General features: G+C 36.2%; 5 protein-coding genes, 2 long non-coding RNA genes and 1 pseudogene across 8 annotated transcripts; 3 read left to right on the top strand and 5 right to left on the bottom strand.

The window, feature by feature from the left end:
• Positions 1–18,238: 18,238 nt before the first annotated feature.
• On the bottom strand, positions 18,239–21,117 carry LOC114534164. 2 transcript variants are annotated; one of them, XR_003688117.1, is made up of 6 exons: positions 20,263–21,117; positions 20,081–20,162; positions 19,576–19,650; positions 19,439–19,479; positions 19,047–19,121; positions 18,239–18,785 (listed from the first exon to the last, which is right to left on the bottom strand). It is a non-coding gene; the product is annotated as an uncharacterized LOC114534164 (long non-coding RNA). The 2 variants fall into 2 exon arrangements; XR_003688116.1 differs by having other exon boundaries at positions 20,081–21,117.
• Positions 21,118–51,813: 30,696 nt separating this feature from the next.
• On the top strand, positions 51,814–55,788 carry LOC114534127. Its single transcript, XM_028555675.1, has 5 exons — positions 51,814–52,368; positions 52,826–53,167; positions 53,241–53,355; positions 53,688–54,421; positions 54,724–55,788. Exons 1-5 carry the CDS (start codon positions 51,820–51,822, stop codon positions 55,786–55,788), a joined length of 2,805 nt encoding a protein of 934 aa, XP_028411476.1. The 5' UTR covers positions 51,814–51,819.
• Positions 55,789–123,991: 68,203 nt separating this feature from the next.
• LOC114534165 lies at positions 123,992–125,596 on the top strand. The gene is made up of 6 exons (XR_003688118.1): positions 123,992–124,066; positions 124,151–124,239; positions 124,320–124,379; positions 124,446–124,633; positions 125,028–125,066; positions 125,384–125,596. It is a non-coding gene; the product is annotated as an uncharacterized LOC114534165 (long non-coding RNA).
• A 6,323-nt stretch (positions 125,597–131,919) lies between these two features.
• Positions 131,920–135,160, bottom strand: LOC114534144 (loricrin-like). The gene is made up of 3 exons (XM_028555697.1): positions 134,925–135,160; positions 132,995–133,531; positions 131,920–132,390 (listed from the first exon to the last, which is right to left on the bottom strand). Exons 1-3 carry the CDS (start codon positions 135,142–135,144, stop codon positions 132,047–132,049), a joined length of 1,101 nt encoding a protein of 366 aa, XP_028411498.1. The 5' UTR covers positions 135,145–135,160; the 3' UTR covers positions 131,920–132,046.
• Positions 135,161–145,150: 9,990 nt separating this feature from the next.
• Positions 145,151–149,093, bottom strand: LOC114534126 (keratin, type I cytoskeletal 9-like). The gene is made up of 4 exons (XM_028555674.1): positions 148,866–149,093; positions 147,962–148,084; positions 146,118–146,654; positions 145,151–145,552 (listed from the first exon to the last, which is right to left on the bottom strand). The coding sequence occupies exons 1-4, from the start codon at positions 148,900–148,902 to the stop codon at positions 145,209–145,211; spliced, it is 1,041 nt and encodes a 346-aa protein (XP_028411475.1). The 5' UTR covers positions 148,903–149,093; the 3' UTR covers positions 145,151–145,208.
• A 7,710-nt stretch (positions 149,094–156,803) lies between these two features.
• LOC114534128 lies at positions 156,804–167,586 on the bottom strand (annotated as a pseudogene).
• A 2,014-nt stretch (positions 167,587–169,600) lies between these two features.
• On the top strand, positions 169,601–235,088 carry LOC114534129. The gene is made up of 11 exons (XM_028555676.1): positions 169,601–169,778; positions 171,641–171,875; positions 172,633–172,714; positions 173,242–173,649; positions 186,765–186,978; positions 189,447–189,778; positions 191,827–191,967; positions 192,895–193,208; positions 206,261–207,394; positions 212,786–213,062; positions 234,693–235,088. Exons 4-11 carry the CDS (start codon positions 173,473–173,475, stop codon positions 235,086–235,088), a joined length of 2,985 nt encoding a protein of 994 aa, XP_028411477.1. The 5' UTR covers positions 169,601–169,778; positions 171,641–171,875; positions 172,633–172,714; positions 173,242–173,472.
• Positions 235,089–249,376: 14,288 nt separating this feature from the next.
• On the bottom strand, positions 249,377–254,560 carry LOC114534130 (loricrin-like). The gene is made up of 5 exons (XM_028555677.1): positions 254,497–254,560; positions 252,985–253,208; positions 252,247–252,256; positions 250,262–250,798; positions 249,377–249,720 (listed from the first exon to the last, which is right to left on the bottom strand). The coding sequence occupies exons 1-5, from the start codon at positions 254,558–254,560 to the stop codon at positions 249,377–249,379; spliced, it is 1,179 nt and encodes a 392-aa protein (XP_028411478.1).
• Positions 254,561–256,394: the final 1,834 nt, after the last annotated feature.

The raw sequence follows: 256,394 nt of genomic DNA on the forward strand, positions 1-256,394 counted from the left end.
ATTTTGATGACGAAATACTTACGTGCATGTTTCTTCAATGTGGTAGCGTAGACCGCCTTCTGTCGTTTTACCGCATACAGAAAATTGTTTAGTGTCTGGAAAATGTCTAAAAGAAGATAATTCACTTGTTTATTTTCCATATAATTTATGCAGTCAACTAGACCACTGAGATGTTGTGACGAGCATTAGTGTTCTGCGCACATATATTAGTGTCCTTACGCGTTAGCTTTCGACTAACCTACCATGAAGAAAAGTGTAATTAATAACAAAAGTAAAGTAGTTTAAAACACAACAACAACAGTTAAATATGGACGAAGTGTGCACGACAAAGCTTATAAGTTACACAGCTTAAATATATAAAGAAAAGTGAAGTGTTCAAAAATATATATATAATATTGAAAAATAATTTAAATTATATATTTTCGCTTCTTCATGCTTTCAATCTCTGTGGTTCATATTATCGAATGATGATTTTGTAATCTGTGGTTTTCAACTGTTCTTGGTTTTAAACGAGCAGAAACCGTACCTTGTAATTTATCTGGGGAGTTCCCGGTGACGGAAAAGATATACAGTTGGAAGCGTTAGGACGATTTCCACTAAAATTCTCGATCGTTCAAAACTGAGCTATGGACTTTAGGTCAGTACTTGTGCTTTTGAACTTCGCTCTAAGAGACCACGTTGTACTCCTGGCCGTTTTGCTTTAGTACAGACAAAATGAAATTCTTTATGAATTGGATGGTTGAGTTTCATTTTGGGGAATGTCCTGTTTCTCTCTGTTCCCACTATTGTTTTGAATTGCAAGGAATTCCTTGAAAACAGTGATATCGTATGTTGTCTTTTTTGTGATATTTTCGTTTTTGTTCCATCGTCGCAAAATTTAAAAGTGTTATGCTCGCTTAAATCAGCACGCCTTGAGCTAGAAGCCATTTGCAAAACAGCAAAAAAGCGGGAAATATTCCGTATGACACCCCTAAGCGTTGAATACGGAAAATATCCGCACCGTATATACTCCGGATGTATCGTGGCGTATGAGTTTTACGTGTGTTTTTTGCTCAATAAAATGCCTACCCACAACCATATGACGAAGAATTATATTTCTACGTGTATCTATATAGAACCATGTGGCTTGGTTTACTACAGCAGCACTAGAGTCCACGTGACGATTCCTTCATGACCTGGATGAATCAGACATATATTACGAAAAAAAACGTCCACACGAGAGCTATCGAAAATTATATTCTGTTTTTTTATCATTTGGAAATGTCTGGAAAAGAAGTCATTTATTTTGAAAAGAGATTTGTCAAGACACAAAAGGCGGTATCATAGATATAGATATCATATTCTTAAATTGGTTTACTTACTCGTTTATACACTGGCGCCATGGCCCTCTCATCCACCGCCCTTTTTTGGATCTTTTCGTTTTTTTCATTAATGTTTTTAGTTCATTGATAAATTCTATTGAAAATGATATTGGAAATATAAATTAAAAAAATATTCGCTTCTTCATGTTTTGAAAATACTTTGTGTTGTTCATATTATCGAAGGATGATTTTCAAGTGTTTTTTCAAACAAGCAGAAACCGTACCTTTTAATGGTACGGTAATGGTACTGGAGAGTTTCTCTGTGAAGGAAAAAAAACATATAATTGACATAAGAATGTTTGCCATTCCGAAGTTGGCGAAGGTAAAACCCAAATATTTTTGTAGCAATTTCTTTTTAAAATGGAAATTGGTTTTCCTTTTTAAAAGGATGCGAACATGTTTTATAATACGTGATTTCGTCCACTTCCCTAGTCAATAAATATTTCCTGCCTTCCAACGGTAAAACAATAAGTGGTTCTCGCCGGCTTATCCGTAAATTATTGTCTTTGAAAAAATTGACATTGTTCGTAAGAGTATTCTGCTTGAAAGTCATTTATATTGAAGAGAAAATATCTGTAAGTATATCATTTTCTCCATAACTCCAGAACTTTAAGATGTGTTAAAGTGTTTGTTGTCTGCACTCTTGGAACTACTTGGGACAAAATACGAAATAAAGTATAAGCGCAAACAAATTAACGTATTTGATTTTGCCCGCCACTCTTTGTAGCGCCCTTGACTTTCGGCCACAACAAATTCTCTTCATTGTAGCTGCTCTGCCTGTTTTTACCTTTGGACATTTCCTTGGAAATAGGTTAGATTGTTGTGAAAGAATTATCAATCCAATGAAACAATTTCTAGTCCTGAAATAGGAAGTGTTTTTTGCATCCATGTAAGGTCAATGGCCCCACTGCTATATGTTCTTCGTTTGAGAAACGTTGGTGGTGTTTCTTCTTTTTCAGCTGTGGTTGTAACGTTATAATTTATCTTGTTCCTTGTTCGCAAACTTGAATCTATAATTGTGAGGCCGAAACTGATGCCGAATTTCCCAAATGCGAATATAGAGTTTCTTTTCGATACTACGAACATCGTTAAATTAAAAGTTTTCATTTATATTCACTTCTATATTTTTATATTCACCTTCACATAAGTTTGTGACGAGGAATTTGCCAAGTTCCAAAATTTTAAAAATTTTTATGTCAAAAACCAATCCAGTGAACTTGCAAGATTTTTCAGAATATTTTGAATAGATATGTTTTCCTACGTAGAACCGATGGATTTATTTTGAAAAGTTGAAAATTACTAATAAAACAGTATTTGTCTTTATGCACGAACGTCTGCACTGTTGGTATCAGCGTAAGCGCTATTGCAATGAATAATCAATGATAAGTAAATAATCATACGTGACATGTGCTCTTTTAATATGCTTGATTCAATTGTGGATTTTTTTCTGTTTCTTTACAACACAAAACACCGCTAGTTTGAAATTTTTTAAAACATAAAGTTTCGCACAAAATTTTTTGCATTCTAGACATTCTGCCACTCAGTAAGTTTCCATATTCCTACTTTTTTATTTAATTTGGTGTTATTAAAAACTTTGGCGAGCTTTACCGAAAACAAATTATTGCCAAAATGCTAAACGATCTGATTAAATTTGAAATTTCGTGTGAAACATTCTTGAGATAATTGCCTCAATCGTACACCCCTTCAATTCATACGGGGCCCGTACGCCTATGCTCAGCTTAAGTAGGTCTGAAATTTTTGAAATGTAAAATTATTGTAAAAAGAACAAAGTCACAGTTACTAAAATATTGTTAAATTCTTGCGTATTATCACTTCAAAGGATATATCAATTGTGTATATCTTCTGTGTTCAGAAGTATATAAATCATAGGTAAAAACAAATCAATATCCTATAACATTAACAACTTTTGTAGCGGTGACATATCGTCGTTCTGATTTCGAACAATTATTGAAGCCAATGTGTGGAAAATGTTATATTCACAGATAAAGTTACTATTAAAAAACTGATTCCGTGTTTTTTAAGCTTGGACTCTGTGTAAATTTTGCTCTTTCTTTATTGATTTGCTATATTTTGAAACATGAATTCGATCAGTTGCAGTGGACATATCGTTTTCCACAGCTTTCCTTTTATCGTATACTAATTTGATTTCGTTAATTTGATGTTGTATTGGAATTTTTAAAGATAACTTTTTTTCCACATTTACTTTATGTTAATGTTACACTAGTTCAATGAGCTCATAATGTATAATTATTGACAGGTCTTGTGTTTTTCATTATTTTGTTTCCTAATTTGTTCGACTACATATTAAGCATTTTTCAATTGCTTTGAGCCAGTATTTACAACTGCTTTCTTAAAGTAGAAGTCAAGTCCGTCCTTGCCCGTTCATAACTCGAGTGGTTTCTGAGGCCAAATTTCACAAATGTTTCCGAACAAACTCTAATTCATATTTAATTGAAATCAATAGGGAACCTAAATATTGTTGCATACTATACATACAGCATATTTCTATCCCGTTTTTAAAAGTATAAATTTGGAATCAAACAAAGCTTTCGTTTACATATGTACGGACTTGACATGTACTTTGAAATAATTTCTTTGTTTTATAAGCTGCTATAATTTCAAGGTTATAAGAATAGTTGTTTGTACATTTATGTTAATAGACCTGTAAGCAATTAAAGTTTATTTATTCCATTTTACTTGTCTTGTGTTGTATTGTATTTGCCGTAGGCGTCGTTTACTCTAATTGTATGTTGAAGTGTATTCGTATTCAATAATTTTAGTTACATTTTTTGACTTTATCCTATATGACGAAGCTTGTAAATAAAATAAATAAATATAATCAATAAACAGCCATAGGCCTGATTCATTCATATTTGACCGCATTATGATAAAATGAGGAAGAAAGCTCTTCTTCGAACTGCTTCAAATATTTCCGGCTTAGTCTCATATCTACAAAAAAAAACAGGATTATAGCTCCGCAATAGCGAAGATTTGACGTGAGAAATACTACTAGAAATTCCTGCCAACAATTAGCGAATAATGAATTTGTGATATTGTTGTCATGAACTGAAGATAATTATCATTGGGAACCTAATAACTGGTCTTTCATACGTCTCTAATAACTGCTCTTTATAACGGTATCCTGTTCTAAGCAACACGTTCTATTTCGACATAGCCATTTTCCTTCTCATTCATGGCCTCCTCGTTTACTTGTCATAGCCCAGCGTTGTAGGAACCTCCTTCAGCACACGAGTCATAATTATTATAAAAATCACTTCCTCCAGTAGCACTCCCTGATTAAATCTCTCACCCCCCCCCTTCCCTCTCCTCCAAAACCAAAGGAACCACCACCACGAATCCCCCACCACCACGTTAGACCAAAAAATATTATTTTAATCTTTATTACAACTTTAAACCCGACATTAAATTGAATTGACATTGTGTGTCAATTGTACTAACATTGAATTTGAATATAACATTTTGATACACGATGCAAAGGGTTGTTACATTCAAGATGAGGCGAGGATTCAGCTGCTGTGCAATAGATCATTTGCTCCACCACACACTACAGTTACTACACTGGTAGTCAAAAGAACTGCTCGAAGAAAGTTGCAATGCTGTAAATGAACGTAACTGCAGTTAATTACTACAAAACCACATATGAGTAAATGTAATTAGAGAACATCAAATAATTATATATGACCAGCAGGAATCTCAAAAATTTGAGAATCCTCCAAAATTTCTTTTAGATATTCATTATTGCACTGTTGCTTTCTTTTCATGAATTGTGTTTGTTTGAGCAGTTTTTTTACAGCCAGTGTAGAATTTATATTTGTTTCTCGCAATTTCTCCACAAATGTTTCTCGTGCGCCCACGTTCACCTTCATAGAAACATCGTTGCGAAGACATGCTATTTTCTGGCGTGAAAATGTCAAAAGATCTTCACAGGGCGGGCTTAAAATCTCCATATTTACGCATGATCAACACGAGCGCGCATCAAAGTTAATTATTTACCCTACAGGGAAAATTTCGATTATAAATGAGGTCCCTAACCCCGCCCTAACAGCGGAGGCGTGTTTAGAACTTCCAATGTAAACACTGCATCTAAGTTTCTACAAAATGAACATGAATTTATCTATATCGGCGTAACTCAGAGGGTAGGGTGTCTGTATCTGCAATCTCAGATCATGTAAGCAGAATGTACCTAAGGGGCCAACTACATGGGAGAGTTGTCCCACTAAAGTATTTGACTCTTTTAAAAAAGCAAATGGGTATTCCCGGCCGGGATGGAAATAACTATGTAATTGGCATCTTTCGAGTTGGCCGGGCAAAGAAGATCGAGAAATATTATCTAGTGAACACAAAATAAATATTCGTTTATTACATTTGACAGTTTATATCGTTTGCCAGATAAAAATCACGAATGGTAGAATGAAAAATAAAAAAATGCCAATATTTTAAAAATGCAAAAATCTAGAAATAGAAAAAGTGTTCTAGCTAGGCTGACAACTGAAGAAAGGATACCACAAAAAGCACTTACTACACTCAGCACCATACGGCAAATTCTCTCCTAACTGATTTTTTTCCAATAGATCAGGAAAGCTAGCAAAAATCATTTCATTAAAGTTACTTGTTTTGTTCCTTTTAGTCACTTTCTTGCAAAAATGAAACTTTAAATAATTCAACAGGCAATCTATTGAAAGCAAAAAAAAACATTAATTTTGATGGGATGGAATCACCGGCATCAGTTTCCGCCGTCAAGGCTAAATAGAGAGATGTACGAGGGAGGCGTAGACAAAATTGAGGCGGAAGCCGTTGCCCGGGTTCGTTGAACAGAATTTGACGAGTGCCCGTCGACCTTAAGGGAACGGGAGCGGTCACAGTAGGGGGGGCCGGCAATATACTCTCTATATAATTATTTTAAAACCTGACGTATTCGGTTTTTCAAATAAATTTTTCAAACTTGGACGATAGGTAATTAGCGAAATGTCTCCTTAGCTATGTAAATTGATTATTAAAGGCATGCAATTGCACATTATAAACACCTTCTTAGAGCCAAACTTTCAATTAATAATTTTTTATTTCATCCATATAATGTTATGTAGCCGAAAGTATAAAACCAAGTAGTCTGTTAGAAAATATTATGTAATGTTCTTTAACATGCGAGATTTTTTTATTACCTCTACCAATTTTTATCAATCAATTATCTTAAGCATTCCCAAGATACTCACAACGAGGGTCCGTCCACCTCAGGAGGAATACAAGATGCAACGGTAGGAGCCCCATTTTATTAAAGTTTCTTGTTGAGATTGAGATTGAGGTTTATTCAAATCGCAAGGCAGCAAAAGCCTAATTACCCATGGCCAATGATTGCAAACTTGGTATTAAAATTACATTGTTGTATATACTTTACCAATTATCTTTACAGGGGAATAAAATCCAAAAGCTAAGTAAAAGCTAACCTATTTAACTTTATTAAATTTGCTACACTTAACAAAGATAAATGAGTTTTTGGTCTTATCTCTTTTGACTAAGGGCAAGTTAAAATTATTTACTTTTCTTAAAAGATAGCCTGGATCGCATCTTTCCATATTAATGGGATTTACATTAAAGGAAATCTGCAGTTCTTTACATTTTTCTAAATTAGTTAATTAGTATTTAACCTTAAAAAATTGTTTCATTCAACACCATACTGCAAATTCCTTCATAACTGATTCTTCTTTTTCCAATACATGACGAAAACAAATAAAAAATTGGGAGATACAAGGAGGGTGATTTAGTTTGGGCAAAAATGATAGGCTTCAAAGAGTCACCTGCAAAAGTAAGTGAAAGAAAGGAACTTGCTACTCTAAAAAGTTTTTTACTTGTCTTGTGTTTACCTTATTTCGTATTTTGTCCCAGGTCACCGCTAAGGTAAATAGGCGTTACGCTATCGTGTTCTTTGGCTCTTATGAAAGGTAAGCTATCTTTAATTCAAAAGGTGATCTGTCGAGAGCAAACATTTGATAGCAATTAGGAGACACACAAGCATCAGTTTCATCCATCAAGGCTAAATAGAGATATGTACGAGGGAGGCGTAGACGAAATTGAGGTGGAAGCCGATGCCCGGGTTCATCGAACTGAATTTGACAAGTGCCCGTGGACCTCAGGAGGAACGGGAACTGTCACGGTTGGAGCGCCATTTCATTAAAATTTTTTGTTCAGTTGCTAATATAGTCTCTATATAATAATTTTAAAACCTCCTGTGATCGGTTTTTGACATAACCTTTTCAAACTTGGGCGATAGGTTATTAGCGAAGATGCCGACTTAGCTATATATGTAAATTGAATATTAAAAGACATGCAATTGCACATTCTAAACACCTTCTTAGAGCAAAACGTTCAATTAATAATTCTTTTTAACTAACTTCATTCATTAGTTTTAAGTAGTCCAAAGCATAAAATCAAGCATCTGTTAGAAAATGTTTGTAATGTTCTTTCCCATGCGAGATTTTTTTATTACCTGAATCAATTTTTATCAATCAATTATTTTAGGCATTCCCGAGATACTCACGACGAGGGTCCGTCCACCTCAGGAGGAACACAATATGGAACGGTAGGAGCCCCATCTTATTAAAGTTTCTTGTTGAGGTTGAGATTGAGGTTTATTGAAATTGCATCGCAGCAAAAGCTTAATAATTATTACGCAATGATTGCAAATTTCGTACCAAAATTACATTACTCTATTAACTAGAAATACATGCATGCAGCAACCCCTCGCCTCGGTTAAACGAAATTAGTTAATGATTGTTAGAAATTTTATTTGGTTTTGGGGTTTTGGAGGGTACATGGTATGTGTATTGTAACTTTATTTTAAATGAACAAATTTCCGTATTTCCCAATACATTTTGAAGCAAAAAACTATGTCGAAATTTAGAAAATATATCCAAGTTCATTTATATTTATTAATTTTGCAGTATTTTGTGGTAGTTTTTGAGTTTTTATCGAAGTTTGACATGTATGTATGTGATATATTATTGATAATTGGTGATAAAGTTGCCAACCTTAGGATAAATTAATATATGCTAATCACTGAGTAGCGTGTACGCGCTCGGAACACGAGTGTTGGGCTGCCTATGCTCGCAACGGCCGTATATTTTTAAAGAATCAAAGTTTACCCTCATATTTTTGTGAAAAAATGGCAAAAATACGACAAGATTCTTACTTTTTTCTGGAAGTTAAGTTACTCATCTATAGTCAGTGTTATGGTAAATTATTTTAATTATTAAATACCATGAAATATAACATCAGACGTCTCATACAACGTTTCGACTGGTTTTTGTACGGGAATGTCTTGATTTTGTTTTCTTTTCGTCATTATGAAAACGGAATTTATAAATAAATTTATATTGTTGTTTATCACATAACACATTCAGATTTATAGTGAAATACATTTGAGAATATTAAAGTTGTGTTTGCCACAAAAGAATTACTTTTTAAAGCTGTGCCGGATGAAATGTTATCAAGTGTAAAATCTTCCGACTTCATTTAATATACAACGGTGAATTCGGTCGAAAATTTCGTCTTGTTATTTGTTAAACCGTGAAAAGTTCAGACCTCATTCGAGTTTCCCTCTAATTTAGTAAAAAGACATATATTCCATATTTTATAAAAATATAAATTTGTAAATTTCATCAAAATTTTGCTAAATGGCAGTTATTCATTGACATTTGAAAATACAAATTTTTGTCTCGACCAATCAAGAGCTTAGTAGTTCACACTGGCGCATGCGCAAAACGTAGAAGACTGTCAATAGCGTGAGGTCCATTGCATAATGGCGGACGACTTTGATTTCGCATTTGCATATCGTGGGTGTAAATATCCGAGCGGAATTAGTACCCTCACACGGTGCTCCGCACCGGCTCGGGGATTATATTTACAAGGGAATAAAATTCAAAAGCTAAGTGAGAGCTAACCTATTTAATTTCATTAAATTTGTTACACTTAGACAAGATAAATGAGTTTTGGTCCTATCTGTTTTGATTAATGGCAAGGTAAAATTATTTACTTTTTTTAAAAGATAGCCTGGATCGCATCTCTCAGGCAATATACGACGAATCTTGTGACTTTCATCAGACATTACAGATTGAAACAAAGTGTCTTATAAATATTCATGATGATCTTTCACAGGTCTAATGTTTAACAATATAAGATCATCAAGGTAATTCGTATCGTAATTGCCCTTTTTGTCCAACCGTGTCAGTTCATTCTTTAAATATTGTGGTAATGTTTTAATGTTTACTGTTTTTAAATTCTCTAAATCTTTTGATTTCGCTTTACATGTTTTAATTAATTGCGCCAGAAAATACAGTTTTTTATTCACTTTCTTTACCACTACAGCAACGTGCTCATTCAATTCCAATTTCCTGCTAATAGTGGGTCATAACAAGTTTAAAATGCTTTCCACGACTTCTAATTGTCTACCATTTGAAAGTTAGATCCATATTAATGGGATTTACATTAAAGGAAATCTGCAGTTCTTTACATTTTGAATTAGTTAGTATTTAACCTCAAAAAGCATTGCTACATTTAGCACCATACTGCAACTTCATTAATAACTGATTCTTATTTTTCGACTAGATGACGAAAACAAAGACGGGAGATTTGGTGTGGGCCAAAATTAAATGGTTAGAGAGTGGCCGCAAAAGTATGAAAAAGAACGAGACGTGATGGTAAAAAATTTTGTGAATTGATTGCGTTTATCCTATTTGTACTTGTTTTAGGTGGTGGCTAAGGTACATAGGCGTTACGCCATCATGTTCTTTAGCTCGTATGAAAGGTAAGCTATCTTTCTTAGCTTTTGTTGTTTAGAATTTTTTGGAAAACTGAAAACTTTAATTCAACAGTTGATCTGTCGAAAGCAAACATTTGATAGCATGGAAACACCGGCATCAGGGCTAAATAGAGATGTGTACGAGGGAGACGTAGGCGAAATTGAGGCGGAAGCCGATGCTTGGGCTCGTCGAACAGAATTTCACAATTGCCCGTCGACCTCAGGAGGAACAGTAGCTGTCATGTTTCATTAAAGTTTCTTTTTCAAATATTCTCTCTACATAATTATTTTAAATCCTGCCGTGATCGGTTTTCGACATAGCCTTTTCAAACTTGGACGATAGGTAATTAGCCAAGATGTTGCCTTAGCTATGTAAATTGAATATTAAAGACATGCAATTTCACAGTATAAACACCTTCTTAGAGCAAAACGTTCAATTAATAATTTTAGTACTTCATCCATTAATTTTAAGTAGTCCAAAGTATAAAACAAAGCATCTTTTAGAAAATGTTTGTAATGTTCTTTCACATGCGAGATTTTTTTATTACCTGTACCAATTTTTATCAATCAATTACTAACGACGAGGGTCCGTCCACCTCAGGAGGAATACAAGATGCAACGGTAGGAGCCTTATTTTATTAAAGTTTCATGTTGAGATTGAGATTGAGGTTTACTCAAATTGGATCGCAGCAAAAGCTGAATTACGCAATGATTGCAAACTTTGCATTAAAATAGCATTATTACTTTGCTAAATATATTTACAAGGGAATAAAATCCAAAAGCTAAGTAAGAGCTAACAAATGTAATTTTAATAAACTTGCTACACTTAGCAAGGATAAATGAGTTTTTGGTCTTATCTCTTTTGTCTAAGAGCGTGTTAAAATTATTTATACTTTTCTTAAAAGATAGCCTGCATCGAATCTTTCAGACAATAAATGACGAATCTTCTTATTTTCATCAGACATTACAGATTGAAACAAAGTGTCTCATAAATATTCATGATGATCTTTCATTGGTCTAATGTTTAACAATTTAAGGACCGAGAGCAAAACGTTAAATTAATAATTTTTATTACTTCATCCAACATTTTTAGTAATTCCAGTGTAAAACCAAGAACAAGTATTTGATAGAATATGTCTGTACTCTTTCACATGCGAGACTTATCCCTTGTACCAATTTTTGTCTATCAATTTTTAGCATTGCAAGAAGAAAATTGAAAGTGTCCAGGGTCCCTCGACCTCAAGTGCAAGGGGAGAGGCAACGGTAGGAGCCCCATTCATTAAAGTTTCTTGTTCAGTCGTTTACATACTCTGAATTTTTTAAAACCTGCGCGAGATCGGTTTTTGACATCACTTTTTCAAAATTGGGAGAGATTAAGGAGTCTCCATAAGGTAATATTTAGGAGTCGCAATAAAATTTTGCAGTATAAACACCTTCTGAGAGCAAAACGTTAAATTAATAATTATTATTATGCATATGCAATCTGCGTTCTGATTGGCTAGCCACCTACAAATAATTCCTGATATTTGTAATTATGACGTCAAATTTACAAATAATTCCTGGTATTCTGTAATTGTGACGTCATATCTACAAATAATAGTTATAAAAATTGTTGACGCCAGCAAAAGCTGGGATTTTTTGAAAAATTGAACAAATATGGCGAGGGTCGCTTTTGTTTCTACAAGCGACATTCAAAAGCTTTTGGACGACAAAGATGCAAATAATACTAAGAAAGCAACAAAGCACGTTTTGAACATATTTACAACATACTTAAGGGAAAAGAAATTGAATGAACCTTATTAGAAGAAAACTTTAGCTGAAGCTTTGAAAGTATTCTATATCGAAGCTCGAAAAGCAGACGGCACAGCATACAGCAAAAGCACCCTGAATTGCTTGAGATTTGGTTTAAATAGACACTTTCTATCAACTCGGAAAATAAACATAATAAAATATCCAGCATTTTACTAAGCCAACAAAGTTTTTAGTCCAAAATGTGTCGAGCTTAAACGAGAAGGTCTAGCCAAAGTCGAACATAAACAACCGATATGTCAAGACACTCAAAAGCTGTATTCATGTGGTATATTTGACATAGAGCATCCTGTAACACTTCAAAACAAAGTCTTCTTTGAAGTAATGCTATATTTTTGCCGTCGTGGGGAACAAAATCTTCGTCAGCTGAAGAAAACTGACTTCTCGGTGATTACTGATGCAAACGGAAATAAATGTGTCTGAAATTAAAACAACCGAGGAACTGACAAAAAACCGACACGAGATTGACGATGGTTTGGGCGGAGGTATTATGCTTGAAAACCCTGGTCCGCACTGTCCTGTAGCTTCCTTCGAGTTGGATTATCCTTTTCTAATGGATGACAAAGGTGTTCAGGTACATAAGTTTACTTTATTGTGTTACTTCTATTAGAAGTGATTGAATAATTATGAACCCCTTGAAATTTCCATGTCATGCATGTTTCCCATTTCTTTATATAGCTTGACATGTTCAAACAAGTACAGTGCCATATTTTGTTATGATTGTATGTAAAATATTATAGATCAAAGCAGAATTGGAAAGAATTGAAGGAATGAATGAGATAGAGAAGGGAATAAGAGAGTTGTGGGAGGCGAACAAACCGAAGCTGCTATCAGCACTAGAGAATACGCAACGCGTCAGATGAAAGGGGTATAATTACAAAATTATTAATATATAGTTAAATTTTTACTCTCTAAGACCTCCTATATCAAGATTGTTATTTTATATTAAGAATAATATGAATTACCGAAATAATACTTGTATTCCATTTAATTTTTTGTAGATTTGGAAGACCAATGTATTTTCGCCTCCTTGCCGCATGCTCTTGGTGAGAGAAAGACCACCAAATTAACTCCAGGAGAGTTCTTTCTGGATTTTTTGTCTGTAAGTTTCGTTATCATTTGTAACCATGAATAAAAGTCTATTATATATAGTTATTATTTTATATTTACTCACATTGGAATTTCATTTTTTCAGGCTGACGACGATGATGATGTCAAGACGAAAATAAGTCACTCCACATCGCCAAAGCTTCTGGCTTCTGGGTCATTAGGTGACATCAATTCGTTGGCTTTGATTGCTGAGGAAATGGTGGTGGTGAAATTCAAGTCTACCAAAATCCTGATTGCTGTGACTTGCTTGATGGCATCTTATTACCTATTCAATGCCGAATACCCGAAAGGACCTTCTGGCCACAGCAAGAAAGTATATATGTTCCTGCGCTTTATTTTGTTGGGAAAACAAAATAACGCTTTTCCTCTCGCTGTTGAGATTTTGCTGTCGTTGATATGAGTACCAATAATTGAATATATATTGAAATCTTGCCAGCTAACATTTTTGTCATGTTTTGTAATAGGTTGCTATAACCTATTATCATTGGTTAACACTACTTAAACAGTTATTAATACGTCAAAACTACTAGTTAACAATAGGTTATTTTAACCTATTTGGTATACGTAAGAACAACAACCTATTTTAAACCGGTTCTTTTAGCCTATCAGTTTTTACAGTGAATGAAAGCGGATTGAAAACATAATCAAGAAACGAGAAATAAATATGACATTTAGAGTCTTTTAAAAACAATTACCTGAATATATATCAGACATGTTCAGTATCAGGCACAACGCTAACTTACCACCTTAACCTCGAAAACTTAACAAACAAACCTTTATATATAATACTGATTTCATGAAAAAGTCATTTTCTTATAGAGCTGCGCATCTGCATGGAACAACTTACCCGCATCGTGGCATAGTTAATGAATACGATCGAATCTCTGTCTTAGTGAAAAATTTAAAAATCTAATTAATAACCATATTCAGGGTCTGAAACTAGTTCAAAATGGACATTAGCAATATCTTTAAATAATTATATAAATCAATCATCACTTGTTTGATGTTTGAGCACGTGTGATCTCGTAACTTTGGCGAAACACATGTGGAAAAATACCTATATTTTATTGCATACGTGTAGACATTTAGGTTAAGTTAATAGCTAATTGTAACTAATATTATAGTGTAATTAGAACGGCTCCTTGAAAATCAGATATAACTAGGACTACCGTTTTCAAATAACTGTAATAATAATAATGAAAACTTTAGCCCCGTTTACACAATCATTTTTGGAACGGCACGCTTAAATTTTGGCACGCGGGCCAAAAAAATGGCACGGCACGCTTAAATTTTGTCGTGTAAACAGACATAAAATGGTCTGCAGCCCCTTAATTTTATCCGTGTTTTATTTGCTTCAATTGATGCATCTCTGCTTTGTTTAATAATATTTAACAGCTGCCGTTTAAGTTTCCCGCCAGAAAATAGTGACAAATCGCTGACTTTTATTGCGACAGCGATGTAGTTATGGGTGCCAAACGGGGTGCAAATTAAAAATTTTGTGGCACGCAGGCCAAAAAAGAAAATAACGTGTAAACGCGCTTTACCGTGAAATTTTTTTTGGCCCGCGTGCCAAAATTTAAGCGAGCTGTGCCAAAAATTGTTTGTCGTGTAAACGGGGCTTTTATTAAATAATGAATTCTTAGGGTACATACAATTGTATGTCTCACTTATTTAAGGTAATCTACAATCCGCTACTTGAACAATTAATGACTACAATTTACCAATACACGCAACACACCATCTATACAACATCATTATAAAATATTAATAATAATAATAGTTATATCAATACACCTTTTTAAAACTTTTTTACACACATTTACATACCATAAATATTACCATGAATTATTATTTGAAATTAAAATTATTGAAACCCTTTTTGTTTTTTATCTAAAACAACGAAATAATATTAGGTTTACTACTACACTATTGGAAAGAATTTGATAAGAGATCCTTACGTACGTGTGCCTTTCTGACGTGTTTCACCAAGGTGTGTGGAGTTGCACAATCGTGTGTGCAACACTGTACGCCCAGCCGGGAAATTTCTTTAAAAAAATAAAATCTGGCATAGAATAAAAATGTGAATCACTTATTATATGGGCTTGTTATAAATGGTGAATAACCTTACTCAAGAATATATGCCACCCACGGCCCTCTTTTCCCCTTGGTTTTTGCGAAAGCACTTCTTAGCTCGTTTAGAAATTCCTATAAATATATAAAAAACTATTATTAAAAGAAAATTTCTCACCCTTTTTAACCTACCAGGTGATCTGAGTCGAAAATGTCAGCCAATCAGAGGAAAATAATGTTACTCTTCCTGGCGGTTATTTACTATCGTTTAACAGTTTAAATGAAAAGAGGAAATCGCGCGTTACTTTCTGGCAGTTGTGGAAGGTTTTAACAATGTTAGGGCGACGAAAGCATTTGTATTTTATCAAGTATTAGTTTTTCTCATTTGTATTTACCGTCTGAGCTGCCTTCAAAAGGTTCAATCACGACTTTTCAGTTCCAAAATAAATATTGGCTAGGCCTGCCGAAGAAAGTTGTCATCGCACTGATCTCTGGTGTGAATTTATATTTGCTTGCAAAATAATGCGTTGCGAGCTTGTTGCGAAGTCACCTGGCCTCTTCTACTCAACCCGCCCTGTTGAATAGTGTTTCCTATTTCCACTTTGATGTGGTGATAAGCGTTGATTTTATGTTATATAATAATATATGAAGCAAATTGTTCAAGTGCAATTCTTTAACAGACTTTGGTAAGCTAAGAGTAAGCAGGGTTGATTATTGGACGGAATCTCTATAGCACCGGTATCACCTTCGCTAATTTCCATAAATTGGGAATGCATGGTACAGTTAATTACTTTTGCGAGTTGTCCCAGGTAACAGGCAAAGTGTCTTTGATGACGCTCATGCATGTTTAATTTATCTGGCCCCGGTGATTTATTTCTGGGCATATCTTCAATAATTCGCCAATTTTTGAACAAGCATGTTCAAACTTAAACTCTTCTATAGGATAGGGTACATCAAGCGAAATAATATATAAGTCTTCAGCAACTGTCTCAAGATCTTTCGAATAAATGTGTTTTACCTTTCACGGGTATCGACTTGTCACTTATTTCCCAAAGTAAACCTGGATTTTTTTTTAAGTCTAACTCTAATCTAATTTCGCTTCCCTAAATTTTTCCTAATCTCTCTCAGAGCTGATTTTGAATTTTTTTTTGTGATTTGTCTCGAAGTCCCACAAGCTCTTTCGAATCTGGTGAACCCAATGTATTGGTTCGTCTTCTAATTTTAATTTTTTTAATTGGTGGATGGTGATTCAATGTTGATTGGATCGAAACCTTTAGTATAACTACTTTAGTTTTGGTGTTTACATCTGTTTCGTCGATGTCGATAGCAGGCAATCAGATTTATTTGCTAGATCAGGGAAAAAATGTAGGATCCTACTTTGTATATAGTTTCTAACCGTAATTCGAGGGAGGTGCTTAGGGACATACATAAGCCATGGCAGAAAGTGTAGACTGCATGATTGTGGAGTGTAAAGCACCACTTTAAAACTAATATAAAATCTATTAGCGATTACGCCATATCAGTAAACATCAGTAATATCGATTTTGTCTGTCCGGTTGTCCATTCCAAAGATGTCGTATTTACGGGTGTCCGTCTTGAATGTTTTAAGGGGGTAAATTATATATTTTTCTATTGCGCGCATGCATGTTTATTCAGAATATCCATGTCGTGATTGTGGTCGGTATATGATTTACGAAAAGTCAATAGCTTCTAAAACTTGGATTTTCATCGGAAGCAACGTCTTTATTTTTTACTGCGGATTTTAATCAAGCTGATGAACGTTTTAGTGTTTATTCAAGCGGTAAGCAATGCATATGTTTCTTTTAATATGAGTTTGACTGTGCTCTTACAGCCAAGCAGAAATATTCCTAAGAAGACAGTTTGTTTTCATTCAAAAGCTCTGAATTCCAGCCTCATAGTCATAGAATCAGACATATATTTTATCTGTAGAAAATTTACCAACTGTTATATGTACGACACAAACATGTTAAATGACTTTTCATATGAAATATGTCAATAAATTGTTGAAATTGACACACAAACACAGAAAGTAAATACCACTGATTCGCCCATTAGCGTTGTGGCGAAGCCTGCTGAAGCACAAAGAATCATTGATTTGCCCGTAGTGTATAAGACCAAGACACAAAATAACAAAAAATATAGATAATAATTTGGTATAAATAATTTTTATGGACGAGAGCTTCAAGGATTAGGACATTGAAGCACATTAGCGTGATATTCACAGAGCACTTGTGGATACTTTTTAAATAGCTCATACGATGTTTTAATATTATGATGGCCTTAGTAAAGCACACAAATTAAAAAAAGTTATTTCAATGATGGCGACTCTCCCATGTATGATCTTAGGAATCATAAAACTGATTTAATATCACCATGGACAACAAAAGAAAGAATTTCCTAAAATAAGGTTCAGATACAATGGAGCCATCTATTGGAATAACCTACCTATATGTTGATGTAAAAAGGGCTGATTCTTTTAATTTATTTAAGAGAAGTATGAAACCAAAAGCGATGATCTTTTCTCTACGATAACATTTTGTTTATTTATGTGTTTATAGTTTTTCCATTTATTTCTCTGTTTTGTATTTGCTTATTAATCTTTGTATGTAGTTTCGCTGTACTGCCTGTACACGCCCTCATGAAAAGCAACTTAATATTGATGCAGGCTAGAATGTCTAAATTAGCAAAGTAGTGTAAACATCTAAGCGATAAGCAATAAATATGATCCAAACCCACGTGGCCTGCAGCATGTAACTTGCTCATATGACTTGCATTGGGTCCAATTGAAAAGAGCAGGGTGAAAACAAGATTTCAGTAACCACCGTTAACTTATAAATCCAAAGCAGCACTTCACTTGCGATAGTAAGTGTTCTAGTTCAATCAAGTTGTTTTAACATTTTTTTCTGTCACCATTATCGTAAAATTTTTAAAAGGTGAATATGATATTGTTAAAAACTGAGTCACACAGCTTTTACAGTAAATTAGCGACTCAACTTGAAACTTTAATGAAATGGCGCTCCTATATTCACTGTTAATTTTGCGGTGTCATATTGACACCAAAAAAGGTGTCAAATAAAAAGGTACAGAATAACACCATTTCGGGTGCTAAATTGACACCGCGAAATAAGGTGTCAAATTAGCACGATCTTTGGTGCTTGTTTGACGCCTACTTTTGGTGTTAATCTAACACCTGAAGTTTGTGTGGATTAGTTTTTGCACTTTTAGCGCTAGCAATGGAGCGACTAAATAGCATAAGCTATAATCATACGAAGTAGACCAAATGCGATTAAAAAATATTTATTTCTACATATGCTGTGACAGGAAAATCTACGTAGCTACAAGAATGTTTAAAATGTTTACGGTACTTAACGTCCTTCAAAAGTTTTTGTCCTAAGGCTTCCCGACGAGAGCAGTTTCCAAGAATGCACACACATTTGCCACACCACCAATGTACTCCATGTTTAGTAGATAAAATGAAGTTGAGTCTGTTCTTTGATAAGTTAACATTTGCCCCTCCACCGCAATCATCAAAGTTTGAACATCTTAAAGGTCTTCTGAACGAATTAGCCTTGGGTCCTGATCTATGGAATCAACAACGTATAATAAATAACAAATATTTTTAAAGAGGACTTTAAAAGTGTTTAAAAAACAAAATCAGCCCACAGAGTTTTGTCACACTTAGGGTTAGGGTATTATGTCGAACAAAGAAATTTGACAGTCAATTATCTGTTTGGATTGTTTGTCAACAAGAATTATAACAAAGTGTTGAAATAGAGCACTTGACATCAATCCAACAGGTACCTTATATCGACATGAATGCTGTAAACTAAAAGCAAACTTACCTCTGTAATAAGCTGAAGTGCAGGATATTCTTCTAAAATTGTTTCAACCTATGGCCTTGTTATGGTCCATGAACCCTGTATCAGAATGAATTGAATTATCATGTTTAACCAGTCAGACCCATTTAATAAAGGGTATATACATATAATAGAGGTGTTATACTGTACTTTTTGATAGCATGCCTACAACCAGATTCAATTTCCTACTCCCAACTATTCAACTATACTGACACCCTAGTTCAGGAACATTTTAAAATCAGGATCAGGATTTTCAGGATTTTTTTCAAAATACAAACCACACAAAATACAAAATCTAAGATGAAAAGGGTCGACAGAAACCAAGTTTGGCAAACACAGATAATCATAAAGATTACAACAACAAGGTTATCACTTACTGTTCCACAACCACAATTGAGTCAGCAAGGAAGGGATATTTCTAAATTATCATGGATGAAATATTTTGTTTTTCTTCCATAGTTGGATACATTAATTGTATACACTTTCATTGTTGACAGTAAATATCCCTTCATACCCTTGTCATATCATTAGAATTACAGTTTCCCCTTAATTTGCCACATTTGAGGCCTTCATTCAATCTTGGTGAAAACTTAAAATAGACAAGAATTATAATTAATCATAGGTATTGCAGATTTATTTATAGTTGATAAATGTATCAGTCCACAATTCAAACTCACTATAGAACACAATCAATGGCTGGGCAATTGAATGACTGACAGTATTTGTTATTGTATTTGTTAGAATACAAGTTGAATTCAAATTTTTCAGCAGGGTATTAAATAGTACTTTCAAGTAACCTGTAGGAGATTTTATGTCTCAATAATGTTATCAAAAGACATATTACATAGGCACATATATTCCATGAAACAAAAAACTTTCTCTAACATCAAATGTATCAAATAGGGCACAAATTGTCAACTGCTATTAAATATAGGATAAAATATCGTTAAATTACATCAATATAAGAGCCTAGTGCAGATGCTTCATAAAATCACGGTAAAATAAACATGAATAGATACCTATTATTGCAATGATATTTTCTTCGACCCAGATTGCTAAAGAGATCATCGCAGTATTAAAAGTAGAATTCATTTGGCTTCTCTATAATAATAAATAACACACATTTGTTTGTTTGGCGATTTGGCCGTTTGAGCGAACGTGGACCTCCGTACTCGATCAAATTCAATTCAATTCAACTTACCAAGATATTTCTGAGATAATATCATAGCCAATTCTCTTGATATTTCCTTATGTGAGTCCGTTGTTGTTCAGCATATTTAGAAGTACCAAAATAGTTAAGAAAATACGCTCAAAACGTCTTCAACACGGCAGTATGAAGTACGATTCAAAAGAGTTTTCAAACGACGCGCTCAAAATTTCCATACAGGCGCTGATCACGTGTTATATTTTGTTCCTTATATGGACATACATATCAGGCGATTGCGAAATAAATACTTTGTAGCAATCAATACATATAGGCAGTCCGAAAATATAGCACGGAATAACATAGTTTGATGAAATGAAAAGGACAATACATCACTATCGATGTACCATTTGTCTAGTATTCCTCTCTATTGGTTTTTTTGTATCATAGGAACAAGCCGAATTTCCATGTCGTCAGATCACTCAGATGAATAGTTGTGAGAAAACGCACAGGAATTTCTTGTTCCAAAACATTGATTCGAAAATACAGATTTATTTTCCAATAACTTAAATAACCGCTCTTTCCCTATCCATTCTGTCTGAAAATGACTTTGTAATAAAGTCGAAAATTCTCTACCGCCATTTAGTGTTATTTTGACACCCCATACTTTAACTCTCAATCTGGCGTTATTTTAGCACTTTCCGTCTGCAAAATAGGTGCTATTTCAGCACCTTGCGAAGGTGCTGAAATTATAAGGTGTCATATTGGCACTTTTAGCGTAATGTCAGATTTGGTGGTGTTAAATTAGCACCGAAATTGGTGTCAAAATAGCACTTTCTATTTAACACCACTGCAATGTGTTGATTTGGCACCTACGCTGGTGCTATTTTAGCACCTCAAAATTAACAGTGTACCGTTGCATTTTCATTGGAAGTTGAGTCTTCCGGCTCTTTTCCATCTTGTTTTATCGATCTTTCCATCTATATTGGAAGGAAAACATCATGGCCAGAAATTGCGGACATGGAATATGCAGATTGCCGTAGCAAATTTGCATATCTGTTCAAATATTATTCGTTTGCAGAACTATAAATTATATTGCGCATTCTTAAATTTTGCAAAATTTAAGAAAATCATTGCATCTTTGCTATTTGCCCTGGTTGTTTCTTGTAACTCGTGTCATATTGAAGATCCTGAGGTAATATTTTGCTGGCAAAGGTTTATGTCGGCTCTGCATTTTTTTTTTATTTCTACGCTATTACGGTTTTCGTTTTATATGGTATTCAACGTGATAAATGACCAAAACTTTGTTTTGAAAATGCAGGACGAATAGTGATAAAACATTTTGAAATACTGTATAAAAATATTAAGATTAACTTGCTCTGCAACGAGCAATTAAGGCAAATTATAATTGACCTACCTAAAGGTGTATTTTTAGCGTTTAGTACTGTGCACATTACAGTTTACTATAAACTCACGAAGCTTTATTTTGACACCATATGGAAAATTAGGCGGAAGTAGAATGTTAAATATGTCCGAATTTTCTGGCCATGTAACGACGAAAGAATTTTCATTATGATGCTGAATGTAGCAAGCGATTTTTCAGGCTAGACACTTTTCTTGTTCCCAGAAAGCATTGGTATCATTCTTGCAGTGGCTAGCATAGCTATAACACAAATATCCTAACATGCTGTAAGGATATTACACATCACAGTAGGGTTTAGAACAATTTCATATTTGCAGACAAGGAACGCTTAAAGTATTAAAAAAATTTTCACGGCCCTCGTTTAGTTGTTAATTGGTTACAACTCCATCCAGAAATATAGTCAACGAGCCCGGCACTGATTGTTTGAAAAAGGGAAGTCTCATCAAAATTTTTAAAAGGCGATATAAAAAACCGAGCCCGGCAGGTTTTAAAAAATTCTGGGTATATTAGCGACTTATCGAGTTAGAATTTTTTTTTAAATACACTCCTCATACCATTAAACTGCCAGAAGTTGAGGTCCCTTGGTCTTCTTTTTTGACATTAACACGTCTCCTTTTAGCCATCTATTGGAAAAAAAAAGAATAGTGACGAAACAATTTGCTGTATGATACTGAATGTAGCGAGTGCTTTTAAGGTTAGCCACCTTCCTTTACCGTGTAAAAAATGGTATCACTTTTGCAGTGGCTAGGAAATCTATAACACTATAATAATTATCTCAAAATACCGTTTGAGTTATTATATATAACGGTATGTTTAGCACAATATCATAATTCCAGAAAAGGGCGCTAAAGAGAAATGTATACGATCGACGACCTTCGCTCAGTTGTTGACCTGCTACAACTACATTTAAAACCACAGTCAAACCCTGCAAACTGTTTGAGAATAGGGAGCAGAAGTCTCCATACGCTGGTTCTCAAGATTATTGAGTGTTCAACCATCTCCATTCAAATTCTTGAAAATTCCAAATCGATTATTTTTTTTTATTCATTTTCCACACTGTGTTTTAAAACTATAAAAAAGCTATAGGCTACCATGCAATAAGTACAACTTTACCTATGTTTATACCAATCTGAGTGTTTAGTGAAAAACTTTATTTGCGAGTTTTAATATAAGTCAAATATATATATTTGATCATTATATCACCCGTTATATCACAAAGTACTTGCAAGTATAACCCCGTATAGGAAGTATAATGTTTATGCTTATTAGCAATAGTGATACAAGTGCAACAATTTACTTATACTGCATGTGCAGCAGTGCTAAAAAAGATCATTACTTTCTCGCTAACGGTTTTCATCCAAGACTTGCTGAATTATCTGTTAGCTACACACAGTACCACACACACCGTTATGTTGTTTTGTTGCATGATTTTAAAAAATTTTGAAGTAATTTGTCTCAAATTTTTATAAGCTTTTTCGTGTCTGGCGAAACCAATGTGTTAGTGCAACTTCTAATTTTAATTGCATGTTTTAATTGGTGCATGGTTATGTAATGTTGATTGCATAGAATCCTTAAGAACTCTAGTTTTTTGTATTTACATTTGCTTCGTCACAGTGCATGGCAGATTTAGGGGGCAATCAGAATAATTTACACAGCTAAATTTTAAATTCAAAACACCTTAATAACAACGCTATTGGTTATGGATTTCAAAGAGATATTTTCAGATAAAAATCTAGCAGTGAGATTGCGATATTGAGCTGATTACCCCTAAATCAGTCACTGATTCGTCAAAAATCTATAGCAGGCAATCAGATTTCATAGCCAGATCAGCAGAAAAAATGTAGGATCCATCATACCTTGTGTAGCCCGTAATATACGTAGAAGGTACCTTAGGGATTTTCAATTTCATTATTACATAAACCATGCAGAAAGTGATAGAGAAAACACTTTGAAACTAATATAAAATCTATAAGCGATTGCGCCTGATAGGTAATCCTTGTTGGGTCGTTTATTATTGGCTTAAGATTAACGCCATCACTGAGTTCTGCATGTTATAACATTTTTTCAGGGCCCTTTTTTAATAAGTTATAAATCGAATCACGAATAATGTCATTTTTCAGGCCACATTTTTTGTTCGAAGAAAGCATTGGTATAATTCTTGTAGTGGCTAGCATAGCTATAATACTAATATCCTAACATGTAAACACATAAAGTTATTACCCGTCACGGTAGGGCCTATTATAACAATATCATATTTGCAGACAAGGAATGCTTAAAGTGGCACTGAAAGAAATGTTTACGGCATTCCTTTAGTTGTTGATCGGCTACAATTTTATCCTGAAATATAGTCAACGAGGCCTGCACTGCCTGTTTGAAAAAGAGGAAGCCTCAAAATTTCTAAAAGGTGATGTGAAAACCGGGCCAGGCAGGTTTTAAAAAAGTTTAAGGAATATTAGCGACTGAATTAGAAATTTTAATAAAATAGCCCTCCTACCAATATTCCGGCTGAAGTCGAGGGCTCTTGGTCTTCCATTTCAGGCACCTCCTCCTTAACCCTTTTAGCCATCTATTGAAAAAAAAAAATTAGTGATGAAACAATTTGCAGTATGATGGTAATGTTGCAAGTGCTTTTAAGGTTAGCCACCTTCCTTGACCGCGTAAAAATTTGTATCAATTTTGCAGTGGCTAGCAAATCTGTAACACTAATATTTTAACACACCATTTGAGTTATTGCTCCGGCTTGAGTGACGGAGTTGAAATAACGCCTTGGTTTCTTGGGGTTTTTTTTAATATTATTTTCGTTTGCGCAAGTGCATGCGTTTGGCGCGAAATATACTAGTATTTGAAATGTGTGTGTGACCCCATATATCTACGTCGCAGCTTTGTCTCCCAAGAGTTGTGGTGAACAGCTTTGTCTAATTTTCCGATGCGCGATTTTCATTTTGCTTGCATGATGCGGCAATACATCCAAAAAGAAACTAAACTAATTAAAACCGTTCTTTTGATGCTGTTCGATTAAGTTTATCTTTAACTGGGGTCAGAATATATTTAATACATGCAGATTCTGGCCTATTTTAATAATATCGCTGCTATTTCGCCGTTTAACAAGATCTGGTCGCCTATGGGCACTTTATAGTATTTATTTATAGCATTCAAAATCGAAAACGAAAACCGATTCAGGTAACGCCTGATTACGTAAAGGTAGCATACTGTTTATGCTTATAGGAGTATACGACAATTTACTTATACTGTGCAGCAGTGCGAAAAGAGATCATTGCTTTCTCTCTAATGGTTTTCATCCAGGACCTGCTAGATTATCTGTGCACACAATCACACATGCACCTTCCACGCAAGAGATCATCAAAAGAAGAGTATTTGCTGCGAAAAAACTGATCCCCCCGAGTGTGAATATACTTTAATCAAATTCAGTATTTCGTAGTAAATTAAATTCAGTATTTCGTAGTTATAGTTAAATAGTTATTTCATAATTAGGTAGTTATAATTATAGCAGTGAAATTAACCGCGGCCAAAGTTATGGCAAGTAATTTTCTTGATCGCATTCAATTTGAAGCTAATTTATATATTTTAATTACAGGGATCATTTGCACAATGTTTGACCTATTATTATACTTATGGTGTATAATACTCCATTCAAATTGGCCAAATACGACACGGAAGCTAATTACATAAAAATCTGAGTTTTCAAGTTATACTGCTCTTTTCTGTGCTGATCGCCATAGGCGTACGGGCGCAACTTCGTTTTGGGGGGCAAAAAAATCACCCGAATTTTTTAATAAATTATGTACAATGTACCCGGATTTTAAATTTTACCAGATATGTAAGAATAAACCTGGCAAAGCGGTCTGTGCAGACTGTGCTTTTAAGAAAGTGTAACAAAAATGGCGAAATAGAATACAAACATGTGATATATGTTAATTTTTGGCTGAACTTTGCCCGAATTTCTTGATCCCCGAAATTTTCGGGGGGCAAGTTCCCCCCCTCTGCCCCCTGTCTCGTACGCTTATGCTGCTCGGAACAAAAATAAACTTATAAAAGTGCAAGAGTAGAGAAATTATGGACCGATAGGGACGGGGGGGGAAGGTTAGGAAGGGATACGCGATTTTGCTCCGTTATGTTGTTTTCTGTTGAAATAATCTCCTCCCACCCTTCTGTTACCCTCCTCCCTGGCTTTCTACTCGGATCCATTCCGTGTCTCAATTGGAAACAATGGAAACAAATTGCAAACAATTTTACTACTGTATATCAATTGATGTCTACGGAATGAATCGAAATCCCAAAGGCAAAAGGAGATATATCGATATCGGGATTCGGGAACCACATAAACATGCTAGCTATGATGATGCAAGCAATTTTTGTGTGCAAATATTGCTTATATTTGTCGCTGTTATAATCGATCTTGGCAACTGTGTGTGTACGTACAAAAAGGCCGACAATGGAAAGCAACCCTTGTGTACTTGTTTAATAAAATCACTAAACCATATTTACAACAACCTATAATATTAATCACTTCATTTTTCTGTTCATTTTTTTCGACTAAAGCAGCATGATATTGAATTAGAGACTTAGAGTAAACCACTGATGGTTTAAAAAAAGATTATTCAGTTTAAAAAATTTTTAATCGGTCATCCCCAACTTCGCGCAATCAACTAAAAAATTGTGCATGGGCTATTTTCACCTGTATGTTGTGACTTTTTCAGTTGCTTAACTGAAATTATTGGTAAACGTTATAAATTTTAAAAATAGTTTATTTTAACCTACGGATTTTACAATGTACAATACGTTGAAGAAGCAATCTACGCTTCGTTATTAATTCAACAGCTGAAATTAAATTTGTGCAAATATATTAGGCAATAGGTCAATCTCGTACGCGTCAAGAAACAATCCAGCTACGTAGCCAGTGACGTAGCAATGACATAATGTTGTCCTTCTATGCAAATTTCAGGTTATTAAAATTATTACTTTCCTTAGGAATTTATAGTTTTCACAGTAAATAAGCGGGACTGAATTGTCAGGCTGGCCACGATACTGTACCCGTATAGACTGTTATCAGATCATGCATGTTGTAAAGCTGTCACTTATATCATACGTATATAGACTGTTATTAGACATTAGTTGAGTTGTAAAGCAGGAACTCAAGAAAATCAATGTGCAAAAATTAATAAAGAATTCCGTCATAGACTGAGCAAGACATATAGATATATCTTTCCATTTTATACAAGAAAGAATAGCGTCGAAAGAGATCGAAGTTGATACAAAATTACTGAAGTCCGAATAATGCCGAATATGCTCGCAATATTGATGACTAAAGTCTATACTAACGGACAGTTGTTAAAGTCTTAAAGGTTTATTGATTTTATCCTAATAGTTAACATAATAATTATACATGCAAGTTAAATTAAGTTACGTGTTTGTTGTACCTTGAGCAATCAGCACAAGTTGTGTAGCTTATTAGTTCACTAGTACTGTAAAAAACTTCAAGATGCATACATAGTTTTATATGCTTGTATATCGTTTGTCTTGTGTATTTATTTATCTCGAAAACAAAGAATCAATTCTAATACAAAATACATAAGCGAGGGTTGTCTAGACCGGTTTCGAGATATTTACAAAACACGATTACTGGCCGCGCTTATATTTATACTTATTGTCTTATACATATAGCATACTTATAGCAAAATCCTATAAAAGTTTTATAAATTCAAAAAAATAACTAAACAACGATAAATAACTCAAATGTTTTAATAATAACGATCAAAGTCCGAGAAACAAGCGGCATCTTCACGTCGCACTTCGCAGTCCAAAGTTCATTTTCACATGCAGAAAGAAGTTCAGTCTGTAAGAATTTATTCTTAGTTCAAAACGATTCTCAGTTCCCCGCTTGTCTCATCCCTTTTAAAGATAGCTCTTCGACGACAACGTTAAATTACTCGAAAAGTCCTTTAGCTAGTCAAATCCGAAAATCGGATATCCGAAATTCTTTGGCTGTCGAGTGTCGTGAGATTTTGAGAAAGCATGATAATGAAAATACGATTCAATAAGGTCGTGATAAGGGCTTTTTGCGTGAAAACTGTTAAATTGCATTTCACCCGGTTAGAGCATGGAAAAAATTGTCTCACCTACCTTGTTGAAAAAGCTTGGTATAGACCTCGGATAACGGAACAATAGACGAGTCAAGACAGTCATGAAAGTTTACCTCAAATGTGACTTGGTTTTTGACATCACTGCACGTGCCACTGACCGCAAATCATAATTAATTCTTCTGGATTCTATCTGGATGCTTGTTAATTTATATTATATTCCTTTGTCAGGATTTCGGTCGCCGATGTGAGTGCCAATTCGCGGAATAAGAATTTAAAAACATTTCAGTCGATGTGAAATTTGTTTTTTATACTATAATTATTTATATTTGTAGGGATTCGTGGACGAAGTCAAGAGTAACTAGAACAAACGTAAGAGGAAAGGGGGAGCTTGGTAATGAGATGCAAATTAGTTCTAAATTTGTGTTTCTGTGGAAGGTTTATGCGCCTGTGTATCACGTGTAACACATTCTCTCTTCTCCACGCGGTATTGTTCTGCCGTCAAACGAAGAGAAAGAACCCTTCGATATTTCTCAATGCTCATTTCTCAAACGGTGTCAATAACTCGATATTACCAAACGAGTATTTGAAACGTCTCTGGTCGTATTAGTTCCGGAATCCAGAATGTTTATATAGTTTACATCTAAGAGCCGCTCGAAGCACAAAGATACAAAAGCTGAAGTTCAACAGTACAAGTTAACCGGCTATTAAGCCTGGTTCTGTTAAATACGGAGCTGAAGACTATATTGAAGAAACCACGATGCTATGAAATTGCATTGTCGGCAAAGCAGCATTACACCGGATTTAATCCGTCCAAAATACTCATTCCATAATCGGCGAAGAAAAAACAAACTTGCTGATCAAAGCGAAACCGGTGATTTGCTATGAAAGAATACGTGGCCGGTGATTTCGCAAGCAATTCAGAGATCAAGATTCAAGAAAGTTCAAGTCACAGCTGTGGGGAAAAATACAAAGTCAAGGCAGTCAAATTCATCCAGGCAAGATGCTAGAAGTGAATCTGACAATAGGCTTAGTGGTTAGAGTTATAAGGGACAGCGATTTTTAAGAAAACGAGCAAGGCCCACGTAGGAATGCCCGTTTTGAAATGTAGAACATAATGATTGGTCCATCGATCCCGGATGTAGGAGAAAAAATGTTATGGTAATTGTGCTGATTGATTAAAATATTCTGCACATGCAGTTGTTTTCAAATAACTTGGTTTTTGTCACTGATCAACTTTTGTAACATAACTCTCTATACTAGCACATTTTAGTGTATAATATTATTTACTAATTTATAACTGAATAATTATACGTATTCAAAGGTACAAATCATTAAATCAGCCAAAAATTCTCGTCTTGTAGATTTGTTATTCACAATATTGGTTAATCTGCCTGCGCGAGAATTTTGCTTTGTCTATTAGAGTTGAAATTTAAAGTAGGAAATCAACAATATTTCAGTCGATGTGAGCGTGTGCAGACGAAATTTGCTTTTTACAATAATTTTCTACATTTGTAGGAATTTCTGGACGAACTTAGCAATAACTTAAACATGCGCAAGAGAAAACGAGGCCCTTGGGAACAATATAATCTGAAGACGTATTTTTATCCGGAAGTAATGGATCTTTGAGATGCAAATTAGGCACAATGCATCACGTGGAGCACGTTCGTTCCTTTTCACTTGGTATAGTTACGTCGTCAAACGAAGGGCAAGCATTGTTGGACATTTCTTTCAATGTCGATATCTCCGAACATATATTAGAAAAGTTGAGGCCTTATCTAGCCGAAAATGTTCCAATTCAAACGCTCGTACGTCTGGTTGATAGGGCTGAGAGCCGTCTAAAGCACGTAGATGGCAAGCCGGGGACAAAATCTCAAGTTAACGGGCATTAAAAGACCTGTCGATGCAGAGCTGGAAGACTGCTTTCACAACAACACGATGCTATTAAATCAAAGCGACACCAAAGGAGTTTTAGACCGGTTTAAATACGACCAACATTCATTCCTTAAATGACAAGAGAAAACCAACATGCTGATGAGAGCGAAGCCAGTGGATTAAGAATGAGAGAATATGAAATCGATGATCCCTGAAGTAATTTAGATGACGCGATTCGGACTAAGAAAGCTCAAGCCACACTTCTGCGGGAAAAGGAAAATCGATGTAGTCAAAGCCGACACGAAGACAACATATCAGAAAAGTGAATCTCGCAATCGGCTAGGTGTTTTAACTCCATCTTCAGACGATCGAGGTATATAATTATTCAGATATAATTGTTTGTGTAATATCATGGTATATATTAAAACCAGATTCAATTTACAAAATAAAGTGATCTAATTGATCCAAAGTTATAAAGTTATCAAAGTTTCCCTTTGCGTCTGCAGTATAGATAGGGTAGGCAAGTCCCCTACCACATACATCTGTGGTGTATGTATTTTACCGTAAGGAAACTATTTTCCTTAAAAGGAAATAAGTTCATTCCGCAAATGAAACCGGCAAATTCAATGATATTTTTATAGCTAATTGCTAGAAATTACCTGCCTAGTCGAGTGTTGTGGCTCACACAAAACAGATTCATCAGACATATTGAAAAGGCACATGTAAGTTAAGATAATTTTTAATTAAGTTGATTTGATAAGCGTTCAAACATAATAGTGCAGGTGGAATTTGGGAGTGGCTGGGTTTCTGGGGTACAGTAATTTTTATTTCTGGTCATATTGACCTACGAAAGATAAATTTAAAAACATAATAAGCTAGTCTTTATTGCTATACAAAAATTATATCATTTTCTGTTGTATTTTACATACAGCGGTCTGCCAAAGTTAAACTCGAATTTTTTTTATTCACCCTATATAACAGATTTTAATAAATTGATTTTAATAGAGATACAAAATATTATGTAAATTTCCTCTAAATTTTTTTCAGATATATTAGTTTAGTGACGATATTCATATCATTATCTGAACCATCATTTGTTTGTTAGAGCGGAAATTTAGAACAACGGAAATCAACAATATTTCAGTTAATATGAAGGTGTGAAGAAGAAATTTGCTTTTTGCAATATATTTCTGTATTTGTAGGAACTCCTGGACGAATAAGAAATTGAACATAAAAGTGGAAACGAGAAACTGGAAACGAGAAACTGGACTATTGACGAAGGCCCGCGGTGCTATATATTAAATACGCGACCCCAGTGGAACTTTAAACCGACTAAAATACGCCCAGAAATCATTCCATAATCGGCGAAAGAAAATCAAACTTTCTGATAAGAGCGACGACGAGAATTAGCAGTATAAATTTGAAGTCGATGATCTGGCAAGTAATTCAGCTAGAGGACGAGAATCAGATTAAGAAAACTGAAGCGTCTCGGCTTTGTGGAGAAAGGGCAAAGTAAACGCAGTCAAAGTCGTCCAGACAATATGCCAGCGTTTTAACTCAGCGAAATTCAACTATGTCGAGGTATGTATTCTGATTTCACTGCCTGGTTTGTCGTGTTTGATTGGCACCAGATCAAATTCACTAAATAAAGTTATCTCTGCATAGATCCTTTTTCTTTCTTTTACATCTTTAGTAGGGTGGGCGAGTTCTCACACTTAACCTTGCATGCATATGTGCGAGCACTGAGTAAATGTGTCTTAGCAAGTAAAATCTTAGGGGAAAGTAAATCTCGCAAATGAAACCAGACCATTGAATTATTCCATTCCTCGTTTTTATTTTATATTTTATTTTATCATTAGTTTAGAAATTACCTGGTTGGCGGAGTCTTCTGTTTTGGTCACCCAGGTCTGACATCCCACACTTTATTCAAGCGTATTAGAAGACCACATGTAAGTTGGTATAACTTATGAAATTCATTGTAATAATGGCGCTTGCTAATCCAGAAAGAAATAGTCGGGAAGTAGAATGTTAGTGGCGAGAATTCTAGGACGAGATTATCAGAGTTTTTCAGATACGATGGCCTTAGGATTAAATTATTCTAAAGTAAGTTTATCAAATTGTAACCAGGCTGATATTAGATTTCATTATTATAATACTATAGGCATTTAATCGCACAAAATGCCTTATAATCTTTGGAAAACGGAAAGGATACGCGATCCTAGCAATCAACAGACGTTCCGTCGAATGCCACAATTTCACACCGTGGTAAAACCGAAACTTAATAATTCATTCTCTTCTAAGTGGCACGGAGAAATCTTCTGGAAATACTCGAAATCGAGGCGGAAATTGAAGCCAACGTTATATACAGCAGAAATATACATAAAAGAGGTCCCACCAACCATGTACCCACCTAGTGGCTGGTTAATAGAACTCGGATATATAGGACAGGAAATTTTATGGTAAGAATGCCAATTTTTTAAACTTCTCTGTCCAGTAGTTCAAATGCTGTGAACTTCTTCAGAGCCGCTATACTAAGACTTTAATTTCAAGTAAATTTCTACACCAACAAAATAGTAAAATAGACTAATTTATAATTGCTCAATAACACAGACCACTGATGAAAAAAACACGTAGTTAAACGCAACAATAGACGAAAACGTTTAAAGTTTATTTATTCGCTGTATCTCTTGTCAGGTTTCTTTTCTGTTGAAGTGTCTGTTGAATCCACCATAAGATAGGCTTGTTATAATTGAGTAAACTCACTCCAGAATGTATTTTACCTTCGAACCCCTTTTAATGATGGCTCCTTTGTTAAAAACTATTGTAAAAACAAAATTTCTAGATCTTACACCTTTAGTTTTTACGCCGAAAGAATATTGTTATAAAAATTATTCTAATTTCTGATCGTCACGCAAACAGACAAAAGATCTAGAAATCCTAAACATGGCGAGAAATTTTGGACACGCACAGGGGGGTTCTAATTTATTCTAACGAATAAATTGTTCTAATTTATTCTAACGAATCACAAGTGAAATACACACGATATATCACATTCTAAATACCCTAAAATGCGACAAAAAAAGTTCGAATATGCCTTAAAACCATGGCAACAAGTCAAGGCTTGGTTGCCTAGCAAATATGGACGATGAAAAACAATTTCAGTTATTTTTTGAAGAGTTTTTTGGGGAAAAAGGTCAGTTTTTATGAAAATATAACGTTGAAATTTGCTGATTTTGAAGCTAAAAACCGCAAGAGATATATATTCTTCACATTTTTGCACTGATGGGTGTTCAAAATCATCGCTCGGAGTTTAGAAAACCGATAGAACATTTTGGTTATCGTGGCCCGATCGCGCAAAAATCTTACAAGTTCAACGGTCAAAACAACTTTCGACGCTATAAATGGTGTTTTTCTATACTTTAATAGCCGTTGGCTATTTCCTGCAAAACCGCAAGAAGTATTTACATCTAAATATCATCCATGATATCAAAATATCAAGTTTTACGTCTAAAAACAGAATCAGATAGAACATTTTCACATTTTTAAAAAGTTTAGAGGTAAGGCACATTTTTAATATAACCCTAATAAAGCCGTGGATTTCGCGTGGCCATATTGTTTCGAATCTCCTGAAGTCTGTGTATCTACCGCGCGTGCGTGTCCAAAATTTCTCGCCATGGCAACAAAGGATTAAAATTATAATATCGTTTTGGCATATTTCAGCTTTTATCCTAAGCTCATGTCCGTCGTGGCAGCGAACAGATTGACTAAAATTACAGCAGCTGGCCGTAGTGGATGTATAACACCAACTCCCGCTGAGGGATAGCCTAAAATTTCGCAAGCATTGCCAGACGAAGGCTATTGTTACATGCGAGGTTATACTACGGCTTTAATGACTTCCGGTTGTATGAAAGTGTCCATTGAATTGGCAATTTGGAATTTAATATTTCAATCAATGTGTTTAATGTATAAGAGTCTAGGAATATTTCAGTCCGGGTCATTTTTGAATGCTTCTTACAACTTTGTTTTATTTTTCGCAGATCCGTAAGCAATTCAGGAATAACTTGGAGAAACGCAAGCAGAGGCGATACTCTTGGGAATATTTCTTCACAAAATTTCGCGTTGGCAAAGTTATCGTGTTGTGAACACCCATGTCCAAAATCTCGCAGTTTTATTCAAGAATATCAGAAGAGCATGTGTAAGGTAGGATCATTTATTAAATTCATTCTAAGAGCGCTTGCTAATCCCAACAGTGCTGATGTGCAGTGGAAACAAAAGCGGAGGAATTATAATTTTAAGATGATGAAACAAAACTCAATTTTGAAGCATCATCACACATAAATATAGAACTCTGCAAAAATAGATTTTATACGAAAGTCATCACTGAATTCGAACACATCTCCGGCAAGTTTGTCTCGAAAACCGAGTATAAAGCGGCATTCTAAAAGTTCAGAACATTTTTGCGTTCACAAAAATTTTCACAAATTGGCGCTATGATGCGTCTGATCATAGTGTTTTCCATTCGTTAACCGCTGTTGATACTTTTTACACAACCCTTTTCGTTATGTGGTTCGGATTAATAGCAAGATCGTCGGGGCCGTATGGAGCACAGTTTACAAGCTAAATAAATATGATAATCCCAGCGACAGGTTTGCTTTCTCCAACTTATATTCTCTCACTGCAATCTCACGTCAACTTCTTATATAACCGACAAATATATAGTGCTTTATTGTGCATTGGGCATTCGTGCATTGTGCATAGTGTTTGTCGAAGTTTCAACCACGGGCAACCGTAACCTTTCCCGTACATGAGTGAAATTAGTTATTCCCGTCATCACATACGGCATCTGAGGTCGATGGGCCTCCTTGCTAAATTCTACGTTTATGAAGACACGTTTGTGGTATGTTTTCTTTACTGTGGTTGTAATGGTTAGTTTCAGCTTCCCTTAAAAACAACTTTTTTTTAAAAAAGGTTTTGTTCATGCAGGTCTTTGTGTAATTTTGAGACAGGAACTGACATATGTTAAATTAGAGTTTTCAGTTTTATTCACTTATATTCTCTTGAAAGAAATTCACTTCAGATGAAAGTTCCCGTTGGTAGAAATTTGTGGTAAAGCTTAAGCAATCGCCTATTTGAAAAATCTTCGCTGGTGTTCTGTTCCTGGGGTCGCCCGGACCTTGTCTTTTTTCGATCCGTAGAACAGGACTTTAGGACGAAAAATGGAAGGAGGTAATAGCAAGCTCACACACTGTTCCGGCAGCACGTTTCTCTCTTTCACATACTTTCGACGGTTTCCTTGTATATTTCAAGTCCACGTGCGCCGGTATCAGTTTCCGCATTAATTTCTTGAATTCCTCGTTTGTACATGTCTTCATTTACTTCGGATCTTACCCAAACAAGTGTCCCTGCTCGTTGTTACATCTCATTCTTTCACCTACTCACTCAGGCCACTCTTTAACATAATCATTTATTAATAATTATTTATTAATAACTATTTATTAATAATTATTTTGGTCATCTATTAGAAAAATTAAAATTAGCTATGAAACAATTTGTAGTATGGGGCTGAGTATAGCAAGTGCTTTTCGAGGTTAGCATCTGACTTCCTTTACCGCGGAAGAACTGGTATCATTATTCTTGCTGTGGCTACCAAGCCTCTTAACATACCGTTATTTTATTACCTATGACTGTATATATGTCAACAACAATTTCCTAATTCTTGACATGGCAAAGAAATTTATACGGCCTTCGCTGTTGACCAGCTACAACTACAATAAAAAACATAGACAAGCCCTGAAACTGTTTAAGAATGGAAATGGGTCGACACGTTGGTACTCAACAGTATTGAGTGCTAAACCATTTCTATTCAATATCTTACAACATTCAAAATGCATTAGTTCGCAAAGTATCAAGTGTCACAGCATTATTTTTTTAACCTATAAAAGGCTATACCAATAAGTACACCTGTATCCGTCATAGGTTTATACCAGTTCATAACAGTGTGTGTTCGGTCAAAACGTCATTTATGAGTTTTAATATAAGTCAATAGTTGATAATAATACCAGAGAGATCTGTCTGTTTGCGCCACACTGTGAAAATATTGGCTCTAAAATAATCGGTCCTGCAATGTTTCCAACTATGAGTTTTGCAGGTTTAATAATCACTGAAAGTAGTTTAATTATATTAGTTATATAAAAAACCAGAATGTACATTTTCTGCTGATTCTGTTCCGCTGTTTTAGATTTGATTTGCGCTGCCAAATTAAGCCTGACATTCTAAAATTATCATTAGACTTTGTTCAGCTATTTAATACAGAGAAAAGAATTGCAGTGGATATCTTAATATTAATTTTATGTAACCGCAAAATGTGGAATAGGTGAATTCAAAAACCGATCTCGGGAGGTTTTGAAAAACTAAAAAAGAAACTTTAATGAAAATAGGCCCCTACCGTAGTCTCCACCGTTCCACCGGAGTTCGAGGGACCCTCGTCCAATTCACTTTGTTCCTTTGTTGGTAATGCTTAAAATTGGTAGCTAAAAATTGGTACAGGTGATAAAAAATCTCAAAGATGAAAAAATACAAACGTTTCCACGAAACACTTGTTTTTGTGAGTTTTATTGTTTCATGAATCATGAGTTTTAATATAAGTCAATAATTGATAATTAATACCAGTTTCAATTAAGACCAGCATTTGTGTATTTGCGCCAGTTTGTGTAAAATAGTGGCTCCAGAATGATCAGTCCTGCAATGCTTCTAATTATTATTTTTGCGCGTTTTTAATTCCTTAAACTAGTATATTTTATAGCATTTAGAATCGAAAACGGGAAATTTAAATGATCATTAGATGTTGTTCTTCAATTTCCTTTCATTTGGGAATACACTCATGCCATTATAATCGTTCAATTATAACTGCATCGAGGCATAATGCCAATGTTTTTACGTCGTAAATCCTGTTATTGCTAACTAAACCTTTGGCTTTGTAGTATATTTTAATAATTTAATCTTTATATAAATCCCCCTCTTAGCAATAATAAGTATCAAATTGAATTTATCAAAATACCATTGCTGTGAAAAATATATGACCATGAGGTATAAATAACATAAGTGAAGCAGGATTCACAAATTAAGTTGCACACATTGCGTAATTACATGAAAAGATTTTTATATTTTTTAAAAAGAAAAAAAACAATTGCAGTGGACCACCTTAATAATTATTCAGTTAACCTAAGTTACTAAGTAAACATTTTCGCTCATTGCCTAACATCTAATTTTGAAAAGACGAAGTCAGTTTTAAAAAATTCAGAGTATATTAGCGACTGATTGAGCCTCGTCCAATACAAAAATTGGTTCAAGTGATAAAACAGTTTCCCATGTTAAAGAATATTACAAACGTTTTCTATCAAATACTTGTTTTTGGTTTTGTACTTAAAACTTCTAAAATTGTTGCATGGGTAAACCTATAAAAATTCTTAATTGAACGTTTCATTTGCTCACAGATGGTGCGCATACTGCGAAATTGAATGGATATAAATATTCCTCCTTAATATTCCGTTTACATGAGTTTTGTAAGTTGTCGTTTTTTGCTAATCACCTGCCGCTGTACAAGTTGTTTAGCTTGTTAGTTCACTGTTAAAAACTTCAAGGTGCACGCAGTAGTTTCACATTCTTGTAAATCGTTTGTCTGGTGTATTTATTTATCCCAAAAACAAAGAATCAATTCTAATATAAAATACATAAGCGAGTGTTGTCGAGACCGGTTTCGAGATATTTACGAAACACGATTACTGGCCGCGCTTATACTTTTACTTATTGTTTTATATATATAGCATACTTTCAAAAAGTAATTAAACAACGATAAATAATTCAAATGCTTTAATAATAACGATCAAAATCCCAGAAACAAACGGCATCTTCACGTCGCATTTCGCAGTCCAAAGTTCATTTTCACAGAAACAAGTTCTATAAGAACTTAGTATATTTTCAGTATTGAAAAATGGCCTTTGAGCATTCTGATTGGCTCCCTCAGCAGTAACTCTGAGGCAATAGTTACTGCTCAGAGCAGTTTGAGCAGTAACTATTGCTTTTCCCCAAAAAAACATGGCTGAAAATACTCAAAATCAAAATTATATTTATAAAATAAACACGTGTATCAGTTGTATTTATAAATAAAACTTTTTCAATACTGAAATTATACTAAAACAATTAGTCGCCTCAGGCTCGGTGATTACAAGTCTATATTCACTTCGCCTTCTGCTCAGTGAATATAGGCTTGTAATCACCTCGCCTTCGGCGACTAATTGTTAATTAGTCTTAGTTGAAAACGATTCCCACTTTCCTCTTCCCTTTTCAAAGATAGTTCCTCGATGATAACGTTAAAATTACTCGAAAAGCCCTTTACCTAGTCAAATCCGAAATCCGGATTTCTTACGTTGTCGAGTGTCGTGAGATTTTGAGAAAGCATGATGATGAAAATACGATTCCATAAGGTCGTGATAAAGGCTTTTTGCATGAAGACTACATTGCATTTCACCTGGTTAGAGTATGGAAAAATTTGTCTCAACTTACCTTATTATTGGAATAACTTTGTGAGGTTTTGAAAATGAGCAATGGACGTGTCACGACAGTCATGAATGTTTACCTCAAATGTGACTTGGTTTTAAACATCAACGCCCGAGCCACTGACCGCAAATGATAATTAATTCATCTGGATTCTATCTGGATGCTTGATAAGAACTTTTTGCGTAAAAACTGTTAAATTGAATTTCACCCGGTTAGAGCATGGAAAAAATTGTCTCACTATCTCGTTGAAAAAGCTTGGTATGTTTTTAAAAACCGAACAATGGACGAGTCACGACAGTCTTGAAAGTTTATCCCAAATGTGACTTGGTTTTTGACATCACTGCACGTGCCACTGACCGCAAATCGTAATTGATTCTCCTGGATCTATCTGGATAATCGGGGATAATGTAAAATATTTCTTTGTTAGGATTTTGGTCGTCGATGTGAGTACCAATTCAAAATAAGAGTTTTAAAAAAATTCAGTCGATGTGAAATTTGTTTTCTATACAATAATTATTTATATATGTAGAGATTCGTGGACGAAGTCAAGAATAACTGGAACAAACGTATTTTCAGTTTACCTAAGTAAACCTAAGTTTGCGTGTTGACCTTTTCGTTACTTAACTATCGTCCAATATTGAAAACGTGATGTCAAAAAACGATCCCGCAGGTTTTAAAATAAGTGGAGAGTATGTTTGCATGCAACTAAACAAGAAACATTGATGAAATGGCGTTCCTACAATTGCATCTCGCCTTCCTCCTGCATTCGTTCTTTCTACCTCCCAGCCTTCTTCTATTCTGGCGCGGGCATTAGGTTCCGCCTCAATCACCTCTATGGCTCGCTCATACATCTACCTATTTTAGCCTTGACGGCGGAAACTGAAGCCGGTCTTGCTTTCGACAGAACGCCTGTTGAAATAAAATTTTCAGTTTTGCAAAAAATTCTAAATGGCTAAAGATAAGAAAGATAGCTTACCTTTTATACGACCGAAAGAACACGACGTCGCAACGCTTATTAACAGCTTAGCCACCAGTCGGGACAAAATACGAAATGAGGTGAACGCAAGCAAATTCACAATTAACTAATACAAAAGATATTGAAATGTATACATTATATATACATAAAATATTTTATTTTCATTAGTCTTAGGAGAATAGTTTCTTGTTCTTAAACTAGAAAACAACAAGATGAACATTTTGTACTTAAAAAGTGCACATGCACAATCATTTTAAATCAATTGATTTTGATGACGAAATACTTACGTGCATGTTCTTCAATGTGGTACCGTAGACCGCCTTCTGTCGTTTTACCGCATACAGAAAATTGTTTAGTGTCTGGAAAATGTCTAAAAGAAAATAACTCACTTGTTTATTTCCCATATAATTTATTGGGTCAACCAGATCACTGAGATGTTGTGACGAGCATTAGTGTTCTGCGCAGATATGTATTAGTGTTTGTACGCGTTAGCTTTCGTTTGATGGGACTACTAAACATGGGCCTTAGGCTAGGCAAAATTATTACTGGAAACATTTTTTTTGTCCATGGACTAACCTACCATGAAGAAGAGTTTAATTAATAACAAAAGTAAAGTAATTTAAAACACAACAACAACAGTTAAATATTAACGAAATGTGCACGACAAAGCTTATAAGTTACAAAGCTTAATAATCAAAGAAAAGTGAAGTGTTCAAAAATATAATATTATATATATTGAAAAATAATTTAAATGATATATTTTCGCTTCTTCATGCTTCCAATGTCTGTGGTTCATATTATCGAATGATGATTTTTGTAATCTGTGGTTTTCAACTGTTGTTTGTTTTAAACGAGCAGAAACCGTACCTTGTAATTTATCTGGGGAGTTCCCTGTGAAGGAAAAGATATGTGACCTTCCACGGGAAAACATACGTTAACGCTATTTCGTTCGTTCGAAAATATCGTTCGTTATCCGTTCGTTTGCCGTTCAAACGCTTGAAGCGTTCGTTGAAACGATTTTCGAGATCGTTCATCGTTCGAAATTGCCCGTTCGAACGCTTAGGAAAAAACGTTTGAAAATTGGTCCGAAAGCGTTCAACCGTTTGATTTACCGTTCGTTGAAACGTTTGCCGGAATTTCGTTCAATCGCATTGCATTTGGTTCAACATATTAGATTAAACATTTGCAATGCTACAACTTTGTAAAAGAAGCGCAGAATGTGCTACACAGAAATATTCCCAGAAACGTATTCAGTTCCTTAGTATAGAAGGCTTGTAAAGGAAATAGTGGGGTTATATCAATCTAGCCTAATCGAATGCTATTTTGTGCGCTTCATGTTATGGTTTATGCTTAGCGTCATGCAGACAGAAGGCTATTAAGATTCAGTGCATGCAATTATTCCATTAGCGTCAAATTTCACGTCTTAAGCTTTCTTTCAAAAATTATCGTTTTTTGAATTTCGGTAATGCACTAAATGGTTAGAATTTGTGCTTTACTATACTTCTGTAGCTTCCATAAGCCATATTTCACCGCGCACCCAAACAACTCGCAAGCCATATATTAGCATTACGAGCCATAATATGCCTTGGCAAGGTGCTAATTAAGTTGCATAATTGTCGGAAGTCTCTAAATGTATGTAAACAGACAAAACCAGATTTTAAAATGAATTGAGGGATTTTGCGTGTTACATATTAATATCGTACTTTTAAACCATGTGTATATATAGCTAATTTATTTACATCTGATCAACTTATCTGGCCTCCGTACGAAGCAGCTACTGATTAAAATCTATTCAAAATTAAGGACCGCATCCTAGGACGGACCTTTCAGCTTGAAATTCGTTGTCTTTAATGCAGTCTGACCATAGACAATCCAAAAGACAGGGACTGGAAACGCTATTGTTTCTTCGCGCGTAATCCGTGATGCGGACAGCACTCAGCAGCGACATCAATGGCGACTAATTTTAAAGTCAAAAACATTACGCAAGCATTCGAAGGAGGTTTTTCGGCTTTGTTTGACCCAATATAGGTTTAAAAACCGGATAAGTGCATCCACAGATTTATATTTGTTCAAAAGATATAAATTACAAAGCCTGAAGTGTATTGAAACTATAGTTACAGGGTTCGAAATGAGTGCAAATTTTGACAAAAAAATGGCGACTCGGTTTTTACAGTCAAAAATATTACGCAAGCATTCAAAGAGGTTTTTTGGCTCTGTTTGACCCAATATAGGTTTAAAAATCGGTTAAGTGCATCCACATGTTTATCTTTATTAAAAAGATGTAAGTGACAAAGCCTGAAGTGTACTAAAACTGTAGTTACCGGGTTCGAAGTAAGTACAAACTTTGACAACAACAATGGCGATGTTTTACAGACAAAAACAATACCCAGCCACTCAAAGGGGGTTTTTAGCTCTGTTTGACCCAATATGGGTTTAAAAATCAGTTAAGTGCACCCAAAGGTCTATTTTTGTTCAGAAGATGTGAATTACAAAGCTTGAAGTGTATTAAAACTATAGTTACAGGGTTCGAACTGAGTACAAACTTTGACAACAAGAATGGCGACCTTTTTACAGACAAAAACAATACGCAAGCACTCAAAGGGAGTTTTAGTTCTGTTTGACCCAATATATGCTTAAAATTCGGTTAAGTGCACCCAAGGGTCTATTTTTGTTCGAAATATGTAAATTAGGAAGCCTGGACTTTATTCAAACTAGAGTTCTAGGGTTCGGAGTAGGGGAAACAGAAATAGCCATTTAGGCGCATCACGGATTGCACGCCAGCATCGCTGCTTTTATCACAGCGTTTCCAGTCCCTGTCTTTTGGATTGTCTATGGTCTGACATAGCTACAAATTATACAGGGTGTCCCAAAAAAATGTCCCCTCTATTGAAATCAAGCCTTTGTTCGAATCTGATTGCCTTAATATTATGATAAACCCAATTGAAAGCAAGACGCTTTATTTGAATGCCTCAACCTAATAAATATGCTATTTACACACTACTGCGTTCAAATCATGCATTCAAATTCCAACAAAAGCTTCATTTCAATAGCGGGGACTTTTTTTTGGGACACTCTGTACAACAATTGAAATACCCTAGGTAATATTTGAAGACATAAATACAGTAACCTAACGCGCGTTCGGTAGGGTTACGACGAGAACTAAGAGATCCTCATTTATTGGAGGCCAGGATAGATAACGAAATATCATAGTATAAGCAAAACGTGATTTATGACAAACAGCGAATTAAGGGACCCCGCAGTACCAAGTATACCTCAAGACCCCATCCTCAGGCTCAGCTCTGTTCGTTACGCCACTGCATGAATATAATAGCAATTTAAATATGTACGTGCATCTAGTCTAAAACTAGAGCCAGAGCAACAAGATCCTCAGTGCCCCGCTTACAAAATTGTCTTATTTCCTTAAAAAGGTATCTTTGTCTCCCCAGATCTAAGCCATCTGGCTCGATCGTTGCTGGCATGTTGAACGGTGGCAATTGCATAAATATAACTTATACATGGCATAAATATAACTCATGCATTGTAAATATTTATTTAGACTCTTAATTCACAAAAAAATACTTCATATATATTGATATATGCACATTTCAGCACAATTCACTCCCCATGTATATTTTGGTTGTAATTTGATTTCTCTCGACTTGCTCCTCGAATCGGAAACGTGGAACGCGGAAAAGGCTCAAATCGTATAAATGATAGAGACTGTATGAGAGTAATGAAACCTATATCAATGATGTTCATTGTGTGACTTTTTTATTACAAAAAAATTCCGTGTTTTGTGAGGTTGAGTTTTGCGCTATGTTTTAAAGTGCGTGCAGTCCTTCATTGCGCACAACTGGGCTGACACAAGCCCAAAGGGCAAGTTGCCAAGCTAACGTTTACAAACATTTAAGTTTGACCTTTCAGATATTTTGTATATTTCGCTATATATAATTCATCAGAAAAGGAGCATTGGAATTTATCTTGCTTGGACAACATATCAGCTGTTGGGCAACAGGAAAATTTTCACTAATTTTGATTTGGCTTCCCTTGATTAGAAATTACATTCCGGATATTAAATTGCAACTATGCATGGTCATTGCACCTTGAAGCCTGCCAGCTAGAGCGGCAAAATGAGCAAATTTGAAATGGCGCCTGTCAACTGTTTATGCGTGCATGAGCGCGCGGGTAAAGATCTTTACCAATAATTTCGCGAAGACTGTCCCAAATTTTTGCTGGATATTAGCATCTATGGAGAAGTCAAGGCGTTTTAACACGTGCATATATAAAGGTTAATACCAGGTATGAACAGTAAATGAAACATGCATTAGCTATGATATAAGGAAAGTCATGACTGGGCCACTTTATTAGGCGCGCTTGCAATTATTTTCCTCCAAGCATTAAAATTAGGCTTATTGATGAAATCATCAACAGAATTCGTATAACGGTTCTCTCGATTTAAACTAAAGTTTTTTTTCCCTTGAGTGTATTTGCTTGGCTAAACTGTAGCTCTCTATTGACCATGCATATATATCGAAATATGACACGCATTCGAAGTAAGATTTCATATAGATGATCATGCAATTGTATATAACAAGACGTTCTCAATTGCATTTTATGTATATGTTAACGCGAGTAAAATGTATTCGGATATAAATGCGCACTGCAATATACCTCTTTAGATTGCTTATCATGGCCGGTGGAATCAAGTTGGGCCACGATCATCCAATCATTCCGAATAAACATGACATGAAAGGTTGCCAGACCTTGAAAATGGCTTGGCTGAGGTTAGAAAAGTTGTTAGCTTGGGCCGTGGTGGTTACAATTTATAGGATGCATTTACTTACATTGAAACAACAATTGTTTACAAACTTTGCTGACATTTTTCATAAAAAAGGGGTAGATGCTACCTCGAAATATATATAATTATATGATATAAAAAGATTTCGCCAGACAAAATGGATTAATGCTTTCATGCATGTCTTAAATAATCTTGATTAGTTAATTTTACTGTAAGCAGGAGGCACAAATTGTGTCACAAGTAAATGTCTCGAAGGTTTGGGAATGGTTTCTTGTTCTTAAACTAAAAAACAACAAGATAACATTTCGTACTTAAAAAGTGCACATGCACAATCATTTTAAATCAATTGATTTTGATGACGAAATACTTACGTGCATGTTCTTCAATGTGGTACCGTAGACCGCCTTCTGTCGTTTTACCGCATACAGAAAATTGTTTAGTGTCAGGAAAATGTCTAAAAGAAGATAATTCACTTGTTTATTTCTCATATAATTTATGCAGTCAACTAGATCACTGAGATCAACCGGGTTCTACTCCTGGCCGTTTTGCTTTAGTACAGACAAAATGAAATTCTTTATGAATTGGATGGTTGAGTTTCATTTTGGGGAATGTCTTGTTTCTCTCTGTTCCCACTATTGTTTTGAATTGCAAGGAATTCCTTGAAGACAGCGATATCGTATGTTGTCTTTTTTGTGATATTTTCGTTTTTGTTCCATCGTCGCAAAATTTAAAAGTGTCATGCTCGCTTAAATCAGCAAGCCTTGAGCTAGAAGCCATTGGCAAAACAGCAAAAAAGCGGGAAATATTCCGTATGACACCCCTAAGCGTTGAATACGGAAAATATCCGCACCGTATATACTCCGGATGTATCGTGGCGTATGAGTTTTACGTGTGTTTTTTTGCTCAATAAAATGCCTACCCCCAACTATATGACAAAGAATTATATTTCTACGTGTATCTATATAGAACCATGTGGCTTGGTTTACTAGAGCAGCACTAGAGTCCACGTGACGATTCCTTCATGAACTGGATGAATCAGACATATAGCTATTACGAAAAAAAACGTCCACACGAGAGCTATCGAAAATTATATTCTGTTTTTTTTTCATTTGGAAATGTCTGGAAAAGAAGTCATTTATTTTGAAAAGAGATTTGTCAAGACACAAAAGGCGGTATCATAGATATAGATATCATATTCTTAAATTGGGCTACTTACTCGTTTATATACTGGCGCCATGGCCCTCTCATCCACGGCCCTTTTTTGGATCTTTTCGTTTTTTTCATTAATGTTTTTAGTTCATTGATAAATTCTATTGAAAATGATATTGGAAATATAAATTAAAAAAATATTCGCTTCTTCATGTTTTGAAAATACTTTGTGTTGTTCATATTATCGAAGGATGATTTTCAAGTGTTTTTTCAAACAAGCAGAAACCGTAGCTTCTCTGTGAAGGAAAAAAAAACATATAATTGACATAAGAATGTTTGCCATTCCGAAGTTGGCGAAAGTAAAACCCAAATATTTTTGTAGCAATTTCTTTTTAAACTGGAAATTGGTTTTCCTTTTTAAAAGGATGCGACTATGTTTTATAATACGTGATTTCGTCCACTTCCCTAGTCAATAAATATTTCCTGCCTTCCAACGGTAAAACAATAAGTGGTTCTCGCCGGCTTATCCGTAAATTATTCTCTTTGAAAAAATTGACATTGTTCGTAAGAGTATTCTGCTTGAAAGTCATTTATATTGAAGAGAAAATATCTGTAAGTATATCATTTTCTCCATAACTCCAGAACTTTAAGATGTGTTAAAGTGTTTGTTGTCTGCACTCTTGGAACTACTTGGGACAAAATACGAAATAAAGTATAAGCGCAAACAAATTAACGTATTTGATTTTGCCCGCCACTCTTTGTAGCGCCCTTGACTTTCGGCCACAACAAATTCTCTTCATTGTAGCTGCTCTGCCTGTTTTTACCTTTGGACATTTCCTTGGAAATAGGTTAGATTGTTGTGAAAGAATTATCAATCCAATGAAACAATTTCTAGTCCTGAAAATAGGAAGTGTTTTTTGCATCCATGTAAGGTCAATGGCCCCACTGCTATATGTTCTTCGTTTGAGAAACGTTGGTAGTGTTTCTTCTTTTTCAGCTGTGGTTGTAACGTTATAATTTATCTTGTTCCTTGTTCGCAAACTTGAATCTATAATTGTGAGGCCGAAACTGATGCCGAATTTCCCAAATGCGAATATAGAGTTTCTTTTCGATACTACGAACATCGTTAAATTAAAAGTTTTCATTTATATTCACTTCTATATATTTATTATATTCACCTTCACATAAGTTTGTGACGAGGAATTTGCCAAGTTCCAAAATTTTAAAAATTTTTATGTCAAAAACCAATCCAGTGAACTTGCAAGATTTTTCAGAATATTTTGAATAGATATGTTTTCCTACGTAGAACCGATGGATTTATTTTGAAAAGTTGAAAATATACTAATAAAACAATATTTGTCTTTATGCACGAACGTCTGCACTGTTGGTATCAGCGTAAGCGCTATTGCAATGAATAATCAATGATAAGTAAATAAATCATACGTGACATGTGCTCTTTTAATATGCTTGATTCAATTGTGGATTTTTTTCTGTTCCTTTACAACACAAAACACCGCTAGTTTGAAATTTTTTAAAACATAAAGTTTCGCACAAAATTTTTTGCATTCTAGACATTCTGCCACTCAGTAAGTTTCCATATTCCTACTTTTTTATTTAATTTGGTGTTATTAAAAAAACTTTGGCGAGCTTTACCGAAAACAAATTATTGCAAAATGCTAAACGATCTGATTTAATTTGAAATTTCGTGTGAAACATTCTTGAGATAATTGCCTCAATCGTACACCCCTTCAATTGATACGGGGCCCGTACGCCTATGCTCAGCTTAAGTAGGTCTAAAATTTCTGAAATGTAAAGTTATTGTAAAAAGAACAAAATCACAGTTACTAAAATATTGTTAAATTCTTCCGTATTATCACTTCAAAGGATATATCAATTGTGTATCTTCTGTGTTCAGAAGTATACAAATCATACGTAAAAACAAATCAATATCCTATAACATTAACAAGTTTTGTAGCGGTGACATAACATCGTTCTGATTTCGAACAATTATTGAAGCTAGCGTGGAAAACGTTGTATTCACGGATAAAGTTTCTATTAAAAAACTGATTCCGTGTTTTTAAGCTTCGACTTTGTGGAAATTTTGCTCTTTCTTAATTAATTTGCTATATTTTTTGTTATTTCTCTAAAACATGAATTCGATCAGTTGCAGTGGACATATCGTTTTCCACAGCTCTCCTTTTATCGTATACTAATTTGATTTCGTTAATTTGATGTTGTATTGGAATTTTCAAAGATAACTTTTTTTTCCACATATATTTTATGTTAATGTTACACTAGTTCAATGAGCTCATAATGTATAATTATTGACAGGTCTTGTGTTTTTCATTATTTTGTTTCTTAATTTGTTCGACTATAAATTAAGCATTTTTCAATTGCTTTGAGCCAGCATTTACAATTGCTTTCTTAAAGTAGAAGTCAAGTCCGTTCTTGCCCGTTCATAACTCGAGTGGTTTCTGAGGCCAAATTTCCCAAATGTTTCCGAACAAACTCTAATTCATATTTAATTGAAATCAATAGGGAACCTAAATATTGTTGCATACTATACATACAGCATAATTTCTATCCCGTTTTTAAAAGTATATAAATTTGGAATCAAACAAAGCTTTCGTTTACATATGTTCGGACTTGACATGTACTTTGAAATAATTTCTTTGTTTTATAAGCTGCTATAATTTCAAGGTTATAAGAATAGTTGTTTGTACATTTATATGTTAATAGACCTGTAAGCAATTAAAGTTTATTTATTCCATTTTACTTGTCTTGTGTTGTATTGTATTTGCCGTAGGCGTCGTTTACTCTAATTGTATGTTGAAGTGTATTCGTATTCAATTATTTTAGTTACATTTTTTGACTTTATCCTATATGACGAAGCTTGTAAATAAAATAAATAAATATAATCAATAAACAGCCATTGGCCTGATTCATGCATATTTGACCGCATTATGATAAAATGAGGAAGAAAGCTCTTCTTCGAACTGCATCAAATATTTCCGGCTTAGTCTCATATCTACAAGAAAAAAAAACAGGATTATAGCTCCGCAATAGCGAAGATTTGACGTGAGAAATACTGCTAGAAATTCCTGCCAAGAATTAGCGAATAATGAATTTTGTGATATTGTTGTCATGAACTGAAGATAATTATCATTGGGAACCTAAATAACTGGTCTTTCATACGTCTCTAATAACTGCTCTTTATAACGGTATCCTGTTCTAAGCAACACGTTCTATTTCGACATAACCATTTTCCTTCACATTCATGGCCTCCACGTTTACTTGTCATAGCCTAGCGTTGTAGGAACCTCCTTCAGCACACGAGTCATAATTATTATAAAAAGCACTTCCTCCAGTAGCACTCCCTGATTAAATCTCTCACCTCCCCCCTTCCCTCTCCTCCAAAACAAAGAACCACAACCACGAATCCCCCACCACCACGTTAGACCAAAAAAATATTATTTTAATCTTTATTACTACTTTAAACCCGACATTAAATTGAATTGCATGACATTGTGTGTCAATTGTACTAACATTGAATTTGAATATAACATTTTGATACACGATGCAAAGTGTTGTTACATTCAAGATGAGGCGAGGATTCAGCTGCTGTGCAATAGATCATTTGTTCCACCACAAACTACAGTTACTACACTGGTAGTCAAAAAGAACTGCTCGAAGAAAGTTGCAATGCTGTAAATGAACGTAACTGCAGTTAATTACTACAAAACCACATATGAGTAAATATAATTAGAAAACATCAATATAATTATATATGACCAGCAGGAATCTCAAAAATTTGAGAATCCTCTAAAATTTCCTTTAGATATTCATATTTGCACTGTTGCTTTCTTTTCATGAATTGTGTTTGTTTGAGCAGTTTTTTTACAGCCAGTGTAGAAATTTATATTTGTTTCTCGCAATTTCTCCACAAATGTTTCTCGTGCGTCCACCTTCACCTTCATAGAATAATCGTTGCGAAGACATGCTATTTTCTGGCGTGAAAATGTCAAAAAATCTTCACAGGGCGGGCTTAAAATCTCCATATTTACGCATGATCAACACGAGCGGGCATCAAAGTTAATTATTTACCCTACAGGGAAAATTTCGATTGTAAATGAGGTAATTTGATCGGGCAGTTAAATTATTTTGTAATCAGCGCCACGAAGTTCACCTATTTAAAGTTATTTTTACTCCTCTCGTGAAGTATCGCAAATCCACTCGTTCGTTTTGCGATCCTTTAGAAATCGCGTATAAAAATCGTACGAACTTTCAAATCATAAAGTAATATAATTTTATATAAGTAATATATCAGTTGGTCCCCAGCATCTTAAACCGGAGGTAACTTCGAAACTTTACTTTAATTCGGTTTATTTTCACTCTTGGTTGAAGCTATACAAAAACAAAGTTTCTTCCAATCCAAAATAACATCTAGAATAATAGTAAATTCAAAATAAACAAATGATTTTGGATTTGGACCTTGGGACAAAATATATTCTGCAGGCATATTTTCCTCCGGAAGTAACGGCCGAGTGAGATGCAAATCAGGTCTAAATTTGTGTTTCTGTGGAAGGTCATGCTGCATGCACCAGTGTTTCAAATCTCTCTTCTCCATGCTGTATAGTTGTTGTCAAACGAAGAAAAAGCACGCGAAAGTATTTGAGACGTTTCATGTCGATCGTATCAGAATGTTTATAGTTTAAAGCTAAGAGCCGCTTGAAGCAGAATTAGATACAAAAGCTGAAGGTCAAAGCAAAAGTTAACCGGATATTAAGGCTAGTTTTATTAAATACAGAGCTAGCATGAAGTCTGTAATGACGAAACCACGATGCTATTAAATCGCAGTGACGCCAAAGGCAGATTGCACCGGATTTAACCGTCCATAATCGACGGGAAAAAAAAGTAAACAAGACGCCTACTAGGCGTTATATGATCGCGTCGTTCACAGCGGCGTAGCCAGCCCAGCTATGCAAATTTTGTGTCGTAAATGTTCTTAATAATAAAAATGAACAATATACCGAACTATAGTCGCAAGTTGAAAGCAGGAGAAACACACAACAGCCCATTTCGAAACTGCTTGAAATCCTTTAGTGCAGGCTTACTCTGCTCGGCGTGTGTAGTTAGTTGTATGTGTAATGAGTGTAAAGATAAAGATAGCACTTGCTAGCATTTTGATCGCTTTATTGATTCAACTTTACTGCTTCGAAGTTCGAAGGTGAAACGAAATATGCCCAAAGTGAATACAACACGTGATATAAATAGCAACTTACCTGTGCGCAGGTTCCCGATTAGGGTGATATGGCCCGCAGCTAGCGACGCTGGGGGTCGACCCGAGAGGAAAAAAAAAAAAAAAAACAAACCAAGCCGGTCGACCGAAGAAAAGGAAAACAAAAAAACGCGACGCGATCAAAAAAACAAGACGCCTACTAGGCGTTATGATCGCGTCGTTCACAGCGGCGTAGCCAGCCCAGCTATGCAAATTTTGTGTCATAAATGTTCTTAATAATAAAAGTGAACAATATACCGAACTATAGGCATTCCACACAAGGCTGCATTCCACTTACGCGTTTTTCATACGCACGTACACGCACGTAAAAGTCTGAATCCTTATACATGTTACCTTTGAAAAAACTAAGTGAATAAATCGAAGGAACTTAGTTTTCTGCATATTTTAGTATGCATTAGTTGACCTAGATGTTAAATGATAAAAATTTAAAAGCGTTTAAAATTTTCCGTACGTGTACGTGCGTATAAAAAACGCGTAAGTGGAAAGCAGCCTTAAAGATAAGGATAGCACTTGCTAGCATTTTGATCGCTTTATTGATTCTACTTTACGGCTTCGAGGGTGAAACGAAATATGCCCAAAGTGAATACAACACGTGATATAACTATCAACCTACCTGTGCGCAGGTTCCCGATTAGGGTGATACAGCCTGCAGCTAGCGACGCTGGGGGTCGACCCGAGAGGAAAATAAAAAAAAAACCAAGCCGAAACTATAGATCGCTGTCGCTACGCGACGCGATCAAAAACTGATAAGAGCGAAACCGGTGATTTTCAGTGAAAGAATACGTGGTCGATGATTTAGCAAGTAATTCAGAGATCAAGAATCGGATTCAAGAAAGCTTTAGTCACAGCTGTGTGGAAAAAGGCAAAGTCAAGGCAGTCAAGGTCATTTGGCAAGATGCAAGAAGTGAATCTTGAAATCAGCTGGGTGTTTTAACTCGATCTTCAGCTATGTCGAGGTATATGTATTCTGATTTCATGCTCGATCAATTAACACCATGCAGGTTCACTTAACCGAATAAAGAGTTATCTCTGAATAAAGTTCTCTCTACAGATCTCATTCCTTTTTCTTTTCTTTAATTGTAGGATGCAAAAAGTTTTCACACATACCCTAGCATGTACATTTATAGCGTATTTTATTGTATCTTAGAGCCTGTTTATATGGAGCGAGTTTTTCCGACTAAGCGAGGTTAAAACTGCATAATTATAATGAAGGACTAATCAGGTTAACCTTTTTCAACCTCGTACCCAGGGTAATTTCGCTGTGTTATAGGGAGAGACCGCCCGCTGCGAAATTACCCTGGCGTCGGCTGGTCACGTGAATCCCAGAATCTGGGATTTTTCTCATAAAACCGTTTAGGGTGGGTATGTGCGTAGTATGATTGTCTCTAGAGTAATTTTGACAAAGAGCGAAGAGAAACTGTAATGAAATAACGCGGAAAAATGGAGGAAATAACATGCAATATAGCATTTTTTCTGGTCATAAGATCAAATTACATATCAAATTACAATAGCATGAGCATTTGCATCTTGCAAAGCTTCAAATGTCATTTGCTCGGTATGGCTTTGAGAGAAACACCAAAGAAATTGTATCCAGCGTCCGTTTCTAGTTGTATTGACCCAGCGTCTTGTCGACTTTGTCGTTCTATTGGTGACGCGAGCCATCGCAAAGATATTTTTAAGCCAACAAATCGGGCATTGTTGAAAATCGCCGAACAATTGTATGGCCGCAATATTGCTCCGGATCCAAATCTGCCCCGTCAAGTGTGTAGACCATGTGAGCGCAGACTTAAGAACTGTTTGGAGTTTCAGAAAGTTATTTCAGAAACACAGGAGGTCTTCCTAAAACGTCAGCCGGCTAACACACGAGTTAAACGATGTATTGATGTCTCGCCATCGATTTCCAGGGAGCCAAAATCCCGTTTAAATCCTTCTTTGAGAACCTCTTTGATTTCGTCTTTTGGTACGTCCAGTTCGAATGCTGATATAGAGGTAAATACGCAATTGAATATATATTCTGCTGTGTTAAAATATTTTCTTTTCAGATACATTTAATAAAAAATATCTGCGGGAAATATGCTAAAATATATACGATTTTAATATTCAGTATGCAAATCAGCACATGTATTCTGTAATTTGAGATAATAAATTATATATCCATATGGGCAGGTCTTTTTTGCTATTGTTGGTGGCATTGTTTAATGTTGAGAAAATAAAGGCAAGGTTTTTACGAGTTAATTTTTAATATTTTTTAGTAAAACATACAATATTTTGTGATGAAATAAAATATAAGATTCAATGTAAGATTCAGTTTATGCTGTGACCATGCATACAGTAGTTTTACATAACTTTTACACATTGCCTTTAATTACCCCAAACTCCCCATCATTTTCTGCAGCAATATATCTTTTTATAATTGTTTTAAGATTGCATATTATATTTATTATAGAATGTAACTCCCTTGAAAGAGGTTAATGTATTGGAGATGGCTGAAAGTGAAATGGTGAATGTTGCAAGGAGAGACCCACCATCAGTCTTGCGTAAAAGGACATATGCAGGTTTGTGCCAGGAAAATTGGATGGATGAGGTTGTAAGCGAGCTAACCACCAGATGCCCGACTGTTGCCAAAATCTTATCAACCTTGCTTGATTGTGATATAACTAATCCTGGAAAGAAGCTACCACCTTTATGTTTGGTGTATGCCACCATTATGTTCCTGAGATGTCATGAGTTGAGCAGGATCCAGCGGATAAACACTGTTATTTTGGTCCAAGGAAAAGCAACAACAAATGTATGTCCTGTATAAATTGACTGCAGTGATATAGGTTTGCTCAATATCTCATATATTATATTTCTTCTTTTAGCTTATTGATCGACTTAATAAATATGGGGTATGCCTAAGTTCCTCAAAAAAGTATGTTGTGTATGATGATATCGGAAAGCATTTTTTGGATCATGCTGTTGAGCTGGTAAAATCAGGTAATAAAAAGAAATAATCTGGCATATATATAATATATTATATACCGGTATAATATGTCACACAATAATTGCAATCTGATGGTAATCCTTGTTTCCAGGAGCCAATGTCTAACTGGATTCCCATATTGTGTGGGCTGAGTCAATCATGTCATACTGTCGTCAATTGCTATCCATATAATTATATATTTGCATGTTGACTAGTTTATTCACTCTTCTGATTTAGCTGTTAACAGATCAGATTCTGTATTTTAGAATATAAATAAATTAGATGACCAAATGGCTACTCGGGTAACTAAAACTTAACTAAACTAACTTAATCTTAACCAATGCAGGTATGAAGTTTGTTTATGTCGTTGACAACATTGACTGGGAAGAAAGGGTTCATGATATGAGGGAACATCATCAAAACAAGAGCATTCATGCAGTAGCAACCAGTATGGTGTTCACCAGGATTCCAAGTGATCATTTGCCAGACAATGGCCCACAGATGGATGTCAAGACTTGCAACTTTCGGGAAATTGTTAGGATAAGTGACAGTGAAATGCAAAGTATCCACAGTCGATACCGAATGCTTGTAGCAAGAATTTTGATTGAAAAGTTCCCAAAATTCTCCAATCTGAGATCTTATATATCTGACGAACTTGCTCTAGAACATGAACATTCAGCTGTTACCTCTCAAAGGTCGGAAATCATGACCCTTCCAGTATTAATGAAGGACGAAAAGAAGTATAGTGATTGTGTTGATGTCTTGGACCAACTTGAAGAATGGACACACGAGGTCTATTATGCAAGTGGTTATTGTAAAGTTCCCCAGTCTTCAAAATCTAACACCCCAGTAGAAGTCGCTACAAGACCAGATCAACCAAGAGCACACATACCACCTGTGCCATCAGATGAAGATCCATTGAGTGGCATTAAAATTCCTTGCTTTGGTGATGAATTAACAAGAGTTCGATTTGCTGGAGCACGAGATCTTCGCTCTGGGTGCCATACAGCTAAGCAACGTTTGGATCATTTGTATCCATACCGTATTGTTGGATGGCATACTAAGAGAAGTTTTTTGAAGGTAATGTTAATATATTTTTTATTAAAGCAAACTGGTTTCATGTGCTTCTTCTGACTTGGATAGTAAGTTTCAAATTATTGTAACAGAATATAGTATATACCCCTGGGGATTTCATAAGACTTGTGATTTGCTTAATGCTGATTATAAAATGAATCATTCCAATAAAAATATTAGCAAGGTGTGGGTTTTATTACAACTCCCACTATAGGTTTAAAACATCAGAACTTGTATAAATGAATGTCTGAGAAAATTGAACTTTTTGTTATTAGTCATACATAAAATTTTACACTTACATTTCATAGTCGATCTTCAAAAGACTGTACAAGAACTCGGGCAGAGAGAGTGGTACACTGAGGTATTTCCGGGAGGTGCTAAATAGACGAAATGTGACCATTGATGTTAAACATTTTGAAGACTGCGAGCAACTTTTTATGAGTGTTGGCAATTGCTACCTCATTGAAGCTCTGCTTGCATTCTTTGAGATGGATAATGTTGATGAGTCACCAAAGGAAAATAATCCCCTTCCTCCCAATGACTTGACAGATGAAGAGAAAAAAGCCCACGTACATGCAGTGTTGGACAAGTTCCTTTACCAATTTCTTAATCAAACTATGGAACACAGTGATGATGAAGACATGTCAGGTGATGATGACAATGATGATGACATATCAGATGGTGTATTTAATTACTCCATAAATCTTATCAAGTCATTCATGGTGCTATTAGATTGCAAAGATGCTGTAGCATCAGGGAATGGTGAGCATCTTGCATTAGTTCAGAAACAGATGTTGTTTTACTTCTCATCTGTTTCTGGATATAATTCATATGCAATTGAGATGTTAGTTAATACTATTCAGAATGCTGTATTGCTGTCCCCTGCTGAAGCACATCTGTGCAAATGGGCTGCACTGGCAAATTGGAAGGGTGGAAAAAACAAAAACATTGAGATAGATCTGCTGCAGGAAAACAGAAACAAAGATATCAAAGGACTTATCAGCTTAATGGGAGCAAATAAGACTACGAAAGCAATTGAAAGGGTTAGCAGGGCAGCTGGAGGTGTTCACAAGATTGTTGATGTGTATGAAAGCCAGGCATTGATTAAGGCAAAGGCATCAGCCCACTCCCACAGGTCCTCTATCGAAGATGAAAACAAGATCCTTGCTGATTTAAGGAAGATAAAGCCATTTAAGCAAACACCTGGTAGATCCCATAAATCCTTTGTAGGAATTTCATCCAACCCACTCAATAACTTGGATGAGAAAAAGTTCTGTGAATGGCTGCAGAGACATCAGAAAAACATTTCGGTACACTTTCCTACACAATCACCTGAGGAACGTGAGACTGATGATGAAGAAACCAACCAATAAAAGGGGTTTTAGAAGCCAATAGAAGCTTTCATGTTAGTCACTGAACAGTGGACTGCAGTCAAATAAAATAGGGTGCATGGGGGGGGGGCAGTGTGCCACTTCATGGGAGCTACTGATGATAGGGGCTACTAAATGCATGGGGGTTAGGCTGAAAAGATGAAGAATGATCTAAACCTTGTCAAGTTTGACAAGTAAAATCTATTTATACTATTCTTGTTTTGTTTGCATGGTGACTCAACATAAGTAAATTAGTTTGTAGGTACACCACATATAAGCATTTAATACTGAAAAGCTTTTAGTCCATTAACCCAGGCTTTCATCGGTGCAATATATCATTCATATTGCACTGATGAAGGCCTGGGTTAACAGACCAAAAGCTTTACAGTTTTAAATACTTATGTGGTGTACCTACAAGCTAATTTACCTAAAATCTATTCAAATTAAGTAGAATCTAGTGAAGTGGCAACCTTCTACTGTACAAATAGTATAATTCCCAGTCTAAAATGCATAAACAAGCTTTTTAACTTTGTAACATGCCCATTGCATGGAAGTAATATCTGTACATAACTAATATTTCTATGGTGCACTGATATTTGAAGCTAAACGTTTCATATCTAGGTTGTTTGTAAATAAATTTGCACTTGATAAAAATAGTATTATGTAAATAAATTGTAAATAGTATTGTAAATTTTTTTAATTGAATATTGAATTATGTGAAATATGAACATGACACCACAATATATTTGTACATAATTATGAACTAGTTTGAAAAAGTGTGCAATAACACAGGTGAAAACACCCAAAATTTTTATGGCTAACAAAAAGGATTGAACTTATAAAAGGTTATTATTACAAAAGTTGTTGATAACAGTTTTATGAAAAGTGCAGTATAACTTTGTTCAATCTTGTTTTCATTAACCAAGAACAGTTTTCAATGTTTTCATTAACCAAGAACAGTTTCAAGAAAAGTGTTTCTAGAGTAAAAAAACTATTTCATGCAAGAGCTGCATTCACACTCTAACATACCAACATCACAGCAAAGATGTTTAGGTGTAACAAGTGGGAAATACTTTTTGTCTGTGTCCAATAAAGACAGCAAAACATGCCTAAGGCATTCACCTTTAGTTTTGCAAAAACGTCTGACAGCTTCTTGCATTCCAGGCTTTTTTGCTATATCCCGATTGTTGTAGTACAGCACAGCAGTTGCAGGTTGTCCATCCCTCCCCGCTCTACCAGTTTCCTGGAAGTATGCTTGGATGGTATATGGTGGGGTGATGTGAACAATACATCGTATACCTCTAATATCAATACCCATACCCAGGGCTACTGTGGCAAATATGACTCTAACAGTACTTTGGGAAGAGCACAACTGTTTTAGGATCATATCTTTCATTTCTGTTGTCTGAGGTGAGTGGAATTGGGCAAACAATCTGTTCTCTGGTGTTTGCCTAGATCCTTTCGGGTGATATTGATTAATACCCAAAACAGATTCAAAAATCTTGTATGCAAACCCACACCATCTTAGTGGAATGTATATGATAGTCAAGGGGTAACATATATTTTTCTCCAGCAAGCCTTGTGCCATGGGAGTAAGAATACTTGTGAGAGAATCTATATCAGAACCAACTCTAAAATGTTTCTCATACATTATGTTTCTGCGATCAGGATTGCCAACTACTTCACTGCAGTCCTTTATGTCCAAAGAGTTTTTAATTTCTTCCCTGTCTCTTTTGGTAGCTGTGGCTGTCATGGCCATGACAGGTACATTTGCAAATGTAGCACATAACACTGCTAAGTTGCTATAGTCAACTCTGAAATCTTTACCCCTGTAAATTATGAATATACCTAAGTTTAAAATACTTCTATATTGAAAATTGTAACAAGGGCATTCAACCAGCAGGCCTGACAACTTATTTATAGTGCGACTACCTTTGTGCAACTACCTAATCTTTGTGCACCAATTAACCTTTGAGATCAATCCAGACAGATATAAATTTGATATAAAATGACAAACTATATACATGTGTATACTCACCAATTTAAAATACAGTGAGCTTCATCCACCACAATGGCACAAACGTTTTCTTGGTAGGGGGTTGTGTGCATCAATTTTCTTCCATACGTACACGATACAAAAGATTCAGGATGCGCAAACACAATGTTGTAGTATCCGGCCTCTAACTTTTCTCTGTCGATCAGGCTAAAATCACAAATCGACTCTTCGCTGTCGTCAACATCATCTTTCGTCGTGCTTTTTACCCCGCAGACGCTCGAATTCCACTAGAACTTAACCGTGAAATTTGGTTTTCTATTAGCGCATTCAAAGGCGAAACAACGATCACAAGAGATGATATGCTTCCTCCAGGGCATTTGACACCGTTCTTCTTCGCAAACAACAACGCAGGAATTAGGCAAAAAATCAACGATTTACCGTACCCAGTCGGCAGGATGGCGATAATATCCAAATTCAAAAAGATTTTTTCTAGGCAAATCACCTGTTTAGGCTTTAAAATCACCTCACTATACAAACTATTTAGTATAGCAAACTGTAAACACGAAAGGAAAACCCCGCACATTGTATTCGGAAACATGGCGCATTGAACTAATTATAAACACAATAACGAAAATTCACCCACGAAATTCACCCACCCTCCCACGTAAACAAATTTTAATTGTAGTCACATGACCAGCCGACGCCAGGGTCTTCGCCGCAGCGTGGTCCGAGGAGCGGAGGTAAAAAGACCCTGGGTACGAGGTTGAACCTTTTTAAGCTTTTTATTTGATGCGCTTTTCAACTCGCCTGCCGGGATAACTCGCTCTATTGAATAAATAGTGAAGAAGGAAATACGTTTATTCCTAAAATGAAACCAGTCCATTCAATCCGTCCTTTCGTCCATTAACATTATGAATTATCTTCTTTCACTTGGTTTACAGACTTACAGTTGGCTGTTTGTAATTCTATAATTTCTATTTCTGGCTGGAGCCACAGGGCATTTGCGCTATTAGATCGCTTGCAACGCACTAGAACTATACTGCTTCCTTCGACTCACTTTATTTGGAATCAACTAGACAACCTGCAGACTGGGTACGAGGCTGAGTGATAACCCTATCAATGCATGAATAAAAGTTGTTTCTACCTCTAGAGTTACCCTCTTTCGTAAACAGAGTTTCCAAAATGGGGGTGACCCTAACTGCAGAGGCGTGTTTAGAACTTCCAATGTAAACACTGCGTCTAAGCTGCTACAAAATGAACATGAATTTATCTATATCGGCGTAACTCAGAGGGTAGGGTGTCTGTATCTGCAATCTGAGATCATGTAAGCAGAATGTACCTAAGGGACCAACTACATGGGAGAGTTGTCCCACTAAAGTATTTGACTCTTTTAAAAAAAGCAAGTTGGTATTCCCGGCCGGGATGGAAATAACCATGTAATTGGCATCTTTCGAGTTGGCCGGGCAAAGAAGATCGAGAAATATTATCTAGTGAATACAAAATAAATATTCGTTTATTACATTTAACAGTTTATATCGTTTGCAAGATAAAAATCAATCACGAATGGTAGAATGAAAAATCAAAAAATGCCAATATTTTAAAAATGCAAAAATCTAAAAATAGAAAAAGTGTTCTAGCTAGGCTGACAACTGTAGGAAGGATACCACAAAAAGCACTTACTACACTCAGCACCATACGGCAAATTCTCTCCTAAATGATTTTTTTCCAATAGATCAGGAAAGCTAGCAAAAAATTGGAAAGATACGAGGAGGGCGATTCAGTTTGGGTAAAAATGAAAGGCTACAAAAGAGTGGTCTGCACAAGTAAGTAAAAAGAAAGGAACTTGCTGCTGCAAACTATTTGTAAATTTACTTGTGTTCACCTTATTTCGTATTTTGTCCAAGGTGGTTGATAAGGTTAATAACCGTTATTGCATCGTGTTTCTTGTTTCTTATGAGGGTAACATGCCTTTATAAAGGTAACATACCTTTCTTATCTTTGGCTATTTAGGCGTTTCTTGATTAACTTAAAATTTGAATTAAACAGCCGCTATGTCGAAATTAAAAAATATCTAGATGTGTATTAACGAGGACTCCAACGAGAACTTGACGAGGGACCCTCGGGAACGTGAGCTGCAAAGGTATAATATAGGAACGCCATTTCATTAAAGTTACTTGTTTTGTTCCTTTTAGTCACTTTCTTGTAAAAATGAAACTTTAAATAATTCAACAGGCGATCCATTGAAAGCAAACATTAATTTTGATGGGATGGAATCACCGGCATCAGTTTCCGCCATCAAGGCTAAATAGAGAGATGTATGAGGGAGGCGTAGTCAAAATTGAGGCGGAAGCCGTTGCCCGGGTTCGTTGAACAGAATTTGACGAGTGCCCGTCGACCTTAGGGGAACGGGAGCGGTCACAGTAGGGGGGGCCGGCAATATACTCTTTATATAATTATTTTAAAACCTGACGTATTCGGTTTTTCACATAAATTTTTCAAACTTGGACGATAGGTAATTAGCGAAATGTCTCCTTAGCTATGTAAATTGATTATTAAAGGCATGCAATTGCACATTATAAACACCTTCTTAGAGCAAAACGTTCAATTAATAATTTTATTACTTCATCCATATAATGTTATGTAGCCTAAAGTATAAAACCAAGTAGTCTGTTAGAAAATATTATGTAATGTTCTTTAACATGCGAGATTTTTTTATTACCTCTACCAATTTTTATCAATCAATTATCTTAAGTATTCCCAAGATGCTCACGACGAGGGTCCGTCCACCTCAAGAGGAATACAAGATGCAACGGTAGGAGCCCCATTCTATTAAAGTTTCTTGTTGAGATTGAGATTGAGGTTTATTCAAATCGCATCGCAGCAAAAGCCTAATTACCCAATGATTGCAAACTTCGTATTAAAATTACATTGTTATATATACTTTACCAATTATCTTTACAGGGCAATAAAATCCAAAAGCTAAGTAAGAGCTAACCTATTTAACTTTATTAAATTTGCTACACTTAACAAAGATAAATGAGTTTTTGGTCTTATCTCTTTTGACTAAGGGCAAGTTAAAATTATTTACTTTTCTTAAAAGATAGCCTGGATTGCATCTTTCCATATTAATGGGATTTACATTAAAGGAAATCTGCAGTTCTTTACATTTTTCTAAATTAGTTAGTATTTAACCTTAAAAAATTGCTTCATTCAACACCATACTGCAAATTCCTCCATAAAGGCTCGTTTACACTTGCGATTTTTGCTGCGATTTTTGCTGCGATTTAATGTGCGATTTTCTCCTTTCGATAGATGTGAACGAGGAATTAGTTACGAATGTTTTGAACATAAGAGCTCTTATTTGAACTTCAGTAACTAATTCACTCGTTCACATCTGTCAAAAGAGGAAAATCGCACATGAAATCGCAACAAAAATCGCAAGTGTAAACGGGCCTTAACTGATTCTTCTTTTTCCAATAGATGACGAAAACAAATAAAAAATTGGGAGATACAAGGAGGGTGATTTAGTTTGGGCAAAAATGATAGGCTTCAAAGAGTCACCTGCAAAAGTAAGTGAAAGAAAGGAACTTGCTACTCTAAAAAGTTTTTTACTTGTCTTGTGTTTACCTTATTTCGTATTTTGTCCCAGGTCACCGCTAAGGTAAATAGGCGTTACGCTATCGTGTTCTTTGGCTCTTATGAAAGGTAAGCTATCTTTAATTCAACAGGTGATCTGTCGAGAGCAAACATTTGATAGCAATTAGGAGACACACAAGCATCAGTTTCCGCCATCAAGGCTAAATACAGATATGTACGAGGGAGGCGTAGACGAAATTGAGGTGGAAGCCGATGCCCGGGTTCATCGAACTGAATTTGACAAGTGCCCGTGGACCTCAGGAGGAACGGGAACTGTCACGGTTGGAGCGCCATTTCATTAAAATTTTTTGTTCAGTTGCTAATATAGTCTTTATATAATAATTTTAAAACCTCCTGTGATCGGTTTTTGACATAACCTTTTCAAACTTGGGCGATAGGTTATTAGCGAAGATGCCGACTTAGCTATATATGTAAATTGAATATTAAAAGACATGCAATTGCACATTCTAAACACCTTCTTAGAGCAAAACAATTAATTAATAATTCTTTTTAACTTCATCCATTAGTTTTAAGTAGTCCAAAGCATAAAATCAAGCATCTGTTAGAAAATGTTTGTAATGTTCTTTCCCATGCGAGATTTTCTTATTACTTGAATCAATTTTTATCAATCAATTATTTTAGGCATTCCCGAGATACTCACGACAAGGGTCTGTCCACCTCAGGAGGAACACAAGATGGAACGGTAGGAGCCCCATTTTATTAAAGTTTCTTGTTGAGGTTGAGATTGAGGTTTATTGAAATTGCATCGCAGCAAAAGCTTAATTACGCAATGATTGCAAACTTCGCACCAAAATTACATTACTCTATTAACTAGAAATACATGCATGCAGCAACCCCTCGCTTCGGTTAAACGAAATTAGTTAATGATTGTTAGAAATTTTATTTGGTTTGGGGGTTTTGGAGGGTACATAGTATGTGAGAAATAGAAATTGAGAAAAGTATGGAAATATTTTTCTGCACGTGGAAACACTGTAGTCATAGCAACTCGCAACATAGGTAGCCCAACACTCGCGGTCCGCGCGGGTACACGCTACTCAGTGATTAGCATATATTAATTTATCCTAAGGCTGGCAACTTTATCAACAATTATCAATAATATATCACATACATACATGTCAAACTTCGATAAAAACTGAAAAACTACCACAAAATACTGCAAAATTTATAAATATAAATGAACTTTGATATATTTCTTAAATTTTGACATAGTTTTTAGCTTCAAAATGTATTGGGAAATACGGAAATTTGTTCATTTAAAATAAAGTTTTTGAAAATATATTGTCGAAATTTTCTTGTCGATAGGCGGGATCCAATTTACTCTACATTACGTCACCTTCGGAGTCAAACGGAGAAATCCCGAATCAGTCCTATTGGCTGTTCTCTCATGGAGCAATCTTCGGAAATTTTCCGACTTTTCAGCAGCCAATAGGATTGACTCGGGATTGACTTGGGATTAAAGTATAAAACAAAGCATCTGTTAGAAAATGTTTGTAATGTTCTTTCACATGCGAGATTTTTTTATTACCTGTATCAATTTTTATCAATCAATTACTGTAAGTATCCCCAAGATACTAACGACGAGGGTCCGTCCACCTCAGGAGGAATACAAGATGCAACGGTAGGAGCCCCATTTTATTAAAGTTTCATGTTGAGATTGAGATTGAGGTTTACTCAAATTGGATCGCAGCAAAAGCTGAATTACGCAATGATTGCAAACTTTGCATTAAAATAACATTACTACTTTGCTAAATATATTTACAAGGGAATAAAATCCAAAAGCTAAGTAGCAAGGATAAATCAGTTTTTGGTCTTATCTCTTTTGTCTAAGAGCGTGTTAAAATTATTTATACTTTTCTTAAAAGATAGCCTGCATCGAATCTTTCAGGCAATAAATGACGAATCTTCTTATTTTCATCAGACATTACGGTTGAAACAAAGTGTCTCATAAATATTCATGATGATCTTTCATTGGTCTAATGTTTAACAATTTAAGGACCGAGAGCAAAACGTTAAATTAATAATTTTTATTACTTCATGCAACATTTTTAGTAATTCCAGTGTAAAACCAAGAACAAGTATTTGATAGAATATGTCTGTACTCTTTCACATGCGAGACTTATCACTTGTACCAATTTTCGTCTATCAATTTTTAGCATTCGCAAGAAGAAGAAATTGAAAGTGTCCAGGGTCCCTCGACCTCAAGTGCAAGGGGAGAGGCAACGGTAGGGAGCCCCATTTCATTAAAGTTTCTTGTTCAGTCGTTTACATACTCTGAATTTTTTAAAACCTGCCGCGAGATCGGTTTTTGACATCACTTTTTCAAAATTGGGAGAGATTAAGGAGTCTCCATAAGGTAATATTTAGGAGTCGCAATAAAATTTTGCAGTATAAACACCTTCTGAGAGCAAAACGTTCAATTAATAATTATTATTATTCACTGCATATACAATCTGCGTTCTGATTGGCTAGCCACCTACAAATAATTCCTGATATTTGTAATTATGACGTCAAATTTACAAATAATTCCTGGTATTCTGTAATTGTGACGTCATATCTACAAATAATAGTTATAAAAATTGTTGACGCCAGCAAAAGCTGGGATTTTTTGAAAAATTGAACAAATATGGCGAGGGTCGCTTTTGTTTCTACAAGCGACATTCAAAAGCTTTTGGACGACAAAGATGCAAATAATACTAAGAAAGCAACAAAGCACGCTTTGAACATATTTACAACATACTTGACGGCACAACATACAGCAAAAGCACCCTGAATTGCTTGAGATTTGATTTAAATAGACACTTTCTATCCACTCGGAACATAAACATAATAAAATATCCAGCATTTTACTAAGCCAACAAAGTTTTTAGTGCAAAATGTGTCGAGCTTAAACGAGAAGGTCTAGCCAAAGTCAAACATAAACGACCGATATGTCAAGAGGACTTTCAAAAGCTGTATTCATGTGGTATATTTGACATAGAGCATCCTGTAACACTTCAAAACAAAGTCTTCTTTGAAGTAATGCTATATTTTTGCCGTCGTGGGGCACAAAATCTTCGTCAGCTAAAGAAAACTGACTTCTCGGTGATTACTGATGCAAACGGAAATAAATGTGTCCGAAATTAAAACAACCGAGGAACTGACAAAAAACCGACTCGAGAATGACGATGGTTTGGACGGAGGTATTATGCTTGAAAACCCTGGTCCGCCCTGTCCTGTAGCTTCCTTCGAGTTAGATTATCCTTTTCTAAAGGATGACAAAGGTGTTCAGGTACATAAGTTTACTTTATTGTGTTACTTCTATTAGAAGTGATTGAATATGAACCCCTTGAAATTTCAATGTTATGCATGTTTCCCATTTCTTTATATAGCTTGACATGTTCAAACAAGTACAGTTTGTTATGATTGTATGTAAAATATTATAGATCAAAGCAGAATTGGAAAGAATTGAAGGAAAGAATGAGATAGGGAAGGGAATAAGAGAGTTGTGGGAGGCGAACAAACCGAAGCTGCTATCTGCACTAGAGAATATGCAACGCGTCAGATGAAAGGGGTATAATTACAAAATTAGTAATATATAGTTAAATTTTTACTCTCTAAGACCTCCTATATCAAGATTGTTATTTTATATTAAGAATATTATGAATTGCCGAAATAATACTTGTATTCCATTTGGTTTTTTGTAGATTTGGAAGACCAATGTATTTTCGCCTCCTTACCGCATGCTCTTGGTGAGAGAAAGAGCACCAAATTAACTCCAGGAGAGTTCTTTCTGAATTTTTTGTCTGTAAGTTTCATTGTCATTTGTAACCATGAATAAAAGTCTATTATATATAGTTATTATTTTATATTTACTCACATTGAAATTTCATTTTTTCAGGCTGACGACGATGATGATGTCAAAACGAAAATAAGTCACTCCACATGCATCGCCAAAGCTTCTGGCTTCTGGGTCATTAGGTGACATCAATTCGTTGGCTTTGATTGCTGAGAAAATGGTGGTGGTAAAATTCAAGTCTACCAAAATCCTGAATGCTGTGATTTGCTTGATGGCATCTTATTACCTATTCAATGCCGAATACCCGAAAGGACCTTCTGACCACAGCAAGAAAGTATATATGTTCCTGCGCTTTATTTTGTTGGGAAAACAAAATAACGCTTTACCTCTCGCTGTTGAGATTTTTCTGTCGTTGATGTGAGTAATTATACATTTTCTATAGCTTTTGTAAATAATACCAATAATTGAATATATATTGAAATCATGCCAGCTAACATTTTTGTCATGTTTTGTAATAGGTTGCTATAACCTATTATCATTGGTTAACACCAGTTAAACAGTTATTAATACGTCAAAACTACTAGTTAACAATAGGTTATTTTAACCTATTTGGTATACGTAAGAACAACAACCTATTTTAAACCGGTTCTTTTAGCCTATCAGTTTTTACAGTGAATGAAAGCGGATTGAAAACATAATCAAGAAACGAGAAATAAATATGACATTTAGAGCCTTTTAAAAACAATTACCTGAATATATATCAGACATGTTCAGTATCAGGCACAACGCTAACTTACCACCTTAACCTCGAAAACCTTTATATATAATACTGATTTCATGAAAAAGTCATTTTCTTATAGAGCTGCGCATCTGCATGGAACAACTTACCCGCACCGTGGCATAGTTAATGAATACGATCGAATCTCTGTCTTAGTGAAAAATTTAAAAATCTAATTAATAACCATATTCAGGGTCTGGAAACTAGTTCAAAATGGAGATTAGCAATATCTTTAAGATAATTATATAAATCAATCATGACACTTGTTTGATGTTTGAGCACGTGTGATCTCGTAACTTTGGCGAAACACTTGTAGAAAAATGCCTATATTTATATATTTTAGATTGCATACGTGTAGACATTTAGGTTAAGTTAATAGCTAATTGTAACCAATATTAGTGTAATTAGCTAGAAACGGCTCCTTGAAAATCAGATATAACTAGGACTACCGTTTTCAAATAACTGTAATAATAATAATGAAAACTTTAGCCCCGTTTACACGACAATCATTTTTGGCACGCACGCTTAAATTTTGGCACGCGGGCCAAAAAAAATGGCACGGCACGCTTAAATTTTGTCGTTTAAACAGACATAAAATGGTCTGCAGCCCCTTAATTTTATCCGTGTTTTATTTGCTTCAATTGATGCATCTCTGCTTTGTTTAATAATATTTAACAGCTGGCATTTAAGTTTCCCGCCAGAAAATAGTGACAAATCGCTGACTTTTATTGCAACAGCGATGTAGTTATGGGTGCTAAACGGGGTGCAAATTAAAAATTTTGTGGCACGCAGGCCAAAAAAGAAAAATACCGTGTAAACGCGCTTTACTGAGAAATTTCTTTTGGCCCGCGTGCCAAAAATTTAAGCGTGCTGTGCCAAAAATTGTTTGTCGTGTAAACGGGGCTTTTATTAAATAATGAATTCTTAGGGTACATACAATTGTATGTCTCACTTATTTAAGGTACTTTACAATCCGCTAATTGAACAATTAATGACTACAATTTACCAATACACGCAACACACCATCTATACAACATCATTATAAAATAATAATAATAGTTATAGCAATACACCTTTTTAAAACTTTTTTACACACAATTACATACCCATAAAATATTACCATGAATTATTATTTGAAATTAAAATTATTGAATCCCTTTTTGTTTTTTATCTAAAACAACGAAATAATATTAGGTTTACTACTACACTCTTGGAAAGAATTTGATAAGAGATCCCAACTTACGTGTGCCTTTCTGACGTGTTTCACCAAGGTGTGCGGAGTTGCACAATCGTGTGCGCAACATTGTACGCCACCAGCCGGGAAATTTCTTTAAAAAAATAAAATCTGGCATAAAATAAATGTGTGAATCACTTATTATATGGGCTTGTTATAAATGGTGAATAACCTTACTCAAGAATATATGCCACCCACGGCCCTCTTTTCCCCTTGGTTTTTGCGAAAGCACTTCTTAGCTCGTTTAGAAATTCCTATAAATATATAAAAAACTATTATTAAAAGAAAATTTCTCACCCTTTTTAACCTACCAGGTGATCTGAGTCGAAAATGTCAGCCAATCAGAGGAAAATAATGTTACGCTTCCTGGCGGTTATTTACTATCGTTTAACAGTTTAAATGAAAAGAGGAAATCGCGCGTTACTTTCTGGCCAGTTGTGGAAAGTTTTAACAATGTTAGGGCGACGAAAGCATTTGTATTTTATCAAGTATAAGTATTTTCTCATTTGTATTTACCGTCTGAGCTGCCTTCAAAAGGTTCAATCACGACTTTTCAGTTCCAAAATTAATATTGGCTAGGCCTGCCGAAGAAAGTTGTCATCGCACTGATCTCTGGTGTGAATTTATATTTGTTTGCAAAATAATGCGTTGCGAGCTTGTCGCGAAGTCACCTGGCCCCTTCCACTCAACCCGCCTGTTGAATAGTGTTTCCTATTTCCACTTTGATGTGGTGATAAGCGTTGATTTTATGTTAGATAATAATATATGAAGCAAATTGTTCAAGTGCAATTCTTTAACAGACTTTGGTAAGACCTCTAAAAGTAAGCGGGGTTGATTATTGGACGGAATCTCTATAGCACCGGTATCACCTCCGCTAATTTCCATAAATTGGGAATGCATGGTACAGTTAATTACTTTCGCGAGTTGTCCCAGGTGACAGGCAAAGTGTCTTTGATGACGCTCATGCATGTTTAATTTATCTGGCCCCGGTGATTTATTTCTGGGCATATCTCAATAATTCGCCGAATTTTTGAAGAAGCATGTTCAAACTTAAACTCTTCTATAGGATAGGGTACATCAAGTGAAATAATATATAAGTCTTCAGCAACTGTCTCAAGATCTTTCGAATAAATGTGTTTTACCTTTCACGGGTATCGACTTGTCACTTATTTCCCAAAGTAAACCTGCATTGCATGTTTTTAAGTCTAACTCTAATCTAATTTCGCACTTCCCTAAATTTTTCCTAATCTCTCTCAGAGCTGATTTTGAATTTTTTTTTGTGATTTGTCTCGAAGTCCCACAAGCTCTTTCGAATCTGGTGAACCCAATGTATTGGTTCGTCTTCTAATTTTAATTTTTTTAATTGGTGGATGGTGATTCAATGTTGATTGGATCGAAACCTTTAGTATAACTACTTTAGTTTTGGTGTTTACATCTGTTTCGTCGATGTCGATAGCAGGCAATCAGATTTATTTGCTAGATCAGGGAAAAAATGTAGGATCCTACTTTGTATATAGTTTCTAACCGTAATTCGAGGGAGGTGCCTTAGGGACATACATAAGCCATGGGCAGAAAGTGTAGACTGCATGATTGTGGAGTGTAAAGCACCACTTTAAAACTAATATAAAATCTATTAGCGATTACGCCATATCAGTAAACATCAGTAATATCGATTTTGTCTGTCCGGTTGTCCATTCCAAAGATGTCGTATTTACGGGTGTCCGTCTTGAATGTTTTAAGGGGGGTAAATTATATATTTTTCTATTGCGCGCATGCATGTTTATTCAGAATATCCATGTCGTGATTGTGGTCGGTATATGATTTACGAAAAGTCAATAGCTTCTAAAACTTTTCATCGGAAGCAATGTCGTTATTTTTTACTGCGGATTTTAATCAAGCCGATGAACGTTTTAGTGTTTATTCAAGAGGTAAGCAATGCATATGTTTCTTTTAATATGAGTTTGACTGCGCTCTTACAGCCAAGCAGAAATATTCTTAAGAATTCCAGCCTCGTAGTCATAGAATCAGACATATATTTTATCTGTAGCTCGTTAAAGGGACCAGCCACACGGCCTAGCGAAATCTCATTGGCTAAATTGGATTAAACAATTGCAGAAACTGCATATTTAATTCAAATTGATTGGGAACCAATTGATTCTTTTAATTTATTTAAGAGAAGTATAAAACCAAAAGCGAGATGATCTTTTCTCTACGATAACAATTTGTTTATCTATGTGTTTATAGAGTTTCCATTTATTTCTCTGTTTTGTATTTGCTTATTAATCTTTGTATGTAGTTTCGCTGTACTTTACACGCCCTCATGAAAAGCAACTTAATATTGATGCAGGCTAGAATGTCTAAATTAGCAAAGTAGTGTAAACATCTAAGCAATAAGCAATAAATATGATCCAAACCCACGTGGCCTGCAGCATGTAACTTGCTCATGTGACTTGCATTGGGTCCAATTGAAAAGAGCAGGGTGAAAACAAAATTTCAGTAACCACCGTTAACTTATAAATCCAAAGCAGCACTTCACTTGCGATCACTTGCGAAGTGTTCTAGTTCAATCAAAATGTTTTAACATTTTTTTCTGTCACCATTAGTGTAAAATTTTTAAAAGGTGAATATGATATTGTTAAAAACTGAGTCACACAGCTTTTACAGTAAATTAGCAACTCAACTTGAAACTTTAATGAAATGGCACTCTTACCGTTGCATTTTCATTGGAAGTTGAGTCTTCCGGCTCTTTTCCATCTTGTTTTATCGATCTTTCCATCTATATTGGAAGGAAAAGATTAGCGACGAAAGAATTTTCATTATGGTGCTGAATGTAGCAAGCGATTTTTCAGGCTAGACACTTTTCTTGTTCCCAGAAAGCATTGGTATCTTCTTGCAGTGGCTAGCATAGCTATAACACAAATATCCTAACATGCCGTAAGGTTATTAACCATCACAGTAGGGTTTAGAAAAATTTCATATTTGCAGACAAGGAACGCTTAAGGTGTTAAAAAATTTTTTACGGCCCTCGTTTAGTTGTTAATTGGCTACAACTCCATCCAGAAATATAGTCAACGAGCCCGGCACTGATTGTTTGAAAAAGGGAAGTCTCATCAAAATTTTTAAAAGGCGATATGAAAAACCGAGCCCGGCAGGTTTTAAAAAATTCTGGGTATATTAGCGACTTATCGAATTAAAATTTTTTATAAAATACACTCCTCCTACCATTAAACTGCCAGAAGTTGAGGTCCCTTGGTCTTCTTTTTTGACATTAACACGTCTCCTTTTAGCAATCTATTGGAAAAAAAAGAATAGTGACGAAACAATTTGCTGTATGATACTGAATGTAGCGAGTGCTTTTAAGGTTAGCCACCTTCCTTTACCGTGTAAAAAATGGTATCACTTTTGCAGTGGCTAGGAAATCTATAACACCATAATAATGATCTCAAAATACCGTTTGAGTTATTACATATAACGGTATGTTTAGCACAATATCATAATTCCAGAAAAGGGCGCTAAAGAGAAATGTATACGATCGACGACCTTCGCTCAGTTGTTGACCTGCTACAACTACATTTAAAACCATAGTCAAACCCTGCAAACTGTTTGAGAATAGGGAGCAGAAGTCTTCTTACGTTGGTTCTCAAGATTATTGAGTGCTCAACCATCTCCATTCAAATTCTTGAAAATTCCAAATCGATTAATTTTTTTTATACATTTTCCACACTGTGTTTTAAACTGTAAAACAGCTATACCAATAAGTACAACTTTACCTATGTTTATACCAATCTGAGTGTTTAGTGGAAAACTTTATTTGCGAGTTTTAATAAGTCAAATATATATATTTGATCATTATATCACCCGTTTTGAAGACTTTTTAAGTCATCTGTGTATAATTTTTGCGCCAATCTGTAAATATTAGTTCAAAACAATGTGTCGTGTGCGTATACAATAATCCGCGGTCCTGCAATGTTAAAAAACACTCAGGCTATCTTGCAGGTAGTTTATATATATTATAACCTTCAAAATCGAAAACGAAAACCGATTCAGGTAACACCTGATACAGGTAAACAATTAAGTACAAAGTACTTGCAAGTATAACCCCGTATAGGAAGTATAATGTTTATGCTTATTAGCAATAGTGATACAAGTGCAACAATTTACTTATACTGCATGTGCAGCAGTGCTAAAAGAGATCATTACTTTCTCGCTAACGGTTTTCATCCAAGACTTGCTGATTATCTGTTAGCTACACACAGTACACACACAAGCATGCACCATCTATGCAAGAGATCTTATTTTAAAGAAATGTATTTTCTGCGAAAAAAATATTCCCCAGAGTGTGAGTATTGTGATTTTATAAATTATTTCGTTAGGTAGCCATATTGACCGTCCACGTTGACCGTCGGAAACAATGTGGCACATTTCTTGATCGCATTCAATTTGAAGCTAATTTTGATTCCAGGGATGATTTGCACAATGTTTGACCTATTATTATACTTATAGTATATACTCCATTCAATTTGGCCAAATATGACACGGAAACTGATTAAGTACAGTGGAAGTTGCATGAATAATAAATGTATTTAATGAATAAACTATTGCAAAACCGATGTATAAAAATCTGAGTTTTCAAGTTATACTGCTATTTGCCGTTCTGATCGCCACGACAATAAAAGAAATTAGGAACGGATAGGGGCGGAGGGGGGTAGGTGAGGCAAGGATACGCGGTTTTTGCTCCGTTATGTTGTTTTGTTGCATGATTTTAAAAAATTCTGAAGTAATTTGTCTCAAATTTTTATAAGCTCTTTTGTGTCTGGCGAAACCAATGTGTTGGTGCGACTTCTAATTTTAATTGTTTTAATTGGTGCATGGTTATGTAATGTTGATTGGATAGAATCCTTAAGTACTCTAGTTTTTTGTATTTACATTTGCTTCTTCACAGTGCATGGCAGATTTAGGGGGCAATCAGAATAATTTACACAGCTAAATTTTAAATTCAAAACGCCTTAATAACAACGCTATTGGTTATGGATTTCAAAGAGATATTTTCAGATAAAAATCTAGCAGTGAGATTGCGATATTGAGCTGACTACCTCTAAATCAGTCACTGATTCGTCTAAAATCTATAGCAGGCAATCAGATTTCATAGCCAGATCAGCAGAAAAAGTGTAGGATCCATCATACCTTGTGTAGCCCGTAATATACGTAGAAGGTACCTTAGGGATTTTCAATTTCATTATTACATAAACCATGCAGAAAGTGATAGAGAAAACACTTTGAAACTAATATAAAATCTATAAGCGATTGCGCCTGATAGGTAATCCTTGTTGGGTCGTTTATTATTGGCTTAAGATTAACGCCATCACTGAGTTCTGCATGTTATAACATTTTTTCAGGGCCCTTTTTTAATAAGTTATAAATCGAATCACGAATAATGTCATTTTTCAGGCCACATTTTTTGTTCGAAGAATGCATTGGTATCATTCTTGTAGTAGCTAGCATAGCTATAATCCTAATATCCTGACATGCCGTAAAGTTATTACCCGTCACGGTAGGGTCTATTATAACAATATCATATTTGCAGACAAGGAATGCTTAAAGGGGCACTAAAAGAAATGTTTACGGCATTCCTTTAGTTGTTGATCGGCTACAATTTCATCCTGAAATATAGTCAACGAGGCCTGCACTGCCTGTTTGAAAAAGAGGAATTCTCAAAAGTTTTAAAAGGTGATGTGAAAACCGGGCCAGGCAGGTTTTAAAAAAGTTTAAGGAATATTAGCGACTGAATTAGAAATTTTAATAAAATAGCCCTCCTACCAATATTCCGGCTGAAGTCGAGGGCTCTTGGTCTTCCATTTCAGGCACCTCCTCCTTAACCCTTTTAGCCATCTATTGAAAAAAAAAAGATTAGTGATGAAACAATTTGCAGTATGATGGTAATGTTGCAAGTGCTTTTAAGGTTAGCCACCTTCCTTGACCGCGTAAAAATTTGTATCAATTTTGCAGTGGCTAGCAAATCTGTGACACTAATATTTTAACACACCATTTGAGTTATTATTCCGGCGTGAGTGACGGAGTTGAAATTACGCCTTGGTTTTTTGGGGTTTTTTTTTAATATTATTTTCGTTTGCGCAAGTGCGTTTGGCGCGAAATATACTAGTATTTGAAATGTGTGTGTGACCCCATATATCTACGTCGCAGCTTTGTCTCCCAAGAGTTGTGGTGAACAGCTTTGTTTAATTTTCCGATGCGCAATTTTTATTTTGCTTGCATGATGCGGCAATTCTTGCAAAAAGAAACTAAACTAATTAAAACCGTTCTTTTGATGCTGTTCGATTAAGCTTATCTTTAACTGGGGTAAGAATATATTTAATACATGCAGATTCTGGCCTATTTTAATAATATCGCTGCTACTTCGCCGTTTAACAAGATCTGGTCGCCTATGGGCACTTTATAGTATTTATTTATAGCATTCAAAATCGAAAACGAAAACCGATTCAGGTAACGCCTGATTACGTAAAGGTAGTATACTGTTTATGCTTATAGGAGTATACGACAATTTATTTATACTGTGCAGCAGTGCGAAAAGAGATCATTGCTTTCTCTCTAATGGTTTTCATCCAGGACCTGCTAAATTATCTGTGCACACAATCACATTATGGACCGAAATTATGGACCGATAGGGACGGGGGGGGGAAGGTTAAGAAGGGATACGCGATTTTGCTCCGTTATGTTGTTTTCTGTTGAAATAAACTCCTGCCACCCTTCTTTTACCCTCCTCCCTGGCTTTCTACTCGGATCCATTCCGTGTCTCAATTAGAAACAATGGAAACAAATTGCAAACAATTTTACTACTGTATATCAATTGATGTCTACGGAATGAATCGAAATCCCAAAGGCAAAAGGAGATATATCGATCTCGGGATTCGGGAACCACATAAACATGCTAGCTATGATGATGCAAGCAATTTTTGTGTGCAAATATTGGTTATATTTGTCGCTGTTATAATCGATCTTAGCAACTGTGAAATACACGAAGTAGGCGAAAATTTTATATTTTTATAAAATCCTGTATAATTTGTAGTAAGATTTGGTTGCCATATTGAAGCAATCCGCGCATGCCTGCGGCAATCCTGCCTCATATTTTTTTTATTTTTGTCCAATTACATAAAAATAAGTAGAATAAAATATGTATCAAATTTGGGGCTGGGAATCTCCTAGAAACCTTTACTTGAGGACCCTACGGTCATTGATATTAATTAACTACATTTTTTTAGAATTGGAATATGTAAAGTATAAACTAGTATTGTAAATCAGAATTAAAAACTAGAATTAGAAGGAAGTATGTATATATGTATGTATAAATTTACAAAATTTAATTTTCGGGATAATGATCGAAATATTGAAGCCGATTAGACTATAGCAGTTATAGCAACAGATCACTTACTAAAAAGCCTCTTTGATATTCTATGATGAAACGTACAATCAGGCAAAATTAAACAAACCTTATGATTTTTTTTTAATTATTTATTCAGTTTTTCATGGTCTTTTAAGTGCGCATACTCATGTTTCATCCTTACTAATTAGGTTGAAAATTACTTATAGTTTGTTTTTGAAATGGATGCATGTCTATGACATATATACTAATTAAAATAAGACAACATATTAAATAAGCCATTATAATTAAAAAAAAATAGTAAAGGTCTATTTCCTCCAACTAAGGCAACACAACTTACATTATGTAAATTGAATAACATTTAGTGCTCTCAACAATTAGTTCAGTATAGCGAATAGTTCCTATGCAAAAATGTTGAATTCATGCAGTACTTTGAATCTTATACCAGAAGTTAATTAATTCCGAGACATAAAAGTGGTGGTTGTCAAGGAAGTAAATGAACTTGCTTCAAGCTTTTTACAACAACATGAAAAAAATGTTGTGAAATAATAATATATAACTCAATCATATTTCACAAGGATGAGAAAAGGAAATTATACAGCAGAAGTCGTAAGTGTTAAAAATGGTAGGAAGGTAACAGGCCTAATTCAAAAGCCGAGTGGGATTCATTAGTGAATTAGAGTGATACATATGGGAAATGGTCCCCATGAACATAATATATATATGCATGACCCTAACCTGATGCCTGATGGGTTTGTTGACTCAAATTAATTGTCCAGATGATCTTTGCAAAGAACTTTGAGAATAAGATTATAGTCTGTATATCATTAAACAATCAGCGATGTATTGGACTTAGATAATGTCGTAAATCATTTTGGAATGCAAGATTATATGATTGTACATATAGCATTTAGCTACTGTAATTGGCCTGGTGATTTCGAAAACCAATGTTCAATAGGTAGATATGTTAATTTTCAATGTTGCTGCATGACGTTATACACTGTGAAAACTAACAGATTAAAATGACAATTGGTTTTCTATAGGACAAGTTTCATTTGTTTATTGAATACCCTCATAATATATCTCTCCTCATGTATATCTCTCCGCATGCATGTCGCCAAACTCTGCTCTCATCAAATCTAAAAAATAATAAATTGAATGAATGAGAAAGGAGAACAAAATAGCCACACCACTATTAGTATTTGGGATAATTTCTTTCAGCGCGTCATATATGACACTTCACCATCTAGGAAAGATGCATAAACGAAATTTTGTACGAAGGCAATATAATTGGTACCAGGGTAATCAAATTTCTTATTCAAAACTAATTATGTATATAATCCTAATGATCAAGTAGATAATGATCAGTAGATAATGATCAGTAGATAATAATTCTTTGTCACCAGGTGCATGTACGTACTATTGCATCCAAGGTTTACGACAGATATTTTATATTTATACAATAATCCATGATATCTAAGAAATTGCAAGAATTTGCATTTGACCATGGTTTACCCAACATGAAGATCAGAGGTATATTGCTTTAATTTAATGTATTAAATTAATATAAATAAACATTATTAATTAGCTTTCAGTGCATGAATGTGGATATGAGACATGAATTTTAAAAAAAGTAATCATAGCTTTATATTATTATGACACGTACGGTTTACGCCGCAAATTCAAATATATAGCTGTTTGTTGGCGTCTACGATTTTTAATCCTTACCTCATACCTGTAAGATTCTCAGTAACGTCTAACTCCATTTTCACAGGTAGTCTTCTCAAGCAAAACGTACGACATAAAGTTCGGTAAAATCCAGTATAAAAAACTTCCAAAAGTACTTCAAGACTGCGGTGTCCTAGCGGATAGTGTCCCCCGCGTAACTCGCGTAAAGTATTGAAAAATATTTGTTACCTTTTTTTTGCTAATAATTTTAACTACATAGGGCTGCTTTTCACTGCGGCGTACTTTGCACTCACTTACAGGCACGTATATCTCTAAATGCATGCTTATATATAAGATATATATCTTTAAGAAACTAAGTGAGGAAATTGAAAGAACTTAATTAGTTTTCCGCGTATTTTAGTACGCATTTGTTGACCTAGATGTTAAAAATATAGAAATTTAAAAAGATTTAAATTTTTACGTACGTTGAAGAAGCAATCTACGCTTCATTATTTCAACAGCTGAAATTAAATTTGTGCCAATATATTAGGCAGTAGGTCAATCTCGTCAAGAAACGTACAATCCAGCTACGTAGCCAGTGACGTAGCAATAATGTTAATTGTCCTTCTATGCAAATTTCAGGTTATTAAAATTATTACTTTCCTTAGGAATTTATAGTTTTCACAGTAAAAAAACACCAAAATATTAGCATAGCGGGACTGAATTGTCAGGCTGGCCACGATACTGTACTCGTATAGACTGTTTGTAGATCATGCATGTTGTAAAGTTGTCACTTATACGTATATAGACTGTTATTAGACATTAGTTGAGTTGTAAAGCAGGAACTCAAGAAAATCAATGTGCAAAAATTAATAAAAAATTCTGTTATAGACTGAGTAAGACATATAGATATATCTTTCCATTTTATACAAGAAAGAATAGCGTCGAAAGAGATCAAGGTTAATACAAAATTACTGAAGTCCGAATAATGCGGAATATGCTCGCAAATATTGATGACTAAAGTCTTACTAACGGACAGTTCTTAAAGTCTTAAACGTTTATTGATTTTATCCTAATAGTTAACATAATAATTATACATGCAAGTTAAGTAAAGTTACGTGTTTGTTGTAGCCTACCTTGAGCAATCAGCACAAGTTGTGTAGCTTATTAGTTCACTAGTACACTAGTACTGTTAAAAACTTCAAGATGCATGCATAGTTTTATATGCTTGTATATCGTTTGTCTTGTGTATTTATTTATCACGAAACAAAGAATCAATTCTAATATAAAATACATAAGCGTGGGTTGTCTAGACCGGTTTCGAGATATTTACGAAACAAGATTACTGGCCGCGCTTATACTTTTACTTATTGTCTTATACATATAACATACTTATAGCGAAATCCTAAAAGTTTTATAAATTCAAAAAATATATATACAACGATAAATAACTGAAATGTTTTAATAATACCGATAGAGTCCGAGAAACAAGCGGCATCTTCACGTCGCATTTCGCAGTCTAAAGTTCATTTTCACAGAAACAAGTTCTATAAGAACTTAGTCTTAGTTCAAAATGATTCCCAGTTTCCCCATTTTCCTCTTCCCTTTTCAAAGATAGCTCTTCGATGATAACGTTAAAATTACTCGAAAAGCCCTTTAGCTAGTCAAATCCGAAATCCGGAATTCTTAGGCTGTCGAGTGTCGTGAGATTTTGAAAAAGCATGATAGTGAAAATACGATTCCATAAGGTCGTGCTAATGGCTTTTTGCATGAAAACTACATTGCATTTCACCTGGTTAGAGTATGGAAAAATTTGTCTCAACCTACCTTGTTATTGGGATAACTTTGTGAGCAATGCCAATTGACGTGTCACGACAGTCATGAAAGTTTACCTCAAATGTGACTTGGTTTTTGACATCATCGCACGTGCCACTGACCGCAAATCGTAATTAATTCTCCTGGATCTATCTGGATGCTTGTTAATTTATATTATATTCCTTTGTCAGGATTTCGGTCGCCGATGTGAGTGCCAATTCAGAATAAGAATTTAAAAACATTTCAGTCGATGTGAAATTTGTTTTCTATACACTAATTATTTATATTTGTAGGGATTCGTGGACGAAGTCAAGAATAACTAGAACAAACGTAAGAGGAAAGGGGGAGCATGGTAATGAGATGCTAATTAGGTCTAAATTTGTGTTTCTGTGGAAGGTTATGATGCACCAGTGTATCACGTGTAACACATTCTCTCTTCTCCACGCGGTATTGCTCTGCCGTCAAACGAAGAGAAAGAACCCTTGGATATTTCTCAATGTTCATTTCTCAAACGGTGTCGATAACTCGATATTACCAAACGAGTATTCGAAACGTCTCTGGTCGTATTAGTTCCGGAATACAGAATGTTTATAGTTTACATCTAAGAGCCGCTCGAAGCACAAAGATACAAAAGCTGAAGGTCAACAGTACAAGTTAACCGGCTATTAAGCCTAGTTCTGTTAAATACGGAGCTGAAGACTATATTGACGAAACCACGATGCTATGAAATTGCATTGTCGGCAAAGGAGCATTACACCGGATTTAATCCGTTCAAATTATTCATTCCATAATCGGCGAAGAAAAAACAAACTTGCTGATCAAAGCGAAACCGGTGATTTGCAATGAAAGAATACGTGGCCGGTGATTTCGCAAGCAATTCAGAGATCAAGATTCAAGAAAGTTCAAGTCACAGCTGTGGGGAAAAATACAAAGTCAAGGCAGTCAAATTCATCCAGGCAAGATGCTAGAAGTGAATCTGACAATCGGCTGGGTGATTTAACTCGATCTTCAGCTATGTCGAGGTATGTATTGTGATTTAATGCAGTGACTTAATGTGTCATACTCGATCAATTAACACCGTGCAGGTTAATTTAACCGCACAAAGAGTTATCTCTCAATAAAGTTATCCCTGTACAGATCTCAGTCCTTTTTCCTTTCTTTCTAGGATACAGCAAGTGCTCACACGTACCCTAGCATGCATGTACATTTATAGTGTATTTTATTGTATCTTAAAGCTTGTTTATAATTATGGAGAGAGTTTTTCTGACTAGGCGAGATGAAAACTGCATAAAATGAGACCTTTAGGCTTTTGATTTGATGCGCTTTTCGCCTGCATGGGCTAGCCGGTATAACTTGCTCCATTAAATAAATAGTAAAGAAGGAATTAAGTTTATCGTACAAATGAAACCAGTCCGTTCAATTATATCATTTGACACATCTATATTTTATACCGAATTTTGTTCTTATTCTAGAAATTATCAGGCTGGTGCAGTCTCGTGTCAGGTCTAAAACCTCACAGTTAAATCAAACATATTACATACAGAAGAGCTGATGTAAGTTGGAATTACTTATCAAATTCAATGCAATAGCGCTGGATGATTCAAACAAGAATACGGCAGGTAGAATTTCAGAGTGGTTAGAGTTATAAGGGACAGCAATTTCCAAAAACGAGCAAGGTCCGCGTATATAGGACAAAAATTCTGGAGTAAGTTTATTTAAAAATTGTAACCAGACCTAATAATCAGACCAATTACATTTTTACTTTATGCTAGGCATCTAATGGCAGAAAATGCACCAGTTTTTGGAGAGAGAGATGCCACCCAAGTAATTCACCAGACGTTTTATCGAAAAGCACAATTTTACGTTGTGGAATTACCGAAAGTAATAACCGTGCCTTACAGAGAAATACCTCTAGGAACATGAAATACAAGAAGTCGAGGCGAAAGTTAAAGCTAACCACAGGTGAAGAAAGAAGACCTAAATAAGAGGTCTCGAAAAACTTGTTCTCAAATGCAGGACTTAATGATTGGTCCATCGATCTCAGATGTAGGACAAAATATGTTATGGTAAGAGTGCTAATTATTGATTAAAATATTCTGTACATGCATGCAGTTGACCTGGAATAACTGGGTTTTTGTCATCAACTTTGGTAACATGACGTGCCTTCACCGTACACCACCGTAACGGAATAATTTATACGTATTCAAAGATACAAATAATTAATATAGCCAAAAATTCTCGTCTGGTAGCTATTTGTTAGTCACAATATTGGTATCATCTCCTGGCGCTTTCCACTCTATTAGAGTGGAAATTAAAAGCAGGAAATCAACAATATTTCAGTCGATGCGAGGGTGTGCAGACAAAATTTGCTTTTTACAATAATTTTCTACAAATATTTGTAGGAAATCCTGGACTAATTCAGCAATAACTTCAACATGCGTAAGAGAAAACAAGTCCCTTGGGAACAATATAATCTGAAGACGTATTTTTATCCGGAAGTAGTGGATCTTTGAGATGCAAATTAGCACAATGCATCACGTGGAGCACGTTCGTTCCTTTTCACTTGGTATATAGTTACGTCGTCAAGCGAAGGGCAAGCATTGTTCAATATTTCTCTCAATGTCAGCATTACCGAATGTACATTTGGAAAGTTGAGGCCTTATCTAGCCCAAAATGTTTCCAATTCAATTCCACGTCTAGTTGATAGAGCTGAGAACAGTCTAAAGCACGAAGATGGCAAGCCGGAGGCAAAATCTCAAGTTAACCGGCATTAAAATACCAGTCGATTCAGAGCTGGAAGACTGCTTTGACAAAGACACGATGCTATTAATTCAAAGCGACACCATAGGACTTTAAGACCGGCTTAAATCCGTCCAACATTCATTCCATAATCGACAAATGACGAAAAATCAAATTACTGAAAGAGCGAAGCAGAGGGATTGGCAATAAATGAATATGAAGTCGATGATCCCTGAAGTAATTCAAAGGTCGAGATTCATACTAAGAAAGCTGAAGCCACACCTATGCGGAAAAAGGCAAAATCGATGCAGTCAAAGTCGTCCAGACAACAAAAAAGATGTGAATCTTACAATCATGCAGCTGTTTGTTTTAACTCCACCTTCAGCTAAGTCAAGGTATGTATATTCTGATTTCATTGTTTGAGTTTTGTCATTGTATTATTAAAACGAGGTTCAATTTACAAAATAAAGTTATCTGATTTATCCGAAGTTATAAATAATGCCGGTAGAATTTCGGAGTGGTTGGAGTTCTGGGGGTACAGTAATTTTTCGGAATGAAAGCCGTAGGAGCAGCAATTTCTGAAGAAGAATTATTCAACAATTTAGTGTTTTATTCCAGGCATTTAACGGCGAAAATACATCAGAAGAAAAGAAGAAAAAAGCAAACTTTGCATATACACCGGAAGACCTGAAGTCAATATAAATAATTATGGGGTCTCAACAAACGTGTCCCAGAATGCTGGACCTGGGGTGGCAATTTTAAAATCCCTCCACCTTTGATGAAGCATAAATAATGTTATGGTAAGAGTGCCAATTTATTGAAATTTTCTTTGATTCTTTTCAGCCGCTCAAAAGCTGTGAAATTCGCCGACTAACCCTGTTAACCCTGTCAGTTAGAGTGGTAATTGAACATATTAATGAAATTCATTACAATAGCGCTGCGGCAATGCAAACGCAGGTTGAACTTGGGGTGCTCACGGTTTTAAAGCACAGTAATTTTTCAGAAACGAGACCCGTGGGAACAATCACTCAATCTTAAGCAGGTCATCCCATGATATTAATTATATTTTGTTTTTTGACAGACAGAGAAAGTTCACCGTTATTTTTTCGGAACCTGGCCAAAGAAAGAGAACCCATCCGAGTAATTGAGCAAACGTTATGTGGAAAAGCACAAGTTTACCTCTTTGAAAACCGAAACTAATATTCCAAATTGGAGAAACTGCTCTAGGAACTAGAAATACGAGAAGTTGATGCAGACGCTAAAAAAATACCGTTTCAAACACAGCTGAGCCTGAAGAAGACATAAACAAACCAGTGAAAACGAGCACCTCGACCTCAAATGAAAAACAGAAAATACTATGGTAAGAATGCCAATTTATTAAAATTCTTTCCAGTCGCTCAAAAGCTCTCAAACAGGGATTCGATTTTTGTCATCGCGTTTGAAAACGGTTTTGCTTTTTGGCTTTTCCGTAAATTTCTATACTATAGTAAAGTGTGAATAAGAAAAATTTGATTTCAAATTTGGCGTGTATTTACACAGAATATGTGTGTGAAAAAATTTGTTGATTTTTACATCATTGTTAAGTTTATTTATTTGCCTTTCTGATGACATCCATGTACGCAGTACGCGTCATTCTGTTAAAGAATGAACGTTTTAAAATTTATCAAACAAGGCTTTGAAATGCTAATTATCACTGAAAACAGAATTTATCGCAAACTTCTTCTTGTCCAAAACAAGCACTTTGTTCATTCAATTAGGTTTGCATTTTTTTTTCTCTTTAGGTGTCGATCATGCACTTCGAATTCCCTTAAGCGGAAAACTTTGATTTCAAAAAACTATTTTTCGCAGACGATGACAATTAATGATTATTTCTGCTCGTATTGACATACGAAATATATAATCCCCGAGCCGGTGCGAAGCACCGGGCGAGGGTACTAATTCCGCCCGGAGATTTTAATTACACCCGGGAATGCAAATGCGAAATGAAAGTTGTCCGCCATTATGTCATGGACGTTGGGCGTTTTTGTAAGTTATGCGCATGCGTGAGTTTAAGACGAGCTAAAACTGGTAACCAGCAAACGTTTGCGAGCGTGCGATTGGCTAAATTAAAATTTTGGTTCGCGACTTCGCGTCAGCATAACTGATATTTTGAATTATAAAACTTTTTTAAAATATTTTTCATGTGGATAGTTTTGAAAATATACGGTAAAATTGATTAAAATATAAAGTAAATGATGATTTCGGATAGAAAAACTTTGATTCAAATAGATGGTGAAAAATCAACGATTTTAAAGCATTTTTGGAGTGTTTTTGAACAGGTAAATAGGTAGATTTTGTATTTTTATAAAGCATCCAAGTATTTCGTAAGTTTAACTTGTAGATTATCAACAAACGTATACGACACCTCTTTGAGTTTATTCGTCAATTTCGTTAAAATGATTTTGATTGGGTAGGTATTTATTTTTAAAGGTCAATCTGTTTAAAAAGGAATTGAAATTTCGCTAAAAATTGTAGTATTTAAAACTATTCGTAGCACAATTCATGAATTATGATTATAGTTGAATGTGATAGCTCGAAAGTCGACTTTCTAATTGTACTTAATATAGGATTTTACTTATACGACTTCGATCATTCAGCAGAAACGAGTATTATAGAATTTCACTAATGGATATATAGGTTTATTACTTCAGGCGAGGGGATGTTGCATGCATGTATTTCTAGTTTTTCAAAAATCTAATAGGCTATTCTTTATTGCCATACAAAATTATATCATTTTGTTATAGTATTTTACATACAGCAGTCTGTCAAAGTTGAATTCGAATTTTTTTATACACCCTGTATAACAGGTTTTATGTGAATAATCATCCTTTGCTGAAAGAGAAAAAATATTATGTAAATTTCCCATAAATTATTTTCAGATATTTGTTTAGTGACGATATTGATATCATTGCCTGAGTCAGCATTTCCTTTGCATGTTGTTAGAGTGGAAATTTAGAATAAGAAATCAAAAATAATTCAGTTAATATGAAAAAAATTATATTTTATTGATAGGAAAAAAATTACTTTTTACAATAATTTTCTGTATTTGCAGGAATTCCTGGACGAATACAAAAATGAAAATAAAAATGGAAACGAGAAGCTGGAAGACTATTGACGAAGGTCCTAAGTACGCGACACTAGAGGAACTTCAGACAGATTTAAATCCGTCCAAAGTTCATTCCATAATCGGGGAAAGAAAATCAAACTTGTTGACAAAAGCAAAACGTGGGATTAGCAATAAAAGAATATGAAGTCGATGATCTGACAAGCAATTCCGAGGACGATCTGAGAATCGGATTAAGAAAACCGAAGTGTCTCGGCTGTGTGGAAAAACGCAAAGTAAAGGCAGTCAAAATCGTCCAGACAAAATGCCAGATATGAGTCTTTTACAATCGGCTGGGTGTTTCAACTCGATCTTCAGCTATGTCGAGGTATGTATCCTGATTTCACTTCATGGTTTAAATCATGCTTGATTAACACCAGAGTTAGCTCTGTACAAATTTTTCTTTTTCTTGGTATCTTGAGTAGGGTACACTTAGCCTAGGCCTTGCATATGCGAGCACTAAGTAAATGTATCTTAGCAAAGAAAATGTTAGGGGAAAGTCAATCTTGCAAATGAAACCAAACCATTGAATTATTCCATTCCGCGTTTTTATTTTATACCTGATTTTACTATTACTTTAGAAATTACCTGCCAGGCTGATTCTTGTGTTTTGGTCACCCAGGTCTCACACCACACTGTTTAATGAAGCGTAGAAGAGCACATGTAAGTTGGGATAACTTATCAAATTCATTGTAATAATGACACTGGCTAATGCAAACAGAAATACTGCAAGTAGAATGTTAGTGGCGAGGAATCTAGGGCACCTTAATATTAATATAATATTTCAGAAACGAGGGCCTTGGGAGTAACTTATTCTAAAGTCTATCGAATAGTAACCAGGCATACTCAATCATTATAATTTCATTTTTACAATATTCTAGGTATTAATCACAGAAAATGCATTAGTATCTTTGGAACACGGGAAGGATAATCGATCCTTCAGATAAGCAATTCAACAGACGTTTTGTTGAAGACCACAATTTCACACCGTGATAAAACCGAAACTTCTCTTCTAAATGGCCTGGAAAAACACCTCCAGGAACTGCCTGCATGGGAATGCACGAAATCGAGGCGTAACTTGATGCAAACGTCATATACAACTACTGAGGAAGAAGATATAAGAGGATCCAAACACCATGTCCCACCTATATGTATATTGGCAGTTCATCGACTTCGGATATAAGACAGAAAATTTTATGGTAAGAATGCCAATTTATTAATATTCATGCAATGACCAGTAGCTCTCAAATGCTGTAATCTGCTTGAAAGCTAGTCAGACTTATCCGTAAATTTCTATACCAACAAAATAATAAATAGATTGATTTGCATAGAAAAATTGTAAATAGAATAATTGCTCAAAAATACAAGTCGATAATCCAGCCTAAATAATTTCTGTACGCTGTTGCGTGACAGAAACACCGAGAAAAATGCAACAATGGGCGAAAGTCGTTTAAATTTTCGGAACCGCGTCTCGATGCTTGTTAATGCATGGATAGGTTTCCTTTGTTTGTTGAATGCTGGTAAGGTCTCCTTTGTCTGTTGAATTGAATCCGGCATAAAATAGGCTTGTTACAATTGCATGTTGAGTAAACTTACTCCAAAATGCATTTTACCTACGACCCTCTTTTATGGATCTATTGTTAAAAACTGTTGTTAGAACCGAATTTCTTACCTAATTTCTGATTGTCACAAAAACTGGCAAAGCAAATCCTGAACCAAAAAATGATTAAAATTATAATATCGTTTTTCGCATAGTTCAGTTTTCATCGTAAGCTCATGTCTGTCATGGCAATGATGGCAGCGAACAGATTACTCCCTAAAGTTACAAAAGTCATATTAAGAAATAACACCACCACCCGCTGAAGGACAGCCTAAAATTTCTTGAACATTACCAGACTATGGTTATCGAACGTTATAATTTATCAGGGATTTCGTGAATTGCGTTTAGGAAATGCCGTTGAACAGGCAATTTAAGAAGACAATCTTTCGATCTGCTCGTTATAAAAAATCTAAAATAGTTCAGTCCTGATTTTGACCAATAAATATGCTTTTACAACTCTGTTTTATATTTCACAGATTCATATACAACCCAGAATAACTTGAAGAAACGCATGCAGAGGCGAATATCTTGGGAATATTTCTTCACGAAATTTCGAGTCTGGCAGAGTATCGTGTTGTGAACACCCATGTCTAACATCTCGCAGTTTTATTCAAGAATATCAGAAGAGCAGGTGTAAGGTAGGATCATTTATTAAATTCATTCTAAAAGCGCGAGCTAATCCCAACAGTGCTGATGTGCGGTGAGAAAAAAAACGGGGAGCAATCATAATTTTGTGGTGGTGAAACAAAACTCAATTTTAAAGCATCGTCATACATAAAAATAGAAGTCTGCGAATATAATTTTTTTTGCGAAAGCCATCACTGAATTCCAAAATTTCTCAGGGTTGTCTCAAAAACCAAGTATAAAGCGGCATTCAAAAAGTTCAGAACATTTTGTGTTCACAAAAATTTTGATAAATTAGCGCTTTGATCTGTTCATAGGTTTCCAAGATTGATATTAAACAACAGCGGTTAAACAATCCCTTTTTGTTATGTGTTTGGCTTCGGAATAGATCCTCGGGGCCGTATTGAGGACAGCTTATAAGTAATTAAATATGTTTATCTCGACAACAAGTTTGCTTTCTTCAACTTAAAGTCTGTTATATTCTCATACTGCAATCTCACGTCAACTTCTTATAGTATAACCTAATTATAAAACTATAGGTAATAACTCGCTCGTACATTTCTCTATTTAACACTGAAGGCGGAAACTGATGCTGGTTTCTGCAAAGCATTATGCTTTTTCTTTCGACAAAACGACAGTTGAATTAAATTTTCAGATTTGCAAAAAAGTCTGAATAGCTAAAGATAAGAATGATAGCTTACATCTCTGCATATGACCAAAGACGACGATGGCGTAACGGCTATTAACCTTACGAAATACGAAAAAAATACGAAATAAGCTAAGCAAGCAAATACCTAAATATTTTTTGGAAGCATGACTCTTCCTTTCAACTACTTTTGCAGGCCACTCATTGAAACCTTTAATTTTTGCTCAAACCAAATCCCTCTCCTCGTATCTTTTATTTGTTTTCGGTATGTAGTGGAAAAATAGCTAGTTTAGTTTATATTTAACATTTATAAGCGAACACAAGAACCAAGCTTAGGTGTGCTTTTTCTGCTGATTCTGTTCCGCTGATTTAGATAGGATATGCGCGCTGGAAAAATATGCCTGACATTGTGAAATGATCATTATATAGACATTTTTCAGCTATTTTTTTTCATTTGGAATAACTCATGCCATAAATCGCTGCACTATTTATCAAAGTAATATTACATTAATTTTATGCCTAACAAAGTGTTCGCCCCACAAGCATTAAAATTAATGCAAACTTGAGGATAACTGTCGCTTCTCATATTGGCACTGCAGAGCTTTTTCGCAGAGCTTCTTATAGGGTAACAGTAGATCATTTTATACCTGTGTACTTGAAATCATAAACGATTTCCTATGTAACCATTGCTCATTCTCTTCCTCTGCTGTCGAGTCTTTAACCGATTATTTTTTCGGGACGTCCGTGAAAATTTTGACGCCTATTTTTACTATTCACCAAAGGATAGTCTTGGCTTTGTAATTTAGAACAATGGTGCTCTATACGAGATCTCACGTACACATTTCAATCGCTTTTGGTGCTTTTTTGAAATTTCGAAAAAACTTCTGTTGTTGTTTACTCCGATATTCTTGTATTTGAGATAAGATGCTAATTAATTGACCCCAGACTCATTGCCATTGCCGGATGCCATTTTTGGAGTGTATGATATTCTTATACCGTTTGCAGTATTGGCAGTGTTTTCGTTTCCACGCCTTGCAGCTTCTGAAAGGTCTATGAGGAATGAGGATTTCTTTAACCACCAACTATACAGCTTTGAATGTCAACGTATTTAGCTTGCCTGCATGGGTACCATATACTAAAGTCAAGTGCATCAAACCTCTTCGAATTTCTCCAGAAAAACACCATTTGCCTTGTCGAACTAATAGGCGAAGCGTCTCATAACTATGGCACCAAATGCAAGGTCTCATAACTATGGCACCAAATAATCCGCTTTCCATCATAACACACATCGTTGAGTTTAATTTGTTCGCTAATGTTGCCAAAATGTCAGAAAAAAGCTAGCGCTCGACTCACAGTTACTTTCAGCCACATTTGACCCATATTCGTCGCAAGTCTTTTTCTTTTTTCACCGCAGAATCTCCAATTCTTCTTTCAGTTCACAGTTTCGAAGCACCAACCGCTCCCTTTCCGCTGTTGCTGCACCTTCATCTCTGCGCACTTGGGCTACTTTTATTTCTTTCTCTTTACACGTAAACTCGTACCTGGACGCCCTTAAAATTTATTGCCAATCTATTCTTACATCGTTCACATCCAATTGTTTAGAATTCTTTTGTTCTTTTTGTGACCGGTCGTGATCTGTCTACCCTACTTTTTCCAGTTATAAACGGCATCATTCCCATTTTACTGCCACTGCCGGATGTCATTTTTGTAGTTTAACTTAAACTTAGCTATGATATCCGTATTCCGTTTGCAGCATTTGCAGTGTTTTCGTCACCATGAACGCCTTGAAGCTCTACCTAGGCCTATGACACTCTTTTAATTAAACCAACAACTAAACCATTAAATTTCAATCTTTTTAGCTTGCCTGCATGGGTACCATAATTATCATACTTAAGTCAAATGCAAGTTTGTATTCCGTTGAATCGAAGTAAAATAGCGACTGCTTATTTCTGATTGATTGTAACTATATATATTAATAGCATCGAAAACGTTTAATTCTGGAAACGTTTTACGTATTCTAGGTTCATGCAGCTCCTAGGCAAAATATGAACTAAATAAAACGAGTTCCGTCGTTTTAGTGTTAAAACCTAATTGGTTTTCATGGTACAAACAACATTGGGTGTGGTCTGAGTAACTAGAGTAATTGAAGTTTCTTACTTGTCCGTTTTTTACTCATGCAGAAAAAAAATAGGTCGTGGCCACTTTAATATTCAGTTTTCCTAAGTTTGTAAGTCAACATTTTCGGTAATTACCTGCCATCCAATTTTGAAAACGTCATGTAAAAAGCCGATCTCAGGAGGTATTAAAAATTCAGCGAATATACTAGCGAATGATTGACAATGGCCAAATTCACCTTTTTTCCTCTTGTTAATGCTTAACATTGATAGATAAAAATTTTTGATATTAAGTTTCCCATGTGAAAAAAAGTTTTCTATCCAATACTTGTTTTTAGTTTTATACATGGGACTACCTAAAATTGTTGGATGAAGTAATACAAATTATTAATTGAACGTTTTGTTCTCCAAAGGTGTTTACACTGCGAAATTGTATGGAGAATCCTTAATATTCAGTTTACGTAAGTTTACGAGTTGACATTTTCGTTAATTACCTATCGTCCAATTTTAAAAACGTGATGTCAACATGATGTCAAACACCGGTCCTGGCAGGTTTTAAAATACGTATAGCTGGAGTATGTTTGCATGCAACTGAAAAAGAAACTCTCCAATTTTTATTCGCTTTCTGCATATCTGGTGGAAAAATAAAAATTAGTTATCAAGCAATTTGCAGTATGGTGCTTAATGTAGCAATTTTTGAGGTTAGCAAGCTCCCTCTACTGCGGAAGACCTGGTATTATTCTGGCTGTGGCTAGCCAAGCTATAATTCTACTTCATGTCTTAAGTTAAGTTATTACCCATCACTGTATGTCAACAAGAATTTCATAATTCCAGACAAAGAAGGTCTATAAATAAATTCATACGACCTTCGCTTAGTTGTTAAAAAGCTACAACTACATCCAAAAACAAATATACAAGCCCTGCAGACTGTTTAAGATTTGAAAAGTGTCGATACGCGCGCTGATCCTCAACCGTATTGGGTGCTAAACCTTTTCCATTGATTGTCTTAAATATCAAATGTATTAATTTCCTTAATAATTTTTTTAGTCCACAATATCTGCAATTCTTTTCAAATCTATAAAACAGCCATACGAATACTTATACACTGAACCCATAGGCTTTAAACCAGTTCATAACAATATGAGCGTTTGCTCGAAAACGTCATCTATATGCGGTTTAATAAGTCAATAGTTTATCATTTGTATATATAGCAGTTTTAAAGACCATCATCTGTGTATATGCGCCATCATCGGTCCTGCAATGTTTATCTATAGCATTGAAAATCGAAAACGAAAGCAATGCAAGCATAGGGTGCATTTTGTGTGTTGCAGATGGGATTTGCCGTACCAAATTTTGTCTGATATTTTAATCATTAGATTATTTAGTTTTCTCATGCACCAATTTGGAATTACTCATGCCATTAATCACTGCATTAGTTTTCAATTAGTTTTTTAATTTACACCTAATAAAGTGTTCGTTCCACAGGATTTCATGATATTATCACGAGGCAAAATACCAATGCTTTTACGTCGGGAATCATGTAATATTGCAAACTAAACCCTTGGCTTTGTTGTATTTTAGTGGTCAAGTCACTCATATATCATAATTTAACGATTAAAACCCTCTAAGCAATAACCATTAAATTGAATTTATTGATTTTAATGATTTATTACTTGACGTTCAATATAATATTCAGCGATATTCTCCGTGTCTAAAGCCCGGTACAGACGAGCAAGTTTTTTCTAGTCAAGTTCTCTTTGCTAATTTTTTCCTCTCGTGTGCAGCAAAAACGTTGACAAATTTATTGTTTTCGGCATCCATTGGGAAAAAAGATGAGAGACGCATTGCAAAAATGTAGCACGCAATGTTTCAAGATAAGCCATCTGACTTCCTTAATTCCGGAAGAATTGGTATTATATTTGCGGTGGCTATAGCTAAGCTTTTATATGCTTATATCTTAACCCATTATCCAACATAATTATAGAGCCGAAATTCACATATTAATAATTCAACATACATAAAGGTATCAAATGTATCCCAATCGACGATATTTCAGCCATGGACGTGAGTTTACTACTTTTAACAGATCAGTACACGCTAATTTTAGTACCACAATTTTATTACGGACCACCTTAATATTCAGTTTACGTAAGTTTGTAAGTTGACATTTTTTCTAATTACTTACACGAATCAATTTTGAAAAGGCAATGTCACAAAGCAGGTTTTAGAAAATTCAGAGCACATTATATAACGACTAAACAGGAAACTTTAATAAAATGAGGCTCCTACCGTGGCCTCTTCCATTGCACTTGAGGTCGAGAGACCCTCGTTGAATTCACTTTCTTCCTTTTCTTCTTGTTGGCAATATTTAAGTTGATAGATAAAAATTGCTGTTAGGATAAAAAAAGTCTCGCATGTGAAACAATTAGGAATATTACAAACGTTTTCTATCAAATACTTGTTCTTTATTTTACACTTGGAACTACTGAAATTTGTTGGATGAAGTAATAGAAATTATTAATGGAACGTTTTGCTCTCAAAAGGTGTTTATACCGGCTAATTCTATGGAGACTCTTTAATCTCTCCTAATCTCGCGAAAGGTTTTAAAAAAATCGACTCGATCGAGTATATAAACGACTCGATCGAGTATATAATCGATCGAGTATATAAACGACTGAAAAAGAAACTTTGATAAATGGGGCTCCTACCGTTGCCCCTCTTTCGTCCTCTTCCTCGTGTTGGGAATTCTTAAGATTGATAGATAAAAATTGGTACAGGTGATGAAAAAGTCTCGCAGGTGAAAGAATTAAGAATACTGCAGAGGTTTTCTATCAAATACTTGTTCTTTGTTTTATACTTGGAACTACTGAAAATTGTTGGATGAAGTAATAAAAATTGTTAATTGAACATTTTGCTCTCTGAAGTGTTTATAATGCGAGATTGTATGGAGCCTCTTTAAAATCTCCCAATTTTGAAAAGTTGATGTCAAAAATCCACTTTGCGGCAGGTTTTAAAAACTTCAGAGTATGTAAACGACTGAACAAGAAACTTTAATTAAATGGGGCTCCTACCGTTGCCTTTTCCCTGAAATTTGAGGTCGAGGGACCCTCGTCAAATTCAGGATCTTCCTCTTAACGTGTGAAATGCTTAAAATTGATAGATAAAAATGGGTACAGATGGTAAAAAATTCTTCCAGGTAAAAGAATTAAGAATACTACAGACGTTTTCTATCAAATACTTGTTCTTTGTTTTGTATTTGCACTGCTGAAAAGTGTTGGATGAAGTAGTAAAGATTATTAATTGAACGTTTTGCTCTCTGAAAGTGTTTATACTGCGAAATTGTGTAGCGACTCGTACAAAACGTACGAAACGAAATAATGTAAACGCAAGCAAATTCACAAATATTTTGTAGCAGCACATCTCTTTCTTTCACCTACGTTTGCCGGCCACTTTCTTAACTTTTTAATTTGGCCCACATAATATTCAGTTCACGTAGGTTTCTTAGTTGATATATTCGCTAATTATCTATCATCCAATTTGAAATCGTTATGTCAAAACCCGATCTTGGCAAGTTTCAAATTATAGAGAGTATGTTTGCATGCAACTAAACAAGAAACTTTAAAAGAAATGGCGTTCCTACCGTGGCTTCCCCGTTCCACCTGTATTCGTTCTGTCCTTCTTTCCTTCTTCTCGGGCCTTCGATTACTCGGTCGTACATATCCCTATTAAGCCTTGATGGCGGAAAATGATGCCAGTTTCTCCATAAGGTCAAATTCTTACTTTCCTCAGAACGCCTGTTGAATTATAGTCTTCAATTTTGCAATAAAGTCTAAATAGCCAAAGATAAGAAAGATAGCTTACCTTTCATACGACTCAAAGAACACGATGTCGTAACGCCTGTTTACCTTAGCTACGACCTTGGCCAAAAAACGAAATAATGTAAACGCAAGCAAATTCACAAATATTTTGTACACACATCTCTTTCTTTCACCTACTTTAGTCGGCCACTTTCTGAACCCTTTAATTTTGGCCCACACCAAATCTCCCGTCTTATATTGAAGAGATTTTTTATTTGCTTTCGGCATCTAGTGAAAAAATAAAAATTAGTTATGAAGTAATTTGCAGTATGGTGCAGAATGTAGAAAGTGAGGTTAGCAAGCTTCCTTTACCGCGGAAGACCTGGTATTATTCTGGCTGTGGCTAGCCAAGCTATAATTCTGCTTCATGTCTTAAGTTACGTTATTACCTATCACTGTGTGTCAACAACAATTCCATAATTCCAGACAAAGAAGGTCTATATACGATGGAAGAGAAATTTAAACGACCTTCGGGGCTCCTACCCTTGCCTTTCCCTTGAAATTTGATGTCGAGGGATCCTCGTCAAATTCATGATCTTCCTCTTCAGATGTGGAATGCTTAAAATTGATAGATAAAAATGGGTACAGATGGTAAAAAAGTCTTCCAAGTGAAAGAATTAAAAATACTACAGACGTTTTCCATCAAATACTTGTTCCTTGTTTTGTATTGGGACTACTGAAAATTGTTGGATGAAGTTGTACAGATTATTAATTGAACGTTTTGCTCTCTGAAGGTGTTTATACTGAGAAATTGTGTGGAGACTCCATAATATTGAGTTTACGTAGGTTTCCGAGTTGATATTTTCGCTACTTATCTATCGTCCAATTTAAAAACGTTATGTCAAAACCCGATCCTGGCAGGTTTAAAATTATAGAGAGTATGTTTGCATGCAACTGAACAAGAAACTTTAAAAAAATGGTGTTCCTACCGTGGCCTTCCCCGTTCTTTCTGTATTCGTTTCGTCATACCTGCCTTCGTTTCTCCCGGCATCAGATTTCGCCTCAATCTCTTCGATACCTCGGTCGAACATATCCCTATTAAGCCTTGACGGCGGAAACTGATGCCGGTCTCTCCATAAGGTCAAACTTTTGCTTTGACAAAACGCCTGTTGAATTAAAGTTTTCAATTTTGCGATAAAGTCCAAATAGCCAAAGATAAGAAAGATAGCTTACCTTTCATACGACCCAAAGAACACGATAGCGTAACGTGTGTTTACCTTAGCTACGACCTAGGACAAAAAACGAAATAATATAAACGCAAGCAAATTCACAAATATTTTGTTGCAGCACATGTCTTTCTTTCACCTACTTTTGCCGGCCACTTTCTAACTTTTATTTGGCCCACACAAAATCTCCCGTTTATATTGAAAAGTTTTTTATTTGCTTTCGGCATCCAGGGAAAAATAAAATTAGTTATGAAGTAATTTGCAGTATGGTGCTGAATGTAGCAAGTGAGGTAAGCAAGCTTCCTTTACCGCGGAAGACCTGGTATTATTCTGGCTGTGGCTAGCCAAGCTTTAATTCTGCTTCATGTCTTAAGTTAAGTTATTACCTATCACTGTATGTCAACAACAATTCCATAATTCCAGACAAAGAAGGTCTATATACGATGGTAGAGAAATTTAAAACGACCTTCGGGCTCCTACCCTTGCCTTTCCCTTGAAATTTGATGTCAAAGAAATCCTCGTCAAATTGATGATCTTCCTCTTCAGATGTGGAATGCTTAAAATTGATAGATAAAAATGGGTACAGATGCTAAAAAAGTCTTCCAAGCGAAAGAATTAAGAATACTACAGACGTTTTCCATCAAATACTTGTTCCTTGTTTTGTATTGGGACTACTGAAAATTGTTGGATGAAGTTGTACAGATTATTAATTGAACGTTTTGCTCTCTGAAGGTGTTTATGCTGAGAAATTGTTTGGAGACTCCATAATATTGAGTTTACGTAGGTTTCTGAGTTGATATTTTCGCTAATTATCTATCGTCCAATTTGAAAACGTTATGTCAAAACCCGATCCTGGCAGGTTTAAAATTATAGAGAGTATGTTTGCATGCAACTGAACAAGAAACTTTAAAGAAATGGTTTCCTTCCGTGGCCTCCCCCGTTCTTTCTGCATTCGTTTCGTCATACCTGCCTTCGTTTCTAGCCCGGCATCAGATTTCGCCTCAATCTCTTCGATACCTCGGTCGAACATATCCCTATTAAGCCTTGACGGCGGAAACTGATGCCGGTCTCTCCATAAGGTCAAATTTTGCTTTGACAGAACGCCTGTTGAATTAAAGTTTTCAATTTTGCGATAAAGTCCAAATAGCCAAAGATAAGAAAGATAGCTTACCTTTCATACGACCCAAAGAACACGATAGCGTAACGTGTGTTTACCTTAGCTACGACCTGGGACAAAAAACGAAATAAGGTAAACGCAAGTAAATTCACAAATATTTTGTAGCAGCACATTTCTTTCTTTCACCTACTTTTGCCGGCCACTTTCTGAAACCTTTGATTTTGGCCCAAACCAAATCTCCCGTTTGATATTGCATGTATTTTATTTGCTTTCGGCATCTAGTGAAAAATAAAAATTAGTTATGAAGTAATTTGCAGTATGGTGCTGAATGTAGCAAGTGAGGTAAGCAAGCTTCCTTTACCGCGGAAGACCTGGTATTATTCTGGCTGTGGCTAGCCAAGTTTTAATTCTGCTTCATGTCTTAAGTTAAGTTATTACCTATCACTGTATGTCAACAACAATTCCATAATTCCAGACAAAGAAGGTCTATATACGATGGTAGAGAAATTTAAAACGACCTTCGGGGCTCCTACCCTTGCCCCCTTGAAATTTGATGTCAAAGAAATCCTCGTCAAATTGATGATCTTCCTCTTCAGATGTGGAATGCTTAAAATTGATAGATAAAAATGGGTACAGATGGTAAAAAGTCTTCCAAGCGAAAGAATTAAGAATACTACAGACGTTTTCCATCAAATACTTGTTCCTTGTTTGTATTGGGACTACTGAAAATTGTTGGATGAAGTTGTACAGATTATTAATTGAACGTTTTGCTCTCTGAAGGTGTTTATGCTGAGAAATTGTTTGGAGACTCCTAATATTGAGTTTACGTAGGTTCTGAGTTGATATTTTCGCTAATTATCTATCGTCCAATTTGAAAACGTTATGTCAAAACCCGATCCTGGCAGGTTTAAAATTATAGAGAGTATGTTTGCATGCAACTGAACAAGAAACTTTAAAGAAATGGTTTCCTTCCGTGGCCTCCCCCGTTCTTTCTGCATTCGTTTCGTCATACCTGCCTTCGTTTCTAGCCCGGGCATCAGATTTCGCCTCAATCTCTTCGATACCTCGGTCGAACATATCCCTATTAAGCCTTGACGGCGGAAACTGATGCCGGTCTCTCCATAAGGTCAAACTTTTGCTTTGACAGAACGCCTGTTGAATTAAAGTTTTCAATTTTGCGATAAAGTCCAAATAGCCAAAGATAAGAAAGATAGCTTACCTTTCATACGACCCAAAGAACACGATAGCGTAACGTGTTTACCTTAGCTACGACCTGGACAAAAAACGAAATAATAAACGCAAGCAAATTCACAAATATTTTGTTGCAGCACATGTCTTTCTTTCACCTACTTTGCCGGCCACTTTCTAACTTTTAATTTTGGCCCACACAAATCTCCCGTCTTATATTGAAAAGATTTTTATTTGCTTTCGGCATCAGTGGAAAAATAAAAATTAGTTATGAAGTAATTTGCAGTATGGTGCTGAATGTAGCAAGTGAGGTAAGCAAGCTTCCTTTACCGCGGAAGACCTGGTATTATTCTGGCTGTGGCTAGCCAAGCTTTAATTCTGCTTCATGTCTTAAGTTAAGTTATTACCTATCACTGTATGTCAACAACAATTCCATTCCAGACAAAGAAGGTCTATATACGATGGTAGAGAAATTTAAACGACCTTCGGGGCTCCTACCCTTGCCTTTCCCTTGAAATTTGATGTCAAAGAAATCCTCGTCAAATTGATGATCTTCCTCTTCAGATGTGGAATGCTTAAAATTGATAGATAAAAATGGGTACAGATGTAAAAAAGTCTTCCAAGCGAAAGAATTAAGAATACTACAGACGTTTTCCATCAAATACTTGTTCCTTGTTTTGTATTGGGACTACTGAAAATTGTTGGATGAAGTTGTACAGATTATTAATTGAACGTTTTGCTCTCTGAAGGTGTTTATGCTGAGAAATTGTTTGGAGACTCCATAATATTGAGTTTACGTAGGTTTCTGAGTTGATATTTTCGCTAATTATCTATCGTCCAATTTGAAAACGTTATGTCAAAACCCGATCCTGGCAGGTTTAAAATTATAGAGAGTATGTTTGCATGCAACTGAACAAGAAACTTTAAAGAAATGGTTTCCTTCCGTGGCCCCCCGTTCTTTCTGCATTCGTTTCGTCATACCTGCCTTCGTTTCTAGCCCGGGCATCAGATTTCGCCTCAATCTCTTCGATACCTCGGTCGAACATATCCCTATTAAGCCTTGACGGCGGAACTGATGCCGGTCTCTCCATAAGGTCAAATTTTGCTTTGACAGAACGCCTGTTGAATTAAAGTTTTCAATTTTGCGATAAAGTCCAAATAGCCAAAGATAAGAAAGATAGCTTACCTTTCATACGACCCAAAGAACACGATAGCGTAACGTGTGTTTACCTTAGCTACGACCTGGGACAAAAAACGAAATAATTAAACGCAAGTAAATTCACAAATATTTTGTAGCAGCACATCTTTCTTTCACCTACTTTTGCCGGCCACTTTCTGAACTTTGATTTTGGCCCAAACCAAATCTCCCGTTTGATATTGAGATTTTTATTTGCTTTCGGCATCTAGTGAAAAATAAAAATTAGTTATGAAGTAATTTGCAGTATGGTGCTGAATGTAGCAAGTGAGGTAAGCAAGCTTCCTTTACCGCGGAAGACCTGGTATTATTCTGGCTGTGGCTAGCCAAGTTTAATTCTGCTTCATGTCTTAAGTTAAGTTATTACCTATCACTGTATGTCAACAACAATTCCATAATTCCAGACAAAGAAGGTCTATATACGATGGTAGAGAAATTTAAACGACCTTCGGGGCTCCTACCCTTGCCTTTCCCTTGAAATTTGATGTCAAAGAAATCCTCGTCAAATTGATGATCTTCCTCTTCAGATGTGGAATGCTTAAAATTGATAGATAAAAATGGGTACAGATGGTAAAAAAGTCTTCCAAGCGAAAGAATTAAGAATACTACAGACGTTTTCCATCAAATACTTGTTCCTTGTTTTGTATTGGGACTACTGAAAATTGTTGGATGAAGTTGTACAGATTATTAATTGAACGTTTTGCTCTCTGAAGGTGTTTATGCTGAGAAATTGTTTGGAGACTCCATAATATTGAGTTTACGTAGGTTTCTGAGTTGATATTTTCGCTAATTATCTATCGTCCAATTTGAAAACGTTATGTCAAAACCCGATCCTGGCAGGTTTAAAATTATAGAGAGTATGTTTGCATGCAACTGAACAAGAAACTTTAAAGAAATGGTTTCCTTCCGTGGCCTCCCCCGTTCTTTCTGCATTCGTTTCGTCATACCTGCCTTCGTTTCTAGCCCGGGCATCAGATTTCGCCTCAATCTCTTCGATACCTCGGTCGAACATATCCCTATTAAGCCTTGACGGCGGAAACTGATGCCGGTCTCTCCATAAGGTCAAACTTTTGCTTTGACAGAACGCCTGTTGAATTAAAGTTTTCAATTTTGCGATAAAGTCCAAATAGCCAAAGATAAGAAAGATAGCTTACCTTTCATACGACCCAAAGAACACGATAGCGTAACGTGTGTTTACCTTAGCTACGACCTAGGACAAAAAACGAAATAATATAAACGCAAGCAAATTCACAAATATTTTGTTGCAGCACATGTCTTTCTTTCACCTACTTTTGCCGGCCACTTTCTTAACTTTTTAATTTGGCCCACACAAAATCTCCCGTCTTATATTGAAAAGATTTTTTATTTGCTTTCGGCATCCAGTGGAAAAATAAAAATTAGTTATGAAGTAATTTGCAGTATGGTGCTGAATGTAGCAAGTGAGGTAAGCAAGCTTCCTTTACCGCGGAAGACCTGGTATTATTCTGGCTGTGGCTAGCCAAGCTTTAATTCTGCTTCATGTCTTAAGTTAAGTTATTACCTATCACTGTATGTCAACAACAATTCCATAATTCCAGACAAAGAAGGTCTATATACGATGGTAGAGAAATTTAAAACGACCTTCGGGGCTCCTACCCTTGCCTTTCCCTTGAAATTTGATGTCAAAGAAATCCTCGTCAAATTGATGATCTTCCTCTTCAGATGTGGAATGCTTAAAATTGATAGATAAAAATGGGTACAGATGCTAAAAAAGTCTTCCAAGCGAAAGAATTAAGAATACTACAGACGTTTTCCATCAAATACTTGTTCCTTGTTTTGTATTGGGACTACTGAAAATTGTTGGATGAAGTTGTACAGATTATTAATTGAACGTTTTGCTCTCTGAAGGTGTTTATGCTGAGAAATTGTTTGGAGACTCCATAATATTGAGTTTACGTAGGTTTCTGAGTTGATATTTTCGCTAATTATCTATCGTCCAATTTGAAAACGTTATGTCAAAACCCGATCCTGGCAGGTTTAAAATTATAGAGAGTATGTTTGCATGCAACTGAACAAGAAACTTTAAAGAAATGGTTTCCTTCCGTGGCCTCCCCCGTTCTTTCTGCATTCGTTTCGTCATACCTGCCTTCGTTTCTAGCCCGGGCATCAGATTTCGCCTCAATCTCTTCGATACCTCGGTCGAACATATCCCTATTAAGCCTTGACGGCGGAAACTGATGCCGGTCTCTCCATAAGGTCAAATTTTTGCTTTGACAGAACGCCTGTTGAATTAAAGTTTTCAATTTTGCGATAAAGTCCAAATAGCCAAAGATAAGAAAGATAGCTTACCTTTCATACGACCCAAAGAACACGATAGCGTAACGTGTGTTTACCTTAGCTACGACCTGGGACAAAAAACGAAATAAGGTAAACGCAAGTAAATTCACAAATATTTTTAGCAGCACATTTCTTTCTTTCACCTACTTTTGCCGGCCACTTTCTGAAACCTTTGATTTTGGCCCAACCAAATCTCCCGTTTGATATTGCATGTATTTCTTATTTGCTTTCGGCATCTAGTTGAAAAATAAAAATTAGTTATGAAGTAATTTGCAGTATGGTGCTGAATGTAGCAAGTGAGGTAAGCAAGCTTCCTTTACCGCGGAAGACCTGGTATTATTCTGGCTGTGGCTAGCCAAGTTTTAATTCTGCTTCATGTCTTAAGTTAAGTTATTACCTATCACTGTATGTCAACAACAATTCCATAATTCCAGACAAAGAAGGTCTATATACGATGGTAGAGAAATTTAAACGACCTTCGGGGCTCCTACCCTTGCCTTTCCCTTGAAATTTGATGTCAAAGAAATCCTCGTCAAATTGATGATCTTCCTCTTCAGATGTGGAATGCTTAAAATTGATAGATAAAAATGGGTACAGATGGTAAAAAAGTCTTCCAAGCGAAAGAATTAAGAATACTACAGACGTTTTCCATCAAATACTTGTTCCTTGTTTTGTATTGGGACTACTGAAAATTGTTGGATGAAGTTGTACAGATTATTAATTGAACGTTTTGCTCTCTGAAGGTGTTTATGCTGAGAAATTGTTTGGAGACTCCATAATATTGAGTTTACGTAGGTTTCTGAGTTGATATTTTCGCTAATTATCTATCGTCCAATTTGAAAACGTTATGTCAAAACCCGATCCTGGCAGGTTTAAAATTATAGAGAGTATGTTTGCATGCAACTGAACAAGAAACTTTAAAGAAATGGTTTCCTTCCGTGGCCTCCCCCGTTCTTTCTGCATTCGTTTCGTCATACCTGCCTTCGTTTCTAGCCCGGGCATCAGATTTCGCCTCAATCTCTTCGATACCTCGGTCGAACATATCCCTATTAAGCCTTGACGGCGGAAACTGATGCCGGTCTCTCCATAAGGTCAAATTTTGCTTTGACAGAACGCCTGTTGAATTAAAGTTTTCAATTTTGCGATAAAGTCCAAATAGCCAAAGATAAAAAGATAGCTTACCTTTCATACGACCCAAAGAACACGATAGCGTAACGTGTGTTTACCTTAGCTACGACCTAGGACAAAAAACGAAATAATAAACGCACGCAAATTCACAAATATTTTGTTGCAGCACATGTCTTTCTTTCACCTACTTTTGCCGGCCACTTTCTTAACTTTTTTTGGCCCACACAAAATCTCCCGTTTATATTGCAGATTTTTATTTGCTTTCGGCATCAGTGGAAAAATAAAAATTAGTTATGAAGTAATTTGCAGTATGGTGCTGAATGTAGCAAGTGAGGTAAGCAAGCTTCCTTTACCGCGGAAGACCTGGTATTATTCTGGCTGTGGCTAGCCAAGCTTTAATTCTGCTTCATGTCTTAAGTTAAGTTATTACCTATCACTGTATGTCAACAACAATTCCATAATTCCAGACAAAGAAGGTCTATATACGATGGTAGAGAAATTTAAACGACCTTCGGGGCTCCTACCCTTGCCTTTCCCTTGAAATTTGATGTCAAAGAAATCCTCGTCAAATTGATGATCTTCCTCTTCAGATGTGGAATGCTTAAAATTGATAGATAAAAATGGGTACAGATGCTAAAAAAGTCTTCCAAGCGAAAGAATTAAGAATACTACAGACGTTTTCCATCAAATACTTGTTCCTTGTTTTGTATTGGGACTACTGAAAATTGTTGGATGAAGTTGTACAGATTATTAATTGAACGTTTTGCTCTCTGAAGGTGTTTATGCTGAGAAATTGTTTGGAGACTCCATAAATTGAGTTTACGTAGGTTTCTGAGTTGATATTTTCGCTAATTATCTATCGTCCAATTTGAAAACGTTATGTCAAAACCCGATCCTGGCAGGTTTAAAATTATAGAGAGTATGTTTGCATGCAACTGAACAAGAAACTTTAAAAAATGGTTTCCTTCCGTGGCCCCCCCGTTCTTTCTGCATTCGTTTCGTCATACCTGCCTTCGTTTCTAGCCCGGGCATCAGATTTCGCCTCAATCTCTTCGATACCTCGGTCGAACATATCCCTATTAAGCCTTGACGGCGGAAACTGATGCCGGTCTCTCCATAAGGTCAAATTTTGCTTTGACAGAACGCCTGTTGAATTAAAGTTTTCAATTTTGCGATAAAGTCCAAATAGCCAAAGATAAGAAAGATAGCTTACCTTTCATACGACCCAAAGAACACGATAGCGTAACGTGTGTTTACCTTAGCTACGACCTGGGACAAAAACGAAATAATAGGTAAACGCAAGTAAATTCACAAATATTTTGTAGCAGCACATTTCTTTCTTTCACCTACTTTTGCCGGCCACTTTCTGAAACCTTTGATTTTGGCCCAAACCAAATCTCCCGTTTGATATTGCATGTATTTCTTATTTGCTTTCGGCATCTAGTGAAAAATAAAAATTAGTTATGAAGTAATTTGCAGTATGGTGCTGAATGTAGCAAGTGAGGTAAGCAAGCTTCCTTTACCGCGGAAGACCTGGTATTATTCTGGCTGTGGCTAGCCAAGCTTTAATTCTGCTTCATGTCTTAAGTTAAGTTATTACCTATCACTGTATGTCAACAACAATTCCATAATTCCAGACAAAGAAGGTCTATATACGATGGTAGAGAAATTTAAACGACCTTCGGGGCTCCTACCCTTGCCTTTCCCTTGAAATTTGATGTCAAAGAAATCCTCGTCAAATTGATGATCTTCCTCTTCAGATGTGGAATGCTTAAAATTGATAGATAAAAATGGGTACAGATGGTAAAAAAGTCTTCCAAGCGAAAGAATTAAGAATACTACAGACGTTTTCCATCAAATACTTGTTCCTTGTTTTGTATTGGGACTACTGAAAATTGTTGGATGAAGTTGTACAGATTATTAATTGAACGTTTTGCTCTCTGAAGGTGTTTATGCTGAGAAATTGTTTGGAGACTCCATAATATTGAGTTTACGTAGGTTTCTGAGTTGATATTTTCGCTAATTATCTATCGTCCAATTTGAAAACGTTATGTCAAAACCCGATCCTGGCAGGTTTAAAATTATAGAGAGTATGTTTGCATGCAACTGAACAAGAAACTTTAAAGAAATGGTTTCCTTCCGTGGCCTCCCCCGTTCTTTCTGCATTCGTTTCGTCATACCTGCCTTCGTTTCTAGCCCGGGCATCAGATTTCGCCTCAATCTCTTCGATACCTCGGTCGAACATATCCCTATTAAGCCTTGACGGCGGAAACTGATGCCGGTCTCTCCATAAGGTCAAATTTTGCTTTGACAGAACGCCTGTTGAATTAAAGTTTTCAATTTTGCGATAAAGTCCAAATAGCCAAAGATAAGAAAGATAGCTTACCTTTCATACGACCCAAAGAACACGATAGCGTAACGTGTGTTTACCTTAGCTACGACCTGGGACAAAAACGAAATAAGGTAAACGCAAGCAAATTCACAAATATTTTGTAGCAGCACATTCTTTCTTTCACCTACTTTTGCCGGCCACTTTCTGAAACCTTTGATTTTGGCCCAAACCAAATCTCCCGTTTGATATTGCATGTATTTCTATTTGCTTTCGGCATCTAGTGAAAAATAAAAATTAGTTATGAAGTAATTTGCAGTATGGTGCTGAATGTAGCAAGTGAGGTAAGCAAGCTTCCTTTACCGCGGAAGACCTGGTATTATTCTGGCTGTGGCTAGCCAAGCTTTAATTCTGCTTCATGTCTTAAGTTAAGTTATTACCTATCACTGTATGTCAACAACAATTCCATAATTCCAGACAAAGAAGGTCTATATACGATGGTAGAGAAATTTAAACGACCTTCGGGGCTCCTACCCTTGCCTTTCCCTTGAAATTTGATGTCAAAGAAATCCTCGTCAAATTGATGATCTTCCTCTTCAGATGTGGAATGCTTAAAATTGATAGATAAAAATGGGTACAGATGTAAAAAAGTCTTCCAAGCGAAAGAATTAAGAATACTACAGACGTTTTCCATCAAATACTTGTTCCTTGTTTTGTATTGGGACTACTGAAAATTGTTGGATGAAGTTGTACAGATTATTAATTGAACGTTTTGCTCTCTGAAGGTGTTTATGCTGAGAAATTGTTTGGAGACTCCATAATATTGAGTTTACGTAGGTTTCTGAGTTGATATTTTCGCTAATTATCTATCGTCCAATTTGAAAACGTTATGTCAAAACCCGATCCTGGCAGGTTTAAATTATAGAGAGTATGTTTGCATGCAACTGAACAAGAAACTTTAAAGAAATGGTTTCCTTCCGTGGCCTCCCCCGTTCTTTCTGCATTCGTTTCGTCATACCTGCCTTCGTTTCTAGCCCGGCATCAGATTTCGCCTCAATCTCTTCGATACCTCGGTCGAACATATCCCTATTAAGCCTTGACGGCGGAAACTGATGCCGGTCTCTCCATAAGGTCAAATTTTTGCTTTGACAGAACGCCTGTTGAATTAAAGTTTTCAATTTTGCGATAAAGTCCAAATAGCCAAAGATAAGAAAGATAGCTTACCTTTCATACGACCCAAAGAACACGATAGCGTAACGTGTGTTTACCTTAGCTACGACCTGGGACAAAAAACGAAATAAGGTAAACGCAAGTAAATTCACAAATATTTTGTAGCAGCACATTTCTTTCTTTCACCTACTTTTGCCGGCCACTTTCTGAAACCTTTGATTTTGGCCCAAACCAAATCTCCCGTTTGATATTGCATGTATTTCTTATTTGCTTTCGGCATCTAGTGAAAAATAAAAATTAGTTATGAAGTAATTTGCAGTATGGTGCTGAATGTAGCAAGTGAGGTAAGCAAGCTTCCTTTACCGCGGAAGACCTGGTATTATTCTGGCTGTGGCTAGCCAAGCTTTAATTCTGCTTCATGTCTTAAGTTAAGTTATTACCTATCACTGTATGTCAACAACAATTCCATAATTCCAGACAAAGAAGGTCTATATACGATGGTAGAGAAATTTAAACGACCTTCGGGCTCCTACCCTTGCCTTTCCCTTGAAATTTGATGTCAAAGAATCCTCGTCAAATTGATGATCTTCCTCTTCAGATGTGGAATGCTTAAAATTGATAGATAAAAATGGGTACAGATGGTAAAAAAGTCTTCCAAGCGAAAGAATTAAGAATACTACAGACGTTTTCCATCAAATACTTGTTCCTTGTTTTGTATTGGGACTACTGAAAATTGTTGGATGAAGTTGTACAGATTATTAATTGAACGTTTTGCTCTCTGAAGGTGTTTATGCTGAGAAATTGTTTGGAGACTCCATAATATTGAGTTTACGTAGGTTTCTGAGTTGATATTTTCGCTAATTATCTATCGTCCAATTTAAAACGTTATGTCAAAACCCGATCCTGGCAGGTTTAAAATTATAGAGAGTATGTTTGCATGCAACTGAACAAGAAACTTTAAAGAAATGGTTTCCTACCGTGGCTCCCCCGTTCTTTCTGTATTCGTTTCGTCATACCTGCCTTCGTTTCTAGCCCGGGCATCAGCTTTCGCCTCAATCTCTTCGATACCTGGTCGAACATATCCCTATTAAGCCTTGACGGCGGAAACTGATGCCGGTCTCTCCATAAGGTCAAATCTTTGCTTTGACAGAACGCCTGTTGAATTAAAGTTTTCAATTTTGCGATAAAGTCCAAATAGCCAAAGATAAGAAAGATAGCTTACCTTCATACGACCCAAAGAACACGATAGCGTAACGTGTGTTTACCTTAGCTACGACCTGGACAAAAAACGAAATAAGGTAAACGCAAGTAAATTCACAAATATTTTGTAGCAGCACATTTCTTTCTTTCACCTACTTTTGCCGGCCACTTTCTGAACCTTTGATTTTGGCCCAAACCAAATCTCCCGTTTGATATTGCATGTATTTTTATTTGCTTTCGGCATCTAGTTGAAAAATAAAAATTAGTTATGAAGTAATTTGCAGTATGGTGCTGAATGTAGCAAGTGAGGTAAGCAAGCTTCCTTTACCGCGGAAGACCTGGTATTATTCTGGCTGTGGCTAGCCAAGCTTTAATTCTGCTTCATGTCTTAAGTTAAGTTATTACCTATCACTGTATGTCAACAACAATTCCATAATTCCACAAAGAAGGTCTATATACGATGGTAGAGAAATTTAAACGACCTTCGGGGCTCCTACCCTTGCCTTTCCCTTGAAATTTGATGTCAAAGAAATCCTCGTCAAATTGATGATCTTCCTCTTCAGATGTGGAATGCTTAAAATTGATAGATAAAAATGGGTACAGATGGTAAAAAAGTCTTCCAAGCGAAAGAATTAAGAATACTACAGACGTTTTCCATCAAATACTTGTTCCTTGTTTTGTATTGGGACTACTGAAAATTGTTGGAAGTTGTACAGATTATTAATTGAACGTTTTGCTCTCTGAAGGTGTTTATGCTGAGAAATTGTTTGGAGACTCCATAATATTGAGTTTACGTAGGTTTCTGAGTTGATATTTTCGCTAATTATCTATCGTCCAATTTGAAAACGTTATGTCAAAACCCGATCCTGGCAGGTTTAAAATTATAGAGAGTATGTTTGCATGCAACTGAACAAGAAACTTTAAAAAAATGGTGTTCCTACCGTGGCTCCCCCGTTCTTTCTGTATTCGTTTCGTCATACCTGCCTTCGTTTCTAGCCCGGGCATCAGCTTTCGCCTCAATCTCTTCGATACCTTGGTCGAACATATCCCTATTAAGCCTTGACGGCGGAAACTGAGCCGGTCTCTCCATAAGGTCAAATCTTTGCTTTGACAGAACGCCTGTTGAATTAAAGTTTTCAATTTTGCGATAAAGTCCAAATAGCCAAAGATAAGAAAGATAGCTTACCTTTCATACGACCCAAAGAACACGATAGCGTAACGTGTGTTTACCTTAGCTACGACCTGGGACAAAAAACGAAATAAGGTAAACGCAAGTAAATTCACAAATATTTTGTAGCAGCACATTTCTTTCTTTCACCTACTTTTGCCGGCCACTTTCTGAAACCTTTGATTTTGGCCCAAACCAAATCTCCCGTTTGATATTGCATGTATTTCTTATTTGCTTTCGGCATCTAGTTGAAAAATAAAAATTAGTTATGAAGTAATTTGCAGTATGGTGCTGAATGTAGCAAGTGAGGTAAGCAAGCTTCCTTTACCGCGGAAGACCTGGTATTATTCTGGCTGTGGCTAGCCAAGCTTTAATTCTGCTTCATGTCTTAAGTTAAGTTATTACCTATCACTGTATGTCAACAACAATTCCATAATTCCAGACAAAGAAGGTCTATATACGATGGTAGAGAAATTTAAACGACCTTCGGGCTCCTACCCTTGCCTTTCCCTTGAAATTTGATGTCAAAGAAATCCTCGTCAAATTGATGATCTTCCTCTTCAGATGTGGAATGCTTAAAATTGATAGAAAAAATGGGTACAGATGGTAAAAAAGTCTTCCAAGCGAAAGAATAAGAATACTACAGACGTTTTCCATCAAATACTTGTTCCTTTTTGTATTGGGACTACTGAAAATTGTTGGATGAAGTTGTACAGATTATTAATTGAACGTTTTGCTCTCTGAAGGTGTTTATGCTGAGAAATTGTTTGGAGACTCCATAATATTGAGTTTACGTAGGTTTCTGAGTTGATATTTTCGCTAATTATCTATCGTCCAATTTGAAAACGTTATGTCAAAACCCGATCCTGGCAGGTTTAAAATTATAGAGAGTATGTTTGCATGCAACTGAACAAGAAACTTTAAAAAAATGGTGTTCCTACCGTGGCTCCCCCGTTCTTTCTGTATTCGTTTCGTCATACCTGCCTTCGTTTCTAGCCCGGGCATCAGCTTTCGCCTCAATCTCTTCGATACCTTGGTCGAACATATCCCTATTAAGCCTTGACGGCGGAAACTGAGCCGGTCTCTCCATAAGGTCAAATCTTTGCTTTGACAGAACGCCTGTTGAATTAAAGTTTTCAATTTTGCGATAAAGTCCAAATAGCAAAAGATAAGACAGATAGCTTACCTTTCATATGACCCAAAGAACACGATAGCGTAACGTGTGTTTACCTTAGCTACACCTGGGACAAAAAACGAAATAATGTAAACGCAAGCAAACTCACAAATATTTTGTAGCAGCACATCTCTTTCTTTCACCTACTTTTGCCGGCCACTTTCTTAACTTTTTAATTTGGCCCACACAAAATCTCCCGTCTTATATTGAAAAGATTTTTTATTTGCTTTCGGCATCTAGTGAAAAAATAAAAATTAGTTATGAAGTAATTTGCAGTATGGTGCTGAATGTAGCAAGTGAGGTTAGCAAGCTTCCTTTGCCGCGGAAGACCTGGTATTATTCTGGCCGTGGCTAGCCAAGCTTTAATTCTGCTTCATGTCTTAAGTTAAGTTATTACCTATCACTGTATGTCAACAACAATTCCATAATTCCAGACAGAGAAGGTCTATATACGATGGTAGAGAAATTTATACGACCTTCGGGGCTCTTACCGTTGCCTTTTTCTTTGTAATTTGAGGTCGAGGGACCCTGGTCAAATTCAGGATCTTCCTCTTCAGGTGTGGAATGCTTAAAATATATAGATAAAAAAGGGTACAGACTGTAAAAAAGTCTTCCATGCAAGTGAAAGAATTAAGAATACTACAGACGTTTTCTATCAAATAGCTACTTGTTCGTTGTTTTGTATTAGGACTACTAAAAATTGTTGGATGAAGTAGTAAAGATTATTAATTGAACGTTTGGCTCTCCGAAGGTGTTTATATTGCAAAATTGTGTGGAGACTCCATAATATTCAGTTTACGTAGGTTTCTGAGTTGATATTTTCGCTAATTATCTATCGTCCAATTTGAAAACATTATGTCAAAACCCGATCCTGGCAGGTTTAAAATTATAGAGAGTATTTTTGCATGCATGCAACTAAACAAGAAACTTTAAAAGAAATGGCGTTTCTACCGTGGCCTTCCGGTTCCTCTCTGTACCCGTTCTGTCCTGCCTGCCTTCTTCTCTGATCCGGATATCAGCTTCCGCCTCAATCTCTTCGATTCCTCGGTCGTACATATCCCTATTAAGCCTTGACGGCGGAAACTGATGCCGGTCTCTCCATACGGTCAAATTCTTACTTTCCTTTGAACGCCTGTTGAATTATAGTTTTCAATTTTGCAATAACGTCCAATTAGCCAAAGATAAAAAAGATAGCTTACCTTTCATAAGACCCAAAGAACACGATGGTGTAACGCGTGTTTACTTTCGCTACGACCTTAGCCAAAAAACGAAATAAGGTAAACGCAAGCAAATTCACAAATATTTTGTAGCAGCACATCTCTTTCATTCACCTACTTTGGCCGGCCACTTTCTGAACCCTTTAATTTTGGCCCACACCAAATCTCCCGTCTTATATTCAAAAGATTTTTTATTTGCTTTCCGGCATCTAGTGAAAAATAAAAATTAGTTATGAGGTAATTTGCAGTATGGTGCTGAATGTAACAAGTGAGGTTAGCAAGCTTCCTTTACCGCGGAACACCTGGTATTATTCTGGCTGTGGCTAGCAAAGCTATTGTATAATTCTGCTTCATGTTTTAAGTTAAGTTATTACCTGTCACTGTATGTTAACAACAATTCCATAATTCCAGACAAAGAAGGTCTATATACGATGGTAAAGAAATTTAAACGTCCTTCGGGGCTCCTACCCTTGCCTTTCCCTTGAAATTTGATGTCGAGGGATCCTCGTCAAGCTCATGATCTTCCTCTTCACATGTGGAAGGCTTAAAATTGATAGATAAAAATGGGTACAGATGGTAAAAAAGTCTTCCAAGTGAAAGAATTAAGAATACTACAGACGTTTTCCATGAAATACTTTTTCCTTGTTTTGTATTGGGACTACTGAAAGTTGTTGGATGAATTAGTAAAGATTATTAATTGAACGTTTTTCTCTCTGAAGGTGTTTATACTGAGAAATTGTGTGGAGACTCCATAATATTGAGTTTACGTAGGTTTCCGAGTTGATATTTTCGCTACTTATTTATCGTCCAATTTAAAAACGTTAAGTCAAAACCCGATCCTGGCAGGTTTGAAATTATAGAGAGTGTGTTTGCATGCAACTGAACAAGAAACTTTAAAGAAATGGTTTCCTTCCGTGGCCTCCCCCGTTCTTTCTGCATTCGTTTCGTCATACCTGCCTTCGTTTCTAGCCTGGGCATCAGATTTCGCCTCAATCTCTTCGATACCTCGGTCGAACATATCCCTATTAAGCCTTGACGGCGGAAACTGATGCCGGTCTCTCCATCAAGTCAAATTTTTGCTTTGACAGAACGCCTGTTGAATTAAAGTTTTCAATTTTGCGATAAAGTCCAAATAGCCAAAGATAAGAAAGATAGCTTACCTTTCATACGACCCAAAGAACACGATAGCGTAACGTGTGTTTACCTTAGCTACGACCTGGGACAAAAAACGAAATAATGTAAACGCAAGTAAATTCACAAATATTTTGTAGCAGCACATTTCTTTCTTTCACCTACTTTTGCCGGCCACTTTCTGAAACCTTTGATTTTGGCCCAAACCAAATCTCCCGTTTGATATTGCATGTATTTCTTATTTGCTTTCGGCATCTAGTTTAAAAATAAAAATTAGTTATGAAGTAATTTGCAGTATGGTGCTGAATGTAGCAAGTGAGGTAAGCAAGCTTCCTTTACCGCGGAAGACCTGGTATTATTCTGGCTGTGGCTAGCCAAGCTTTAATTCTGCTTCATGTCTTAAGTTAAGTTATTACCTATCACTGTATGTCAACAACAATTCCATAATTCCAGACAAAGAAGGTCTATATACGATGGTAGAGAAATTTAAAACGACCTTCGGGGCTCCTACCCTTGCCTTTCCCTTGAAATTTGATGTCAAAGAAATCCTCGTCAAATTGATGATCTTCCTCTTCAGATGTGGAATGCTTAAAATTGATAGATAAAAATGGGTACAGATGGTAAAAAAGTCTTCCAAGCGAAAGAATTAAGAATACTACAGACGTTTTCCATCAAATACTTGTTCCTTGTTTTGTATTGGGACTACTGAAAATTGTTGGATGAAGTTGTACAGATTATTAATTGAACGTTTTGCTCTCTGAAGGTGTTTATGCTGAGAAATTGTGTGGAGACTCCATAATATTGAGTTTACGTAGGTTTTTGAGTTGATATTTTCGCTAATTATCTATCGTCCAATTTAAAAACGTTATGTCAAAACCCGATCCTGGTAGGTTTAAAATTATAGAGAGTATGTTTGCATGCAACTGAACAAGAAACTTTAAAAAAATGGTGTTCCTACCGTGGCCTTCCCCGTTCTTTCTGTATTCGTTTCGTCATACCTGCCTTCGTTTCTAGCCCGGGCATCAGATTTCGCCTCAATCTCTTCGATACCTCGGTCGAACATATCCCTATTAAGCCTTGACGGCGGAAACTGATGCCGGTCTCTCCATAAGGTCAAATTTTTGCTTTGACAGAACGCCTGTTGAATTAAAGTTTTCAATTTTGCGATAAAGTCCAAATAGCCAAAGATAAGAAAGATAGCTTACCTTTCATACGACCCAAAGAACACGATAGCGTAACGTGTGTTTACCTTAGCAACGACCTGGGACAAAAAACGAAATAATGTAAACGCAAGCAAACTCACAAATATTTTGTAGCAGCACATCTCTTTTTTTCACCTACTTTTGCTGTTCACTTTCTTAACTTTTTAATTTGGCCCACACAAAATCTCCCGTCTTATATTGAAAAGATTTTTTATTTGCTTTCGGCATCTAGTGAAAAAATAAAAATTAGTTATGAAGTAATTTGCAGTATGGTGCTGAATGTAGCAAGTGAGGTTAGCAAGCTTCCTTTGCCGCGGAAGACCTGGTATTATTCTGGCCGTGGCTAGCCAAGGTTTAATTCTGCTTCATGTCTTAAGTTAAGTTATTACCTATCACTGTATGTCAACAACAATTCCATAATTCCAGACAAAGAAGGTCTATATACGATGGTAGAGAAATTTATACGACCTTCGGGGCTCTTACCATTGCCTTTTTCCCTGTAATTTGAGGTCGAGGGACCCTCGTCAAATTCAGGATTTTCCTCTTCAGGTTTGGAATGCTTAAAATATATAGATAAAAAAGGGTACTGATGGTAAAAAAGTCTTCCATGCAAGTGAAAGAATTAAGAATACTACAGACGTTTTCTATCAAATAGCTACTTGTTCGTTGTTTTGTATTATAGGACTACTGAAAATTGTTGGATGAAGTAGTAAAGATTATCAATTGAACGTTTGGCTCTCTGAAGGTTTTTATATTTCGAAATTGTGTGGAGACTCCATAATATTCAGTTTACGTAGGTTTCTGAGTTGATATTTTCGCTAATTATCTATCGTCCAATTTGAAAACGTTATGTCAAAACCCGATCCTGGCAGGTTTAAAATTATAGAGAGTATTTTTGCATGCAACTAAACAAGAAACTTTAAAAGAAATGGCGTCTCTACCGTGGCCTTCCCGTTCCTCTCTGTACTCGTTCTGTCCTGCCTGCCTTCTTCTCTGGCCCGGACATCAGCTTCCGCCTCAATCTCTTTGATTCCTCGGTCGTACATATCCCTATTAAGCCTTGACGGCGGAAACTGATGCCGGTCTCTCCATAAGGTCAAATTCTTACTTTCCTTAGATCGCCTGTTAAATTATAGTTTTCAATTTTGCGATAAAGTCCAAATAGCCAAAGATAAGAAAGATAGCTTACCTTTCATACGACCCAAAGAACACGATGGCGTAACGCGTGTTTACTTTAGCTACGACCTGGGGCAAAAAACGAAATAATGTAAACGCAAGCAAATTCACAAATATTTTGTAGCAGCTCATCTCTTCTTTTACCTACTTTGCCGGCCACTTTCTGAACCCTTTAGTTTTGGCCCACACCAAATCTCCCGTCTTATATTGAAAATATTTTTTTCTTTCGGCATCTAGTGGAAAAATAAAAATTAGTTATGAAGTAATTTGCAGTATGGTGCTGAATGTAGCAAGTGAGGTTAGCAAGCTTCCTTTGCCGCGGAAGACCTGGTATTATTCTGGCTGTGGCTAGCCAACCTATAATTCTACTTCATGTCTTAAGTTAAGTTATTACCTATCACTTTATGTCAACAACAATTCCATAATTCCAGACAAAGAAGTGTCTATATACGATGGTAGAGAAATTTATACGACCTTCGCTTAGTTGTTGACCAGCTTCAACTGTTTCCAAAAACATAGACAAGCCCTGCAAACTGTTTCAGAATAAGAAAGTGTCGATACGCTTGTACTCAACAGTATTAGGTGCTAAACCTTTTCCATTCAATATCTTAAAATTCAAAATGTATTATTTATTTGGTTAATAATTTTTTTTGGTCCACGATATCTGGAATTCTTTTCAAATCTATAAAATTAAAACAGCTATACGAATACTTATACACTGTACCCATAGGCTTTTATATCAGTTCATAACAATCTGAGTGTTTGGTCGAAAACGTCATTTATGCCGTCTAAATCAGTCTGTAGTTTATCATTAATAGCAGTTTTAAAGATTACCATCTTTGTGTATGCGCCATCATCGGTCCTGCAATATTTATTTGTGGCATTCAAATCGAAAAGGAAAGCAATGCAAGCTTATAGGTGTGCATTTTGCGCTAATTTGTGTGTTGTAGATGGGATTTGCTGTACCAAATTTTGTCTGATATTCTAATGGTTAGATTTCTTAGCTATCTTACCAATTGGGAATAACTCATGCCATTAATCGCTGCACTATTTTTTTTATCAAAGTAATATTAGATTTATGCCTAACAATTAAAGTTTTCGTTCTACAGGATTTTCTGATACTATACTGCAACGATGCATAATGCCACTGTTTTTACGTCGGGAATTATGTAATTGCAAACTAAACCCCTAGATTTGTAGTATTTTAGTGGTCAAATCACTCGTATCATAATTTAACGATTATAAATCCATTTAAGCAATAAGTATTATATGAATTTATTGATTTTAATGATTTCAGTATTACTTGACATAAATAATATTCAGCAATATTTTCCGTGTGTAAAGCCCCGTACAGACGAGCAAGTTTTTTTTCTAGTCAAGTTCTCCTTGCTGACTGTTTACTACAATGCATTAGATTCTTGCTTTCGATGGATCACCTGTTCAATTAAAGTTTTCAGTTTTTCATTAAATGTCTAAATAGCCAAAGATAAAAAAGGTAGCTTACCTTTCATACCGGTGACCCAAAAAACAAGTTTGTGAAGCGTTTGTTATATCTGTACCCTTGGAGACCACGCGGGGCAAAATACGAAATAAGGTAATCGCAAATAAATTAACTAATATTTTGCCTACCGCACGTCTCTTTCTTTGATTTTGATTTTATTTTGCCGGTCACTCTTTGTAGCCCTTGACTTTCGGCCACCCAAATCCTCTTCACTGTAGCTGCGCTGCCTCGTTACTGTAGCTGCGCTGCCTCGTTTTTTACTTTGGACATTCCTAGGAAATAGGTTAGATTGTTGATAAAAGAATTATCAATCCAATGAAACAATTTCTACTCCTGAAAATAGGAAGTGTTTTTTGTCAATGCGCCCCCGTTGCTCATTCCTTCATCCATGTAACGTCAATGGGCCAGCAGCCGGCTTTATGTGCTTCGTTCAAGAAATTTCGTGGTATTTGCTGCTATAGGTTCTTCGTTTGAGGAAACGTTGGTGGTGTTTCTTCTTCATCAGCAGTGTTTGGGACGTTAAAATCTTGTCGCTTGTTCGCGAAGTTCAATGTGTATTTCTGAGGCCGAAACTGTTCTCGAATCTCCCAAATGCGAATATTTTCTTTTCGACACTACCAACATCGTTAAATTAAAAGTTTTCATTTATATTCTCTTTAATTTAGGCCTATTAATATTCAAGTTCGCGTTAGTATTTGACTAGAATTTGCCAAGTTCCAAATTTTATGTCATAAACACTAATCCAGGCAGCTTTAAAGATATTTTAGAATATTTTGAATATATATTTTGTCCTACGTAGAGCCGATGGATTATTTTGAAAAATTGAAAACATATAAAACATATAACGGACTTTAATAACTGTTCAAAATAAAATTACTTCCCTGTGTCTTCACGAACGTCTGCACTGTTGGTATCAGCGTAAGCGCTATTGCAATGAATGTGATAAGTAATTAAATCCTACGTGAAATGTGCTCTTTTAAGATGCTTGACTTAATTGTGGATTTTTTTTATCTGTGCGTTCACAATTCGAAACACGCTAGTTTGAAATTTTTTCAAAGATAAAATTTTGCATCAAATGATAAAAGGATAAGAAAATTTTCGGCATTCCATGCATGTATTCTGCCAGTCAGTACGTTTCCATTTTCTTTAATTTTTGTAATTGGAGTTGTTTTAAACAACAAACGAATATAATCTGTTGTAAAACGCTAAGCCATTTAATTTAATTTGAAATTTTGTGTGAAGCATTTTCGAGATATTAACTGTCTCAGTTGTACACACCCCCTCGATTGATATGGGGCTCGTACGCCTATACTCAGGTTTCTAAAGGTTATTCCTTAAATTAGTCGTTCAGAAGTTTTTGAAATTGTAAAATTATTGTAAAAAGAGCAAAGTTACAGCGACTGAAATATTGTTAAATTCTTCCGAATTGTCACTTCTAAGGATATTAATTTAATTATGTATCTTCTGTGTTGAGATAATATATAATTAATGAATAATAGAAAAATAAGGTCGTGCAATTAGTAACGGCATAATCATACTTAAACAAATAACATTAAAACTTTTGTAGCCGCTGTGACATATCACCTTTCTGATTTCGAATAATTATAGTAGCAAGCGTGTGGAAAACGTTATTATATTTTAGAGATCAAGTTTCTATTAAAAATACTTATTAATTGCGTGTTTGTAAATTTGGATTTTGTGGGAATTGTGCTATATCTTTATTTATTTACAATATTTTCACTTAAGCATGAATTCGATCAGTTTCAGTAGCCATGTCGTTTTTCACAGCTTTGCTTTTATCTTATACTAATTTCATTTTGTTCATTGGATGTTGTATTGGATATTATAATTCATAAAGATAACTCTTGTTTTCAACATATACTTCATGTTACACTAATTCAATGAGCTCATAATGTATATTGTCAGGTCTTGCGTTTTTCATTATCTCGTTTCGTTAATTTGTTTGATTATATTAAGCATTTTTCAATTGCTTTGAGCCATTATTTACAACTGCTTTCTTAGAGTAGAAGTCAAGTCCGTTCTTGCCCGTTCACAATGCGAGTGGTTTCTGAGACAAAATTTCACAAATGTTGTCGGAACAAATTCTAATTCATATTTAAATCAAATTGATAGGGAGCCTAAATATTGCTGGATACTCAGATAGCTTTATCCTATTTTTAAAAGTACAGAAATTTGAAACAAAGCGTTCGTTTGCATATGTATACGGACTTGACTTGAACTTTTAAATAACTTCTAAGTTTCATAAGCTCCTATAATTTCATAAGTTATAAATAGTTGTTTTTACATTTATATGTTCATAGAGCTGCAAGTAGTTAGTTTTAATTGTTGTGGAGCTCCAGTCATCCCATTTTACTTGTCTTGTCTTGTGTTGTATTGTATTTTGCCGTACTGTTTGTTTACCCAATCGTGCCGTCAGTATATACGTATAAAATAATCGTTTGTTGTAATGTATCTGTATTCAAAAATTGTAATTATATCTTTTGACTTTATGCTATATGACGAAGCTTGTAAATAAAACAAATAAATAAAATCAATAAACAGCCATTGGCATTATTCATTTTTGTCTGTATTATTGTAAAATGAGGAAGAAAGTCCTTTTTCGAATTGCTTCAAATATTCCCGGCATATAGTTAGGAATACTAAAATTCTCAACTTGCATTTTTACGTAGAAATTCCTGCCAAGAATTAGCGAATGAATTTTGCGATATTGCTGTTATGAACTAAAGAGAATCATCATTGGGAACCTAAATAACTGATCTATCACGCGTACGGCTCTAATAACTATTCATTCATACGGCTGTAATAACTGATATTTCATATACGGCTGTAATACAACTGCTATATAAAACGTTATCCTGTTCTAAGCAACACGTTTATTCTATTTCGACATAACCATTTCCCATTTCATCAATGGCCTCCACGTTTACTTGTCTTATCCCAGCGTTGTAGGAACTTCCTCCTCAAACACACGAGTCAATAATTATTATAAAAAGCACGTCCTCCAGCACTCCATGATTAAATCTCCCTCCCTTCTCCTCCAAAACCAAAGGAACAACCAAAAAATCACTTGCGCGATCATTTGAATCTTTATTACAACTTCAACCCCCGACAAATTGAGTTTACATTGCGTGTCAATTGTACATGACATTGAATTTGAATCCAACATTTTGGTACATGACGGAAGGTATGCTGATGTTACATCACAGTTAATAGAATATACATGGTTTGGAGACCATATAATACTACAATACAACTCATTAACTATGTTGAGGCACATTTATGCAAAAAATTGTTCCTTTCTCATCACATGTCTATTGTATTTTGCACAGATAAACCAATAGCAGTCTTATAATTAACATATTTTTCAAGTCAAGGTTGATGAGCTTAGCAAGACGAATGCCATTGGTACGTTTGGCTAAAATACAATAGACACGTGACGAGAAAGGAACCATTTTTTTGCATAAACGTGGACAATAACATAGTTAATGAGTTGTATTGTACTTTTATTTAGTCTCCAAACCATGTACATTCTATTAACTGTGGTTACATTCGTCATGAGTAAAGGATTCAACTGTGCAGTAGATCATTACCTCCACGACAAACTATAGTTTTATACACTGGTAGTCAAAAAGAACTGCTCGAAAAAAATTCTAATGGTGTAACTGCAGTTACTCCAACATCACATACGAGTAAATATATTAGAACACATCTATATGAATTATTAATATTTTCTGGGCCTTCTTTTGGACGTAATGACAGCATTTAAATTTTGCGCAGGATTCTTTATTTAAGGTTATTAATAAGGCTATTAATATTAGTGAAAGGAAATTCATCCCAGGCCGTCTTTACAGCAACTCACAAATCATCGACGCTTTGTGGATTTATTCTTCTCCTGTACTATCCCCTTGACATGCATGGTACGAAAGATTTTGAACTGGGTTAATGCTGGGTGGCGGTTTGTGCGTGCAAACCCATTACAGCCACCCCTTAGTTGTTAGATAACAACACAACATGTCACACCTCTAAAGTAGAAAATCAAATGAATGGTTTCAGGAAGATTCTTAAAATATCTCTGGCCGGCAGGCATTTTAAAACCGGCCCCAGAATGTTTATGGTTTAAACCTAAGAGCCACTCTGAAGCACAAAGATACAAAAGCTGAAGGTCAAACGTACAAGTTAACCGGCTATTAAGGCTAGTTTTATTAAATACAGCGCTAGCGCTGAAGGCTATATTGACGAAGCCACGATACTATGAAATGGCAGTGGCGCCAAAGGAAGATTACATCGTTTTTAATCCGTCCAAATATATTCCATAAGCGGCGAAAAAAAAAACTTGCTGATAACAACAACGAACGGTGATTTGCAGTGAAAGAATATGTGCTCGATTTGCAAGTATAATTCAGCGATCAAAAATCGGATTCAAGAAAGCAGTCAAAGTCATCCATTCAGGCAAGATACCAGAAGTGAATCATACGATCGGCTGGGTGTTTAAACTCCATTTTAAGCTATGCATGTCGAGGTATGTATTCTGATTTCATGTAGTGGCTTGTGTCATGTTCGATCAATATTAACACCGCCATGCAGGTTCATTTAACCAAATATAAAGAGTTATCTCTCAATAAAGTTATCCCTGTACGTTTCCTTTCTTTCTAGGATACAGCAGGTGCTCACACATACTCTAGCATGTACATTTATAGTGTATTTTATTGTATCTTAGAGCCTATGGAGCGAGTTTTTCTACTAGGTAAGGTGAAAACTGCATAATAATTATAATGAAAGACCTTTAAGCTTTTGATTTGATGCGCTTTTCACCTGGCCTAGCCTGGATAACTTGCTCCACTGAATAAATACTAAAGAGGAATTAAGTTTTTCGCGCAAATGAAACTAGCCCGTTCAATTATATCATTTCACACTTCTATTTTATATCGAATTTTGTTCTTATTCTCGAAATTATTAGGCTGGTGGAGTCTTGTGTCAGGTCTAAAACCCCACAGTTTAATCAAACATATTACATACAGAAGAGCAGATGTTAGTTGGAATTACTTTTCAAATTCCATGCAATAGCGCTGGATTTAAACAAGAATGCAGCAGGTAGAATTTGAGAGTGGTTAGAGTTATTAGGGACAGCAATTTTTTAGAAACGAACAAGGTAATTTGGCGTAGGAAAAACATATTCTGCATCGAGTAAGGTTATTGGAATGAAATTGTAGCCAGGCGTAATAATAAAATCAATTACATTTTTATTTTATACGAGGCATCTAGTGGCAAAAAATACATCAGTTTTGTTGGAAGAGATGCCACCCAAGTGATTTTCCAGACGTCTTATCGAAAAGCATCCTTTCATATTGTTGGATTACCGAAACTAATAACCGTGCCTTACAATTTGGAGAAATGCAGTACCTCTAGCAATATGAAATGCAATAATTCGAGGCGGAAGCTGAAGCTAACCACAGGTGAAGAAAGAAGACCTAAATAAGAGGTCTCGAAAAACCGAAAACGTGTTCTCAAAAATAGGACTTAATTATTGGTCGATCGAACTCGGATGTAGGACAAAAATTGTTATAGTAAGTGTGCTAATTCATTAAAATACTCTGTACATGCAGTTGTTCTCGAATAATTCGGTTTTTGTCGTCAACTTTTGTAACATGGCGTGGCTTTGCCGTAACTTTCTATACTAACACACTTTAGTGTAAATTGACTAATTTATAACTGAACAGTTATATAGATTCAAAGGTACAAATAATTAAATTTCCCCAACATTCTCGTCTGGTACAGCTATTTGTTAGTTAAGGCGGATTTCCACTTAGAGCGAAATCGTTCGCTAGCGAAATATTTGCATATTTTCTTTTGAATTTTAACGGCATAAATAAATTAGGGCGACTTGACTGGTCACAATTCAAAAGAAAATATGCAAATATTTCGCTAGCGAACGATTTCGCTGTAAGTGGAAATCCGCCTTTACACTATTGGTTAATCATCTCCTGGCGCAAGAATTTTTCAGTCAGAATTTCCCTTTGTCTATTAGAGTTGAAATTTAAAATAGACGATGTGAGGGAGTGCAGACAAAATTAATTTGCTTTTTACAATAATTTTTATATTTGTAGGACTCCGGGACGAATTCAGCAATAACTTAAACTTACGTAAGAGAAAACGAGGCCCTTGGGAACAATAATTATTCTGAAGACGCATTTTCTTCCGGAAGTAGCGGATCTTTGTGATGCAAATTAGGCACAATGCATCGCGTGGAGCACGTTCGTTCTTCTCCACTTCGTATAGTTACGTCGTCAAACGAAGGGCAAGAATTGTTCGATATTTCTCTCAATGTCGATATTACCCAATGTATATTAGAATTTGAGCCTTATCTAGACAGAGATATTTCAAAATTAAACGCCCGTTTAGTTGATAGAGCTGAGAACCGTTCAATTAAAGCACGAATGAAGATGGCAATCCGGAGGCAAAATCTCAAGTTAACCGGTAATCATGACCAGTCGATGCGGGGCTGGAAGACTGTTTTGACAAAGAAACGATGCTGTTAGTTCGAAACGACACTTAAATCCGATTCCATAATCGGCAAAACAAAATCAAACTTGCTGATAAGAGCGAAGCCGGGGCTTGGCAGTAAATTAGTATGAAGTCGATGATCGCTAAAATAATTCAGAGGTCGACTGTCGAAATTCGGACTAGGAAAGCTTAAGCCAAACCTTTGCGGGAAAAGGAAAATCGATGTAGTCAAAGTCGACAACCAGACAATATACCAGAAGTGAATCTCGCAATCGGCTGGGTGTCTTAACTTCATCTTCGGCTATGTCGAGGTATGTATTCCGTTTTCAATGCATGTGTTATATCATGGTATATTAAAACCGGGTTCAACATGCAAAATAGAATTATATGTGTATCTCCAGTATATAGGGTAGGCAAGTGCCCTACCATGCATATACACTGAATTTTTGAAAAGACCTACTTCAGAGTGTTCTGCCTTAAGGGGTTCGTTCCGAAAAATTACTATGTCCCAGAATTCTAACCACTCTCAAATTCGACATGCACTATCACTGCTTGAAACTTAATGCAATCAATTTAATTAAAAGTGATCTCAACTCACATGTGCCCTTCCAATATGCTTGATGGATCAGTGCGGTGTTAAACCTGCATGTGAGCCACAACACTAGACTAAAGAGGCAGGTAATTTCAAGATATAATTAATTCGGTATGAAAAAGGTTTGATTGAAATGGTTGGTTTCTTTTGCGGAATGAACTTATTTCCTTTTCTCACCACGTTCGCACGAAGGAAAATATTTTTCTTCTCCATACACCAACATACATAACGATATAGATGTAACTGCAGGCTTATTAATCAGATCAATTGCATTTTTATGTTGTGCCCGGCATTTAATGACCGAAATATATCAATTTTGTTGGAACAGGAGAAGAAAAAAGCACAATTCAACACCATGGAGCTAACGTTGCATCTACAGCTGAAAACCTGAAAAATATAATTATCAGGTCTCAAGTCCTGAACAAACATGTCCCCGAATCCAGGACCTAGCGTGACAAATTAGTGCCTCAACCTCGGTTTAAGAATAAATAATGTTGTGGTAAGAGTGCCAATTATTTAAGATTGTTTTCAGTGTCTCAAAAGCTGTAAATTTCTTTAATTTGATCTTTATTTTATCAAAACTTTGAACTATTATATCTATAAGATCATTTTACAGCGTCGGGAATAATTTGCCAGCGCAAATCCCATCTACAATACACGAAACAAGAGCAAAAAAACACACCTAAGTTTGAATTTTTTTCGTCTTCGATTTTGAATATTATAAATAAACAAGCTTCAGGGATTAATCTGCGAAATCATAGTTTAAACAATTGTAGAACCGATTATCGCAGAGCCAATATTTTATACAAACTGGCGCATAATACTATACATATGATGACTGATGATTGATGATATAAAATTGCTATTAATGATCAAATCTAGACTTATTAGAACGCGTAAATGACTTTTCCGTACAAAAATTCACATTGTTATAAACTGGTGTAATAATTCGCTTAGCTTTGAACAAACTCAGTTATTATCAGTTTTTCTATCTCTCTCTACACCACACGTTTCATATATATCTCTGTTCTGGAGCATATTTCCATACGCCCCCAATGTTCACCCATGCATACTAAGTATAAAAAAATTATCTTTATATTTACATTCATCACACTGGTATAAAAACCTTTGGGTACATACCATATACTTATTCGTATAGCTGTTTTATAGTTTTGAAAAAAATGATATTCTGGACCAAAAAAATTTATCAAGCAAATTAATACGTTTTGAATTTTAAGATATTGAATGGAAAAGGTTTTCCACCCAGTGCTGTTAAGTTTCAGCGTATCGAAACTTCTCATGCTCAAACAGTTTGCAGGGCTTCTCTTGTTTTTAGATGTAGTTGTAGATGGTCAACAACTAAGCGAAGGTCGTATAAATTTCTTTGCAATCGTATAAAGGCCTTCTTTGTTTGGAATTATAAATTGTTGTTGACATACAGTGAAAGGTAATAACTTAACAGTATATCAAGACATGAATTAGAATTATAGCTCGGCTAGCCACAGCGAAAATAATACCAGGTCTTCCGCGGTAAAGGAAGCTTGCCAACCTGACTTGTTACATTCAGCACCATACAGCAAATTGCTTCATAACTAATTTTTATTTTCCACTAGATCTTGAAAGCAAATAAAAATACATATTAGATATAAGACGGGAGATTTGGTGTGGGCCAAGATTAAAGGGTTTGGAGAGAGGCCGGCAAAAGTAGGTGAAAGAAAGAGATGTGCTGCTACAAAACATTTGTGAATTTGCTTGCGTTTACATTATTTCGTTTTTTGTCCCAGGTCGTAGCTAAGGTAAACACGCGTTACGCCATCGTGTTCTTTGGGTCGTATAAAAGGTAAACTATCCTTCTTAACTTTGCCTATTTAGACTTTATTGCAAAATTGAAAACTTTAATTCAACAGGCGTTCTGTCGAAAGCAAGAATTTCACTTTATGGAGAGACCGGCTCAGTTTCCGCCGTCAAGGCTTAATAGGGATATGTTCGACCGAGGGATAGAAGAGATTGAGGCGGAAGCTGATGCCCGGGCCAGAGAAGAAGACATGATGAGAAGGGATGACAGAACGAATGCAGGAAGAACTTGATTCGTTGGATTGATAATTGTTTCATAAACAATCTAACTTATTTCCCAGAGGCATCATGAGTTTTCGCCGTCAGGGTTAGCCCTAGAGAAAATTGAGGCGGAAGCTGATGTCCGGGCCAAAGGAAAGAAGCGGGGAGGTAGAAAGGACGAATTCAGGAAGAATGGGAGACGCCGCGGTAAGCAACCCCATTTCATTAAAGTTTCTTGTTCAGTGGCAAACATACTCTATATATATTTTAAAACCTACTAGGAACGGTTTTTGACATCCCATTTTCAAAATTGGGCGATAGGTAATTAGCGAAAATGTCAAGTCACAAACTTACGTAAGAGGGCTTACAGGGCCATCGAGTATGTTTTTGAATGTAGTTGTAGCTTGTCAACAACTAAGCTAGGGTCGTATAAATTTCTTTATGAAATTGTTGTTGATTTACAGTTATAGGTAATAACTTAACAGTATGTTATTATAGCTTGGCTAGCCATGGCAAGAATGGTCTTCCGCGGTAGAGGAAAATTATTAGTAACCTCGAAAAATTGCTACACATTCAGCACCATACTGCAAATTGCTTGATAATTTTCATTTTCCACTAGATGCCGAAAAGAGGTAAATAATTGCAGAGATACTAGATGGGTGATTTTGCCAGAATAATACAAGGTCTTCCGCGGTAAAGGAAGCTTTCTAACCTCACTTGCTACATTAAGCACCATGCTGCAAATTACTTCATAACTAATTTTTATTTTTCCACTAGATGGCGAGAGCAAATAAAAAATCTTTTCAATATAAGACGGGATATTTGGTGTGGGCCAAATTAAAGGGTTAAGAAAGTGGTCGGCAAAAGTAGGTGAAAGAAAGAGATGTGCTGCTACAAAATCTTTGTGAATTTGCTTGCGTTTACCTTATTTCGTATTTTCTCCCAGGTGGTGGCTAAGGTAAATACCTAAGCATTACACCATCATGTTCATTGGATTGTATGAAAGGTAAGCTGTCTTTTTTATCTTTAGCTATATAGACTTTTTTCAATACTGAAAAATTTAATTCAACAGGCGATCTGTCGAAAGAAAGAATTTAACTTTATGGCGAGACCAGCATCAGTTTCCGAGGTCAAGGCTAAAATTAATAGGGAGATGTATGAGCAAGCATAGGGGAATTTGAGGCGGAAGCTGATGCCCGGCCAGAATAGAAGAAGGCGGGGAGGAAAGAACGAATACAGGAGGAACGAGGGGAGGCCAAGGTAGGAACGCCATTTCTTTAAATTTTCTTGTTCAGTTGCATGCAAACATACTCTATACATATTCTAAAACCTGCCGGGGTCGTTTTTTGACATCACGTTTTCAAAATTGCACGATAGGTAATTGGCGAAAATGTCAACTCACAAACTTATACGTAAACGGAATATTAAGCAATATTAAGGAGTTTCCATAGAATTTCACAGTATAAGCATATTCTGAGAGCAAAACGTTCAATTAGAAATTTTCATTACTTCATCCAACAATTTTTAGTATTTCAAAGTATAAAATAAATTAAATAATAAAAATATTTCATAGAAAACGTCTGCAGTATTCTTAATTCTTTCACCTGCGAGACTTTTTTATCACCTGTACCAATTTTTATCTATCAATTTTAAGAATTCCCAACATGAGGAAGAGGAAGAAAGAGAGGCCACGGTAGGAGCCCCATTTTATTAAAGTCTCTTGTTCAATTTTTAATATACGCTGATTTTTTTAAAACCTGTCGCGAGATTGGTTTTGGACATCACCTTTTCAAAATTAGGAGATAGATAATATTAAGGAGCCTACGTACAATTTCGCAGTATTGACACTTTTAGAGAGCAAAACGTTTCATTAATAATTTTTATTACTTCATCCATAGTTCCAAGTATAAAACAAAAAAGTATTTGATGGAAAACGTCTGCAGTATTCTTAATTATTTCACTTGAGAGACTTTTTTACCATCTTTACCAATTTTTATCTATCAATTTTAGGCATTCCCAACACGAGGAAGAGACTCAATTTGACGAGGGTCCCTCGACCTCAAATTTCAGGGGAAAGGCCACGGTAGGAGCCGCATTTTATTAAAGTTTCTTGTTCAGTCGTTTACATACTCTGAATTTTTTAAAACCTGCGGCGAGATTGTGATTTGACATCACCTTTTCAAAATTGGGGGATTTTAAGGAGACTCCATACAATTTCGCACTATAAACACAGAGCACTATAAAAACAGAGAGCAAAACGTTCAGTTAAGAATTTTTATTTTTTCATGTAAGAATTTTCATTTTTTCACAGTTATTAGAATATACATGGTTTTGGAGACTAGATGGAAGTACAACAATACAACTCATTATCCATCTTACTGTGAAGGTTTATGCAAAAAATGGTTCCTTATCCGTCACATGCCTATTGTTTTTTTGCATAACTAACCAATAGCAATGGGTTTGCTTAGCTCCTCAACCGTGACTTGAACAATAAATTATGTTAATTCAGACCTTGCTATTGGTTTATTTGTTCAAAATACAATAGACACGTGACGAACAAAGAAACATTTTTGGCATAAATGTTCCCCAACATAGTTAATGAGTTAGTTCTATTGTACTTTTATGTAGTCTCTGAACCATTATATTCTATTAACTGTGGTTAATTCGACGAGGGTCCCTTGACCTCAGGGGCAAGGGGAGGTGCCACAGTAGGAGCCCTATTTCATTAAAGTGTCTTTTTCAGTCGTTAATATGCTCTGAATTTTTTAAAACCTACCGCCTTGACATCGCCTTTTTTTAAAATTTAGGTGGTATAGGTAATTACAAAAATATCGACTTACAAAACTTACGTAAACTGAATATCAAGGTGGTCCATTACAATTTCTGTTTATAACGTTTTAGAGATGAGCATCCATTATTAATGGTAATCGAATGAATAGGATTGCAATTAAGCGCTACGAAAGTTGGAGCTACGATTTTATTACATCATATGCTAATAATTAACAAATAATTAAGCGATGTTGTTCGTACAATTAGGGATTAATAGGTCTCGTGATATTTGAAATATTTTCGAATTTTGGTAAAGTTATCAAACATGTTCTTTAAAGTTTTGCATTGCGTTGTTAAATAGTGCTATTAAAGTTTTGCATAGTGTTGTCAAAAATCGTTGATTCTTTGTGAAGTAATATACACCATGTAATTTGTTTAATTCTATAAGCTTTCCATTCGGGAGCCCAAGCCAGCATCAGAAAAGTTTTTTTAATTACAAATAAACTTATGTGCGCTAGCACACCATGCACTCACGGGAGTGTTGCACAGGACCGTTTTTGGAAGGAATAATGCAATTTAAAAAAAAATATGACCGCCTTGCAAAAACTTGCTCGCACAACACGAACATTTAAAGCTAAGAAAACAAATAACTTACCATTAATCTCCAAATTTTATTCAAAAAATGAAGATATTCAGATTCAGTTTCGGGAAAACAGCGTTTTCTCTCTACTTTTATAATGAGTTTTGGCCGAAGAAGCTTAGCAGAAGAGTGGCTTCGTGACGCGTGAGAATTACGTTGAGATTCGACAAAACTCGGGGACACTCGTTTCGAGATAATATCGCAAGCGCCTGTCCATATCTCTTCCGTGACAAAGTGGTGCAAGAACTAGAATAAATAAAACCAGACTTTATTAAAAGGTCTCCCTTCCTGTGGAATAGTTTTGTGTTCAAAATTGTCTCCGGTGGATTCCACGTTTCAAGCTAACACTTGCATGTATGGAAACATATAGAAGATATTATGCCGAGAATCACTAGCTACTCGCTAAAATTTTACTTGCACTACCCAACTTGGTCGTCCCTTCTACGACTTTCTACTTTCCCTTCTACTTCTACTTCTACGACCTTGAATTTTTATCTTCCGTAATGGACCGGCGTTGCAATTTCCCCTTTCGTAAACGGTCGTTGCAAACATGAACAGTCGATGCTAACATCATATCCCCTAAAACACTCTGCCCAGGTTTGTTCTGAAACTGTACATCTCGTAGACTTGCTTTGCGTCATGTTAATTTCATCAGTATTATTCATTAATTAGCTACCGGTGATTTCATCTCAGCCAATGACTGAGCTCCACTTCACTGGAAGGGACGCTTGTCATATAATAATAGAAATTAATGGTCGAGGGAAATATTAAGGTTAAGGTTATCAAAACGCATGAAACTTGTTAATTACAGGAAATAAATTTATTCGGATGTTCTTCAATAATATTGCTCAGGAAAAACAACTTTGTTATTTTCCGCGGTCACAATAGCTAAACAAAAATGCGTAATTTTAGTCAGCAAATGCGCAATGCGGTTTCCCAGCCTAACCTTGCGATGTCCGTTGCGCCGGCAAAACGTCAATTCTAAATCTATTTCACTTTCTGGTATCGCTCCGCATAAAAATAGCAAGCTCAAGCAAATTTAAGTCAATGTTTAACGCGGATCTGTAATTCTGTATGTGAGTAAGCAAATGTCGTTTGAGCCCCTTTAAAATAACTGGCGTGTCAATATCTATTCACGTTGGAACTCTACAAATCTACATATTCAACGCCAAGCTAAGTCAAAGTTTGGTGCGTACGGAGACCAAAGTATGGAAACCAATGTTCATATTTAGCACTGTTTGTTTATTTCAAGTAATTTGCGCGTATTTCTTAATTACTCTTGATAGTTTGCATATCGAACGAGTGAGCATTCGAACGACGCTTCGCGTCGCGAAAATGAATTAACCACCAAGTAGAAAAAACGGGCATTTTAGGGCTCACACAGACAGGACATGATTTGGCAACGCGGCGCGATTTTCACAAAGTTTTGTTTTACATTTCCGAAGAAAATAATTTGCAACTATAATCGTAATATTCTTGTAGACAACTTAACAATAATACATTTTGACTGTTTTGGCGTCAATATTTTTCAATTTTTCCAAATTGGTTCATAAATGCTCTAGGGCGTCTGTTGCATATTATCTGGAGGCCCATTGGCCATTTACTTGCCCCCCGTTCCTTTTAATACCTCCTTTTAATACCAACATTTTCTCCCAGATTATCTTTATGAGATAATGGCAGAGGGATATACCTATTGCATGGATGGGTGACATCTCTTGCGATCCGCTTCAATTATATTTTATCAAAAAATACGTACTCAAAAGCTCGGCGACTATCAGTTTTGACTGATGGCGTAAAAACAACGCGCGAAAATGACGTGTCTCGTACTGAAATTCGCAGGAAAATGCGCGTACAAACCAGGGGCAGGTTGTATCAAGTCCGTTTAGCTTAAACGGTTGATAAGTTCAAAATAGAAAGCAAGTCTGTCGTTTTATTCAACAAGCGAACAAAATGTTTTATTTGACCTTAATACAAATATACTGTTTACAACTACATATTCAGTGCATAATATTCAAGTTGACTCATTCAAGAGAGTTGTAAGAGTGTTAATTTAATTTTGACTCATCCACCGTTTAAGCTAAGGGGGCTTGATACAACCGGCCCCAGGCGCGTTTCTTTTTACGGCAAGCAAATTGGGAAAAAAATCATGGCAGATGCTGAGGACTGCGAAGAAGAACTGCTGTTCCTTTTACTGCTTCATCGGCATCTGCGTCGAAGACAGAATGTTGGGATTCATCCAATATTGAGACAAAGGCAACAACTTGGAGAATCTCATCGTTTCGTACAGGAGCTTCGACTGGATGAACAGCGGTTTTCCATGTACTTTAGAATGACACCCGAAACATTTGAAAACAGTCATGTTATATATACATATATCGTTGGTACTCATATTCGAATTCGCAAACAAACCACAAATTACCGAAACCCTATAATTCCACAACAGAGATTGGCTATCTGCTTAAGGTAAAGACAACAAATTTAGCAGGTCATTTTTGTGGTGTGATACCAAGAATGGAAAATATAACAACAAATAGTAATATAGTATGTCCCGCTCTGGACACAGAGTCTCTGACTCTGGCCTCCCGGACAGATCTTGCATGTATAGATAATACACTTTCACTATCAGTATTGTAAATGAAGAAGATAAATAAGGATGAGTGATATTACCAGGCTTTTGAGTCTTCCAGGCTAGGACTATTTGTATGCTTGTTCATATAAGTTAAACTGTATTTAAGAAATAAAAAACGAATCGCGTGCCTTTATGGTGTAATAATGCACGATGGGGGAATGTTGGGAGAATACGAGAGAAGCTTGTAAAACACGAGGCGTAGCCGAGTGTTTTACAAGCTTCTCGAGTATTCTTCCAACATTTCCCCGAGTGCATTATTACACCATAAAGGCACGCGACGAGCTTTTTTAATTCTTTTATAATATAATAAGAAATTATAGGGCAACAACAAAATTTATTTATATGATCAATAATGAAATTCTCCTTACATGTTATTTAACATGTTGCTTAGCAACAAAAACTTCAAAAGCCAGAAGCGTGCATTATGGCCTCACAATGCACGCGCGGTAGCCAATCAAATTGCTCGTTATATCATACTTATATTATAAATGAAAATAACAGCTTTCACTCCGAGCAAAGGTGTCGTTTTAAATACTTGTTTAAAAAAATGGCCTAGCTGATGTGGGATTAAAAAAATGGAATTGTGTTAGATTGATTAACATTTTCCCAGATTTTTCGCAACAGATGATTCATATAAAACTGCTTGATTTGGTTATCGTGTTGGTGCATTCACTGTTGGCAGTTTTGTAGCAGAAGCATTTCAAGCAACTTGGACATGCCTGGTAAATCAGGGCATGAAAGTCCCCAATCAGAGTGAATGGCAAGTCTTGGCTCCAAATTGTGTGGGGGCGTCAGATGGCAAGCACATTACATTTCAAGCTCCACCCAATTTAGGTTCTCTATACTTTAACTACAAAGGAACTTTTTCTATTGTTCTAATAGCTTTAGTTGATGCTGACTGTTGTTACTTCCAAGTCAACGGAAATCCTGAAGTAAAGTGCAATGTTAATTATAACAAACAATCAGATAGAAATTATGAATTTAATTATGTATCTTCTGCATGTGTCCAGAAAATATATAATTAATGAATAATAGAAAAAATGAGGTCGTGCAATTAACGCTATAATCATACGTAAGCAAATAAATTTCCCATAATATTAACAACCTTTGTAGCGGTGACATATCATTTTTCTGATTTCGAATATTTACAGTAGCAAGCGTGTGGAAAACGTTTTTTGCAGATAAAGTTTACATTTAAAATATCAGTGTTTGTAAGTTTGGATTGTGTGAAATTGTGCTATCTTTATTCATTTGCTATTTATTGCTATTTCACTAAATATATGAATTCGATATCGTTTTCCACAGCTTTGCTCTTATCGTATATTAATTTGATTTGGGTAATTTGATGTTGTATTGGATTTTTTAAAGATAACTTTTGTTTTCCACATTATTTCGTTTAATTTGTTCGTTTATATTTATCAAGCATTTTTCAATTCAAATTGATGGGCCTATAAATATTGTTGGATATTCAGACAGTATAGTTTGTCTACTTATGTACGGACTTGACTTGCACTTTGAAATAATTTCTTTGTTTCCTGAGCTCTTATATATAATTTCATTAGTTATAAATAAGTTATAAATAGTTGTTTCTACATTTATATGTTAATTAATAGAGCTGCAAGTAATTATAGTTTTAACTGTTGTGGAGCTCCAGTCATTCCATTCTACTTGTCTTGTGTTGCATTGTATTGTCCCATATCGCGTCGTTTATCGTATCGTGCCGTACACGTAAAATAATAATTGTGTGTTGTAATGTACTTGTATTCATTTGTAGTTATATCTAGTGACTTTATCATATAACGAAGCTTGTGAATAAAATATATCAAAAAATCAATAAACAGCCATTGGCCAGATTCACTTTTAAACGCATTATTATAAAATAAGAAAAAACATCCTTCTTCAAACTGCTTCAAATATTTCCGGTATAGTTTCATATCTACAGAAAGAAAAACAAGATTATAGCTCCCTCATAGAGAAAATTTTGACCTGAAAATATTACAATTTGCAACTTTCGCATCATGAGAACATTCATGAAAAACATGGGTTGACGTAGAATAAAACATCACGCAGAAGAAAGCCCGGAAACGATAGGAATGGTGATACTATGATAGTAACATTTATTGATCAGGTTACATCCAAATAAATGAAATCAATTATACTGCTGTATGAAGAGGGAGCAAAGTTGTATTTAAAAAAATCATTCCTCTTACTCGGATTTATAATTTATCACTTTACACCTCCGAAATCTGACGTAATGTCGCGTTCGTCACTCTCTCTGGTGTTTGGATATTTTATCATGACGTTTTGGTTTGAATTTATCTCTCAATGTGTAGAATATCTGCATTTCGTCCAACAGCGAGAAACATTCCGAGTAGATAAAAAAACCCACCACCCAAAATACAGTCGCTCAGAATTGTTCTTCGGCTTGAAAATGATTGCATTTATTTATGGTGAAAGAAAAGGAAAGAAAATCATTTTTATTTATAAAACAAAGTAAAGTTACGCATGTACCTAATTTTTTAGGCTAATTTATTATTCCCATAATTTTTGTTTATAAAATACATCAGTCTTGTTTCCCAACAACCAAAGCGCAATAAAGATCACTTAACATAGCAAATTAAAAGCCGATACTGTTTTAAACAACACGTTTTATTTCGACATAACCATCTCCGTTTTCATTCACGGCTTCTACGTTTGCTTGCTTCTTTCCAGCGTTGTAAGAACCACCTCCTCCACCACAAGATTGACTATTATTATTTCCTGATGCTCCACCAGAATATCCCCCACCTCCTCCTGCACCTCCTCTGGCTCCATCCGCTCCTCCTCCTCCTCCAAATCCACCGACAGCATTATTAGTGCGAGCATGTCCTCCTGCACCCCCCTGAATAAATCCTCTCCCTCCTTCCCCACCGTAACCGTAGGAACCACCAAATTGAGAACTGCTGCGTCCATTGCTGTAAAATCCACCACCACCACCACCTTTAACAACAAAAAAATTATATTTTTAAATCTTTTAAGTTACAAAAATATTTAATCTCAAATTGTTAGTTACAATTGCTTAGTCGCCGTTGGTATAGGGCGTAAGAAATTGGGTTCAGCTACGCAAAAATTCAATTAAAAAATAAAATTTGCCATTCGAAATGAATCAGTTCGTCTAAACCTCACAAGATGTATCAAAACTTGATAGACGTCTTCTAGGCAAACGCGCGCACTCATCGTTAGTGAAAAAATTGGTGTTTGTATTGGGAAGAAGAGTGTTTTTAGAAGACGATTTAAAAGGTCTATTTTGGTAAACCAAGAAAAGCATTCACTAAATCATCATTTGCTCAAATAAGTTATTATGCTGATAGAATATCCATGTCGCGATGGGGCACTCTCTAAAGAAGCTGTCAGAATCAACAATTATATTAAAATTAATGTGCTTGCAGAGGGTATGCATCATTTTGAATAGCTGTTTTCGGTGATCGCTTCAGATACTGCCTTTTGTGTATAATTATTTGTTTAGTAATGACCTGTCACTAGAATTTACGTGGTTCAAGAAATTGCGCAAATATTGAAAACCTATTCGAGTATGGGGGATTACCTGAGTAACTGTTGTCTGCTTCTAAAGCGCCACTCCCATTCTTCCCTCCAGACCAAATGGCACACGAGTGTTCACATTGATTTCTTCTTCCAGATGTTCTTGTATTTGCGTCACAGTTTGCCATTCTGTTCCTGAGACTTTCAACACCACCCCCACCCCCAGCAACAATAAGCGGTATGTTTGACGATGTCGCTACAAATGACCCGCCACCTCCCCCTGACGACGAAAGTGCAGTATTCACTGGAGCCTTCTGTCCAACCAATATTTTAATTACATCTCCTTTCTCAAAGTTAAATTCACCCCTCATATAAGCCCCACGACCTCGAGCAATTGAGCCGTATTTATCATAACCTCCAGCTGCACCAACTGCAGTGATCTCGTATGTTCCAGTGTAGGGAACTGTCCAGAACTGTGTCCCATTCTTGAGAGTCACCATGTTGTCATTATCTCTCCCCACATAGTAGGAGCCCAGGGATGAAGGACCAAGACGACCAGTTGCTCCAAGACTTGTAAAATTGGCGTGGAACGGATCTATTACTATAAATGGACGACTTGCGCTTTAGACTAATTTCTTACCTTGGCGACAAAAAGGACATTTTCTGAAAGAGCTTGCTAAAATTAGTACAACTGCCAAGCTTGGCTGCAAATTGTTGTAAATTACGGAAAATATAGCCATGCGAAGTTGAAGAATTTAGTATACTTTTGTATTACAGCCAAAAGTGTTTAACTAACTTAGTTACACATTTCCGCACGTCAAGGCATTTTTTAATTATATAACTACTGCATTTACCCCAGTAGGCCCTGTGCTTGCACCAGTAGTGAACCTTGATTTCCTGATAGAATGGGCCCTTTTTCCACTGTAAAGGGTTGGTAATTTATCAGATGTAACATATCAGTCTTGAAATTTGTTTGAAGAAATATATAGCCAGGTGTACACAGAGTAGTTAGAAATTACGTGAGACGGTCACTGAGACCTCTGTATGTAATTACGTGAGACATCTGTATTTAATAGATGATTCCCCTTATTGATATTTAGTAGCGCTTTTGCCGTTGGAACCCAACGTTTGTTAAATAAATGTAGAAACGAATGGTTGTAGCAGTGTAGCTCCAGTTAATTACATATTTTTCTTTCAAAATTCCTTAAAAAATGCCCTGCCGCACGTAATACAAAAGTATACAAAACTCGCCAACCTCGCATGGCTATATTTTCCGTATTTTACAAAATTTCGCAGCCAAATGCAATTGCACTAATTAATGTAAGATCTTTCAAGCTGTGATGATTTATTTCGTTCTAGTTACTTCGATCGAGAATTAGTCTAAAGCGCAAGTCGTCCATTAATGCGTCGGGGCAAATATTTAAAAACGTTTTAAAAACGCATGAAACTTGTTAATTACTGGAAATGAATTTATTCGGACAGATATAACCAGATTATCCAGTTTAAAAATAAATGATATTTATTATACCCTTAATGCCGACCCCGCAAAAAACTAAAAAAAAGACCATGCTATGGAGCCTCAAAGAATCTGGGATTCCATTTGTCTGGCATCACTGATGCGCAAAACGCTTTCTCTTGCGGAAAATAATACAAACGATCCCGGATTTTCTTACGATGGTGAAGACCCTAGGCTTTACGTTTAAAGCTAATACTTGTATGGCTATATATAGAAAATTCTCCGTGAATACCTCATACCTTAATATTACAAAGAATCATTAGCTATTCGCTAAAATTTTACTTGCACTACATAAATTGGTCGTCCCTTCTACGACTTTCTACTTTTATTTCTACGACCTTCTAGGCTTCTAGTAAAAAAATCACTAGACGCGCGAACGCAAATAAGGGGAAATCACCGGTAGCTAATCAATGAATAATACTGATGAAATTAATATGACGCAAAGCAAGTCTACGAGATATACATTTTCAGAACAAACCTGGGCAGAGAGTTTTATACGCATCACGTTGCTTCTGGACTTCATTTCCTATTTTCTCGCAACATTCTGCCAACTCCGGGATCACTGTTGAGCATAACGTTGTGTGAGCAAGTTCTTTCTTGTTCACATCAGAAATTATTTCTTCGCAACAAATCGAGATGGATACCTCAACTGCAACGAACAGTATTCCTAGAAACAACATTGCATCAAAGACCTTCATCTTCACCTTCAATCTCCTCACGTCTGAATGCAATTAGTCTAAATGAAATTGAGCGAGCTTTAATATAAACACCTGTCGGTGCTAACTCACCAAGCGGTCCTCCGATTATAGACCTAATCAATTGGCTTACAGGTGAGAAAAGGCTTTAATGCAAGCAAGTTATTTACATTTTGTTTCTTATTTCGTACAGCTTAATATTTTTTGTATGTAGTTCAATATGTTGTAATGTTTGCAATATCTAAGAATATAGTTCCAATGCGAACTTGCGTATATTTTCAAAAAGAATTATGTCCAAACATGAAAACGTGGACAATTGTTACATTAGCCTGACCTTCATTGTCATAAACAAAACTAAGATGACATTGAATACATCTTCTTCAAGGTCATGTCTAGTCTTTAGTGCAGGTTGCCAGATTACTGAATAGAGTAACCAAATATTATTAGCATCATCGTTGTTATCTTTGTTTTAAACAAAAAAATCAAATGGCCGACTACAACAATGTTTCGCTTCTTTTTTCAGCAATCTGGCAGCCCTGGTTTAGTGCATGTAGTCAATATACAGTACAATAAAAAATGTCAGTATGAATATTGCGTGCGAAAAACTGCAGCAACCCGTATTTTTCCCGCTCGCCCCTGCGCTTCTTAAAACTTTGCAAGCAATGTACCACTTGCGCTTTAGACTAACTTTTGAACGAAGTAATAAGAAGAAAATAAATCACAACAGCTAAAAAGAGCGTACTTAAATTAGTTTAAATGCAAAGGTTGGCTGCGAAATCTTGTAAAATACGGAGAATATAGCCATGCGAAGTTGGCAAATTTTGTATACTTTTGTTTTACATGCGGAAATGTTTAACTAATTTAGTTACAAACTTCCGGTCGTAATACAAAAGTATACAAAAATCGACAACTTCACATGGCTATATTTTCCGTAATTTAAAACAATTTTAAGCTAAACTTGGCATTTTTGCTAATTTTAGTATGCTCTTTCAGAAAATGTCCTTTTAAAAGCCGAAGTAAAAAATTCGTCTAAGGCGCAAATCGTCCATTAATGCATTAAAATACAAAACAGGTGATTAAATGAGCTGCACTAATTCTTGTGAGGAAAAGGAGTCCATGCAGAAATTTAATATACTTTGTATATTGAAGTATAAATAGCGTTAATAATATTCAAGGTCACGTTTGAACAATGCCTTTTTACATGCATTAAAATTAACAGGTTCTTTCTGTTGTCGCAAGAAATGTAGTTATTTTTAAACCAAACACCCGAAATAAGCAAAGAATGTGCTTCCTTTTGACGCAAAATGTATTGCTACTTTCTTCGTTTGACGTATATAGGTCATGAGTTATCGACTATAAATATAGCCTGTTTATGAATATAACCAAAATAACCATGTTGTCATTGTCTTTCCCCACGTATAGATGCCCAGGGATGAAGGTCAAGACAACCAGTTGCTCGAAGATTTGTAAAGTTATATAAATTTATATAAGTTGATTACTGGAAATAAATTTATATAATTTTTATCTATAATATTGTTTGGGAAAAACAACTTTGTTATTTTCCGCGGCCACAACCGCTATAAACCAAAATGCCTAAGTTTAGTCAGCAAATTCGCAATTCGGTTTCCCAGCCTATAACCTTGCGATGTCCGTTGCGCAAAACGTCAATTCTAGATCAATTCTATTTCACTTTCGGGTATCGCTCCGCATAAATATAGCAAACTCAAGCAAGTTTAAGCCAGTGTTTAACGTGGATCTGTTTGTGAGTAAGCAATTGTCTAAATGCAATTGGTCTAAACGAAATGGAGCGAGCCTTAATAAAAAAACCTGTCGGTGCTAACACACCAAGATATAGTTGTATATTGAAATCTCTTTCTCTTGAACTCACTCAGCCGGCGCAGATCTAGACCGTAATATCTTCCGTAATCGTTGTCATATTCTTACCAATTCTTGCTAAAAGTGGAAACAAATTTCGAATTATTATTCCTTGTTTCATAGTATGATTGTTCAGTTAACACTAAACTATAAAATTCGCCGAAAGCTTGCCGATAATAAACGCCATCAAACCATAACTTTGATATCACGTGGTCACGTCATCTGTTTAAGTTGTTTGAGCTATCTCTGTCCTCAGCACGTTTTTACTTGGCAGAATATGTTGAAGAATTAATGCTATATACCATGCTTTTTTATGCTAAAATCGATTCAGGTATAGTGTTTGCATCGAATCAAAATAAACTGTCAAGCATTGTTATTGGACGAAATTACTCGCAGCGAGCTTACGAGTTAGTTTTTGCGATGAGTGAGTGACAGCCTTTGGCTACATTGCTTTGTTAAAGAGCTAGATTCATCATTCAATGAATAATGATACTCCTTTTTTGATAGTGACATGTTGTCTAATGGACCCGAATCCGATTGCCTTCAAGAATTTTCTTCGGTGCTCCCTTTGAATTGCGTCAGTTCGAAGGACAATTCAGTGCGATAGTAGATAGTCAGAAAAACCAGCGATCACGAAATTTTCACATCCAAACGAGCCCGTTGTTCCACGCACCAGAAACGCTCTTAGCGTGATATATATGCGCGACAAATTCGGTCATCTCAGCGAAGTTGACGGCCATCATGTCATTGCGTTACTAGAGCTACCACCCGTCACAGAGCGCGATGCAAGAAAGATTCATAAGTTGAGAGCGTTTTATGTTGAGAGCCTCAGGACACTAGAGACTTTAAATGCGGAGGATAGGAGGGATCCTTTTGTCTACAAGACCGAAAGCAACCCAGAGCAACGTGAACCTACCATGGAAAATGACCAGTATTTCACCTCTGCAAAAAACAAAAATTGAAAACACCCCCAGAAAGATTTATGACCTATTTCACTTATTGCCAGTACCTCTAAAGTCGCTGAAGAGTTTATTTTCGTTGGTTATGTGAAACCAGCAATTTTTAGAGTCATCGACACAAATCAGTAGGGGACGGTTCCGGGAATTTCCACTATTATTGCACTAATCAGCATGATTCATCACTGGTCCACTACGATTCGAATGAATGGTATTCAAAATAACTATCAATTACGAAATAGGGAAACTGATTTGATTATCCCTAAACCTAAGTGCGAATATCTAAAAAAACATTTAAGTATAGTGGAGCAGTAACATGAAATTTGCTCTCTACAGATGCAAAGCTATCAACTACTTTAAGTTCCCTTAAAAGGCATCTTGAAGCCTAGTTTGATCAATACCTACTATCGGAGACCTTCCACGCCACCTCCCGTTCAAAGTTTTTTTTGTAAATATGTTTTATCCCTTTGACGCTTCTCAGGAAGAACATCAATTTAATGGTGACGAGAAATGCGTCATTAAATAAATTGTTTATGTATGTATGTCTGTACTACCACCGACTTGATTTACAACTAAGAAAATAGTTGATACAATATAATATATTGAGTGGAACTAAACTACTGAACTGTTAAAAATTAAATTTTGAAATATCTACTCAAATGGATGGGTGGCATCAGTTACGATCCGCTTCAGTTCCTCTCTAGCTTCCTAGCTTGCAAAGTTTTTGAATCATCGGCATCTGCGTCGAAGACGGACGGTTTGGATTCTTCAAATTCCAATATTGAGACGAAGGCAACAACTTGGAGAATTTCATCGTCTCATACAGGAACTTCGGCTCGATGAACCGCGGTTTTTCCAGTACTACAGAATGACACCGGAAACAAACTTCTTGCATATCGTTGGTTACCAAACTCTATAAGTCCTCAGCAGAGATTGGCCATCTGCTTAAGGTAAAAACAACAGTTGGTAATATAAGGTGTTGTTTTAAATACTTGTTTAAATAAAATGGCATGATTTGGAAATAAAAAAAATGGAATTATTTTACATTCATTAATATTTTTCCAGATTTTTTGCAACGGATGATTCATAAAAAACTATTGAACTTAGTTATGGTGTTGGTGCATCGATCCACTGTCGGCAGTGTAGTAGCAGAAATATGGCAGTGCATGAAAGTCCCCAATGAGAGTGAACGGCAGGTTTTCGCTGAAAGTTGCAAGAGTCAATGGAATTTTTTAAATTGTATGGGGGCGTTAGATGGCAAGCACATTACATTTCAAACTCCACCCAATTCAGGTTCTCTATACTTTAACTACAAAGGAACCTTTTCTATGGTTTAAATGGCTTTAGTTTGATACTGACTGCATTTTTACAGTAATTGATATTGGAAGTTAAGGATCTAATAGCGATGGAGGGATATTTTCCAATTCACTACTTGGTCAAAGGTTATCAAAGAACCAACTTGATCTGCCTGTTCCTGTTGATCTACCGGGAGCTTCCTTATTAGGTAAGATAGAGTAAACCTTTTCAATTCATCTCACTTGATCAATCAGGGCAACAGGTTTGGTTCCTGCAAGTGGAACTTAATGTTACATTTTTCCCGATCTGTCCTCTGTTAGGTTGAAAATTGTTAATACTATTGCACTCAAATTACCCATCTGCTAAAACCATTAATATTTTATAGGTCCTATGCCTTATGTAATTGATGGAGATGAGGCATTTCCTTTTAAGACATATCTTTTGCGTCCTTATCCTGGTCAAAATCTTTCAATTGATAAGCGTATATATTTAATTACAGGCTTTCAAGAGTCGGCGGAGTCTCAGAAAATGCATTCGGATTATTAGCTCGGCGATGGCGTGTCTTTTAGAGACGTATTAATTTACACCCAGAGCAATGTGAAAATCTTGTTCTGTCATGTTGTGTTCTCCACAACAACTTGCAGAAATCTACTGGTAAAAGCACATCATTTCAAGATGAAAGAGATGGCCTTCAAGAATACCAAGTCATGCAAAATTTTACAAACATGGGCTGTAAAGCATCTGCTGATGCATATGCTGTTAGGGATAAGTTTAAAGTGTATTTCTGCATGGGCGATGAGAGATTCCATGGGAATACACTGCAGTGCAGAGAGGATTCAATCGTAGTATTTAACAGTGGCCCATAACAACTTATAATGATAAAAACATTGCACTGCAAATTAAGTGTATAATAATTATTAATAAACTGTAAATTACGTATATCATATAATAAGCTGTTTGATCAGTGATAATGGAACATATTTTAATTTCGAAGGTTGGAAAAAAAGGTTTACAACATTTTTTTATTATAAAGTGATAACAGAACCACAAAGCATGGGCTTGGAAAGGAGGTCATTAACACATAAATATCTGCACGAAACTATTTTTGTTGCACTTTGGTTGCATCAAATTCAATATCATACAGCACCTGGTCTGTCATGCGTTTTAAGGTAGGAACAATGCTCAAGGAAAACACTTCCTCTTCAGACTTTCCAGTTTCAGGCCTCTTATTTTTTGCAACCAAATATTTTATAATTTGTTCTGAAACTTCATCCCGTGCCTTTCGTCCCTTGCCAGCTGATTTTGGGGTGACACCGATAGGAGTGGTTGGTTGTGAAGTAGATGTTTTGTGTTCGTTTTCCTCTATTTCAAAAGGAAATAAGGCAGTACCCATTTCATCTTTGTCTGCATAAAGCATGGCTGTATCATCTGCGCTAAAATCTTTGTCTTCTGTGATTACTTGAATCATGTTTGAAGACGTACTGTAAATTTAGTTAAAATATTTTGTTGGCTGGTATTAAATGCTTGGTGGTACAAAAATAACTCTACAGTCAAATTTGCGGTAATTTACCTTCTAGTGTCGACAAATGGTTCCAAAAATATTAAAATATTTTTGTATTTCCATTCTTTTTTTTTACTTGCTCCATCTCCACTTCCTCCTTTATCACCCCTTTTAACTTTAACATAAAAGGTATCGCGAAGGTTCTTCCACCGTTTTTTAACAAGGTTCACTCTCGGAAAAGAGATTGATTTATGCAAAATTAAATTTTTAACAAAAAAAATTATTGTGCATAATCAGGACACTTCAGTTGTTCATTCACCATCAATATCTAGTAGCTCCTTAGCAATGTTTGTCCAAGTTCTTTGTCTTTATAGTGTGAGACCGTTTTGTCGTACTTAAACTAACAAAATCCTAGGTAGCCCAAAGGTATTTGTGTTTTAATCTAAAGCGTCCATCCAGTTTAATATCGTGGTCTGTGACGTAAACACCAATTGCTATTTGTATAATTGGTGTTTACGTCACAGACCGCGATATTAAACGGGATGGACGCTTTAGATTAAAACACAAATACCTTTGGGCTACCTAGGACAAAATTAGCCAAGCTAAGATCCCTCTGCTGGCGAACTTTTTGGATCGCTGAGCGAAAATCCGTCTCTTGGCGTCTGGTCTGAACGTTTCTTATCAAATACTTAAACAAGGGAAGTTAATCGCCGAGCACATTTGCTCTGTTTGGGCTATAATGGCCCCGGGGGCTAGATAGCAACGACGTTCTCGAATTTTTTCGCGGTTAATTCGCCGGCGGACGAATCATGTGCCCTGGATGTTCTTGGCTTAGCGTTGTTCTTGTTCTTGGCTCCATTTACGGTACTTGCTGAGTGACGAATCCACTTATGCAAAAAAAAACAACGGAGTTCTCCTTCTGAGGCCGGTTGTTCGAAAGGCGCTTTGCTGAAACGGTGGATAAGCCAAAGTTTAAAACTGTTCTCTTACATCTTGTGAATGATTGAATCTACATCTTATGCATTAAATATGCACTTCCATTGAAAATTAAACTATTTACATGGAAATGGTTCAGTTCAGTTGTTCAAGAAATAGATAACTTTGTCTTCCATTTCGGAACTTAGCCACCGTTTAAGCTAAACACCTTTCGAACAACCGGCCCCTGATAGGTATTCTGTGACTAAACTAGAGACAATCATCAGGAGAAAAATAATAGACTGGACATTTCTTCTCGTCAATTTTCGGGGGACATCCTCTATACGGTTTATTTGGTTTTTGGATTTAATGTCTCATGAACTCGTGAACTTGTTGAACTCGAATCATCAGGGAACAATGAAGCCTGCAGTGTTTTTCAAGACAGTTTGAAGATGATTGAATCTCCGATTCCTGGGGTTTAATGTAGACTAGGCTTTAATTTATTGGTTTTAACCTCTTTTTGTGCATACATAGTTTGTAAATATTCCCGAGGATTCTGCGAGTAGTTCGGCTGATTGTATTTAGTTGATGTTATAGAATACTTGATCCTGTTTCTCATATGTCAACGGCGGTCGACGATGGTTATTGTCGTTGATCACTAATGAATGAAATGCTTTCACATTTTCATTAAATTCTCTTCGTCACAGGGCACATGCAATCATGCAATGCATCGCAGTGTGTAGGTACGTGTGTGTTTTGTGATATGCATACAGACAACGAAGACAAATTTACAAACGGAACTATTCTCAAAGGTGATAATGCCTTGTTCACGACAAATACACGACAAAATGAAAACAAGGCATCCCTAGCCTACGTGCGTGCGACGTAAATAAAGAAAAATCATGCTGGTTGGTAACCACCGAATAACCATTATTATTATACATTATAGTGGTAAAAGCAATTTGAAATTTGATTGGCTAATAGTTGACAGATAAATCGCGCAATCACGCAAAATTCAGTTATCTGCTAGCAGATAACTGAGTTTTCTGCAAGTGAGCCTGCGGTGGTTAACAAGCGGTATTCATTTGAATGTATTTATCTATTAATGATTGTTGCATTTTTGGATGTTGCTATTAAATAAGGTTTTTCATTCGTTAATACTATGTTTACTATTCTTTAAATGTATAATAAAATAATTACTGAATTCAGTTTTTGTGATATGCAGAGTTATCAAGGTCTCGGAAAGCGTTATCCTTATCCGTTATTTAAGCAACGTACAAATTCAGAACAAACCTGGACAGAGTGTTTTTACGCATTACGTTGTTTCTGGACTTCGTCTCCTAATTTCTCGCATCATTCCGCCAACTCCAGGATCTCTGTTGAGCATAACGTTGTGTGAGCAATTTCTTTCTCGTTCATATCTGAACTTATTTCTTTGCAACAAATCGAGATGGATAGCGTGACCTCAACTGAAAGGAACAGGAGCCATGGAAAGAACATTACATCAAATACATTCATCTTCCGTAAACATTTATTTTCCTCACGTCTGAATGCAATTAGTCTATAAATGAAATGCAGCTAACCTGAATACAGATATCTGTGGGTGCCAACTCACCAAGCAGCCCTCCACTTAAGGACTTAATTAATTGGCTTACAGGGGATAAATGGCCTTTAATGCACGAAATGTTATTTTAAACTTTTTCCAATTTGCACAGCTGCCGGAATTCTTTTATGAATATATATATATATGTTGTAAAGTTTGCATTTCTAAGAGTATTTCTTTCGCTGTGTCTCTAAATCAATGCGACCTTTGGTATTTTTGAAGAAACCGAGACATGAGGAATTTGGATTTTTTTTATATAGCCTGAACACGTCTTATATATGCGCAAAATTTAGACTAGCATTCAATATTGAATCGCCTTTTAAGGTCGCATCAGGTTAACTCTATATTCTTCACGCCGTAAATCTTGATTTCAGTGATTTTTGTTTGTCAGCAAAATCACATATTTTGTTGTCAACAAAAGCATTTTCATTGCTGGCATTTAAGAAACATTTGGACATAATCCTAGCTTATATTTCAATAAATTATCGTCGCAGTGGGCTAGTGGAGTAGCATGATGCAACAGTTTGTTTAAGTGTCCGCTGTTAATAGTGCGTCACGTTCGTGGTTCAGTTTAGGAAGGCTTTAATATATCTTTATACCGAATATTTGGGAAGTCAAACTAGACACACCTGGAAGTTGCAGTTTGCCTGAAATTCTATCACATGGCACATAGAGTTTGGAGATCACATGAGATAGCACGGCGCATGTGCGGGTTCATTCTTTAAGGCTTGGTGGGTGCATCACTAACATTGCTAACCATAATTTTATCATCGTAATTTATAAAGCATAAAAATTCAAAATTGAACCGAAGCGTTTGCTTACATATATACGGACTTGACTTGTTTCATAAGCTCCTATAATTTCATTAGTTATAAATAGTTGTTTCCACATTTATATGTTAATAATTGAAGTGCAAGTAGCTAATTATGGTTTTAACTGTTGTGGAGTCCCAGACATCGCATTCTACTTCTTTTGTGTTGCATTGTATTGTATTGTACTGTATTGTGTCGTTTATCCTATCGTGTGGTATATGTTTAATAATTGTATGTTGTAATGTATTTGTACTCAATTGTAGTTATATCTTGTGACTTTATCATAATTATGACGAAGCTGGTAAATAAAATATATCAAAAAATCAATAAACAGCCATTGGTCAGATTCACTTTTAAACGCCTTATTATAAAATGAGAAAAAAAGTACTTCTTCGAACTGCTTCAAATATTTCCGGTATATTACCTGAAAATATGACAATTTGCAACTTTCGCATCATGAAAACATGAATGAAAAACATGGGTTGACTCTGAATCCTGGGCGTAGAATAAAACATCACGCAGTGGAACGCCCGGAAACGATAGGAATGGTAAAACTATGATAGGAACATTTATTGATCAGGTTACATCCAAATAAATGAAATCAATTATACTGCTGTATGAAGAGGGAGCAAAGTTGTATTTAAAAAAATCATTCCTCTTACTCGGATTTATAATTTATCACTTTACACCTGCGAAATCTGACGTAATGTAGTGTTCGTCACTCACCCTGGTGTTTGAATATTTCATCATGACGTTTTGGTTTAAATTTATCTCTCAATATGTGGAATATCTGCATTTCGTCCAACAGCGAGAAACATTCTGCTGAATGTCAACATTCCGAGTAGATAAAAACCCCAAAATACAGTCACTCAGAATAGTTCTTCGGCTTGAAAATGATTGCATTCAATTTATGGTGAAAGAAAAGGAAAGAAAATCATTTTTATTTATAAAACAAAGTAAAGTTACGCATGTACCTAATTTTTTAGGCTAATTTATTATTGCAACAATTGTTGCTTATAAAACACATCAGATTATTATAAGTCTTGTTTCCCAACAACCAAAGCGCGATAAAGATCACTAAACATAGCAAAATAAAAACCGATACTGTTTTAGACGACACGTTTTATTTCGACATAACCATCTCCGTTTTCATTCACGCCTTCTACGTTTGCTTTCTTCTTTCCTGAGTTGTAAGAACCACCTCCTCCACCACAAGAATAATAATCATTATTTCCTGATGCTCCACCAGAATATCCCCCACCTCCTCCTGCACCCCCTCCGTGTCCATTTGCTCCTCCTCCTCCTCCAAATCCACCGACAGCATTATTAGTGCGAGCACGTCCTCCTGCACCCCCCTGAATAAAGCCTCTCCCTCCTTCCCCGCCGTAACCGTAGGAACCACCAAATTGAGAACTGCTGCGTCCATTTCTGTAAAATCCACCACCACCACCACCTTTAACAACAAATATTATATTTTTAAATCTTTTAAGTGACAAAAATATTTAATCTCAAATTGTTAGTTACAATTGCTTAGTCGCCGTTGGTATAGGGCGTAAGAAATTGGGTTCAGCTACGCAAAAATTCATTTAAAAAATTAAATTTGCCATTTGTAATGATTCTGTTCGTCTAAACCTTACAAGATGTATCAAAACTTGATAGACGTCTTCTAGTCGAACGCGCGCACTCATCGTTAGTGAAAAAATTGGTGTTTGTATAGGAAAAAAGAGGGTTATTAGAAGACGATTTAAAAGGTCAATTTTGGTTAACCGATGAAAGCATTCACTTAATCATCATTTGCTCAAATAAGTTGCCATATTCATCCGTGTCGCGATAGAATCAAGAATTAAGCGTGCCTGCAGAACAGCTTGCGTTTACTATACAACTGTTTTCGGTGATCGCTTCAAATATGCCTTGTGTGTATATTTGTTTAGTAATGACCTGTCACTAGAATTAACGTGGTTAAAGAAATTGCGCAAATATTGAAAACCTATTCGAGTTTTCGGTCTATGGGGGATTACCTGAGTAATCATTGTCTGCTTCTAATGCGCCACTCCCATTCTTCCCCCCAGACCAAATGGCACACGAGTGTTCACATTGATTTCTTTTTCCAGATGTTCTTGTATTTGCATCACAGTTTGCCATTCTGTTCCTGAGATGTTCAACGCCACCCCCACCCCCAGCAACAATAAGTGGTGTGTTTGACGACGTCGCTACAAATGACCCGCCACCTCCCCCTGAGGACGCACTCACAGAATTCACTGGAGCTGTCTGTCCAACCAATATTTTAATTACATCTCCTTTCTGAAATGTAAATTCACCTCTCATATAAGCCCCACGACCTCGAGCAGTTGAGCCGTATTTATCATATCCTCCAGCTGCACCAACTGCAGTGATTTCGTATTTTCCAGTGTAGGGAACTGTCCAGAACTGTATCCCATTCTTGAGAGTCACCATGTTGTCATTATCTTTCCCCACATAGTAGGAGCCCAGGGATGAAGGACCAAGACGACCAGTTTCTCCAAGACTTGTAAAGTTAGCGTGGAACATTTTTATTGCTAGAAATTAATAGATAATTAAGGTATATTGATGTACTTTACATTTGCAATCGAACTCGCATAATTCAAACAATACACATATTGTATAAAATATGCACCATAATTGATGGGGAAAGCATATTAATCACAACTTTTGTTTTACAACTGTCTACAAAAAATCCGAAATATCGGTGCTTGTCATTAAACAAAATCTTCAAAAATTCTTGCACCTGTCTGGTATTTTTCGAAGGGTTCTTCCCTTGTTTCTAGTCCTGTTCCTGATTTAACAATCAAGGAATTTTAGAAATCTTTTGATTGCAAAAACGTCTTGTTTTATTCGGTCAGCAGTAGCTCTTGTTGCTTGACTCTTGGTTATTTGAACAAAAATATTACTTTTTTACGTACCATACCCACATATTTTTTATCTTAATAGCGGGGATGACTTAATATAATTATAGTAGAATGCTTGTAACCGTTTTTTAACAAATACAAAATTTAAATATTGCAACAATATTTCCACAATTTATCAAATTCTTAGATAGTGGCGAAAATATTTTACGCGTATTGCTCTATGATTGAAAGGTAGACGCTCGCGGCTTGTAAGGTAGTAAGTCTTTCTCGTGTAAAGGGCGATAATGTTGCCACTTCTCTCACAAATGATGAAACCTCAAAGATCATTCACGTTTAGACGATCAAAAAACTCCGATTTTTTGCATCTCAGTACATTTTCCCGAGTTGACCGTTTAACTATAATGAAACAACAGTTAATTTTTTTACTTAGTTAGCGGAAGTTTGAAATTCTAAACAAGCTAATCAGAGTTTCTGTAGTTAGGTCAAACCGTTGTTTCATGATTTCTTTAACTTGTCTATCGTTTAAAACTTCACGCGTAAAATTGTTCGACATTTTAAAAATTCCGCGCGAAGCGTCATTGTAAACTTTTCCGCGGGATTATCTCATCCTGCACGCCCACTAACCAACCAAATTGCGTGTTTCATTGCAGTTATTATATAATAAAATTTGACGATATTTAGAGGCGTGATAACATAATGGGTAAGGTCAGAAAAGGTTTTCGCAACTCCATTCACCCCTTGAAAAATTTGTAACCATGGATATATATTTTTAAAACTAACAGCGTGGTTCACCCTTCTATATTGTGGATACCTGGATTTTTAATCCCTTGACAAATACAAAATGAAATATAATTGTTCGAATAATTTATCGAATAAAAATTTTTCAAAATACTGCTGTTATATCAGATAAGTAGGGCAAAAATCTTCTACTGCACTAATGTTGTGACTCGCAGTGCGCTAAGCAATATCATGATTACCTGAACACATTTTTCCATTTCCAAAATATTCACGCTTACATCGACATTCATACGAGCTAACAGTGTTGACACACGTAGCATTCACGCTGCAATTGTATTTCCCAAGAGAGCACTCGTCTATATCTGAAAGATGCTAATCATGTTATTTATTTTGAACACCTACATTAATGTCAATTCCATTAACTAAAAAATGACCAAAATTGAGATGGGGAATGTAAATCTGGGGAACCTCTGCTAGAAAATATCTTGTACATTTGAGTCTCTATAAAATAATTATATGACTTGAATTCATTCATATCGGTGAAGCGAGGTTTTTTATTAGTCTTCACCGGTAGAAAGTCATCACGGGGTGAGGGGGACAGAAAAGGACTTGGGGGCTTTGAGCATCGGTTGCATATTTGAAAAGCCATGAGTTATTAATAAAGTAGCAACAATCCTGATCAAAACTTTGACGGCACTTACGCTGTTGTTTCATATTACACTTTGCAGTTGCGGGATTTATTTCAAAATTCTCTCTCTTTCCCACACAAATCAATGTTAAGCGATGTGTCATAACTAATTCAAGCATTTAGCATAGATACGACATTGATTAGGGGGGGGGGGTCAAGGGAATCGACACAGAAATCGACGCACAAAAAAGAGTACAAATCATTCAGAGTGTAGTCGATGGTTTTCGTTTTCCTGGATTTTGCTTTCGTTTTTTCGGTCGCGGTCCCTATAAATAATGTATTTGCCATTTTTGGTTTATTTTTTTTTTAATTTGACGTCGTCGTCCTTCTTTAAGCCAACATTTTTACTATACAGCTGGACACCAACCGAAATTTTCATCCCAGAAATATGGGATCTCAAAAATATCCCTGCAAAATTATTTTTTCTTAATTTACCGGTTAGATCATTGTTGTACCTGAACACACTTTTCCATTTCCAGAATATCCACGCATACATCTGCATTCATGAGAACCAAGGGTGTTGATACACGTGGCATTCACGTGACATTTGGCTGTCCCAAGCGAGCATTCGTCAATATCTGGAAAACTTAATTGTTTTACTTTGATGTTGTGTAAGGGTTAGAGCATGATCACATGAATTCTAATGGGAGTTATATTCCTGAGAATTAGAAAAAACGGTAACGACCGCCCGCGGAATCTTTTATCCTATTTGATCGACTCTGTACCCCTTTACACGTTATCATTCCCCAACCGTCATGAAATACAATAAAGAGTAACTCCAAATATAACGTTTTATTAAATCTACGTTTCAATTAGCTTGTAATCGTCGTCAAATAGGAGCTTTATATCGCCATTGAAATATGATCAGTGCTTTGGATGCCTTACTAAGATCTTGTTTTCGTCGGCGTATTTCAAGACACTCTTTATAGAGTGATGTCCAGTGATCATATGAGGTATAGTGCATGGAAATACTAGAAGCTGATTGGTCGAGTGAAGCTAGGTATCCTTTGAAGCGCCTGGTAGTCATGGAGCAAACGTTGTTGTCGCTCTGAGATTGGTTTCTGTTTTTGCGGTAATTTTAACCACATTGATTAAAATGTTAAGGTTGTAAGATGCAGCGTTAAATATTTGGGGGGGGGGGGGTTAATGTTATTTTCAGTATCGGGGACTTCAATTTCCTACAACTGGCAAATCATTTGTAATAAAATTTCTGCAATTCTTACCTTTTGTCACCTAAAGTAAAAGAATAGAAGACGTTGAAATTTAAAATAATCGAGGATGGGTTGAAAAAATGGCAAGTTGTACATTTACGTCGACATTATAATTTATGGCAAATTAATAACTTTTATTAACAGTACGCGAGGTCTTTACCGAGGAAAATCGGACCGAAGTCTTTTTGATCGAGGTCCAATATTTCTCGGTAAAGACCCAGCAAGCGAGTTAAATATAAAGTTTATCATATGGCATAAGACATGTATTTGCACTTGAAGCAAACAAGAGATGCAGGAATTCGTATTAATAGCCTGGTACGCATTTGAAAAAAACGAAAACAAAATATTGAATCATCTAGTTTACCTAAACTGTCTAGAGACGTCTTATTAATTTCAAAATCATAAATTTTCCCTTGAGCATTTATTTGTGTCTCTTTCATTGAAAATTTCTCTGTTTTTCATCTCGTAATGTTTCGCCGGTATAACGTCGGTCCATTACCCATTACGGGAAAGTAATGTACCGCTGAAAATTCTTCTCAGCCAATCATTAAGCTCCATTTCACCGGAAGTGACGCTTAGCATATAATAAAAATAAGTTAATTCGCCCACTAAATATTTATTTAGTAGCTATATTTAATCGCATAAGACAAAGTAAAATTTCTTGGGCCTTAGCTACCTCGGCTTCAAAGGAAGCGGGGGGGGAGATCCGGGAACAACAAAATTTCTTAAAAGCAAATAGGCATAAAATATCCGAATATGTCCCTGACAAAAAATTGCCTATCAATGCATTCACATTTTATATGAAAACAACGTTTTCGAATATTTACTCCATGTTTTTTTCCCAATAACTATTGGTTACTTCGCAGTTCGCATATACTTCACCTTAACATCCTCGTAGTAAACCCATGGTCCATATTTAGTCGTTGTTTTATTCCACTTCTTAGTGCTGTTGCTAAGTTGACAGTTTACAGAATAAACACTGCTTGATCTCACTCTGTAGTTGTAACCATAACAATTTTCTTTCGCAATGCACAGTAAATGACACTCTCCCACGCGGTGGATATTGTGACTTGAAATCAACTCAGATGGACGCAAGGCTTGATTTCCTGCATTGATCATGATTTATAATTAACGAGAACTCTAATTGTAACGCTGTAACGGCTAATTTTATCACGTCAAAATTGACTGCATGGGACATGTGTAGCCTATATGAAATTTCTAAACGTGACCTATTCATTAAGGTATTTAGGCTATTATGGCGCATCGTTCATGACTTCATGCATGCAGAACATGTCTTTGGCAGATTAAACAGCAAAATGCAAAATTAATGAAGTTACAGCTGATTTATTTAAGTCTAAGCTATACTCGTGTACAAAAAAGGCGAAAATATAATTTAAAATGAAATATGAAAATTTTTTTAGTCACTATTAATTTCCCTAGCGCTTTCTTACTGAATAATGACGCATTTTAGCTACACTTACATTAAATGTTTGGTTGCAATAATTTTTACTCCGGCAAAGCATTCTAATATTGGCCGCGTGATAAGCCAAAAAAAATGATTTTAAGGTTGCTCGGGACAGTTTTCAAGAATTCCTTTGTTTCTCACACGTTCAAACAACGCATTTTTGTAATTTATTCCAGAGATATTCGGGGTTTTATATATTTTGATGTATTAGTTTTAGTAACAGATCGTCCGTTGCTATGGTGACATACGTGTACAAAATTCACTCCAAAATGACAAGTTGCCTCGGATAGTTGGAAAAGAAGCACGGTGATCCCCAATTTTTTTTCCTGCATCATTTTACTTGGAAGAAAAACTAACAATTGGCGAAATATAAAAAAATTTTTGAAAAATGTAAAAATGACATTTTTTTCAAAAATTTTTTTTGCCATTATAGATTTTTTTTTATATTTTGCTAATTATTAGTTTTTCTTCCAAGTAAAATAATGCACGAAAAAAAATTGGGGGTCACCGTGCTTGTTTTCCAACAATCCGAGGCAATTGGCCATTTTGAAGCGAATTTTGTACACGTATGTCGCCATAGTAACGGATGAACTGTTACTAAAATCTGTTACAAAATATATAAAACCCCAATATCTCTAGAATAAATCGTAAAAATGCGTTGTTTGAACATGTCAAAGTGATGAACGATGGAATTTTTGAAAACTGTATCGAGCCACCTTAATCTAACTATCAGTATGCGAAACAATTGAGTTGGGGCTCATTTAATTTTTACAACTATCAGCTCGCAAGATTTAGAAGTTGCATGGGGGTTGACTCGATGAAAAAGTTACCATCGATAACAGAGATCCAAACGATCACGAAAGTTTAAATTACTGACTTACCAACGCTGACGGTTTTGAAATGTCTTAAAGCACAAGGTTGAGCTTTTAGTAACGACAAAGTCATCGATAAAATGGCAACAAAAGTTAGCATTTCGAGGAAGGTTCGATAATATGGATAATCTGCTGCTGTCCCTCCTGTGGCTTTCCACTTCACTGCGCTCTCTGCAGGATGCAATGATATAATTATACTATATTTATATACAACGTGCCCTCTGAAATGTGTGGAGTGAATGACTTGTTTTTTCTGTATCTGTCGTTGATATTCTCTTCATAGTGACAGTTTCTAACAACAAAATTATAATATTTGACTTTTTAGCGACATTTGTGCGCACAAACCACCAGTGAACTTTCTGTCGTTTTTATTGAACATTTAACTTTAATTACATGGGACGCCAGCGCAGCTGTCTGAACAGTATTAAAATAAACAAAAACAAATTCAATTAAATATATATATATATTAATATATATATATATATATATATATATATATATATATATATATCGAAAATAACGGGGGCAGATATTCATATATTCGTGTTCGCAGATCGTAAAGACAATCGATTTCAAAAGAAGTTAACAATGCAGAACACGAATATATGAATATCTGCCCCCGTTATTATCCATATTCCGGCGCCCCTGTCAGTTCTGTCACAGCCCTTCATGACGTCATGATCGCAGAGCAGCTGGCTGTGAAATCCTGCATATATAATAATTATAATCAAAATCTTCTTGCATGCTCTTTCAATTTTTCTTAATTTGCAACCGGTCAACGTTTGACATTTGTTAATTTATTATCCATGTCCTAAATTTAGCCTAAAAGCTTTACCCAACGCATTCTTGAAGCATAATTACTAAAACAAAAAAACTGAAACGTGTCTAAAAACGTTTAAAAATGAAACTATTAACATCCCGCTGTACACATATATATTAGGCTTGTTAGGTCCACATTGGCATTAGCTATTTGTGTATATACCTGCCTGGAATATAATTATAATTAAAGACATATTGAGGTCCGTTTAATCCGTTCAAAAATTCCCATAAGACACATGAAATCAGGCAAAAGGATTTGGAAGCTATACTGTGCTGTTATAAACTAAAATGATTTATAAACTGCTATAAACCGGAATATGTGTCAAATTTGAAGCCAAGAACTGAATAAAGGCACAAGTATGTGATAAGCATGCAGGTTATATCACATGATTGACTCAGTTATATAAGTTTTATCGCCCGTTTATTGAAATTTGTCTTCGCGCGTGATGGCAGAGAAATTTTAAGGAAATTTTTCGTTGGCCATCCAGATTGTATTTCAGGGAACGCACCAGCAAAAAAGATAATTCCAAAAATTAAATCTTTGCTACAAGGAGCAAAGGAAATTGCGGAAATGAAATTTAATAAAATATTTTCGGGTGCCATAACAGAAAAGCACCTAGGTTTGTTTGTTTTTTATTTATACTTTATTTCTGAGCAGCTTAAAGGTTGAAATATTCTAACTGCATGTGCTTGTGCGTAAAGAGATAATGTATAGTCCAAACCTGAAACAAGGAAGGTATTATTCTATGAACGTTTCGACTTTATATTTAATCACCACCAGAAATTATCGTATTACCAGTGAATGCGTTACATATTCGATGTATAATGTTTTGTAATTGTGAATGTGATATAATTAAAACTGTGCCTCATGGTGCTTGCACCAAAACTCAATTTTTTAGACATTGGGGAACGAAAACCTTTACTGGCAACACGGGTAAGACATTGCCATTGGAACATGTCAAATTTTAAAGTTTAATAATAATGTCCGAATCCTGAATAAATATATCAATGAAATCACTCAAATTAATAATCATTTGCTCGTCATGTGACTCATGCATGGTTGCTTCATAAAGGCAGACGAATATCGTGCCGAAGATCGAGCGAGTCTGGTACCCGCATGTGGACACAACAGTAAAAGGAATTTCATACAGGATATGTTTACAAGTTTCACTAGCGTATTAACATTAATATTTATAGCATATTGTGGGGAACTAAGCATCTTTCAACTTTAAAATAATTGTGACCAATTTAGCAAAATTCTATAATTGTTTCATGGTTTTTTGGCCAGGCGTATAACTTTGCCAATGTAACAGAGCTTATATATAATATAACAAAAATTATCCGTATGTTACGCGAAGCCTTATTATGTTTAGATATATGCATATTAAAGTATTATAAAAATAGGAAATATCATATCACCTGCCATGCATGGATGAGTAATTGATTATTGCCACAAAGTGCATGGGTAAATATAATTTTTGGCCTTTTGCAAATATCAATTATTTTTCCTTTTGCAAGCTTGACAGTTTGAGTGAATAATTAATGTAGTATTAGTTTTAGTGTCGATCAGTTTGACCAATCTGTCATTATTAGGTAAACAGTGGGCTTGGGTAAACATGTAAAGTTTACATACCTTAAAAGCCCAAGTGAAGTGAAATTTTATCTTAAAAACAGGATGCCTTAGGCAGCTGCAAAGTTCTCATGTCAATCAAATGTGTTTTTTATAATGCGCGGTCGAGCATTTTAAGGATTACGTCAGAGAAAGCTTAATTCGATTAAAATAGTAGAATAAATAGTTAAGTTATAAAATAAGGTTCACAGAAACAATGTTTGATAATTCTAATGCTTGTTGATGATAAATATTTTAAGTTGTGAACATTTCAAAGTATTGATCGATAGAGCTAAAGACCAACTCGACTAGTGCGTCAACGCCTTATACAAACAAGATATGAGAGCTGGAACGAGCTTCTAATGCCATCCCCCATTTCTAACTTACAACGCTGATTGGTTGGATAAGGATCAGCCCACTCTGGTTGATGACGTGCCCTCAACCGTTACTATAAAAGAGCGTGCACAAGAACTTCAGACGGAACCCCGAAACGAGAGTGGACTAGCGGAGTAAAAAGCATATGAAAGTTAGGAAGCTCAACCTGACAGAACGGACAGCCAAGACAAGAACAGAAAACGACGAAGTTCCGAAAGGACGAAAAATTTGAAGAGAAGAGAAGAGAAGAACGGAGAAAGAAGAGAACATTATTGAACTTTAGTAAAACCTTGTAAAAGATCTCCTACCTCGCGCATATAGAAAATAAAAACTATATAACACGTATACTATTCCTACTGAAGAACTGTCGCATCAATTGCCATAAAGGCTGGTCAGATTTACTGTTCAAAGAAACACAATTAATGATACTAAAATCGAATAATGCTTCCATTCTTTAGAGTTATCGTTGTTTAGTGCTGTATCTATATAATTCATAGAGTATAAGTTACATATAGCTAATTGATTATCTTTAAGTAATGTAATGTAGTTTAATTTAGCACATATTTTCTCTTTTGTAACGATGTTTATATTCCTATTTGTACTAATTGTATGTACATTTATAGCGAGTTCTTGCAGGGTGATTGTTTCATTCAGTTGTAAAATATATTCCAGCGTATCTTAAAAATGACGTCAAAATTAGCTTTTCCAAGTATATATTCTATTTATTTTCCAATTCCTACAGTGCAAAATTGCTCTTTGCTCTCAGCATCCAGACAATTCTAACAGATTATTGACCGAGCGTCAGATCTGCACTGTGAAATACCACACCAACGCTTTTTAGTATATGGACTGATCGACGACGGAGCGAAGTTCATGTAAAATATTCACAGTACGGACCGAACAAGGGTCAATAATCTGTTTATTATATGGCTGAACCGCATGAAACACCCGGGATACTGGTCCGGATGCAGAATAATGATTCAAAACACGGTCCGGATAAATGGGTTTTTACGCATGCCTATATATATAAGTTAACCGCTTTGCCTGGACGGGATGGGTTTTTTTACACCGCGTTTACGTAATTGTTTTATACACTTTTCTCACGAGAACTCCCGGAACGTTTATGAAATTAATTTTATTAAATTGGGGAAATGGCGATGAGCAATTAAACACTGACGAGTGTCACAAAGATTGAAACAAAACAATATATATTTTTAGAAAAGTTTAAAAAAACCTCTAGTTCCGTTTCAGACGTCGATGTGCTTTATCTCATTACCATTAGGTTCGGTATATGTAAATCCGACGTTTAAAACGTACCTTAGCTTAAGTGGGCCTTTCCGTCTATAAAAATCATTTTGGATAACATTAAACTTTAGCCCTAAAAGAGTTGTATGAATTGAATGTGCAGTCACCATAGTTACGAACACCATGCAGAGACCCGCGATAATGGAAAATGGACGATTTTTGTAAACACGATAAATAACCACGTTTACTAGAACTGTAACGGTGAAACTGGTTTTCATTAGTATTAAATATTTTTGCCCCGAGCTGAACCTAGAACAAATGAAATTTTGCAGAAAATTTTATCAAGGGGGAATGAGGATATTAGTTTGCTAAGAAAAGCGATCAAAAAAGTTTTGCATATGTTTATAGACTATATGGAGAGCAATACAACAGAACAATGAAAATGCCCCTAATAATAAAATTTTCTCTTTATTTTCACGTTCTTTATTTATTTTTTCTCAAAAAAATATAGGCAGGATCGATTAGGGAGACATTTATTTAAAATTGCATCCATTGAAATTTTTAAAACAAGATGAATCGTGATTTTAGTGTGGTAGACCACCTTAAACTTTTCTATCAATAAAACATCGCATCCAAAGTATTTATACTAAAATATAGGAAATCGAATGTTCTTCTATTTTATTCATCATCATATATTCATCGTATTAATTGTGATTATAAAGATTATCATCAACCTTAACGACTGCAATTTTAGACAATTAACAAAAGTTTTGATTATATATCATAAACATGGCTTAATCTATATTCAACAATGTAAATCGTAATAATCCTCTTTAGAATATGCGTTTTATTTCGACATAACCATCTCCCTTTTCATTCACGTCTTCTACGTTTGCTTGCTTCTTTCCAGCGTTGTAAGAACCACCTCCTCCACCACAAGATTGAAGATTATTATTTCCTGATGCTCCACCAGAATATCCTCCACCTCCTCCTGCACCTCCTCCGGATCCATACGTTCCCCCACCTCCTCCAAATCCGCCGACAGCATTATAATAGTGAGCACGTCCTCCTGCACCCCCCTGAAGAAAACCTCTCCCTCCTTCCCCGCCGTAACCGTAGGAACCGCCAAACTGAGAACTACTGCGTCCATTACTGTAGAATCCACCACCACCACCACCTTTAAATATAAATTTGATATTAAATGAGTTATATATAAATGGAGGTTTCGGAAAGCAAAAGCTCAATTTATGCATGCTTGTTTTGGCTATATCCGCAATTCAAGTTTCCCGCCGGAAAATAGAAGCAAATCTCTGACTTATTTAGCAACGGTTATAGGACATTCTTTGAGAATTTGATGAGCATGTAAAGAGGGGTCACAATTGCTTTTGTGAATACTGCTCATAACCTGGGCCGTAGGTAGACTGCTTGATTTTTTTTGGAGGGGTATATTAATATATGAATGTTTGGCAGCTTGTTTTGAATAAATGTGTAAGATATATTTTAAGTGAATCCCTGTGATGCGAGTATGGATTTATTAGTGTTGAAAACGTCTGTTTATTTAAGGCTTAAAAGAAAAACAAATAAAAAAGACTTTTGTGTTGTGTGGGCGTTTTCACAATACTCTCTGGCTGTTTTATTTATAAACATTTTTATATTTAGTTCCCTTTTGTCTTGTTACGTTTTATTACCTTTAGAAAAATCTAAAGACCTGACCTGAGTAACCGCTGTCTGCTTGTAATGCGCCACTCCCATTCTTCCCCCAGACCAAATAGCGCAGAACGCTTTACACTGATTTCTTCTTCCAGATGTTCCATTACTTGCATCGCAGTTTGCCAGTCTAACTCAGCCTTTCAACGCCACCCCCGCCTCCAGCAACAATAAGCGGTGTGTTTAACGATGTCGCTACAAATGATCCGCCACCTCCCCCTGACGACTGACTAGCAGAATTCACTGGAGCTGTCTGTCCAACCAATATTTTTAATACATCTCCTTTCTGAAAGTTAAATTCACCCCTCATATAAGCCCCACGAGCTCGAGCAATTGAGCCGTATTTATCATATCCTCCAGCTGCACCAACTGCAGTGATCTCGTATGTTCCAGTGTAGGGAACTGTCCAGAACTGTATCCCATTCCTGAGAATCACCATGTTGTCATTACCTTTCCCCACATAGTAGGAGCCCAGGGATGAAGGACCAAGACGACCAGTTGCTCCAAGACTTGTAAAGTTGGCGTGGAACATTTTTATTGCTAGAAATTAATAGATAACTAAGATATATTGATGTACTTTACATCTTGCAATCGAACTCGCATAATTTAAACAATACACATAATGTATAAAATATGCACCATTAATTGATGGGGAAAACATATCAAGCACAACTTTTGTTTAACAACTGTGTACAAAAAAACTGAAATATCTGTGCTTGCAATTAAACAAAATTTTCAAAAATTATTGCACCTTTCTGGTTAATATTCAAAAATTCTTGCACCTTTTGCGAATGGTTCTTCTCTTGTTACTAGCCCTTTTGCTGATTTAACTATCAAGGATTTTTAGAAAACGTTTTGATTGCAAAAACGTCGTGTTTTATTCGGTCACTAGTCTTTGGCTCTTGTTTCTTGACTCTTAGTTATGTTTGTCCCCGATCCGGCGCGAAGCACCGTGCGAGGGTACTAATCCCGCCTGGAAATTAGGAATTACACCCGGGTATTTTGACAGAACATAGTCATAGGCGAAACCAAAGTTGCCCAAATGTCATGGACGTTCAATAGTCATGGTAGTTGTGCGCATGCGCGAAATATGAACGAAGAAAGAACGGTCGTCTACAACTTGCTGATTGGCTAAGACAAAAAGAGAGTATGCATGATAGCGTCAGCATTTTAACCGTCATTTTGCAAAGTATTTCAGTTTTAAGGAGGAGTCATATGGAGTCAAATATTAAAACAATAATAAAAGATTTAAAGATCATCACAGCGCAGAAAAAGTTGGTGAAATAGGAACGACTTGTAGTTTATAATCTTTGAAGTGGTAGGTGTCTATATTTTGCTTATTCAGGGTTTGCTGTAAGAATGCATTGTTATTTTGACAAGTACGAGCTTGGTATGTCGTTTTACAAGGAGCTAACCGACCGTTTAAGGCTTTACGTCATCGCTTAAACTTTAAAAAGAGTTCTCAAAGGTGTACTTCAGAGTTTTGATAAAACAAATATCACTTTGCAGCTTATATAGTCGCTAAAATCATTGAATAAAATAAATAATTGAAATAAAACATTCGACGTTTAGTGCTTGTATATGGTTATTATAATTATTTGTGCTGTTTTGATGTTTTGAAGGTTTAGGTATAGAAAAGTTTAACACTCACTTAAACTGCAACGTAATGCAGCAGGCAAACAGGTGATTTCTGTTCACCTTTACGACTGTCTTTGTTTCCGAAAAATTTGCACAAGTTATTTCATAATATTAGCGTAGAAAGTTAGGTCTGGGTAGCGCACGAATTATTTTGCTTCGTTTAAAATGGCGAGGGGTTGCTGCATGCATGTATTTCTAGTACAAAAATATTACCGTGTTACGTACCATGCACAGATATTTTTTTTCCTATTAGCGTGGATCACTTGATATAACCATAGTGGAATGCTTGTAACCGTTTTTTAACAAATACAAAATTTAAATATTGCAACAATATTTGCACAATTTATCAAATTAGATATTGGCGAAATTATTTTACGCGTATTGCTCTTTGATTGTAGGGTAGACGCTTGTGGCTTGTAAGGTAGTAAGTCTTTCTCACGCGAATAACGATAAAAATAACTATAACGAAACAACAGTCATTTTCTTAAAATAGTTAGCGGAAGTTTGGAATTCTAAACAAGCTAATCAGAGTTTTTGTAGTTAGAGCGAAATGTTGTTCTATGTTTTCTTTAACTTGTCTATCGTTTAAAAATTTAAGCGTAAAATTGTTCGACATTTTAAAAATTCCGCGCGAAGCGTCATTGTAAACTTTTCCGCGCGGGATTGTCTCATCCTGCACGCCCACTAACTAATCAAATTGCGTGTTTCATTGCAGCTATTATATAATAAAATTTGACGATATTTAGAGGCGTGATAACATGATAGGTAAGGTCAGAAAAGGTTTTCGCAACTCCATTCACCCCTTGAAAAAATCGTAACCATGCATACATATTTTTAAAACTAACAGCGTGGTTCACCCTTCTATATTGTGGATACCTGGATTTTTAATCCCTTGATAAATACAAAATGAAATATAATTGTTGCAGCATTATTTCCATAATTTATCGAATAAAAATTTCTCAAAATACTGCTGTTATATCAGATAAGTAGGGCAAAAATCTTCTACTGCACTAATGTCGTGACTCGCAGTGCGCTAAGCAATATCATGATTACCTGAACACATTTTTCCATTTCCAAAATATCCACGCTTACATCGGCATTCATACGAGCTAACAGTGTTGACACACGTAGCATTCACGCTGCAATTGTATTTCCCAAGAGAGCACTCGTCTATATCTGAAAGATGCTAATCGTGTTATTTATTTTGAACATCTACATTAACATAAATCAATTAACATAAATGACCTAAATTGAGATGGAGAATGTAAATCTGGGGAACCTCTGCTAGAACACATCTTGTACATTTGACATCTTGTACATAAATTATATTGAATTCATTCATATCGGCGGAGCGCGATTTGTTATGAGTGAATATCATTGCTTTTTCGATGAACATGGTTACCTTCACCGAAGGTAGAGAGTCATCACGGGGTGAGGGGGGCAGAAAAGGACTTGGGGGCTTTGAGCATCGGTTACATATTTGAAAAGCTTTGAGTTAATAATAAAGTAGCAACAATCCTTGTCAAAACTTTGACGGCACTCACGGTGTTGTTTCACATTACAGTTAGCAGTTGCGGGATTTATTTCAAAATTCTCCCCCTTTCCCACACAAATCAATGTTAAGCGATGTGTCATCACTAATTCAAAAATTTTGCATAGATTCGACATTGATTAGGGGGGTGAGGGGGATTGACACAGAAATCGACACACAAAAAAGAGTACAAGTCGATGATTTTCCTTTTCCTGGATTTTGCTTCCGTTTCCAGTCAACTTTCTACTACAGCTGGACACCAACCGAAATTTTCATCCAAGAAATATGGGATCTCAAAAATATCCCTGCAAAATTATTTTTTTCCTAGTTTACCGGTTAGATCATTGTTGTACCTGAACACGCTTTTCCATTTCCAGAATATCCACGCATACATCTGCATTCATGAGAACCAAGGGTGTTGATACACGTGGCATTCACGTGACATTTGGCTGTCCCAAGCGAGCATTCGTCAATATCTGCAAAACTTAATCGTTTTACTTTGATGTTGTGTAAGGGTTAGAGCATTAGGGTTAGAGTCCTAAGAAAAAACGTTCACGACCGCCTGCGTGATCTTTTATCCTATTCGATCCACTCTTTATCCCTTAGGGCACACGTGATCATTCCCCAACCGTCATAAAATACAATAAAGAGTAACTTCAAAATAAATAACGTTTTATTAAATCTACGTTTCAACTAACTTGTAATCGTCGTCAGATAGGAGCTTTATATCGCCATTGAAATATGATCAGTGCTTTGGAAGCCTTATTAAGATCTTGTTTTCGTCGGCGTATTTTAAGGCACTCTTTATAGAGTGATGTCCAGTGATCATAGGAGGTATAGTGCATGGAAATACTAGAAGCTGATTGGACGAGTGAAGCTAGGTATCCTATAAGCGCCTGTCAGTGATGAAGCAAACATTGTGGTCGCTCTGAGATTGGTTTCTGTTTTTGCGGTAATACCATATTGATTGAAATGTTAAAGTTGTAGGATACATGCAGCTTTAAAAATATGGGGGAGGGGGGGGGGTTAATGATATTTTCAGTATCGGGGACTTCAATTTCCTACAACTGGCAAATCATTTGTAATAAAATTTCTGTAATTCTTACCTTTTGTCACCTAAAGTAAAAGAATAGAAGACGTTAAAAATCAAAATGATCGAGGATGGGTTGAAAAAATGGCAAGTTGTAAATTTACGACATTATAATTTATGCCAAATTAATAACTTTTATTAACAGTACGCGAGGTCTTTACCGAGAAAAATCGGACCGAATTCTTTTTGTACAGACCGAGCTCAAAGAGCGAGGTTTGTACAAAAAGATCGAGGTCCGACATTTCCCGGTAAAGACCGAGCAAGCGAGGTTAGTAAGAAGTTTATTATGTGGCCTAAGACATGTATTTGCACTTGAAACAAACAAGAAATGCAGGAATTCGTATTAATAGCCTGGTACGCATTTGATAAAAACAAAATATTGACGACTTATTAATTTCAAAATCAATTAAATTTTCCCTTGAGCATTTATTTGTGCCTTTTTCATTTTCCCACTAAATATTTATTTAGTAGCTATATTCAATCGCATAAGACCTAGTAAAATTACTTGGGCCTTAGCTATCTCGGCTTCAAAGGAAGGGGGGGTGGGGATATCTGTGAACAAAAAAATTCTTAAAAGCAAAAACGCCTATCAATGCATTCACATTTTATATGAAAATAACGTTTTCGAATATTTACTCGATATTTTTCTTAAATAACTATTGGTCACTAGTACTTCGCAGTTCGCATATACTTCACCTTAACATCCTCGTAGTAAACCCATGGTCCATATTTAGTCGTTGTTTTATTCCACTTCTTTGTGCTGTTGCTAAGTTGACAGTTTACAAAATAAACACTGCTTGGTCTCACTCTGTAGTTATAACCATAACAATTTTCTTTCGCAATGCACAGTAAATGACACTCTCCCAAGCGGTGGATATTGTGACTTGAAATCAACTCAGATGAACGCAAGGCTTCATTTCCTGCATTGATTTATAATTAACGAGAACTCTAATTGTAACGCTGTAACGGCTAATTTCATCACGTCAAAATTGACTGCATGGGACATGTGTAGCCAACATGATATTTCTTAACGTGACCTATATTCATTAATTGAGCTATTTAGGCTATTACGGCGCATCGTTCACGACTTCATGCATGAAGAACATGTCTTTCGCAGATTAAACAGCGTAATGCAAAATTAATGAAGTACGGCTGATACAGGGTGCATCAAAAAAATGTCCCAAATGTAAAATTTTCGTTTTTCAGGATATTTTGTAGAATTTGGCAAATTTTTGTGTTCCTGGAGATAGTTAAGACATATCTGATATACCTAGGCCATGTTTGGTTTTCATTAACAAAATTATGTTGCCGGGGGGGGTGGTTCCTTTCCACTGATATTGAGAGGGCTTGCGCGCGAAAATGTAAAGCTGAAATTGAGATATTATTTAGCTGTCTAAAAGTAGGAAAGCTTTTTAATAAACTGTCAAAGTTTAAGGAAAAATAATGCATACTGGGAGCAACGCGCGAGCCCTAAAGGTGAGAAATATTTCATTGCGCGCAGTGGATTAAATGCATCGTTGATTTTAGCGTGACCGATCTCATGCAAGGTGGGCAAATGAATAAATTAAAGCGAGAAACTGAACACAAAAACAAAGAGATTTGTTCGTGATGTTAATCCTCAGCATGTCCACCATTTCATTCAAAGCAAACTGCGGCTCGTCTGAGCATAGTAAACACTGAACAGCGAACCACTTAATTGTCTGTCCATTCGCCTAGATTTTCCGTTGGTAGCGTAGGCGATTTGCAAGAAAGAATTTCGAACGAAATGGAGAATTTTAGGCCGGACAGACAAATGGTTCGCCGTTCAGTGTTTACCATGCTCAGTCGAGCCGCAGTGTGCTTATAAAGAAATGGTGGAAATGTTGAGGATTAACATCACGAATAAAAATCTTGTTATTAAATCGCTTCGTCTTCTTGTTCAGTTTCTCGCTTTAATTTATTCATTTGCCTAGCCTTGCATGAGATCGGTCACGCTAAATTCAACGATGCATTTAATCCACTACTCGCAATGAAATATTTGTCACTTTTAGGGGTCGCGCGTTGCTCCCAGTTTGCATTATTTTTCCTGAAACTTTGACAGTTTATTAAAAAGCTTTCCTACCTTTAGACAGCTAAATAATATCTCAATTTCAGCTTTACATTTTCGCGCGCAAGCCCTCTTAATATCAGTGGAAAGGAACCACCCCCCCCCCGGTAACATAATTTTGTTAATGAAAACCAAACATGGCCTAGGTATATCAGATAAGTCTGAACTATTTCTATAGGAACACAAAAATTTGCCAAATTCTACAAAATATTCTGAAAAACGAAAATTTTACATTTGGGACATTTTTTTGATACACCCTGTATACTCGTGTAGAAAAAGGCCAAGATATAATTTAAAATCAAATATGAATTTTTTTGTCACTGTTAATTCCCTAGCTTCATTACTGAATATAATGATGCATTTAGCACATTTACATTAAATTTTTGTTTCAACAATTTTTCCTCTGGCAAAACATTCTGTTATTAACCGTGATAACCCAAATAACTATCAGTATCCGAAACAAGTGAATTGGAGCTCATTTAATTTTTACAACTATCAGCTTGCAAAAGAAGTTCGGGTTAACTCGATGAAAAAGATACCATCAATAACAGGGATCCAAACGATCACAAAAGTGTAAATTACGCCGACTTACCAACACCGACGTTTTTGAAATGTCTTAAAGCACAAGGTTGAGCTTTTAGTAATGACAAAGTCATTGATAAAATGGCAACAAAAGTTAGCATCTCGAAGAAGGCTCGATAATATGGATAATCTGCTAGTGTCCGTCCAGTGGCTTTACACTTTACTGCGCTCTCAGGATACAATGATATAATTATACTATTCATATACGACATGCCATATGAAATGTGTGAACTGAATGACTTGTTTTTTTCTGTTTCTGTAGTTTATATTCTCTTCATAGTGACAGTTTCTAACAACAAAGTTATCATAATTGACTTTTTAGAGACATTTGTGCGTACAAGCCACCTGTGACCAGTGAACTTCCTGTCGTTTTTATTGAACATTAAACTTTATTTGCATGGGACACCGCAGCTGTCTGAGCAGTATTAAAATAAGCAAATTCTATTATATATTCTATTATATGTATACAGGGTGTATAAAAAAAATTCGAATCGAAATTTTGCGTGTAATAATGCAAAATATATTTGACAAATTTGGTTGATTTTTACACCATTGTTAAGTTAATTTATTTTTCTTTCAAATGACACGTTGTACGTGTAATTTAGTTGAAAAATGAAGAACTACTAATTCGACAAAAAAGTTCATAAAAATCACAATTCTCCACCGATGGGAACTGGACGTTTATTTTATTAAAAATTAGTCCTAAAGGGCTTTAAAATCTAATCATTACTGAATACTAAAACGCAAATTCATCGCAAAAATTCTGCTTATTCAATGTTCAACGATAGAAGTTTGAAGAACACAATGCCTTCATTAATTAATTTGCATTTTTTTTTGTCTGGAGGACTCATTTCGAATTCCCATCGCAGGAAAAATTTGATTTCGAGCAACAATTTTTAAAAGACGATAACTCGGCCAGTTTTGGTCGGATCGATGTAAGAACGGTATAATCGTAAACTAAATAAGCTAATCTTTGTTTTCATATAAATTATAATATATATAATAACTACATAATAACTACATAAAATAGAATTTACAATTCTCGCCCTTCATACTTTTAGTTGGAAGAACGGGAAGAAATAAATTCAGCAGCATGATAACTCAGTTCTGTCACAGCCCCTCATGACGTCATGATCGCAGATCAGCTGGCTGTAAAATCCTGCATATATAATATATTCAGAATCTCTTGCACGCTCTTTCAATTTTCCTTAATCTCCAGCCGGTAAAAGTTTGACATTTTTTAATTTATTATCCATGTCCTTTAGCTTAAAAACTTTACCCAACGCATTCTTGAAACATTATAAAAAAACTGAAGCGTGACTATTAAAACGTTTTAATAATGAAACTATTAACTTCCCGTTGTACACAAATTAGCCTTGTGACGTGCACATTGGCATTAGCCATTTGTGTATGTACCTGCCTAGTCTAATACTCCTGAAATAAATTTCACGAGAATATTTTAAAGTTTAGGTTTAAAATAGGCAAAAATAGGTTTGCACCTTTTCGCGTTCACATAACTTGTTTTATGGTAAAATCTAAGTGTCAATGCTTGTTTTAAGCATTTATTCATGCTCAGATGAAATGGGCTTGTGTGTAAAAACCGGCGTTGTTTTGGTGGTGAAATTTCAACTCTTCATGGCCGCCATATCAGTGCTGGATCCAGTCTTTTTAGAGTTCACTGGGTAATACCCGCCATTTAGCCAGAAAATAGCAGCAAACCTCTCATCATGTGGCAACGGTTATGGGACATTGGCGCCCATACTTTGAGAATTGTGACATACGCAGTGCTCGGAAGTTTTTCATCGAATTGGATAATGCTTTTCTATACTTTCTAAAGAACGAAGCTATGCTATTGGTCGAAACGGAAATGTATTGTAAAGTTCAGCTAATGAAAATCATTCTTGCGAGGAGCTGCGACCCTACTCTGAGAATTTGATGGGTTACAGTTGCTTTTGTGCATTCTGCCAATATAACCAGGGCCGTAGCTAGACCGCTTAATTGGGGTGTGTGTATATTCATATATATTTATGTTTATCTACGGCAGGAACACTAGCGTACAAAAGAAATCAGTCGGGCATAAGATGAATTCATGAATACACCCCCCCCCCCCAATTAAGCTTCTAGCTACGCCCCACTCATAACAATAGGTAGGCGACTTGTTTTGAAGTGTCTCCTTCTGCGTGTAAGATATCCTTTTAATTAAGTGAATCCTTGTAATTATACGATTATGGATTTATTAGTGTTAATTGTTGATGTGTTGATTTAAACCTTAACAGAAGAACAAATAAAAATAACTTTTGTGTCGTACTCTCTGGCTATTTTATTTATAAACATTTTTATATTTAGCTACCCTTTTGTCTTGTCACGTTTTAGTAACTTTATAAAAATCTAAAGACCTGACCTGAGTAACTGCTGTCTGCTTGTAAAGCGCCACTCCCATGCATTCTTCTCCCCAGACCAAATAGCGCAGGACGCTTTACATTGATTTCCTCTTCCAGATGTTCCAGTACTTGCATATGCATCGCACTTTGCCAGTCTATTACTGAGACCTTCAACGCCACCCCCGCCTCCAGCAACAATAAGTGGTGTGTTTGACGATGTCGCTACAAATGATCCGCCACCTCCCTCTGACGGAAAACTTGCAGTATTTACTGGAGCTGTTTGTCCAACCAATATCTTAACTACATCTCCTTACTGAAATGTAAATTCACCTCTCATATAAGCCCCACGACCTCGAGCAATTGAGCTGTATTTATCATATCCTCCAGCTGCACTAACTGCAGTTATCTCGTATGTTCCAGTGTAGGGAACTGTCCAGAACTGTGTCCCATTCTTGAGAGTCACCATGTTGTCATTATCTTTCCCCACATAGTAGGAGCCCAGGGATGAAGGACCAAGACGACCAGTTGCTCCAAGACTTGTAAAGTTGGCGTGGAACTTACTCATTACTAGAAATTAATACTATATATAGTATAATAATACTGAATATTATACTGTCGACAGCAAATCCTCGCTATAGAAGTGTGTGCATATTTTTTCGCGTATTTTATTCGCAAAAGGCCACTTAATTCTCATTTTATTATTACAATCTTCAAAAGAGACCTCTGTCATGCCTGGGACAAGTGCAGGCAAATGATTACGCAAACCCTTGAAAAAAATTTACACATTTTTTATGAGTAAGGAAATCCGAAATGCCTTGCCTGGCAGGTTGTTTTGCAAGGCGTTCAAATAACCTGCCCCATGAAATGAAATGAAATAAAAATTGCGACGAAAAGTATTTTATGCAAAATACTAAAAAGATGATTTTATGTATGGATCAATATCTCTTCTAATAAGAAATATACCACTGCAAATTTTTCGGTCCGTCACCTGGCCCTTTATTGCTCGGATGAAGGCCCGGCCGGGTTAACGGACCGAGAGCTTTGCAGTCCTTAGAAAATTAGATCGTGGTGTACCGACAAACTAATTTATTTAAAATTTAACTTGTCTTACCCTATCAGCATACTATTACTAGAAATAAATGCCTGCAGCAACCCCTCGCCATTTCAAACGAAGCAAATATTTCCTGAGCTAGCCAGACCTAACCTTCAATATTATGAAATGTCCTAAATGTAAAGCCGATTGCTGATGTTTCAAATATTTCGGAAACAAACACAGTCGTAAAGGTGAAGTGAAATCACCTGTTTTCCTGCTGCTTTCCGTTACATTAAGTTATAGACTTTCACAGTTTAAGTGAGAGTTAATACTTCATTATAGCTTAACCTTCAAAACATCAAAACAGCCCAAATAATATAAATAACATAGCAATGAACGTCGAATGTTGTTTTTCGATTTTTAAATTTATGCAGTGATTGCAGTCGACTATATATAAACCTTTGTTAAAAAAAAAAGGTGATATTTGTTGTATTAAAACTCCGAATTACACTTTTAAGGACTCTTTTGGAAGTTAAAACGATGATGTAAAGCCTTAAATAGTCGGTCACGTCTTCGCAAAACCGAGCAAAACGACATACTGTACCAAGCCAAGGTCATAAAATGTATCCGTACAGGAAACACGAAATAAACCTCGAAATAAACAAAATAGACTCCTACCATTTCAAGGATTATAATCGAGTTGTTCCTTTTCACCGCTAATTCCTCCAGTTCTGATAATATTTTAAACTCTTCCTAGTGTTTTATCTGTTATTTGATTCCACATTTCATATTTTGTTTTCGAAACATTTTTTTAAAAAATAGTTTGCAAAATGACAGTTAGATTGCTGACGTTTTTCACTGGAACACAAACGTTTCGTCTTAGCCAATCAGGAAGTTGCTGATTACCAGTCTACACTCGTTCGCATTTCGCGCATGCGCACAAGTACCATGACCATTGAACGTCCATGACAATTGGGCAACTTTGGATTCCGCTATGCTCTCCCGGGTCCCGGGTGTAATTCCTAATCTCCGGGCGGAATTAGTACCCTCGCACGGTGCTCCGCACCGGCTCGGGGACAATCGAAAAATCTCGGATTAATTTAACTCTTCCTTCACTTTCTTCTTTAACCCATTTCTTACAAAATAGCTATGCAGCAAGCTGCCCGTTTTGCCATGTTAAGGCTAATTTCCACTCCGGAAAACGAGCAGAGGATCGGATCGGATTTTTTTCCGAGCTGGTCCGATCCATTAAGTGATTTCGAATCGGATCAAAAAAAGTTAAAACTATTTGAACTTTTTTATCCGGTCTCGGACGCTTTCGGATCAATATAAGCCAAAAATTTCAACAGACGGCGCACGCGCGGATTATCTTTCGTTCCGATCTGATGGTTTGGAGCAAATCCACCCAGGGTTTTGACTTTTGGGGGGAACATTGAAATCTGGATTTATGTCTGTCCAGAGAGATTACCTAATCCTAAATCCGATCATCGAATAAATCAGCTGTCAAGCACTGAGCGGCACTGCGCAATCGAACATTTGGCTGGAACTTCTCCAGGTTCTGAACATTACATTAGTATATATTAATATATATGGCTTTGTTGGTTTTGTTTCTTTCCACTGTTGCTGTCAGTTGGTAGTGATTTGATAATTTAGATCAAAGGCAAAGTGATCGATAAACGTTTGCCTTTCATTGAATGAAATTCATTCAAGAGTAGAGACTAGAGGTAAGCAAGTATATGTTATTAATATAAGTATTATGTCTATTTGTGTTTATAACAGGTCATATATATATTAAATTATTTTGTTACTAATTAGGTAAATTTGTGATTGCAAGTGACTGTTAAAGTACAGTGGGATGTTATAGCGTTACTAAAGAAGCTATATATGGTACTGTTAACCATGGATTTGGGACTAAGGGATGGGGGGGGGGGGGGAGTGTTGGTGTTTCAGGGTATGTGGTCAATGCTAAACTGCTATTTGATCTTCACTATTGGCTTCAAGGCAATGGCAATAAGTTGTTGCTCAAAAATTTTCATATTTTTTGGTTTAGTGTTTTATTAAATCTGATCTATTCACTATGATGTTTGATGACATTATCCAGAATAATTTGCAAGTATTAATTGTTCTGTACGTAATTAGTATATATAACTACATATAGCATTACAGTCTTCACAGTTAAATATTGCTATGCCCTAAATAGATTTCCACATTTACAGCCACCTCTTAATTAGTCCACTACATGCATACCAAATAAGCTAGCCTAATTAACTAATAAAGATATTTTCTCAAATGCCAATTTTGATATGAATATATAAATAAAGAAATCAGATGATTATTTCTGAAATAAACTTGCAACGACCTCACTCTCACTTGATCAATTCTGTAACATTTTGTGGTTGTTTTTGCTAAAGTATTTAGTCCGGTTAGCAGCTACTATAAAACAATTTAAAAGAGAGCAAAATACATTCCGGCTATCTGAAATAATATTCTTGTACACTCGCATGGTGACATCAAACAAATTGAACTTTGTTTATTGCACAGATTGAGGCCTGTGTTAACAGACCCAAATCTTTGCAGTATTAAATACTTACATGGTGTACGTACCTACAAGCTAATTTACGTAGCTGAAATAAATTTGTAATATGAAATTAGTATGTATACAATTGCTATAGAATGCAGACTGTCCTGGCAAACTGGTCTATTAGCAATATGGCCTGCTGTTGCTAGTCACTTTTCAATTATTTGATTTTTATTGTTATAACAATAATAATATGATATGACAACTTCTTATCTTTGATCTTTATTGTTCTAACACCTGTATACAAATTGTATTACTTGTATATGGTACACGTTAACCAATCAGATCGTTTGTTTACATTTTTAGGCTTAACCAATCAGAGTTCAAAAAACGTGTGCGATAGCACGCTTAAGATAAACTTGTGCAAAAATTTTATCCGATATATAATTGTTGTATAAATTGATATAACAACTATGAATATATTCAGAGTTAATACAGAGGGCATGAAATTGACATTTATGTTGACCTGCTTTATTTGTCAATTGACTATGTTCCATTTTGAATACTGTATGCTTTGCAATTTGTGGATATACAATGTCTTCTTTATTTTTTATTTTTGAACTTTATTTTCATAAACTTTTAACAAATTTAAAATCCCAAGATTTTTCTCTTTATTAGAAATCTTAGCATATGTTAAGCAGCATGACCAAATTAACATTTAAGTTGTTGAAAATCCTTTGCAAATATCTTAAATCTTGGAATTTATTTTTGTCCAGAATGGGCATTAATAAAAGTCATGGTTCTTTCAGCAATTTGCAAGTGTTAAGATATTTATTTTCTCAACCTTTTTAATTCCCACAATTATTTTCACAATTATATACCCGGCCTGGTTTCAGTAAGTTAAAACCATTAAAAAATTTTATGAGCATGCCATAGAAATTTCCATTCAGCAGTTAGCACCAACAGGGACAAATGAAACTGTACACATGGTATTGCATTAAATAAAGCAAAATAATTTTTGCATACAAGAACAATCTTCATAATTTCATCTAAAAATTTATATTTTAGCAGTAAAATGAAATTCAGAAAAACAATTGAAAGTCAAGTAAGCTGAATTCCTCACAAACAAATTTAAATCCCAGCCTTTACATCCCTCAAATGTTACAGTTCAACAACCCTAAGCTAAATGGCAATTAAAACGTACAACAAAGTGGAGCCTCATCAACCTGTGTAGAATGCAAATGGTAGTGACAAACCAAGTGCTTCCTTTATTGGGACCCATGACAATGGAGAAGCATGGTTTGTAAGTTACTCGATATAAAAAAATACAAACATTGTTACAGGCCTTTGATTAATCATTCTTTTAAGGAAAGGTTTTGTTAATAATTTTATTTATTCAAAAATCTACCAATCCTACCGAAGCCAAAACTGGTAAAATCTAGATCTAGTTAAACTTCCCCTCACTGTTCTAATTGTGGTATGAATAAAATCATCTGGGGTTGTCCGTGTGCATCTGACTAGCTCTAGTAGAAAAAATGTACCAAATCTGGTTACACTAGGAGCACCCATCAAATTCAAACCTATACTACCATCACAGTTTATGATAGAATATACATGGTTTGGAGACCATATAAGACTACAATTAACTATGTTGAGGTAGATTTATGAAAAAAAGGTTCCTTTCTCATCACATGTCTATTGTATTTTGCACAGATAAACCAATAGCAACTATCTTATCATTAAAATATTTTCCAAGTCAAGGTTGATGAGCTTATGAAGACAAATGCTATTGGTAAATTTGGCTAAAATACAAGCGACACGTGACGAGAAATAAACCATTTTTTTGCATAAACCAGGACGATAACATAGTTAATGAGTTGTATTGTACTTTTATTTAGTCTTCAAACCATGTATATTCTATTAACTGTTCTACCGTTAAGCATTGAAATGGTGGCGGAAAGGATCTTAGTGTTTTTCAAATCATAAAAGCTAGGCAGATTGCTGTTCCAAACTACCGTCAATAGTAATATTAGGATTGAAAAATTTTTTAACAACTTTAGTCACAGAAGATGTGATGCACCAATTTCGACAAGGACGATGACGAGAACAAACAAGAAGCCCTGTGAGCGCTTTGTTAGAAACGTACGAGAATATTATGTGTTAATATAGTTTAGCAAGTAAAAAAGAAATGCATGCAGTTTGTACTCTGCAATTTCCATGCGATAGTAACCACTGGTTTAAATATTCTTATTTGAATTTTGCATGGCAACAGTTGGGTGGGCATTTTGTCTGAGCATGCGCAAGTTTGTTTAACTGGCAACAAAGCTTTATATATAGAATTAATCGTAGAACGTTCACGAATGTTCACACATGTGATAAGGAATATATAAATATCTGACCCTCCCCCCCAATTGTCGTTCTTGCGGCGACCTGTGTTTTTGACAAAAAATGTAAGTAAATCAAGTAAAATATCCAGGGGTTATATAAGGACACGGCTTTCATAAAAGTAAATTTTATAGGTAGATTTTTCGTTCTTGATCAATTTTGAAATTGCAAAACATAATCGCTATCGCTATCAGTTTTCTGTGGCTTTAGAGTGAAAAAGTAAATATTGAATACTGCGGAAGCCTTAAGTCATGATTTTATTTTTTACTCCTGTTCAAATTTAGGGAATTTCACGCATTTCGATTATTCTTGACGACATGTCAACAAACGCGCTGATTGGTCAACATTTTGTGTGCCTCTGTGAACTTGTCTGCGGGAGATATACTCATAAAGAACGACTATCAGTGCCAAATATTTACTCACTTACCATTTGGTCTTGAACATACTCTACTCCACCGTTCGGAACACTTGCACTTTATTCAAGTCGTATTCTTGATCAGTGCATAAATCAGAACATGGCCGATGCAAATTTAGTTTCAAAGATCGAATCATATGGCTTTGGCGAGCTAGGAAATCTCATGACAAATTTGGGAATATCTTCTGTTGGGGTAAGGACAACCGATGATGCTCGTGCAAGAGTGTATGAAAAAATTGCTGAATCTCAAAAATTGTCTGATTGGACACTCGGAGAGGTAATCTTCATGAATAGATGTGTGATATTAAGCAGAATTACACCGTACAAAACTGGTGATATTTTCACCGAATGTTTGCTAAGTAGCTATACATATTAGCCGTGTTTGCCCAATAAGATTTCTGGTAATTGCATTAATTTTAAATAGTCATTTTTCTTCTGTTAATTCGACTTGTGTTTCGTAGAATTAATGTGTCCAATTCTGAGAGTCGTGTAATGTGTGGGAAGGACACATTCCTTAATCCGCTTTGGTAGAGCGATTTTAAGGCATTTTTAAACATATCAAAGATTCGTAGCTATTAGCTCAGATTTTTCAAATTTTTAATAGTAAAGGATGACTTGCCCAAACGAACTGTGCATTCTGAAATTTGGAACAAACACCAAACGGTACTTCAGTAGAAAATGTTTGATTTCGTACTGTATTACCTGTTATATAAGATCTGAGACGCGTTAACTCGACGCTAATGCTTTCAATTTACAAAAGTATCATGCAATTTACATAAAATTATGTACAGTTGACATAACGCATACACTAGCAAACTCTTGTGGGTTCATTACCCAGAAATCGCGAATCAGTATATATAATTGCATGTTTGTTAAAACAAACAGTTTCAAATATAACTTAAATACAGTATGCATTAGCCCTCGCCATTTCAAACAAAGCAAAATTAATAATCACCTAAGCCAGCCAAATAATAGAGCTAAAGTAGTGCATCTATTCTAAAATAACAAAAAGCGGAGTAAACATTGAACACTTAATATTTACTGCGACCAAGGGAAACATTATTTTTTGTACACCCACAAAGAATATTATTGTATGCCACTTGTCAAAGTTTGGTGTAATTTTGATGTCGCCCGCGCCACCCTCTGCAGAGTGAGATAACGTGTTATCTCATGGGAGTTATCTCATGGGAAATAACAACTTTAATCAGGTGCAGCGCACCTGGACGTGCGACCTTTAGACTGTTTATCCATTTGAATTATGTCTTTTATGAATAGATATTTCGTTGTTTACCTTGCAGTTTGGTTTTTCTTTGGCAAGTGGTATATACTAAAAAACCTATTTACCGAGAACTCAGAACACATTATGTTTTATGGACCCTCGACCATCGCAGGTCAAATATCGCAGGTCTCGAGTCCACAAAACATAATGTTTCCTTCGTTCGCAGTAAATAAGTGTTGAATGTTTTCTGAGGTCTCGGTAAAAGAGTTTTATTATATACCACTTGTCAACGAAAAACTAAACAACAAGGTAAACAACGAAATATAAATCGTAAAAGACATAATTTGAAAATGTCCAGGCGCGCCACACGTGATTGAAGTTGTTATTACCCATGGGAAATAACACGATATCTCACTCAACAGAGGGTCGCGTGGACGACATCAAAATTTCGTCACTCTCACGTCATTCGTTCTCGACCAATGAAATGCTACGAACACCAAACTTTGACAAGTGGTATATCATAATGTCCGTTATTCTTCTGAATAATTAACAAAGGATATCTTTGTTATCTTTCGAATATTCAATCGATAATTGCATTCGAAAAATATTCAAAGCTTCAGAGCGTAGTGTAGTATAGTCGGGTCATTGCAAAATGACATACCAAGCTCATAAACAATAAAAGCTTACGGATAATGATTTGTTCCAGCTTGCACGGTATCCCGGTTTGTTACCGTATTTTTTCCACATTTTATTTTGTTAAAAGTTTATAAAACGCTTTTACAAAGAAGTTTGCGAAATTGCACGTAAATAGACGTTTTACATTATAGACTACTTTTCTATCTATTCAAGGAAATGCCATTAAATCACCACAGCTGAAAAGAGCGTACTACAATTAGTAGAAGAGCAACGTTTGGTTGCCAAATGTTTTGAAATGCGGGAAGTATAGCCTTGCAAGGTTTGCAAATTTGTATACTTTATCGAACGGAAATTGGTACCATTTTTGGCATGAATGTGGCAACAATTTCCTTGTTTGTTGTAAAAAAGAACACAAACTTGTAACCTTTGCAAGGCTATATATCCGGCAATTTAAAACATTTCGCAACCAAACTTTGCATTTCTTCTAATTTCAGTACGCTCTTTTCAGCTCATATCCTTGAATAGATATAAAAGTAGTCTATAATGAAAAATGTCTGTTGCTCGGATTCTTATTGATATACACACTTTTTGTCTTATCTAATCAGGAAGGTGTTCCTGTCTTCACTCGTTCAAATTTGACGCATGCACACAAATGCTATGACGATTGAACGTCCAAGGTCCATGGCATGGAATTTGGGCAACTTTGGATCCCATTATGTTCTGTCACAATACCCTGCTGTGATTCAGAATATCTCTTAATTTAGCTATTGTTTGATATCACCAAAAGCGTGATAATTAAAGTTACGTGACTACGAATGAACCAATAACATTTAAAATACACAGCACCTATATAACAATACCTGTTGTTTTTTATTGCAAATATCAATCAATCAATGAAATACAAACACAGCAATTTTGCTTTTCACCTTTTGAAGTCAGTTCCACCTTACCCTTCATTAAACGAGGAGCCACAGTTGTTGCAAAAGCTGATATGCGTTTTGAACGAAAAACATTTAAATACAAGACGCCGGGTAGGCGTTAACTCGGGCTATGTATTCAATAAATACACTGAACTGAAACTGAGCTATATTGATACACTGAATACACTCTAAATACGCGACTGTCCGCGCGGAAGACTAAGCCTGCGACACGAAAAAAAATTAACAATCGCGAAACCTAGACTCGGCTACCACAGGTAGCGCGAGTAATAAAACCCATGAAGGTATGATATAGAAATTTTAATACACACAACAAAATTGTAAATTAAATACACACAACTATAAAAGCAGAAATTAACAAAAAGCTATTGCCAATGAACTGCTCTTTTCGTACGTTAACGTGACATTATTGACAAATAGCAAATGTTCCGCTAAGGCATCTTCATCCAGTGCTAAAACCCCTAAATGTTTAACAAGCTCGAAAGGACTTCATCTCCCATTTTTATAGTCAATTCTTTGTCATCAGTATCTTTACCAATGACCTAAAAATATAATATCACCATGATTACAATAAATTGCAACTCCAATACACCCCACCATTAATATGAAATAGGTGTAGTTATCAGATATAAGGCACTCAAAAGCTTCTTGCAATGAGGTACAGTATTGATACCCCTCTGTAGAACTTTCTTGCTTAACAGTACCTGAGTAGCTTTCACTGTACCCTAACTGGTAATCAGTATCAAAGATATTTAATATTGTTGGTAATTCTGATTGCATTAAAAATGCCTGTCCGACTAATTGTGACGATCTTGAATACAACTTGTTACCAATATTCATTATTTCTACAAGGTCATTCGCAGAACTGATACATTTAATTGTGTAACTGTAAATCAATGAGCACAAACTCATTGCAACACATTGCTGCCCTGCATTCTGCCCAAAAAGCAGCTGATTGCCTTGACTATATGGAGCTGCTATTGTTTTGTTTGGGTCGACATACACTAAAGGCCCAGGATTTTTTTCTATGTCCCCACTTAATTTATATTTGTAATAATTTTCCAAATGAATCTTGCTTTTGAAAGAACACATCACTTTATTACAAGAACACAATAAACTACATTGATATACTTGTTCACAACAATTTAAACACTTTGCTCCATTTTCATACATTCTAATATTGGCATATAAACAATACACCATTGTCTCCATAAATATGATTATAAAACAAATAGTCTAACCTTTCTATTCCTTTTGACACTTTCCAAAATTCGCATTGTAACTGTAATTCTTCTTATTTTGGTTGGTTGAGCTGGTGCATTATCGCAGATAAGTACAAAATGCAATGCGCGTACATCCTTCAGTGGAATAATATTAGATAACTCAGTTACTACAGCATGGTTCCCGATGATGAATCCCCTCATATATGTTCGCTTACGTTAGATACGTAAAATTGATCTATCATAAATTGATCTCTCATAACGCTTGAATACCCGAAAAAGCTCTTTTCGTACATGTATACATCTATATTGAACGATGTACACACATTTTGTGTATGCATTGAGCTTGTTATACACAATATTTGTGTTGACTTTGTGGGACAAAAATTCACACCTACAATACGCCATATTTGAATCACTGTTAATGTTAAACACAGTTATTATCCTGTGTTGACCATATATGTTCCTTTGCACATGCGTGTTTTTGTCTTGACTGCGATTTCGCGATGAACACAAAAAAAAAAAAAGGAAAACCGAAGCCCATTTTATACCTCGGGCATTTCCCGTGGAAAGCCCGAGTAAAAAGCCTATTTTGAACTGGTGGTTAGCTGTTTAAATATAGAGAAACAACAAATATCACTTTAAGGTTTTTATAGAGTCGACTGCAATCACTGCATAAATTCAATAATCGGAAAAAATTCAACTTTTAGTACTTGGGGATTTAAATTATTTGTGCTTTTTTGAAGTTTTGACAGTTTAGCTATAGTGAAGTATTAACTCTCACTTAAGCTGTGAAAGTCTATAAAATGCATGCAACGTAGCTAATGCAGCAGGAAAGTGGGCGATTTCACTTCACCTTTTATCTGATTGTGTTTGTTTTGGGAAAAATTTGAAACATCAACTTTATATTTAAGTCATTTCATAATGTGATTAAGCTTAGAGGGTTAGGGTGGCTAACGGCTGTATTCTGAAAGCTTACTCACACTAACACTTTAGTGCCATTCCAGTCAGGTGTACTCAAGAAGAGTTGAAGTGTGAGCATGAGTGGAGGGTGAGCAATATGTTCTGCTCATTGAGGTAACACTCATCCTCAACAAATGTTGTTCAATTTGTATTCACTGAGGTCACTCAAGTATAACTTATATGAGTCGCACTCGCCTTTGTTATCAAAATCAAGGAAGTGTAGCTTACTTTAGTGCAGACAGGATACTGCATAACCATGTAATACAGGCAAGATGTCCCAAATAAGACAGTATTTTTCTGAATTAGAGAAGTCGCTTATAACAGAATTAGTTGCGAAGCATAAGTGTGTCCTTGAGAACAAAAGGAACGATTACAAAAGTATACCGCAAAAAAATAAAGCCTGGGTAACTCTGACAGAAGAGTTTAACAGTCAGGCGAGTGTCCAGAAGCATGCCTTGGATGTCACCACGCTCAAACTGAGCGCACAAGCGACTATTATCAAATATTCTCGAGTCGTGCACACTGCCGCTGCCTGGCCACCGCACAACGATGTTCTGTATTTCTAGATTTGGCCCAGAAACTGCTTGAATATTCAGTGAAAAAAAAACCCTTCCGATTTCTAAGCAATTCTGCGTTTTCTCCTCCTGGGCATGGAATTTTTATATGGGTACAATCAATCGCCCCAACAACATTAGGAAACGAGCATATTCTCCAAAATTCAAGTTTGGTTGCTGTAGCATTTCAACAGCAGGAAATTTGATATACAGGGTGTATCAGAAAAAACTAGAAGATTTTAAAATGTTCAGAAAACTATCATTTTATCAAGATATCTCAAAAATATATTTACGTCTAAGTATTTTAGCATCTTCTGGCTTATCTAAGAGTAAAAACTAGCTGAAAAATTAACCTCGAAAAGCGGGAGAACGGTTTGTAAAAGCCTCATTTTTAACCGCTTGTGCAAAGAAAATGAGACGTTGAAAATCCAAGTTCAGTTAGGCCCTGTTCATATGATCCCGCTTACTGAGATGTCTCACCTAGCGAGATGAAAAGTTCCATGTGTTCATATGGTGTTTTCATCCCGCTTGCCGAGATAAAAATTCTTCGTTTCCATGGTAACTTTGTGGAAATAATTTTCATCGATACAGAATAAAACGATCGCTAACGCGATTTTTTTTGCCTTTAATGATTGTTTTGCAGCGTAGGACATTAGTTAAGCAATATTTTTGATAATTTGTACTAACCCAAACGTAAAATTTGCTAAAAATCGTGCAAATTAGCGTTAAAATCGGGTATTTATAGTGTTTAGATTTCATCCCACCAAGCGGGATAGCGCGTTCATATGGGAATCGATTTATCCCGTCTACCTATGATCTCGCCTCTCAAAGGCGAGATCCCGGCTAGCGGGACAATTCGTTTTCCCATATGAACGCGTTGTAAGTTTTACTAGTAAAGTAACACACGACGAGATCATAGGTAAGCGAGACGTCCCGGTAAGCGGGGTCATATGAACAGGGCCTTAAAGAGGTGAAAGTTTGGAATCTTTTGTGCAATGTATCGCAATTTCAAAAAATTTTATGAACATTAGGTCCGCCGCGAAACGTTTCAAAATTGGATTTTTTCCCCCGTTTACTCCGCTCTCTCGTAACTTTTTACACGCGAGAATGATTACATGCAGGAGTGATAGTTGGAATGACGTAATTACGAGCACTGTTTGTTAAATGAAAACAATAAAACAAGAGTATTCATTGTTAGTTATGTTTAAGTACGTCATTCCAACTATCACTCATGCATGTAATCATTCTTGCCTGTAAAAAGTTACGAGAGAGCGGAGTAAACGGGGGGAAAAAATCCAATTTTGAAACGTTTCGCGGCGGACCTAATGTTTATCAAATTTTTTAAAATTGCGATACATTGCACAAAAGATTCCAAACTTTCACCTCTTTAACTGAACTTGTATTTTCAACGTCTCATTTTCTTTGCACAAGCGGTAAAAAATGAGGCTTTTACAAACCGTTCTCCCGCTTTTCGAGGTTAATTTTTCTGCTAGTTTTTACTCTTAGATAAGCCAGAAGATGCTAAAATACTTAGACGTAAATATATTTTTGAGATATTTTGATACAATGATAGTTTTCTGAACATTTTAAAATCTTCTAGTTTTTTCTGATACACCCTGTATAATGAACTTTCAGTCGAGCAATGGCCTCAGATACGCGCTTAATCATACGGCTTGCAGACGGTTGTGATATGTCACATAGGTCCGCTTCCACATAGATATGCTTCCGGAAACGTGCCAGTGGCGTAATAACGTAAAGTGAATAAAAACTTAACTTCTGCAGGAATTGGATTCCCCCGTTCGTTATGAGCAGATATGTCTGCCTCTATAATAAGTCAAACATCTCCCGCGAAAACCATCCTTAGTTGATCTAAATCTGCTTCTAAATTGTTCTTCATCATAAATTTCATAGTTGAAATACTAATTTCTGTTCTCCTTTTTGTTATTGCGTTGCAAATTGTCCAATTGTTGCAATCTTTCAAGCCATAGATTCGCCATATTGTTTATCACAACTTTGTCTGAGTGTGGTTCAAGGGAGGTATGACCTACACTCATATTCCACTCCTCTACTTCGAGAGTGAGTGCCGTTTGTGAATGGTCCGAGAGCAAGTGTAACTTTCCACTCATTGAGAGTGAAAGAATACTCAGTGAGTACAGAGTTGCACTTTTGAGTAATGAACCTCTGCTCATTGAGTGTGAGTTTTATTATTAAAACTAGAAATACATGCATGCAGCAACCCCTCGCCTCGCCTCGGTTAAGCGAAATTAGTTAAGCATAGGGATGGTGACATGATAGTTGGAAAATTTTGTGTGGGCTGGGGTGTTTGGAGGGTACTTTTGTATTGTTACTATGTGAAAAGAGAAGTATGGAAATAAATTTCTGGAAGTGGAAGCACTGTAGTCATAGCAACTCGCAACCAACATCGCAACGGCCTTATATTTTCAAACAATCAAAGTTTACCCTCATATTTTTGTGAAAAAAAGGCAAAAATACTACAAGATTCTAACCATTTTCTGGAAGTTAAGTTACTCATCTATAGTCACTGTTATGGTAAATTATTTTAATTATTAATTACCTTGAAATATAACATCAGACGTCTCATACGAGTTCCGAAGTTTTATGTTTACGCCTCAACTGGTTTTTGCACGCGAATATTTTGAAAAAACTGAGTTTATAAATGAAATTATAATGTCGTCTATAACATAACACATTCAGATTTGTAGTGAAATAAGTTTGAGAATACTAAAGTTGTGTTTACCCATAGGCGGCCCAGAACTGATCTCACTGACCTCGCGCTACGCTCATGTTGTCTGAACAGTCTTATATTATGACAAGGTTGGCAACTCTCACGCCAAATAAGCTAAAAACGCACGACGGTTGACCCAAACACCTTCACAAAACCGCAAATATTTCGTAAAAATATGGCGAATGAGAAGAAAAAAAGTACAACACATTAAACTTGAATAATTTTACTACATTTATCCTATATTTTTAGCATTCAAATGTATTCCTATGCATGTATAAAACCTGAATGTTTTTTGGGTTTCTGGCAAATATATTTCAAAACCTATGCTTGGGACACCTTGCCCACAGATTACCCAGATGTCTCACTTCTGATTAAAAAAGCGTAAGCGCTTGCTCAGCAAGTGACTAGAGGCATTCCCCCCCCCCGAAATTTCAAAATGGAGCCGAACTATTTTATACATGGAAAAAAACCTCCTCTCATTTGCTAGAGAAAGCGACTGTGTAGTTAAGTTTGTGTCTGAATCCATCATGATCTATACGCGCTTTGGAAAAGTGAGTTTAGAGTACCTCGTTTTCAAAATTGTACGAGTGTTCTATCTTTTTTCGATTGTCGTAGGAGCGGAAAATTATAAGCAGTAGAAATCTCCATAATTTCAAACATATTTCTTTTAAAAAGTGTTTGAATATCTTTACATTGAATGGCACTTCCTGTACAAATCAATAAATGTACATATATTCCGATTCATTAGACACATCGTGCAGTTTTTCACTTCAATTCAGTTCGTCTCCATTTTGAAATTTTATTTCGGGGGGGTGAATGCCTCTAGTCACTTGCTAAGCGTGCGCAGAAAGCGATGCGCAGTGACGAATCGCTTACGCTTTTGAGTCAGAAGTGAGACATCTGGGTGTTAATCTGTGCCTTGCCTATACCTTCGTCATATTTTTAAATTGAGAATAAAAAGCTGATTGGTTGTCGTTTAAAAAGAGCCAATCAGCTTTCTATTCTCAATTTAGAAATATGACGAAGGTATAGGCAAGGTGTCCCCAGCATAGGTTTTGAAATATGTTTGACAGAAACCCAAAAAACATTCACGTTTTATACATGCATAGGAATACATTTGAATGCTAAAAATATAGCATAAATGTAGTAAAATTATTCAAGTTTAATGTGTTGTACTTTTTTTTTTCTCATTCGCCATATTTTTACGAAATATTTGCGGTTTTGTGAAGGTGTTTGGGTCAACCGTCGTGCGTTTTTAGCTTATTTGGCGTGAGAGTTGCCTACCTTGTCATAATATAAGACTGTTCAGACAACATGAGCGTAGCGCGAGGTCAGTGAGATCAGTTCTGGGCCGCCTATGGTTTACCACAAAAGAATGACTTTTTATACATGTGCCGGGTCTTATTTTCCTGTGTAAAATCTTCCAACTTCATTATACACGTTGAATTCAGTCGAAAATTTAGTCTTGTTTTTTTTTTGTTAAACCGTAAAAAGTCCTGACCACATTCGAGTTTCCCTCTAATGTAATTAAATATATATATATTCCATATTTATGAAAATATAAATAATATGAAAATATATTTATAAGTTTCTTCAAAATTTTGCGAAATGACAGTTATACAGGTTTAAAAATACAAATATTTGTCTCGACCAATCAAGAGCTTAGTAGTTTACGCTGGTGCAAGCGCATAAGGTAGAACACCGTCCATGGGGTGACGTCCATTGCATAATGGCGGACAACTTTAATTTGATTTCGCCTTTGCACATCCTGGGTGTAAATATCCGAGCGGAATTAGTACCCTCGCACGGTGCTCCGCACCGGCTCGGGGATTATTAAAAACTTGTGTGTGAGTAACTTGTGTGTGAGTAAGCTTTTAGAATACAGGCGTAAGTCAGGAAATATTTTGCTTCAGTTGTGTTTGTCAGGCGTAAGTCATGAAATATTTTGCTTCAGTTGTGTTTTGTAGCTTTATTTTATACATAATAATGGTTTAAAAGTAGCTCAAACTTCTATCTTAAACAGTAATAGTTTACTTTCGTTTTATGTCCACGAGCTCCAATTCCTGGTAAAACGTGTTTCCTAGCCATACGATATAGCCACGTGACTATAATTTACTGTCAACAAAACTCAACGTAATACGTGTAACATCCTCCCTTCTTTATGGAGAACTGGTCAGTTTCTAGTGTTTGTTTGTACAGTTCCATAAGTTCTATTTTTCAAGTCCAAATCTTGTAGGCCTGGTCACGATTCGTCCGCTGGGTGTTCTTGTGATGCCGTCGTTCGTTTGGGGTCCTCTTGCATTTGTTTCACCCACTGCGGCCATTGGTAGCTAATTGTGCTTCGGCTCTTTCGTTAACTCCAGCTTCCGGAGTGGTATCTGCCGTGGGGTCTTTCTCACAGATAGCCGCAGGCTCATCATCATCCGAGTTATCATCGTACTTTTCTTCCGATTTGCGCAGGAATTTCCTGTTTCTGATGTAAGTTCGTCCGTTGCATTCTACAGCGTACGAGCGTATTCCGACTCGCCGAATAACGCGACCATTTTCCCATCTTTTCTCGCCAATTTTGATCGGTTGTATTCTTACAGTGTCTCTGTCTTTTAATAGGCTTAGTTTACGGGCTCCACGATTGTAGTATTGTCTTTGCCGTTCTTGTGTCTTCTGGATACGACGTCCGGAATCTTTGTTTAATTGTGGTTTAGCTAGTTTAGTGGAAATTGCGTTTGCGTTGCGCCGGGCTCGTTTCGTGTGTTGTCTGCGTTGTGTTCCGGATGACCAGCAATGCGAGGTATGGGTCGTCTCCAGAATCTTTGCATGTTCTCAAGAGTTTCTTTGCTTGTTTAACGGCTGATTCTGCTTTGCCGTTTGATTGGTGGTGGTAGGGGCTGGTACGCTTGTGGGTAAAACCGTAATTTGATGCGAATTCGGTGAACTTGTCGCTTGTAAATTGGGTCCCGTTATCAGTCACTAAGGTTTCCGGGATGCCGTATCGGGCAAAGTGGGCTTTAAGCTTCTTTATTACGGCTTTAGACGTCGGTTGTTCGAGTGGGTCGATCTCGAAAAAATATGAAAATTAATCGACAGTCACTAGGTACTCTTTGTTATCAAACTCGAATAGATCACAGCCTACTGTCTCGTGTTTCGTGCGTAATGAGTGGTTCTTTTTGCTGCTTTGTGTTGAAGCTTGAGCAGGCTTCGCAGCGAGAAATATGGTCTTTAAGTTCCTGATTTATGTGTAGCCAATAGATTGTCTCTCTAGCTCTAGGTGTGCTGGATTCAATTCCTTGATGGGCTAGGTGTAGCTCGTGTAGCATCTGCTTTCTTAGCGTCTTTGGTATGACTAACCTGTCTCCTCGGAACACGAGGCCGTCTTAGACTCCCAGCTCATCTCTGATGTGAAAGTACGGTGCTGTTGTTAGGTCCAGGGTCTTCGGGTTTGCAGGCCATCCAGGTAAGATGAAGGTTTTGACTTTCTGTAGTGCGGGATCTGCGTTGGTTTCTTCCTTAAATTGCGTGAGTGTTGCTTCGCTTGCAAGGAGTTGGTTGATTTCTCCTGGTTTATCGTCTTTTAAAACGTCTTCGGAGATGTGTTCGGCATCAGACAGTTGATGCATGGGCTTGAATTTCATCATGATTAGTGTAGGTATAGTATGCTCCAAGTGGTGGTGGCTTAGAGTGTCTGCTAAGTACAGTTCTGCACCCTTTTTATACTGGATATTGACGTCGTAGTGCTGTAATCGCATCATCATTTTCTGAAGGCGGCGGGGTGCTGCTGTTAAAGGCTTCTGGTGGATGGCTTCTAGGGGTTTGTGATCCGATTCGATTATGACTGGTCGTCCATAAGTAAATTGGTGGAAGCGTTCCTTTCCGTATACTATTGCTAGAAGTTCTTTTTCAATTTGCGCATAGTTCTTTTCAGCATCAGTTAAAATAACATCGATCAAGTAACATACTGAGCTTTCGGTCATGATCAACGACAGCCTCTGTCATGGTTGCTCCATTACCGGTGATGAGGATGTCATCAGCCACTGTTCTTACTCCTTCTAATCCATCGAAGGCTTCGTCCAAACGTTGTTGAAAAATTTCTCCAGCTGGGGAGATTCCAAAGGGCATCCGTTTCCATCTATATCTGCCGAACGGGGTATTGAAGGCGGTCAGCAGGGAGGACTCTTCGTCCAACTTGATTTGCCAATACCCGTTACGATAGTCCACCTTGGTGAAGACTTTGGCATGTGCAAGCTCGGGAAGGACGTCTTCGATGTTAGGCATAGGGTGGTGACATCGTTTCAAAGCTTTGTTCAATGGTCGAAGGGCGAGGCACAACCTAAGTTTCCGTTGGGTTTTCGGTTCGCCACAATGCTGCTGACCCACTCGGTCGGGAACTCGGTTCGTTCAATCACACATTTGGGTCTGTCTTGGGATGTAGGTCTGGACCTAACGCACCCAGTCCTTCGAAAACGTCGCTGTACTTGTCAAAAATTTCTTGTCGAGTGAAACCCATCACACTTGGGTCAACCGTTTCGCTATCCATGGTAGGTGGTCTGCTGTCACGTTGAATGGTCCGTTCATATTTTGTCCCTTTAAACGCGCTTTTTTTCAACACATTGCATGTTGCGCCCGTATCAATTTGGAACGTGGCTTCGTTTCCACCTTTGATCTTCATTTCTGTTACTAGTCGTGATTGGTATGGAGGCGTATCTTGGACAGTCAAAACACATTCTGATGGCGATAACTCGACTGTCATCACAGAATCGCCCGAGTCACTTGAAACATTTTCAGTAACATTGTGTAGAGGCTTCGTTCGAATAGTTTTTGTTTTCTGAAATTAAGCTACACTCGGGAAAAATGATTACTACCACAATTCTTTCATGTCTTTCCGAACGCAGGGCAGCGTTCCTTCTGTCGAACGTGTGTTGTGCCACAGTATTTACAGTGAATCGGTGCGCCTTCACCTCTTTCAGTTTTCTTTGGGGTGGTTTTGAAATGACGGAAACAAGCAGTTTAAAATGACGCGGGGTTGCTGCATGCATGTGTTTCTAGTTTAAAAATCAATATTATATTTAAAAATATTTGGTATAAAAGATGTGGCTACAAGTATTTTCCCTTTTATTTTCAGGCATTTTCCGTATTCTCAGATGCGAAAAACATGGATGTATTGAAGCGGACAGAATTACTGAGTCTCTATAAGAGGGTGGAAGATGCTTTAAAAACTTGTGACGAGAAAATGCTGCAGAGTTTGAATACCAAGTTCTCTGTCAAAAACATTGTTGATGAAATTCGGCGAAAGATGAATAAGCTCCAAGTTAAAGAATATGTTGTTCTAATTGCCGGTAGGTAATATTACTAATAAAATGTCAACAGTAAAAGTATCTCAAGTTATAAACAACATTATAATAGATCTTATGTATAATGACGAAACAAGCCGTGACAGCTGCAGGAAATTCTGGTCTTAATGGTCACGGCGGGAAATTTTGAAGAATAAATTTTTCACCGTGACTACAAAAACCAGAATTTTCTGCAGGCGTCACGACTTGTTACGTCATTATGCATAAGGTCTATTGAGAAAATTCTAAGCTAAACTATATACATAACTACCTTGACCTCAATTTTGTAAATCACATTATGGCTAGAATTACCATTTAAACTGTTTTGAAAATTTTATAAGATACAATTTGAAAAGTTTCCATAATCAATCCTGGATATCTTAAGAGAACATTTTATTAATTAGGTTTTTACCAAAAGTGTTTTACTGGTATATTCTATTATGTCATTGTTATATTGCATTGATCTCCATAATTTTTGAATATATGCCAAACCTTTCCAGTGATTTCGTTTTTTTAGCAAACGAAAAATCTCATTTTGCCTACAATTAAAAAACGATTTCTCAAAAATTAAAAGAGGTAATTTAACAAATGTTTATACAAACTCTAAATTGTGATGAACTAAAATAATTGTACTTCGTTTAGCCTAAGGCTAAGTAATATAGCGACAGCTCAATCCAATGCAATCCAATCAACCTTTATTTAAAACGGTTACAAAAAAAATAACGAAGATAAAAGTACAAGCCTATATGCATTAATATAGTTGAACCTGTTTTCCATGAAAGCCGTGTCTATTGAAAATTATATCTTAACCGTCGAAATTTTGTATTGTTTTAACCAAAATTCCCCGTTTAGAATGCTAGGCCTAATAGAATGACATGCAGGGAAAATATCTTAGACGCATAACCTTCGAGATATTTATCCAAATACACGATAAACTCCAGATCATGGGCATATGGTAAAACGCGGACTGGACTGGACTAGTAAAACACGGACTGGACTAAATTAGTAAAACGCGGACTGGACTAAATTAGTAAAACGCGGACTGGAATCGATAAAATTTCTTTAATTGTGATTTGCCTAGTATTAGCCTATAGTTTGCCCAAAAATTTCTCAATGCATGCCAGAAAACTGTTTTACCGGGGCATTCCGTATGGTTCCGATCGACGTCGACGAAGGACGACGCCACTACGCGCCAATCGCGCCAAAAATCGAAAATCTTGGTGCTTGCGTCCATTGTTTAAACATGGAAGCAAGCTTCAAAATTCCGACATTGATAAAAAAAGCCCAACTAGGGTCCAAGGATAGTGCAAAGTTTTCATGCCTTGTAATACCTAAGCAACCAGACGTTTTACCAACATAAACATTTTGACTTATGCCAGTAAAAATATAATGAACTAGGTCAAAAGGAAATTACTCAAAGTACTCAAGTTACGTTAGTCGCGGATACTGTCACTATTAAATTATAATTTTAGTTGCTCATCTAAACCAGGCGCCATTTTCTCAGTTTAGTCTCTTTTCTTCGTCAAACGACTGTGACTACATTCACTACATTTATATCATGGCACCAATTTATCCGTCATTTCATAAGAATAGCCAAAATAGTTGCGTTGTAAATAATGTAAATATAAACCGCGGTGCATATTATGTCTATGATGTGGATACTTCGACGCGTAAATCGATACAAAACAATATACTTATAATCAATACCATACTGTATACCGCCAAAATGATTTGATTACTGCACAAAATGTCCGTTTTGTATAGTATCATTTATGTACTCTATGCAGAATACCAGTTATCGACTTGCTATCGACATAATATATATATTCGTGTAAGAGATCTATCATTACATAAACAACAGACCGTTGTTTCTTCCTAACCTCTTAGCTCTATTTATGGACGAAACCTTTCAAATTATATTTGTGTTGAATTGAATGCTCGTAATTCATAACATAAGATGATAAAATGCGTAGATTCTGAAAGAATTGCTCGATTTTGTTTTGAAGCAACGCTCGTCGCTCCTCGTTTCTTTACATCGTGAATAATGTTCAAGGCTCTACGCTTCCTTTCCAAAACTTTGGGATACGACTTTTTAAATCTCTTGTTGGGTTAATAACTATAAAATTAAAGAAATTTTATCGATTCCAGTCCGTGTTTTACTAATCTAGTCCAGTCCGTGTTTTACTAATTTAGTCCAGTCCGTGTTTTACTAATTCACTCCAGTCCGCGTTTTACTAATTTAGTCCAGTCCGTGTTTTACTAATTTAGTCCAGTCCGCGTTTTACTAATTTAGTCCAGTCCGTGTTTTACTAATTTAGTCCAGTCCGCGTTTTACTAATTTAGTCCAGTCCGCGTTTTACTAATTTAGTCCAGTCCGTGTTTTACTAGTCCAGTCCAGTCCGCGTTTTACCATAATATGCCCAAATCATGCAGTCGAAGGTGAAAAGTCAATTTTATTCATTTTTACCATCCAGGCGAGACTAGCGCTGGAAAAAGTAGCTTCGTCAACCTAATCCTTGGAGAAGAAATTCTTCCATCTTGTACCCTGCCTGCGACAGCAACTATTTGTGAATTAAAATATGGAGAGGTAAGAAAGCTTGTAGCATATTACAAAGATGAACAGGAACCAGAGAAGCGTACCTTACAATCCGAGAAGACAACCAAAGAAGAGCTTATCTTACGAGACCCAGCAGAAGGAAAGAGTTATACTGATCAACTGGAAGAATATTTGAATCAAAGGGGTGATCGCAAAAAAGGATCACCCTTCAAAAAATGTGAACTATTTTGGCCTCACGATTTGCTCAAGGTAATCAAGAGATTAATTTAATTTAATATTTACCAGTAGATATTACATTTTGCTTTCATTTTGGACACCGCCCTCCTCGTAATCACCGCTAGAGCATTGAATATTAATTTTTGTAGTCCATTACAACAGCGGCGACTATGTATACACCGCTAGAGAGGTGGATATTAATCGTGAAAGCCACGCGACTCGCGAGTGGGAAAATCCTAATTTGTGCAGCAGGCAGTAAATAGCAAATTTTTATGTATACATTTTTATATATATGTACTATAGCTATATAGTACAGTCAGGATAATTTCATTCAATTCGAAATGTGTCGCAGCCTCGTACCCAGGCGCTTTAATAGTAAAATAATGTTGCATTCAGTTATTGTATAGAGGTCCGCTAAAAAAATGTGAGCGCGCGGGATGCTTGGGGTGGTTTTGGCAAAGGAAGCGCCTGGCAGAAAATGATTTCAACATGTAAACAATCAAATGAATTATACAATATAATGCAATATAATATAATTATATACTATAATTACTTGAATTAGATTCAGGTTTTTACAGATACACCGGTTTTTAAAAACGTTAAAAGTTGATTATTATTATTGAATATTTCTTGTTACAAATCATACACAAATCAAACAATTTACTTTGACATTCAAGTTGTTGCCATATCGCGTTAAATTCATCATCGGATTATTAAACCTGTAAACAAAGGAATATGAGTTTATCTTTTATGTCATGAACAGAAACCTCTTAATATGTTGTAAATGCGCTCGCATTTCCCAATAGTAAATAATTATGTAAATACGGCCGGGCGATTATTCGAGTGCTCTACGATATAATCACTCCGACGGAAAATATTTAAATAAAAGTACCTTCAGATGATCCTTCGCTAAAGGAAACGTTCATAAATCATAATACTTAGCTAGCCCATCGATAGTCGATTCCAGTAAAAAAGTATAAATAATGAAAACAAAACTGCAAAATACAAACGTTTTTCAGAAATCGTTCACGACTTGTCAGAAATCGGTCATTTTCTGCCAGGCGCTTCCTCGCCAAACAAAACCACCCCAAGCACCCTTGCGTGCTTGCTTTTTTAGCTGACCTCTATATAATACCTGAATGCAACCTTATATATTTTACTATTAAAGCGCCTGGGTACGAGGCTGAAATGTGTTGTATCGGGTTGTGTTTGCTTCGATTTGTAAACTATAAAGGTCACAGTTTAGTGTTTTCAAAGATAATCCACGTTTATATATATTTGGTCGTTTACCTGTGCTCTCACAATTTAAACTGTGGGGGAGGTTGTTTTGATTAAGCTGAGACAAAGAACATTTGAAAACAATATAATTTATTAACTATTCTTCTCTCCCCTCAATAGAGTCAAATTTTTCTAAGAAAATTTCCTTAAAAGTCGGAACGCTGTCGTTTTATTGTAATTGCCGGGTAGAATTATCGATATATGACAGTTTATTAACTGTATTTATAACATAACATTTATACTACGTGCGTTCTGATTGGTCAAGAAGCGTGTTTCTACAACTGTACAGAAATACGGGACTTTTCTCGCCGAACTGACAATCGAAGCGATGTTGTGAATCCAATTGAATCGAATTATGATATTTGTACAAAATCTTTTTATTGAGTTATATTATTAAGGAAATAGAAAACATTTTTTCCTGTGTTTCTATATAGTTATACAAACACTTGTGGGAGATTGGGAAAAATAACGTGGAAAAACTCGCCCTACTGCGGGCTCGTTTTCCCACTGATTATTTCTCGTTCTCCCAAACTCCGTGTTTCTATAACGACGTGTTAATCCTGATCACTATCCGCTTCCCTGAGGTAAAAAGCGTGCCTTCACAGCCTTGTGTTTTTATGCCTCAGAACACTCGTGTAAAACGTGGATTATAAATGTTTAGAGCATTATTCCCCTCAGTAACAATCAACTATAGGGAAATATTTTGCCGAAGCCCCGTAACCCCGGGTTTATAACCGGTAAATATGCTCTATATCAACGGTAATTTTTTATGTCTAACTAACTTTTTTCATGCTTTTTTGTAGAATAAGATAGTCATTGTTGACAGTCCAGGAATTGGCGAATCAAATGTTTTAGATGATGTTGTGAGTGATTACCTCCTGACCGCGTTTTGTTTTGTTTATGTCATTAACAGCAGTAATGCAGGGGGAGTTCAAAGTGATCGGGTGAGTTACCCATCCCCAAATATCCATCATTAATAACCACAACTTGCTTGAATACAGCATGAAAGTGATTATGCAAATCAATTTTATTTAGCCTTACCAGTTTCTATGTGTCAATTTATTTGAAACCTCTTCACGGATGAAGTGATGGCATTTTACAACCAACACAAACGTTTAATTTTGCTATAGTTGATGGTTTGAAAAATTATCTTACGAAAGACTAAATAAATTATGGTGTCGGAGTTTATTACTAGTATCAGCTCCATTACATGCACGACTTCATATTTCCAACAAAAGGGACAAATAAATACCAGATGTCACACAAGAAAAGCATTATTCAAATGCAATTTACTTGCAGTAACAGATTATACAAATTACAGATACTAACACACCAGTATTATTAATTATTTTTATTCCAATATGTCCGCCTTTCAAACACTAATATCATAGTTTGTCTTTCAATTTCTTTGGAGTTTACAACCTTACAAGCTATTTTTATAGCATTCCAATGATTAACTTTGTTTAGGTACTGCCGCCCGCAAACATCAAGGTCAGGGCTCGCAAGATGCCAAGTCATCAACTTTTTGCCAGAAATTCGTTTTTGCTATAAAAATTAACGAGTTGCATTAGCAGCATGCGAGGGTAAAGTTTAACCGGGCTCCTTAGATTTTTACTGGTACAAAAGTCAAAACCTGACTCGTTTATGTTAGGGCAAACGTCTGGTTGCTTAGGTATAAGAGGGCATGAAGACTTTGCACTATATCCTTGGATCCCTATAGTTGCGCACTGGAAATAATTTATATGGGCGGTGGGTATTTCGACAAATCAGATTGCCAAATGACCAATATACAGTAGCTATGTAGCTGTGAGATGCCTATAAATTTGATGAATTAGGCATTTTGTATACTAATAAAAGAAATTTTGTCCTAGATACTCAAGCTTTTGGAGAAAGTTAAAAACCAATCCCCTGAATGCTTTCTTTGTGAACGTGCCGTGTTCATCTGCAATAAATGGGACCTAATCCCAAGTCATGAAAAAACCGCTGTAAAAAAAAATGCTATCGATCGTCTCAAAAAAACATGGCCAAATTTAAATCCAAACACTCAAGTGGTTCAAATGTCAACCACCGATGCGGTTAAAGCTAAAGGTTTCGGGATGAAATCTGAACAGTTTGTTACAGTTATGGACGCAATCAAAACAATGATGCTCAAAACTATTGCTGCAAGACTTGAAGCTGAGTGGAGGTAAAGTGTCATAATATTACCATACTAGAAATACGTCCATGCAGCATCCCCTCGCCATTTTAAACGAAGCAAAATATTTCCTGAGGTAGCCAGACCTTGCCAATAATAATAGACCTTACCTCATTTATATTATGAAATTACTTAATAGCTGATGTTTCTTCTGATAATCTTTTAATCTTATCCCAGTGTTTATATCATTTTATTTCATTCAATATTTCATTTTAATTTTAAAAGTTTTATAATACGAAACATGGTAAAAAAAAAGGTTGAAAAATGACAGTTAAATTGCTGACGTTTTTCTTTGAGATACAAACATTTTATCTTAGCCAATCAGCCAATTGCTAAATACCATCATTTACTCGTTCACATTTTGCGCATGCGCCCAGTACCATGACCATTGAATGTCCAACGTTCACGGTTCCTGACATAGAATTTGGAGAACTTTGGATTCCGCTATGTTCTATGACAATACCCGGGTGAAATTCCTAATCTCCGGGCGGAATTAGTACCCTCGCACTGCACTCCGCGCAGGCTCGAGGAAAAACCAACATCCCCTCAAAGTTAAACCGAAAAACATCTAAAATGGAAGAATCTTCAAGGACTAAAGTTGACATCTATATAATGTTATTTTTCAAGTAATAATGCATATGGAGTCGACTTAGCTTGTTCATTTTATTTAGTAAAATATTTCAGCTTATAGTTAATAAAATATAACCCAGGGTTAGGGGTAATTAACCGATTTTTGAACAGCCGGTCCAAGGTTAGTAAAGTATATAATGCACGCCGGAATAAAATTATTTAAAAATCTACCTGTTTTTATCTTTGGAAGTTTACACTGGGGGACTTTTCTGAGGTCGTAATTCACAGAGTGATGGTCTGGCAGAAGGGATGATAGTTTATGACGTGGGTCATTGATGAGCTGATTAAATAGCTTTCAGCAGGCCTTGTATCACCGTTCACTGAGGGGAATAAGGTTGCACTTTCGTAGGTGATACTTCTTTGTACTTGCTCAATAGCGTCACTAAGATAGGTGGGCAGGGCAAAATTGAACACTTCGAAGCTAGAGTAAAAGTTAATTATTTCTTTAGCGGGCACTTTTGCGCGTTCGAATAGTAATATATTTTGGGCAACTTTGTTCGACGTTATGATAGTTTCAAGTCCTGATCCCGTTTATAAGAGTGACATCATAAAAACTACCATTAGTGATCCTGAAACAAAAGCTTAAATCACAGTAACATCATACAAGAAATACACTCCTGAGATGTTTACAGCTGACCTTGCGTTTAAGCTCGATTATATATTATTACCAATCTTCCCAAAGAAGGATGCTAACCGAAAATTAAGCAAGTTCAATAACGTTCTCGCAATCACTTTGGAAAAGCATGCTCTAATCAGGACAATAAAAGTCCGAAATCGTCCTTGTACACCCTGAAATCAAACGTTCATAGGGGTAATCGCCATCGCAAATTCCAACAGACATTGAATATAAGAATTCTCTCCAAGTAACAAAAAACATGCTAAAAAAATGCAGCGATAAATTATATTTACGAAACGAAGTTGATTGTTGCTAACAAAAATAATGTTGGATCGTTGTGGAAAATAATCAGCATTCCCACAAGAGACAGCTAGGTCAACATATACCTACAGTAATCTATAATGATACAGGTGACCAATGGTTTTAAAGGTCTTTACTTCTGTAAGAAATCAAGCAACAAATGCTGCTGCACAACTTGCAACAGTTAACAAAATCGATGTAACAAGCGTAAGTGTTTCCCCGAAATATATTGGTGAACCTTTCAAGTTCTCTTCTATTACTTGCAAGGAAATCGCATTATAAATGCCATGCCTTCAAATAAATCACCAGGACCGGATAAAATTAATATAGTGTGATATAGTAAGTGGATTGATATTAAAGAGGAGTGTTCTTCGAGACATAATGGTGGCAGCTGGGGGTTTTATACAAAGATAACTATTTATAAATATGGCAGAATCAAGCAACCGCGACGAAGAAAATATTTTAAGATTTTTTTCAACCTACCGCAAATAACACCGCCTTCAAAGTTTAGCTTTTAATCCTCGGAATGGACCCTATGGATTCGCCGCTTTGAGCGGTTAAGAATTGCTACAGAACTTAACAAGAAAGACGAAGAAGAAACAAGTCAACGCGCTCATCTACACCATGAGCACGATATAATCGCATCGCGACGAGGAGATCAAATGTAACGAAACAGTTCAAAACAAGTTCGAAAATTACTTCATCACTAAAAAAGAGCGAAATTTAATGTTGGAACTCAAGACGAAAACGAACCCGTGGAAAGCATCATTACCGACCTACATGCATTGCCCCGCTAAGTACTGCGAATTTGGGGTACTGAAATATCAATTGATACGAGATCGATCGTATTTGGACTGCAGAACAAAAAACTATCGGAGAAGTTACAACTAGATCCAAATCTCACTCTAGAGAAAGCTATGTCTCAAGGAAGACATAACGAAGAAATCAAAAAGCAACAAAGTGTTTTTCACGGAAAAAAAGTTACCGGAAATAGCGAGCTCAATATCGACAACATATATCTAAGAATATAGAAAGCAACAACGTTCGCGCGAAGGCCATTTTACTCAGAGTACTCGTAAACACAGAAATTTTACAAGCACAAATGTTCACGGTGTCTCGGAGCACCACACTCCAGGCAATCGCGCCCAGCAAGTCCATATGTCATAATTGTTCGAAGAAGGGACATTGGGCAAAGGCGTGTCGAAGCCAAACGGACCAATAATTCCGAAAGCAAGAAATAAACGAATTAAATTCCCAGCATGGAAACAGGGAAGAGAATTCGTCAGAAGATGAGGCATATTTTTTGGATGAAATACTGTCGGCAACACTAGCAGTAAACCGTGGACTGCAGACATCATAGTAAATAAAGAAAACATCAGATTTAAATTGACAGTGACGCTGGCGTCACAGTGATACCAAAGTTTTAATGGGTCCATGTAAGCACAAGCTGAACTGTACTGGAACATTCGCATCGCAGCTCCGACACGAAGACCAGACAACGACAGAAGAAATATTTGTGGTGAAAGGCTTAGAAAGACCACTACTCGGAAGGCAAGCATCCCAGAATATGAAGTTAATCAATCAAGTCAACGTACCAACGGATGTACTAAACAAGGTTGAAACAGAAAAAAAACATAAGAGAAAAGCATCCTAATCTCTTCACTGGTCTCAAACAAATCGAAAACCTGGAATACGATATCAAAATCACTCAAGATGCAACTCCGTTTGCCATCACAGTCAGTAGCGGAGCTAGGAGTTCATTGACTGTGAAAACAATAAATTTCTAAAGACATGAATAATTATAATAACATTAAATTTACATAGCGGGACAAAATCGTCAGGCTGGCTACGCCACTGATCACAGTACCACGACAAGTACCGATTCCACTTCGCAAATAACTGAACGAGAAATAAAAAGAATGGACCAAAACGGAGTAATGTCACGAATTGAAGATCCGACTAAGTAGTGCGCCCCGATGGTGCACTGTTATTTTTAGGGAGTTATTTTAACACCAAAAAAGGGGTAAAAAAAAAGGTTCAAAATGAGTAGCTTTTTGGAGTAACAAATAACTCCACTTCTGGTGCTATAGTTTAACACCGCTTTTGGAGTTAGTTTAACTCCAATTCTGGACTTAAAACATAACTCCATTATTGGAGTTAAACACATTTAACAGGCCAGTTTTCTACTATATAGGTAAATTACTTCGATCGAAGGAAATTTTTCGCTTGATTTTCTTTTCAATTGTAATCTATCAAGTAAATCTGCTTCGGTTTAATTTCACAATTGAAAAGAGAATTAAATTGGGCGAAATATTCCGTTACATCGAAGATTTCCACCTATAATACAGATCGAGTCATCAAACAATGCAGCACAAATATCGTTATTATATTATTATAATATTGAATACATGAGATCAATTACATTTCTGTTTGAGTACAGCAAGTCAACTACGCATTAAAGGAATTGCTTCTATAGCATAGCTCTTTAATACTTTTTATTTACACTTTAACACACATGCACATTTGCAAAAAATTTAGAAAATGTTTTTAAGTGGAGTACCATGCATGCATGAAACAGAATGGTATAGTCATTAAGACACTGGTTGTTCAGTTCTACTAGGGTTCTACTAAGCTAAGACTCACTCTACCAAGATGATGACCTGGCTGTATAAGCAATTCTGATCCACGTTTCTTCTTTTACAATTTTCTTCGTAGTAAAATTTGCGGAGGTTTCCTGTTGTGCCAATTGCACGAAACGAGTCTTCAATCTACGAACAAATAGAAAAATTGCATGTATATATGAGTGTAAATTCGAGTAGTGTGCTTTGTATGCATATAACAGAGCACATTGTTCAACAGACCTTCAAAATCTATATGTTCTATGTGATCTACAATGCATATATCAAACAAATAAGCACAAACATGTGAGTATAAGGAAGGAATAATTTTAAGTAACTTAGGCTTAGCTAATATAAAAAAATAGGAAAAAAATTCCACATACCTAGATTTACTGCATCATGGTAAGTTGCTTCGTCCATTGAGAATTGAACAGTTATTTTGGGGTTGTTTTCAACATCGTTTCGCTAGGTTAGGGCCTGGTTAGGGCTTTCTTGAATTGAAATTTGTGTTTGAGTTTCCCATTGCCATTGGCATTGCTTCTTCTACCCTCTACCCTCTACCGGGCATTGTGGACCTGTGTCCTTTTACTGCTTCTAAAGATACGAATGCGAGTTGTTATAGACTATTAAAATATCCCAGGAACTTTAACGTAAATATCGGAGGCTCGCGATATCATGTATTCATGCTGATCAGAAACAAAAAAATACTTTGCCGTCAGTTTTGCGACTGAAAAACTCTTTTGGCAACAGCTCCACAGAAAAAATAAATCGACCAGCATCAAAAATTATAGAAACAACTATTTGAAAAACATTTTAGAATCAAACTATAAGAATCTTGCAATAAATTTGTCTGTTTTTGCAGGCAAGTTAACACAATAAAAAGGCGGGAAAACTAAATGCAAGAAAAACTTCAAATATTTACCTTGAAATAGCTCGCAGTAGTCGCCAAATCCAGCTTTTCGCATCCAAAATCGCAAGTCCTCTACTAAGTTTACAATTTTCGAATGAAAAGTACCGAGAAAGAGAACTTTTTACGGAGCAAACGAGGGCTTCGTGTGTACTTTGCAAATATTTCGACAAAGAGAAAGACCCGGCCACTGAGCTGTATAAAGACCTGAAGTCTTAGCATAGGTGTCCCTGGCAATTCAACCCACATCATGAGGTTCTCTTTTTCTTGATTAGTTGACTCAGTTTGTCTTGATTTTAAAATCAACAGTCAAAATCTAAAATGAAAGTTAATGTTAGGATACCTACACTAATGTTTTGTGCTTTATTAATTTATGAACATATTCTGTCGTACCAAACAAACACCTATTTCTTCAGTTTAATTAATCTATTGGATTTGATGTTGTTGGTGATTTTGTATAAATGTTATTGAGGTCTTCAGGTGGGACAATGGAAAAGACATATAAATTAATTTTTTCATACATGAAAATCTAACTTTCATGAGCCCTCAAGAATGTTAATTCAAAAGGTCAAATATTTTAAAATTGATTTCTGATTAAAACCTGCCTTGCAATACATATTGTGTATAATTATAGCTCTAAATTATCTGCACAGTTTAATGCTTGATTCACATGATCTGCACTGTTCAATGCATGGTTCTTTGACAAATAATATTAACACAAAATAGTTTTTTCAAAAAATTTTATTTATAGCCTTATGAAAATATAGCTTCATAATCATATATAACATGTTTAAGGGTCAGTTTTGAGAGATGTATTACTTAAAATTTTGTAGCATAAAAGACCACATTTGATATGGAAGACTGCAAATCACCAAGCTTTTAAATGCCACTTAACTCTCACATATATATGTTATCCAAAAATGCACCAATCAAATGTTTATAGCACTTCTTGGTTGTGTAAATAGCTAATGTGCATTTGAGCATTACACTCAAATATTGACCACCTTTCAGACAATTATTAAAAAGAACCAGGAATGGATATTACAATGTCCCATACTACCTGGTTATTTTAAGGTGATCCTGAATATAAAAATAAAGAAGATTCATTGCAAAATAATTAACAAAAAACAGGAAAATTTTTAGTATTTGATTTATTATAAACTGAAATAAACAAGCATGCTTGGATTTCTTGCACATAAAGAGGTTAAAAAATAGTTTTATTGAATAATTCATAAATAAATCATGTTTTAAAGTACCAAAAATATAAACCTGGGGAATTCGCATTTCCATAAATATATCAAATGAGCTCTTTTATATAGTTTGTTTGAAAATTTGATTTCGAAAAAACTTCAATTAAGGCCTTCCAGGCTAGAACTACAAGACCGTGAGATATGATATTTTTAATGCGCTGAACACCTTATATAATAATACGCTATACGATATATAACGATCGGTTGTCAATGCTTTACTCCAGCCGATTGACCATGTAATTCGCTATTTAACGGTTGATTCTATGACATTTATCGTTATAAACTTACCAGAACTATCCGAGGCAATCTTTTCATCACGTATTCTGATGTAGTAAATGATTTCAACACAAGATTTTGTTCAATTTCAATAAAAATTATCGTTAACGCGATGTGCATCACCAATCTTCACTCCTTGTTTTCAAATCTCCATTATGAAAATATTTAATGAGAGGAATTTAACTCCAAAAATGGAGTTAATTCTCTAACCCCTCTAGATGGGATTATTTTTGCATACTAATAAACGTTCGAAGACCTCGTTACTCCACTGAGGAGTTAATATAACTCTAAAAGTGGTGTCAATATAGCACCAAAATTTAACACCCCGAAAAATGAAATTTGGGGGTGTTAAAATAACTCCCTGAAAATGGTAACACTAAAAAGCGATGGAAAGGTTCGGATATGTGTAGATCTCACAAGGCTCAACACGTACGTACAACGCGAAACCGCCCACTACCAATACCCGAAACAACATTTGCAAACCTTGCTGGTGCTCGGCATTTCTCAAAATTAGATGCGAACTCGGGATTCTGGCAAATTAGACTGTCAGAACGGGCAAGACATCTCACAACGGGCAAGACATCTCACAACGGTCATCACCCCGTAGGGACGATATTGTTTTAACGTTCTTCCCTTAGGAATACGTTCAGGCTCTGAAAAGTTTCAGAAGTGTATGTCTCAAATCCTCGAAGGTTTAGAAGGTGCATGTCGAATGCAACAATGATGATGTTCTAATATATGGCAGAACGCAAGAGGAGCACGACCAAAGATTGGGAAAGGTACTCCAACGATTTAGCGATGCCAACGTCACTCTCAATTCTGAAAAGTGTGTATTCAATGTTCCCAGCATGAAATTTTTAGGTCAAATTGTGGGATCTGATGGCATAAAACGAGACCCAGAGATAATACAAGCAATCCTGAAAATGCCACAACCAACCAAGCTACACGAAGTCCGTTCCTTGCTGGTTATGGTGAATCAATTCAGCAAATTTACCACCAATCTCGCAGTCATGACAAAACCCATTCGCGAGCTTCTGGATACGGGGACCTCCGCATTGACATGGGGGCCTGCACAACAAGAAAACCCTGACATCATCACCAAATCTGACCTTGTATGACCCGAAGAAAGAAACAAAAATAGCAGCTGATGCTTCGTCGTATAACCTAGGAGCGGTAGTTCTACAAGAAGAAGAGCCAGGTAATTGGAAACCGTATAATTAATTTCAAGATCGAAGACAGCAACTGAGATTAAGTACGCGCAAATCGAGAAAGAGGCTCTGGCAGTTACTTGGGCATGTGAGCGGTCTAGCAACTACATCATTGGAAAGTCGATAACAATAGAAACTGACCATAAACCATTGGTTTCCCTGCTCACCCAACATGGGTCGACAAACTATCTCCAAGGCTACAACGCTATTAGATGAGACTCATGAGATTTCACATCAAGGAAGTCCGACACGTACCTGGAAAACTACACTGCACAGCTGACTCTTTGCAAGAAAAATACCTGAGGGCACAGCTCAACCAAGGATAGAACAACAAGAAATGAATACCTACATCTCGAGTGTAATGGAAGCACTCCCGACATCAAATTCCAGATTGAAACAAATACAATAAGCTGAAGATGATGATGAGGTATGCAAAGAAGTGAAGAAGGGCCCGGGCAGTAAAACCATACTGGTCAGTACAAGAGAACTCACAATTGTTGGCGGGATATAATTCAATAAAAGGAACAAGACTAGTCATTCCGTCCAGTCTTCAACGCCAAACCCTTGCCCAAATACACCAAGGTCAGTCACCAAGGGATTAACAAATGCAGAGAACGAGCCAAGATATCCGTTTGGTGGCCATGACTTAGTGCACAAATCAAAACTATGGTTGAAAATTGTACACCTTGCAGAAAGTACAGACAACAGCATGCAGAACCATTTATCCCAACGCCACTCCCAGCAAGACCACGGCAACTGATCGTAACAGACTTGTTTTATTTTAGAAAAGGTGACCTATCTACCAGTGGTTCTGGATATGTTGAAGTTGTGGCACTAACCAAAGATACAAATTCAACGAAGATAATACAAACTTTAAAAGCTATCTTCGCCAGGCACGGTATTCCGGACGAAGTACGTTCCAACAATGGGCCCCAATACCACAGTGACGAGTTCGCCCAGTTTGCAAACAAATGGGAATTCAAGCATATTACCAGTAGTCCTCGCTATCGTCAAGTGAATGGAGAGGTCGAACAAGCAGTAAGGACAGCTGTGAAAAATATCTTGAAGAGGGAAAAAGATCCCGCAAAAGCAATGTTAGCAATCACTTGCATATAGATCAACATCATTAGCAAGCGGATATTCGCCAGTAGAACTTCTCATGGGGAGAAAAAATAAAATCAACAATACCAATAATTGCACAACAGCTCACACCGCGACTACCAAACCAGGAACTTTTTTAAGCAAAGGAAGAAGAATAAAGATTGAAACAGAAGAAGAATTTTGATAATCGCCATGATGCTCAAACAATGAAGCCTTTGACATCAGGATCAACAGTTTATGTAACAGACATGGACTGTAAAGGAACAGCAACCAGAACATCTAACAAACCAATTGCAAGATCATATCTGGTGGACACTCCTACAACGATCATGAGAAGGAACAAAGCACAACTGCGTAGTATTCCAAATGACACCACAGTTCAGCACACTGCCATGAAGCAAGAGAAACAGGAAAACCCGCCTTCGTCAGCGAATACGAAAAACAGACCGAAAGAATAAAAACACTATCCTTAAAAGCTAGAGAGAACCTTGGACTGAATAATTAAGTACCATATGGCATAAGCTATGAAGACATAACAATACAGTCGTTGACATTATATTGACATCTCGAAGAAAAGGGAGATGTAGTGTGATCACTGAGTGTGATCTAGTAAATATTAACCATTTAACAATTAGACAACGAGTCCGAGTTGTCTAATTGTTTTAGTATACACCCTGTACCTAGATATATTAGTTTCGAGAAAATAATCGACACACCGCAATTACACCGAAAAATAATTTAATTAATTCAATTTTATATGGTCGCGCAAGCGAATTTTTCCCAAACGTTCACCATCACGAATAGACAGTGGTTGAGTAGCCAATCAGAATGTAGGATTTGTAATAGACAATAGTCGGGTGTATACTAATAGCTAATACTAATGATTTTTATGAACTAATGACGTAACATATATATGATGTATATAAACTAAGTGGATTGATATTAGAAGGGATTATTGTTCGAGACATATTTGCACAATTAACAAAAGAAATTCGACCACATTGCACCCCCTCTACGCGAAATTGATTACTTATAAGTGCATGCGTCTGTATATGCTGTATAGCCTTGCCCCACCATCTGTGCAATTTGTTCAGCAAACGTGGTGAACTCCATGACTGTGACACCAGAAATAAAGAGCTACTACATAATTTATATTATTCCCTTATATACGAGAATTGCATCAGCCCAGAAAAGCTATCGGTTCAGAGCTGTTGGAATTTTAATTATAACGATAAACTCCTTTTACGAAAATTCAAAAAAAGTTGAGAAGCAATATTACAATTTAAATTTAAAAAAATATACTGACGCCTACAGCGCATGAAAACCATCTTTTTTCCTGGCAATATATTAAAAAATTTCTTCAGTAACGGGCAAATACGATCATATGCATGATACATAGCTAGCTCTCACAAACACGCAAGTTAACTCAGGTCACACCATTTCCCCTTGGCCTCTCGGACCATAATAGTTTCCATAATGGTGTCCCATGAAATTTCAAGTTCATACTTTCAAATCCAGCAAGAAAACTGTGATGAACATTGAACGGCCGGACGATCGTCCGAGAGGAAAATTTGAACTTGGTAAGGACGTAAGATTGGTCTTTGAAAATGCTGCAAGTAGAATCAAATCACAACTTCTTGTTGATTTAATTAATCACCCGCGTTAATACAATCACGCTCCAAAAGCAAGTTAAACTTCATGTAAACGATCCGCCGTGGATCACTCCAGACTTAAAGAAACTAATCAAAACTCGTCAGCATGCTTTCTCAAACGGCGAGATTGAGACATACCGCTATCATCGTAACCGAGTTAACAGGTAGATAAAAAATCTTAGGAAGAAATATTTCACTTTTAAAGTTCAGCATTTTAAGGATACAAAGCCAAATGAACGCGTTTAGCATGCAGGGATGGTATAACGTCCTGCGGTTCAGAGACTCTGCATACTCTCCAATTGCGGATGTAAGGTATTAAGGTGGCTCGATACAATTTTTCGAAATTTTTAGATGCACTTTTTAAACAGGGATATTAAGCACCTAAATATTTCACTATAAGGCTAAAAGTTAATACACATTGCAGGAGACATATCTAGAGCGAAAATATTCTCAGAACTTTTGCCTGGCACCCGTTACCATGGCAACAGAGACGTTTCAAAATGGCCGCCAAACAGGGTTTAATCGTGTTTATATCACAAACGAGTTCGGTGACCCCCAATTTTTTTTTCATTAAACGTTTACGCCATAAATGCTTTATCTATAAAAAAGTTTTGAAAAAATTCTAACATGGGGAATTTTTTCTATTTACAAAAACGTTATTTTTGCTTATTAAAAAATTCCCCCATGTTAGAATTTTTTAAAACTTTTTCATAGATAAATAATTTATAGCATAAACGTTTAATGAAAAAAAAATTGGGGGTCACCGAACTCGTTTGTGATATAAACACGATAAAAACTTGTTTGGCGGCCATTTTGAAACGTCTCTGTTTCCATGGTAACGGGTGCCCGGCAAAGGTTCTGAGAATTTTTCCGCTCTATATATGTTTCCTGCAAAGTATATTAACTTTCAGCCTTATAGTGAAATATTTAGGTGCTTAATATCCCTGTTTAAAATGAGCCCAAAAAAAATTCGAGAAACTGTATCGAGCCACCTTAATTCACTTACGCTAAAGGAAATCGCGAAACTGATAAATGAAGATTTCCCTGACCGATGCAAACTTTAAAAGGGCTTCTCCTCCTCGTTTTGAACTGGCGCAGCTGTTTTGTCTGTTTTGCCAAGTCATCATGCAATCCCATTTGTCTCCCTTTCTCCTTTAAGGTTGTTATTAATAATCACCTCCGACTGGGTTCGTCAACTCAAACCATTTCTAAAATTCCTGAAGAGTTTATAGTGGAATTATTCATTCTTATCAAGGTTCTAAACATATTATTGATAAAGGGCTGATTATGTGGAGTATTTTTAGCTCGGGCTGAACTTACAGCCCGGTATTGTTCTGAAATGTCAATAAAATATACCTCGCGATTATATGGTAATAATTTCATCCCGGGCTGAAGTTTCATGCAGCCCGGTTTGAGCTACCTGGGCTGGAATTTAGTGTTGTCAGTATCATGTAATCGTAATCAAACTTAAACCCGAACAGAAAAATTCGCATTGACAATGCTTTTTCGTTTGTTTATTTCATTTTTATGTGCAATCGTATGTATAGTTAATGATTAAAAGTAAAGTTATTGTCATTCGGCATTTTAAAGGGCTTGAAGAATCGAAATAGGTCTGCTACCAGCCTTTACAAACTTAGCCCGGGCTGAAACTTGCCATGTAATTTAAAAATACTTTATGCCCGGTTTCCCGCGCTTGAACTTGTTTTGAATTTTTGTTTTCTATAGGCCCATTTTTATCATGTGTTTTTCTCCCATGCAAAACATGTGTTTTCTCCTATTTGTTTTTGTACTAACTCTCCTGACGAAGGGCTGAATTTAAAATTAAACCTTTTAATTTATTTTGCCTAACCCTAGATCCGGTGCACATTCTTTACCATGATTAATAAATTTGAAATGCTCATCGTCTACAATTCGTTGATTAATTTGTCTCTACACATAATTATGTAAGTTGATTAGCACCTTGCAAGTGTTTCACCAAATGTTTTATCAAATTCAGTAAATACACATGTTATACCATTGAACAAAATCTTGGGAAACGTTGAACACCAAATGATAATGGTTGAACGGTTTTTTAAACAATTTTCATATTTATATATCCCATCGAACGGGAATTTCGAACGTTTTCCAAAATCGTTTTCGTTTAACGAAAGGCTGAAGCGTTCCGTTCAAACAGGCAAACGAACATCCGATGAACGAAATTAATTTTTAAAACGAACTGAAAAGCGTTAACGTAAGTTTTCCCGTGGAAGGTCGTATACGTATATATAGGACCCGTCTATGGCAACTGTAGTAATTCAAATTTTGTTACATGTTAACTTTTGTTCCGTGTACTAAGTATATTGTGTTGATAGCGTTAACCCGTGTCTTCCCTTGTTTTTACTATTGGGTTTATAGTTTTACTACTGGGTTTACTGGGTTTATAGTTTTTTAGGGTTCGAATATTAAGTCATTTAAAATTAAAGAGAAATATACCTTTATTTTTTAGGTGGTTAAATGATGTCCTTTCCAGGGTGATATTTCAAACAAAATTGGTAATAAATCGAGCCCAAAGAGATAATCTGGCAGAAGATCTTGCGAAAGCTATTTTTATTTTAGCGATGATTGACGGTGAACGCATTAAACGGGTTAAACGCCTGGAAGAAGAGTTTGAAAAAATAATCGTGAAAACAGTTACCGAAATCATAAAATACCTTTCTTCAAGCACTTTTCAGAAAAATTTCAAGTCATGGAATGAAGCTGAATGTCCCAAAGCACAAAAAACCTGGGAAGAAACAGAGGAAAAAATTTCTGAAGCGTTAAAGCAAAGGCTTACAGTAGAAATTAGAAAGTGGGAAACTCAGAATCATGTTATTGAAAACGCTCGGAAACTATTGTTCAATCAGATAACAAGGGAAAGAGATAATCTTCACGCGCTTATACAAAATGTGGAAGATTACGTTGTTCAAGATTCTGTTGAAGGCATATCTCCAGAAGACGACTTAGAGCTGACAACAGGAGAAAAAATTTTGGTCGGAGTACTATCTCCAATTTTGGTACCTATTGCACTGGTTGCCGGAATTCTCAGCCTACCTGTCTTAGGTGTAATTGCAATAAAAAACGCCGTTCAAACATCGGGAAATTTTAAGGAGTATAGTAACGATAAACCGAAATATATGAAAAACAAAGCTATTGATTTTCTTTGTCGTTCAATCGTTCCAGGTAAGTTTCATGCCTATGTCTTACGGCAATTTGAAGAAATACGCAACATCCTGGACGAGATAAAGAAAGAAATTCCAGCGATGATTGCCGCTGACAAAGAATTCATTAATCTACTTATTGAGGAGAGTGGGTCGATATTGCAAGATGCCAAGAAATACGCCCCTGTATATAAAGAATGCTCTCAAATAAAGGATGATTTATCCATTTTTGCCATCAATGGGGTTTTCCTTAGTGATATCGACTTTAAAAAACTAAAGTACACTGAGGAATCCTCACTTGGTCATGGGTCGTTTGCAGATGTTTTTAAAGGAAAGATGACAACACAGGAAGGAGAATCGTTGGATGTTGCTGTTAAAGTCTGTAAAGAAGCGCTCACAACACAGAATGCTTCCATGCTGTTAGCAGAAGAACAAATGTTGAGGTATGTTATGTTATGTTATGTTATGTTGTGTTGTGTTGTGTTGTGTTGCGTTGCGTTGCGTTGCGTTGCGTTGCGTTGCGTTGCGTTGCGTTGCGTTGCGTTGCGTTGCGTTGCGTTGCGTTGCGTTGCGTTGCGTTGCGTTGCGTTGCGTTGCGTTGCGTTGCGCTGCGCTGCGCTGCGCTGCGCTGCGCCGCGCCGCGCCGCGCCGCGTCGCGTCGCGTCGCGGCGCGGCCGGCGCGGCGCGGCGTGGCGTGGTGTGGTATGGTGTAGTATGGTGTGGTGTGGTGTGGTGTGGTGTGGTGTGGTGTGGTGTGGTGTGGTGTGGTGTGGTGTGGTGTGGTGTGGTGTGGTGTGGTGTGGTGTGGTGTGGTGTGGTGTGGTGTGGTGTGGTGTCGTGTCGTGTGGTGTGGTGTGGTGTGGTGTGGTGTGGTGTCGTGTGGTGTGGTGTGGTGTGGTGTGGTGTGGTGTGGTGTGGTGTGGTGTGGTGCATGGTGTGGTGTGGTGTGTGATATTAGCTAAACATTGTTTGAGACCTTATTTTAGGCATGCATGGGTTAATATTAAAAAGATTTTTGTGCCGCACAGCTTACTGTAACCTGAAAACTATCATTAGGTAGAAACACTGAGCTATAGTTATAATTCCTGGAAGACTTGCTCGCGGCCAGAAAGTGAAGCAAAAAAGATGGCGGATTTTGAATTTTGCTGACGCCACATGGTCCCCTTTGCCTATGGTTATTACCACTGACATACCGCGATACAAAGTCAAAAACGTGTCCGTCACCCTCCCGATTTTATGAAAATATTTTCGGTTTTCGGTATTGTTTTCGGCATATATTTTCTCCGCATTTCATCTAAAAAGTCTCTTTTTCCCTGTTCAGCAAGTTAAATGGAGAAGTGGTTTCTTGCTCTACTTATGCTGCTGTGAATGGCCTAATTCACCTATCGGGATATTAATTTTTACCTCAGGTAAGACGGTTTTCATTACATTCTCGTTTTTCGCCTTTGGTATAGACAACTACCAAAGCGGCTGTTGCAGTAACTCCTTTGAAATTAATGTTAAAAACGGCAAATATGCTTCAGCCTTTTTGATCAATGGTACATGACTTAGTTACGCTAAGAAAAACTATATTTTATGAAAAAGGGTCAATAACTGATCTTTTGAGTTTTTGGTATGCTGTTTTTTTATTAGAAAACGTATAATGAATAGAACTCATATGGGATTTGAAATTTGAAATGTCATGCATTGAAGCTCTTACTCATATTTAATGCCAATGAGTATTTTCAGGCAAACAATTAAGATAAATCAATATTCAATCCTTCCAGTGAATCTACTTGTCTCTCTATTTCCTTTTTAGTCTATTTTAGATGAATTTAAAACATGATCACTGAGTGAGTGATGATACAAAATATTTCACTGTTAGATTTCAACAGAGGTTGTTAAAAGTCAATAATTATGGCTTAATAGACTTCTTGGCATCTTGCACCTTGTTAATCAAGCTACAAGCTTTATTCATGCATTGACTGAGTAGTTTGTTTTCAATTTGCAGCAACTTTTATAATTTTCTGGACAGTTTTACCCTCCCTACCATTACAAGGAATATTATCATGGGGCTAATCAGGAATTGAATTTTAATAGATTATAGACTAATGAAGGAATGAATAGGCTCAGTTGCATTTTTATTAATTCATAAGACATTTGTTTGAAAGCACAACTATTGCCATAATCTTCTTGGTACCATATATAATCAAATTTTTGTTATTTACCATAGCCTTTCCTGGCATTATCTGGAATATGATTCCGGCATATCAAATCCTTGAGTCAAGCAGGGAACCATTTGAAATTGCATTACTTGGGATACAGTAAGATAGGGATAACTTATAGCTATAATGACCTAAATGAAAATATCCTATGCGAATATGACTTGAAGTACTATAAAATCAGCCGCCCAGCATCTTGCATGAGTTTTGGCCTTTGTTTCCTTGGGTTATGCATGGGCTGAAATGCATAAGCATGATGTTCTAAGGAAAACATCACATAACCACATATTTTCTGCCTGTAAGCTTTAGTCGGCGATTGATAATCCAAATTTCCGACAAGACTCGAAAAATATTCAAGTATTTTTAAACATTTTATACAGAAATGTATGAGTAATGAAAATAAATAAATAAATAAAATAACCTGTCAGCTAATCGTATAAAAATCCTTCGTCCACAACTTTTTTTTACGTTTTAATATTTTTTTTCTGGCATTGGGAAAACAGCGTCAACGACTTGTGTATAACTGAAATAAACGCCTTATTGCAAGCCTTTGTGAGTAGGAAAATAAGTCGAGAAATACAAAACAACAAGGTTTCACGGCAAAAAAAACAAAAATATTCATAGAAAACCAGTGGGGAAATACTGTTGTTTAGATTAACCAGGGGGGAGCAACTCTTGTAGCGGGCTCAGATTTGAGCTTGGTCAGTGGTAATTACCATGGGGAAAAGGGACCATATGACGTCAACAAAACTTCTGCGCACTGCGCAGAAGGCGAACTTCGCCATGTTTTTCGCTTCAAAAAGATGGCGGACAGTATTACTGAAATGGGAGGAGCAAGTCCTCCAGGAATTATAATATAGCGCAATGGGTAGAAACTAAACAAGGCCGAACCGAGGGCATTCTGACTTTGGGGGGGGGTTGTTTTTTAGTTAATAATATACTGCTCAAGCTGATGATATACTGACACAATTTACTAACGAAGCAAAATATTTCTTTAAAAGTATTCTATTATTGGGGCGGGAGCGAAACATAATCGTCCCTTATGCCTTGCAATGCCCAAAATACACTGGCGGTCAAAAAGAACTGCTCAGATGTTGCTATTGTCATATGTAAGAGGAATCGTAACAATCAATCTTTTATTGTACACTAGCGGTCAAAAAGAACTGTTTAGATACAAATTCATAAAGAAGAAGCGAATATAGGAGAGAGCTTCATTGGCATTTTGGACAATTCTCTTATTCCAAGCAATATTTCAGTAAAGAAATGCAACCTGCCACACTTCCAAGATGATCAAACAATGGTTTCATGGGAAGAGGGAGTGACAGAAATGGATTGGCCTGCACAGTCAAAATACCTTAACCCTATTGAAAATCTGTGGGACAATGTCAAGGGGATAGTGCAAGAAAGGAATTAATTCATAATGCGTTCATGATTTATGGGTTGCTTTAAAGACTGTCCATAGGATGAATTTCTTTTGACCGCTCAAGATTACCACCTTAACAGAAAGTATGCCACGCCTGTGTAAGGCCGTCATGAATTTTAAGGCCAAAGGAGGGTCAACAAAATATTAATATTTCATATAGCTTAGCATGTAATCTAGTCTGTATTTATTCGTATAAAAATTATATTGTTACAGGGACAGTTACGTTCATTTGAGAGCATTTTATAACTTGTTTTGAGCAGTTCTTTTTGACCGCTAGTGTATTTGCGAAACAAGTTGCATCGAGCGTTGCACAAAATACTTCTGACTTCTGCGTCGTGCACGCTTAATGCAATTTATCCCGCGACGGCTTAACTAGATGACTTATATGCAGTATGACACCGTGCAATAGGGATTAAAGCCAGAACGAGCCCGCATGGCCGGTAAGGAAATTTTTAGAGCCCTTTTAAAATCTTTATTAGATACCCTAATCTTCTAACAAAACGGCCGCTATTATGCCATATCTGCTAAATTCTCTGTACAGTATATCCATCGCAATATTGATTCGGTATCTTTCTAAAAGCATTTAATTTCGTGGCCAAAACATCCGAAATTGTTTAAGGGTCCAATAATTATTATGAGTCAACAGGTTTGCGGATCTGACTTGAAGAATCTATGCAGTATTGTGATGAAAGGCCACCGCTAATAGTCGTCAGTTATAGTTTAAACTTTCCGGGGGGTGAAATTCATATGTGTTTATAGCGAATTTCTCTCAAACATCGCAAATGCGCATGTGCCATCAGGCTGTTTACAATGGAAACGCAAGGAGCGACAGGGTTCTAGCATTTAGGCATTACGAGCATTCAGTAAGACACAGATATAATTTGGACGGTATATTCATTAAACAGAGATCTTGGAAGAAACAACGCTGTGCTGTTTATATATAGACATATCTTACGTGAATATAAGTTCTAGATGTTAAAAGGGTCTTAATTTTCGACTGGAATTATACACACTTCAAATTCAAGCTAGCAACAGTTGCTGGAAAATGCAACCTCCTTCGCAGCCCCTTTTCGCGCAAATACGTTGAAAATGAGTCAACTATCGGTCCTCTGGCAAGAATCGAACCTACGCTTTTGCGATGTCGGTGCAATGCTCTTGTTATACTGATCTATAATCTCTTACGTGAATATAAAGTTTAATAATAAATATTCTGTATACATATTTGATACTATGAACCAAAATTATTGATGTTTACTGCAAGTTTCTGGTTAAAATCAGTAACCTAAATTAAGAACTGCAATAACAGAATAACCAAACAAAGAACAAAGACGACAGCTTTGAAGTGACAAGACTGGCTTTTTGTATCGAAATTGACGATTTTTGTGTTCAGTTAAATTTGTATTACTATATTTCATGCATGTCGTACGTCAAAGTTTGACGGGTTTTCACACTTAAAGACATATTAAGGTCCATTTATTCCGTTCATAAATTCCTATAAGACACTTAATATCAGGCAAAAGGATTTAAAAGCTACTGTACCGGCTATAAACCAAAATGATTTATAAACTGCCATAAACTTGAATATTTTGTCAAATTTGAAGCAGAACTGAATAAAGGCACAAGTATGTGATATATAAACAGGTTATCACATGATTGACTCGGCTATATAAGTTATCGCCCTCAGGAGAAGATTAGAAACTGATATCACCTCAACCATGCATCGTGTGATAACCTATACTATACTTATTACCTATATTTATTGTTTGTCAATGAATGTTCTCTGGATTCAGTTTAATTGATTTTTTTATCAAACCTTCGACTCGGTACTTCGAGTCTTCTTCAGAATATCTAAATTATTTACTAAGAGCGACTAATTGGTTATTTTTAAGTTGATCTGATATGAGTTGTTGAGGGATGCGTTGTCATGGTTGACTGCATATCGTTGTCAGTGATGGTCGCTGTGAATTGATTTGTTTGTTGTGTTATTATTAGTTATATGAACGTGATTAGTTATAGTCCTTATGTTTTGTATTTTTTTATTATGTGATATTCTTATATCCTATAATATGTTTCCAAGAATACGTTTTTCGATTTTTTACAACAACACTGCCTTAAAATCCCTTTAAATTAAGCAATGCTTTGTTGCGTCAGTATTTGATCACGCCGGCTTCGTTGCATTCTGAGTGATATAATTATTTTGCTCTTTCCAGAAAACTTGACCACAAGAATGTAATAAAGTTTTATGGAAGAGCTTTGCAACCTGGTCCGAGTGGGTCGAAATTTGTCTTCGTGATGGAATTATGCGGAGAAAGTTTAAGGAAATTTTTCCTTGACCATCCAGATTGTATTCCAGCGAACGCACCAACAGAGAATGTAGATAAAAAAATCAAATCTGTGTTACAAAGAGCAAAGGAAATTGCGGCGGGGCTTGAATATCTGCATGGCCTTGGTATTGTTCATCGGGACTTAAAGCCTGAAAACATCCTGGTAAGTTGAATTTGTCATTGCAATAATCTGTCGTAATTTATTGATATGCTTTATGGTTTCATGGTATTGTATTCTATAGTTTCTTTTCGGGTGTCATAACAGAAAAACACCTGGATTTTCTTTACTTTAAGAAGCTTAAAGGTTGAAATATTCTGACTGTACTTGTGCGTAAAGACATAATGTAGTCCAAGCCAGTTTAAACCATGCATTCTAAAACAGTTGCTCTGCACAAGAATACGCAACTTTTTTCGATCTTTATGACAATTTTCTGTAATTTCCGGAGAAAGATCTTTGGGGAATTAAAGCCCATATCTTCCAGGCTAATGGAATCGAAATCATAAAGATTGGTAAAAACAATATCAAAAGTTTTGCTTCCTCCCGTTGGGATGTTAACAAGCTTGTTGAAATCGCTAGAAATACATAGAAATACATGCATGCATGAAATATTTTCTGAGCTGTCAGATCTTATAATTGAATAAAGCTGATAATTTTATTATGAATTGATTCAAATGAGTCAAAAGTTGATCATATATATAACATTTAACTAATTCTTTAATCGCAAAATAAAGCCGTCGCTACACGGTCTTTCACGCTAAGCTATGAAGCGACGACTATACAAAAATTCAATACATAGAGATTACTTCATGGTTGGCGAGTGCGTACGATTTTTATGCACGAGTTGTGAAGGATCGCATTTAATTGTTTATTAAGGGGCTGTTTACATGAGCCCTACAGGGAGGGCTAGCCCTACCAAGCGAGATCGCGCGTGCTAATATAAATCCATACTAAAGTACAATTACGTTTACATGAGAGGAGGGCCAGCCCTACCAGGCGAGATCTCGCCATTGACGTCTCGAGATCTCGCCTGGTAGGGCTGGAAATTTTCCATATAAACGCCGCAGGAAGGGCTAGCGCTCCCCATAGGGCTACAGATTTGACGAATACGCATGCGCTGAAGGAGTCAAATTTCAGCAATGGCGACAAGAAAAGGAAATGTGAGTTCCGGCACAAAAATTGTCGAGAATGCTAATAAGAAAAAGCAATTTCGTTGAACCGATGAAATGATAGAAAACTTAATAACATCTCTACATAAATTTAAAAGTGTTATGGAGTACAAAAACCTGGATTTTGACGGCGACAGAACTGTGCAATATACTTGGTTACGAGAAGAATTAGCACGTGTCCATGGAAATGACGATCTTTTTGGTCCTGTGAGCTTGTATTCTCCCACTATTCTTGTCGCTGATATGGATGAAGAGCAAAAACTCGAATACAAAGTCCAAGTTGCGAAGGACAAAGAAGCTATCAAGAAGGGCTATTCTCGAATAAAAGAAAAGGTAAAGTATTACGAGTTAATGTTGAGCACTTCTGTGAGTTTTTACTTTTTATACTCAAGGTAGTGAAGGTACAATACCTCAACTGATAAGTCTGATATATGCAATGGTCGATTAATCTTTTGCGCAATGTAATTTGAACTGTGATGTTTTTTTATGTAAATCTTTAAGGTAAAAGAGATTCGTCAGTCCTTTTCAAATGCTGTCTTAACTGGGAAAAGAAGTGGCAGCGGAAAGATTGTCTTTGAGCATTATGACAGACTTGTTTCCTTATGGGGTGGCGGTGCTGGAGTTACACCTCTCTCCTTTGGGGTAGATGCCAACAGTTTTATTCCAGATCAACAAGGAGAGGCTGGAGAGAAAGATTTAGATGACCGGTATATTGAAGATGAACAAAGAGATGACAAGGGTGATGATGGTGGTATCATAGATGATCATAATGATGAAATCACTACAATCAACGAGATTGAAGGAGATTCTACACATACGGTTGGGAAAAGAAAGAGTGTGAGTCAGGTGCCAAAACTCATAGACAACAAGAGAAAGCATATGGAGAAGAGTTTGTCTGCTTCACAAAGAGATCAGTTATTACTAACTGAGGCAAAGGAAGATTCCAAGTTTCGTAAGGATTTGGCACAAGCAATGCATTCCACTGTCTCGTTTTCCAGAGCATTGGAAGGTGTCAGTCAATCAATGATCCAAATTGGGGCAGGATTGTGCAGGTCATTGGACAGTTTAGCACATGCCATGCAGGATGCCCAGCCCCAACGTCAAAATGTCTACTATCAGCAACCAAATGGGAGCATTTTTGGTAACCATTTTTCCAGTGGACTATCTACTACTCCAGTTGGGTATGCCCATGAGTAGTATAGAGAATAGGGGTTCTGGAGCAGGCGGTGCAGGCGGTGTACGAGGCACCGCCGATGATGTCGTCGAGTCTTAAATATTTTAATTTATTCAGGTCATTTTAATATAGTTGAGCTTTGCCGGTTTGTTACTCAGCAATTTCGGTTTATTTTCACGCGATTTCGCTACCGTTTATTTATCTACATCGTTTGGTAGTGTCTGCGTACTTCATTACCGTTAGCTGTGTACAATTTTAGTTTATTTCACACAGTATATTGCTGATATGGTTACCGTTCATATATCTGTAGAGATTTTAAATTGCTGTCGTCTTTGTTTACAAAAGGTAATTTGTGAGCGCTACGGTGTGCGCTACGGTGTGCGCTACTCCCACGCTATCTACAAACCATAGTTTATATAATTATGTCTATTTCGATACCGTTTGTTTCGTTACAGTTTTAGCTTATTTCAGTGTAGTCTTTGTTGCTGTTTGTTTATTTACAATTTCTAGTTTATATTATTGGGTTACTGGCGGTTTGCATTTATTATGAAATAAGCTAAAGCTTTACTTCTTTCACTAGATATCTATCTAAATATCTATAATAATAGATATTTGATTTTAATTAGTATTTTATATTATGAGTGAAAATGCAAATTGTTCCATAGAACAGACAAGAACGAACACGTTCGAGCACGTTCAATAAATAGTTGTTAGTGCGCATGCGTGATACCTATTTCATCAAATCTTCTCCCACAATCAAACGATGAAGGTTTTGTGTATATATACGGCGGTTTGATCGAAAACTTCATTCGTCGGTTTCGTCCTGCAAATTCGAACGTCGATTATTTTTGCGACTTGCGAGAAATACTAAAGACAGTTGACAAAGGAGATTAGGTAAGATGCATTAACTAAAGTTCAATTATTATAAAAAATACTAAGATTTAGTTCAATTATTATGAAAAGCACTAAGAAATCGCTTCTTAGTAGTTGCTGTGCCCTTGTTTGCTACACCTATGAAGAAATATCTGAGGTGTCCCTTGGGAAAGTCATGCAACGAACGGTTTAGTTGTTAATAGTGCAAAGAGCCGATTCCTAGTAGTTGCTGTGCCCTTGTTGGCTGCACCTATGAAGAAATATCTGAGGTGCCCCTTGGGAAAATCATGCAATGAACGGTTCAGTTGTTAGTTCGAATAAATCGCTTCTAAGTGTTGCTGTACCCTTGTCGCCTGCACCTGCGAAGAAAGAATCTGAGGGGCCCCTTGGGAAAGTCATTCAACGAACTAGCGGTGGCTGTACAAATTTTATTCAGTACTTCTGTCACAATAAGATGCTAAAAGTGTTCTGTTTATATTTAATAGTTTGATAATTATCATCGTTAAGTTGAAATCCAAAGAGTTGCTGTATTGAGGGTAAGTGTTTACAATTTCAACTAGTTTGAGTTGTTTCCGCTTGGGAATGTCTAGCAACGAACTGGTGGTTGTAGTCAGTGAAGTTTATTTAGGGCTGTCTGACGACAAAGCCATTACCTTCGCATGCGTGATGTTTTAATTTTATTCTCCCACAATAAGATGCTAAAGGTTATGTGTTTATATTATGCTACAGGTGTTGACGTATTGTGTTTATGTATCTATGGCTGCAGTTGCTAAAGGAGAATTCAATTTTCAATTTATAGAATGTCTTTTACATGCAAAGCCTGCACCAAGAACTTTACGCAGCTGAGAAGTTTAACTCGTCATGAACGGTCCGTGCATGGAGAGAAGAAGTTTGTCTGTGATCAATGCAGTGCGTCCTTTACACGAAAGATGATTTAAAGCGGCATAAGAGGCGGCACGAAGGAACAATCACACATATCTGCAAAAATTGTAGGAAAGAGTTTCATCGTCGTGATAATTTAGTGGGACATCAAGTTCAATGTCAACGGAATCCTTTGAAAAGAGGATGTGACGAAGACCGAGACGAAGACGATAGCAGTCCAACTCCAAAGAAAATACGAGTTCAAGTTGAAGAAGATGAACCCGATAATCAAGTCGAAGAAGATAACCCTTGCAGTTCTACTTCGGCGTTTGAAGATTCCTTGAAGAAGATTGAGTTAAAACCGCGGAAAGATCAGAAACAGGACGTGTCCCACTTCTTACGCAGCAAGGCAAAATCCATTTTGAGACACCTTTCCAACGAATTAGCAGAGAAAAGAGGCATCAAATGGTTCATCAGTGTTAAAGTACGATTCGTCAAACCCAAACCCAATGGCGAGAGTCTGACTACCGAATCCCACTTCCGCAGTCTCTGCATGAAAACAGTAGACCAGCACGAACTACATAATCAACTAGAGGAGGCCAAGCAGAAAATTACCCAGTCACTAGTTTTATTTCAAAAAGAAGGAAGTGGTTGGGTATTAGACGAAATCCTTCATCTTGACCTGAGTATAGCTCAGTATACTCCAGTAAAAGGATCCAGCTACGTCCCTCTTCCCAGCAAGATAAAGGCCAAGAAAGCAGTAATCAATTATCGGTCCTCGCCGCTCTTCATCCAGTGAAACAGAGTGCAGAGAGATTGCATCATTATCAACAGTTTCAAGATGAACTAGATTTTGCTGGTATTGAGTTTCCTGTTACTGTTGACAAGATTGGAAAATTTGGGCGTCAGAACAATATTTCCATTAACGTGTTTGGCTTCGAAGACGTGCTTTTCCCCTTGTATATCACAAAAGAACACTTTAATACCCATGTGAATCTGTTGCTATACTCCCAGGGAGAAACTAGGCATTACTGTCTTATAAAAGATCTGAATAAATTCCTTTACAGTCAAAACCGTTACAAAGGTCGTATGTATTACTGCCGGTATTGTCTACATGGATTTATCCGAGAAGACCTACTCCAAGATCATGAACCACACTGCTGCCAACACGGTCCACAACGTATTGAACTCCCTAATCAAGATAATGCTCAACTGTTCTTTAAAGACTACCACAAGCAGTTGAAAGTGCCCTTTGCAATCTACGCCGACTTCGAAAGTCTTACCACCAAGATCAACTCAGTTAATCCTAATCCTGAAAAATCCTCCACTGAAAAATACCAACACCACCAACCTTGTGGATTTTCCTACATTGTTGTATCCGACCATGAGAAGTACTCCAAACCACCCGTTGTGTATCGCGGAGAAGATGCAGTCGACGAATTTTTGAAGTGTTTAGAAGAAGAGCAGAAATATATTCAGGAGAAACTTGATTGGGTCGAGCCCATGCGAATTGAGAGAGAAGAAGAGCAAGCGTTTCAAGATGCAGTCCATTGTCATATTTGTGGATATGAATTGGGTTCTGATCGTGTTCGTGATCATTGTCATCTTTCTGGAAAGTACCGTGGAGCTGCACACAACGACTGCAATTTGAACTATAGTTTTACCGGCCGAATTCCTGTTATCTACGCAATCTACGCGGTTATGATTCTCATCTCATAATGCAAGGACTTGGTAAACTTAAAGAGAAGAAGATCAACTGCATTCCAAACAACACCGAAAAGTACATCTCCTTCTCCATCGATAATTTGGATTTTATCGACTCTCTGCAATTCATGAATGCATCGTTGGAGAAGTTAGTATCTAATCTAGCAAAGGACGGTGTTGACAAGTTCCCCACTCTAAAGAAATACATCGACAGCGATAAAACACCCCTTTTGCTAAGAAAAGGTGTCTACCCCTACGACTACATGGATTGTACAGAGATTCAAGAACCAACTTACCACGAAGGAATCCTTCTACAACGTGTTGAAACGAACATATTTCAGACGAAGATTACGCACACGCGACGAATGTATTTAACAAGTTTGCCTGTCGGAACATGGGTGATTACCATGATTTGTACTTGACGTCGGACGTTCTTCTCCTTGCAGATGTTTTGAAAATTTTCGAAGCGTGTGCCTCAAAGCCTACAACTTGGATCCCTGCACTTCTATACAAGTCCTGGTCTAGCCTGGCAGGCGTGTTTGAAAATGACTGAAGTCGAACTCGAGCTGCTGACCGATCCAGACATGTATCTATTCATCGAAGAAGGTCTTCGCGGTGGAATTTCAATGATTAGCAACCGCTATGGTAAAGCCAACAATCCATACGTTCCCGATTATGACCCAGAACAAGAGACCTCCTACGTGATGTATCTTGATGCTAACAACCTCTATGGCTGGGCTTGTCGCAACCTCTACCCACAGGTGAATTTGACTGGCTAACCGACCAAGAGATTGCAGAACTTGACATCACGGACGTTGCGACGATGACGATGAAGGCTACATATTGGAAGTAGACCTACACTATCCGTCCGAATTACACGATCTTCACAACGATTATCCTCTAGCACCTGAGAAATGAAGATTTCTTCAGAAATGTTGTCACCATACTGCCAGATCTGTCGGAAAGTTTGCAACTTCGTGGTGGCGCTGCATCTAAATTGGTGCCGAATCTCCGGAACAAGCCAATTATGTAGTCCATTACCGCAATTTAAAGCAATACCTGGCACTTGGCATGAAGTTGGCAAAGATCCACCGCGTTTTGGTATTCCAACAAAGCCCATGGTTAAAGACCTACATCGATTTCAACACCGAGAAACGAAAACATGCAGCAAACGACTTCGAGAAAGATTTCTACAAGTTGATGAATAACTCGGTGTTCGGAAAACCATGGAAAATTTGAGAAAGCGCGTCAACGTCAAGCTCGTCAACGATAAGACGAAACTATCGAAATAAGCATCTCCATCCTTTGACTACTTCCGCATATTCTCAGAAGATTTAGCAGCTGTCAACATGAAGAAACGAAGCTTTACCTAAACCGTCCATCTACGTCGGATTCACCATCCTGGATCTCTCCAAAGTACTCATGTATCAGTTTCATTACGAGTACATGAAACCCAAGTATGAGTACAACGCAAAGTTGTTGTTCACAGACACGGATAGCCTTTGTTACGAGATAAGACCGACGACGTTTATCAAGACATGTTGCAAGACATCGATCTCTTTGACACATCCGAATACGCACGAGACCATCCACTGCACAGCCTGACGAACAAGAAAGTCCTTGGCAAAATGAAAGATGAAACGCATGGCATACCCATCCAAGAGTTTGTTGGCTTGCGACCGAAGATGTACTCCATTCTCTATACGAAAACGACAAGCAAGTGGAGAAGAAAACGGCTAAAGGAATAAAGAAGTCCGTCACAAAACGAAAGCTTCGACACACAACTACAAGGAATGTTTGTTTGATAAGAAACGGACAATGGCCAGCATGAATCAGATTCGAAGTGAACGCCATGAAATCTACTCCATTAAATTGAACAAGATTGGTCTTAGCCCTTATGACGACAAACGCTATATTTTAAAGATGGAGTGAACACTCTTGCTTATGGGCATTACCAAATCATAAGCACAGACGAGTGAAATATCAAGTTTTATCGTTGTTGAACAATTATACATAAGTTATACGTTTTAAAGTTATAAATTATTGAAATTGCATGAAATACAAAGTTATGTTACAATGTTACGTGTTTATAAATTTGAAGTTACATGTTTATTTATATTAAGAGGAGGTTTTTTCTATGTTCATAATATGTTGTATGTTTCTCTTTGAAAACGCCTTCACAATTTTGATACTTTGCTTATAGATTCTAACTTTGTGTGTTTTCTAAATATTATGACTTGATAGGTTTTGTAATTTATTGAAAATTGTTTGAAATTATAGCTTTTCGATAACCGCATACTTATTGTGTATTTCTCTCGGACAGCCCCTTCACACAAGCACTCCTAGCTTTTCCGAGACACCAGGGACAGAAAAAAGTTCCTGAAGGGACACTTTAAATCTTCCAGGGACAGCAGGGACAAAAAAAGACCCTGAAGGGACACTTTTAAATCTTTCAGGGACACCAGGGACAAAAAAAGTCCCTGAAGGGACACTTTAAATCTTCCAGGGACACCAGGGACAAAAAAGTCCCTGAATGGACACTTTAAATCTTCCAGGGACAGCAGGGACAAAAAAAGACCCTGAAGGGACACTTTTAAATCTTCCAGGGACACCAGGGACAAAAAAAAGTCCCTGAAGGGACACTTTAAATCTTCCAGGGACACCAGGGACAAAAAAGTCCCTGAAGGGACACTTTAAATCTTCCAGGGACACCTGGGATTTAAAAGTGTCCCTTCAGGGACTTTTTTTTGTCCCTGCTGTCCCTGGAAGATTTAAAGTGTCCCTTCAGGAACTTTTTTCTGTCCCTGGTGTCTCGGAAAAGCTAGGAGTGCTTGTGTGAAAGGGCTGTCCGAGAGAAATACACAATAAGTATGCGGTTATCGAAAAGCTATATTTTCAAACAATTTTCAATAAATTACAAAACCTATCAAGTCATAATATTTAGAAAACACACAAAGTTAGAATCTATAAGCAAAGTATCAAAATTGTGAAGGCGTTTTCAAAGAGAAACATACAACATATTATGAACATAGAAAAAACCTCCTCTTAATATAAATAAACATGTAACTTCAAATTTATAAACACGTAACATTGTAACATAACTTTGTATTTCATGCAATTTCAATAATTTATAACTTTAAAACGTATAACTTATGTATAATTGTTCAACAACGATAAAACTTGATATTTCACTCGTCTGTGCTTATGATTTGGTAATGCCCATAAGCAAGAGTGTTCACTCAATCGTTTAAAATATAGCGCTTGTCGTCATAAGGGCTAAGACCAATCTTGTTCAATTTAATGGAGTAGATTTCATGGCGTTCACTTCGAATCTGATTCATGCTGGCCATTGTCCGTTTCTTATCAAACAAACATTCCTTGTAGTTGGTGTGTCGAAGCTTTCGTTTTGTGACGGACTTCTTTATTCCTTTAGCCGTTTTCTTCTCCACTTGCTTGTTGTTTTCGCTATAGAGAATGGAGTACATCTTCGGTCGCAAGCCAACAAACTCTTGGATAGGTATGCCATGCGTTTCATCTTTCATTTTGCCAAGGACTTTCTTGTTCGTCACGCTGTGCAGTGGATGGTCTCGTGCGTATTCGGATGTGTCAAAGAGATCGATGTCTTGCAACATGTCTTGATAAACGTCGTCGGTCTTAATCTCGTAACAAAGGCTATCCGTGTCTGTGAACAACAACTTTGCGTTGTACTCATACTTGGGTTTCATATACTCGTAATGAAACTGATACATGAGTACTTTGGAGAGATCCAGGATGGTAAATCCGACGTAGATGGGGCGATTTAGGTAAAGCTTCGTTTTCTTCATGTTGACAGCTGCTAACTCCTCTGAGAATATGCGGAAGTAGTCAAAGGATGGAGATGCTATCAATTTCGATAGTTTCGTCTTATCGTTGACGAGCTTCACGTTAACGCGCTTTCTCAAATTCTCCATGGTTTTGCCGAACACCGAGTTATTCATCAACTTGTAGAAATCTTTCTCGAAGTCGTTTGCTGCATGTTTTCATTTCTCGGTGTTGAAATCGATGTAGGTCTTTAACCATGGGCTTTGATGGAATACCAAAACGCGGTGGATCTTTGCCAACTTCATGCCAAGTGCCAGGTATTGCTTTAAATTGCAGTAATGGACTACATAATTGGACTTGTTCCGGAGATTCGGCACCAATTTAGATGCAGCGCCACCACGAAGTTGCAAACTTTCCGACAGATCCTGGCAGTATGGTGACAACATTTCTGAAGAAATCTTCATTCTCTCAGGTGCTAGAGGATAATCGTTGTGAAGATCGTGTAATTCGGACGGATAGTGTAGGTCTACTTCCAATATGTAGCCTTCATCGGCATCGTTCGCAACGTCCGTGATGTCAAGTTCTGCAATCTCTTGGTCGGTTAGCCAGTCAAATTCACCTGTGGGTAGAGGTTGCGACAAAGCCCAGCCATAGAGGTTGTTAGCATCAAGATACATCACGTAGGAGGTCTCTTGTTCTGGGTCATAATCAGGAACGTATGGATTGTTGGCTTTACCATAGCGGTTGCTAATCATTGAAATTCCACCGCGAAGACCTTCTTCTATGAATAGATACATGTCTGGATCGGTCAGCAGCTCGAGTTCGACTTCAGTCATTTTCAAACACGCCTGCCAGGCTAGACCAGGACTTGTATAGAAGTGACAGGGATCCAAGTTGTAGGCTTTGAGGCACACGCTTCGAAAATTTTCAAATACATCTGCAAGGAGAAGAACGTCCGACGTCAAGTACAAATCATGGTAATCACCCATGTTCCGACAGGCAAACTTGTTAAAAACATTCGTCGCGTGTGCGTAATCTTCATCTGAAATATGTTCGTCATTCAACACGTTGTAGAAGGATTCCTTCGATGGTAAGGTTGGTTCATTGAATCTCTCTGTACAATCCATGTAGTCGTAGGGGTAGACACCTTTTCTTAGCAAAAGGGGTGTTTTATCGCTGTCGATGTATTTCTTTAGAGTGGGGAACTTGTCAACACCGTCCTTTGCTAGATTAGATACTAACTTCTCCAACGATGCATTCATGAATTGCAGAGAGTCGATAAAATCCAAATTATCGATGGAGAAGGAGATGTACTTTTCGGTGTTGTTTGGAATGCAGTTGATCTTCTTCTCTTTAAGTTTACCAAGTCCTTGCATTATGAGATGAGAATCATAACCGCGTAGATTGTGAAGAATAACAGGAATTCGGCCGGTAAAACTATAGTTCAAATTGCAGTCGTTGTGTGCAGCTCCACGGTACTTTCCAGAAAGATGACAATGATCACGAACACGATCAGAACCCAATTCCATATCCACAAATATGACATGGACTGCATCTTGAAACGCTTGCTCTTCTTCTCTCTCAATTCGCATGGGCTCGACCCTCAGTTTCCTGAATATTTTCTGCTCTTCTTCTAAACACTTCAAAATTCGTCGACGCATCTTCTCCGGATACAACGGGTGGTTTGGAGTACTTTCATGGTCGGATACAACAATGTAGGAAAATCCACAAGGTGGGGTGTTGGTATTTTTCAGTGGAGGATTTTTCAGGATTAGGATTAACTGAGTTGATCTTGGTGGTAAGACTTTCGAAGTCGGCGTAGATTGCAAAGGGCACTTTCAACTGCTTGTGGTAGTCTTTAAGAACAGTTGAGCATTATCTTGATAGGGAGTTCAATACGTTGTGGACCGTGTTGGCAGCAGTGTGGTTCATGACTTGAGTAGGTTCTCGGATAAATCCATGTAACAATACCGAGTAATACATACGACCTTTGTAACGGTTTTGACTGTAAGGAATTATTAGATCTTTTATAAGACAGTAATGCCTAGTTTCTCCCTGGGAGTATAGACAGATTCACATGGGTATTAAAGTGTTCTTTTTGTGATATACAAGGGGAAAAAGCACGTCTTCGAAGCCAAACACGTTAATGGAAATATTGTTCTGACGCCAAATTTCCAATCTTGTCAGTAAAAAACTCAATACCAGCAAAATTAGTTCATCTTGAAACTGTTGATAATGATGCAATCTCTCTGCACTCTGTTTCACTGGATGAAGAGCGGCGAGGACCGATAATTGATTACTGTTTCTTGGCCTTTATCTTGCTGGGAAGAGGGACGTAGCTGGATCCTTTTACTGGAGTATACTGAGCTATACTCAGGTCAAGATGAAGGATTTCGTCTAATACCAACCACTCTTTTTGAAATAAAACTAGTGACTGGGTAATTTTCTGCTTGGTCCTCTATAGTTATGTAGTTCGTGCTGGTCTACTGTTTTCATGCAGAGACTGCGGAAGTGGGATTCGGTAGTCAGACTCTCGCCATTGGTTTGGGTTTGAACGAATCGTACTTTAACACTGATGAACCATTTGATGCCTCTTTTCTCTGCTAATTCGTTGGAAAGGTGTCTCAAAATGGATTTTGCCTTGCTGCGTAAGAAGTGGGACACGTCCTGTTTCTGATCTTTCCGCGGTTTTAACTCAATCTTCTTCAAGGAATCTTCAAACGCCGAAGTAGAACTGCAAGGGTTATCTTCTTCGACTTGATTATCGGGTTCATCTTCTTCAACTTGAACTCGTATTTTCTTTGGAGTTGGACTGCTATCGTCTTCGTCTCGGTCTTCGTCACATCCTCTTTTCAAAGGATTCCGTTGACATTGAACTTGATGTCCCACTAAATTATCACGACGATGAAACTCTTTCCTACAATTTTTGCAGATATGTGTGATTGTTCCTTCGTGCCGCCTCTTATGCCGCTTTAAATCATCTTTTCGTGTAAAGGACGCACTGCATTGATCACAGACAAACTTCTTCTCTCCATGCACGGACCGTTCATGACGAGTTAAACTTCTCAGCTGCGTAAAGTTCTTGGTGCAGGCTTTGCATGTAAAAGACATTCTATAAATTGAAAATTGAATTCTCCTTTAGCAACTGCAGCCATAGATACATAAACACAATACGTCAACACCTGTAGCATAATATAACACATAACCTTTAGCATCTTATTGTGGGAGAATAAAATTAAAACATCACGCATGCGAAGGTAATGGCTTTGTCGTCAGACAGCCCTAAATAAACTTCACTGACTACAACCACCAGTTCGTTGCTAGACATTCCCAAGCGGAAACAACTCAAACTAGTTGAAATTGTAAACACTTACCCTCAATACAGCAACTCTTTGGATTTCAACTTAACGATGATAATTATCAAACTATTAAATATAAACAGAACACTTTTAGCATCTTATTGTGACAGAAGTACTGAATAAAATTTGTACAGCCACCGCTATTTCGTTGAATGACTTTCCCAAGGGGCCCCTCAGATTCTTTCTTCGCAGGTGCAGGCGACAAGGGTACAGCAACACTTAGAAGCGATTTATTCGAACTAACAACTGAACCGTTCATTGCATGATTTTCCCAAGGGGCACCTCAGATATTTCTTCATAGGTGCAGCCAACAAGGGCACAGCAACTACTAGGAATCGGCCTCTTTGCACTATTAACAACTAAACCGTTCGTTGCATGACTTTCCCAAGGGACACCTCAGATATTTCTTCATAGGTGTAGCAAACAAGGGCACAGCAACTACTAAGAAACGATTTCTTAGTGCTTTTCATAATAATTGAACTAAATCTTAGTATTTTTATAATAATTGAACTTTAGTTAATGCATCTTACCTAATCTCCTTTGTCAACTGTCTTTAGTATTTCTCGCAAGTCGCAAAAATAATCGACGTTCGAATTTGCAGGACGAAACCGACGAATGAAGTTTTCGATCAAACCGCCGTATATATACACAAAACCTTCATCGTTTGATTGTGGGAGAAGATTTGATGAAATAGGTATCACGCATGCGCACTAACAACTATTTATTGAACGTGCTCGAACGTGTTCGTTCTTGTCTGTTCTATGGAACAATTTGCATTTTCACTCATAATATAAATACTAATTAAATCAAATATCTATTATTATAGATATTTAGATAGATATCTAGTGAAAGAAGTAAAGCTTTAGCTTATTTCATAATAAATGCAAACCGCCAGTAACCCAATAATATAAACTAGAAATTGTAGATAAACAAACAGCAACAAAGACTACACTGAAATAAGCTAAAACTGTAACGAAACAAACGGTATCGAAATAGACATAATTATATAAACTATGGTTTGTAGATAGCGTGGGAGTAGCGCACACCGTAGCGCACACCGTAGCGCACACCGTAGCGCTCACAAATTACCTTTTGTAAACAAAGACGACAGCAATTTAAAATCTCTGCAGATATATGAACGGTAACCATATCAGCAATATACTGTGTGAAATAAACTAAAATTGTACACAGCTAACGGTAATGAAGTACGCAGACACTACCAAACGATGTAGATAAATAAACGGTAGCGAAATCGCGTGAAAATAAACCGAAATTGCTGAGTAACAAACCGGCAAAGCTCAACTATATTAAAATGACCTGAATAAATTAAAATATTTAAGACTCGACGACATCATCGGCGGTGCCTCGTACACCGCCTGCACCGCCTGCTCCAAACCCCTATTCTCTATACTACTCCCATGGCAATGCCTTGCCAACAGATCAAGAGAATAATGATCCAAGATTTCATGCTATTTGACTCACTTAAAAATGGATGGTAAACCTTTTCATATTTTGACAATTTGTTTCATTTGTGTTAAGCATCATGTGTTTTAAGCATTATTAATGTTCATAACAAAGCTGTTTTAGGAAGGGAAGTTGACAAAGGTATAACACTATTATTTTGTATTAGTCTTAAAGAATCGATACCAGACCAGTCAATTAAAATAAACGGATACCAATTATTTCGACGTGACCGCATTAACAGTTCACATGGGGGAGTTTGTGCATACATTAAAGACTCTATTGAAAGTAAAATTCTGTTAGATCTCCAAGCGGACGAATACGAAATACTATGGCTACTACTTCGTCCAGAAAGGCTGCCCCGTGGATTCCATAATATAGTTGTAGCGGTTATTTACCATCCACCCAATTCGGATAATAAAGCAATGCTGGATCATCTAAAAAACTCGTTAGAACGCGTTGAAACCATACACACTAATAGTGCGATCATTTTGGCTGGAGACTTCAACCAACTAGAGTTTAAATCAACTGCCAGGTGCTTCCAGCTTAAACACATGGTGACCTTTCCCACAAGAGGTGCAAATACCCTGGATCAAGTGTTTACTAACTTACATAAATTCTACACTGAACCTATTCCTAGCCCTCCATTTGGCTTATCCGATCATATAACTATCTTAATATTTCCAACAAGGCGACAAAGAACCGGGTGCCATAAAAGATTAATCAAAGTACGGGATAGAAGACCAAGTAAAGTTGGAAGTCTTGGGAGATTTCTGTCAAACATAGCTTGGGAAGACGTGCTATCAACCGCCCCGACTGTTGATGAGAAATTAGAAATTTTTACCGAACTTATCCATTGTGGATTAGATATCCTGATGCCGGAACGTTCGATAAAAGTTCATGTGTCTGATCGTCCATGGATGACTAACCAGCTTAAACGGCTCATTATTCAAAGGCAAAAGGCGTTTTCACGAGGAAAGGATGGTTTATTCAGGCATTTAAGGAACAAAGTAAACCGTGAAAGGAAGCGATGCCGAAAAAGTTATTATCTATCTAAAGTCCGTGGACTAAAGGAAATTAAACCGCACAGATGGTGGCACGAAATCAAACTGTTATGTGGCTCTTCGGAAAAGCATAACCCAGATTTTCGATCAAGCTTGACTACGAACTTAAATTGCAACGATTACGAACTAGCAAATAAGATCAATGAAGCCTTTATCAGTGTTATGGCAGACTACAATCCGCTGACTAATGACGTATGTGTCTTGAAGGAAGACGACGACGAACCAATACAAGTTACCGAAATGGTGGTCGCAAAAACTTTACGTGAATTAAGCGCCACAAAAGCAAATGGCCCGGACAAGTTACCAAACTGGGTACTGAAGACATACGCCGATATATTAGCACCTGCCGTTGCTGATATTATCAACTGCTCATTCCAAACGTGCAAAGTCCCACAAGCATGGAAGATGGCTGACGTTCCCCCCATCCCTAAACAATCAAAGATCACGGACTTTAATAAAGATCTAAGGCCAATTTCTCTGACGTCAACCTTATCAAAAGTGGCAGAAAAATTCATCATTGACAGAGGACTGAGGCCGACTTTGCTTAGATCCTTGGATCCATCACAATTTGGTTTTGTACCAGGCTCGTGTACAACGTTTGCTCTTATCTCAATGTTACACAAATGGCTAACTGAAACCGATGGCACAGGCTCAGCGATAAGAGTAGCCTTACTGATTACAGGAAAGCCTTCGACTTGGTTGATCATAATTTGCTAATTGCAAAATTACTCAGTTATGGTTTAAAACCCACAATCGTAAATTGGATTACGGACTTTCTACGAAATAGATTACAGCGAGTAAAGATATCAACCGAAGGTGTATCCGACTTCCTACAAGTTCCAGCGGGCGTTCCACAAGGAACCAGGATTGGTCCATGGCTGTTCTTAGCCATGATTAACGATCTACGTATCAATGGTTCCCCCACAAATAGTATATGGAAATTTGCAGACGACACGACCATTTCTGAAGTCATCTTAAGGAACATGGAAAGTAGATTACAAGATACAATAGACCAAGTTGCTAAATGGTCCAATGAAAATAAATTTCAGTTAAATCCGATAAAGTGTAAAGAGCTCCGAATTGACTTTACTAGAAGACCCTTTACTGATGATGGTTTGATTCTAAATGGCGAACGCTTTGAACTTGTTAAATCAGCTAAACTACTGGGTATGACCATCACGGAAGACCTAAAATGGAACAGTCATATCGAAAATATTGTATTAAAAGCATCAAAACGACTATACTTATTAAGGCAGTAAAACGTGCAGGTGTAGATCATTATTCCTTGATTCAATTCTACTGTGCATGCATTAGATCCATCTTAGAATACGGTTGCCAAGTTTTCCACTCAGGCCTTCCTGATTATTTGTCGGTGGATATGGAACGTGTCCAAAATCGAGCCTTGCGGATAATCTACCCGGAATCAAGTCCAAAAGTCGCATTAAAGGAAGCAAAATTATTAACACTGAAGGACAGAAGAGAAAAGTTATCACAAAAGCTATTCTCGTCCATCGAAACAAAAGATGATCATAAATTACGCCATTTACTACCTAAAGAAAACTTACCAACACATAATTTTAGAAAACTGAGAAGATTTAATCTTCCCATTATTAATACGAATAGGTTATTGAATTCTTTTATCCCAAATTATGCGAAAAAATCAAAACTTTAAGCATATTAGTATAGTCTTAGTATTAATACTTTATCGTAGCGGAACATTTTACAGTAATCTTAAATTTAATAGAATTTTATAGCAACATGTTGTAAATATAGTAAACATATTCCATATTTTATCTAAAATTCTTTGCCTGTAAATTCAATTGCAATTCAGTCGTAAGACTGCAAAAATTGATCAATTAAACATTATTATTATTACATTATTATTATTATTATTATTATTAGTCCTTTGACATCACTGTTGTTTATTTGCTTCATGAAAGAACTGGATTTTAGCAAGGCCCATTTTACTTATGTATTGTCACAAAATTCTGCTGTTATTGTTATATTTTGTCAACGTTTTTATTCCATCTTCACATTTTGATGATTTGTTTTAATATCATTAACATCTGTTTCAACTTTTATAGTATATAACAAACAATATATTAGAAAGAAAATAGTTTGTATAACAATAGGATATTCTATTTGCGTTGTTACATTAAAGTTATTTATTCTATGCAAATATATTTGACATAGAACTGTACACTAAGTGTTGGTAATGTGTATGCTAACTTAACCTGACACTGCATCAGGAAGATTGTCCTGAATATTTTCTGTTATGATTCTTCGAATAAGTTCACCTTCCCCTGCATTGCATGAATATATTGGATCTGGCACATTTTTGTAAGCCTGTTCATTGTCCATGGATAGCTGTTTTTGGTTTCTGACTATGTCATCATCAACATACAGTAACTCTTGTTCTGCTCACAGTAATTGTGTAGAACAAAACAAGAGTAAACCACATGTGGTATGGATTCAAGCTTTAAATCAATACTGCGAGTTAGTATAGACCAGCGGGCTTTAAGTCTACCAAAGGCACATTCTATTGGGTTGCGAGCTGAACGAAGAAGTCCATTAAATACAGCTTCAGCATTTCTGTTGCATGTTTCATGCTCCTTCATGCAGTATGGGGTGAGCGGATAGGCAGGATCTCCTACTAAATAATTTGGAATCTTTTCAAAGCCAGGGATTATTGTCTTAAATGTTTTAGGTAGCTTTTCTTCTCGGAGTTTGTGATTCACTGAGGAATTCGCAAACACTTTTGCGTCGTGTACACTACCTGGCCAACGACATTCTACATCCATAAACACACCACGATAATCGCATACAGCTTGAGCGTTCAGAGAAAAGAACCCTTTGTATGAAAAATAGTCTTGTGAGTTTTTTATTGGCCGTTTTATAGGAATATGGGTACCGTCTATGCATCCAAATGCCTGCGGCATTCCAAACTTTGCCTCAAATTCAGACACTTTCTGTCTCATCTCACTGGTGGTTTTGGGTAAGCTAATATACTTTGGTCCAAGAACATTTGAGATTGTCTGGCATACTTGAAAAATAATGTTTGAAGCTGTACATATCGCAATGCCAAATGTATTTGCCGTCATGACCAAAGCAATGACACAAGTTGACGGTTGCGGTTTTCCTCATTTATTTTCCAAAGCAGCAAAAAAGTATACTGTTGGAAAATCATCAATAAAAGTAAAGATATTTGCACTGAAATAACGAAAAGCAGTAATCGTTTTCTTTTGTTGACAGCCATTTTGTATTTGGCGCCAAAACGCGCGTGAAGGCCCAGCCCTAGATTCAGGGCTAAAATTTTACATGTAAACAGAGGTGATAACCAGCCCTACAGGTAGGGCTAGCCCTCCCTGTAGGGCTCATGTAAACAGCCCCTAAATGTGTTATATGTATAGAGATCAATTTGACAACGACACGCTTTTAATATACAAAAACACAGCGAGCAACAAAATCGAAACTTTATGCATGAAAACATATTTATTACCCTTCAGTTTCTTTGTAATTTTGTTCAATAGAAGTTAGACATTCTTCCCGAAAGATATGAGATGTGCTGAATGTAAAAATATCTTGAATATGAGAATTATGTTTTGAATCTCACTGCTATATTTCGACGCTATCTTGAAAGAAAGTGTAAACAAACTGCCGCCAAAATGACATACGACAATTTTTCACGTGTGAAGAATATCGTACGTCCAATCAAAAGCCGTGTATGGCATTTTTTCACACGTGAAAAACATTGTACGTCCAATCAAATTGCATGAAATTAATTTACACAGTGAAATACGATTTTTATTTCATCATTCTGCTGTGCATAAATCTCTATACACATATAATAAAATATTTTATTATATGACTAGAATAGTTGATCGGTCCATCAACTAAAATCAAGCATTCTGATTGGTTCCTGAGCGGTCGGTAAACCATCAGTACGGACTGGCCAGGTTCGGCGGGAATTTTTTAGTCAGGAATTTTAATCGTTTTTAGTCATATAATAAATAGTTTATTGACTGAGCTTGTTCGGTCCGTACAGGAGGATACTGGTCTCGTTCTTTTTTCGCTTGTAAGGACCTCGCCTAAAAGCTCGGTCCATACAAGCGAAAAAAGAACTCGACCAGTATCCTCCTGTACCGACCTTTCGCTTAGTCAATAACATATTGATTACGTCATGCACCAACGGTTATTCGTCTCTCACGCGGTTATGCTTGTGCGCGCGCCTAAATTCTCAGGCATTAAACTTGTTCCTAGGGCGGCATTTTGAAAACGGTTCACAGCGCTTGTTTAAGCATTTGTTTTCATCTGCACGTATTATGCACGTATATTATGAACTTTGATAGGAATCCTAAATGTCGCATCATCAACCCTGCAAAGAGCGAACTTGGAAAAGTCAGTAAATTTAATACTTGACGATATAGATAACAAGATCAAATCCACCATTAATGTATAGACCAATGGAAAAACTCACTAATAACAACTTGTAAATAAAATAATTTAACACCATGCGAGTGATGCGACTAAGGTTTGTCCCCGAAAAGGTGTCGATCGAAAACAATTTGTGATAATTAAAGATACGTTTAAATTAACGCTGTTCCTTTTCAATAACGCGGCTGCCCTCCTTTTGTCTTTTCGAATGGATTGTTTCGTCGCTATAGTAGCTACATATAACAAGTCTATTTTAATATCGTAGCTAGAGATTTGCCAGGCGGAAAACGACTTCTTATGATAAACATGAGCCCAACATACATAATTATAAAATTATGAAAGCCATCAAAACAATTCAGAGTTTAAAAAAATACATTTCTAACGTTTTGTCTTTAACTTAAAGACATTTCTATTTTACTAATAGTCGTATCTTGTTGTGTGCTATATATAATGCATTAACATTTTGCGGATTGAATAACAATGCATGTTATATTGCTCTTTTTTATAATATTAATTAGACTATTGTATTGATAGGAATATCTTGGGTACCATATATTGAAGTGATATCTAGCGGGGGTTTTTAACAATGCGTGTTTTGCTCCAAGGGAATCTATGACTATGTCTATATCGGTTGGTAAATGAATGTTTTCCATTAAAAATATACATGCACTATTTAATCGTTGGTGGTTTTTTTTGAGAGCGAGGAATGTTAGCTACATATACAAAGTAACACTGATATACAGGCGGTTATCTTGAGTGCTGCATGAATGTATTTAGTATAAAGTAAAGCTTTGTGATGTATGACGCATATACAGTTATTGCATGCCGGGGAACATTGCATACATGCATGCAGGTTTTATCGAGAATGCTTGCGTTTGATCGCTTTTATCGAAAATGCGCGTATATCGCTTGTTTTTGTCATGAGAACGAGGAATGCTACATATACCTATATAGTATTCTATTTTACTGATAGATATGCATATCTTGTGCGCTATATAATTATATTGCAGTGATATCTTGCGGCTTTTAATAACAACATGTTATATCGCTCGTATATTTTTCTTGAGAACGAGGAATATTATATATCAGTAAATAGTCTATTGTATTGATAAGGCATATCTTGGGTAAAATATATTGAAGCGATGTCTAGCGAGTTATTTTAAAAACTCGTGTATTGCATGGTATCGTCCTCAAAAGGGATCTATGCGTATGGCGGAAACGGTGTTATTTATACGATTGGTAAATGCACGTTTTCCATTCGTACGGTTGGTGCGGATGGTACGAATCGACAGTCGTTTCATGTATGGGGATATCGTAACTCCACAGGAGGTTAGACGTATAGCGGAAGCGGTGTTGTGATTAATTTTTTACGATTGGTATATGAAAGTTTTTCATTCGTACGGTTGGTACTGATTGAACGAATCGACAGTCGTTTCGTGCGTGTATGCGGATATCGTACTCCAAAGGAGCGCACTCGTTAATAAATTTACAAATGGTAACTTTTTTTTTCCATTCGTGCGGTTCGTACGTCAGTCGGGATTCAGTCCGTTTGTATGTCCCGTTTTACCATCAGTATCGATCCGTGAAAAGTGTCACGAAACGAAAATGTAGTTTACGAATGGTGAAAAAGGTTGTCGATCCGTATGCATGCGACAGTATTGGACATGTATGGATTATATTTAATATAGATCTATACCTCATCTGTGTCTATACGTTTCGCCGGTTAGGACTTCATCGGTTAGGGCTTCATCAGTAAATAAAAACTTTACAAAAAGAGGCGTGTGATATATTATTGTAGTTTGATATAAGTTTTTATCTACTGATGAATGTTATATTTTTATTATATTTTCATTGTAATTCTTCTATTCATTATATTTTTTGAAATTATTTGTCAGTTTGGGAAAGACAATTGCATGAAAATAGCTGATGTTGGTATTTCGAAGGATGTAACAGAAGTTACAGGAACGATGGCTGGAACACCCGTGTACATGGCCCCAGAAATATTTTCTGGCAAAATTTGTGATGCCAGTGCTGATATTTACAGTTTTGGGCTGATCTTGTGGGAGATGTGGTATGGTGAGGTAGTTTACAGTGAGCTTCACAATCTGCCATTCAAGAGATTTCGCGAGTTGATTACAAATGGCTACAGACCAAAATGCAACGCCGTAGGGGGTATTGCAGAAAAGTATGGGTCACTTATAGAGGATTGTTGGTCAACCGTTCCAAAAGAGCGTTTAGCTGCTCACGAGTGTGTAGCTAAATTGGACATCATAGCTCGACATGCATCGTAGATGAATAATAAATCCAATTTATATTCCTAAGTATGAATTTTACATAATTTTACTATAACGATAATCATATATTAATCGAACATTATTTGAAGGCAAAAAATATTTTGTCGGGTGTTTTTTATATATTATTAATTTTTCGTTCCATTCATTTTATCACGACCAATGTCGTACACGCGGTTTGTGAGAAAAGGAGCCAAATTTAGGTCCTTCTGCATGGTACATGAAAGAAGAAAATTATTTCATAATTCTTTAAGCTATAGCTACTGAGATAGTGCATGGGTCTAAACGCCATGCAGGCTGGCTACGCTACTGGCTTTATGCTTGGGGCGAATAATATAATTATTGCGTTTTAATACAATTAAGGTACGTGATTATTTGAAAAAAAATCCGTTGCAGAAGATTAGTATAGGCCTACATTCTTTTAAAAACGTCAACAGATATCTGACAACTTAACGACGATTTTAATAAAACGAAGTTTTATGCAAAATATAGCTAAGCAACGTCCCGTACATTGTTCTTGTTTAATCCAAAAGGATGAATTGTTTTAAGTAAAGCATTTTAGAAATTACTGGCTCTTTCATGGCTATTTCATGGCTATTTCATTGGTCACTCTGCCAAAAAAACTTGGTCCCAAATTGAAAAATCGCTTAGGTGACTAACGCGCTATGATAATTTGATATCGCTCTACCTTTGTTTTTGTGTCGTTTTTGTTTTCCACCGACACGCCAGCATTATGGGTATCGAACCCACTATCTAATTCTTCCATGCTAAAAAATGTTTCAACTGATTATTTTACAACCAATGCAATCGCACTAACCTGAAATATCTGTAAAGTATTTCTTTTCTAAAAAAACTCCTTTTCCTGCACCCAGTGTATACATTATAATAACCTATATTATAAGGGAAGTCTAGTATTTTCATTAAAGCCCAAACAACGGTAACGAGTAATGTAAGGTATCATTCTATGTACGTTTTGACTTCATATTTAATCACCACCAGAAATTATCGTATTACCAGTGAATGCGTTATATTTACGATGTATAATGTTTTACAATTTGAAAAATTTGATATAATTAAACCCAAACTAATTTTTTTTAGGAATTGAGAAACGAAAACCTTTACCGACAACATGTATAAAACATGTTGATGACACACTGTTTTGGCCAAATTTTTCGAACATTAATAACCAAGGCTAGTTTATGGATTTATCTAGTTTCATGGTTGCAAAGAATTGGTTTAAATCGCTTGTTAAAAAACTTTGTGGTTTAAAACTACCGACAGTTTATAATTTTGCAAGAGACTAAAGCCCTATAAACATGCATGCACGGTAACGGATTGCCATTGGAACATGTCAAATTTTGAAGTTTAATAATAATGTCCGAATCCTGAATGAATAGCCTATGAAATCATTCAAATTAATAAGCATTTGCTCGTCATAACGGCAGACGAAGATCATGCCGAAGATTGAGCAAGTCTGGCAACACAACCTAAAAGCAGTAAAGCAAATTTCATGGAGGATAGGTTTACAAGTTTCACTAGCGTATTAAAATTAATATTTGTAGCATATCGCGGGGGAACTAAGCATCTGCCAACTTTAAAATATTGTGACTATAATGTAGCAAAATTCTATATTTGTTTCATGGTTGTTTGGCCCAGGTGTATAATTTCAACAATGTAATAGAGCATATATAGAATATAACAAAAATTAACCGTAGACTATTCCTACTGAAGAACTGTCGCATCAATTGCTATATAAACGCTGGTCAAATTGACTGTTCAGAGAAACACACTTTAATTGATGACACTAAAATCGAATAATGCTAACATACTTTGCAGTTATCGTTGTTTAGTGCTGTATCTATATAATTCATACAGTATAAGTTACATATCGGTAGCTAATTGATTATCTTTAAGTAATGTAGTGTAGTGTAATTTAGCACATATTTTCTCTTCTGGAACGATGTTTATTCCTATTTGCACTGATGGTATATACATTTATAGCGAGCTCTTGCAGGGTAATTGTATGATCCAATTAACGTTGTTAAATATATTCCAGCGTATCTTAAGAATGACGTCAAATTTAGCTTTTCTGCAAGTTTATTTTTAAATTAATTTGCAATTCCTGCTGTGGAATTCCTGCTCTTTGCTCTCAGCATCCAGACAATTCTAACTGATTATTGACCGAGCGTGAGGTCTACACTGTGAAATATCACACCAACGCTTTTTAGGGAGCATTTACATGAGCCCGGCTATCCGAGATTCAACGAAGCGTGAGATGATTTTGAGGTTTTGAAATGAGCAGATTAGATGATCCTGGCAGTTGCATAATCACCACAACAATAGCATGTGCTTGTTTGGTGTCATAAAGACTTATTTCAATACCTCAAAGTCCTCTCACGCTTCGTTGAATTTCGGGTAACCGGGCTCATGTAAACAGCCCCTTGGTATGGACCGATCGATGACGGAGCGAGGTTCATGCAAAATATTCACAGTACAGACCGAACAAGCGAGGTCAATAATCTGTTTATTATATGGCTGAGCGGCATGAGACATCCGGGATACTGGTCCGGATACAGAATAATTATTAGAACCACGGTCCGGATATACGGGTTTTTACGGATCGCTCGTCAATCACAATAGAGGATTTTGAAATGAAATGAAGATCTCAGCGACTGGCAATGTGAAAAAATGTTCAGGTACCTCTTTATATTGGAAGAATAAATTGAAATGAGCGATTCGTTATTTTGTTTGGAATACAATATGTAAAATTTATTTCGTGTGACTATTTACTGAATACTTTTCCATGGGGAGGGATGCGATTTAACAAGAGTGTACCAGTGTACACGCGTAAAAATATCATATCTTGTAGCAAGTCTGTTCACAAACTTTGTTGTTGACGAGATGGGACAATTTTGTAAGAACAATCTTGTAACAAGTCTGATAGTCCCATTGGACTTGCTACAAGTTGTTAACAGCTTGTTCCAAAATTGTTACAACAAATTGGAGCAAGCAGTGCGAACAAATCTTTTGTGAACAGACTTGTAAAAACTCTGCCACAGACTTGTTACAACACTTGCATACATACTAAATGGGGATAATCTCGTACTAGATTTCACAAGGAAGACATGTTGCGCCTTTTTGCTGCGTTAAGGATTCCTGCATACTATCGAGCAGAACAAAGGACAAAAGCTTCTGGTATGGAAGCTCTGATGATTCTTCTGAGGCGTCTGGCCTATCCAAACAGATGGTGTGACTTGGTAGGCATTTTTGGAAGGAGTGAGTCTCAACTAAGTTTGATTTTTAACCAGGTATTTAATTATACTGACAGTGGCAGTTAAATTTCAAACTAAGCTTTAACTAACAATTTATTCTCATTTTATAGATATTAGATGACATATATAACCGTTTTGGCCATCTCCTTGACTCATTGGACCTAGTTTGGCTTGATCCAGAGTGCTTTGCCCAAGCCATTCATTGTCAAGGTGCACCACTCACACAGTGTTGGGCATTTATTGATGGTGCTGTGCGACCAATAGCACGACCTGTACATTGCGTCCAAGAATTATGTGCAAAATCGTTTTTCCGCTACATTTCATTTGGTTTTTAAAAGAGGATTATGAAATTTCGTATATATTATGAAAACACTGTAACATGATTGAGCATATTTTTCATATTTAACATAATTAGCATGTATAATTATGGTCAGCATATATAAACAGTGGGCATTGTAACTGACTAGTATCTTCATAGAGATTTTGAAATATACTTTACAATCACTATCAATCCTGAGTATGGAAGAGAAACACAACATGGTGTCAGGTGTGGGATAAAAGTATGAGGATCATTTAAATGGAATATCAAAGTATTTTGAAGAAAGAATCAGAAATCCCAGAGAGATTTCAGACCAAAGTTAGAGAGTGACAAAGAAAAAAATGGCGACACAATTTGGTCTAACACCGCCTCAAGCGTTGGATCTAAGCTGTGGAAATATATCAGCAAACTGGAAAAAATTCAAACAGAGGTATTTAAATTACGAAATAGCGACTGGCGTTAGTGAAAAGAAGGAAGCTACTCGAGTCGCGACATTGCTAACAGTCATAGGAAACGAAGCATTAGATGTTTATGACACGTTCGTTTGGGATTCACGGGGAGATGATAAGAAGATAGATAAAGTTCTAAAAAAGTTCGATGAGCATTGCGAGCCAAGAAAAAATGTAACATATGAAAGATAAATATTTTTCACCAGAGCACAAGAAACCAGCGAAAATATTGAACAGTATGTCACAATATTGAAGAAACTAAGTGACACATGCGAATTTGGAACATTAAGAAACACTCTCATTAAGGACAGAATAGTTCTAGGTGTGAAAAATCAGAAAATTCGCGAGCGACTTCTTCGAGAGCCAGACCTAACCCTCGACAAAGCACTTGATTTGGTTCGAGCCGCAGAACAAGCGGAGTTGCATATTAAAACGATTAAATGAAGGGTCAACAGTACACGGTGTAAAGAGTAATAGTAAAAGAAGTAGATTCTATGAGAAAAAAGCTCAAGAGCAAAATTTGAAGAGACATAATCAACTAGAGAAATCTATGTCAGAGGTATTCAATTGCCGTAACTGTGGGACAAAACACAAGAGAAAAGAATGCCCAGCATATGGGAAAACGTGTCGTCGCTGTCATAAATCGAATCATTTCAAAGCTATGTGCAGGTCTAGAAAAAACGTGGAGACGGTAGAGCGAGGAAAAGACGTACCTCTTGAAGAAACATTGTTTGTTGGAGCAATCACGTCAGAAGTCCAAAATGATGAATGGTATGTCAGTACAAAAATCGGAAAGCAGAAAATGAGGTTAAAGGTAGACACAGGATCACAGGTAAACATTCTCAATCTTAATCAATTGAAGAAGATTAATTTTCAACCAAGCATTAAAGAATCAAACCAAAAATTAATCAGTTACACTGGAAACAATCTTGCTGTAGTAGGAACTACAAAATTATATGTAGAATCGAAGTCAAGTCTATCAAGGAAATTAACATTCTATATATGTTGTGGACACAAACCAACCAGGTCTTCTGGGGCTCAGAGCAGCTCAGGAACTTGGTTTGATAAAAATCGTGGGAAACACAAGGGTAGACTCAACAACTAAGAAACCATCAGCAGTTCTCAAAGAAGAAGTAGTTAAGAAACATCAAAAGATCTTCACTGGGTTGGGTCGTTTAGAGAAAAAATACCACATTAAAATTGATCTAACGTACAGCAACACCAGTTATCAATCCTTCCAGAGCCATTCCAGCTGCTCTTCGCAGTAGAGTTAAGGAGGAACTTGATGAGATGGAAAGGAAAGGTGTAATTCAAAAAATAGAAGAACCAACTGATTGGGTTAGCTCTATGGTGGTGGTGGAAAAGCCTAATGGGAAACTTCGCATTTGTCTAGATCCAAAACATCTCAACAAGGCAATCAAACGTGAACATTTTCAGTTACCAACAATTGAAGATATAACTACACGTATGGCTAATGCTAAATGGTTCTCCAAATTAGACGCAAACCATGGATACTGGCAAATACCACTGGATGAAGACAGTCGACCGCTCACTACGTTCAACACTCCTTTTGGCAGGTACAACCCTACCAGCTTCAGTAAGCAAACTAGAAGAAATAAGAGAAGCAACGAAAAATGATGACGAATTGAGAGTACTAATGGATGTTGTTCAGAACGGATGGCCAGATCAGAGAGAGAGAGAGTACCGTTGTTAGTACTACCCTACTGGAACATTCGTGATGAGCTGTCGGTAATGAATGGGATTATATTGAAAGGAAACCGCTTAGTTGTACCATTAGTGATGAGAAAAGAAATGTTACAGAGAATACATTATGGTCATATGGGTATCGAGAAATCGAAGCGGAGAGCTCTTATTGATAGCTGAAATGGTATCGAAGTGTACTATATGCCTGGAGCATAGGAAGGAAAATACTAAAGATCCCATGATACCTTTCAAAGTACCAACCATACCTTGGGAAGTGGTGGCAACAGATCTATTTACTTAGGACAAATCGGACTATCTACTTATCGTTGACTATTATTCCAGATATTTTGAAGTTGTTAAGCTACCAGATACAAAGAGTTCAACGGTGATCACATACACCAAGTCCATATTTTCTCGACATGGAATTCCAGCAGAGGTCGTAAGTGATAATGGACCACAATATTCATCTAGAGAATTTCTAGCATTTTCAGAAAGTTGGGAATTCAAACACACGACGGTTAGTCCTCTGAATCCACAAGCCAATGGTTTAGCAGAGAGGACCGTACAAACTGTCAAAGATCTTTTGGTTAAATCGAAAAAAGATAAACGGGATCCATATTTAAGTATATTGGAATATCGGAATACTCCTGTTGATGAAGTGGGAAGTCCAGCGCAGTTACTGATGAATAGGCGTTTGCGTTCGCGAATTCCACAAACATCATCGCAGTTGAAACCTCGAACTTTAGATCCCGTCGAAGTAAAGAAAAGTTAGATCTTAAGCAGCAGAAACAGAAATTCTATTATGATCGTCAGTCGAAGTCTCTAACAAAGTTACATGAAGGAGACAGAATCAGAGTATAAAGGTTTATGGAAACCTGGTGTAGTTACTCATGAAGAAGAAACACCGAGATCGTATCGTGTACGGACTGATGATGGTGGCGAATATAGGAGAAATAGAAGAAAACTTCTGAAGTCAGAAGAACCTGATACTGTAGCAGAGGACAGTTTAAGCGATGAAATCCCCTCAACAATTATCCGAAGAACACCCTGCCTTGAAAACTCGGAAAATGTTGACGTACAAGTAAATCCTGATGAAATCCAATCTCAAGTGTGCACAAATCCTGAGATTATCCCCTCGTCGACTGAAGTTAGAAGAACATCGAGACTAAAGAGACCATCAAGATTTAATAACTTCCTGATGGAATAAACGTTTAACTTCATACATATATTATACTTGAATAACCTTAGTAACACTTAGTCTAAATTAGATAATTTGAAATATTACAAAAAAAAATTAGAACTGTGGAACGTTAGGAATCAATTAGTTTCTTTTTTGTTTTTTTTAAAAGGAAGTTGTAATGATTTAGCATATTTAGCATATTTAACATATTTAACATGTATAAATTATGGTCAGCATATATAAACAGTGAGCATTGTAACTAACTATTATCTTCATAGAGTTTTTGAAATATACTTTACAATCACTATCAATCCTGAGTGTGGAAGAGAAACACAACACCCACAACTGAAGCTTTTGGCTGATCTGAGCAGTGGTAAACAAACAGCGGCCATTTATGCTTTAAATAGGGATCTTGGGCGTCCATTTTTATATGCAAGGTGGGCCGCGGAGGGGCATTGACGCAAATTGAAAAGACCAAAATTATTCAAGCACTACAGGAGAAGCAACCCACCCTTCAAATCGCCAAAATACTTCAACGCGACCATCATACAATCAAAAAATTTGCTACAAATCTACAATCCTACAATGGAAGAGCTGACAAGGAGAAGATTCAGGAAAAGTCAGGTGTGTCTCGTCGGGGAGTCAGTTCACTTAAACGCGAAGTTCATTGTAATCCTCTAAAGACCTCCAAGCAGGTCTTCGAAGCAGTTGGTATGTGTAACGTTCCTAAAAGCAGCCGATCTTCCATTCTAAAGCGTAATGCAAAATGTAAGAGACCCTTGCTGCGACCTCTTTTAAAGAAAGTTTATCGAGAAAAGAGACTCGAGTGGGAGAAAAAATATGTGAAACAGAACTTTGAGTTAGAGTCGAGGATAGGGTTAAAATGACCGCCCCAAATACATAGCTTTCCTAAAGGAGCATTTTTTGCCATTGTATAAGAAGAAAAGTTTGTCATTTCGGAGGAATATGGTTTTTATGCAGGACAATGCTCCTTCCCATGCTGCACACTTGACAACAGGCTTTCTTGGTAAAGTGCTTGTTAAAAAAGGTGAAATTATGCAATGGCCAGCATGCTCTCCAGATCTCAACCCAATTGAAAACTTGTGGAGCGTTCTCAAAAGAGAGGTATATGCCGGTGGAAAACAGTACTCGTCAACAGAAGATCTGTGGAATGCAATTAAAACTACTGCTAGAGGTATTTCACCTGATGCAACAGGAAACTCACCGCATTGATGGATCGAAGGCTACTTTTAGTCAAATCAAATCATGAATGATACATTAAACATTAATGAATAATATTAATCTTCTATTTTTCGTATATAATTATATAATTTATTATTTATCAAATGTGTGTGAGAATATATTGATTAAATTGCCTAGAAAGACCATATTGTCTCATTTTATAAATTTTTCCATTGTATCAATTCGCTAAATAGCAGTATAAGTGTAATATGCATATAAAAATGGACGCCCAAGATCCCTATTTAAAGCATAAATGGCCGCTGTTTGTTTACCACTGCTCAGATCAGCCAAAAGCTTCAGTTGTGGGCATGTTACAGTGTTTTCATAATATATACGAAATTTCATAATCCTCTTTTAAAAACCAAATGAAATGTGGCGGAAAAACGATTTTGCATATAATTCTTGGACGCAGTGTACTTGAACCTGTTGGGAATATCAGAAAACGTCATAGGATTATAGCGAACCAACGTCGTGCAGCTGGTGCATCACATTTTAGCAGTTCAAAAATATAAAATAATAGCGCGTAGGAGGTCGGCAAGGTTGATTAAGTGATTGATAACACGAAATAGTATAAATAAATGAAACATTCCAAATGTTGCACCAAACATTTCCAATTAACAATTAAGGGGAACTAGAACTACAAAGAAAATTAAACTCATCCTCTACCGGTTATAATGAAAGTTGGAAAAAGTTTAATAGAGAGTGAGGCGAAAGAAGCGGTTACATTTGAATTTCTGTGTGTGTTTTCTCATCTTATGCATCACTGTCGGCATGGATTTTAATTAACTTGTACAGAGTTTTCATTAAAGCCTGAAACAAAGCCACAAAGGTTTTATTCTTTTTGAGTAGACATCTGACAGTTTTTAAAGAGTCCAAGTATTCACTTATAATTTATACTAAATTAAAACTAGTCACAGAGACAATATAGTAGTGAGAGAAATCATAATAATCTGCAGTACTATATGAGATAATAGTTTTAGCTATTTATCTCTTTATATATATATATAATTTAGATAAATCATATTTAAGCAGTTACTTTACTCTTTAAGTATAGCTATATAGGTTCACTTTGAATATGAATCATAAGTTAATATGAATCGAATTGAAAAGCATTTCGTGGATGTAAACATGTGTTCATTTAGTGCTATGTCAAGATCATCTTCATCGCTGCTTTCAGAATCACGTTCAAATAACATTGAAATTTATAATTCCGTGTAGTCTTTTCTGATACGAAAGAAAACAAAAAAATGCTTGTTTTGCTTTTTGTCATCCAAATTTGAATGAAAATAATAAAAATACAGTTAATAAAAACCTACCTTGTCAACGCCATAGAGATTACATGACAAACCGACAAGCCGCCATGTTGAAATGGTTGTTTACATGACAAACCGAGACGAGTAGCTAAATGTCAAAATGCGTTTACCTCGGACTGCAAACCGCAGACCTCAAACCGCAGATTGCGGTTTGCCGTTCTGCGCCGAAAACGCGAAGCTAAATGTCTCTAATTAGTCTTTCAAACGCCGGCCCCATTATATATACTCATGTTATTGATGGGAAACTTGCGTTGATCTCATCTTGCACAAAGCGTTCAATTTTTGTCCCTGCATGTTTTAATAAATTTCGCGCGACTTTTGAGTATGAAAATTTTTCGTGTGTATTTGTGCCAGAAATTTCTGTCAACCGAGGCTTAATTGCGTTTAAAAATTCGGACTCTTTTGAAAACAGTCGGATGCCTGTTTAATAATAAGCAAGTTTTGTTTCGGGTTTCATACAAGTTCCTCTTAAGAACAAATAATAATGCAGTACAGGAAATTATTAGACAACACAGACTTACAGAAATTTCGGCTAGGCCTTAAAAAAATATTTTCATCCTCCACTAAACTTTTTTTTTCACGTTCTCCATACCGATCAACCGTTATACAGCATTATTATTTTACTACAAGTTTGTAACTTGATCGGTATGACGTTCATAATATCTGATATAGTATTCTTTGTTATAATTATCATTCATTTGAATTGATCACACTTCCCGCCTGCCGTGTATTTTACATTGTATCCTGCTTTCCACCTTCGCGTGTGGTACTAGGCTTTGTTTACGTTTTCAACTCCTACATAAAATATGATCACCAGCAATCTCAATACTTAAGTCATCTGAATTATATATATTATATCGTTGCCTCCTTGGCCGCATAGATTGCGTTTCTAAATTTAAAAGCTAAATTGAAAGCCATCCATTGAACGTCCAAAGCCGAAAATAAACGGCTAAAAAGGCGTGTTTTTTCTAACTGGAATTAAGAGTCTTCGTCAGGAAAGTCTGCATGTTACTATGTCATAATGAGTATGTCGTACTAACTTAGCTCCCAACGAATAATGAATAAACGACTCACGCTGGTAAATAGAACCTCAAAATTCATAAAATTAAAGTTTCAAAATTGAACTGCCATTTCTCGCGAAAAATATTGTCAGGACTATAATTTCTGAATATACAACTATAAAACGAATGTGGCCTCTTAAAACTATAATACCTGCATGTTTGCGGCGGCGAATTTTATAATACCCGTCGCTTTGATTAAAAGATACCTTATTTCCTAATATAAGACTTTAATTAAACTGGTAAAGGCTTACTTGTGGAAATGAAAAGTGGCTTGAACATTTGTTGAACAACATTACTAAAAATGGAATAATTCTATTTCCGCCTAATTCTGAAATTATGAAGCTCAGGACACACAATATGATATTAATCTTTCACCGATCTTTCACACATTGCGTTGTCGTGGTACTGATAACCCAACCAGTGTCTTTTGAAAACAAATTATGGTCGATATAGATGGCAAGCTGGAGGCTCTTGGGGCTAGCTTAGTGTCGGATATCCCTCAGGTTGGTTCATTTTTTTCTGCGGTTTATGACTTATTGTGGCCTAAAGATAATGACTACATTGAAACTGTAACGAAATGCCTTGATCACGAGAAAGTCGTAAAACTAAGATGTTCTCTGGAAGAAGCAAGAGATATTTGTCATGAATACATCAATCTCACGCAGGAGGAAAGTGAGCGCAATGAACGTTGTTTATCCCTACATGAAATATTGGAAACTTTAAAACCAGATTTTATGGATATGTCTTATGAAAGCGTTGTCTATTTTGTCCAATTCGCTGTTCTTCATATTGCAGTAAATGTGGATATGGTAATATTGTTCACATCTGGCCATGTAGCTCTCGATGAAAAACACAAACAAAATTTAAGTTGTCTTATCAACGAATATAGTCTTTATGCCCAAAAGATGTCCATTAAATTGGTGGAGTTTCGTCTAAGTCAAATTGGTACCGTATGCACCTGTTGTTTGGATCCTACAGACCCTCGGGTTGTTAGGGTAAGTAGTCGTAGCGGGAATTTTATATTAGTTTTCTGACTGGATTAGGCGGCAATATAACAATTTCAAAAAAGCATTGATGGATGAGGTCAGGCGAAGATAGCATGAAAAATTTAAAATTATTCTCTGGTAAAAATAATGAAACGTTTTGGGGTAGTGATCGATAATATATTGATATAGGTATACCAGAAGTATAGACAGTGAAATATTTCGCGGTGGAAATGCATTAAATGTGATTTGAACATTAAAGAAACCCTATTTAAATTCAGAAAACATGTTCTAAATACGGCGATTTATTCAGTATTATATAAGTAATGTTTGCAACACGAGCGGCCTTGTTGTATTATTGATTGTATAATATTCAATACAACACGGCCGCGAGTGTTGTTTGCAACTGATCAGGGGCCGGTTGTATAAAAACGTATAGTTAGCGCTAACTGCAGTTAAAAAGTAGTTAAAAAGTAGTTAACTTTAATCACGTAGTTAAGCCGGTTGTATAAAAGTGTAGTTAGCCTTAACTGCAGTTAAAAAGTAGTTAAAGTTAACTATCCTCAAGGGCATCGTTAACTTTCCAAATCGTAGTTAAAAATGGCGTCTTGAGCTTTCGAGAAGTGAGAAAACATTAAAATCAACACATACCAAGATTGTCAACCGTTATACACCCAGAAAAGGCCCCGTCGAAGCTTGTAAACTTTCAATATGCTTTTATTTTTTTTCATTTGGGCAGCAACGGAGTATATTTTTGCTTCGGGAGACGTGTCGATGCCAAATTGCGATCCTAGCAAAGATTAGCCATCTCCATTTTCAATTGCAACCAGTATTTTGACTCAAAGGGACCTTTTTATATTAAGAGCGCCATTTTCGTTGAATTATTTTGAATTTTTTCCTTGTTTTATTCATTTTTTTCCAATATTTTAGATCAAAATACTGTCAATTTTTGTAAACACGAGTCCACAGTCTTGTTTAAAATCAATAATAGCGGTCAATAATTTTTGAATACTTCATGTTATTTCTCTGTTTAACAACCCCACGCAAGCTCCACGCAAGTGAATAAATTATCACTTTCATTAGCTCCACGCAAGTTAACTACGTGATTAGTTAATCATCCCACTAACTACGTTTTGTGCAACGCAGTTAAGTCGTGTAGTTAACTAATCATAGTTAAGGATTTAACTACAGTGATTAGCGCTAATCGCAGTTAAAGTTAACGACGTTTTTATACAACCGGCCCCTGCATATTCATCAATCCTATTTTTATGGGGACCTAATTTACGAACTTTGGTTGGCTATTAATTATTCATGTTTTCACAATGATATAAACAAGTCTGGGTCACGGGATTGAGTTCACTCTCGAAGTCGATTTTATTGTGAACAAGACGCCTACTGGGCGTTATGATCGCGTCGTTCACAGCGGCGTAGCCAGCCCAGCTATGCAAATTTTGTGTCTTAAATGTTCTTAATGATAAAAATGAACAATATACCGAACTAGAGTCGCATGTTGAAAGCAGGAAAAACACACAACAGCCCATTTCGAAACTGCTTGAAATCCTTTAGTGCAGGCTTACTCTGCTCGGCGTGTGCAGTTGTATGTGTAATGAGTATAAAGATAAAGATAGCACTTGCTAGCATTTTTATCGCTTTATTGATTCTACTTTACTGCTTTGAAGGTGAAACGAAATATGCCCAAAGTGAATACAACACGTGATATAACTAGCAACTTACCTGTGCGTAGGTTCCCGATTAGGGTGATATGGCCTGCAGCTAACGACTCTGGGGGTCGACCCGAGAGGAAAATAAAAAAAACCAAGCCGAAACTATAGATCGCTGTCGCTACGGGACGCGATCAACAAAAAAGAATCAAAACATAAATTGCAAAAGCAAATATTGATCGTATGTACATCGATTTGTTAGTCACAGCGAAAGGAAGCGTCCGGGTGGCAGAGATTTATTTCATTAACAATAATTAGCGACATTTCATTCCACATAATGACTCAGAGTTTCATGAGCTGTAATCAAACACAACCACACACAAAAAATTAAAAGTAAAAAATTTTATCTAGTCAAGCCATTGTCATTGAACAGGCTATGAAGACTAAATCTTTTAATTTCCCGGCAGCAATCCTTAAAAGGTATATATGTCCTGTTTGCCCTGATTAGCAATCAGTGAGTTCCACACAACCTAATTGTCGTTTTCCTTTGAAATTTCCGGACTTTGCTTCTCACTAAAATTTTCAATTTCCTGCATACATTTTTCAATTTTGTTTTTGAACAAGAATTCCCCTTGTATGTTTTTGCAATTCTATAAATTCTTTATATTAGGTAAAAAATGGCACTACACAGTTTATTGCAATGCGATCTTATTTATGAGTCAGTCCTGTCGACTGCCTTGTGCGTGGCTCTCAGTATAGCATTTTAGACAACCGACCAGTCAGAGTAGTGAAGAACAGCTCGTGCATAATAGAAACAACAAAATGCTGAATGTCAACTTTCCGAGTAGATAAAATCCCCAAAATACAGTCACTCAGAATTGTTCTTCGGCTTGAAAATGATTGCATTCAATTTATGGTGAAAGAAAAGGAAAGAAAATCATTTTTATTTATAAAACAAAGTAAAGTTACACATGTATGTACCTAATTTCTTAGGCTAATTTATTATTCCCACAATTGTTGCTTATATCCATATAAGTCTTGTTTCCCAACAACCAAACCACAACAAAGATCACTAAACATAGCAAGTTACAAAACGATACTGTTTTAGACGACACGTTTTATTTCGACATAACCATTTCCCTTCTCACTCATGGCCTCCACGTTTCTTTGTTTTCTCCCAGCGTTGTAGGAACCTCCACCTCCACCACACGAGTAATAAAAATTATTTCCAGATGCTCCACCAGAATATCCCCCGCCACCTCCTGCGCCTCCTCCGGCTCCATACGCCCCTCCACCTCCTCCAAATCCACCGACAGCATTATTAGTGCGAGCACGTCCTCCTGCTCCCCCCTGAATAAAACCTCTCCCTCCTTCCCCACCGTGACCATAGGAACCGCCAAACTGAAAACTGCTCCGTCCATTGCTATAGAATCCGCCACCACCACCACCTTTAAAAACAAACATTATGTTTTTAAATCTTTCAAGTTACAAAAATCAAGAAATTCCTATGTGGTAGCCATGGGTACAGATGTGCGAAAATTCAATTAAAAAATGAAATTTGCTATTCGAAATTATTCTCGTTTTGTCTAAACCTGCACAAGATGAATCAAAACTCGACAGACGTCTTCTAGTCGAACGCACGCACTCATCGTTAGTGAAAAAATTGGTGTCTGTATAGGAAGTAAACGTAAAAGTATTCAGTCAATCATCATTTGGTCAAATAAGTTATGATGCTGATAGAATATCCGTATCGCGATAGGGCCCTCTCCAAAGAAGCTGTCAGAATCATGAATTAATCATGCCTGCAGAGGGTATGCGTCGTTTTCAACAGCTTGCGCTTAATATACAACTTTTTTTGGTGATCGCGTCAAATACTGTTCTTTCTGCCAATGGTGATAGTAATGATCTGTCACTAGAATTAACCTGCATGGTTAAGCAATTGCGCAAATATCAAAAACTTCTTCGAATTTTCGGTCTATACGAGTTTACCTGAGTTACTGCTGTCTGCTTGTGAGGCGCCACTCCCATTCTTCCCCCCAGACCAAATGGCACACGAGAATTTACATTGATTTCTTCTTCCAGATGTTCTGGTATTTGCATCGCAGTTTGCCAGTCTATTACTCAGCCTTTCAACACCACCCCCGCCCCCAGCAACAATAAGCGGTGTGTTAGACGATGTCGCAACAAATGATCCGCCACCTCCCCCTGACGACTGACTTGCAGAATTTACTGGAGCTGTCTGTCCAACCAATATTTTAATTACATCTCCTTTCTGAAAGGTAAATTCACCCCTCATATAAGCGCCACGACCTCGAGCAGTTGAGCCGTATTTATCATATCCTCCGGCTGCACCAACTGCGGTGATCTCGTATGTTCCAGTGTAGGAAACTGTCCAGAACTGTATCCCATTCTTGAGAGTCACCATGTTGTCATTATCTTTCCCCACATAGTAGGAGCCCAGGGAAGAAGGACCAAGACGACCAGTTGCTCCAAGACTTGTAAAGTTGGCGTGGAACATTTTTATTGCTGGAAATTAATAGAGAATTAATGTATATTGATGTACTTTACATTTGCAATCGAACTCGCATAATTCTAACAATGCACATAATGTATAAAATATGCACCATAATTGATGGGGAAAATATATCAATCACAACTTTTGTTTTACAACTGTTTACAAAAAATCCGAAATATCGCTGCTTGTCATTGACCAAAATCTTCAAAAATTCTTGAACCTTTCTGGTATTTTTCAAAGGGTTCTTCCCTTGTTTCTAGCCCTGTTGCTGATTTAACAATCTAAGATTTTTAGAAATCTTTTGATTGCAAAAACGTCTTGTTTTATTCGGTCAGTAGTAGATCTTGTTGCTTGACTCTTAGTTATTTGAACAAAAATATTACTTTTTTACGTCCATGCACATATCTTTTTTATCCTATTAGCTTGGATCACTTAATATAACCATAGTGGAATGCGTGTAACCGTTTTTCAAAAAATACACAATATTTGCACAATTTATCAAATTAGATATTGGCGAAAATATTTTACGCGTATTGCTCTTTGACTGTAGGGTAAACGCTCGCAGCTTGTAAGGTAGTAAGTCTTTCTCATGAAAATGGCGATAATGTTGCCACTTCTCTCACAAATGATGAAACGTCAAAGATCATTCACGTTTAGATGATCAAAAAACTCCGATTTTTTGTATCTCAGTACATTTTCCCGAGTTGACCGTTTTTATACAGATTAACTTAAGACTAAAACACCTAATCAAGAATTCATTCATGATTACTCCGTTTTAATTTTCTACTTTTTAAAATAACTATAACGAAACAATAGTCATTTTTTTAATTAGTTAGCGGAAGTTTGGAATTCTAAACAAGCTAGACAGAGTTTCTGTAGTTAGGGCGAACTGTTGTTCCATGTTTTTTTTAACTTGTCTATCGCTTAAAACTTCACGCGTAAAATAGTTCGACATTTTAAAAATTCCGCGTGAAACGTCATTGTAAACTTTTCCGCGCGGGATTGTCTCATCCTGCACGCCCACTAACCAATCAAATTGCGTGTTTCATTGCAGTTAGAGGCGTGATAACATGATGGGTAAGATCAGAAAAGAAATATGATCAGTGCTTTGGAAGCCTTATTAAGATCTTGTTCTCGTCGGCGTATTTCAAGGCAAATTTTTTTAGGGTGATGTCCAGTGATCATATGAGGTATATTGCATAGAAATACTAAAAGCTGATTAGACGAGTGAAGCTAGGTATCCTCTAAGCGCCTATTAGTGATGAAGCAAGTGTTGTTGTCGCTTTGAGATTGGTTTCTGTTTTTGCGGTAATTTTAACCATATTGATTGAAATGTTAAGGTCGTAGGATACAGTGTTAAAATTTTGGGATAGGGGGGAGGTTACGTTATTTTCAGTATCAGGGACTTTATTTACTACAATTGGCAAATCATTTGTAATAAAATTTCTGCAATTCTTACCTTCTGTCACCTAAAGTAAAAGAATAGAGACGTTTAAAATTAAAATTGAGGACGGGTTGAAAAAATGGTAAGTTGTAAATTTACGACATTATAATTTATGGCAAAGTAATAACCGAATAATCCGATATTTCTTGGTTAAGACCGAGCAAGCGAGGTTAATAAGAAGTTTATTATATGGCCTAAGGCATGTATTTGCACTTGAAACAAACAAGAAATGCATGAATTCGTATTAATAGCCTGGCACGCATTTGATAAAAACAAAAACAAAATATTGAATCATCTAGTTTACCTAAACTGTCTGGAGACGTCTTATTTATTTCAAAATCAATTAAATTTTCCCTTTAGCATTTATTTGTGCCTTTTTCATTCAGAATTTCTCTGTTTTTCATCTCGTAATGGATCGCCGGTAACGTCGGTCCATTACGGGAAAATGCCGGTCCATTACGGGAAAGTAAATATTTGCTCACTAAATATTATTTTTAGTAGCAATATTTAATCGCATAAGACCAAGCAAAATTTTTTGGGCCTTAGCTATGTCGGCTTCAAAGGCATTGGAGGGGGGAGATCCGTGAAGAAAAAAATTCTTAAAAGCAAATAGGCATAAAATATCCGAATATGTCCCTGACGAAAAATCGCCTATCAATGCATTCACATTTTATATGAAAACAACGTTTTCGAATATTTACTCGATGTTTTATTTCAATAATTATTGGTTACTTCGCAGTTCGCATACTTCACCTTAACATCCTGGTAGTAAACCCATGGTCCATATTTAGTCGTTGTTTTATTCCACTTCTTAGTGCTTTTGCTAAGTTGACAGTTTACAGAATAAACACTGCTTCGTCTCACTCTGTAGTTGTAACCATAACAATTTTCTTTCGCAATGCACAGTAAATGACACTCTCCCAAGCGGTGGATATTGTGACTTGAAATCAACTCAGATGGACGGAAGGCTTCATTTCCTGCATTGATTTATAATTAACGAGAACTCTAATTGCAACGCTGTAACGGCTAATTTCATCACGTCAAAATTGACTGCATGGGAACTGTGTAGCCTATATGAAATTTCTAAACGTGACCTATTCATTAAGCAATTTAGGCTATTTATAGGCAACATCGTTCAAGAATTCATGCATGAAGAACATGTCTTTCGCAGATTAACAACTAAATGCAAAATTAATGAAGTTACAGTTGATTTATGTAACTCTAAGCTATATATATATACTTGTGTACAAAAAAGGCGAAAATATAATTTAAAATCAAATATGAATTTTTTTAGTCACTATTAATTCCCCAGCTTCCTTACTGAGTAATGATGCATTTTAGCTAAACGTACATTAAATTTTTGGTTGCAATAATTTTTACTCCGGCAAAGCATTCTGATATCGGCTGCATGATAACCCAAATAAAAGTGATTTGAAGGTGGCTCGATACAGTTTTCAAAAATTCCATCGCTCATCATGTTGACACGTTCATCATTTTGACACGTTACTCTAGAGATATTGGGGTTTTCATATATTTAGATGTTTCTACTTTTGAATCGTATTAGTTTTAGTAACAAATCGTACATTGCTATGGCGACATACGTTTACAACACTTCAAAATGACCAATTGCCTCGAATAGTTGGACAACAAGCACGGTGACCCCCAATTTTTTTTCGTACATTATTTTACTTGAAGGAAAAAACTAACAATTAGCAAAATATAAAAAATTCTATAATAACAAAAACAAATTATCGAAAAAGATGTCATTTTTGCAGTTTTCAAAAATGTGGCATTATAGATTTTTTGTATATTTCGCTAATTGTTAGTTTTTCTTCCAAGTAAAATACTGCACGAAAAAAAATTGGGGGTCACCGTGCTTTTTTTCCAACTATCCGAGGCAATTGGTCATTTTGGAGTGATATTTTTACACGTATGTCGCCATAGCAACGGACGATCTGTTACTAAAACTAATACGATTCAAAAGTGGAAACATCAAAATATATAAAAAACCCAATATTTCTGGATAAATTATAAAAATGCATTGTTTGAACGTGTCAAACTGATGAACAGTGAAATTTTTGAAAACTGTATCGAGCCACCTTAATCTAACTATCAGTATGGGAAACAATTGAGTTGGGGTTCATTTAATTTTTACAACTATCAGCTCACGAGATTTAGAAGTTGCATGGGGGTTAACTCGATGAAAAAGTTACCATCGATAACAGGGATCCAAACGATCACAAAAGTGTAAAATTACTGACTTACCAACGCTGACGTTTTTGAAATGTCTTAAAGCACAAGGTTGAGCTTTTAGTAATGACAAAGGCATCGATAAAATGGCAACAAAAGTTAGCATTTCGAGGAAGGTTCGATAATATGGATAATCTGCTGCTGTCCCTCCTGCGGCTTTCCACTTCACTGCGCTCTCTGCACGATGCAATGATATAATTATACTATTTATATACAACGTGCCCTTTGAAATGTGTGGAGTGAATGACTTGTTTTTTCTGTTTCTGTCGTTGATATTCTCTTCATAGTGACAGTTTCTAACAACAAAATTATCATAATTGACTTTTTAGCGACATTTGTAGGCACCAGCCACCTCTGAACTTTCTGTCGTTTTTATTGAACATTTTACTTTACACGGGACACCGGCGCAGCTGTCTGAACAGTATTAAAATAAACAAATATATAAATGTGTATATATATATATATATATATATTTTATAATATACATATATATATATATATATATAATATATATATATATATATATATATATATATATATATATATATATATATATATATATATACCGGGTGTCCCAGAAAAAAATACTCCGGTTTGATTCATAATAGCTTCTAAACTAGCTAAGTTATCAAACTTAAATAGCTTTCGCTAGATAGAGGGAAGACTAACTTAGATTTTGATATATTACAGTTGTATTTTACTTACAAATTTACGGAGATATCAATGTTCAAAATTGGTAGCATATTTCTGGATGTATCTAAATTATGCAAAAAACGCCGTATCAAATATTAATCAAGCTTTTCTCAACTGAAACATGCATGCATGCACAATTAGCAGTAAGTAAACACACCCATACTCTTTGATCTTTACTTAATCTTGGCATATTCAGGATAAACTCAAAATAAAACACATTCAAACCATAATTCCATAGGGCACAACATGCAACTCCCCAGGGACATTTTTCGAACAAAACGTAATGAAAACAATAGCGCTGATACTGTTATATGTGCAATTGCAAAAATGCTGTATTATTTTCCTCATTAAATAATGATACTTCGTTTCATAATAAACAATTTGTCAATTGTCATTTATTTACTGCTAATAGTGCATGTTTCAGTTGAGAAAAGCTTGATTAATAATTGATACGGCGTTTTTTGCATAATTTAGACACATCCAGAAATATGCTACCAATTTTGAACATTGATATCTTCGTAAATTTTTAAGTAAAATACAACTGTAATATATCAAAATCTAAGTTAGTTTTCCCTCTATCTAGCGAAAGTTATTTCAGTTTAATAGCTTAGCTAGTTTAGAAGCTATTATGAATCAAAGAAGAATTTTTTCGTGTCTATTTGTGCTAGAAATTTCTGTCGACCGAGGCTTAATTGCGTTTAAAAACGCGGACTCTTTTGAAAACTGTCGGATGTATGTTTAATAATAAGCAAGCCTTTGTTTCGGGTTTCTTACAAGTTCTTCTTAAGAACAAATAATAATGCAGACAGGAAATTATTAGACAACACAGGCATGCAGAAATTTCGGCTAGGCCTTAAAAATTATTGTCATTCTCCACTAAACTTTTTTTTCACATTCTCCATACCAATCAACCGGTATACAGCATTATTATTTTACTACAAATTTGTAACTTGTTCGGTGTTACGTTCAGAATACTTCATACAGTATTCTGTGTTATAATTATCATTCATTTGAATGCACGACTTGCGCTTTAAACTAATTTTTGATCGAAGTACAGTAACTAAAAGAAATAAATCATCACAGCTACAGAGATCTTATACTTAAATTGGTGTAAATGCAAAGTTTAGCTGCGAAATTTTTCAAAATATGGAAAATATAGCCATGCGAAGCTGGCAAATTTTGTATACTTTTGTATTACGTGCGGAAATGTTTAACTAAAT

Source organism: Dendronephthya gigantea, unplaced genomic scaffold (genome assembly GCF_004324835.1).
Source record: "Dendronephthya gigantea isolate DGI-Jeju-01 unplaced genomic scaffold, DenGig_1.0 000097F, whole genome shotgun sequence".
Lineage (NCBI taxonomy): Eukaryota > Metazoa > Cnidaria > Anthozoa > Malacalcyonacea > Nephtheidae > Dendronephthya > Dendronephthya gigantea.

Bases quoted from the DNA above. Each gene is read 5' to 3' on its own strand.
- LOC114534127 (XM_028555675.1), top strand. From the start codon at position 51,820: ATGGAGGAAATAACATGCAATATAGCATTTTTTCTGGTCATAAGATCA. The intron at 53,168-53,240 runs GTATGTCCTGTA...TTCTTCTTTTAG, and splicing joins AAGGAAAAGCAACAACAAAT to CTTATTGATCGACTTAATAA. The intron at 54,422-54,723 runs GTAATGTTAATA...TACATTTCATAG, and splicing joins CTAAGAGAAGTTTTTTGAAG to TCGATCTTCAAAAGACTGTA.
- LOC114534144 (XM_028555697.1), bottom strand. From the start codon at position 135,144: ATGAAGGTCTTTGATGCAATGTTGTTTCTAGGAATACTGTTCGTTGCA. The intron at 133,532-134,924 runs GTTTGTTCTGAA...GTCCATTTATAG, and splicing joins GTATAAAACTCTCTGCCCAG to TAATAGATCCGTTCCACGCC. The intron at 132,391-132,994 runs GTAATCCCCCAT...TTGTTGTTAAAG, and splicing joins AGCAGACAACAGTTACTCAG to GTGGTGGTGGTGGTGGATTT.
- LOC114534126 (XM_028555674.1), bottom strand. From the start codon at position 148,902: ATGCGTGGATATTCTGGAAATGGAAAAGTGTGTTCAG. The intron at 146,655-147,961 runs GTAATCATGATA...ATTAATTTCTAG, and splicing joins AAATGGAAAAATGTGTTCAG to CAATAAAAATGTTCCACGCT. The intron at 145,553-146,117 runs GTAATCCCCCAT...TTGTTGTTAAAG, and splicing joins AGCAGACAATGATTACTCAG to GTGGTGGTGGTGGTGGATTT.
- LOC114534129 (XM_028555676.1), top strand. From the start codon at position 173,473: ATGGCCGATGCAAATTTAGTTTCAAAGATCGAATCATATGGCTTTGGC. The intron at 189,779-191,826 runs GTAATCAAGAGA...GCTTTTTTGTAG, and splicing joins GGCCTCACGATTTGCTCAAG to AATAAGATAGTCATTGTTGA. The intron at 193,209-206,260 runs GTAAAGTGTCAT...TTTATTTTTTAG, and splicing joins AGACTTGAAGCTGAGTGGAG to GTGGTTAAATGATGTCCTTT.
- LOC114534130 (XM_028555677.1), bottom strand. From the start codon at position 254,560: ATGCCTTTGTCATTACTAAAAGCTCAACCTTGTGCTTTAAGACATTTC. The intron at 253,209-254,496 runs GTAAGTCAGTAA...AAATCAATGCAG, and splicing joins TTTCAAAAACGTCAGCGTTG to GAAATGAAGCCTTCCGTCCA. The intron at 249,721-250,261 runs GTAAACTCGTAT...TTGTTTTTAAAG, and splicing joins AGCAGACAGCAGTAACTCAG to GTGGTGGTGGTGGCGGATTC.